This window comes from Jaculus jaculus, chromosome 12, assembly GCF_020740685.1.
Source record: "Jaculus jaculus isolate mJacJac1 chromosome 12, mJacJac1.mat.Y.cur, whole genome shotgun sequence".
In the NCBI taxonomy this organism is placed as follows: Eukaryota; Metazoa; Chordata; class Mammalia; order Rodentia; family Dipodidae; genus Jaculus; species Jaculus jaculus.
The window spans coordinates 41,048,669-41,337,026 of record NC_059113.1 but is presented as its reverse complement, the minus strand read 5'-3'; the positions used below and the strand labels follow the sequence as shown (position 1 = coordinate 41,337,026).

General features: G+C 42.1%; 3 protein-coding genes and 1 non-coding gene across 8 annotated transcripts; 1 reads left to right on the top strand and 3 right to left on the bottom strand.

Moving 5' to 3' along the window:
- Positions 1 to 17,472: 17,472 nt before the first annotated feature.
- Positions 17,473 to 35,534, bottom strand: LOC123453576 (S-phase kinase-associated protein 1-like). The gene is made up of 2 exons (XM_045130599.1): positions 35,426 to 35,534; positions 17,473 to 18,056 (listed from the first exon to the last, which is right to left on the bottom strand). Exons 1-2 carry the CDS (start codon positions 35,532 to 35,534, stop codon positions 17,473 to 17,475), a joined length of 693 nt encoding a protein of 230 aa, XP_044986534.1.
- On the bottom strand, positions 32,327 to 32,433 carry LOC123453833. Its single transcript, XR_006633011.1, has one exon. It is a non-coding gene; the product is annotated as a U6 spliceosomal RNA (small nuclear RNA).
- Positions 35,535 to 35,611: 77 nt separating the features above from the next.
- On the top strand, positions 35,612 to 85,341 carry Ndel1 (nudE neurodevelopment protein 1 like 1). 3 transcript variants are annotated; one of them, XM_004663150.2, is made up of 10 exons: positions 35,612 to 35,751; positions 47,926 to 48,023; positions 49,724 to 49,877; positions 53,211 to 53,359; positions 54,883 to 55,019; positions 58,448 to 58,621; positions 67,240 to 67,331; positions 73,906 to 74,057; positions 78,971 to 79,005; positions 84,130 to 85,341. In XM_004663150.2, the coding sequence occupies exons 2-10, from the start codon at positions 47,938 to 47,940 to the stop codon at positions 84,135 to 84,137; spliced, it is 987 nt and encodes a 328-aa protein (XP_004663207.1). In that variant the 5' UTR covers positions 35,612 to 35,751; positions 47,926 to 47,937; the 3' UTR covers positions 84,138 to 85,341. The 3 variants fall into 3 exon arrangements, with proteins under 3 accessions (XP_004663207.1, XP_004663206.1, XP_044987735.1); XM_045131800.1 differs by lacking the exon at positions 78,971 to 79,005 and adding an exon at positions 44,357 to 44,373 and having other exon boundaries at positions 35,625 to 35,751; XM_004663149.2 differs by lacking the exon at positions 78,971 to 79,005.
- Positions 85,342 to 87,983: 2,642 nt separating this feature from the next.
- On the bottom strand, positions 87,984 to 252,271 carry Myh10 (myosin heavy chain 10). 3 transcript variants are annotated; one of them, XM_045131555.1, is made up of 41 exons: positions 252,139 to 252,271; positions 244,591 to 244,966; positions 218,332 to 218,488; positions 204,430 to 204,457; positions 189,477 to 189,579; positions 183,929 to 184,021; positions 168,523 to 168,586; positions 166,038 to 166,136; positions 163,924 to 164,067; positions 163,334 to 163,429; positions 162,310 to 162,428; positions 160,470 to 160,622; positions 153,250 to 153,423; positions 150,729 to 150,902; positions 150,372 to 150,486; positions 133,000 to 133,193; positions 132,786 to 132,907; positions 130,928 to 130,997; positions 130,681 to 130,841; positions 129,930 to 130,038; positions 129,705 to 129,836; positions 128,861 to 129,067; positions 122,761 to 122,898; positions 122,147 to 122,270; positions 120,735 to 120,906; positions 119,227 to 119,439; positions 115,063 to 115,207; positions 113,438 to 113,644; positions 110,325 to 110,429; positions 107,596 to 107,748; positions 106,353 to 106,601; positions 104,839 to 105,051; positions 102,967 to 103,179; positions 100,612 to 100,773; positions 99,542 to 99,670; positions 96,388 to 96,476; positions 95,185 to 95,308; positions 94,901 to 95,109; positions 93,272 to 93,380; positions 90,810 to 90,982; positions 87,984 to 89,677 (listed from the first exon to the last, which is right to left on the bottom strand). In XM_045131555.1, exons 2-41 carry the CDS (start codon positions 244,933 to 244,935, stop codon positions 89,533 to 89,535), a joined length of 5,931 nt encoding a protein of 1,976 aa, XP_044987490.1. In that variant the 5' UTR covers positions 244,936 to 244,966; positions 252,139 to 252,271; the 3' UTR covers positions 87,984 to 89,532. The 3 variants fall into 3 exon arrangements, with proteins under 3 accessions (XP_044987490.1, XP_044987491.1, XP_044987489.1); XM_045131556.1 differs by having other exon boundaries at positions 252,130 to 252,246; XM_045131554.1 differs by lacking the exon at positions 252,139 to 252,271 and adding an exon at positions 250,931 to 251,040.
- Positions 252,272 to 288,358: the final 36,087 nt, after the last annotated feature.

Genomic DNA, 288,358 nt, shown 5'->3' with positions numbered 1-288,358 from the left:
CTTCACCCAGGGACACTCAGCTGGGTGGTGAGGAGCTGTCTCTCATGTTCTTTCCCCGAGAACCGCAGATAGTCCCAGATTTAGCAAATAAAAGTGCAATTTTGTGGGGAGTGGTGGCTGACACCTTTAATTTCAGCACTTGGGAGGCAGAGGTAGGAGGATGGCCTTGAGTTCAAGGCTACCCTGAGACTACATAGTGAATTTCAGGTAAGCCTGGGCTACAGTGAGACCCTACCTTGGGGGGAAAAAACTAATTGCTTTTTTTGGGGATCCAGTATATATATATATATGTGTGTGTGTGTGTGTGTGTGTGTGTGTGTGTGTGTGTGTGTGTGTGTGTTTGCCTATAATCCTAACACTCAGCAGTTGATACAGGTAGATCACCATGAATTCAAGGCCAGTCTGCTCTACACAGTAACTTCAGGACAGCCTGGGATACAACACTGTCTCAAAAAACCAAAACACAGCCAAATGTGGTGGCCCACACCTTTAATTCCAGCACTCGGGAGGCAGAGGTAGGAGGATTGCTGTGAGTTTGAGGCTACCCTGGGACTCCACAGTGAATTCCAGGTCAGCCTGGTCTATAGCAAGACCCTACCTCAAAAAGCCAAAAAGTAAGAAACAAATACACAAATTTTAAAAAAAAACACCAAAAAAACAAAAACACAAATTTGAACCATAAAAATGTAAAATGGTGTATGTGAAAAAAAAAAAAGGTAAAATGATGTGGTCTCTATAGAAAAACAATATGGTGGTTCCTCAGAAAATTAAAACATGGGGGGCTGGAAAGATGGCTTAGCAGTTAAGGCACTTGTCTGTGAAGCCTAAAGGACCCAGGCTTGATTCCCCAGGACCAATGCAAGTCAGATGCACAAGATGGCACATGTGTCTGGAGTTTGTTTGCAGTGGCTGGGGGCCCTGGTGCACCCATCCTCTATCTGCCTCTCTCTCTCAAAAAAATAAAAAAGGTGGGAACAACCTAAGTGTCAGTGGATGGATGAATCAATAAATAAAATGAGGCTTATCCATACAGTGGACCTTTGTACATACAGATAATATGTCATGATCATAATCCTCTCACACCATCCCCCCTCTTCCCCCTCCAGAAGACCCCATCCAGTGTATCCCTTCTTTCCAACTAGTCTGTCTTCTATTTTATTTTATTTATTTATTTGAGAGAGAGACAAAATGTGTACACCAGGGCCTCCAGCCATTGCAACTGACTTACATGGGTACTAGGGAGTTGAACCTGGGTCCTTAGTCTTCATAGGCAAAGGTCTTAACTGCCATCTCTCCAGCACTATTTTTTTTTTTTTTTTGAGGTAGGGTCTCACTGTAGTTCAGACTGACCTGGAATTCAATATGTAGTCTCAGGGTGGTCTCAAACTCATGGTGATCCTCCTACCTCTGCCTCCTGAGTGCTGGGATTAAAGGTATGCACCACCACGTCTCATATCTCATATACATATATATATATATATATATATATATATATATATATATATATATATATATATATACATATATTTTTTTTTTGAGGTATGGTCTTGCTCTAGTGCAAGCTGACCTGGAATTCACTATGTAGTCTCAGGGTGACCTCGAACTCATGGTGATCTGCCTCCCAAGTGCTGGGATTAAAGATGTGTGCCACTATGCCAGGCTCTTATATGTTTTTTAGGTAAGGTTTCCTTATAGCCCAGGCTGACCTGGAATTCACTATGTAGTCTCAGGGTGGCCTCAAATTCACAGCCACCCTCCTACCTCTGCCTTCTGAGTGCTGGAATTAAAGGCATGTGCCACCATGCCCAGCTATTCTTATCAATTTTATTTATTTATAAACAAAATTTTTAAATTTTATTTTAATTTATTTATTTGAGAGAGAAATAGAGAGATAGAAATAGGCAGGTGGAGAGAGAGAGGGAGAGAGAGAGAATGGGTGCGCCAGGGCTTCCAGCCACTGCAAACGAATTCCAGATGCGTGCATGCCCTTGTGCATCTGGCTTATGTGGGTCCTATGGAATCAAATCTGGGTCCTTTGGCTTTGCAGGCAAGTGACTTAACTGCTAAGTCATCTCTCCAGCCCTGATGCCATTATTATTATTATTATTATTATTATTATTATTATTATTTTGGCTGTTTCAGAGGAGGGTCTCCCTCTAGCTCAGGCTGACCTAAAACTCACTCTGAAATCCCAAACTGGCCTCGAACTCACAGTGATCTTCCGACTTCTGCCTCCCAAGTGCTGGGATTAAAGGCATGCACCACCATGCTGGGCTGTCATCATATTTTTCCTCCTGTTATTCAGATCTTGTGTAGGTAGTACCAGCCACTGTGAGGTCATGAGTGCCATGGCCGCTTTGTGTCTGGAAGACAGTATTGCAAAGCACTCTTCCCTTCCTTTGGCTCTTATATTGTTTCTACCATGTCTTCCACAATGGTTCCTATGCCTTGGAGGGTGTGATAGAGATGTCTCAGTGCTGAACACGACACTGCCACTTCTCAGCACTTAAATGAGTTTTGAGTCTCCCCAGAAGTCACCAACATTTGAAAAGAGAAGCTTCTCTAACCAGAAGTGATAGTAGCATCAATATAAGGACATAAATGCAAGTATTTAGAGGACAGTTTGGTGGATATTGTATATCCATTTAACTAGACAACAGTAGTAGCTTCCCCCTCTAAGGCTTATGACCTCCCCAGCCACAGGCTTTTGATTACGTTTATAGGAATTCCCTCTCCTGGAGCAGGCCTGAAGTCCAATCAAGGAGCAGTTGGTTGTCCCCATAACAAACATGTTACCATTGCCACCAATTGGCACATTTGGCCTGGCTAGTCAGCCTTAAACTTTCAGGCTCCACTGCTGGTTAAGAGTACTGATGATGTTTATCCCCAAGCTGGCTGCATAGCTCTTTCCAGCATCGTGACAGCAAGGAGGAGGTTTCCAGCTCAGTGGAGCCACATTTTAAACTTAAATACCTAGTCTAGCCTCATTGTAAACACTCCTACCTTCAAAATGTCCAGATTAAAATGGATGTAGTGGGTGTTTCCTGGAATTCCAGCACTTGAGAGGCTGAGGCAGGAGGATAGCTGCAAATTCAAGAAGCAGCATGGGCTACACAATTCCATTTTGGGGTATAGATGACGATTATCTCCAAAAAGTATATACTTTCAAAATAACTTTACATGCAAACATTCATGACTTATACATATCTTAAACAGCACGCCTTTAAGCCCAGTGCTGGGGAGGCAGGGGAGGATCACCATGAGTTCAAGGTTACCCTGAGTAGCGAGTTCCAGGTCAGCCTTGGCTAGAGTGAGACCCTACTTTGGAAAACAAACCAAAAACAAAAGACATTTCTTGGGCTTGAGGGATGGCTTAGTGGTAAAGGCGCTTGCCTGCAAAACCAAAGGACCCATGTTCGATTCCCTAGGACCCTCGTGAGCCAGATGCACAAGGTGGCTCATGCACAAGGTGCGCATGTGTCTGGAGTTTGTTTGTAGTGGCTGGAGGCCCTGGTGCACCCATTCTCTCTCTCTCTGTCTCTCAAATAGATAATGTAAAGAAAATAATTAAAAAAGAAATATTTTAAATATAAGGTCACTCTTTACAAATACAATTAGAACTCTAAACCTGGGACTTTAGGTTTTCAGTTCCAATTATGTAACACATACTCAAGTAAAAACAGAAATGCTTACCTACTACCTAAAGTACGTTGTGTCTGCAGAGTTAGGTCACACACTGATTTTGGCGCCTTAGGGAGATTAAGATACAACATCACAGCCAGGCATGCTGGCCCAAGTTTGTAATCCCAGCACATTTGGGAGGCCAGGACAGGAGGGCCCAGAGGTCAAGGCTAACCTGGCCTGCAGGGTAAACTCTGTCGCTAAAAATCGAAACAAACAAAAATTCAGGACTTGTGTCTCTCCATGACTGAGCCCAAGACCCGGTTTAAATGCTTGACCTGAGAGCCCTTGGGGTGAAAAGTCACAGATAAACAGCTTGGATTCACGGGCGAAACTGGCCATGAAGGTGCCAGGTGTCCTGGGGTGCAGACGCGGAGGAGCTGAGCCAGGGGTGGGGCACCGGAGGAGCCGCACAGGGCTGAGTAATGAGCCAAGCCCGTCTGGTCTGCGCGTGGGGCTGCGCTCTCGTCATCCACCTGCCCTGGGATTCCCTCCCGCTGCCGTCTAAGGCCTGCAAAATGACCAAGTCCAGGTGCAGAGACGCCCCCGGAGAGGTGGAGGAGGGACGCTCAGGAAGAAAGCGCCGCCAGGAGGTTTGCTCTTAGGAACTCTGGGGTGGTGGCTGCCCGGGGGAAACTGCAGTGTCAGGAGTGGAAAAGTTATATTTTCTTGATAATAAAAAATAATACCTCGACTGACCATTGGGATGACTTAAAGATGGCCAAAATGCTGAGAAATGAAGGTGGGGTTTTCAGACATCTCTATCACACGCTCTAAGGCTCAGGGTCCACTGCAGAAGAGGTTGCAGAAAGAATGTAAGAGCCCAAGGAAGGGAGGCAAGCTTACAATGCTGTCGTCCAGACACAAAGTGACATTGGTATTCATGACCTCACAGTGGCTGACAAGACCTGCATAATAGGAGGGGAAAAAATGATATCAAAATAGAAGACAGTCAGAAAGAAGAAGGGATTCAATGGAGGGGATTTGGGAGGGGGGAAAAACGGAGTATTAGGAGGGGATTGTGATCATGGTATATTGTCTCTATGGAAGTTGTCAGTTAAAAAATTAGAAAAAATAGTACCACTGGGCTATTGAGATGGCTCAGCAGTTAATAGCATTTGTTTGCAAAGCCTGCCAACCTGGGTTTGATTGCTCAGTATCCACATAAAGCTATGTGTCCAGAGTTCTTTTGCACTGGCTAGAATCCTTGGAGCACCCATACATTCTCTCTCTCTCTCTCTGCTTGCAAGTAAATAAATTATATATATATATTACTGGGTGTGGTGGCCCACGCCTTTAATCCCAGCACTTGGGAGTCAGAGGCAGGAGGGTAGTTATGAGTTCAAGGCTACCTTTGGATTACATAGTGAATTCCAAGTCAGCCTGGACTAGAGTGAGACTCTACCTAGAAAAAACAAAACAAACAAACAAAAAGTACCACCACTGGAAAATTCATAAAAAACACAATATCTATCTCACTTCTACAGATAACTACTGTTATTATTCTGGTTTTATTCTTCTAGGATATATAACAAAATATAAACATACGTAATATATAGTCATGCTAAAATAATTATATATTACACACACAGATAATATATAATTATCTTTAAGATAAGTAGGATCGCATTTCATAAATTCTTTTAGGACCTAATTTTTAAAAATTGTCATGTGATCCCAATAAACATTTCTTTACACCCTCATTTTAATTTTTATTGTTTATTGTTTTAGTTCTGGGATCAAACTAGGGGCTTTGTATATACTTAGCAAGTGCTCTTCCATTACATTAGTCCCAGATCTTATTCTAGCTTTCCTTAAAATTTTAAAAATATATTATTTATTTATTTGAGAGAGAAAGAGGTAGAGAGAGAGTGAAGGAGGGAGAGAATGGGCCCACCAGGACTTCCAGCCACTGCAAACGAACTCCAGGTGCAGGTGTCCCCTGTGCATCTGGCTTTCGAACCAGAATCCTTTGGCTTTGCAGGCAAAAGCCTTAATTGCTAAGCCATCTCTCCAGCCCCTCTTTTAATTTTTTTTTTTTGTTGTTGTTGTTTTTTGTTTTTTGAGGCTGATCTGGAATTCACTATGAAGTCTTAAGCTGACCTCAAACTCAACAGTGGTCCTCTTACCTCTGCCTCCTCAGTGCTGGGATTAAAGGCATATGCTACCACACCAGGCTTCCATATATATATATATATATATATATACATGATATGTATATGACAGAGGAAGAGGGAGGGGAAGAGAGAGAGAATGGGCACACCATGGCCTCCAGCCTCTGCAAATGAACTCCAGATGTGTGCACCCCTTTGTGCATCTGGCTAATGTGAGTCCTGAAGAATCGAACCTGGGTCCTTTGGCTTTGCAGGTAAATGCCTTAGCCGCTAAGCCATATCTCCAGCCCCTGCTTCTTCTTCTTTTTTTTTTTTTTTTAAGATAGAGCAAGAGAGAGAGAGAGAGAGAGAATTGGCATGCCAAGGTCTTTAGTCACTGCAATCAAACTCCAGATGCTTCTACCACCTAGTAGGCATGTACAACATTGCACTAGCCTCACCTTTGTGAGTCTGGTTAACATGGGATTGGCACAGGCAAGCATCTTAACTGCTAAGCCATCTCTCCAGCCCATCCACTGCTTTTTATCTCAGTGAATTTGCTGATTTGCTTGGGAGGCGTTGAGGGCTGGGGAGATGGCTTAGTTGATAAGGCTTTTGCCTGAGAAGCCTAAAGATCCAGGTTCAATTCCCCAGGACCCATGTAAGCCAGATGTGTAAGGTGGACCAGGTGTTTGGAGTTCATTTGCAGTGACTAGAAGCCCCAGCATGCAGTTCTCTCTTTCTCTATCTCTGTCTCTCCCTCTCTGCCCTTCTCTCTCTAAAATAAATAAATAAATAATTTTAAAAAGTTAGAGTCCAAAGCAAACAAAATTTAAGGAACCAAGATCCCGAGGAAAGGGGGACAAGAGAAGTGAACCCAGCATCCCAGGTAGGCTTTTTCCTTAGTGAGTTTGCTAAATCATATTCTGTGTGTGTGTGTCCACATGCACATGTTTATTGGGGATGCAGAAACAAAGCAGAAAACTACTGCTAAACAAAGCATAGCTTTGGCTTCTCAGAGAGTTGGGAGTACAAAAATTGAAATTCAGCATCTGATGAGGAAGAAAGACCTAATAGCTGGCATGGTGGCATGTAATACAAGCAGTCAAGGAGTAGAGACAGGAGGGTTGAGAGTTCAAGGCCAGCCTGAGATATATAGTAAGCTCTTATTTACTTATTTGAGACAGAGAGAAGGGTAGGAGGGAGAGGGGGCGGGGTAGAATGGGCACACCAGGACCATCAGCCACTACAAATGAACTCCAGATGCATGTGCCACCATGTGCATCTGGTGGCTTATGTGGGACCTGGAGAATCGAACCTGGATCCTTAGGCTTCACAGGCAAGTGCCTTAACCACTAAGCCATTTCTCCAGCCCAAGAATATATTTTAAAAAGACTTCTGAAAATATGTTTTTTTAAAATAACTATTAGCAGAGTACATCTAGACATTTCTATCCTTAGATGTAATCGGTTACATTTTGAGCATGGTAGATTATGTATTTTTATTTTCCAAGCAGATTTTATTGAAATCATCCCTTAGCTTCCATGTAGCAGACAGCTTCAGGTCACTGAGATAAAACTCCAGACCGGACACAGTTTATGGAAGGAAGAGGGGAATTATTTGAAGCTTACAGATCTAGGAGAAATTCCACAATGGCAGAAGAAGCTGGCCTGCTTTCACTGGCCTGAGCAGAGAAAAACCAACACCATCACCATCACCAGCAAGCACACTTCTGGAACCCCAGGCTGAGCTCAAGCACTCTGCACATCTTTAGACTTAGTGAGGTCTTATTTTAAAAAGGGTTTGGAGCAGATTCCAGGACCAATAGAGTATTATCATATCTATACTAATACATACAAGAAAGTAGATGGAGAAGTAGAAACTGTTTTTTAAACTTTTTATTGACAATTTTAATACATGTACATAATGTATTTTGATCATTATCTTCTCCCAATACTAGAAACTATTTTTTTCTCAATTTTTATGAACATTTTCCATGATTATAAAAAATATCCCATGGGAGCCGCAGGGGAGCTGCAGCTGCTCTTTGACTTCGGGAGCTACAGGTGGTCTTTAATCTCTTATCCTACAGCCTAGGTGAGAAGGCAGCCCAGGTGAAATAACACCAGGCATCATTTAACATGAGGCATAGGCACCTGATAGAGGGGCGTTACCACATGGCCCTGGGCACGAGGGCATTGTCTTCTGTATATAAGCCTGTGTCTGCCTGAATAAACCTGAGCCTTGATCAGAAAAAAAAAAAAAAAAAAATCCCATGGTAATACCCTACTCCCTCCCCCCACTTTCCCCTTTGAAATTCCACTCTCCATCATATCCCCTCCCCATCTCAATCAGTCTCTCTTTTATTTTGATGACATGGTTTTTAACTCCTTTTATGATGGTCTTGTGTAGGTAGTGTCAGGCACTATGAGGCCATGGATATCCAAACCATTTTATGTCTGGAGAGAGCACGTTGTAAGGAGTCCTACCATTTCTTAACTTTTTTTTTTTTTTTTTTTACATTTTATTTATTTAAGAGAGAGAGAGAATGGGTACACCAGGGCCTCTAGCAACTGCAAACGAACTACAGACACATGTACCACCTTGTGCATTAGGCTTTATGTGGGTACTGGGGAATCAAACCTGGGTCCTTTTGGCTTTGCAGGCAAGTGCTTTAACCACTAAGCCATCTCTCCAGCTAAAAAGTAATAATATATGAATAATTAATTAACACTAGTAGCTAAAAGGCAAGAAGGGAATATAAATGGTGCTAGATTGTAAGGCTTGTATTACCTGGGGAATGGTAAAAGCATTTAATTGTAGCAGACTAATAATTTAAGGATAAATGTAATTTCCAAGGCAACCATTAAGACCACAAGAATACCAGAAGGTGCAATGAAGATGCTAGCGAAGAAATGAAATACAGTTAAAAATATTATCAAAGAAAGTAAGACGTGCATAAGATACATAAATTGAAACACGAAGGAACCAAAGGATCCATTACAGAAGGTTCAGAGCAGAGCCACCTTTTGGGAAAGAACGCCTGTGCAGAAACCGTGATGCATAGCTAAGACCAGCAGGTGGCGCTTTAAATACGCTTCATTGCTGTCCAGATCCCACTGCCATCTAAGATCTTAGGCTGGAGCTCCCAGAAAGTGGAAGTTGAGCAAGTCACTAGGAGCTTCCAGGCCGTAACTTTTGGGCTTTGTCCTCCAGTGGTGCAATCGTCAAGATCAAGAGACCTGTGGGGTTTCTGGTTTTTGTTTTGCAATGCTTGCTTTGCTTGTTGAGGATGCTTGTCGAACACCACCATTCAATTCGTTTTCACAGGTGTGGCCCCGGACTTCCATAAGCATAACCATTACCTCTTCTGTGAAAGTGGAAATTCTGATTCTGTAAAGGCCTGGCAGAAGGCTGGAGATTCTCCTTTTCTAACAAACTCCATGGTGATGACTCATGCTCCTTCTAAGAGTCTCTGACTGTGCGAGCTCCAGCTCTGTGAGGTGGAGAGAGAAGCGAACCCAGGCTCTCCTCTCAAAGACTTTTTTTGTTTTTTGATTTTCAAGGTAGGATTTCACTGTATCCTGACCTGGAATTCACTCTGTAATCTCAGAGTGGTCTCGAACTCTTGGTGATTCTCCTATTTATGCCTCCCAAGTGCTGGGATTAAAGGGTGTGTCACCATGCTCAGCTCCTGTCAAAGATCTTACAGTTTCCTGAACTCAACAGGTGTGGATGGCTCTTTAGACCAAAGATATTTATCTGATAAAAGCTTAGGGAATGGGCCAAGTCTAGAAAGCCAGAAAAGGGACAGCTACTGACAGCGAGGGGCTCATTGGGTTTATATGGAGCCAATTGCACACATTACCCTGTTCAAGCCATACACGCCGGGGGTTAGTCCTGGTGTTATTAAATGGGAAAAGGAGACCTAGAGATCCAAGTTGAGGCTTCTTCTCTCTTCTTTCCCTTTGGAAAGTACCAGGGCTTCACATATGCTAGGCTAGTGCTCCACCAATAAGCCACACCCCCAACACTAGTTTGATCTCTCTCTCTTTTTGTTTTTTTGAGGTAGGATCTCGATCTAGTCCAGACTGACCTGGAATTCACTATGGAGTCTCAGGGTGGCCTTGAACTCATGGTAATCCTCCTACCTCTGCCTCCCAAGTGTTGGGATTAAAGGTGTGCACCACCATGCCAGACTCGTTTGATCTGTTATATACCATGTTATGTTCTGCGTCTGTTTCAGTGTTGGCCCCCTTAGAGATTAAAAGTATTGATGCCCTCTCATCTCCTCCACTAAATTAATTTCCCTTGATTTTATCCTCCCAGATACAGGCATGGAGGCAAGAAAGTGGGAGAGAGAGAGAGCAGGGCATGGTGGCACATGCCTTTAATCCCAGCACTTGGGAGGCAGAGGTAGGAGGATCTTCATGAGTTTGAAACCACCCTGAGACTCCATACTGAATTCCAGGTCAGCCTGGGCTAGAGTGAGATACTACCTTGAAAAGACAAAAAAAAAAAAAAAAAAAAAAAAAGTGGGAAATTGGATAGAACGTTTCCTTTACTGGACAACTATAGGCTCACATACATGCAGTGGAAGTGGGAGCTTTGATTTTTTTTTTTTTAACAGTTTTAGTTATTTATTTGAGATACAGAGAGAGAAAGAAGTGAGAGAGAATGGGCATGCAAGGGCCTCCAGCGACTGCAAACGAACTCCAGACACATGTACCACCTTGCGCATCTGGCTTACATGGGTACTGGAGAATTGCACTCAGGTCCTTAGGCTTCATGTGCAAGTGCCTTAACCGCTAAGCCATCTCTCCAGTCCATGAAGTGGGAGCTTTGCAGGGCTAGCTGAGGAGCTGTGGTTGCCACTTCTTCCTCCATGAGGTCTTGCTCAATCCCATCTGAACAATGAGGCTGGCAGGGTTGCCTCACTTCTAGATGATGGGCCCCAGCCTTCCTGACTCGAACCCACTTCCTGTCCTGTATCTCTTATGTCAGATGTGATTCTTACTCTTCCTGTTGACTTCTGCTCTGTTTCTGCTGGTTCAGTGTGAGCTCAGAGAAGCCACTGACCCAGGATCAGGTAAGGGCCCTGGGACTGTGGCGCGTCCTGGGGAGGGGAGGGTCTGACTGGAGGTCTGGGCCAGAGGGCAGTACTGGTGTCTGAGGATCCTCTCTGCCTATGAGGTGGTGGGATTGTCTAAATCTGAAGTCAGTTTGTGAAGGTCATTATGTCCTTGTGACAGGTGACACTAGGGGTTTGCTTTGGTGGCATTTTCTGACCTCACTTGGAGTCTGAACACCTTGATTTTGATTTTCTATTTCCTGGGCTATCCCAGTGGAATGTTCTGGAGGACAGAGGGAGCTTCTTGGGTTCAGACAGCTTTATCAGCAGCTGATGTCCTGCTGAGCAGGCCAAGTGAGGGGCTTCAGTTGAAGTCTTACCTCCTTGGCTACATTGCTTAATTTCTTATGGCTTCCCTCTGCTTATGTTTTTGTCTACACATGGCAAAACATTTCTGTTATATGTGAATTTTTTTGTTTTTTGTTTTTGTTTTTTTGAGGTAGGGACTCACTCTGGTCCAGGCTTTTCCACAGAAAGACTTTTTGCTTGCTTCTGTTTTGTTTGTTTTGACAAAATTGACATAGGGTTCATGTAGCCCAAGCTGGCTTCAAACTCACTAGGTAGCCAATGATGACCTTGAACTTCAGATCCTTCTATTTCCACTCCCGAGTGCTGGGGTTAGCGATATGTGCCCACCTCTGCTGACATGTAGACTTTTATTATTTATTTGTACTGTGTGTGTGCATGTGTGTGACAGCCACATGTTCTGCTCTGACTCCACACTGATGCTCCTTGAACTATGCAGATGATGATCAGGACGACAATGTTCCTTTCTTTTGTCTCTCTCTCTCTTTTTTTTTTTTTTTTTTTTTAGTTTATAGAGGTAGGGTCTCGCTCTAGCCCAGGCTGACCTGGAATTCACTATGTAGTCTCAGGGTGGCCTCTAACTCATGGCAATCCTCCTACCTCTGCCTCCCGAGTGCTGGGATTAAAGGCATGTGCCACCATGCCTGGCTCTTTTTTTTTGTTGTTGTTGTTGTTCATTTTTATTCATTTATTTGAGAGTGACAGAGAGAGAGAGAAAGAGAAAGAGAGAGAGAGAGAGAGAGAAGAGAGAGAGAGAGAATGTGTGTGCTAGGGCTTCCAGCCACTGTAAACAAGCTACAGACGCCCCCTTGTGCAACTGGCTAATGTGGGTCCTGGGGAATCGAGTGTTGAATTGGGGTCCTTAGGCTTCACAGGCAAGAGCTTAACAGCTAAGGCATCTCTCCAGCCCCAGTCTCTCTCTCTCTGTTTTTTCCCCCTGGAGTTGATGGTTGTAAGAGACTTGTGTGGCCCCAGCTGGCTTCCAACTCAATATATAGTTGAAGATGACCTTGAACTTCTAGTCCTCCTGCCTTCACCTCTTTTTTTTGGTTTTTCGAGGTAGGGTCTCAATCTAGCCCAGGCTGACTTGGAATTCACCCTGTATTTTCAGAGTGGTCTCAAACTTATTGCTCCCGAGTACTGGGATTAAAGGCGTGCGCCACCACATCCGGCTCTGCCTTCACCTCTTGAATGCTAGGATTATAGTCATGGGTCACAACTCCTGATTTATGCAGGGCTGGAGATTGACAGCAGGGCCTTGTGCATGCTAGACAAGGACATCACCAACTGAACTACATTCCCTGTGGGTGGGTTCCCCCCACCCCCAAGGTAGGGTCTCTCGCTAGCTCAGGCTGACCCGGAATTCACTATGTAGTCTCAGGGTGGCCTTGAACTCACTGCAATCCTCCTACCTCTGCCTTCCGAGTGCTGTGATTAAAGGCGTGCGCCACCATGCCCGGGTTCCTGTGGGTGTTTTTCATACATTTTACTACACACTCAGGATACTCTTAATATGAGTTCTCTTGGCATGAAATTTTGGGAAATATTATTATTTTATTATTTATTATTGTATTTATTATTATTTATTGTATTATTTGTTATACTATTATCCTTTTCATCTTTCTCTGTTATCTCTCTCTTTTTGAAGTGGGGTCTCATTCTAGGCAGGCTGACCTGGAATTCACTATGTAGTCTCAGGATGGCCTCAAACTCACATTAATCCTCCCACCTCTGCCTTCTGAGTGCTAAAGTTTTTTCACCCTATGACTTCTATTCCCCTTATGTCTCCCAGATTACTTCTGTGTTGTTTTGTCCTATCTTTCACACTGCTGCCTTCCTCAGAAGCTTGGTGATTCCTTGTTGAATGTTCATTTTTATTTATTTTTGAGATCTGGGAATTGAACCTTGGATATTGTGAATTCTATTCAAGAACTCCACCACTGAACTACATCCTCAGTTTGAATATTCATTTTTATGATCAAAGAACTGGAAGCTGGTTGGTCTCTCTCTCTCTCCTATTGCACCTCTGTGTGTGTGGGGTGATCAAGTTGAGAAGACCTGACTATGTGGCTGGAAGACCCATTGAAGAATTCTCTGGTCTCTTGCTGAAAAGGGTACAAGTGGGCCTGCAGCATTCTGAGAGATTGCCAGGGGAAGAGTTGGGACTTGTAGGCATCCTCTGTCCCCACACTCTGTCTTTTTGTACTGTAGAGAAATACTTCCATCCTCTGGTTCTCTTACCTTCTGCTGGGGTGGGAAAGAAGCATATGCCATGGTTTTTCTACTGCCTATACTATGAAGTTAGTTATATCTAAATACTCTGTCAGCACACCATACCTTCATCAAATCTATTTTTAGCCCAAATCCATCTGCTTTCTGAAGTAGTTAGAGCCTTCAGTTCCCTTGCCTTTCTGAAGTTCAGAGACTTGTTCTAGCTGGTATCTAACCTCGAGTTTTCTCTCACCCCTCATATCACCCACCACTCATTCATCTACATGCAGGCTTGTAAGATTATGTGGACATCTCTTGATCACTATTGTCTCCTTTGTAATATGTCCTTTGAACTTCTGGTTTGGTCAGGGGGAAGTAAATAAATGCCTTCAATCCATCATGGTAGCCAGTATGATAGCATATTTTTGTTACTATTACTATAGGAGGGAATCACTTTCTTACATTTTTATCGATAGTGGGCAATATTTGTTTCAAAATTTGTTAAGTTTGATAAGCAAAAAGTAACATAATTAGCATTTAAATTTCTATCTATCATCTATCTCTGTTTATTGGTGCTGGGTATGGAACCTAGAACCTTGCGCATGCTAGGCAAGCAGTCTAGTCTGCTACTGAGTTATGTCCCCAGTATTTATCTATCTATCTATCTATCTATCTATCTATCTATCTATCTATCTATCTATCATCTATATTTATTTTTATTTTATTGATATAAGGTAGCCAGGCTATCTTAGAACTCACTATGGAGTTCAGGGTAGGTAGCCTTGAACACACAGCAGTTCTCTTGCCTCAGCCTTCCAAGTGCTGGGCATAAGCCATTATACCTGGCACTATTTTGATGTTGAGGATTGAACCCAGGGCCGCATGCATGCATCCATTCCAGCACTATGCTACACTCCTGGACTCTGTTTACTTAGTTTTTGTAGTTTAAGCCATAGACATAATTATGTAAATATTAATCGTTCTTATTACCATATTTTAAGTTATTAGTGACATATTTGAGGACCTTGTTAGCTGTTTTTTGACTACTTGTATTTCTTCTGAGAACCACCTACTTGTTTATATCCCCTATTCATTTTTCTACTGAGTAGGGTAATGGTTGAATTACTAATGCATAATCAGCCAGTTCTGTAAAGAGCCTTATGGTTAGGGGGGTGTGGTGGCACATACCTTTAAAGTCAGCACTATGGGAGGCAGAAGTAGGAGGATCTCTGCGAGTTTGAAGCCAGCCTGGGACTATAGAGTGAGTGCCAGGTAAGCCTGGGCTAGAGTGAGATCTACTTTGAAAAAACAAAACAAAACATAACCAAAAAAAAAAAAAAAGGAAAGAAAAGAAAGAAAGAAAAATAAAAATAAAAGAAAGCTGGGCGCGGTGACACACGCCTTTAATCCCAGCACTCGGGAGGCAGAGGTAGGAGGATCGCTGAGAGTTTGAAGCCACCCTGAGACCACATAGTGAATTCCAGGTCAGCCTGGGCTAGAGTGAGACCCTACCTTGAAAAACTGGAAAAAAATAATAATAATGCAAGAAAAAGAAAAAAAAAGTCTTACGGTTAATCTAGTTTTGTCTTTTCTTTTTGTGGTTCTGGGGATCGCGCCTGGAGCTGGGCACATGCTAGACAAGCTCTCTGTCACCGAGCCGCATCCTCAACCCCCTGTCATTTCCTTTCTTTTTTTATTATTTACTTCTTTATTGTCAACTTCCAAAATTATAGGCAACACCCCATGGTAATTCCCTCCCTCCCCCCACTTTCCCCTTTGCAACTCCTCTCACTATCATGCTCCTTCTCCCTCTCAATCAATCTCTCTTTCATTTTGATGTCCTCATCTTTTCCTGCTATTATGGTGGTCTTGTGTAGGTGGTGTCAGACACCGTGAGGTCATGGATATCCAGGCCATTTTCTGTCTGGAGGACTGTGTTGTAAGGAGTCCTACCCACCTTTGGCTCTTACATTCTTTTTTTTTTTTTTTTTTTTTTTTTTTTGGTTTTTCGAGGTAGGGTCTCACTCTGGTCCAGGCTGACCTGGAATTAACTCTGTCATCTCAGGGTGGCCTTGAACTCATGGCGATCCTCCTACCTCTGCCTCCCGAGTGCTGGGATTAAAGGCGTGCGCCACCACGCCCGGCTTGGCTCTTACATTCTTTATGCCACCTCTTCCACAATGGACCCTGAGCCTTGGAAGGATTGATAGAGATATTTCAGTGCTGAGTACTCCTCTGTCAATTCTTCTTAGTACCATGATGCCTTTTGAGTCATCCCAAGGTCACTGCCATCTGAAAAGAGAACTTTCTCTAGCCAAAAGTGAGAGTATCATTAATACATGGGTATGAATATTATTTTTTATTTTTTACTTTTGGGTATGAATATTAAGAGAAGTGCATAGTGGACAATTTGGTGAGCATAGTATATACATTTAGCCAGACACTAGCAGACATTACACCCCTAGAACTCATGACCACCCAGTTATAGGTTTTCAGTATCAGGGATGTATTCCCTCCCATGGAGTAGGCCTCCAGTCCAATTAGAGAGAGAGAGAGAAAGTACTTGGTTTTCCCCAAGGCAAACATGCCACTATTGCACCCATTGGCTCATTTGGCCTGGCTGACCAAATTTAAGGCTTGCAGTGTCCACTGTTGAGTATCTCCACTGGTGATTTCTCTCTCTCTTATTGAACTGCATGCAGTGTAGCTTTTTCCAGCTTTCTGTCAGCTGGTCTACATGGAGGAGGTTTTCAGCTCAGCTCCAGCAGGATTTCTTGGTGACCTTGCACCCAAATACACGGAGTCTTCTGCCATAGGGTTTAACCATCTGTTCCTGGTGGAAACCAAGGGACTTGGCAATTGTCTATAATGTTTTGGGGGCATCAGGGACTTCCCTGGCTAACAACCCATGGAAGGTACCCACCCCTGGCACTGGAAACTTTCTAGTAACAATCTATGGCTTCTGTATGTTTCATTGTCCAGAAAAGTAGGTTTCCATATGACTTATTCATACCCTCTTAAGATTTTGATCATTTTCTTGTATGTTCATAAACAGTGCCCAGGCTTCAGAAAAGAAAATAGCAACTTTTTTTAAATTTTTTTTTTTTAATTGAAACCTAACAAATTGTCTAGTTACATTTCCCCACAAAACCACAGACTGGGTAATAACTAAGTCTCTAGGCAACATATTCAAAGCTGTGATTGAAAATTAAAAAATATTCACCCCCCAAAAAATAATAAGGAAAGAAAAACCAAACCCCAGTCCTTAGGTTCAATGAAGAGAACCCAGCTACACACGAGCTAATCAAGAGCAGTTCTGCTTGGCTCAGGAGGCTGGAGACATCCTAACAACTCCAGTCAGAGCATTAACTTCAAGTTGCCTGCTTCCAGTTTCCAACTCGAATAAAGATCCTAGTTTTTCTATTACAAAACCCCTCTCATAAGTTGTTTTATTTATAATGGCAACTCTGAAAAGTTCACTGAAGTTAGCTGGACAATAAACCAGGCAGAAATTGCTTTACAAAATACAGAAAAAGCCCAAGATGCCACTCTCTCCAGAGAACCCATAGCTCAGTTTTATTGAGAGTAAAGAAAGACAACTTTTGCTCACACTTGAAGGAACTCCGCCTTTAACTTGGAATCTGTACTCAGAGTACACATGCAAGGATGACACTGTTATGCTAATACAATTGATTTGCTGCTGCATTTCCCTACTGTGTGTCTAGTATTAACATTATAAACAGAGCAGTGCAGCTAGTATTTGGAACAATCCTTATAGTGTTACATGTCAGGCACAACCTTTTTTTAAAATTTAATTAATTATTTATTTATTTGAGAGCGACAGACACAGAGAGAAAGACAGATAGAGTGAGAGAGAGAGAATGGGCGCGCCAGGGCTTCCAGCCTCTGCAAACGAACTCCAGACGCATGCGTCCCCTTGTGCATCTGGCTAACGTGGGACCTGGGGAACCTAGCCTCGAACCGGGGTCCTTACGCTTCTCAGGCAAACGCTTAACCGCTAAGCCATCTCTCCAGCCCAGGCACAACCTTTTATTTCTCTTCACACCGCTGGTTCTCTTTGCTCACCTGGGCCTCTTCCTCTTCGGTAAAGTCATTTTTGATATTGAAGGTCTTGCGGATCTCCTCAGGTGTCTTCCCCTTAATCATATTGGCAACAGTCTTGCATGTAACGTCCAGCAAACCCTTGATGTCTAAGTAGTTTGCAGCCAGAATAAGTTCAAAAAGTGTTCCTTGGTCAACTTTCAGGAATTCTTGGTCCCACACAGGGATATCATCAGTCCGCTTCTCTTTGTTCTCATCATCCTCAGGAGGAGGAGGGTCGTCCTTATGGTGGGTGCACCATTGAATGACCTTTTTTAGTATTGCTGCATTAACATTTGGTAGGGGAACTGGGTCATCATCTCCTTCATCATCCATTCCCAAATCTTCCAACATGGTTTTGATGGTCACAGACTGCTTGGCAATTTCTACATCAGCTTCAAATATCTCTCCATCAGAACTTTGCAACTTAATTGAAGGTATGGTGTTGGGGTCAGCACCGTGGGCCGGTGGCCAACGGGAATGGCGAGGTGTCCGCACACGGGAAAAAAAGATGGGCGACAAGGCCACCGTAACTTTTTTTTTTAAGTAGCACTTTTTTGTTTGTTTGTTTGAGGCAGGGTCTCCCACTAGCCCAGGCTGACCTGGAATTCACTTTGTAGTCTCAGGCCGGTCTTGAATTCACATCGATTCTCCTCCCTCAGCCTCCCAAGTGCTGGGATTAACAGTGTACGCCATCTCACCTGGCAATAGCAACTTTTAATGATCGCACCTAAAGTGTTTGATGCTTTTTCATCCCTCAGATTATAAAGGTAACATGTACTCATTGTAGAAAATTAGGAAATTTCAGATAAATACAAACATGAGAGTATAAATCACCCAGAGAGCATCATCCTAGTCTTCCCCCGACCATTGGTATATATTTATGAAAATAAAAGTGGAACCATTCGCTTTCTAAATCACGATTTGTTCTTGTGTCATTATGCATGATTCTGAAGCATTGTTTTTGGTGACCGCACAGTATTCTGTTACATGAATATATATGATCATTAGTTTGGCTGATCCCCTTTTGATGCATACTTGGGTTCTTACTGGGCTAATATTTTCACTTACAAGTTCCTTAATATTTTTTATATTTTATTTATTTATTTGAGAGAGAGGAAGAGGCAGATAGAGAGTGGGCACTCCAGGGCCTCTAGCCACTGCAAATGAACTCCAGATGCATGAGCCCCCTTATGCATCTGGCTTACATGGATCCTGGGGAATTGAACCAGGGTCTTTAGGCTTTGCAGGCAAACGCCTTAACCGCTAAGCCATTTCCCCAGCCCTACAAGTTCTCTTGATCATCACCTTACCTAGTCTTATTTCCATGAAGCATTTGCTTACTAATCTGTTTTTCTGGAGGTAAACTTTAATCTTTTTTTTTAAACTTTAATCTTATTTTTGTTAAAGTATTACTAATTTCAAATTAATAGTGTAGACTCATGAGATTTTCTAGCATTTTTGTTCTTTCTTGTATCAGAAGGAGAGGTGCTGTATTAGTCAGGGTTCTCAGGAGGAACAGAACTGCTAGAATGATTTAAAAAGGGGATTTATTGGATAAGCTTACAGTAGACCAATAGCAGTTGCAGGCCCGAGAATCACCCAACCTGGTAGCTGCTCAGTCCTCGTGTCCAGAAGCCTCAGCAGTCCCGACCTGGCACCGCAGATAATGCGGGGAAGCCTGGCGGCTTCCTGAGGAGCCGTTGGGTTTCGATCCACGTGGGTCTTGGGCTGATGCTGGTCTTCAGTCCGCAGTGGCCTTCAATCCACACTGCAAGGTAGCGAGCAGCTCCGGCAGTCAAGTGGAAGGGAGGAAGGAAGGAAGGAAGGAACTTTTTTTACCCAGAGCTTCCTTATATCAAGTCCCCTTTTGAGCGGGGCGCCCACTCTGGGGGAAGGGCTCACCTGGGGGAAAGACTTCTTCCTTTAGTTGAGCCTTCCTAGAAGCAACCTGTGGAATATTAAACAGATCAAGTTGACAACACCTTAACTATCATAGGTGCCAAAGGGTCATTTTGGGATTCTGCCACCTCCACAGCTTTCCTTTAGCATGGAACTGGTAAGGGGCAAAAGCACCAAGAAAGGAGTGATGCATAGATGATGAGGTAAAAAAAAAAAAAAAAGGTCAATCAAGCAGGCATCTGAGGAAATCGTCTGAGAAATCATAGCTTCAAAGACAGAACAGCTGATGAAAGGGACCAGTCTGAGAGTTGATGATTTGAATTCTGTCTCTGAGTCTGCTAACTCTGTGTCCTTGGGCAGGTTGCTCAATGTCTCAGTGTTCTCATCTGCCAGATGATTTCCAACCCTCTTATATCTTTGAAGGTCTCTGCAAATCAATTTTTATCACAATAGCTGCATAATCCTAGACAAGTTGCTTTAACTTCTCTGAGGCTGGGCTTTCTCATCTGTGCAGTGGAAACACTAATAGCTACTTCATAGAGTTGGTGTGACTTGATGTTTGTAGAGCACTTATCACAGGGCCTGACCCATACTGAGTCTCCAATAAATGCTAGCTATTTTTATTGCATGCTGAGTGTTATGTAAGATGAGAATAATTATGTCATCCCACACTGTGTATAGAAAGAACTCTGTCTTCTCAAGTGGTTTCAAAGTTCAATCTTCAGCTGGGACAGCTGCCAAGGGGCATAGTACAAAGTCACCGCTGGCCACTGACCTCCCTTTTGAGTTTATTCTTCCCCAGGGCCTGGCTGCTGTCCCAATGTGGGTCAAGTAAACTGGCTACTGTGGAACGCAGATAAGACAGATGTAGGGATGTTGGTAGACAGAAGAAGCAATGGGAAACCTACTCTCCAAATAGAAAATGAAGCCCTGGGTACCTGGGAGTGGAAAAGAAAGGGAAGTAAACCTGAAATTGTATGAATCATCAGTGCCAGGGATGCTAGTGAGAAAAAAAGCTGACGTACTTTCAAGTTGTGATTAATTAGCACACAGACAGGAGGGAGAAATTGTGGGGGTGGCTGAAGTTTCACTGGTGTGAATTCTTGGCCATTCTGTAAAATCAGGAAGCTAGTTTCTATTTTTGTCCTCCAAAGGGACTGTGTCTGGTCATTATACTGCTGGTGGCATGCAAAGTGACTTAGATGCTAGACATACAAACATTTAAAACCTTTATTCTTTTCTGGAATTAGGGAGATATGATTAATAGTCAATTCCATGACTTCATAGACATAACAATTTGGGATAAATAAAAGTGAGTTCTTTTTTTGTTTGCTTTAGTTTTCCTCCTACCTCTGCCTCGCGAGTGCTGGGAGGGATTAAAGGCGTGCACCACCATGCCCGGCTTAAATTCACTTTTTTTTTGTTTTTTCGAGGTAGGGTCTCACTATGGTCCAGGTTGACCTGGAATTAACTCTGTAGTCTCAGGGTGGCCTTGAACTCATGGCGATCCTCCTACGTCTACCTCCCGAGTGCTGGGATTAAAGGCGTGCTCCACCACTCCCGGCTTTTAAATTAATTTTTACACACCTGAGTCAACTCAAAGATGATATGCAGAAATGGCAAATATTGTGCTGGGGGTAAAATTGTAACATCAGATACGGATGGTACAGTAATATGGAAGGTAGAATCCCTACAAGATGTCCATGTCCTAGGGACTCTGAAAATAGGACTGGGTTATTTTTTTTTTTTTTTAGGATAAGTGTTCTGAGATGGGGAGATGATTCTACATTAGATATGTGAGTTAAATGTGGTGGCTCATGCCTACAGTCCCAGCACTCAGGAGGTAGGAGGATCCACCATGAATTTGAGGCCAGAGTGAGTTTACAGGTCAGCCTGGGCTAGAGTGAGACCCTGTTTCAAAATCAATTAATCAATCAACAAATAAATAGGGAAAAAAGATGTGTGGGCCCAGAATGTCAAAAGATCATTACAAGAAGTAGGCAGGAGAGTTTAAGCTGGTGATGACAGAAGCAGAAGGTGGAGTGATGTGTATCCAAAAGAAGCCAGTGGCTTCTAGCAGCTGGGAGGGACAAGGAACCTATTTTCTCCCGGAAACTTCAAAGGAGTCAACACCTTGTATTAGCTTATGAGGCTCATTTTGTATTTCTTTTTATTTTCTTTCCCTTCTTCTTTCTCTCCCTCCTTCTTTTTCTTTTTTAAAAAATATTTTGTTCTATTTATTTATTTGAGAGAGGGGTGGAGGTGGTGCACCAGAGCCTCCAGCCATTGCAAATAAACTCCAGACACATGCACCCCCTGTGCATCTGGCTTATGTGGGTCCTGGAAAATCAAACCGGGATCCTTTGGCTTTGCAGGCAAATGCCTTAACTGCTAAGCTATCTCTCCAGCTCTTTTTTTTTTTTTTTTTGAGGTAGGGTTTCACTCTAGCTCAGGCTGATCTGGAATTCACTATGTAGTCTCAGGGTGACCTCAAACTCCTATCTCTGCCTCTTGAGTGCTGGGATTAAAAGTGTGCACCACCGTGCCCGGCTGAGACCCTACCTTTTAAGACCAAAAAAGAAAAAAAAAAGTATGTGTTGTTTGAGGCCACTCAATTTGTGGTCATTTGTTAGAACAGCCACAGGAAATGCGTACAAGTACACCAGCATTAGATGCCCTTGAAGTGGTACATTCTGCGAGTTCAACAACTCCCCACGGTGGAGAAAGGGACACTGGCTACTTAACCTCACCCACCTAGGAGGGAGCTGGCCCAGCCATCATGTTTGGCAGACTGGCCAAGGGCAGGAAGGGCTCTCCACCCCACCCGGAAGATTCTTGAATAAGTGATACAGTGGGTCCTGACTCATAGACCTTGTCAACAATTGTAATCTTGTTCAGCCTGCTCATTTTACAGATGGAGAAACTGAGGCTTTAGAGCTGGGAAGTAGCATGAGCAAAACCACCGGTAATGGGGCTGGTTTGGCCAAGATGACTAAACGGCTGAGTTCCCGAGGCAGGTTAGGGAGCAGCAAGCAGCACAGGCACGCGTGGGTCCCCACAGCAGGGTGGGGAGCCCTGAGGGGGGTGAGGCCTGCGCCTTCAGCTGGGTGTGAAACGTTCCCGTCCTCTGCGTGTCTGAGCCTATGGCTCTCACACTGCTTCCTCTCAGATCTTTTTTGTTTGTTTGTTTTTACTTATTTATTTGAGAGCAACAGACAGAGAGAGAAAGAGGCAGAGAGAGAGAGAGAAAGAGAGAGAGAGAGAGGAGAGGAGGTGCGCCAGGGCTTCTAGTCACTGCAAACGAACTCCAGACGCGTGCGCCCCCTTGTGCATCTGGCTAACGTGGGTCCTGGGGAATTGAGCCTTGAACCGGGGCCCTTGGACTTCACAGGCAAGCGCTTAGCCGCTAAGCCATCTCTCCAGTCCTCAGATCTTTTTAAATCAAGGTTTTAATAACCATCCTGTTAACACATGATCTTTTAGAAAAGTGTTGAAACAGCAATACCCTTGGTGAAAGTGCTCCTCTGTTCTGTTCTTTTCCTGAACCCAGCACTGGAATAAATGCTTTCTCCCTGTCTGGCCTGCTCCAGTAGAAGGGCACTTGTTTTCAAGGGCACGCATTTTCTTCTATAGAAGGGGCAGTCTTCTGTAAAAAGCATGAAATTTGGGATTTTTTTTTTTTTCCTGCAGCTCAGCATTGACGAATCAAAACTGGCTTTTGTGGTATGAACACTCCTGAATAAAGCTCCGCTTCCTCATTTTGAGCAGAGAATGGTCTTCATATAAAGGCCACAAATCCCTCATGTGATTTTCAATGGGGGCATTCAGACCCATGTTATATCACAGAAGAATGGACAAAATCAAGTGAGAAATTGTTTCTGAGATTCCATAAACTGTCATTTTACCTATTAAGTTGTGAGTATAAGTGGTTGGAGTATTACTCCCCTTTTATTTAGACAGTGGTCACTAACAAGTGGCCCTCAAAGTAGCAACCCTTACATTGCAGATAAGATAGATGTTCCAGGTCACGTCACCATTTAATGGCCCAAGAATCATTATGTTGTCAGCTAATAGGTATTTAGAAGTGGAGTCAAGTATGGTGGCACAGTCTTGCAATCTCAGCCCTCAGGAGATCCAGAAAGGAGGACCGTAAGTTCAAGGCCAAGCTGGGATATAACAAGACTTGTTTCAAAAAGAAAAAGAAAAAAAAAAAAAACATTTGAGATGAAATGATTGAAAAGTGAAACTTTTATGTCTGTACAATCAATCAATGTATATGATCACATACATGTAAAGAAAGGAGCTGCACACACTATCAGGCTGGGCTAAGTAGAGAGTCATTAGCAGAAGGAATGAATTCTAATTTAAGCAGCAGGACTGACAAACTTCACTGGCAAGAAGACTCAAGTCACCTTTTTTGGCTTAAATATATTTATTTATTTATTTATTTGAGAGAAAGAGACAGAGAGAGAGGGAGAGAATGGGTTTACCAGGGCCTCCAGCCACTGCAAATGAACTCCAGATGCATGTGCCCCTTTGTGCATCTGGCTTATGTGGGTCCTGGAGAATTGAACCTGGGATCCTTTGGCTTTGCAGGTAAATGCCTTAATCGTTAAGCCATCTCTCCAGCCCTCAGGTCACTTTTGTATCTACTGAAATCACTTGACTCAAAGGCTGGATTTTTTTTTTTTTTTTTTTATGAGGCAGGGGCTTGTCATGTAACCCAAGCTAGCCTTAAACTCATAATCTTCCTGCCTGAGCCTTCCGACTATTGGGATATAAAGTGTGTGCCTTGCTGGGTGTGGTGCTGCATGCCTTTAATCCCAGCACTCGGGAGGCAGAGGTAGGAGGATCGCTCTGTAGCTCACTTGGTAGCTCAGGCTGGCCTTGAACTCTTGGTAATCCTCCTACCTCAGCCTACCTAGTGTGGGGAGTAAAGGCATGTACCCCTATGCCTGGATATTAGTTTTATTATTATTTTTTTAAAATAATGCCTATGTTTACTTTTAACATTTTTATTTATTTGCACACATAGTGTGAGAGAGAGCATGCCAGTATCTCCTTCTGCAAATGAATCCCTGTCCAGCTTTACATGGATGGGAAATTGAACCTGAGATGACAGGTTTTGCAAGTACCTTTAGTGGCTGAGCCATCCCCCCCCATCAGATCCCTGGGTCACATTTTATTTATTTATTTTTGAATTTTTATTATTTATTATTTATTATTATTTTGCTTTGTTTTTTGAAGGTAGGGTCTCACTCTAGTCCAGGCTGACCTGGAATTCACTATGTAGTCTCAGGGTGGCCTTGAACTCATGGCAATCCTCCTACTTCTGCCTCCTGAGTGCTGGGATTAAAGGCGTGCACCACCACAACTGGCTATTTATTGATTTATTTTTATTTTTTAAAATATATTATTTATTTATTTATTTGAGAGAGACAGAGTAAAAGAGGTAGAGAGAAAGAGAGAAAGAATGGGCACTCCAGGGCCTCTAGCCACTGCAAACAAACTCCAGACACATGTGCCTCCTTGTGCATCTGACTTATGTGGGTGCTGGGGAATTGAACCGGGGTCCTTTGGCTTTGCAGGCCTTAACTGCTAAGCTATCTTCTCCAGCCCTATTTATTGACTTATTAATAAAAAGTTGTACTCTTAGACTCCCTTATCCCTTCCCCAATTCTCCCCCCCCCCTTTTTTTTGGTTTTTCAGTGTAGTGCTTTTGCTCTAGCCCAGGCTGACCTGGAATTCATTATGTAGTCTCAGCGTGGCCTTGAACTCATGGTGATCCTCCTATCTTGCCTGGGAATAAAGGCATGGGCCACTATGCCCAGCCCCAGCCCCAATTCTGCTAAGGGTCTTCTTAAGTGGGGTTATTAGTATTCATTGTGGGGACCAAGAGGCCTCAGTCACTCTCTGGGGAGGTTGGGAGAATACAGTGCCTCAGGCTATTTCTACCCACTCTCAGGCTTTAGCAATCTTTCTTCCCCCTCTTCCATAATGTTCAGAGCCTTGATGGACAAGACAAGGATCTGATTTAGTGTTGTCTTCTCTGTAGCCTCTGGATCTCTGTTTTGATGAAGTTTGAGTGACTATAGTGTCTACCATTATCTCCCTAGAACTAGTTTTTAGGCTAGCTATGAGAGCAGCATTCATGTCACCTTGTCCTCTGTAGTGACCTCTGGGCCCAGGGAAGATCAGGTGGTGGGGGAACCCATCTCATGGTAGGCTGTTGGCTTTCTATGCTTGATGTATCCTGGTTCTCCCCAATATTCTCCACCATCTGTAAGTTAGAACAGTTTCTCCATCAAAAGGTGCGAGTAGGGCTGGAGAGATGGCTTAGCAGTTAAGCACTTGCCTGTGAAGCCTAAAGACCCTGGTTCGAGGCTTGATTCCCCAGGACCCACGTTAGCCAGATGCACAAGGGGGAGCACGTGTCTGGAGTTCATTTGCAGTGGCTGGAGGCCCTGGCATGCCCATTCTCTCTCTCTCTCTCTCTCTCTCTCTCTCTCTCTATCTGCCTGTTTCTCTGTCTGTTGTTCTCAAATAAATAAATAAAAATAAAAGTCTTTTAAAAAAAAGGTGAGAGTACTTTGCATTAAAGGGGATAAGTTTAGTTATTAGAGAAACTTTTTGATGTGTCTGCTCACTCTTCTGAGTTAAAGAGCTGTGGAGGTTCTCTCTGGAGCCTATTAGTTTACTGTCCTAGGGAATCTGACTTGGTTCCCAGAACCAGATATAAGTCTCATACACTGAGCGGGTCTCATGCCCAATCCATGAGCACTTGGTTACCTACATCAGGTGTGTGTCATGATTGCACAGGTGTATACTTCTTTTTTAAAATATATTTTATTTTTATTTATTTATTAGAGACAGAGAGAGAAAGAGGCAGAGAGAGAGTGAGTGAATGGGCATGCCAGGGCCTCCAGCTGCTGCAAATGAACTCCAGACACATGTGCCACCTTGTGCCTCTAGCTTATGTGGGTCCTGGGGAATCCAACCTAGGTCTTTTGGCTTTGCAGGCAAATGCCTTAACCACTAAGCTATCTCTCCACCCCACAGGTGTATACTTCTTGCTCAGTTGGTTAATTTTATATCTGGCAGGATCTCTTGATAATTTAATTTGTTGGCAACTATTATTCTTCACATTTTATTTTATTGGTTTTTCGAAGGAGGGTCTTGCTGTCTAGCCTAGGCTGACTTGGAATTCAATATGTAGTCTCAGGGTGACTTCAAACTCACAGTGATCCATCTACCTCTGCCTCCTGAATGCTGGGATTAAAGGTGTGTGCTACCATGCCCAGCTAATTTTATTATTATTATTATTATTATTATTATTATTATTATTTGGTTTTTTGAGGTAGGGTTTAACTCTAGTCCAGGCTGATGTGGAATTCACTGTGTAATCTCAGAGTGGCCTCGAACTCACGACTATCCTCCTACTTCTGTCTCCTGAGTGCTGGGATTAAAGGTATATACCACCACACATGGCTTTTATTTTATTTTTTAAAAGTATTTTTATTTGGGGCTGGAGAGATGGTTTAGTGGTTAAGGCACATGCTCTTAGAGCCTAACAACCCAGGTTCATCTTCCCAGTACCCATGTAAAACCAGATGCACAAAGTGGCACATGCTTCTGGAGTTTATTTGCAATGGCTGGAAGCACTGAAGCATCCATACTCATACTCTCTCTCTCTCTCATTCTCTGCCTTTTTCTCTAGGCGTGTCTCTTTCAAATAAATAAATAAAAATATTATGAAATTTTTTATTTAGTTAGGTATAGTGGTGACTACCTTTAACCCTAGCACTTGAGAGGCAGAGATAGGAGGATTGCTGTGAGTTCAAGGCCAGCCTGGGACTACATAGTGAATTCCAGGTCAGCCTGGGCTAGAGTGAGACCCTACCTCAAAAAAAAAAGAAAAATTTATTTATTTACTTAAGGAAAGGAAGAAGAAGGACAAGGAGGAGGAGGAGAAGAAGAGAAAGAGAAAATGAGAATGAGACTATGGCATGTTAGGGTCTCTAGCCACTGCAGACAAACTCCAGATGCATGCACCACTTTGTGCATCTGGCTTTATGTGGATAGTGGGAAATTGAATCCACACTTTTAAATGCTGAGCCATCTCTCCAGTTCCTCCTTTTAAAAATATTTTATTATTTATTTGACAGAGAAAGAGAGAGAGAGAGAGAGAGAGAGAGAGAGAGAGAGAGAGAGAGAGAGAGAATGGGTACGCCAGAGCTCCAGCCCCTGCAAATGAACTCTAGACGTATGTGCCCCCTTGTGCATGTGGCTAACGTGGGTCCTGGGGAATCAAACCTGGGTCCTTTGGCTTTGCAGGCAAATGCCTTAACCGTTAAGCCAGCCCTCCAGCCCCCATTTTAAAGTATGCTTTGTTTGCATGTGTATTTAATGTGTGTGTGCATGCATATGGGTATTATATGTGTGTGGGTATGTGAGCATGTGGAGGTCAGCCTGGGATGTCATCCTCAGGTAAACTGTCCACCTCTTTTTTAAAAAAATAGTTTATTATATTAATTAATTAATTAATTAATTTGACAGCAAAAGAGAAAGACAGAAAATGGGCACATCAGGGCCTCCAGCCACTGCAAATGAACTCTAGATGCGTGTGCCCCCTTGTGCATCTGGCTAACATGGGCCCTGGGGAGTCAAACGGGGATCCTTTGGCTTTGCAGGCAAATGCCTTAACTGCTAAGCCATCTCTCCAGCCCCTTACCCCCCCCCCCGCAATCTTTTTGTTTATTTTTATTTATTTATTTGAGAGCAACAGACAAAGAAAGAAAGAGGCAAGAAAGAGAGAGAGAAAATGGGCATGTCATGTTCTCTAGCCACTGCAAACGAACTCCAGATGCATGTGCCACCATGTGCATCTGGCTTATGGGTCCTGGGGAATCGAGCCTGGAACCAGGGTCCTTAGGCTTCCCAGGCAAGTGCTTAGCTGCTAAGCCATCTCTCCAGCCCCTGTCCACCTCTTTTTAAAAATTTTTCTTTCTTTTTTTGTGTGTATATATATGTATGGGTATGCCAGGGTCACTTGTCATTGAAAATGAACTCCAGATGCATGTGCCACTTTGCATTTGGCTTTATGTGGGTGCTAGGATATTGAACATGGGCTTTGCAATCAAGTGCCTTTAACTACTGAGCCATTTGCCCAGTTCCTGTCCACCTCTTTTTGAGTCAGGAGCTCTCATTGGCTTGGAGCCGATTAGGCTAGACTGGTTGGACATTGAGCTCTGGGGAATCTGCTTGTCTCCACCTTCCCAGTGTTGAGATGACAGGTGTGTATCACCATGCCCGGCACTTACGTGGATGCCAGGGATTGAACCTAGTCCTCATGCGTCAGAGGCAAGCAGTTTATCAACTGAGTATTGAGTATCTTCCTAGTCTCAATTATAAAGTTGTTTTTTTTTTTCCCTCTTGAGGTAGGGTCTCACTCTAGCCCAGGCTGGTCTGGAATTCACTAAGTAGTCTCAAGGTGGCCACGAACACATGGTGACCCTTCTACCTCTGCCTCCTCAGTGCTAGGATCAAAGACCATGCCCGGCTTTAATTATAAAGGTTTTTTTTTTTTTTTAAATACACTTTATATGTTAGTATTCTGTTACTGTAACAAATACCTTAGATAATCAACTTACAAGGAGAAAAGTTTGATTTTGGCTTGCAGTTTTAGAAGTTTCAGTCCATAGTCAGGAAAAACCATTGCTTTTAGATGTTTTAGATGGTAGAAGCCTGTGGTGCAGCAAACTGTGCACTTCATGGTTGGGACACACAGACACACAGACACACACACACACACACACACACGAAGAGATTGTGTCCCACAATCCTCCTGAGGCCATGCTCCCATGACCTAATACCTACCAAAGCTTTTGCCACAGCCCAGTAGTGTCAGAGGCTAGGGAACAGGAAATTCACCCCAAGTGACCTCCTAGCACCCTGCACAAGGGGCTGGTTTCTCTGTGTCTTGTCTATGTTTCATATTTCAATCTGAAAATCTTCAGTTTTGTTGGATGAAATATGGAATCTTTTTGCTATTCTGTTTTGAATGTGTTTGAATAGAATTTCTTTTTTTTTTTGTCAATTGCTTCTTGTTGCTCAGTTTTTCTTTCTTTTTTTTTTTTTTTTTGGTGTTTTTCAGGTAGGGTCTCACTCTAGCTCAGGCTGACCTGGAATTCACTATGTAGTCTCATGGTGGCCTCGAACTCATGGCAATCCTCCTACCTCTGCCTCCCAAGAGCTGGGATTAAAGGCGTGAGCCACCACACCCGTTTTTTTTTAGAGCTCTGTGTTATGAAAGTGCTTAAGTGAAAGAAAGAAAGAGCAGGAAGGAGTACCAGAAGAGAGAGGTGAAAATAGTTTGGAATTTACAAACATTCACTGAAAAAGCCTTCTTATTCATTCAACAAATATTAAGTCCCTACTATTGAAACTAGAGGTAAAAGGCATGGCTGTTACCCTAAATGCCACCTTTATTAAATGTAAAATGTTGGGAAGTATTTCTCTTTAGTACTTATTACTGCTTGACATACTAATGTATCTTAGATGTTTTCTGTTTCCCTTCTAGTTCTTTTTGTTTTTTTTTTCCCTTTCATTGTTAGAAAATCTCCAGGAAGCTGGGCATGATGGCAACATACTCATAATCCCATCACTCAGGAAGCTGAGGCAAGAGGATTGAGAGTTCAAGGCTAGCCTAGGCTACACAGGGAGAGCTTATCTAACCCCCCCACCCCAAAAGGCCCTCTAGAAAGGAAGGGACTTTGGGAGGTTTAATTGTTCTTCCCTGGGGCAAGAACTGGTAGGCATTCAATAAGTACATATTGATGTTTTAATACACAATCTTTGGGTACTGCAACTAATTCATTGGCTTACTCAGAGTGGGAGTTAGGCTGAAATTGTGTAGTCCATTCAGCTCAGGCTGGTAAGAAATACTTCATTCCTTTGTAGTCCTACTGTTTAGGCAAAATAGCTGCTGCCTTATTTGTGTAAAGGTATGTGAGCAGACACTATTTTTCTCCAGGGACAGTCACACTGTTTATGTAGGTGTGATATCAACAGTGCTTAGGGTTGCCAGGTGTTACTCAAATCAGCAAATGAGTGTTGGCTATTCTTTCCTGGGGAAGCAGCTACCACGCTGGGTATGGGTTGGAGTGGCAGCCAGGCTGTGTGAAGACTGAAGCTTGGGAGACTGGAGGCTCTGCTGCCACACAGTTCCAGGTCCAGTGGAAGCCCAAGGTCAGGTAGGCTGCTGGGGAAGAAATCACAAACTCTCTCAAATAAGTCCATTCGTTTCCCAGTTCCTTCTTTCTGAATTTGCTCCAGTGCAAAGGCTATTTATCTGTGCTTCCCACCCCAAACTTCCCCCCACTTTAATATCTTCTTGTACCAGCCCAGCAGTCCATACATAGGACTATTTCTATTTCTGAAATACTATGGTGTACAGAGCATTCCCATTCAAAACTTACTGAGAGAGGGGGCTGGAGAGATGTCTTAGCAGTTAAGGCACTTGCCCACGAAGCCCAAGGACCCAGGTTCGATTTCCCAGTAACCACATAAAGCCAGATGCACAAGGTGGTGCATGCATCTGGAGTTTGTCTGTAGTGGCTAGAGGCCCTGGCCAGCCCATTCTTTCTCTCTCTCTCAAATAAATAAAAAAAAACAAAACAACAACAACAAAAAACTTGAGAGGGCTTGTAAAGGGAAAGTCACTGGGGGCTTGCTGACCCCTGAGTGAATTGCAAGGTGGGGATGGGTATCATTGAAGGAGAACTTGATGAGGGCTTTGTGCTCAGTGACTAGAATGATGGCCCCATTGGCAGAAAACACAAACATTGTTTCGTAAATATCAGTTGAAGCCAAAGGAGGATATGTTTGGGGTTTAGGCATGCCGGCTTCAAATGGACACATGCAGCAGACCATTAGCAACCAGCCAGCCATTGACTATTCCTAGGATGCTCCTAAGGATTAGAAAAACAATACTGCTCAAAGGAATATGTAGAGATCAGGCTGAGCCAAGCCTCAAACCCATGATTCTCCTGCTTTTGCCTCCCAAGCGCAGGAATAACAGGTTGTGCATAGCATATCTACTAATCCTTTGATTTTGCTCACCTGATTTATTGGAGAGTGAGCTATGGCCCATTTCCTTCGAATTTTCACAGCAGGCTTAGGTGCATTGTGTTCCTTTTGTGAGTGTGTGATGTGGTCAAAGTCTAAAGTCCAGTACATTCACTAACTAGAGTTTGGGCTTCAACTCAGGCCTCCCCTATAGGAACTACTTACTTTTCATCCCTTTCAGGGCTAGGAAGGTCTTAGTCTCTTTCCTGTATTTCAGAGTTTGTGGAAAGGAAGATCTTAGGGTAATCATGCATGTTCTCAGGGACTGTGACATTGAGCCCTTTGAATTAACCCAATGACTTTGAACTGAAACCTGTGCCTCAGCAAAGTGCTTCTGAATGCTTTATGGAGGTAGAAGGGTGACACAGTTTTCACCTTTTCTTTTGGCCAGAGGACAGCCTTGGATGACTTCCTCAGGTACCGGTCACCCTTTTTTTTTTTTTTTCTTTTCGAGGTAGTGTCTTCCTCTAGCCTAAGCTGGCCTATAATTCACTTTGTAGTTTCAGGCTGGCCTCCAACTCACAGCGATCCTCCTACCTTGGCCTCCAGAGTACAGAGATTAAAAGCATGTGCCACCACGCCCAGCACTGGTCATCTTATTTTAGACTTTTTTATATTTTAGAGGTAGGGTTTCACTCTAGCTCAGGCTGACCTGGAACTCACTATATAGTCTCAGGGTGTCCTCGAACTCATGGTGATCCTCTAACCTCTGCTTCTCATGTGCTGGTATTAAAGGCATGCATTATCATACCAGGAGGATTTTTTTTTTTCTTAAAAAGATATGGAACGCTTCACGAATTTGTGTGTTATCCTTGTGCAGGGGCCATGCTAATCTCCTTTGTATTATTCCAATTTTAGTATATGTGCTGCTGAAGCAAGCACTTTTTTGTTTTGTTTTGTTTTTTTGAGGTAGGCGTCTTACCACTCTAGCCCAGGCTGACCTGGAATTCACTCTGTAGTCTCAGGGTGGCCTTGAACCATGGTGTTCCTACCTCTGCCTCATGAGTGTTAGGATTAAAGGTGTGCACCACCACACCTGGCTTGGTTGTCTTTTTAAAAAAAATTATTTTGTACCTGTAAGAATGTCTCTGTCTCCCTTTATGTCAGCATGACGTGCACATGAACTCACCAAGGTCTCTTGCAACTGCAAAAATGCCTATCTATGTGGGTGGCTGTGGAATTCGATGCCAGGCTGGCAGGCTTTGCCAGAAAGTGCCTTTAAGTGCTGAGCCATCTCCCCAAGTTCCTGTGGCCACCTTTGTTGAATCATTGTCTTTCATTGGTTTGGAACTCACCTAATTAGGCTACAATGGTTGGCTAGTGAGCCCCAGGGATCTGCGTTTCTCTGTATTCCCAGCATTGATATTATAACTGATGGCCACCATGTCCAGTTTTTTAAAAAAAATATATGTGTGTATATGTATATGTAAAATTTAATTTTTATTGACAATTTCCATAATTGTAGACAATAACCTGTGGTAATTCCCTCCCTTCCCCCGCTTTCCCCTTTGAAACTCTACTCTCCATCATATCCCCTCCCCTCTCAATCAGTTTCTCTTTTATTTTTATGTCATAATCTTTTCCTCCTATTATGATGGTCTTGTGTAAGTAGTGTCAGGCACTGTGAGGTCATGGATATCTAGGCCATTTTGTGTCTGGAGGAGTAAAAAAATATTATTTTATTTGTGAACAGAGAGTATATGGGTGTGCCAGGACCTCTTGTCATTGCAAATGAACTCCAGATGCACACACCACTTTGTGCATCTGTCTTTACAAGGATGCTGGGGAATGGAACCTAGACAGGCTGACTTTGCAAGCAAGGCTCTAACTGCTGAGTCATCTCCCCAGCCATTCGTCCTTTTTTTTTTTTAATATCTTTTATTTATTTATTCATTTATTTGAGAGAGAAAGTGGTGGACAGAGAGAAAGTGAGAATGGGCGCGCCAGAGCCTCCAGCCACTGCAAACAAACTCCAGATGCATGTGCTCTCTTGTGCATCTGGCTTCAGTGGATCCTGGAGAATTGAACCAGGATCCTTTTTATTTTTATTATTTATGTTTCTCAATTTTTATTAACATCTTCCATGATTATAAAAAATATCCCACGATAATACCCTCCCTCCCCCCCACCAGGATCCTTTTGACTTGGCAGGCAAATAAATGCCTTAACCGCTAAGCCATCTCTCCAGCCCCAATTCCTCCTTTTTAATATGGGTTCTGGGTATTGAACTCAGGTGCTCATGTATCCATTGCACTATCTCCCAGCCCCACAAGGCTGATTTTGTAACTTATTCTTCCTTTAGAAACTGCCTTTCATCTTCCTTGGCACTTTATTTCCTCTGGATTTGGCATAATGGAAACAAGGGGTGGGGCAGTTTGCTGACTCTTATTTATTCTGTTCAGCCCCAAGGCCCATCTCTAGGGAGAACGCTGTCCCAACCAAGGAGGAAGGAGATCGGCATAGGGCCTTTGACATCTTTGAGGGCTCTGCCAAGCCAAGCTCATTCATTAAGATGTGGATAACACACCAGTGATGACAAACACCAGTTCTAGGTCCAGACTATATGGGAGGGGCAGTAGCCTGGGAGGTGACAACAACATTTTCTGAGGGGTTTGGCCTCCCATTAGATGACTCAGTGTGCTTCCCAGCACCTCAGGCAGGTGGCCAGGACTACAGCTGCTGCCTTTATCTTTTCCTCCTGGGGTGGAACTCTTCTGTCTTGGCACCAGGTCTACAGCCAGCCTGCATTAATCACCTCCCTGCCTGAGATCTCTTCAGCTGGCGCACAGCTGTCTCCAGCCAGGGAATCAGAGCTCCAGAGCCCGAGTTCTCAGGACATCGTAGGCCACTGGTCTTGGGGGTAAGAGCTGTTTGGGTTTCAGGTGATAGTCTGTAAAATGGAGGTAATGATTCCAGTCTCACAGGCTTGGTGTGATAATGGGTGAGCTAATAATATGTAAAGCACATAGAGCACTGCTTTAGCCCTATAAATGACTTTATTTATTTATATATGGTTTTTGGTTTTTCGAGGTAGGGTCTCCCTCTAGCCCAGGCTAACCTGGAATTCACTATGTAGTCTCAGGGTGGCCTTGAATTCATGGCGATCCTCCTACCTCTGCCTCCTGAGTGTTGTGATTAAGGACGTGTGCCACCATACCTGGCTAATACATGACTTTATTAATGTTCCCGTTCTTGTATCAGTTTAGCAGAGAATAATAGTATGGCTTTTGGAGTCAGACAACTTACTAAGTGTGGTTAGGTTTGAATCTTCTCTAGTTGAGTGACCTTGGGCAACATCTTATTTGCTAAACGGGAGTATTTATCTCTTGTGTCACTGTGATGAAATAATGCAGACAAATATTTGGTACAATTGCCAGGAGAAGTACACAAGTATGAATTTGCTAATCATGTTTTGGAGCCCTGTATCCTTCAGAGACTAGTTCAAGGTTCTTTCCTTCTCACAAACCCCACTAATCCTGAGCTTTACTGAGCGTTATAATCCTTATAATTCATCTTGCATCCTTTCTATTCCTATCCACCTTCCTCAAACGCGTAACTGGGCTTCCTCACCTTGCTGTCATCTAGAGGCGTGGCTTAGACTTGTTGAAACGTTCTCAATCTCCGCAGAACCAATCCCAAGAGCACTGAAATTCGAATCAACGCCGGGCATGATATGGCAAATTCCTAAAAGTATTCTAAAAGCAGCTTTGTTCCTTTAAGTTTCCACTCCCTGAAACAGCGGGCCTAATTTTTCCCTTGTCTCAGATTTAGTGCCCGCCCCCTCCAGCTACCTCGGGTAATTCTTCCCCCACGGTGCCACAGAGTTTCTGGAAACCCCAATTACAGGTTTAAAGCCCAACTCTCAGCGTCTGACGGCGCCTGCGCACAAGGTGGCCGCCGGTCTGACGCCAGCACGCTGGGCCCGGCGCCCCCTCCCCCGCGTGACGCCAGCCCCGCCCACTCGCCCGCCGGCTCCTACGCATGCTCCCCGCCCCGCCCCGCCCCCGTGCGTCACAGAATGGCCTCCGACACCCAGGCAGCCTTTGACGTGTCTGGGAGGAGCCGGGCGCCGAGGTGCGTGGAGTGGAGCTCGGGGCTGCGGAGGAGAGCGGAGCTGAGCGGCTGGGCGGGCCTGGCCAGGCCAGCGGAGCGGAGACGTCGGCCGAGCGGCGGCGAACATGCGCTTTTGACACATTGGAGGTGAGCCTGCCACGCGAGGCCGTCCCCGCTCCCCGGGAGGGAGGGCCGCAGCCGGGCCGGGCCGCGGACGAGCGTCGAGGCCTCCCCATCGGGGATCGGGTCGCGGACGGGGAACCGGCTGTGCCTGAGGCCCCGCGGTTGGTGGTGTGCGGCGGCCAGCTCGGGGCTGGGGGGCAACTGTCCCAACCGCTCTAACTGTCCCGTCCCTACCCAGATCCGAGATGTGGCCCGCTGAGGGACGCCTGCGAGTGAGCGAACCTGGTCAGGGCTTCCTGAGGTGGTACCCGGGGGCCTGGGGTGGGGACGGAGGCCGGGACGTGGCACCGTGGGCCGGAGCGCTGGTGGCGCAAGGTGCCCCGTTGGAAGTGGCAGCGGCGCGCCCAGCCCTCCCGCTCCACCCACCCCCAAATTCCCTGTAGTTGCAAAGGTTGTTTCGGGGCCAGGTTGGATGATCTCTCGGTGCCCTTTCCCGCGGGGGGGTCGGGGTGGGCGACCGCGGGAGCAGTCCTTGTTGAGCTGCGATTGACAGTCCCGTGACTCCCAGTCCGGGGAAAAATCACCTCCCCTTGGAGTTCAGGAAAGTGTCACCTATGGGTTCGGGTCGCTCTGAGTTTTTGCTGGCAAGCGAGGACGTAGCCCTTTTAAGTTTTGTCAGGGAGTGAGGGTTCTCTCATTAATGATTGTTATATTCCACTCCTGTAGCACCTTTGCACGTTTCAGAACATTTGCTATCTGCCGTGTTGACGGATCCTAGTGTCACTTTTTGCTGGTTGGGGAAATTTTGCCTTAGGTGTGGGGAGCAATTATGTGATTTGTGTTTGGGTTCATCCAGCTGGTAAGCTTAGCTTGGGTCAGAATTTATACCTTTCTAGGCTCAGAGTTGTGGTGTGTGTGTGTGTAAGATTTTTAAAAAATCTTTTAAAATAAAAAATCTTGGTAGAAAATTTGACTTGTCAGAAATATGCCAGAAGTGAGTAGATGACTTATTTAGTCATTTTCGAGCAAATTCACCTAAGAACCGTTTATCTTACGCTGAAGCTTCTTCATGGATGGTTGATTATTTAGTCTGATAAATTGTATTGCTTTTAGCCCGTTTAAGAGATGGGGTAAAGTCTGCCAAATCATGAACTTGATGGGGCAAAATTCAGCAGTGTACTTCAGTGGAGTGAAGAGAGGCTAAAGGACACTGAGTGAGGGATATCTCTTATGAATTACTATTAAATTTATTATTTAGAATTTTAATGCATAAGGAGCAAGGAACTTTTAACTAGCCCTAGATGGAGGTTGACTTGATCCAGTTAGAAATTGCTAAATCTTCTGAAATTGTAGCTGTTTTGATTCCCCCCCACTGGAGCCCAGGCCTCACTCTCGCCCAGGCGGATCCAGAACTCATTCTGTAGCTCAGGCTGACCTGAACTCTTGGTGATCTTCCTACTTCAAGTCTCTCTAGTGCTGGGATTAAAGGTGTGCACCACCACGCCCGGAAAATTGATTAAAAAACATATTTGTATATATTTTTTAATTTTAATTTAATTTTATTTTTAAATTTTTTATTAGCATTTTCCATGATTATAAAAAAATATCCCAAGGTAATTCCCTCCCCCCCACACTTTCCCCTTTGAAATTCCACTCTCCATCATATTACCTCCCGTATTTGTATTATTTTCAAGCAGAGATAGAGACAAAGACAGAGAATGGAGCGCCAGGGCCTCCAGCCACTGCACATGCATTCCAGATGCATGTGCCACTTTGTGCATATGGCTTTATGTGGGTGCTGGGAACTCCACTCCTGGTCGCATTAGGCTTTGCAAGCAAGCATCTTAACTATTGAGCCATCTCTTCGGCCCAAAACTTAGATTTTGAAAAATAAATTTTAAATTAAAAATATTTTACTTATTTACTTGAGAATCAGAGAGAGGAGAGGAGAGGGAGGGGGGAGACAATAGGTGTGCCAGGGCTTCTAGCCACTGCAAATGAATTCTAGTACTCGGGAGGCAGAGGTAGGTTGATCGCTGTGAGTTCAAGGCCACCCTGAAACTCCATAGTGAATTCCAGGTCATTCTGGGCCTGAAGTGAGACCCTACTTCAAAAAACCAAAAAAAAAAAAAAAAAAAAAAAAAAGTGGGTACTGGGAATCGAACTTGGGTACTTTGGCTTTGCAGGCAAGTGCTGTAACCACTAAACCATCTTTCCAGACCTAAAAAATATTTACTGGGCTGGAGAGATGGCTTAGTGGTTAAGCGCTTGCCTGTGAAGCCTAAGGACCCTGGTTCAAGGCTCGATTTACCAGTTCCCACATAAGCCAGATGCACAAGGCGCACATGCATCTGGAGTTCGTTTTCAGTGACTGGGGCTCCTGGCATGCCCATTCTCTTATCTTTCTGCCTCTTTCTCTGTCTGTCGCTCTCAAATAAGTAAATAAAAATAAACCAAAATTAAAAAAAATATTTATTTTTGAGTGAGAAAGAAAAAGTCAGGCAGAGACAGAATGGGTGTGTTAGGGCCTCTTGACACTGCAAAGGAGTTCCAGGCACATGTGCCACTTTGTGCAACTGGCTTTACATGTTATTGGAGAAACAAACCCAGACAGGCTTTGCAAGCAAACAAGTACTTTTAACCTCTGAGCCATCTTCCCAGCCCCAAATTTAGATCTCTTATGATACCTCAAAACCTTTTATATTTGTTCTAAACAATGCTAAGGTAAATTTGCTGACTAAAGATAAAATTACTTCTGATAGAAGTTTCTAAGCACTTCATAAAGTAGCAGTTTTTTAAAAAATATATATTTTTTAAATTATTTATTTATTTATTTATTTGAGAGCGACAGACACAGAGAGAAAGACAGATAGAGGGGGAGAGAGAGAATGGGCGCGCCAGGGCTTCCAGCCTCTGCAAACGAACTCCAGACGCGTGCGCCCCCTTGTGCATCTGGCTAACGTGGAGCCTGGGGAACCGAGCCTCGAACCGGGGTCCTTAGGCTTCACAGGCAAGCGCTTAACCGCTAAGCCATCTCTCCAGCCCTAAAAAATATTTTTTAAAAATTTATTTACTTAAGAGAAAGAAAGAAAGGAAGGTAGAGAGTGAGAGAGAATGTGTGTGTCTGGGCCTTGTGCTGATGCAGATGAACTCCAGAAGCATGTGCCACCTTGTACATCAGGCTTACGGGGGTCCTGGGGAATTGAACCTGGGTTCTTTGGCTTTGCAGGCAAGTGCCTTAACTGTGAAGCCATCTCTCTAGACCTATTTTTATTTATTTATTTTTAATTTAATTTATTTATTTGAGAGAGAGATATAGAAATAAGGTGGGAGGGAGAGAGAGAGGAAGAGAATGGGCATGCCAGGGCTTCCAGCCACTGCAAGTGAACTCCAGATGTGTGTGCCCCCTAGTGCAGATGGTATATGTGGGCCCTGGGGAATCGAACCTGGGTCCTTTGGCTTTGCAGGCAAGCACCTTTACCACTAAGCCATTACTCCAGCCCTCTAGCCCTATTTTTAATTTTTAGTTTAAATTTTTTTTCTAAGGTAGAAGAAATTTGATAGGGCCAAAAGAGGACTTTATTTATGATTGATTTTTGAAAAGTCAATTATGCAAATATAACTCTTGGGAGAAGTAGAAATATTTCAGTAAAAAGGCATTTATTACCTACAGGGAGTTACAAACAAACTAATTCTTGGAACAACCTGAATTTCATTACTTCTTTCTTGTGAATAAGAGGACATCCATGTAAAGTAGATTGTGTAAATGGATGTAAGTTACAGTTCTGCGGCTCATACTCCATATGAGACATGGTATTAAGTGAAGATTGAGAAGGACAAAGAATACTCGTCTACCCTCCTAGCTTCAGAAGATTGTAGGTGTACCACTTGAGCACTTTTTTTTTAGTAGTACACATTTTTTTGACATTGGCTAACTTTTATAGCCTTAATTTCTTTACTTAACATAGTTTCAGATGACAGAGTGAACATATCCTGTCAATGTAACTTGAGGCAAACTAAGCACACTGTCTTTGCTGCCCCTGAAAGACTGTTGTGCTTATCTGTAGGAGTACCACATTTTTGTTTTGTTGTGCAAAGATGATGATTTTTAAAATCTTTTAAAGAATTTATTTATTTTATTTATTTGAGAGAGAGAGAGAGAAAGAGAATGGGTGTGCCAGGGCCTTCAGCTGCTGCAAATGAACTCCAGATGAATGTACTACCTTATGCTCTGGCTTTACGTGGGTCCTGGGAAATGGGTCAGTCATTTTTGACAGTATCACTAGAATATGATTATATATAAAGTATATACATGTATATGTATATATATATTCATACACACACATATATAACTTATTTATTTGAGAGAGAAAGAGGCAATTGAGAAAAAATGAACCAATGCAAACGAACTGTAGCTGTGTATGCCACGTTATGCACCTATCTTACATGGGTAGTGAGGTATTGAACCTGGGTCCTTAGGCTTTTCAGGCAAGTCCTTTAACCACTAAGCTATTTCTCTATCCCTAATTAATTAATTAATATTATTATTATTCTTTTGTTATTTTGAGATAGGAGATGCTCTAGCCCAGGCTGACCTAGAATTCACATGTAGTCTCAGGGTGGCCTTAAACTTATGGTTATCCTCCTACCTCTGGTTAGGTGTTTTTATTTTTATTTATTTATTTGAGAGCTACAGACAAAGAGGCAGAGAGAGAGAGACAGAGAGAGAGAGAGAGAGAGAGAGAGAGAGAATGGGTGTGCCAGGGCCTCCTGCCACTGCAAATGAACTCCAGATGTGTGCACCCCCTTGTGCATCTGGCTTACATGGGTCCTGGGGAATGGAGCTTCGAACTGGAGTCCTTAGACTTCACAGGGAAGCACTTAACTGCTAAGCCATCTCTCTAACCCTCTGGTTAAGTGTTTTTAGTTGGTTTGATCTGATGTAGCCTTGGCTGTCCTAAAATTGGCTATGTAGATTAGACTGGCTTCAAACAGTCCTTCTGCCTCTGCCTCCCCAGTGCTGCTGAGAGTATAGGTGTATGCTACCATACCTGGCTCAAATGATGATTTTTTTTTTTTTTTTTTTTTTTAGGTAGGGTTCTCACTTGAGCCCAGGCTGACCTGGAATTCATCATGTAGTCTTAGGCTGGCCTTGAACGCAAAGCAGTTCTCCTACTTCTGCATCCCGAGTGCTGGGATTAAAGGGGTGTACACCATACCCAGTATGACGATGATTTTAATAAAAAACTTCTGGCATAGGTTATAATGCAGCTTTAAAAGGTTAAGAGGCAAGATGGGAGAGTAGCTTGTTGATTAGAAAAAAATTGTGAACATTCAGCTCATTCATTCATCAAGAAAATTAAATGTGTGAAGTAAACATTTCAAAAATAGTATTTCTAGAATTATGACAAAAAACAAACAAACAAAAGAGTCAAAACTAGAGTCTGAAGTAGTTGCATGTAAGAGGCTAGTTAAAACATGTGTCAGCCAGGTGTGGTGGCTTACGCCTATAATCCCAGCACTTGGAGAGGCCAAGGTAGGAGGAAGGTAGGAGGATTGCTTTGAGTTTAAGGCCAGTCTGGGATGCCGAGTGAGTTCCAGGTCACAGTGAGACATTACCTCAAAAACAAAATAAAACAAACAAACAAAAAAACCTGTGTCACCAAGAGACACTGATAAGAAAAGTTAGTAGTTGTATTAAGAATGTATCCCCTTAGATAATAATTGTGTATTATACATTTCAAAGAGCTAGATGGATTTTGGAAGTTTTTACCATAAAGAACTGATGAACATTTGAGCAGGTAAACATATTTAGTCTAATTTAAACATTACACTATGTATGCATATATCAAATACTACATGATACCCCACTAATATGTATAACTTTGGTTTCTTGTACTAGTTTAAAAAAAATAAACAGGAAAAGAATATGTCTCTAAGAGCCAGAGATACATGGGTACTTCATAACACACTCAGAGATGTAAACACTGCTATTCTTCAGGGATTACTAAGCTATGCACTCTTCAAAGCCACCAGTGAGTTCTCTTTGAAGGGCCAAACTAGAATGACACCATGACAGGCCTCACAATCTTAGTAGGCCTAAGTTTCTGTTTCCTAGTCAAGACATAAGAGTTACTGGTAAAACCACAAACTGCCCCATACCCCTAGTACGGGCCAATCGGAAAGGACCAAGTAGATGTTATACCTTCCTGTGGTCATAAGTAAGTTTGCTTAATGTTCCTCAGCTGTGGTGTAACCAATCAGTTTGTAACATGTATACTTTTGCTAAATGTCAACCAATCATGTAACTGCCAAGCTGGAAATTCCTTTTTTTCATTTTCCCCTGTTTGAATCCTGATAAAAGCCGAGTCTCCCAATCGCCATTCAGGGCTCTTGGACAGACCCACTGTGTTGGTAAATTCTGGAGCCCAAGCTTAAGCCTGAAATAAAGCTCTTTGCTGTCGCATACATGTCCGACTTTCTTGGTGCTACATGTCCGACTCTCTTGGTGGTCTTTGGGGACTCTGTGATCTGGGCATAACACTCTTGTGTTGTACAAATGAGTCCAAACAACAAAAAACCACCTTGACATAGAGTAGGCATGTGAATAATAGTTATAGATAAACAGTCTTGGCTCTATTTGTAAAAGAATTTCCTCCACATTCAAACAATGAAAATGGGGCTGGGGAGATAGCTCAGCAGTTAAAGGCACCTGCTCGCAAACCTGCCAGTCCAGGTTTGATTGCCTAGTACCCATGCACCAATACATCTGGAATTTGTTTGCAGTGGGAAGAGGCCCTGGCATGCCCATACTCTATCTCTGAAATAAATAACTATACTTACAAAACATAAAATAAAAAAAAAAAACCCAATGAAAATGGTAGATGCTCTGAAAAGTATTTAACATTCACTAGGAGCTTCCATGGGAACATGACCATGGATTGATCACCCAATCAGCAACATTATCAAATGCTGCATAATAACAAAAGGTTTAGAAAGCCCAAGAAAAAGGTACACTACTGGTTAGTAAAATGTCCAGTACCACAGTAGAACAAGTTCAGAGACTTGTAGTCTAAGGACAATTAAGGTGTGATGATAATATTTAGGGTTCTAAGATGACTGCCAAATAAGCTAAAAAGACAGGTATTCACACAGGGAAGAACAAGGCTGAGGTATTATCATCAGTGTCTGCAGAGATCCAACAATGCATCAAAGAAGACAAACTTGTTTACCAAGTTTTGGAACCTCAGTAGAGCAGCAGATAAAACTTTCAACAAATTTGAGGGTAAAAATAGAAAGTTTACTGATGGCTGTAGAGTTATTGAACTTACTGAATTGTTTAAAATAACATAAATCTAGGGCTGGAGGGATGACTTAAGGGTTTTGGCATTTGCCTGCAAAAGCCAAAGGACCCAGGTTCGGATTCCCAGGACCCATGTTAGCCAGATGCACAGGGGCCACATGTGTCTGGAGTTTGTTTGCAGTGGCTTGTGACCCGGTTGTGCCCATTCATTCTCCCTCCCCTCCATTCCCCTCTTTCTCTGTCAAATTAAAAAAAAAAAAAATCTAGCCCAGTGTGGTTGCTCACGCCTTTAATCCTAGCACTTGGGAGACAGAGATAGGAGGATCACTGTGAGTTGGAGGCCACCTTGAGACTACATAGTGAATTCCAGGTCAGCCTGAGCTATAGTGAGACCCTACCTTGAAAAAAATAAATAAAATAAAGTAATATAAGTCTGTCAAAAAATTGGATTTGAAATCATTAAAATTTTGTAAACTGCAGTACTCAGTGGTTAAATGCACTGGCTTGCAAAGGTCCAGGTTTGATTCCTCAGTATCCATGTAAAGCCCGATGCACAAAGTGGTGCATGTATCTGGAGTTCAGTTGCAGCAGCAGGAGGTCCTGGCACACTCATACTCACTCACTTTCCTTTTCTCTCTTTCTAAATAAACAGATAAATGAAAAATATTTATTTATTTGTTTGATAGAGAGAGAGAAAGAGGCAAATGAAGAAACAGAGAGAATGGGTGCACCAGGCCCTGTAGCCACTGCAATTGAACTTCAGATGTATGCACCACCTTGTGCATCTGGCTTTATGTGGGTACTGGGGAATCAAACCTAAGTCCTGAGGCTTACAGTCAAGCTCCTTAACTGCTGAACCATCTCTCCACCCCAGATAAATATTAAAAGACTTACACTGCTTTTCCCCAAGTGTGTGTGTGTGTGTATGTTTCTGAGGACTGAAGTCATGGTATTGTGCTACACCCCACTTCCATCCTTCCCAAGGCTTTCAGTTGCTTTTCTGCTAAGTGCCAGAAAACTAATGGCCTTGCATAAGATGAACTCACAGCTAAACAATCTCTCAGTCAACCTATTCTGTGTGATTTCTGATTTACCCCCTTTTCTTGTATCTATCTATCCCTGTGTCTGAGCTACTCAGTGGGTCTGATGGCCCACAGAATCCCTGTGTCCTGTATCCTATGCCTCCAGGTCATCATTTTCTCTCTTCTATTGTAACTGCCTCAGGAAATGTGTGGGGGATAGCCTTGCTGAGTTCTTGTAATAGTAATGATAATGCTTCTCCTCCTTTTCATCTTCTTTTTCTGTGCCATCTGGGATTGAACCTAGGACCTTACACATGCCAGGTAAGCACTCTGGCCACTGAGCTACATATCCAATCTTCCCTTTACTTTTTATTTTTTTTATTTTTATTTTTTATCATTATTTATTTATTTGAGAGCGACAGACACAGAGAGAAAGACAGATAGAGGGAGAGAGAGAGAATGGGCGCACCAGGGCTTCCAGCCTCTGCAAACGAACTCCAGACGCGTGCGCCCCCTTGTGCATCTGGCTAACGTGGGACCTGGGGAACCGAGCCTCGAACCGGGGTCCTTAGGCTTCACAGGCAAGCGCTTAACCACTAAGCCATCTTTCCAACCCTTTTTATTTTTAGACAGGGTTTCACTGGTTACCTAGGCTGCTCTTCAACTCACTCCAGCCATGGCAGGCCTTATATTTTCAATCTTTTTGCCTTAGTGTTCCAAGTAGCTGGGATTATAAGCCTGTGCCACCAGGTCTGACTAGTTTTACCTAAGACTTTCATATTCCTGCTACTGTGCTTCTGGCTGAAGGGCTGGATGATGCTTGAGGCCACCGATGTGTAGTGGCTTCTGTAAGGTTCTTCCTAGCAAGTCTCATTGGTTGATGTGTCTGTGACTGTAGCTTGGCATACATTAGCCTGATGATTTTATACAACTGGGAATGATGAATTTTATACACTTAACTCATTTTGAAGTAGAAATAAAGTGCCACACATCTTTTTCTTCCTTCATTCATGGAAGGAATTCAGATGTTAATAAAGGAAAGTGATATTTTGAAAGTAAAGAAGGAATAGTGAAGGAAAGATAATGAATAATGAGGGAAAATGAAGATTAATGAAGGAAAATCAATACAAATGGTAGTTATAACAAGATAGATTTAGATTTTGCCTTCAAGGCACTAAGAGAGCCTTAACCTTTTATTGCTCTTCATTTGTTTCTTATTGAGCAATGTCAGTAGCAGCAGAACTTTGTTCCTCATGTTGCCCCTGGTTTTTATAGCATGCTGGAAACCCTCATTTATTGGATAATATGTTTGCAGTTGAACATTTGAGCTGCACACTGATAAATATTTGTCAGTGTTCAAATGGTAGCATGTAACCAAATTTAGGAACTAATGACCATGAATGAGTTTATAATTAGTGTGTTTAGGGTTGGGCTTATAGATTTAAATGTTGTGATGATGCTTTGAGGGACACTTTGGAAAAACATTTTCAATAGAGCATTAAAGGACACATGAGGCAGGGGCGCTGGAGAGATGGTTCAGTGTTTAAAGGTACTTGCTTGCAAAGCTTGACGGCCCCAATTTGATCCCCCAGTACCCATGTAAAGCCAGACACACAAAGTGGTGCATGTTTCTGGTGTTCTATTGCAATGGCAGGAAGCCCTGGTATGCCTGTATCCATTCTCCCCCTTCTCTTTTTTTTTGTTTTTTCGAGGTAGTGTCTCACTGTGGTCCAGACTGACCTGGAATTAACTATGTAGTCTTCAGGGTGGCCTCAAACTCACGGTGATCCTCCTACCTCTGCCTCCCAAGTGCTGGGATTAAAGGCGTGCACCACCACACATGGCTTCTCGCTCTTTAAAAAGTGTGAATATTTTTTTAATTAAATATTTCATTTATTTATTTATTTGAGAGAAAGAGGGAGGGACAGGGGAGAGGGAAAGTCAGAGAGAGAGAATGGGCATGCCAGGGCCTAGAGCCACTGCAGACGAATTCCATATGCATGTACCACCTTGTGCATCTGGCTTATGTGGGTACTGGGGAATCGAACCTGGGTCCTTAGGCTTTGCAGGCAAGCACCTTAACTGTTAAGCCATCTCTCTTTTCTTTCTCTCTGCCTTTCCCTCTCAAATAAATGATGACACACACACACACACATTTTATTTTTATTTTTTTTTTTAAGGCAGAGTCTTGCTCAGGCTGACCTGGAATTCACTGTGTAGTCTCAGGGTGTCCGTGAACTCATGGCAGTCCTCCTGCCTCTGCATCCTGAGTGCTGGGACCAAAGGCTTGTGCCACCATGCCCAGCTTAGGTACTTTTTTTTTTTTTTGGTTTTTCAAGGTAGGGTCTCACTCTGGTCAAGGCTGACCTGGAATTAACTATGTCGTCTCAGGGTGGCCTCAAACTCATGGCGATCCTCCTACCTCTGCCTCCCGAGGGCTGGGATTGAAGGTGGGCACCACCATACCCAGCTAAATATAATTCTTTTTTTAAAAATTTTTATTTATTTATTTTTTATTAGCATTTTCCATGATTAAATATAATTCTTGAGTGGGCAAATGTTTTGGTATTTAATCTACCCTGATAACCAATTGATAGTTTCAGTTAGCCAGTCCAAATGGCAAGATCAAGTAATTGGATTCCAATCCCTCTGTGAATACCTTGAACCAAGATAAAGATACTGAAGTGTGGACCTAGTAATCTTGGAGTAAAGGATAGCTAAGAGAAGTTTTTGGAAATATTGAAGTAATAAATTATTGGGAATGTGGTACCTGATTTTTTGGTGATTTCACTTGGCATAAAGTGTCCCAAGTTGGGGAGTGTGTGTGTGTGTGTGTGTGTGTGTGTGTGTGTGTGTGTTCAATATTTTATTTATTTATTCATTTATTTGACAGAGAAAGAGGGTGAGAGAGAGAAAGAGAGAGAACGGATGCTCCAGGGCCTCCAGCCACCGCAAACAAACTCTAGATGTGTGCATCCTCCTGTGCATCTGGCCAATGTGGGTCCTGGGGACTAGAACCTAGGTCCTTTGGCTTTGCAGGCAAACATCTCAACCACCAAGCTATCCCTCCAGCCCTGTGTGTGTGTGTGTGTGTGTGTGTGTGTGTGTGTGTGTGTGTGTGTGTGTTTTAACAGTCTCATGTAGCCCAAGCTGGCTTTGAACTCTATATAGCTAAGATGACATTGAACTTCTGAGCCTTCTGCCTCCACCTCCTAGGGCTGGGACTATAGGTGTGTGCTATGACATCTATTAATTGCTGAGCATTGAATCCAGAGTTTTGTGAATGCTAGTCAAGACTAACTGAGCTACATTGCCAGGCCCCAAGTGGGTGTTTTTTTTTTTTTTTTTTTTCCTCAAGGTAGGGTCTTGCTCTAGTCTGGGCTGACCTGGAATTCACTATGTAGTCTCAGATTGGCCTCAAACTCATGGTGATCCTCCTACCTTTGCCTCCCAAGTGCTGGGATTAAAAGCATGTGACACCACACCTGGCTCAAGGTGTTTTGATGTAATTCTACAACAGGGAAGGGCATCTGGTAGCAACATCTCTGACATGTTTATTTCTGTCATTTGGTTCCTGAAAGACCAGTTGACCATATAAGCCTTTTGCTAGAACTCTATGTGTAGGGTGGTTCTGTGGGGTCAAGTCACTCAGAACCCAGGGCTGTTAGGGAAAGTGCCTTACCAAAGGACATGTTATTATCTTCTGTCATGACCTCATCCATAATGTTGGTTGACCCTGAGTGAGGTAGCAACATGATGTCGTGTCTGATTCTGTGCCAGTGCTAACCACTCATGTTTAACTCCTTCCAAAATGCGTCACTGCCATACTGATTCTTGTATTCTCTATTTATGTTTGTTTTTGATGTGGCACAGGCTTTCTTGATCATGGATGGTGAAGAGATACCAGATTTTTCAAGTCTAAAGGAAGAAACTGCTTATTGGAAGGAACTTTCCTTGAAGTATAAGCAAAGGTAGTGTTTAAAGGCATGCTGAAGTACATCATGTCTAGCTTTTTTTTTTTTTAATAATGCTAAATTTAGATGTTCAGATTTAGGATTGTGATTGTATAAAAAGTTAAAACATTACTTATATTTAAGAAGTATAAAATGCCAGAAATCTTTATTTTGTACAAATTGAGATAGCAGGAAATCCTAGTGCCTGTATGACTTCTGATAATTTGCCTCCTGTTAACTTATCACTAGACTGGGCTATCTTTAGCCTGCTGGGTGTGTACTGGTTCTACCTCATCATTTGCTCATTTGAAGATGCTTAAAATAGATTTTAGTTCTCTTCAGGCATTCATCATTAGTGTGTAGGGCCAGCCAAGCTTTAAGGGTATGGAACATTTGATAAAATTTGTATTTACTTAGTCTTCAATTCCTTTTATTAAATAGAATCTTCCTAAAATATTTATCTGTGTTCCTACTTTGGTTAACAGAGTTAACTAAGCCTTATCAAACCTCATTGCTCTTCCATTGTCAGCATAGCCAGTCACTCTCTCAGGCTGGTAGATAGAGATGCTGTGTATCTGGCAGGGTTCTTTATCTTGTTTTGTGTTACTAATGCTTTCACTGACTGGGGAAGTCTATGGAACCCTTTCAGAATGTTCTTTTTTTAAAAAGCTATTTTTTATTTTTATGACAGAGAGAGAGAAGAGGGGAAGAGGGAGAGAGGGAGGGGAAGAAGGAGGGGGGAGAGAATTGGTGTGCGAGGGCATCTAGCCACTGCAAATGAACTCCATATGCGTGTGCTGCTGTGTGCATTGTGGATACTGGGGCTTACGTGGGTACTGAGGAATCAAAAGTGGGTCTAGCCGGGCGTGGTGGTGCACATCTTTAATCCTAGCACTTGGGAGGCAGAGGTAAGAGGATTGTCATGAGTTCAAGGCCACCCTGAGACTGCATAGTGAATTCCAGGTCAGCCTGGGCTAGAGCGAGACCCTTCCTTGAAACCCCCCCCCCAAAAAAAAGTGGGTCCATAGGCTTTGCAGGCAATCGTCTTAACTGCTAAGCCATCTCTCCAGCCCCCAGAATGTTCTTAATTATCTAAAATTAAATAAAATGACAGAGGAAATCAATTATATTGGAAGTTATTTAAGTATTAAGTATTAAACGAGTTTGTGGCATTATTAAAACGTATTAGCGCACTAAGTGAAATAAGATGGGAGGAATGCAGTAACTATCTAATATTGAACTAGTGAGAATATGCTGACGTCTAATGTACAGAATTGATGGTAATTCCCATTTAAGTTACTTTTGTGACAATAAAGATACATCCCTCCCCTTATTAAGTTCTGTGAAGGAAGAAGCGAATGGTTTTGAACCTTTTATAAATAAAGTAATTTCTGATTTGTGAGTCTTTTATGGGATTATAAATCATTTTTATTGGATCCTGAAAAATACAAATACAGATATAAATCTGGTGCACACCTTTAACCCCAGCACTTGGGAGGCAGAGGTAGGAGGATTGCTGAGAGTTCGAGGCCACCCTGAGAATACAGGGTGAATTTCAGGTCAGCCTGAGCTAGATAGAGCAAGACCCTACCCCCCAAAACAGAAAACTTTTTATTAGGACATTAGTTTTCAGGCAAAATTTGTTGAACCAATAATACCTTGAGATGACCCTGTCCTTGCAAACTATTACTCAACTTTCCCAATTTGCTTCTGATTAGCTTCCAGGAAGCTCGGGATGAGCTAGTTGAATTCCAGGAAGGAAGCAGAGAATTAGAAGCAGAGTTGGAGGCACAATTAGTACAAGCTGAACAAAGAAACAGAGATCTGCAAGCTGATAACCAAAGACTGAAATATGAAGTGGAGACATTAAAGGTAATTTTGGCAGTAGAAGCTACTGTACTGGGTACAGTAGTGTGCTGAGATTCATTTAAAATATAAAAGAAAAAGGTGAGAAATGTAATATTTGAATAGTTTTAAAAGAATCAGAATATAGGGCTGGAGAGATGGCTTAGAGTTAAGGCACTTGCCTTCAAAGCCAAAGAACCCAGGTTTGATTCCCCAGGACCCACATAAGCCAGATGCACAAGGTGGTGCATGTGTCTGGAGTTCCTTTGCAGTGGCTAGAGGCCCTGGAACACCCATTCTCTTTCTCCCTGCCTTTCTCACTCTCTCTCAAATAAGTAAAAATAAAACATTAAAAAAATAATCAGAATATATATTGCTGGGTGTGGTGGTGCATGCCTTTAATCCCAGCACTCTGGAGGCAGAGGTAGGAGGATCATTATGTGTTCGAGGTCACCCTAAGACTACATAGTGAAATCCAGGTCAGCCTGAGCTAGAGTGAGACCTTAGCTTGAACAAACTAAAGAATCAGAATATATATATTGGTTTTATATGTATGTGTGTGTAAATATATTTATATAAATATATGTAATGTATATAAAATATATTTATATGCTAGAGTGAAACCCTACCTCAAAACAAAACAAAATGAACCTCCCTCCAAAACCCCCAAAACACTTGAATTTATTTTGTTACTGTAACCCTTTAACTTTTGAAATTTAATTTAGGTTAGAAATTTCCCTTCAAAAAGGAGTTTTCAGGAAGGAGCTAGCCTAACATGTGGTTTCTATCCCTAGTCCCCCTCCCCACCAAAAGAGGGGAAATTTTTGAAGTAAAAGGATTAATCCTTTCCTCCCCTGCTTATCATCTGCTTTATCTAAGTGCTTGGGAGTATCTCTGCTGGGAGCAGATGGGTTTTGGAAGGGTCGAAGAAGGCAGGTAAGGGGTAGGGGACTTGGCAATCTGCTTTTACTCATACCTTGGGCTGCACTCAGTTTGCAACCCAGAGGCTCCCCCATGAGGTTAAGGAAAGGTTTTACTATCTGACTTTTCAGAGACATTATTGTTAGTTTTCTGAGAGAATGGTTATTATCTACATTTTGTATGAGTAAAGGCACTTTAGAATGGATGTGTCTGTTTAGCTGTTTTTTTTTTTTTTTTTTTTTGAGGTAGGGTCTCACTCTAGTCCAGGCTGACCTGGAACTCACTATGTAGTCCAGGGTGTCCTGGAACTCACGGTGATCCACCTACCTCTGCCTCCCAAGTGTTGGGATTAAAGGCGTGTGCCACCACGCCCAGCTGTTTAGTTTTTATTTATTTATATTATTATTTTTATTAACATTTTCCATGATTATAAAAAATATCCCATGGTAATACCCCCCCCCCCCACTTTCCCCTTTGAAATTCCATTCTCCATCATATCCCCTCCCCATCTCATTCAGTCTCTCTTTTATTTTGATGTCATGATCTTTTCCTCCTCTTATGATGGTCTTGTGTAGGTAGTGTCAAGCACTATGAGGTCATGGATATCCAAGCCATTTTATATCTGGAGGGAGCACATTGTAAGGAGTCCTACCCTTCCTTTGGCTCTTACATTCTTTCCGCCACTTCTTCTGCATTAGACCCTGAGCCTTGGAAGGTGTGATCGAGATGTTACTCAGTACTCCAGTCACTTCTTTGCAGCACCATGATACCTTCTGAGTCATCCCAAGGTCACTGCCATCTGAAAAGAGAAGATTCTCTACCCAAAGTGAGAGTAGCATTAATATAAGGGTATAAATATTAAGAGAAGTGCTTACTGGGCAGTTTGATAAGTATAGAATATACATTTTTCCAGACATCAGCAGATGTTACACCCCTAGGGCTCATGACTACCCCTGTTTTAACTTTTCAGTATCAGGGATGTATTCCCTCCCATGGAGCGGGCCTCCAGTCCAGTTGGAGGGCAGTTGGTTTCTACCATGACAGAGGTGCCACTATTGTACCCATTGGCTCATTTGGCCTGGCTGGCCAATTATAAGGATTGCAGTGTCCACTGTTGAGTATCTTCACTGGTGATTTCTCTCTCTCCTATTAAACTGCATGTAGAATGGCTTCTTCCAGCTTTCTCTCAGTTGGTCTACATGGAGGAGGTTATCAGTAAAAAGTAGAGGGATATGATCAACTCAGATTATAGGCAACTTCCTACAATTTTATTTTCTTTTAACTTGGATTAAATTCTTTTTAAAAGTATTTATTATTATTATTTTTTTTTATTTTTGGTTTTTCGAGGTAGGGTTGCACTCTAGCCCAGGCTGACCTGGGATTCACTATGTAGTCTCAGGATGGCCTCCATCTCACAGTGATCTTCCTACCTCTGCCTCCCGAGTGCTGGAATTAAAGGTGTGCACCACCACACCTGGCAATAAGTATTTATTTGAAGGGGGGACACAGAGAGAGGTGGGCAGGGGGAAGAGTGTGGACATGCCAGGGCCTCCAGCCACTGCAAACAAACTTCAGACGCATGTACCACCTTGTGTATCTGGCTTATGTGGGTACTGGGGAATCAAACCTGGGTCCTTATGCTTTATAGGCAAGTGCCTTAACTGCTAAGTCATCTCTCCAGCTCCTGGGGTTAAATTTTTTTTTTTTTTCAAGGTAGGGTCTCACTCTAGCTCAGGATGACCTAGAACTCACTATGTAGTCTTAGGGTGGCCTGCAACTCAAGGCAACCCTTTTACCTCTGCCTCCCGAGTACTGGGATTAAAGGCGTGTGCCACCATGCCTGGCTAATTTGTTTTAATTTAATTTATTTATTTGCAATGAGAGAGAGAGAGATAATGGGCGTGCCCGGGCCTCAAGCCACTGCAGACGAACTCCAGATGCATGTGCCCCTTGTGTGTCTGTCTTACGTGGATCTTGGGCCTGGGTCCTTTGGCTTTGCAGGCAAATGCCTTAACCACTAAACCGTTTCTCCAGCCCCTTGGGTTAAATTCTTTATTAAAAAGATGACTAAAGCTGGGTGTGGTGGTGCAGGCCTTTAACCCTAGCACTTGGGAGGCAGAGGTAGGAGGATTGCTGTGAGTTTGAGGCCACCCTGAGACTCCATAGTGAATTCCAGGTCAGCCTGGGCTAGAGTAAGACCCTACCTTGAAAAACCAAAAGAAAAACAAAAAAGATGCCTAGCCAGGTGTGGTGGCACATGCCTTTAATCCCATCACTAGGGAGGCAGAGGTAGGAAGATCACTGTGAATTCAAGGCCTGCCTGGATCTAAAGAGTTCTAGGTCATCCTAGGCTATAGTGAGACCCTACCTTCAAAACAAAACAAAAAGATGACTGTATATTAACAACACATTCTTTCTTCTTTGTACCTATTCCTTTAGGAGAAACTAGAACATCAGTATGCACAGAGCTATAAGCAGGTCTCAGTTTTAGAAGATGATTTAAGTCAGACCCGGGCTATTAAGGAGCAGTTGCATAAGTATGTCAGAGAGTTGGAGCAGGCCAATGATGACCTGGAGAGAGCAAAAAGGTAAAGGATGGCTTGCATTTGTGAGTATAACCAGAGTTGACTGTCAGCAATTAAAATGTTCATTGTTAGGCTTCTGTACTTACCTGGATCTTAGTGACAGAACATTTTCCTGTGGCATTTCTTGTTTTCTATAGTTTGTTGAATGAAAAGGGCCCAACAAAGTCTTTATCTTCCCATGCCAACCTGGGCTACATAGTAAGTTCCAGATCAGCCTGGCTATAGAGTGAGACCTTGTCTTAAAAAACAAAATCCAAAACAGATGTGTCTCAACCCTTCATCTTCCCTGTGTATTCTCAGTACTACCACATATTCTGTAGGTTTCATCTTAAACCAGGATTCAGCACTTACCTTTTCATTTTTAGTCTTTTCAGTTTTGGTATTGACTGATTTATTCTCCTAAATCACTGCTTTCATTATAGTTTTCTAGAATATACTACAGTGGCTTGTGCCAGGTTTTCATGTCTCTTATTCGTTGTTTCTTAATCATTCCAAACTTAATTTCTTTTCCTTTATAATTATCACACAGTATATTTTTCTTTAATATGCACCAAGTGTCAAGATGCTGGGGTTGAAGATAAGAGCTAAGGTAGTCATTGTGCTTGGGGCTTATAGCTACCATTTACTATTGCAAGTGCTGTAGTAAAAAGAATTGTATAGGCTGCTCCAGGGCAAAGAGGTGGGAACAAACAGAGCACTTGTAAGAATTGGGGCAGATATTTGAGCTAAGTCTAAGTCTGCAAGGAGGAAGAGGTTTCTTTTTTTATTTGTTGGTTTTTCAAGGTAGTGTCACTCTAGCCCAGGTTGACCAGGAATTCATACAGTCTTGGGCTGGTGATCCTCCTACCTCTGCCTTTTGAGTGCTGGGAATAAAGGTGTCGCCACCACACCTGATGAGGATGAGAATTTAACCAAGTGAAGAGACAGGTGCAAAGGCAGAGAGGAAGGAGGATGGTTGAAGAATTACTAGGTCACTCTTAATCAACTGATCTAGAGACTGTGTGCCTGAATGAGATGAGAGACTGGATGGTGCTTGGACCAGGTTTTGAAGAACTCTGTGTATTATGTTTGAGTCTCTTTAAGATTTTTGTTTGTTTGTTTTGAATAAAGAGTATCAGATTGTGATTGAAGAAGACAATAATGAGAAATTGGAAGTAGAGAGATACAGGATTATTAAGGAGTAACTCAGATGACAGATAAAGAATTAAGATAGAAGAATGGGGGAAATAGGGGCTGAAGACTAAAGAAGAAAACTATTGGAGAGACATTTTGGAAGTTGACAGGAACTGATAAAATTGGAGTTAGCATTCAGAATTCTAACATAAGGTTAGAGAATTTTATTTCTATAATATATAGCTTAGCCTGACAGGGCCACAGAGTAGGTGCATGCAAATTTTGGTTGAATGGGATGAGATCATTCTGTGGGGTCAGGCTGGCTGGTCAGGAAAGGCAGAAGATTAACTATTTCCTTTTGTACTATCTGTTCATGTTATTTATTTAATTCATGGACTTTTTTTTTTTTAAAGGGCAACAATAGTTTCATTGGAAGACTTTGAACAAAGGCTAAATCAAGCCATTGAACGAAATGCATTTTTAGAAAGTGAACTTGATGAAAAGGAATCTTTGTTGGTCTCTGTACAGAGGTTAAAGGATGAAGCAAGAGGTAAGGTTTATAATTTAGAGAATATTTCTCCATTGATTTGTTATCAAAAACCAGAGTAAGGTCAAAGAGCAACCTTTTCGGTGGTGCTGGGGATCAAGTGCAGGGCAGGTAAGCTATTCTCTCAGATCTGTTTCTTTTCAGGTACTTTTTGCTTTTGATTTTCAAGGTAGGGTCTCACTGTAGCCTAGGCTGACCTAGAATTCACTATGTAGTTTCAGGGTGGCCTTAGACTCTGCCTGTTGAGTGATGGGTAAATTTATTTTTAATTTAATTTATTATTTGCAATTAGGAGAGATAGGTAGGTAGGGAGAGAGAGAATGAATGGATGCACCAGGGCCTCTAGCCACTGCAAATGAACTCTAGATGCATGTGCCTTAGATCTGGCTTTATGTGGGTACTGGGGATTCGAACTTGGGCCATCAGGCTTGCAAGCAAATGCCTTAACCACTAAGCCATCTCTCCAGCCCCAAGCTCTAGTTTTACTTAAAAAAAATTTTTTTTTGTTCATTTTTATTTGTTTATTTGAGAGCGACAGAGAGATTGAGAATGGGCGTGCTAGGGCCTACAGCCACTGCAAACAAAAAGCATGCACCCCCTTCTTCATCTGGCTAACGTGGGTCCTGGGGAATGGAGTCTCGAGCCAAGGTTTGATTCCCTAGCACCCACGTAAGCCAGCTGTACAAGGTGGCACATGCATGTGGAGTTGGCTTGAAGTGGCTGGAGGCTCTGGTGCGTGCATTTTCTCTCTCTTGCAAATAAAAATTTAAACGAACAAACAAACACCTCCAAACAACAACAAGAACCCAATTAAATTGGATGGGTAGATGGCTTAGTGGAAAAAATACTTTGCCATGTATATATTATTACCTGGGTTTGGACCCTTAGAACCTTGTAAATCTGGACAGTGCAGTGTAAGTACCTATGAATTCCACTTTGCATACCGCAAGGAGGGAGTGAGATAGAATCCCCCACAAATTCACAGGCTAGCTTGCTTGGTGAACACAGTGGTGAACAATGAGAGACTGTGCCCCAAATAATGTGGATGGCGAGGACTGAAGTGAAGTTGTCCTCTGACTTTTGCATGTGGGTCAAATCATATGGTCACCTACACTCTCACACACGAACATTCACGTACACACATATCCCCACCCACCCACCAAACACTTAGCGGGAAACTACAGTGCTCTCCCCTCAAACAAAATAAAACACCTAAAAAAAAAACCTAAACCTGAATAGATGTTCCATCAACATTTCCAGTTTCTTTATCTGTTCCTCCATGGGTGGGCATTTGGGTTGCTTGCATCTGTTGGGTCTTGGGAAAAAAGGCTGTTACAAATATCTCTTTCCCAGAAGTGAGATAATTTTGTATCAGTTTATAACATAAGAAAATAGTTTGTAAAATAGTTGAATAATTTTCTTTTTCTTTTTCTTTTTTTTTTTTTTTGGGGTTTTTTGAGGTAGGGTCTCACTCTAGCCCAGGCTGACCTGGAATTCACTATGTAGTCTCAGGGTGGCCTCGAACTCAAGTCAATCCTCCTACTTATGCCTCTCAAGTGCTGGGATTAAAGGCGTGCGCCACCACACCCGGCTTAGTTGCATAATTTTAAAAGCAAGCATTAATTAAAAAATCACTATTGGAAAAAAATTTTATAGTGGTAGTTAAAAAAATATCCACCTGGGCTGAAGAGATGGCTTAGCAGTTAAGGTGCTTGCCTGTGAAGCCTAAGGACCCAGGTTCGATTCTCTAGATCCCATGTAAGCCAGATGCACACTGTGGTACATGTATTTGGAATTGGTTTGCAGTGGCTAGAGGTCCTTTTTTTTTCTCTTTGTCTAATAAATAAATACATAAAAAGTTAAAAAAATTCACCCACTTTAAATTATAAAAATTGACTTCATTGATTTTACAATAACCTCTAAACTATATCCTTTCAAAATGGGAAAGCAAGAGCCACGCATGGTGGAGCACGCCTTTAATCCCAGCACTTGGGAGGCAGAGGTAGGAAGATTGCTGTGAGTTTGAGGCCAGCTTGAGAGTGCATAGTGAATTCCAGGTCAGTCTAGGCTAGAGCAAAACCCTGCCTCAAAAAAAAAACAAAACAAAAAACAAAAAAAAACAAGCTGGGTGTGGTGGCTCACGCCTTTAATCCTAGCACTCTGGAGGCAGGGATAGGAGGACCACTGTGAATTCAAGGCCACCCTGAGACTACAGAGTGAATTCTAGGTCAGCCTGGGCTAGAGTGAGACCTTACCCTGAAGAACAAAAAAAAAAAAAGGGAAAGCAAATGAATTGACAAAGAATATTTTGTGTCATTTAGGCACACTGTGAGTTCTATTCTGGAAACTTATTTTTGCATTTCGGCATGGTAACTGCTGTCTGAGGTTTTTAAAAATTTTAAATTCTGGGCTGGAGAGCTGGCTGATTGGTTAAGGTGCTTGCCTGCAATACCTAAGGATTGAAGTTCAGTTGCCCAGTACCCATGTAAAGCCAAAGGTACAAGGTGGTGCATGCATCTAGAGTTTGTGTGCAGTGGCTGGAGGCCCTGGTGTGTCCATTCTCTCTGTATCTACTTTTTTCTGTCTCTCAAATGAATAAATAAAATATTAAAAGAATAAAAATTAAGGTCTAAGAATTCATTTATACTGTATAGTTGTCATTTTTATTCTCTTACTTCTGTTTAATAATGGGAATTATTAAATAGGAAATATGTTTTGGAGAAATAGTACTTTAGGATGTTTTTGTTGTTGTTGTTGAGACAGGGGCTGAAGAGATGGCTTAGCAGTTAAGGCGCTTGCCTGCGAAGCCAAAAGACCATGGTTTGATTCCCCAGGACTCATGTAAGCCAGATGTTACAGTGTGTCACATGCATCTGGAGTTCATTTGCAGTGGCTGGAGGCCCTGGTGTACCCATTCTCTTTTTCTCTGCCTCTCTCTCAAGTAAATAAATAAAAATAAAATATAAAAAAAGGGCTGGAAAGATGTCTTAGTGGTTAAGCACTTGCCTGTGAAGTCTAAGGACCCCGGTACGAGGCTCAATTCCCCAGGACCCATGTTAGCCAGCTGCACAAGTGGCCACACACATCTGGAGTTTGTTTGCAGTGGTTGGAGGCCCTGGCGTGCCCATTCTCTCTCTTTCTCTCTCTCTCTCTTTCTGCCTGTTTCTCTGTCAGTCTCAAATAAATAAATAAAAATGAACAAAAAAATTAAAATATAAAAAAATAATTTAATTGAGACAGGGTTTCAGGTAGTCCAGGCCATCTTGAATTTACAGTGTAGCCAGGATGGCCTTGAACATCCTTGTGTTCCTTCACTTCCCAAGTGCATCACCATGCCTGGCTAGGAAGAACATCTTCATAACATTTCCAGGTGACTTTGTTTATTGTTCCTTCCATTCAGTATTGCTGCCTTTGTTTGCAATGTTTTACAGATTTAAGGCAAGAGCTAGCAGTTCGGGAACGACAACAGGAAGTGACCCGAAAGTCAGCTCCCAGTTCTCCAACTCTAGACTGTGAGAAGATGGATTCTGCTGTCCAAGCCTCCCTCTCCTTGCCAGCAACTCCTGTTGGCAAAGGAACAGAAAATAGTTTCCCTTCACCAAAAGGTTTGTTAGGTCTCTTTTCTTTGGGCCTATGTTAGGTTAGGGTTTGCTGATGTAGCAGGGGATGCTAAGGAATAAACCATAACTGCAGTTTCAGAGTTTGCCTTTAGTGCTGTGTGAAGCAAGGCAGGGGTTATTTTCATAGGTCATTCATATGTAGTGCCTGCATTTAGTCAAGAGCAATTTAAGATTTTAAAAAGTTGAGGGCTAAAAAGAAGACTTCTTAAACTGGGCGTGGTGGCCCACGCCTTTAATCCCAGCATTTGGGAGGCAGAGGTAGGCCACCCTGAGATTACATAGCGAATTCCAGGTTAGCCTGGGCTAGAGTGAGACCTTACCTCGGGGGGGGGGGGGGAAATTCCTTCTTTCTTTGAGTTTTTTAAATTAATTAAAAAATTCTTTATTAATACACAATAAAAGCTTTGGTTAAGACTCTCCCTCCTGTGTCTCATCTCCCTATCCCCTTCACCCTGCTTCTACCCTCCAGACTTCCCTCTCCCCATATTCCCCCTTTGACTTTCATATCACTTAAGATTTGCAGTCATTTTGGAGCCACTAGATAGAACTTGAGAGTATAATCCCAAAACTGTCAATTCCAATTTGTTTCAGCGGTTGGCAGACCATATTTCAGCTACCTCCATGCTCTCGCTTCTTCCATTTTAAGCCGAAGCTGTCCTCCTGCCCCTCTTAAAATATAGGCTTTCTTCTTGCAGTGTGATATGAGAAGACTTTTGGTCTGGGCAGTTAGGGCAGTGAGCTCTTCGTATATGTGCCACTAGCCACATGATACTATTTAAACTTATATTAATTTATTCTTCTTCTTCTTCTTCTTCTTCTTATTTTTTTGAGGTAGGGTCTCACTCTAGCTCAGGCTGTCCTGTAATTCACTATGTAGTCTCAGGGTGGCCTTGAACTCACCATGATCCTCCTACCTCTGCTTCCCAAGTACTGGGATTAAGGGTGTGCACCACCAGGCCTGGTTTATATTAATTTAAATAAAACCAAATGTAAAATTCAGTTTCTAACTTGCATTAGCCGTATTTCAAGTGAGCAACTTATTTTGGACTTACTGTGAGGTGAAATTTCATCGAGTGTGTGAAAATACCACATAGTTAGCCATAAGGTACTAACTGTTGAGTTACTGCTGTGGCCATAGAGCAGAAAATATGTAGATTATATCAGTCATATTTCCATATTATCCATGTAAAGCCAGATGTACTAAGAGGTGCATGTGTCTGGAGTTTGTTTGCAGTGGCAGGAAGCTCTGGCATGCCCATACTCACTGTCTGCTTCTTTCCTTTTTACACTCTCTCAAATAAATAAAAAAAATATTTCAAAGAAAAAAAAAAGAAACTTTTAGTTGGGCTTGGTGACACATACCTTAATCCAAGTGAATTCAAGGCCACCTTTAGACTACAGAGTAAATTCTAGGTCAGCCTGAGGTAGAACGAGACCTTACTTTGACAAATCACAAAAAGTAAACAAAACAAAACCAACCTTTCATTGTCAGTTTTTAGAGTAGTTAGTTGTATTTTTAAGCACTTTACAATTATTGGAATCACAGTGCTGATAGACTTTTGCTTTTTTTTTTTTTTGAGGTAGGGTCTTGCTGTAGCACAGGCTGACCTGGATTCGCTATGTAGTCTTAGGGAGGCCTTGAACTCATGGTGATCATCCTGCCTCTGCCTCCCAGGTACTGGGATTAAAGATGAGCGCCACCATGTCCAGAGACTTTTGCTTTTTTTATTTTTTATTTTTATTTTTTTTCTCTTGTACTACTGGGGATTGAGCCTAGGGCTTTTGCATGCTGGGCACATGCTCTACTACTAGATATAGTCCCAGGTGTAAAGTTTTGATTTTATACTATCAACTAGAATCATACAGGTAAGGTCTAAGAACCTTTATTTCACTAATAATAGCAATTAATAGGCTAATTGATTGCCACTTTAATGGAGAGTACATTCATTTTTAGCTCACTGGAGTTTTTATGTGGGGACTTGGGGAAGCAACAGGATGTATAGCCAGCCTGCTCTAGCACAGAATTAGATGTCAACCTCAGGCCATGATATTTATTTATGATAAAACTGGGGATGATATTTATCCAAAGTTTTAAACTAGAGCTTATTGTAGGAACATTGTTCAGCCAGAAAGCTTCCATGCCCTGGATCCCTGCAGTTTGATGACATGAAAACTAGCCCAAGAGTGATGAGAAGCACGAGGTTAGGGAAATCAGTGGCAAGGTTCAAAAGCTGATCTCTGTAAAGTAGACTTTCATTCCATCTCATGCTTATAATGTGTACTCTTGAAATATGTTTAAGGTAACTTTCCTTAAAAGCACAGATTTAAGCCAGGCGTGGTGGTACTTTTAATCCCAGCACTTGGGAGGCAGAGTTCAAGACCACCTTGAGACTACATAATGAATTCCAGGTAAGCCTGGGCTCAAGTGAGTCCCTACCTTGAAAAAACAAACAATCCCCCCCCAAAAAAAACAGCGACAGCAATAAAAAAAAAACAACAAACCCCCGCAGATTTAATATCTAAAACATAAAAATTGAGAATAGAGAAACATGAGACTTAAAATTCCATACTCAGAAAAATATAACCATTTGTTTATATCACATTGGCACCTTATTTTATTTTTATTTGAATCTCATGGTAAATAAGATTAGAAAAAGGAAAATAAACAATAATCCCTCTGTAAAATGCCTACCATATTTAATTTATTTAATAATTTATTTATTTGAGAGAGAGAGAGAGAGGAGAATATGGAGACACCAGGGCCTCTAGTTATTGCAAATGAACTCCAAATGCATGTGTCATTTTGTGCATCTGGCTTACGTGGATACTGGGGAATTGAACCCAGGTTGCTAGGCTTTGCAGGCAATTGGATTAAGTGCTGAGCCACTTCTCAAGGCCTTTCCCCCCTTTTAGCATTTTTTTGTTTTTGTTTTTCAGGTAGGGTCTCACTCCAGCTGAGGCTGACCTGGAATTCATTATGTAGTCTCAGGGTGGCCTTGAACTCAAGGTGATCCTCCTACCTGGGATTAAAGGCATGTGCCACCACTCCAATCCCTCCCTCCCTTTTTATTTTTTAATTTAATTAATTTATTTATTTTGTTTTTTTTTGAGGTAGGGTCTCACACTAGCTCAGGCTGACCTGGAATTCACTATGTCGGTCTCAGGGTGACCTTGAACTCATGGTGATCATCCTACCTCTGTCTTCCGAGTGCTAGAGTGCTAGGATTCAAGGTGTGTGCCACCATACTCAGCCCTCCGTCCCTTTTTAAATGAGGAATTTTCTAATAACCAAAGAGGGAAAGTGCATTCAGGCATGTTTTAAAAAGAAGTTAAACTTGCCACCGGGTGTGGTGGTGCACGCCTTTAATCCCAGTACTCGGGAGGCAGAGGTAGGAGGATCATGGTGAGTTAAAGGCCACCCTGAGACTATATAGTGAATTCCATGTCAGCCTGGGCTAGAATGAAATCCTACCTTGAAAAACCAAAAAAAAGAAAGAAATTAAACTTCTCTTATATCTCTAATGTCTTAGCTAGTGTAAAAAAAACTTTCGTTGAAGGAGTAGAAAATGTTAACATGATTGACCATGTTTGAGTTGATATTTCATTTGTCTACAAAAAGTTTGGCTTCAACTGGGAAGGAAGCATTAGTGAATTTTGTTGATGTAGTACAAATATAATTGACCTAATAGAAATCCAAAATTAGTTCTTTTTTTTAAAAAAAGTATTTATTTTATATGTATCAATATAATCTCCCTTTCTTGTGTGCTTATATGTGTGATATATATGCATGTTTGTATGTGTGTGGGCTGGGCGTGTGTGTGTGTGTGTGTGTGTGTGTGTGTGTGTGTGTGTGTAGGTCAGAATTCTATGTTGGATGTTTTCCTCACTCTTTTGACCTTATTTTGTGTGTGTGGAGTGTGTGGGGTGTGTGTGTGCCCTTGCAGTGCTCCATGAACTTGCCTGTGGCAGAGGGGAGGGGTCACTTGTCTGTGGTGGCTGGAATGTTAATAGTCTTATGCCCCAATTTTTTTTTTCCTTGAGGTAGGGTCTCACTCAGGCTGACCTGGAATGTACTCTGTAGTCCCAGGCTGGCCTTGAACTCAGGTTGATCCTCCTACCTCTGCCTCCTGAGTGCTATAGCTAAAGGCATGCTTTCTTCTTACCATTCTTATTTTGAGCCAGAGGCTCTTTACTGGTGTCAGAGCTTGCTGTTTTTGTGAGCCTGGGCGAGCCCATGGTCTCTGCTGTCACTTGAGGGACTGAGGTTACAGGGCTACATCCAGCTATTTATGTGGGTTCTGGAGATTTTTTTTAACCTCTGAGATGGGGTCTTGCTCTAGCTCAGGCTGACCTGGAATTCACTATGTAGTCTCAGGGTAGACTACACAGTGAATTCCAGGTCAGCCTTGGCCTAGAGTGAGGCCTACCTTGTAAAAACATAAAATTAGCACAAAATTAGAGTAGCATAAAATTAGAATAGACTAAAAGTTCATTGGAACTAAGATGTATTCATGTACAGTAAGTTATAGGTACAATAAATGATCCGTATTTTTTTTTTCCTTCCCAGTGTTGGCAATCAAATCTAGGGCTTCCTGGATGCTAGGCAAATGATTTAACATTGAGCCATCTCCCTAGCTCTTAAATGATGTAAATGTAAAATTAAAAAGTTCCTCATATATTCTTCTAGTGTCAATTTTACATGTATATCATTTAAGAGCTAGGACTGCTCTTTGACCTTGAGAACTACAGGTAGTCTCTACAGCCCAGAAACTTTAATTTTAGGAATTTCAGAAATATTTGTTTAGATGTCTTAAGTGTCTTTGTCCTTAATGCATTGTTTGTAATAATGAAAAATTAATGTAGTGCAAATTATGCATCATGTAGAATATTTAAGCTTGTTTACACTAACTCCATTCTATACTTTATCCATACTTTGAAATAGTGTTTTATTAAAAATAATATTTAAAAATTTTATTTATTTACAAGGGAAGAGAGAGAGATGGGGGGGGAGGGAGGGAGGGAGGAAAAGAGCAGAGAGGCAGACAGAGCGAGAATGGGCATGTTAGGGCCTCTAGCCACTGCAGACAGATTTCAGATGTATGTGCCACCATGTGCATCTGGCTGACATGGGTCCTGGAGAATTGAACCTGGGGGTCCTTTGGCTTCACATTCAAACAGCTTAACCGCTAAGCCATTTCTCTAGTCCTTTTTTTGTTTTTGTTTTTGGATTTTTTTTGTTTCTATTTCATTAATTTCTGCTCTAATCCTTATTATTTCTTCCCGTCCACTGATTTTTGTTTTGCCTTGTTGTTCTTTTTCCAAGGCTTTAAGGTGAAGCATTAGATCGTTTACTTGTGACCTTTCTAATTTCTTAATATAGGCACTTAAAGCTATAAATTTACCTCTTAGAACTGCCTTCATTGTGTCCCAGAGATTTTGGTATGTTGTATTTTCATTATCATTTGACTCTATGAATTTTTTGATTTCCTTCTTGATTTCTTCATTGACCCATTCAACATTTAGTAGTGTATTGTTTAGTTTCCATGGTTTTGTGTATGACCTATAGCTTTTCTTGCTATTGATTTGTAGTTTGATTCCACTGTGGTCAGATAGACTGCAAGCAATTATTTTAATTTTCCTGTATTTGTTAAGATTTGCTTATGTCCTAATATATGGTCTATTTTAGAGGATGTTTCATGTGCTGCTGAAAAGAATGTATATGCTGCAGCATTTGGATGAAATATCCTGTATATATCTGTTAGGTCCATTCCTTCTATGACCTCATTTAGTCCAGATGTCTCTCTGTTTATTTTTTCCTGGGATGACCTGTCAGTTGATGAGAGTGGGCTGTTGAAGTCCCCTACTACCACTGTTTGTTGTTATCTGTGACCTTAGTTCTAATAGTGTTTGTTTGATGAATTTGGGAGCCCCCATGTTAAGTGCATATATGTTTAGGATTGTAATGTCCTCCTGTTGGAGTGTCCCCTTAATCAATATAAAGTGACCTTCCTTATCTTTCTTGACTAATGTTGGACTGAAGTCTACCTTGTCAGATATTAGGGTAGCAACCCCTGCTTGTTTTCTAGGCCCATTTGCTTGAAACACCGTTTTCCAACCTTTCACCCTAAGATAATGTCTATCCTTTGTAGAAAGGTGTGTTTCTTGGAGGCAACAAATTGAAGGCTCCTGCTTTTTAACCCAGTCTGCAAACCTGTGTCTTTTGGTTGGGGCATTGAGGCTGTTGATATTAAGAGATATTATTGAAAGGTGTGTATTTATGTTTGCCTTTTTTTTTTTTCTTTGTAGTTCTAGTTCTACCTTTGCTCTTTTTTGTTAACTAGTATTTGAGTATTATTTGTTTTTTCCAGGTTCCTTGTATGTGTGCTTTTACTTCTCTTTGCCATGAAGGATTCTTTCAAGTATTTTCTGCAGAGCTGGTTTTGTCTTCAAATACTCCTTTGACCAGCTTTTGTTGTGGAATGCCCTTATTTCTCCATCTACTTGAATGGATAGCTTTGCAGGATAAAGTAACCATGGTTGACAGTGGCTATCTTTCAGAACTTGGAATACATCACTCCAAGCCCTTCTGGCTTTTAAAGTTTGTGTTGAGTAATCTGTTGTAATCTTGATGGGCTTGCCTTTGTAGGTAACTTGATTTTTCTCTTTAACTGCTTTCAGTATTTTTTCTTTGGTTTGTGTGTTTGGTAGTTTGATTATAATATGGCGAGAAGAGGTTCTTTCCAGGTTTCGTCTGGCTGGGGTTCTAAAGGCTTCCTTTATCTGCATTGGCACCTCTTTCCCAACTTGGGGGAAGTTTTCTTCTATGATTTTGTTGAAGACGCCTACTATGCCTTTGGAGTAAATTCTTCTCCTTCTACTATGCCCTGAATTCTTATGTGATCTTTTCATAGTGTCCCGAATATCTTGAAATTCTCATTCATACTTTTCTATTAGTTTGTCTTTTTTTTGTTGGACTGTATTAGATCTGCCACCTGGTCTTCTAGCTTAGATATTCTGTCCTCTCCTTCATCCATTCTACTGATGAGATTTTCTACAGAGTTTTTTTTATTTCATTAACTATGTCCTTCATTGCTAGTAATTCTGACTGGTTTTTCTTTATTATTTCTATTTCCTTATTTATGTCTTGTATTGCCTTCGTTATTTCATTAAATTGATGTCCTGTGTCTTTGATTCCTTTGGTTTTCTCTTTGATTCCTTTGATTTCTTTAAACATATTTACAATCATTCTTTTGAAATCTTAGGCATTTCCTCTAACTCGTTCTCACTGGAGGTCATTTCTGATGCATTAATTCTTTTTGGTGGATTTATATTGTCTTGCTTTTTAGTGTTTCTTGTGTTATAATGTATATATTTTTGCATCTTGGATTAAGTTAATGCTTGGATTTTCTAGTTAGCTGGGTATTCTTAGCTATATCAATTGATCTGATGTTATATATCTTCAGGGTAGGAGCTGAAGGTGTTAGGTGTGGCTCTCAAGACTCTCAGAGTATCTACAAAGGTGTTCCTAGGGTTTGGGTTTGCCTGCTATGGGAGTATTCAAGTAGGCTGAGTGGAACAAAATATATTCTAAAATTTAACTAAACAATGTACACATTCAGTGAAAAACAGCACCGAGTATTTATGCAAGAGTGGGTATTATAACAACCAGATCCTCTATCAACAAAGAGGTTAAGATTTCTGGCCTGTTGAGAGTTGCAAGTCAGCTTGTGACCAAGTGAGACCCTTCCCTGGTACAATCTCAGTTACCTTTTTGGATGATTTTGGTCTCAGTGATTGCGCACTCTGCTTGCGTCCCTCTTTGGTGTCCTGTGGGTTCAAGTAGGCTGGCTGGATCGCTGGACTGCTGTTCTGTTTTCTGGAGCTGGGCACTGGCTTTTCTTGTGGGGCAAGCCAAGCCTGGCAGCTGTGGTCCCACAGACCTGGCACCACCGCTGCCGCTGCTGGATCTGCCACTGCTGTAGCTGCCGCTTCTGGATCCGCTGCTTCCCGGGCTGCTGCTGCTGCTGTGGGAGCTGGTGCTGCCAATGCCGGAGCTGCCAATGCCGGAGCTGGCGCTGCAGCCGGAGTCACCGCTGCTGGAGCTGGAGTGGGAGCTGCTGCTGCCGGAGCTGCTTTGGCTTGCCTGTGTGGCCTGTGGATGCTCTGGATTTCTCCTACTTCTCTGCTGCTGCTTTAATTTCTTATGCACCTCACTTTTTTTTTTTTTTCACCTCACTTTTTAGTAAAAGGGTGTATTTTGCTGGGTATTCTTTGGCTTTTTCTCCTCTAGGCTGCTTTGGTGTGGTTCTTAAGCCGCCATCTTAACTGGAAGTCTCCTTTTTTTGTTTTTTTTTGAGGTAGGGCTTCACTCTAGTCCAGGCTGACCTGGAATTCACTATATAGTCTCAGGGTGGTCTTGAATATACAGCATTCCTTCTACCTCTGCCTCCAAGTGCTGGGATTTAAAGGCATGCACCACCACGCCCGGCTCTAGTGTGTTGATTTTGCCTTGCATGTATTGCTACTTGGTAGCATCAACAAAATTCATACTTAAAGGGAGCTGCTAATGTGTCACTCTTCTTTTCTTTTGTCTTTTCCTGTAGCTATACCAAATGGTTTTGGAACCAGCCCGTTAACTCCTTCTGCTAGGATATCAGCACTAAACATCGTGGGGGATCTCTTACGGAAAGTAGGGGTAAGCATTCAATTATTTATCATTAAGTGTTTCCATTGTAGAGAATTGTTTCTGTCCATTGTTAAGAACCACACTGAAGTGGAAAAGCACAAGCCCAGTGACAAGCTGACCCTACTCTAGACAACACCTCTAGTGCATGATGCCTATGGAAGGCTCTGAGGTTCCTGCTGACATTCTTCCTCTTCCCTATTGCCATCTACAGCATAACTCTTTTGTCCTTGCTTATAAAATGTTCTGTGTCTTTGAGCCCTCTCTAACCCTGTTCTTTGATACTGTCTTCCATCTTCTAGGCTATTCCCTCATCTTTTATTTTGTGGATGATACTATTTGACTCGTGTCATTTCTTACCTCTTTCTTGTTATCTGGTTTTGCTATTCTTGGGCCAATTCAACTTCAGCATTTCTTTCTTGGCTCCAACCTTGTATTTCTAAATAATTTGGCTTTTGAAATATGAAACTGGTTTTTCTGTGTATTCAGGTGTTTTTTTCTTGGGGGGGGGAGGGGTGGGTGGGCGGCATCTTGCTGGTCTAAAACTCATGGATTCAAGTGATCCTCCTTCTCAGCTTCCCAAGTAGCTAAAACAATAGGCGTTTGCCACTGTACCTTGCTTCTTGTTCAGATTTTCACTGTATTTAATACCTACTTCTTTGACTCTAGCCTGCCTATCAAGTAGTGCTCTTGTGTGTTGCCTATCAGTCATCACTTGCTTTTACTTCCTGCTTGCTGACAGAAATCATTTAGGTTGTCACTTTTTGTTTTTTTTCAGTTTTTTGAGGTAGGGTCTCATTTTAGCTCAGGCTGACCTGGAATTCACTATGTAGTTTCAGGGTGGCCTTGAACTCACAGTGATCCTCCTACCTCTGCTTCCTGAGTGCTGGGATTAAAGGCGTGCGCCACCACACATGACTCACTTCATAGTTTTGTTAGACCTGTGATCTGAAATAGGCAAACGGGGGATTACTTAAATAGCTATAGGACCTGTGGATTTGTGCCACTAGTATACAGTCAACCATTCTAGCAGTAGTCAGCTCCTGCTTACACTTCTCTTGGCAATTTATCCTTTCTGTCTCCATAATTAATCCTTGCAACTTTCTACCATCTGCTATCCCTCCACTTATTGTTGTATAATATACTTTCTGAAAAAAAGAAAATGGATTATACTTTAGAGAAGAAATAAGCTGGGTATAGTGTTATATACTTGTAATGCCAGCATTCCAGGAGCTAAGGCAGGAGGATTGTGAGTTTGAGGCCAACCTTGTCTACATAGCAAGACCTTATGGAGTGGGGGGAGGGATAGGAGTAAGAGAAGGAGCAGGTGGGGGAAGAAAGTCATAAGACATTAGGCCTTGCAGATAGATTGTTCTCTTTTTCTTCTATGTATTTATTTGAGAAAGAGAGAAAGAGGGATGGGGAGGGGAGGGAGAGAGAGAGAATATGGGTGTATCAGGGTCTCTTAATTTCCAGATGCATGTACCACTGTGTGCATCTGGCTTTACTTGGGTACTGGGGAATAAAACTTGGGTCCTTAGGCTTTGACAGAAAAGCACCTTAACTGCTGAGCCATCTCTTAAGCCCTTCTTTTTCTTCTAATACTTTATTTTTATTTATTTACTTAATTGAGAGAGAGATCAAGAGGCAGATAGAAAGAGAGACTGGGTGCACCAGAGCCTCTAGCCAGTGCATATGAACTGCAGGTGCATTTGCCACCTTGTGCATCTAGGGCTTATGTGGGCACTGGGGACTCAAACCTGGGTCCATAGGCTTCACAGGCAAGCACCTTAACCGCTAAGCCATAGCGGTTAAGGCTCTTCTTGCCTGTGAAGCCCCAAGGATCCATGTTTGACTCTCAAGATCCCATGTAAGCCAGATGTACAAGGGTGAGGCAAATGCAAGGTTGCACATCTCCACTAGGTGGCACAAGTGTATGAGTTCAATTGCAGTGGCTGAGGCCCTGTCGTGCTAATTCTCTCTGTCTTTCTCTCTCTTTAAAAAGAAAATAAAAGAAAAAGAAAAACAAAACCTTATTATTTGCATAGAGAGAGAGAATGGGTAAACAGGGCATCTTTCTGCAATAAATGTAACTGCAGATGCATGTGCCATTTTATGCATCTGGCTCTACATCCCCCACGATGTTTAGTGCTGATATCCTAGCAGAAGGAGTTAATGGGCTGGTTCCAAAACCATTTGGTATAGCTACAGGAAAAGACAAAAGAAAAGAAGAGTGACACATTAGCAGCTCCCTTTAAGTATGAATTTTGTTGATGATGCTACCAAGTAGCAATACATTCAAGGTACTGGGGAATTGAACCTGGGCTGGCATGGTTTGCAAACAAATGCCTTTAACTGCTGAGCCACTTCCCTAGCCCAATTATCATTGAAAGTTATTATAGGCTGGGTGTGGTGGCACACACCTTTAATCCCAGCACTCGGGAGGCAGAGGTAGGAGGATCTCTGAGAGTTCGAGGCTGCCCTGAGACTACATAGTGAATTTCAGGTCATCCTGAACTAGAATGAGACCCTACCTTAAAAAAACAAAACAAAAACAAAACAAACAAACAAAAAAATAAAGTTACTATAAACAATGTTCATGAATCATTCATCCAGTACATATAGTAGTCTTTCCTCACTACTGAGGTTGCCATGATGTTGTATTAGTTACTTTTCTTACTGATATGAACAAATACCTGAGAAGAATCAGTGGAAGGGAGGCTTATAGTTTAAGGGTAGGCAAAGCATGGTGGCTGGAGCATGAAGCAGCTGGTCACATCATATCCACAGTTAGGAAGCAGAAAGCAGTGAATGCTTGTGCTTTCTGAGCACCACTTTGTATTTCATTTTTAATATTTTATTTATTTATTTGTTTTATTTTGAGAGAGGGAGAGGGAGAGAGAGGGAAGGAGGGAGGGAGGGAGGGGGGAAGGAGGGAGGGAGGGAAAGAGAAAAAGGGTATACCAGGGCCTCTAGCCACTGTAAACAAATTCCAGATGTATATACCTCCTTGTACATCTGGCTTATGTGGGTCATGGGGAATCAAACTTGGGTCCCCAGTCTTTGCAGGCAAGTGTCCCAACCTTTAAGCCATCTCTTCAGCCCTCAGCACCACTTTTATCTGCCACTGTAAACTTCCTTATTTTCCTACCAAATGGAACATTTTTCATATCTTTTAAAAAATGAGTTATCCAGGCATAGTGGTGTACTCTTTTTATCTCAGCACTCAGGAGGCAGAGGTAGGAGGGTTGCTATGAGTTTGAGGCCACCCTGAGAGTACATGATAAATTCCAGGTCAGCCTTGGCTAGAGCAAGACCCTTTCTCAAAACAACAACAACAACAATGACAACAACAACAACAAAACCTCAAACCAAAAACTTACTTATAAATTCATATGTATATATAATGTATTTGATCATAATAAATTCCCATTACCTTCTCTTTTCCTCTTTTCCACTGAACTTCTTCCAGCACCTCTACTTTTGATGTCTTGTGTGTGTGAGACTGAGCTCAGTTAGGTTTCTTCCAGGAGCATGGGTGATTGTGGGTAGTTAGTATCTTTTTGCTCCACTTGTTACTTTTCAGTGTAGACCTTGATGAATGTGGTTAGCAGTAACCATGACACAGCCAGAATGCTATCATGTCCTGAATGCCCACTTCCCCAAATTAGTCTGTTAGTTTTGAATTTAGCTTCAATTAAGTTCTCCTGATTTGGGCAAACAGCTTTTTGCCAGAATAGAAGAACTTTAATGGCCTCTAGCCAGTTCCTGATAAAGCCTCATGAGTCAGACCTCCACTGTGCATTTATGGTATTCTGGTTTTCCAGACTCCTACCAGAATGGTCCAGTAAAAAAGTTCTAAACTCTTCACATTCCTCCTGCTAATCAGTTCCAAAGCTGTATGAACCACATAGATTTATCTTAGTCAGGATCTCATTTCTTGGTACCAAATTTCTTAATTTTCTTATTGCTGTGACTAAATACAGAGAGGAAATAACTTAAGGTAGGAAGGGTTTATTTCCTCTTACACTTCAAGGGGATGCTGTCCATTATGGTGGACAAGGCGTGCCACAAGAGCATGAAGCAGCTGAGCCTATTGTCGCAGTCAGGAAGCAGAGAGCAATGAATGCTTGTTTTCAGCTTGCTTTCTCCTTAAAAAAAATTTTTTTTTTATTCTGGGACCCTGGTTTATGTGATGGTACATCCAGTTAAGGTGGATTGTTCCATCCCAACTAATCTAATTTTGAAACTCCCTTACAGATATGCCAGAGATTTTTCTCCTGCATGATTCTAGATTCAATCAGTTTGTCAATTGAGATGAACCATTGTATATGCGCTTATTTTTAGCCTTTGTTTTAAGCAAAAAAAAAAAAAAAAAAGATTTAACCTAACTTCTCCCAGTCCAATTTTTACTTTATTTATTTACTCATTCATTTATTTGTATTGGGGGTGGAATGTAGGATTCAACACAGACTATATGAGACATTTCCCCAGTCCTAAATAATGTTCTTAAATTCTTATTTCTGATTTATTAGACTGTGTATCAACTCCTATTCTGTCCTTCCTCTTACCCCACTATTCCTTCTCTATGTTTTGTTTTGTTTTTCGAGGTAGGGTCTCACTGTAGCCCAGGCTGACCTGGAATTCACTATGTAGTCTCAGGGTGGCCTTGAACTCATGGTGATCCTCCTACCTCTGCCTCCCAAGTGCTGGGAGTAAAGGCGTGTGCCACCACATCTGGACTATTTCTTCTTTTCAAAAACTTTTTTTTATTTTTCTGGGGGTGGGGTTCCAGGTAGGGTCTCACTCTAGCCTAGGCTGATCTGGAACTCACTGTGTAGCCCTGGCTGGCCTTGAACTCAACAGTGATCCTTCTACCTCAGCCTCTCAAGTGCTGGGATTACATCACACTAGCTTTTTGAAAAATCGTTTATTGACAATATTCCCAATTGTATATGTTTTGATTATTCTCTCCCATTTCCTTCTTTTGTTACTTCCTCTTTCCACTGAACCCTTCTTCCCAACTAGTCTCTTTTCTATTTTTTTCTGCCTTCTATTTAAAAAAATTTTTTTTAATAATTTTATTTATTTATTTAGAGTGGCAGATAGAGAGAATGGGTGTGTTGGGGTCTCCAACAATTGTAAGAACACTCCAGATACATGTACCACATGTATCTTACGTGGGTACTGGAGAATTGAACCTGGGTCCTTAGGTTTCCCAGGCAAGTGCCTTAACCACTAAGCCATCTCTCCTAAGCCTCCTCTTCTATTTTGATATCTTCTTTTTCCTCTCCTCTATCATCTGTGGCATAATGCTGATGGGCTCAATATTTTGTAGGCTGTTTGCAAGTAATGGTGATAGCTGCTGTGAGGCCATGTCCAGAAGACAGCATGCCAAAGTATTCCTCTCATTCTCTGGCACTTACATTCCTTCCGCCCCCTCTTCTGCAATGTTCTCTGAGCCTTGGAGGGCATGGTAGAGATGTCTCATACAGCACTTAGCACTCCAGAGTCACCTTTTTTTCTGCATTTGGATGGGTTTTAAGTCTTCTCAGTATTCACTGCCATCTACAAAAAGAAGCTTCTCTGACCCAAGGAGAGAACAGCACTAATCTACAGGCATAAATTTAAATATTTAGTGGGCAATTTGATGGGCACAACATATTCATTTAAATAAGTAACAGGGGCTGGAGAGATGGCTTAGTGGTTAAGTGCTTGCCTATGAAGCCTAAGGACCCTGGTTCAAGGCTCGATTCCCCAGGACCCAAGTTATCCAGATGCTCAAGGGGGTGCATGCATCTGGAGTTCGTTTGCAGTTGCTGGAGGCCCTGGCGTGCCCATTCTCTCTCTATATCTGCCTCTCAAATAAATAAATAAAAATAAAAAAAATAAAAAAATAAATAAGTAACAGTAATAGCTTCCCTTGGAGCCTATGATCTTCCAAGCCATAAACATTTTTTTTTTTCTTCAAGGTAGGGTCTCACTCTAGCTCAGGCTGATCTGGAATTCACTATGTAGTCTCAGGGTGGCCTTGAACTCATGGTGATCTTCCTACCTCTGCTGACTAGGTTTTCAATACCAAGCATGAATTCTCTTCCATAGAGTAGGCCTCAAATCCAACCAGAAAGCAATTGATCACTCTCATAATAGCCATGCCACAATTGCACCACTGCATATCTTGCCTGTTTGAGGAAGATAACTGAAGAACCTGTGAAAGGAACTGACTACATTAGAAATATGCTCAAGTGATGTTTTGGGTTCTGTACAGTACTTGCTCTACATTTTCTCCAAATCTTAACAAGTAATGGATGGAGTTGCGACGTCTAAGGGTCTGTCTCTGTCTACTTGTGCCATGTTTTTCTTAGTTGCAAAGTGTGGGTCATGTCTGAGTCAGTGATACAGAGAGGAGTAAAATTTCTGAGATCATTAGAAAGGGGCCCTTCAAAAGGTGACTCATTATGGCTTAACTAACTGCTATTATCTTGGAGGGTAATGGTTAAAGCTTGAAACAGAAATGGTTTGAAATGCAGATTTTTCTGTACAGCTTCTATTTTAACAGCCAAGTTTTTTCTTCTTTCCTTTGTAGGCTTTAGAATCCAAATTAGCAGCTTGCAGGAATTTTGCAAAGGACCAAGCATCACGAAAATCCTATATTTCAGGGAATGTTAACTGCGGGGTGATGAATAGCAACGGCACAAAGTTCTCGCGGTCAGGGCACACGTCCTTCTTTGACAAAGGGTAAGTCTGGACTTTTTTTTTTTTTTTTTTGGTTTTCTGTGGTAGGGTCTTTCACTAGCTGACCAGAAATTCACTATGTAGTCTCAGAGTGGCCTCAAACTCTTCACGATCCTCCTACTTCTACCTCTACTTCCCGAGTGCTGACTTTTTAAAGTAATCAGTTCTGTAGCAGTAAGGTTCCATTATTATTAATTGAGTTTACTGAAGTCTTGAGAAGGCAAATTCAGTTTGATAAATGTACCTGAAGCCTGTTCTCATTTACCTCTTGGGGGACCTGAGATCTGTTGTTGACTTCTGGTCCCTGTGGAGTCTGTTGCCCTGGAACCTACAGCATTTGTCCTGGGAGCAAACTCTTGGAAGGCAGTGGTGCTGGGCTTGGGAGAGCCCACAAGGCTTATATGAGCTCTGTTCACCCTGCACTTGTAGCTTGGGACACTTGCAGAGCAACTCTATGACAAACTTTTCATTTGAAGATTTTTGAAAAATACAAAGCCCTAAAATCTTTAGACACCGCATCAGATACAGTTGAAATACTTCTGTAAGGAGTGGAGATTTTAAAGAATGATAAATAGTGCAGTAGTGCTGTATCCTTAGTGTAAAAATCTTCAGCCGGTGTAGATTTGTTTGAAGTAAAAAGTAACTTTTCTGTTACCACACTATTTTTTGCATTCCCTAGAGTTATTCTTAAGAATGTAAAATCGGCTGGAGAGATGGCTTAGCGGTTAAGCACTTGCCTGTGAAGCCTAAGGACCCTGGTTCAAGGCTCACTTCCCCAGGACCCACGTTAGTCAGATGCACAAGGGGGCGCACGCATCTGTGGTTTGTTTGCAGTGGTTGGAGGCCCTGGTGTGCCCATTCTGTCTCGCTCTATCTGCCTCTTTCTCTCTGTGTCACTCTCAACTAAATAAATAAAAATGAATACAAAAATTAAAAAAAAAATATTTAAAAAAAAAAAAAGAATGTAAAATCAGAGCTAGAGAAATGGCTCAGCAATTAAGGCACTTGCCTGCAAAGCCTAACCACCTGGGTTTGATTCCCCAGCACCCACATAAAGCCAGCTGCACAAAGTGGCATATGTGCATCTGGTGTATGTTTGCAGCAGCTATAGGTCTTGGCTGCTCATATTGATTGATTGATTCATCCTCTCCTTCCAAATAAATAAATAAATTTTTTCCCCAAATAAAATATTTTTAAAAAGAATGTAAAGTCAGATTTTTATGCATCTTCTGTACATTGTTTTGCAAAACACTATGAGATTATACTTTAAAACCCATCCAAGGGTGGTGAGATGGCTCATCAGTTAAGGCGTTTGCCTGCAAAGCCTAATAGCTTGGGTTCAACTCCCCAGTACCCATGCAAAGCCAGATGCACAAGGTACTGCATGCATTTGGAGTTCATTTACTGCTGCTAGAGGCTGTGGTGCACCCATTCCTTTTTCCTTCTGTCTCTTTGTCTGTCTCTGTTTGCAATTAATTAATTAGTTAAAAATGTTCAGAAATATGCTATATTGATTTATTTTTCCATATCAGTGCGTATTTGTTGTTTTCCCCATCCCTCCCTTTCTTTTTTCTAATGCAGTGTTATAGATATGGCTCATAGAGAACTAGTTAGGACCTATGGTCTGGTATGCTGACCATGTTACCTTAAGTAGTTATTACTGAAACAGTAATTGAGGCACCCCAAGTCCCTTGCTGTTGTCTTTTGTGATTTGTATGGGAATTTCTTCCTTGTTTTCTCTGAAAACAATACAGGGACAACCCTAAAAAATTTCTGCAGTGTCTTTAAAGTAGCTTGTAGTTCTTGCACCCTCAATTATGGCTAGTTTATGGAAGTCCTGCTTACATACACAGCCCACTCTTAAAAAGGGTCTTGTGGGGCTGGAGATATGTCTCAGTGGGTCACAGTGTTTTTGCTGCTTAAGCAGGACCTGAATTATGACCCCAGCACCCACATAAAAAGCTGGCCATGGCCATGCACTCTGGTAACTTCAGTGCTGAACAGGGCAGAAACAGGTGGTTCACTGGCACTTCCTGGTTAGCCAGTCTAACTGAAAGACAGCATGACTCCAGGTTAGTGAGAAACAACCCTGTCTCAAGGAAATAAGGCAGAAGAGTGGTGGAAGAGGATACCTGCAGTCCTTCATACATGTGTGCATGGGGCTGTGCATCTGTAGTACACACATAGCCAGCACGGGGGAGGGGCTGGAGAGATGGTTTAGCAGTTAAGACGCTTGCCTGCAAAGCCAAAGAACCCAAGTTCGATTTACCAGGACCCATGCACAAGATGGCACATGTGTCTGGAGTTCATTTGCAGCAGCTGGAGGCCCTGGCACACCCATTCTCTGTAACTCTCTTCTCTCAAATAAGTAAACAAATTAAAAAAATAAAAGCAACTTTTAATAAAGCACACTTTAAAATTTATCAGTATTTTGGGCTCAGTGGTTGAAGGTATTTGCCTGTAAAGACAGCTTGTATTACCCATTTAAAGCTCATGTACATGCACACATGCACAAATAGGTGAAATAAAAAATATTTATTTATTATTAATTTTATTTGGGGGGTAGGGGGAGAGAGAATGAATGGGAGTGCCAGGGCCTCTAGCCACTGCAAACGAACTACAGATGCATGCTCCACTTTGTGCATCTGGTTTACTTGGGACCTGGAGAATTGAACTTAGGTCCTTAGGCTTCTCAGGCAAGCACCTTAATCACTAAACCATCTCTCCAGCTTCCCTCCCAAGTCAATATTTAAATCAGAACTCTACTAACCCTTAAGGTTCCTTAGGTGGGGCAAAAATAATATTAAGTTTTCTCAGCTTTAGGAGTTTCAGGCAAACTTTGGGGAGTGACCCTATTTTGATCTCTGTGGCACAGGGGATGAATGGATAGTTCTGCATTAGAGTAGCCATTTCCCTTAAATGATATGGAGAAAGTGTAGAGATGTCTTCAGTAGTGTTGGAAATTTTTTTTTTTCCTGAATCTTATAATTTTCTCTAATAGAGTAGTTATTAGTCTTTCTCTGGAATCCTTTGTATTTTTGGTGGGCCACAGGCATATTTCATTGTGAGAACAGGCATGAAACAGAGATGGACTGGCTGGACAGGGGCCTTTGTGTAGGGAAGTACTTACTGTGGCCACAATGAAGGAGAAATAGCACTGTCATTCACGCTTACTCACCTTCTTGTCCCCGGTTTTCAGCAGGGGTTGCATAGAAGTGAACCTGCCCATGGAGAGATGAGAATTCAGTGTAGGTTGAAAGCAGGAGTGGTATTGGTTTCTCTGCCCGAGCTCCTGCTTCCAGGAGCAACCTAAATGCAACGTAGCCCATATTTCTTGAACTTAATGGGAAAAGTGCTTCCTAATAGAACCTGTTACAGTTGATACTTGATTTTGGTTTTAAATTATGCAAATGTTATGTTGTACTGTTTCAATTAAGAGTGAAATAGGGTCTGAGAGATGGCTCAGGGTTAAAGGCACTTGCTTGGAAGCCTGATGGCCCAGGTTCAGTTCCCTAGTACCCACGTAATGCCATATGTACTGGTGGTGCTTGTGTCTGGAATTCGTTTGTAGAGGTAGGAAGCCCTAGTGCATCCATTCTCTCTGTCTCTCTGTCTGCCTCTTTCTCTCTCTCAAATAATAATAATAATTATTTTTTTTAAAGATTGAAATAAGAACCAGACATGGTAGCACACACCTTTAATCCCAGCACTTGGGAGGCAGAGATAGGAAGATCACCATGAGCTTGAGGCCACCCTGAGACTATAGTGAGTTCCAGGTCAGCCTGGGCTCAAGTGAGACCCTACCTCGTATTAAAAAAAAAGAATGAAATAAGCTTTTGTGACTGACCTTTGGCCAAATGTTTTGACAAGTGGAAATACTAATCTGCTGCCACTTTTGGGATCTTGCTGTTGCCACGTTCAGGCTGATGGCACTTTTGAGGGTTGGCTGCATGTCTGATGCTTGTTCCTTGACTTTCATTCTGGCTTTCTTGTTTGGTCTGCATGGCTTTACTGTGGACTTTCTTCTTTTCACCTGTTGACTGTATAAAAACCAGCAGTAAAAGGAAGGAGACAACTCAGTTCCCAGATCCATTCCCAAATCTAGCAGTTGGAAGAAAAGCCAAATTTTTTTGTAGCAATATAAAGTGTGGCTTGTGATTTCAGCATGCAAAAAACCCTCCCATTATAAAGTCCTATGCTGTAGCACTTCCTTGCCTGTTTCTTGCTCCTGAGGAGTCTGCATTGCTGTAGCTTGTTAGTAGGATTGGAGACTAATGGAAGATTTTCTTGGGGGAGGGGTTCTTGAGGTTTGTGTGCAAGGTCACCATACCTTCTTATCTGGCAGCCTTTAAATGCCTCATAAAACTGGAGCTCAGCTGGGCACATTGCTTTATGAGATTCAGAAGTATTTCATAAACTTAGGTTATCTCAGGACTTCTTAGGTTATATAGGAGGATTTTGGCCAGACATGGTGGCTCAGCACTCAGGAGGCTGAGATAGGAGGATCACTGTGAATTCAGGGCCAGCCTGGGCTACAGAGTGAGTTCCAGGTCAGCCTGGACTAGTGTAAGACCCTGCCTCTAAACAAAACAAAACCCAAATCAAGATTTAGGTAGTCTGGGATCAGTCCTCCAGTCCTTCAAATGCAGGCTTCTGTGCCTGCTTTCCTTGATTCCTGCTACCATTGATATATCCCTTTATTTCCCAGTCAAAGGATGCAAAGCTTGGTGTGGGATAGTTATTCTCCTATGGGACAGTTCCTTCTATAACTTTAGTTTTCATATATGTATCACTTGCCCTATGTTTGTGAGCTAGTCTGAGTTCTCTGGGCTGTGTGTAGGTAGATGTGTATTAATTTTAGGGCATGATTTGAAAATATATGAAAATGTTTAATGTTTTTTTCCTTTTTTTATTAGGCAAGAAAAAGTCATATTTCCTACGTTGTTCATGGGTAACTGAATTTGTTTGCTGTGCCCTTTCTTTCTCTCTCTCTCTCTTTCATCTTGGTGTGTGGTGGGAGACACATTAACAAATGGGTGTAACTAACTGCATGGGGCTGATTCGGCTCTAACCAACTCATAGTCCGAGAGTTTTCAGGATCCCATTTCACTTGATTATCCATCACTGCTGTTAGCTTGGCTGTGCAGAACAATCACACATCAGTGGCCCTGGATGAGGTGCTTTCCTGCAGCTCTAGCTAGCTGGGAGGCTAATGCAGGAGGATTGTTTGAACCCAGGAGTTCAGGTCAGCTTGGGAAATGTAGCGAGACACTATCTCAGAGAAGCAAAACAAAACAGCACTCAGTGTTCCTGGATGGCTGTGAGAGCCTGCCTGGAGGCATCCCCCATACAGGTCAGGGTGATGTCTGAGTTGAGGGGTGGGAGTGATTGCCAGGCTCTAGGATCACATTTGACTATCTTCATGGGTATGAGAGTCCTCCTGTCCTGCACTTGCTTTGGTTTTCTGTGTCAGGATGGAGTCAGTTCCTCTGTGCTCATCTTACATTTCCAGATGAAACTGGGATAGAGGGTTGGGTGTAAAATCTCCCTTCCTTTTGAAAAGTACTTGTCAGTTGTCATAGCCTAGACTGAGGTTTCCAGCTCTTGGGAATCTGCTCAGCCACTTTTCTTTTTCTTGCTGTTGCCCTCTCTGGTATGCTGACCTTGCTTCTGATGGATTTAGAGGACTTCTGCCTTCTCTGTATTGTGTTATTTTCCTCCCTCTTGGCTTCTTAAAGGTGCATTAGCTCTTTTTATTTTTTTGCTGCTGCTATTGCCATTTTACAGCCAACTTTAGCACCTTTCTAGTATAAAATCATGACAGGTACAGCTCGGGAGCTTCCTTCTGCAGTTGTTGCCAGGGCTGTCTCTCTGGCGCTGCCAGTGCCTTCCACTCGGTCCTGTGCTTCTTTTCCTTTGGCTCTTTGGCTGCACCTGGTGCGTTTGGAGGCTGTTCTTCTCTTGTGGACCTTCCTCCACTGCACAAGTTTGAAGTTTCCTGAAGGGGCCTCACCAAACCAAAATCCTGCTTATAGGTCAGCTTTCTTCTTCTGTTTTTTTTTTTTTTTAATATTTTTTAGTCTATTTATTTATTTGAGAGTGACAGACAGAGAGAAAGAGGCAGATATAGAGAGAGAATGGGCACGCCAGGTCCTCCAGCCACTGCAGACAAACTCTAGATGTGTGTGGCCCCTTGTGCATCTGGTTAACGTGGGTCGTGGGGAATTGAGCCTCGAACTGGGGTCCTTAGGCTTTACAAGCAAGCACTTAACTGCTAAGTCATCTCTCCAACCCTCTTTTGGTTTTAACTTCTTCTTCTTCTTCTTTTTTTTTTTTAAAGGTGTATGCCTCCATGTGCAGTCCTTTTTTTCTTTCTTTCTTTCCTTCTTCTTCCTTTCTTTCTTTCTTTCTTTCTTTCTTTCTTTCTTTCTTTCTTTCTTTCTTTCTTTCTTTCTTTCTTTCTTTCTTTCTTTCTTCTTCTTCTTTTTTTTTTTTAAAGGTAGGGGCTCAGTCTAGTCCAGGCTGACCTGTAATTCACTATGGAGTCTCAGGGTGGCCTTGAACTCACAGCAATCCTACCTCTGACTCCCGGGTGCTGGGATTAAAGGCATGTGCCACCACGCCTGGCCCTTTTTCTTTTCTTTTCAACTTATTTTTATTCATTTATTAGAGACGGGGGGAGAGAGAGAGAGAGAGAGAGGGAGAGGGAGGGAGAGAGGGAGAGGGAGGGAGGGAGGGAGGGAGGGAGAGAGATAGAGATAGAGATAGATAGATAGATAGATTGGGTGTGCCAGGGCCTCTAGCCACTGCAAATGAATTGCAGATGCATGTACCACCACCATGTGCATCTGGCTTACATGGGACTGGGAGACTCAAACCTTGGTCCTTAGGCTTTGCAGGCAAGTGCCTTAACTGCTAAGCCATCTCTCCAGCCCTGGTTTTAACATCTTACTTCCTTTTAAACCTTTATTTTAATTTATTTATTTGAGAGAGAGAGAGGCAGAAAGAGGGAGAGAGAATGGGCATGCCAGGGCCTCCAGCCACTGCAAAAAACCCCCTCATGCATCTGGCTTATGTGGTTTCTGGGGAATGAAATGGAGATCCTTTGGCTTTGCAGGCAAAATGCCTTAACCACTAAGCCCTCTCTCCAGCCCCAACTTCTTGACCCAGACGAGAAATGTTAGGTTTTGGGTACTCTGGGACTCAGCCGACTTGACAGACAGGTGATCACCACACTGGCACATAGGCTGTGGCCCTGGTCCTCAGTGGAGGCACAACCATTTAGCTTTGGGACAATGGGGAAGGATGAGTTAAAGTTTTCAAATGTGATGAAGCTCAGAAATCAGTCATCCTGAGTCCAGAAAAGAATGGGGGGAAATGGAGGCTGTCTGTCACAGTAGAGCACAAGGCGGGAAGGAGTGAGTATCAGGGCTCTTCCTGCCACTCTTGGTCTCTGCATATGTGGCTTGATTGTAGGATTCAAATATGGACTGTATTGAGGGTTTTGAAACATGAACTATTTCTTCTTAGTCTTAGTTCTTTGTCCAGTCTCTTTGCATGCCTAGTTCTGTGAGATTGCAAGTCAGTATTTAGCATGCTGAGCCTGTGGTTTTTGCAGGGAATATGTGGCTCACATTGTATTAAAGAGAATCTCTCCATAAGCTGCTATTCAATTCCCTAAACTATTCTAGGAGCAGGTGGTTGACAGTGGTGGGCAGGTGTGGTACAGGGAAGCCTTTGCAGTTGGCAGCATCTGCCAAGTTGCTGTTTGGATAGATTGTCCTAGGAAGTTTCTCAGGATGGAAAGGCTGAAGCCCCCTGAGGAGGGGTTCCGCAGGCCCTTCCTTCTCCCATTCTTCCTGTTGCTGCTTGCACATGGGTGTGCCTGGAGGGCTTTCCACCTTGCTGAGTGTGCCTGGATGCTAGTACTTGTGTGGAGCTGGGCTATTATGTATAAGTTGTAAAAATGAGCTTTCCCTCTGGGCCTTGCTTACTAAAACTTAAAAATAATTAAGATATTTATGGTGGTGGTACACATCTTTAATCCCAGCACTTGGGAGGCAGAGGTAGGAGGATCACTGTGAGTTTGAGGCCATCCTGAGACTCGAAAAAAAAACAAACAACAACAACAAAAATATACATACACACACACACACATTGTAAGATTTGTAAAGTAATAAAGTAGTAAATAGTATTTACAACCCTGGGCTGGGGAGATGGCTCAGCGATAGGCACTTGCTTGCAAAGCCTGCCAGCCTGGGTTCAGTCCCGCAGTACACATGTAAGGCCAGGTGCACAAAGTAGCACTTGACCCTCCTGCCTCTGCCTCTTCAACAATTTCCTACCAGCATGTGCCACCACAACTGGCCCAAGTAGCACTTTTTTTGGAGTTTATTAGCAGGGACTGAAGGCCCTGGTATGCATATTCTCTCTCTCTCAAATACATATATGAAAATATTTTAAAAACTTGTAACCCAGACAGAAGATTATTAAATTTTTCTTCTATGATATATCACTATGATTTTGTCTTTTTTTTTTTTTTTTTTTGAGGTAGGGATTCACTCTAACCCAGGCTGACCTGGAATTCACTATGGACCCTCAGGGTGGCCTCGAACTCATGGTGATCCTCCTACCTCTTCCTCCCAAGTGCTGAGATTAAAGGCGTGTGCCACCATGCCCAGCTTTGATTTTGTCTTTTTATGTATGTGTGTGTAAATATATGTATATGTAATTCACACATTGCATATTTAAATTTGTGTGTATATGCTTGTGTATGTATATAAATTTATAACCAGGCATGTCCAATCATTAGACATTGTGATGTAGCATTGTCATCTACAAAGTTTGTGCATGACATCTGTGCAACTGAGTTACAAAAAACCCCAAATCACCCAAACTTTTAATGTTTTAAATAAGTTTATGATTCTGTGTTGAGCCACATCCCTAGTTAACCCATCCCATGGATTGGACATATCTGCAATAACGTCTCTGTTCAGAATCTGGGATGTACACCGTTTACTTGTCTTTATACTTCAAACATAGGAAGTTTGGTAGCCTGTTTCTTTTTCCTTGTAGCCTTAAATAAATTCTGAACATTTTCATGTGCTATTAAAAAAAACAAAACAAAAAACTTCAGCTGGGTGTGGTGGTGCATGCCTTTAATCCTAGCACTGGAGAGGCAGAGGTAGGAGGATCACTATGAGTTCAAGGCTACCCTGAGACTACATAGTGAATTTCAGGTCAGCCTGAGCTAAAGTGAGACCCTTGAAAAACAAAAACAAAAAACAAAACAAAAAAAAAACAACAACCAACCAACCAACAAAACTCTGTGAGAGTTGGAGGGATGACTTAGTGGTTAAGATACTTGCCTGCAAAGCCAAAGGACCAGGGTTCTATTCCCCAGGTCCTACATAAGCCAGATGCACAAGGTGGCACATGCATCTGGGGTTTGTTTGCAGGGCTGAAGCCCTGGTGTGCCCATTCTCTGTATCAGCCTCTTTCTCTCAAATAAAAAATAATAAAAAAGTAGAGATGTTTAAAAAAAGAACAACTGTGAAAGCCAGGCTTGGTGGCACATGCCTTTCTTTAATCCCAGCACTCAGGAGGCAGAGGTAGGAGGGTTTCAGAAGGTTATCGTGAGTTTAGGGCCACTCTGAGACTACACAGTGAATTCCAGGTCAGTCTGGACAAGAGCAAAAACCTACTTCGAAAATTTAAAAAAAATTTGTGAAATGTATTTTTAATGGTTTATCATTGTTTTGTTGCACAGTTCTTTAACTAGTTCTCTAGAGCAAGACATTTAGACCTAATCTGTGAGAGAGAGAAAAAAAAGAGTATATGGCTACAGTGGCCATCATTGAGACCAAGATGTTTGGAAAAGGTCATAGTCTTGGTATATTTTCAGTGCTGTGAATTCCCAGTTCTCTTGCACACAGTGCTTTCTAGGTAGCCCCTCATCTTTTGGGACATCAGAGAACCCTACTGTGGGCCGGGAGTAGGGCTAGTTCTAGAATGCATTGAATTTATGTATGGAGTGATTTTTAAATGACACTATCTTTTTCTTCCCTCTCTGCAGGGCAGTAAATGGCTTTGACCCAGCACCACCTCCACCTGGTTTGGGCTCTTCACGCCCATCGTCAGCACCGGGTATGCTGCCTCTCAGTGTGTGAGTGCCCGGCCTCCAGGTGGGGGTCCCTGCCCTCCTCCAGCAGCCCAGGACACCTGCGCCTTGCCCCTCGGTGCCTGGGGGTCCAGCCCTGTGCCCCTCTGTCTGCCTCCCCACCGCTGGCAGAGGGCAGGCTGCATGCAGTGGTGGCTGCTGGGCACTGCCCAGCCCCAGGACTCTGCGCGATATCAATACTGGCTATTTTCTCTTCCTGCCGTAGTGCCGTTGGTTTCACATGATTGCACTTTTGTGGGTCACAAGTGATACATACGTGTATTGCTCAATCACTGGATGTGGAAGTACCCATTCATCACACCTGCCTCATTGCCCCCACTTTGCTGTGCTGATAGGATTTAGTTGTGTTTAGAACATTCTAGAAGTTCTCCCTCAATCAGGTTGATGTGTGCCCTTCTAAGCTCCCACCCAAGCATCTTCATTACTTATAATCATGTGTCTCCCAACTTCATCCCTACAGTTCAGGTCTGTTTCTGGCCAAGTGTCAGGAAGGCCCCTGAATGAGGGACTTGCACCTTCTAACTTTGCATAAGCAGTTACCGTTCATTCCATAGACTTGTCTCCCAAAGCAATGAATGCCTGTCTGAGCCGCAGGTGGCAGGAGCCTCTGGGGCCTGGGCATTCAGGGCTGAGCCTCTGCTGCCCTTTCCTTCATGTGCCTCAGACTCAAGAGGCAGGTGGCAACCTTCTTGCCAGCTTTCTGGTCCCTCAGTTCAATGACATCTCAGAGCATTTTTGTTTTCTCTTTTGAAGGTCCGTCCAGTTGCATTGGGAAGGGTTGAGGGGCCTGATTCCAGGGCTGGCTGGCGCTGGCTCCTGGAGGCAGACTGGCCAGGGTTGTCCCTTGCATCCTTTAATTACTCTCATGCTGCACTTACTGTTTACATTTGTTTTATTGTACATAGGTTTGTAAACATTACTGCCTAAGATATTTGTATATAACTTGGGCTTTGTAGCTTTTATTTATTCAGACTCATATGGCATGTTAATGACTTATGATGGTGTCCTACTCTGGGCAGCTGTATAGGATCATCATGTGGTTAAAAGAATACTTTCCCTCCAAAAAAAATCTTTTAATGTGGAAACAATAAATTTCACAGAAAATAAGGATTGAGGTTGCTTTTTGTGGTTCTTGCCATCATATAAGAGCTGGAGCCTCCAAAGCTGGGTTCAGATGTCTCTTCGGCTTGACCTTGACATGGGTGTGTGAGGGATAGCAGTTGCAGAACAAGACACAGAAGACTGAGGAAGCCTCAGGAGAGGCCTTATCGTCTGCTGCTCTCCAGCCTCATACATTTCCAGGGGCAGCCCGAGAAGGCTGGGGTCCCACATGAAACTGCCAGGATGAGGACATTGGGGGAGGAACATGCCAGGGCCACAGGCTACCTGAATGGATCTTGGTGCTAGACTAGCTGTGTCACATACAGCCTTGTGCTAGGGTTAGAAAGGTCACGTGGGTGTGGGCTCCTCTCATATTTCTTGGGTTGATGTTAGCAAGAGAAAGAAGATATCAGGTGTTTGGTAGCAGGACAGCAGGTGACACATTGAGGAAAGTATGAAATGGAGCCTGTATTAATACATCATGTTCTAAACATTACCTGCTTATAGCAGCATAAACAAAATGGCATGCTTTAATAGTTTTAAAACTCCTAAGTGGGCCTGGGGAGATCTTTGAGGTTAAAAGTGCTTGCTTACAAAGTCTGCTGGTCTGGACTCAAGTCCCCAGTACCCATGATGCACAAAGTGGGTGCAAGCAACTGGAATTCATCTGCAGTGGCAAGAGGCCCTGGCACTATACCTATACTATATAATATATATATATATATGTACATATATACATACATACCCACATAAAAATACCTTTAAAAAAACATATGAAAATTAAGTGAGTCAAATTCCTAAGTAAGGCACATTAAGTAGGATGTACTTTAAATCTAATTTTACTTGTTAATAAGCAGGCAGGAATATGTGCTTAACATTTGTTGCTGGAGATGATGTCCTAAGCCAACTCACCGAGGCATTTGCAGCCAGACATGCTGTACCCAGCTGCACTGTTTGGAGGAAAAGCAGTCTTTATCAAGTCACGTGTAGCAGCTCCCAGCTTCTTGGCAAAGTGTCTTTGAAAGGATTGGATTAGATCAAATGTTTCAGCATGTAGTAGACCTCTTTCTGTAAGGAGGCACCCCAAATCTACAAGATAGCAAGAGCTCCTCTGGTGAAAGCTGGAGTGAAGCTAGGAGTACTGAGTCCTCAGTTCCTTGGGCTCATCTCATCCAGACTGTTCTGTCAGCTGCTCTTCAGCAAGTCAATGCCTGAGATTTGGACTGTGGCCACATGGGCCCTTGTTTCATTCATGGGATGCTACCACTGCTTTGGGTACAAGAGAGCACCAGCAGTGTTAAGACTTGTTTCCAGTTCCTTGGTGACAAGACACCTACTTAGTTGACAGCAGCCCTTTGCATATGACCTTGTGAGGACACTGGTTGACTCCACAGGGTCATCTTTAGCTTCCTGTGTGGATGATGCTCTGTACCTGTTTGCCTAGAGGACCCACTTGCTGTGCTGTCAGTCCCAGGAGTGAGCCTTCTCTGAGTTGGATCTGTGGTGATCTGGAAGCACCAGAGCAAAAGAACTCCAGACATGTGTGCTACTTTGTGCATGAATCTTTGCGTGGGTACTGAGGGATCAAACCTGGGTCCTTAGGCTTTGCAGGCAAGTGCCTTAACCACTAAGCCATCTCTCTAGCCCCTGCATTATCTCATTTCAACCTCATCCTGGGTCCCTGGTCTCAACAGAGCATACTTCACCTGGCCAGCTTCCTTGTCTGCGTGGCATACTTTAATCCTACCTGCTAAGTCTGCTTTGTGCTCTAAATGTTCAACAGTTTGGAGGTAAGAGTCTTTCTATATAGCCCAGAGTCACTTCAAACCCACAGTCCTCCTGCCATAGCCTCCTAAGTGCTGGGATTCTATATGTACAATACCACACCCAGTCCAACAGAGGCTTTATAAACTACTTTTGATTACATATTAATTTTTAGCATCTTTCTGGAGTCAGGAGCTGATATTGGTCCATGAGTCTAGGTCTCTCCTGGCTGAGTTGAGAAATTGACAATGGACACCGGCCAAGACAAATAGTCGGAAAGAATTTTTCTGGATACAACTAGGCCTCCTACCTATGAACTTAACTGATGACACCTAGTGCAGAGGTAAAAACATGGCTGAATACTGGAACTGCAACCTACCTTCTCCCACCATTAGGTTCAGGAGATTGGAGCACTTTTATGCATTTCTCATCCTTGCTGCTGCCAAGAAGCCCAAGTGCACCTCCTGCCAGGGGTCTGTCTAAGCTTATACCAAAGCCAGCATAAGAATACTGTGGAAGAAGTTAGCAGCCTCATCTCATGCTCCACTGGCATTTCTCTGCAACCCACATGACCCAACACCAGAGGGGTTGCTTGTGGGGAGCTCAAACATGCCACCTAAGCTTTCAGGGCCTCTCAAAATGCTCTCATCCAGTGCCAGCTTCATCGGCTGGTGACCAACCCCTCCTAAGCTGCCCTGTCATCAGGTGTCCTTTCCCAAACATCCACACAGAGACACTGGAAGAGAAGTAGACTTTAGTGCCAGGACTGCCCTGAAGCAGTTGGCCATTTGGCAGTGGGCCCGGCTCATGGTTCAAGTTGTGGAACACTCCTCCAGGTCACAGATAGGAAACTAAGAACAGAAGGTGAGAAAACAGATTCTGTGTTCACATGATTATTCTTGTTTATTGAGGTCTGTTTTATTTTCAACGGGTGCTTTTCCTCCAAGTAAATAGAGCAGGCGTAAATATCTATAATGAATAAATTTATTGTCTTACAAAAATCATTGTCTAGAAATATGGGAATACAAGAAAAGATATTTGCAGTCAGGTGTTTGGTGGTCAACAATTCATACAGGAGGAAATCAAAGATTCCAAACCCATGTGACAAATTCTTCCTAAAAGATGTTAAAGCTTTTAACCCAAAAGGTTTGTGTTTTCAAGCACATTGCAGAGGATCAGGATTTATCATTAACACTGATTTGTTGTCACTGAATGTTTATAACACTACTTTGACTAGAGAGGTACATGATATGAAGCACAGTCAAAATAATACATTAAGTTGTTATAGAGGCAAATAATATATTTAACATTGTCTTAGTACTGTAGTGTCTAAGGCACTTTCTGTAATGTCAGTTTGCTTAGCTATCAACCAAAAACAGAATGCTAAGTGTTCTCTGTAACACTGTCCAAAGAAAGGGAAAAGGAAAAAATGAGGATTCACACCGACTGGCATGTCAACATTCAGGCAGATGGCATCTGCTCTCGAGGTCCTCTAAATCTCATTGACAAACTTGGAACAAGCCTCCGACACAAAACCAATATTCCCATTTGGGCTCAAAGCAGTGGCTGAATTTGCAAGGTCAGCATGAGGGTTTGGCTGGCAGGGGAGGGGCTTCTGCTAAGCATCTGCGGGCCCATGCAGCTCACTTCTGGAGTGAGGAGGGCACTGGCAAGCCAGATACTACAGGAAACCATCCTGAAGCTGCTCTGATGGCTGCCATGTGGGGCCTCAGTTGCATCATGGCCGCTACCTTTTCTGTGCACAGACAGCACTGGCTAAGGACCATTCACATGAGATACAGGATGCCACCAACTGGAGGGGTAGGGTCACCCTTGGGAGATGGTTATGGTAACCTTAATGGATGCTACTTCCCCCAATCCAACCTACTAAGCCAAAGTCCCTTTCACAGTTTGCTCACTAAAATAGTGATCATTATTCAAAGGAAATGAGAGATACAAGTACAGGTTAGGTTTCACAATGTTCTAGAGACTGGATGTGGTTGAGGAGTCAGGGCCACATGAACACAGAACTAAGGTACCTGTCAATACGACAGAGCATGCAGAGCAACTGAGCAACAACCATGGGGCTGCCCCCATGGCCCAGTGACTGGCAACGAAGGGTCTGGAGTTTCTGTTTTAAAAGGGTTCTCTTCTTAACATGTTATAAAATGGTCTCTTGATGAATATATGGAAAATAGATGCAACGATGTTTAATACACGTTTCTTGTGCAGGTATATATGTAAAAAGGGGAGCAATTGTACCTAATCTGAAGCAGGATACAGTCTGCACAGGCTGCAAAGCCTTAAGACACAGTTGATTTTCCTGTAAGGAATCCTGTAGCTTGCGATTCCTGAATCTGCAGGAGGCCTCAGGCAGGCTGGCGCCGGGTGAGCTCTTGTGTGTCCCACTGTGTCACCTTGGACTTCCCATGACTATTCTGACTGCGGTGGCTGTGTCTCATTGACATCACTGGTCTTACTTTCTGTGTCATCGTCTGACAGCTCCAGGGAAGCTCCCTCAATGTGTAGCTGGCGCCGTCCAGACCGGCTTGAAGAAAAGCTGATTGGACCACCCCGCCTGAGGGGTGAGGGAGAAAAAGAGATTGGTTTATGTGGTGTATTGGTCTGAGAGAAACATGACTGTCAGGTCATTCAACTCTAAATGATGCCAAGTCTTCTTCCACCCGGGGCCTCAGGACATTCACCTTGGTAGGTAGGCACTTATGGGAAAGGCCTTATGCTTTTCTATCCCACTGCCTCTTCACCCAACACTGTACATATAGCAGAGTGATCAAAAGCCCTGTCTTCAGGTCTTTGACAGATGTAAGGAAAATGGTTCAAGACAAAGCTCTACCTCCTAACCAACCTTGCATACAAAAGGGCCAACTAGGGTCTCTCTTGCATTCCCCTCCTTTTTTTTTTTTTTTCCTTCAAAGTAAGGTCTCACTGTAGCCCAGGATGACCTCTAACTCACTATATAGTTTCAGAGTGGCCTTGAACTCACAGCAATCCTCCTACCTCTGCCTGAGTGCTGGGATTAAAGGTATGTGCCACTGCGTCCGGCACCTGCATCCTTTTTCTTTGAAAGAATTTTTATTTTACATCCCTTTAGACATATATAATGTTGGGGCTGGAAAAATGGCTTAGCAGTTAAGGTACTTGCCTGTGAAGCCTAAGGACTCAGGTTCAATTTCCCAGAACCCACGTAAGCTGGATGCACATAGTGGTGCATGCGCCCGAGTTTGTATGCATTGGCTAGAGGCCCTGGCAGGCGCCCCCCTCTCTAATAAATAAAATATTAAAAAAGAAATACAAAATGTCTTACTTTACTGGCAGTACAAAAACAAGGGCATGGATTGATTGCCTTTGGCTTGTGGCTGACATAGCTCATCATGGCTTTCGCTCATCCATGCTTTGTCCCCTCCCTGGCAAACAGGAGCATGGAGGAGGGCTGGTGTATCAGGTCCTATGGGGAGCTCTTGCCCTGCTTTTGAAAGACTGCAACATCCTTATCTGTGCACAGACAGCAGACCACTTAATGTAGTCAGCTCCACAGTGGGTCTGGCCTATTTTCTGCCCATCTAGTACTACAAAAGCCATAAATCTGATTGTGGTGACTCAAGAGAAAGGAATCTGCATGGCTTCCCCTCTAACCCCCGCTCCTACCAAGCTTCTGCATGCCAGCCTGCACCATCTTCGCCAAGGCTTACCTCAGCCGGTTTTTCAGAGTGCTGACCTCACGGCTCAGGCCCTCGTTGGCCTCAGTGGCATCATCTAGTTCCCGCTGGAGTTTCCGCCGAGATGCATTGGCCCGGGTAGCTTCCTCTTCAGCCTCCTCCAGCTGGCGCTTAAGCTGCTTCATCCTAGCATTGGCCTTCTCCATCTAGGAGGTACGCGAATCAGGACAAAACAAACACTGAATCAAAGGGCAGCCTCTTGGTACCCCAAGTTTGTCAGCATGGCTTTGCATGACATCCTCGTGAGCATACACGTGGCTCAGGGCCCCTCTAAGGCTTTTTAGCTTACCTGTCACTCAACAAAGCTAATACAAAGAGAGTAAGCTATGTCAACAGAATTTTTTTTTCAGAAATTGTTTTTACCCATGTGTTTTCTATAGGAAAAATGACCTATTTTTAATATTTTATATCTTCACACATGTGCCTATGGGATAAAAAATGACCTGGTCTGGGGCTGAGGAGATCAGAGTTCAGTTCCCCAGCACCCATTAAGGCCAGATGCAAAGTGGTGCATGCACCTGTGATCCCCACATGCCTACATCACTAGGAGGTGGGGCTGTGAGAATCGGAAGTTTGCAGGCCAGCTGGGCCACTAGTAAAATGTTCGTTTGCAGTCTGTCAGTTTGTAGAACCAGAGACTCTATATGCCTCCCCCATAAATAATTTTAAAAAGATGTAGTTTTATATTGTTACACAAGTGAACTATGGGGCTGTGAAAAGGAACTGCTATTCCTACGAGATGCAGAAGCACCAACAGTCTGGCCAGCTTCCCACGGCAAGAGATGGTACAGCGTGTTGCCACACCTCCTGTGAAGAATGGCTATTTCACACGTCCTACTTGGGTTCTCTCAGTACAGAGTCACTCTGGGAAGAACTGTCATAAACCTGACGCTTAGAAATTTACTATTCAATTTTGTTCCAGACTTTCAGGGACCAGCCGGTGCCCTGCATGTGCAACCTTAGCCTGCCTAGCATGGTGAGTAGGAAGTGGGGAGGGTCTGCACCCAAGGCAGACTGCTCACTGCAGCACAGGGGACGGCAGGAGGTCACGTGGTAGTGGGGGCAGGTACCACATGCAGTACATCTGTTTTCACTTTCTACTTTTTTTGTGATTAAAAAAATTTTTTTTTGTGGGTTTGTAAATTCTTTTTTTTTTTTTTTTTTGTTTTTTTTGTTTTTGTTTTTTTCGAGGTAGGGTCTCACTCTGGTCCAGGCTGACCTGGAATTAACTCTGTAATAGTCTCAGGGTGGCCTTGAACAAACGGGAATCCTCCTACCTCTGCCTCCCGAGTGCTGGGATTAAAGGCGTGCACCACCACGCCCGGCTGTAAATTCTTTTTTGAGGCAGGGTCTCAGGTAGCCCAAGCTAGCCCCAAAATCCTGATCATCTTGCCATTTCTTAAATGCTGAGATTATAGGTGTGTGCAATCAATCATGCCTGTCTAGCATTAATTTGTTTACTTTTTCTTTGTGGTACTAGGGATTGAATTTTGCATATCTAGGCAAGTGTTGTTGTTGTTGTTCTTCTTTTTTTTGGTTTTTTGAGGTAGAGTCTCACTCTGGTCCAGGCTGACCTGGAATTAACTCTGTAGTCTCAGGGTGGCCTTGAACTCACGGTGATCCTCCTACCTCTGCCTCCCAAGTGCTGGGATTAAAGGTGTGCACCACCACGCCCGGCTTTAGGCAAGTGTTCTTTATCCCCACCTGTTTTCCCTCCCTCTTTCTTCCCTTCCTTCTTCCCTCCCTCCCTTTGTTTCTGTTTTTCGAGGTAGGGTCTCACTATAGTGCAGGCTGACCTGAAATTCACTATGTAGTCTCAGGGAGGCCTTGAACTCATGGTGATCCTCCTACCTCTGCCTCCCAAGTGCTGAGATTACAGGCGTGTGCCATCACACCCGACTCTTTTTTTTTTCTCCTATTTATGAAGGAGTTTTTATTATTTATTTATTTGAGAGATACAGAAGAAATAGGCAGGTAGAGAGAAAATGGGTGCGCCACTGCAAACCAATTCCAGACATGTGTACCCCCTTGTGCATCTGGGTCCTAGGGAATTGAACTGAGGTCCTTTGGCTTTGCAGGCAAGCACCTTAACTACTAAGCCATCTCTCCAGCCTGTTTTCACTTTCTACTCATCATCTCTTGCAACCACTTCCATCCAAGGCAGAGAAGTGGGAGTGAATCTGTGAGAAAGTTCCATGCTATGAAGCAACTAGTGGGGGAAATAGACGGCTCTCACCTCAAAGCTCCTCCCCTCCCTCCCTGTGTTTCTTGTGCACTGTGAGCTCCCCACCTTTTATTCCTCATATAACAACACCCAGGAGTGCCTGGCTGGAGCATGGGCTAGAGAATCAGATTTCCAACAGCGTTTGTTAATGCTGCCTTAAGTTGTGCAGCCTTTGCAGGGAGGGCGTCTCCACCTTGCCCGTCCTCTGTACCTGCTCTTTGTACTGATCCGCGTGTCGCCGCTCATCTTCCACCTGCATGAAGATTTCTTTCAGCTTCTTCTCTGTGCGACGGACTAATTTGTTGGCAGCTGCTCGTTCCCTGTAAAAGTGATGAGAGTGGCTTTGAGAAAATATGTTTTGAATGAGGAGAATGGTTTTTAAAGTTCTTTTTTTGGGAAGATGACACATGTTGGAGTGACTTCTGACACTTCTCTCCCCAGACTAATATGGTTAATATGTCCTGAAACTTTGTCCTTTTGGTTAAAACAGGGATTGCCTTTAACATCTTCCTCCATGTGACAAAAGAGCACTTTATTCCTATATATACAGGTATTAACTGCTTATTCAGTCCTTGGGTAGCAAATGTCACATATAGCTGTAAGTTACACTGCCTTTTTGAAGACAAAAATCACCTAATCTTTTTTGCCTGGAAGAGAAAGTCCAAAAGCCCCAGTTTATTGATCATCTCAGTGTAGAAATTCCTAACTACTATGGCGCCAAGAGCAGTTACAGCCCATGAAACAAATGCCAAACTCCACCCACCCTCTGGTTGGTTAGAAGTCAAATAAACTGGGGCTGGAGACATGGCTTAGCAGTGAAGCGCTTGCCTGTGAAGCCAAAGGACCCAGGACCCATGTAAGCCAGATGCACAAGGTGGCACATGTGTCTGGAGATTGTTTGCAGCATCTGGAGATGCTGGTGCGGCCATTCTCTCTTTCAAATAAATAACTAAAAATAAAACATTTAAAAAAATCACCATGTTGCAACCTGGGACTATTGTCTCATATGAAGAAGAAATAACTTACTTGGAGGACTCTATGGAAGATAGAGAAGTTCTCTATCTTAGAGGCTTTGTAAAAATGGATTGCAGTGGGGTGAGATGAGAGGGCAAGCTATATTAATGACAGCTAAAAGCAACCATAATTGTGTGATCCACAGATAAATCTCACTGGTGACACCTCCCCAAACGCCCACCCAGTGGAGCGGGGAGGGAGTAGTGGGAAGGCAGCACCGTGACAGATTATGAGGATGCTAGACTCTCAGTCCAGGTCTTGCATTTCAGAAGGGCCCCAAGCTCCCCATCAAGATTAATTTGAAGCGGTAGTTCTGGAATCTATTACCCTAGTGGCTCTATCGATGCCTGCTTGATGCCGTACTGTGCAGTGTGCCCATACTTTTCACCTGCTTTAACAGAAACTGTTGGGCAGTCACTTCCTGTGGGGAAACAAAAGCTGTTGTGTCATGCTGCACTTCTTCTCTGCCAGAAAACTAGCATTTTCAGTGTCAAGAGAGAGTCCAGAAGGAGCTGATGGATACAGCCAAGCTTTTCCAGCTCATAGCATCTTCTATTTCCCATTCAGCTCACATTTCTGTGTCTTGTTCTGACTCATACTGGGCCTGGAACCGGGTCTGTGGCAGATATGCAGGCAGTTTCTAATGAGAGCTGCAAGAACCTCAGCTAGGCGTGGGGGCGCATGCCTTTAATCCCAGCACTCAGAAGGCAGAGGTATGAGGACCGCCATGAGTTCAAGGCCACCCTGAGCCTATATAGTGAATTCCAGGTCAGCCTGGGCTTCAATTGAAAAATTGGAAAAAACAAACAAACAAAGAACTTCTTACTTAGCTTCCTGTTCTAGCTGTTCCTCCAGCTGCCCAATCTTGGCTTCCAGGGCTGAGATGGTAGCCTTAAACTTGGACTTCACAGCACCCTCCAACTCCTGCAGCTTGGCCTTCAGTTCCTTGTTCTGTCGCTCTAGTTGCTGACGGGCATTGTCACTCTTCTGGGCAGCACTGCGCTCAGCTGCCAGCTCTGTGTTCAGTGTGTCCACCTGGAAGAGATGGGGTCAGGCACTCATGTAGAAGTAGCGCAGATGTTCCCAGGGGACAGGCTGCCACATGGTCACCTGCAGTGTGGTCTTGCGGAATCGGTCATTGAGAAGTTCCATGTTGCTCTGCTCCTCTTCCAGCTCCTCCTCCAACTGTGCGATCCGTGCCTCTAGGCGCCGCTTCTCATCCAACAGTGCAGACCTGGGGGTTGGGGGGAGGGTGCCGAGGAAGAGGAGTCAGCACAGCACAGGAAACTCGTGAGCGTGCACACATGTGTGTGTGTCTCTTCTCCACCATCCTGCTGTTGGCAACTTGAGTATCTCACTTCTTATAGCTCTTTTTCCTGCACCTGTCCTGAGACCCATAAACAAGGCCTAATGATCATGCTTCCAAACATCCACACCTCGTTCTCTCCCTCCACCACTGTGATGGACTTATGCCTCCGTAGAGTGCAGCCAGGGCCCACCTTCAGAATGCACGAGATGAACTCTCAATGTAGAATGAAATGAAAAAATCCTTAACAAAAGGGATGATTCCTACTAAAAAATGAGTTCAGAAGGCTGGAGAGATGGCTTAGCGGTTAAGCGCTTGCCTGTAAAGCCTAAGGACCCTGGTTTGAGGCTTGATTCCCCAGGACCCACATTAGCCAGATACACAAGGGGTCCACGCGTCTGGAGTTCATTTGCAGTGGCTGGAGGCCCTGGTGCGCCCATTCTCTCTCTGCCTGTCACTCTCAAATAAATAAATAAAACTAAACAAAAAAATTTAAAAAAGATGAGTTCAGAGGAAGGTCATGTCTATGGAAGCTGTTTGAAAAACTCAATAAATGTGAAAGTGAAGCCTTGCAGTGCTAGGTCTGTGCAGCCTGCTGTGTGTGAGGCCACTGGGACTAACCCAGGCGTCTGAGTGCGCTTTGGCCAGTGGCTGAGGCTGCCCAGACATAGCACTTCATGGTCATCCTTTCGGACCTGAGTGGGTGAGCAAGCCCACTACCAGAAGCATAGGTGTCAGGTGACCATACCAGCCTTTGCCAGCGCACATGCCCAAGAGCAGAGAACCACAACTGTGGAGAAGATGGGATGGGTACCACTGCCTTCATTTTTTTTTGAGGTAGGGTCTCACTTAAGCCCAGGCTGATCTGGAACTCACTCTGTAGTTCCAGGCTGCCCTTGAACTCACAGTGATCCTCCTACCTCCACCTCCTGAGTGCTGGATTAAAGGTGTGTACCACCACTGCTTTCTAGATACTCGCCCCTTTTACCTGCTGCCAGGAGACTCACTTGCCAGAAGCGCTGTTGGCGATCTCATCAGCCAGTTCATCTCGCTCTTGCTCGGCATGTCGGCGGGCACGCTCTGATGATGCCAGCTCCTAAGTGAGTTTGGGTGAGTTAAGCTTCAGCCATTATTGTTCCCTCATGTGTGAAATCCTGTAATGCCTTGCTCCAGTCACTTGTGTACCTCATACTGTGGTTTACAAAAAGTGAAGCTGGCAAAGTGCTAAAGAAAATTTCAAGGCCAGCAGATGAGGTGTGCCATGGCAATTTAACCCAAGCCCACAGAGGGAGTTTCTAGTCTACAGCTGCTTTGCTCTCACCTCCACAGTAAGGGGTGGCTACCTTCCAGTCACAGACCCAGCAAAGTGTGAGCGATATAACATAAGGTCACATATGTAGTACAGAGATCAAGAACATAAGATGGACCAGTGTCTGTTCAAGCAGGGGGCAGCAAGGATTCTAGCTCCCTTGGGTGGGTGGAATGTGGCAGCGTGCTTAGGGTTTGCAGCTGGGCCTCTATAGTGGGCATCCTTGCAAAGACAACTTGCCTCAAAAGGAGTTCCAGGTGCATTTCTCTCCCCCAGCTGGGTAAAGACCGAGATCCTAACTGTACCACCTACTTTATGGGTGAGGAAGCAAAGGGCCACAAAGATGAAGATACTGGCTCAAGGCCTAAGGTTGGTCAGCCGCAGAAAGTGTAGGTCTTAATTTCCTACACAGGGCTTTTCATGTGCTGCCCCTTCCAAAAGGGTCCACACTTGACAAGGGCCATCTTGACGAGGTCCAGGGGCAGGACAGCACAGGACTTCTCTGATATGAGCGCTTGCCTCTTCTGTTAAGCACATGAGGTAGGTCCTCTGAAAAGGTTAGACTCTAGGGCAGAATCTACCCATGGGAAAGAGGGAAATTAGCAGCTGTCTAGGATGGAATGGCAACTAGCAGCATGCTTTGGATTTGAACCATGGGTTGCAGATTACAGTTCTGCCATGTGATCTCTCAGGTTCAGTCCTCTTTGGTTAGAGGAACTCACTGAGGGCAGTATACTTTAGGCAGGTAAGGGTCCCATAGGAGACCAGAAAGGATTGTGAGGCCTAGAAACTACATGGCCAGAGGTATTTGCAGGAAGTGAAAGTATCAGATACAAAGAGGAAAGGCCAGGGCAGCTGCTCAGGCTTTCCTCTAATGCAGGGATCTCTACCTGAAGGTCTGAATCAACGCTGCTGGCTTTCAGAAACAATTGAGTGTGCTGGGCGCTGGCAGTGCCACCTAGTCCAAGTGGCTCCATGAGCCCCAGCACTGGTAGGGAAAGGAGGACCTAGGATGCCAGGAGTCAATTCTGGGAAGGGTACAGAGCCCAAACTTCTAGTTACTGAGAAGCACACATTCTTTTAAAGCACTCAGTAGTATCTAAAAACAGGCCATGTTCTAGGCCCTAGGCTAGTCAACATTCCTTGACCATAACATGCTAAAAGTAAAAACCAACTAAAAAGTCCAAAAAACAAAATGCCACACATTCGGAATTTAAAACCACATGTTTAAATTACTGTGGGTAAAGAAGTTCTAATAGAAATCAAATGTAGAATTATAAGACAGTGAAGGTACTCCATATCAAAACTCGTGTGATGAAGTGAAAATAGAACTTAAAAGGGAAATTTATAGTCTTTATGAACATATTGGCCAAGAATAAAACGTGAAAGTTGGAGTTAAGTGTTCAGCTCAAGAAGTCAGAAAAGGAAGGGCTAGGATGTAGCCCATTGTCAAGAGTTGTATACTTAGTAAGCTTGAAGACTTGGGTTCTGTCCTCAGCCTGTACACACATGTATGTACACACGCCCCCTTGTGGGGAGGGAGCCCAAAGGAACTAATTATGAGTAAAAAAAAAACAAAAAACAAAAAAACAAGACGAAGATCAAAATCGGCTCTCTGGGTAAACTCAGGGTCTGCTGGCTGGTTTTCAGTTCCCTTTACACGCTGACATCTAGGAGCTTTTTCTTTCTTGCCAGCTCAACCCTAACTGGTAGTATTTTCTTCAGTGTTTGTGCTAGTTTTTTTTTCCCCTTCATATTTATTGATACTAACATTTCAGGTTACCTCTGAGTTGGTTTTGATCATCTTTTATACAGAACTACAAACATTCAAGGTGCCTTACATAGATAGAATCTATGCTACACCAGTCCCTTCCCCATGAGAACTTATCAAGTGATTCACTCAGGAATTCAGTAAAAGAATGTCAGTGTTTCTGCTCTGAAACAACATGAGTAACCCTTCGGTATGTGTATGGCCAGGATGAACTATCTTCAAGCTTACTAATACTAAACAGACAAGTACCACTTCTTTTTTTCCTAGGGCACTAAGGCCTAGATGGCTGTTACTAGTTAGTTAGCTCTTTTGCCTGTACCTAGGCAGAGGAGCATACATGAGCAAGTGACAAAGTGACCACTTCCTGTTGAACTGTGGCAATGAGTGAGCTTTAAAAATAGGTACTGAGGAAGCTGGGCATTGTGACACACACATCCCAGCACTCAGGAGGCAGAGGTAGAAGGATCACTGTGAGTTCGAGGCCACTCTGAGACTATATAGTGAATTCCAGGTCAGCCTGGGCTAGAATGAGACCCTACTTCAAAAAACCAAAATAAATAAATAAATAAATAAATAAATAAAACAGAGGGCTGGAGAGATGGGTTAGCAGTTCGGTGCTTGCCTACAAAGCCAAAGGACCCAGGTTTGATTCTCTGGGACCCATGTAAGCCAGATGCACAAGGTGTTGGATGCATCTGGAGTTTGTTTGCAGTGGCTGAAGGCCCTAGTGTGCCCATTCTTTCACTATCTGCCTCTCTCTTTTAAATAAAAAGTTTTTTTTTTTTTTTTAAAAGAAAGGATACTGAAAGCTGGGTGTGGTGGTGCACACCTTTAATCCCAGCACTTAGGAAGCAGAGGTAGGAGGAGCGTCATGAGTTTGAAGCCATCCTGAGAATATACAGTGAATTCCAAGTCAGCCTGGGCTACAGTGAGACCCCACCTCAAAAAACCAAATAAACAAATAAAATAAAATAAAATAAAATGGATACAGAAATTATATGACACTCAAATATATCTCCTCTGAGAAATTTCAAGGACAAATATTTGCCAAACAAGTGGATGACAGAGTGAACAAACAAACCTCTTGCAATTGAAGGATTTCTGCTTCTAGGCTCTTCAATTTCTTTTCACTCTCTTTGGATTGAGCAAAAATTTCATCTCGGGATGCACGAGCTTCTTCTAATTCACGTTGGTAATCTTTCATCTGAGCCTAAGATTAAATAAAAAGGTAACTTTGAGGGATGGTTTTCTTAGGTTTTGTTTTTGTTTTGAGGCAGGATCTCACACTAGCCCAGGCTGACCTGGAACTCACTCTGTAGACCCAGGCTGTACTCATGGAGATCCTCCTACTTTTGCCTCCTGAGTGCTGGGATTAAAAGTGTGTGCCACCATGCCTGGCTCTTAATTTTAAAATATGTAGTATTTTTCAGATTATAACAGAAGTAATATCATAGGACTATCATAAGACTGTAGACTAAAAGGCTCATGGATGCAGATGTAGAATTCCAGACAGCAGTGGCAAGGCAAATCTGGCACCAGAAAAGAATGTGTACCATGCCAAGTAAGTTTCAGCTGAGAAATGAAGGCTAGTTTGACAAGCAAAAATGCACATACCATGACTACTTCAACAAGTGCAGGAGCAGTATCTGACAAATGAACACCTTTTCATTAGAAAATAGGAATCTCTGAAGAGAATGAATTTTTTTAACTTTAGTCTGAATGATTTTCCCATAAAAGATGAGAAACAGTACAGAGATGATGGTCAATTGTGCAATTTCTCTTTAACACCATAAAAGAGTTTCTAGCCAGGATTATTAGACAAGACAAAGAAAGAAGATTAGATGGGAAAGAAGTAAAACTAACGATTTGTAGATATGGTTGTGCATATGGCAAACCTTCAGAAATCCACTAAAAAGCCATCAGCACTAGCACATGAGTAGGAGCTCTTTATGCTCTCTCCTCTTTCCCGCTTCCTCTAAACTAAACTAAAAAAAAAAAAAAAAAAAAAAGAATAATTGAGGTCTTCATATTTGGCTCACTCTTAAATTCATTTCTTCACTGAAGGCATGAATCCATGTTTTGCTTGGGTGGGGAGGTCTCCAAAAGGGCAAAAGGGGAACAGTGGGAGGGATGAACTGGAGCTGTACAGACCTGAAGTTTGCGAAGCTGCTTTATCACTTCATCCCGGGCTTTGTTTGCAGCCTCAATTTGGGCTTCAAGGTCCTTCAAGTCTATCTCCATTTTCTTCTTTGAAGCCACAGCAAGTGCCCGCTGTTTCCGCTCGTCCTCTAGCTCCGCCTCCAGCTCCCGCACCTGCAGGGCAGCACTGGTTTAGAGCTGGTTAAAGCGAACAGCCTGTTCACACACTGGGCTACGGCTACTTGGGTGAGTGGGGCCTCCTGTTACTCTGTGGAGTTCTGTCATTAAGCATTCCTTATACCAACAGAAATTGTAGGAACTGAATTTAGTACAAAGGGTCTTAAAACACCATCACAGGCCTTTCCCACTGATGGCTAGTAAGGGACACAAGAAGGGAGACTAGGCTCAAAGTCTAGGTGACTCAGGCTTAGAAAGACAGATAATGACAAAGGTTGGGATGGACACACAGTGGGCACATGGCAGCTGGTAAGAGGCCAGAGGAACCAGCAGGCACAACTAGGTCCTGAAGCTGTGGGGATCTGGGCCTGCTCAGTGCCAAGTCATGTGTTCAGCAGAACTGGGAATCTGGGGTACAAAGGTGGGCTCCATCTGGCTATAGGGCTTCAGACCCACACAGAAATTCCATTTGGTACATCAAGAAAGAAAGAGGCAAGAAAAATGCCTAGTGCAGAAGTGACAAAATGGAAGGCCAACTTTTAGAGTAGACATATGGGGAAAGAGGATGAATAAATGAGACAAATGTGAGCAGACAACTCAGGACCCAGGAACACACTCTAGAACTTTCTTCTTTCTGCAGGCTTCTAGCTGCACATAGGATGGGGTAGAATGATACTAATTACTTGTGTTTTGATGCTAGGCTGAGAACAAGTTTTGTTTAAGCCAAATCCTAATGCCTAAATTAACAACAATGAAATGACAATGAACAAATGTGATGCTGTTGGTATCTGAGCTGTGTCGGCTTGTGAGTCCTGCTTCACCATTCGACTAGGAAGTACTGAGGAAGGCCGTGGAGTCTCATAGTGGGGGCTCTGAGCAGAGCCCTTGCCATGAACAGGAGGTGGCTGGCATGGAGCTGCAATGGAAGCAGCACTGATTTGGGGAGGATGGCTCTCTAGGTGATGTCAAGAACCCTAGGGTGAGGTGAGTCAATGGGTCTCCAAGGCGACAGCACAGCCTCTGTCGCTCCTGTTCCTGCTGGGGGATGAGGAGCAGGGTAGCCAGGCACCGCCATCTGTAGCTGTGTGCTGCACGCCTGTATCTACTTCCACCTTAGCACAAGCAACTGCCCTGATATTTCTCAGTGTGGGTCTAGATATGCTTACAAATTCTTTGACACTCATCCTTGAAGAGGTAGCGTTTAAAGGCTTCTTGCATATGAGCTGGACTTGGGGACTCATTTCTAAAGAACAGGATGAAAGGGACTAGGCTGTAAAGGCATGGGACTTCCTCTCTGCTCGCCCTCCTGGACCTCTCATACCTGGGAAGGTTCACTCAAGCAGTCTTCCCAGAGGCTGGCTGGTGAATAGTGAGGCTGGGAGCTGCTGCTCTTCTAGCAGATAAATTATCTGGGCCCAGCTCTAGACACACAGAAACTGGGAGACTAGAAGTGTGGCTTTAAGCTACCAAGCTGGGATAATTTATCACCCAGCAATAATTTTGTCAATGTTAGTGTAATGAAAGTAACAAAATAAAGCCAAATAAACATATTAAGACTTGTTACTATGAACTTCAACGGACACTCAAGATATCTACAATTAGTTGTTTTTTTTTTTTTCCCCCCCGAGGCAGGGTCTCACTGTAGCCCATGCTGACCTGGAATTCACTATGTAGTCTCAGGGTGGCCTAAACTCATGGTGATCCTCCTTCCTCTGCCTCCCAAGTGCTGGGATTAAAGGCGTGTGCCATCATGCTCAGCCCAAGAGCTTATAACTTTTTAAAATTAAAAAAGTAAATATCTGCCTTTTTCTTTTCCTCATAAAGAGTAACTTAAGGGCAGAGGATATAGATCAGTCAGTGGTTGAGTGTTTTCCTAGCATGCTGAAGGGCCTGGGTTTGTTCCCTAGCACTGGCCATGTGATGTGGACTATGGTCACCTGCAGTGTCCTCTTGTCCATTGGGCAGCACTTCCTCCCTGCACACAGGCTCTAAGCCAGAGAAGCAGAACCTAAGCACAGTACTCAGGTTCTGCTGAGGGCTTCCTGGCTGGCTGTATGCAGCAATGGCACCGTCAGTGAAACAAGAAACTTAACTAGTTACAGTCAAATCCCTAAATGGCCAGATTTATTTTTCTCCTAATATGTCCTATCGTGAATGGACAGGACAGAGCAGACACGCCCCTCAACTCACCTGCTTAATCAGTAGTCGCTTCTTTTCTTCATTCTGCTCGTCTCTGGTTTGCAAATCTCTCTCAAACTGGGCCTTCATGGCCTGCATGTTGACCTCCAGGCGGAGCTTGGCATCCTCTGTGGCCTGGAGCTCGTCCTCCAGCTCCTCCAGCTGGGTCCTCATCTCCTCCACCTGCTGCTCCAGACCCCGCTTAGACTTCTCCAGCTCATGAACCTGAAGCACGAGATGCGTCAGGGAGCAGTGGCCCTCAGCCAGCGTGAGCACATGCACTTGTACACACCCTTCTCATGCTTTCTGGGAGGGAGCTGCTGTTCCTCTTCAGATGCGGCTTTCAACCAAAGTTTCTACTTTTGTATTTACAGTGTTTTAATCACCCTTCTCTGGTGACCTCTGCTCTGAGACCTCTATGAAGCCAAGGAACAGGGAAAGCAGTCAGTCAGAGGGCCTGTGTACTCCAGCTTGCTGGGTGTAAGGTACAAGAACACACCTCTTGCCTTAGAGAAGACTTCTCCTAGTGCAAATGCCCAGCGGTGAAATTATGATGAGGTGGGTTAGTTTAAAAAGCAGGTTACAGCTACAATGGAGGCCTGATGTTTCTCTGGACAGTTTTCCCCACAAGCATTTACCTACTTCTCTGTGCCTGGCACTGTGTTGACTGCCGGCATAACTTTTTTTTTTTCTTTTTCGAGGTAGGGTCTCAGTGTAGCCCAGGCTGACCTGGAATGCACTATGGTGTCTCAGGGTGGCCTCGAACTCACAGCGATCCTCCTACCTCTGCCTCCCAAGTGCTGGGATTAAAGGTGTGCTCCACCACGCCCGGCACAGCATAACTTTTTGAAGTAGGCCTAGGTGTTGGGGAGTCAGCAAAAGGGGCAAGCAAAAGACGACTCAGGACAGGAGGGTATACTTTCTAATCAGTGTCTGGCAACTCAGAAGGCACAAAAAACACACTGTGGAATGAATGTGTTGATTAGTAAAGAGAAAACAAATATGGATCCAGCATGATGAGGAAAGTCTTCCATCACCTATAGTGTGGCCAGATGGCCCATACCCCATGAAAATGACAACTCTCTTTATAATGGGCTTCATGCTTTTCAAAGCAGATGAAACAGGGCAAGTCTACATTGTCCACTGGATGAGGACACTTCTTAGGCTTAGATAGCATGAGAAACTTCCATCTCCGGGGCAGAATGGAAGCTGGGAGAGAGCCAGGCTGGAACTTCACTTATTTTTTTAAAAAAATTTATTTATGACAAGGAGGGGGGAGGGCAGGGGAGGAAGAGAATGGGTGTGCCAGGGCCTCTAGGTGCTGCAAATGGACTCCAGATACATGTGCCATTCTGTGCATTTGGCTTTACATGGGTACTGGGGACTGGAGTCTGGGTCACTATGCTTTGTAAGCAAGTGCCTTAACTGCTGAGCCATTGCGCCAGCCTTGGAGCTTCATCTCTGAATGACAGGCCCAGGTTCACTCTGCTAGTTTCGGCATGTCATACTCAAAACCACAGAGCCTTGAATGCAAACACTGAGGCCTCACAGATCTCTCAGGGGACCTTGTGATAATTGGGTTTGATAACTACTGGTACTGCAAAAGAAATCTTATTGTTCAAAGGTGCCCATGCCAGGATGGAGTTGAGACAGGGATGGCCAGTGAAAGTAATTGATTAGCATATAAACATTCTGACCACCTGCCAGGGCTACTGCAAGAGTTCCATGTCTGGCTTGGCACAGATGATAGAGAATAGACTGGCCTCAGAGAAAAAAATGTCCTATCCACATACAGGCCAAGACTCTCCTACTAGGCTTTGCTATGGGGCCTGTGTCCTCAGGTCCTTTAGGCCCTCTGTCCCATGCAGCCTGCAGCCAACTTACATTCTTCCCCACGTCATCTTTGGAGCTCATCAGGTCTTCCATGTCTGCTCGGAGCTGCTTGTTCTGCCTTTCCAATTCCTCTTTGGCTTCGAGGGCTTCCTCGAGGGCCCGAGACAAGGACAGGGCTTTGGTCTCTTTCTCTCTGGCCTCTGCTTCAGCCCGGTCCCGCTCTTCTGCATAGCGAGCAGAGATGTTCTTCTCTTCTGCCAACAGCTACATGCAAGAGTGTGAGGAAACAGCAAACCAACACTCACGACAGGACTCACTCACTGCTCAGAATGCTAGCTCAGTTTGAGCTTCCCTAACAAGAACATCTAAAATGTTCTGAATATTGACATACTGCCACAAATGCTAAATTCCACATTGGCCCTCATGTAGTGGGGTCACAGTCAAAGCACAGATGTACTAAAAATATTGTGGAGGCCACAAGTATAATAAGGTGTATGTAAAACAGTGAGTTTCATAATTACAATTGGGTCATATCCATACTATAGAAGCACATATTCCCAAACCAGAAAAATTCCTAAACCTGAAACAGTTTTGGTCCAAAGTATTTTGGTATAAGGGATATTCAACTAGTGTTAAGATTATGAGTATTCTTGTATTTCCTTTCTTCCTTTTTATGCTTCTCTGTTTACCAGTGTGTGTGTGTGTGTGTGTGTGTGTGTGTGTGTGTGTGTGTGTGTGTATGCACGCATGTGTGTTCATATGTATGAGGTTGGAGCTATGTGTGGGTGCTCATGCAAATGGAGGGCAAAGGTAGATACCTAGTGTCTTCTTGATCATGCTCTACTTTTATTCCTTGAGGCAGGGTCTTTTGCTATATATAGAGCTCACTGATTGGGTTACACTCACTAGCCAGTGAACCCTACGGATTTGCTGTCTGTCTCTGTCTCTTCTCTCTCTCTCTCTCCTCAGCACTGGGATTATAATCAGCTGTGTGCCATGAATGCTGGGCATTTTATGTGAGTCCTGAGGATTTGAACTTAGGTCTTCATGCTTGTGTGGCAAACACTTTAACCACTGAGTCATGTCCCCAGCCTCTGTTTTCCATTTTTTATTTTTTTGTTTTTTTTTTTGAGTTAGGGTCTTGCTCTAGCCCAGTCTGACCTGAAATTCACTATGCAATCAGGGTGGCGTCCAACTCATGGTGACCTTCCTACCTCTGCCTCCTGAGTAATGGGATTAAAGGTGTGTGCCACCATGCCTGGCTCCAACTTTTTTTTTTTTTAAAGGTAGGGTCTCACTCTAGCTCAGGCTGACCTGGAATTCACTATGGAGTCTCAGGGTGGCCTCAAACTCATGGTGATCCTCCTACCTCTGCCTCCTGAGTGCTGGGATTAAAGGCATGCGCCACCACACCTGGCGTGGCTCCAACTTTTATATAAATAGATATTACTTCTAAATAAGAAAAGACTGTTTTAAGCCAAGATGATAAAAATTAGAGATTTACCATGAGGAAACATGTAGTGTGAGACTTTAAAGACTTGGGACATAGGATGAAGGTACCTTACCTGATCAAATTTCTTCTGCTTCTTCTCTAAGTTGGAGACAATCTGGCGCTGGTGGTCCAGGTCTACTGTCAGGTCATCGAGTTCCTGCTGCAGGCGGTTCTTGGTCTTCTCCAGCTTGTCATAAGCCAGTACCTTCTCCTCTAGGCGCTGGCTCAATGCCTCCACATCCTTAAGGAGCTTCTTTCTGGCTTCTTCCAGACTCTCAATTGTGCCCAAGTCGTCGTCTACTTTCTTTTTGGTATCAGCCAACTAGGTATGAGGTAAGAAAGAACAAAAAGGAACATACAAGAAACTCATTTGGTTTTTGCATTTGAAGAATAAAAAGACTTGTTTTCACTATTACATTATTTTTTAATAAAGCTTTTGGGTTTTATATAAATTTTACATAAAATTTATTTATTTATTTATTTGAAAGAGAGAGAGAGGGGCAGATAGAATGGGCATGCCAGGGCCTCCAGCCACTACAAGTGAACTCCAGATGCATGTACTATCTTGTACATCTGGTTTACATGGGTACTAGGGAACCCAACCTGGGTCCTTAGGCTTCGCAGGGAAGCGTCTTAACCCCTAAGCCATTTCTCCAGTCCCCTTTTTAAAATTTTTATAAAATTTTGTTTATTTGGGAGAGAGATTGTTGTTTTTCAAGGTCTCTCTCTAGCCTAGGATGACCTGGAACCTACTATGCAGCTCCAGGCTATCCTTGAATTGATAGGAATCCTCCTACTTTAGCCTCCCAAGTACTGAGATTAAAGGCACTTGTCTGGCTCATTTTCTTTTTTTTTTTTTTAATGTTATTAATTATGAACTTTACTCTGAACAAATAATGTGTTGGTCCCATTCTCCTTGTGTCATCCTCTTAGATCCCCTCTTTCCCACCCCCATTTCCCTGAGGGCTTTACCATGGGGTTATGAGTATAGCAGTCTGTCTTGTTTTCAATATTATAAATCAACACCTATGATTTTAAAACAATCTTAGACTGAGCTAATCTACACGATGGTGACTAAACTGAAACCTTACAAAGAAGCCATTGTCCTATGTCTTATTTTAAAGGTATTCAGCATGATAAAGAGGATATCAGTATTTGGCTAGGTAAGAACAAAAACAAAAACAAAAACATGTGGTGGGCTTAAGTTAGATCAACCTAATTAACTGTCTCAAAATGGAATCAAACAGTCCCATATGGCAGGGCAATCACTGCTCAGGCACACAACTAGGGTACCACCACTCTCTGAGGACACGTACCTGAGACTGTAGGGCTAACACCTGCTTTTCCAGGCTTTTTCTGGCCTCTTCCTCCTCCTCCTGCTGCTCTTGAAGACTGTTCTTCTCTTCTTCTAGCTGCCGGATCCGACTGCTCAAGTTCAGTTTTTGGCGTGTCTCCTCCTGAAGGAGCTCCTGTTTGTTTAAAAATTAAAAACTTCAATCTCTAAGTTATATTTATCACCAAAACTATCTTTATTAAAAATCATGTCTTGCTTGGTGTGGTGGTGCGCACTTTTAATCCTAGCACTCAGGAAGCAGAGGGAGGAAGATTGCCATGAGTTTGAGGCCACCCTGAGACTACATAGTGAATTTAGGTTGGCCTGAGCTAGAGTGAAACCCTACCTTGAAAAAAAAAAAACATGTCCCAATGGTTGAGAAATAACCAGTGACATTAATAAACTCAATGACTTATAAATACACAAAATGATTTTATAAAAGCTCAACTGGAATATTGCTCCCAGCTCATTTTGGAGGATGGCAGCACCATACATTCACGATCACAGGCCTTAGAGACTTTCTTTGCATCCCTACATGTCCTCCATCATAGTCTTCTAGAATATTCCTCTGCATCATTCCCCTGCTTGTGTCCAGGCACTAAGCATTTCTACTAGGGCACTCCTTTGATTGTTTATCCTTTATATTTTCTGTTAGATTATCTTTTGCACATGTCCTGTTACTTCTCCCCCACCCCCTCTAAGTTAGGGTCGTGTTCTAGCCTAGGCTGACCTGGCATTCACTATGTAGTCTTAGGGTGGCCTCGAACTCATGGCGATCCTCCTACCTTTGCTTCCCAAGCGCTGGGATTAAAGGTGTGAACTACTGCACCTGTCCTGTCCTGTTACTTTTTGTCCAAGGAATCTGAAGTCCTTATTTATGCCAGACAAGATGTACAGTGCATTGATTGTTTCCAAGTCTTTTTCTTTTTTTAATGTCAGAACTCTGAACTTACTCATAGAATGCCTGCATAGAAAGGTACTCTTTTCAGCTTGTGAAATGACAACAAAGCTTTTTATGCTTTCATTAATTATTTATAAATATGCAGGTTGCTGTCTTTTTTTGTTGTTCATTTTTATTTATTTACTTGAGAAAGAGAGAGAGAGAGAGAGAGAGAGAGAGAGAGAGAGAGAGAGGGAGAGAGAGAGAGGGAGAGAAAGACAGTAAGAGGCAGATATATATATATAGAGAGAGAAAGATTGGGTGCACCAGGGCTTCTAGCCACTGCAAACGAACTACAGATGTATGTGCCCCCTTGTGCATCTGGCTAAAGTGGGTCCTGGGGAATCAAACCTCCGGGGTCCTTAGGCTTCACAGGTAAGCGCTTAACCACTAAGCCATCTCTCCAGCCCATTTCTAAGCCTTTTTGCCTGTGCACTATCACTGGCCACATAGGAAGAATGGTGAGTGACACCCTTATTGTGGTTAGCAACCCAGATTTATTGATGTACTGTGACCAAGAGTTCTCAATTTTGAAATTCTGGGCTCAGTCACAAGTGCCAGTTCCTTGTGCTTTGAAGAGTAAGGAGATCTGCCAGTGGAACAACATGAAGTATAAATCAATACTTAAGAATCTGACCCTGCAAGCTCTGGTGGGGCTGACTATACATACCTCTTTAGTGTGGTCTGTGACTCTGCTCATTACCATCCTGTGAGCTACCCTGATCCTGTTAGCTGTTTTCAAATATGGCCATTTTTGTCTATAAGTTTTATACAGTTGTGTTTTCTACAAAGCTAATAAAGACCTATACGTTTGTGCCAAAAAAATTATTTACTTATTTGCAAGCACAGGGATATAGATGGGGGTGGGGGAGAGTGAAAGAGTGTATAGGTGCGCCAGGCCCTCTAACCACTTCCAAAAGCAGGTGTACTTTGTGTATCTGGCCTACTTGTGTACTGGTAAATCAAACTCAGGCTCTGGAGGCAAGCACCTTAACCACTGAGCCATCTCTTTAGCCCCTTGTCCTGTTACTTTTGACATGATCATTTTGAAAGCATTATAGAGCTTTTGGTGGTCTGGCTCTTGCCTTCTTCAATCTCACTGATCAGGCTGCACCTCGTCACAGCATACATGTGTGCCTGATGCTAAACATGTCCCCAGTGGTTTACTCCGTGGCTATTTGTCTGAGACTTTTACCCCTGTATCTCTAGCACCTAGCCCCAAACCTGGAAAATAAATGCTTCTAAATGCTTACAAATTTAATAAAAATACAATGTAAAACTCCAAGAAATAGTGCCACATTATTTTCAATAACTCTTTATCAAACTCAGAAATATCACTAGCAGAGAAAACTTAATATAGGTCTTATCAGTTGATTAGGAAGCATCAACTCACTCTTGCAAATAAATTGTTTTCTCTTAGGTGAGCATAATGGAACTTCAACTATAATAAAACCACTTTACTTAATATGCCAATGCCACAGTAGAACCACTCCTGGGGTAAATGATAGCCTGCTAGTACCCCAGAGTGTCTGCCAGTACCATTTCTAGGGCCACCCAAATGCCTGTGAGACACAGGAGCCTAGGGTTCTACAGCAAGATGTTGAGCCTTAGAGAAGATTTCCTGAAAAGCAAGGCTGATTTTAGTGCATCAAGTGTGAAATTTGTATGAGAAGACATTGTAGAAAGCACTTCTGAAACTGGTGTATTTCACCAGCTGATCTATCATAGAAATATTAGCCAATATTAAAAACCCCTTACTCCCTCTGGAATACCTGTGTGTCCTGTAGTTGAGACTCAAGACCAGCTGCATCCTTAGCAAATTTAATACCTTTCTTCTCTGCTTCTTCTAGAAGGGTTGAGACATTGTCCAACTCATTCTGCAAAGAGTCAAGGTAAAACTCAGTTCCACAGCATGAAAAGAATGTAGCTTCATACCTGAGAAACAAATGGAGCAGTGTTGGTGTGTGTGTGCGTGTGTATGAATTTTAACTGCCAAGCTCAATCAAGGAAGACTTACCACCAAGAGTCTGTGATCTCCCAACAGTGCTCAGATAAGTAGGTGCTAAAACCTACCTCCATAGATACCTCAATGCAGTCCCTTCCTGTTGCGAGGACAGAAAACAGTGCAATGCTCGCAGTTCCTCCTATCTGCGATGAACCACCAAGTTTCACTTTTATCATGAACAGACAAAAATGGCTTCAAGGCTGTTGGGAGTGGCTGCCATGCCACTGTGAAAGGCAGGTTTTAAATTTTGATCCTTTTCACATTAATATGGACGTAAGCATATCTTTTTTTTTTGGGGGGGGGGGAGGCTATGTATTTTTATAGAACCAAAAGCTTTACTGAAGAGATTCAAAAAAACTTATCCTAGCAATCAATCAAAAGTTCTTTCAGCCTTTAAAATCTGGTAGTACATATTCATCATGAATATTAAGCTGTTTCTTATAGTAAGATTTTAGAAATGAATGTAGCATTTTTAACCCCTCCTCAATGAAAGATAGCTCTAAAAATTTTTCCACTAAAAGAATCCTTAAAGGGACAGGTGTGATGATGTACACCTTTAATCTCAGCACCACGAGGCAGAGGAGGAAGGGTTTTCAAGAGTCCAAGGCCAGCCTGGCTACAGAGGAAGTTCTAGGTCATCCCGGCTAGAGTAAGACAGTGCTTCAACCCCCGCCCCACCAAATACTCATAGTTGTAAAATGTCTTGTAGTTTTTCTTTTTTTGGTGATAATCATGGTGTGGTGGTTTGAATGAAATTTTCCCCATAGGCTCATGTGTTTTATATACTTGGTCCCCAGTTGGTAGCAATTTGTCTTTGGGTGGTGGATGAGGTGTGTTACTGGGTTGGGCTTTGGGGCAATATAGCCCAGCTCTCAGCCCAGTACCTGAGACTATCAGACTCCCTGCTCAGGTCTGCCATGCTTTCTCTGACACGATGAAGCACCCCTGAGACTGTAAGCTGAAGTAAACCCTCTTCTTCCATAAGCTGCTCCTGTTAGGATGTTTTGTTCCAGCAATGAGAAGGTAGGTGCAACACATGGATACAGAAAGGAGGGATTTAGAAGGGACAGAAGAGTGTCCTTTGTTCTCTTTTATCCTCTGGTAGTATTATCAAAAAGGAAATGTACAGAGGATAAATCTGTACACCTAGCAAAAGTCAATCACGTTTCCATTTTTACTCCTTTTAGCAACATCCTTCACAGAGTTTACTCTTCACAATCTTTGGAACAGTGTGCTAAAGAAGGGCTCTGGAGTCATGAACCTCTTGCCTTTTACCTAAGCTCTGCAAATGTCCAGTAAGTCATGAGAGAGAGAGGCAGGTCCTTAGCTTATGTGAGCCTCAGCTTCTTTGCCTAGCACATGGGACTGACATGGGGATGAAATGGGGGAACCATATAGACAGAGGTCTCACAACCTGGTGCTCTGGGGCCCATCCACATCACTTACCTTGTCTCCACACTGTGCACAGATCTTACTTTTTAGAAATAACTCTAGATTTGGGTGAGCACATACATGCTCGTGCACACATTAACACAGCAGGCCCAACACTATGCTCTTTATAAAGGCCTGCATATCATGCCCCTGCCTAGTATTGTCTAAAACTCATATTTCATCTGGGCTCCCACCGTTCCCTAAATGGTTAAGTATGGTATGTTATACCTAAACTGTTTGTGCAAACAATATGGCTCGTGCTGCACAAATGCTGTCCTTTGAGAGTGTGCAATATGTGATGTTCCAGGTCATCTTTCATGACCATGCTCAGTAATAACGTGGGTGCTGAGTCTAATGAACTTTCTGAAAGATGACAGTTCACCTACTATGACCACTCACTTCTGGAGGAACTGAGTGCATGCTGTGGGACTGTGCTCAGGGCAGATCCCCGGATGTGCACACACCTAGCCACCTTCCAAGCCCCATGACCTGGGCTTCCTTCCTTCTTCAGGCCTTGTCCTGTATTCCCCCATGGAGTGAAGCATGACTGTGAGAAGGACCAGATGCTGCTGGGTCTTGAGAATCCTTCTAGCAAGTCAATAAATTGTTAGGCGGTCCTGAACCTCTGACACAACCAAGTTCTGTATGCCTTTTTTTTTTCCCCACCATGCACATCTCTTCTTACCAACACTCATCAACCAAGTTGTTTTTATGGGTTGCACTGAAATCCACTATCAGACATTAAAGCTATTTCTGATTACATGTTTTTACATATATTTCTATGAGCAGTCTTAAGGTTAAAGCTGTTTGTAGCTTAGTTCTCTAGGATAAATGAGAAGACATTGAGTTTTGGGGGACTGTAATATTCATAGGTTTAAAAAAATCATTTATTTATTTATTGAGAGAGCAAGACACAGAGAAAGTCAGAGAGAAAGGGTGCATTAACACTTGTCACTGTGAGCAAACTGCAAACTCATGTGGCACATTGTGTATTTGACTTTACATAGGTCTTGTGGAAATGAACCAAGGCTGGTAGGCTTTGCAAGCAAACACCTTTAACCTCTAAGCCATCTCCTCAGCCCATATTCACCAGTTTTAAGACTATCAAACTGTTCTCTAGGGAAAAAAAAAAACAACCCTGCACTAATTTATACTCATGATTACTAGCTATAATTACTTTTGCCTATTTTTCCTACTTTCTTGATTACTACACTACTGAGGAAGATGAAGTTCTGCTTAGCACCATCCAACTCCGGCCAATCGTAGTGGCACTCGTTTGGTCAAAAACTAAATCTCGTTGTCCTATTTTTAAAATAAGTATTATTGCTTTGACCAAGCATATTTACTTTTGACAGTTCTCTTTAGGTATGTCATGGCACATTAGGTATGGGTCTTTTAGAGGATACAGAGCTAACAAGGCTAACCTGTGGTCAGAATGTTCCAACTTACCTGTAGCTTATTTGCTTTCTCAGCCAGCTCCACCCTGAGCCTGTCACCTTCTGACACCTTGGCGTGGAGCTCCTGGACTTGTGCATCCAGCTTCTTCCTCTTGTGCTCTGACTCCGCCTTGACCTGCTGCAGCACCTTCACCTCACACGCCAGCTCCTTGTTGTCTGTCTCTAGGCCTTGCTTGTTCTTCTCCAGGTTTGCTTTGAACTAGGAAAGGGGAGGGAAGAATTCTTTACAGGCATTTTACAACATTGCACAACAAGCACTGCTTTTGTGCCTGCAAAATCACGCTGGGCCACCCTGTGCACAATGCTTGCAGTGGTTAACTATGGATGCTTAGGAACTTGCTGCACTTTGTAGGTCTTCTTGTTTGTAGAGGACATAGGAAAGTAATTACATGCATTCAGTAACAGTGCTATTCACCTTATTTTTAAAAGTATTTTTATGAGGGCGGAGGAAGGGGAGAGGGAGGGAGGAAGGGAAAGAGGGAGAATGGATAGCAGGGCCTCCTGTAGCTTCAAACAAACTCTAGACACATGTGCCACTTTGTGTATCTGGCTTTATGTGGGAACTAGGGAATTGAACCTGGGGCCATCAGGCTTTAACCACTGTACAATCTCTCCAGCCCTTAAAAAGTTTCTTTTCTTTTTTCTAAACTTGAGCTGGGCACAGTTACACATGCTTTTAATCCCAGCACATGGGAGACAGAAGTAAGAGGACTGTCATGAGTTTGAGGATACCCTGTGATTACATAATGAATTCCAGGTCAGCTCAAGCTAGAATGAGGCCATACCTCGAAATAAATAAAGTTTTTTAAACTTACTAACCTGAGTTAAGTTTGGATAGGGGTAGGTCTCTGAGGATGTCTGAAGAAGGGGAAGGGGCTACCTAAGGTGTTTGCCTTTCCACTTACTAGCTGGGTGATCCTAGCTTGTTCATCTTATGTTACTGGCCTCGGTGTCCTTACCCTTGGAAGACATATTAACCAAAACTAAGACATGTGGTACTTGCAGAGTACTTAGCACAGTAGCTGACCAACATTAATGTAAGTGTACAGCATACAGTGAAAGGTGGCATGTGGCTAGGCAGAGAACAGTAAGGAAGGGATACCAGACAGAAGACAGGCTGGGAGGCAAGGATGTTATGGGAAATATTGAGGAAGACAGCCTGTCTAGGAGGGTAATGAAATGAAGGAGGACAAATGAAGTCTTGGCAGAGAACATGACCGACCCTAAGATTAGGAGGGACAATGAAAGGAATGTGGGTAGGGCTAAGATGAGATCCCAGGCAGAAGGGGACTAGCAGAGAGGTGAAAAAAATATCAGTGGGACTGTGGCTTACTGGCTGGCATCAGCAAAGTGAGAGAAAGAATGACTGTGAAAACATTCAGTTTGTGAGTGCCGAGCCCTTGGGAAAGTGGCAGCAGTGTGGCTTTTCTCTCTAAATGCCCATTGCTCACTTAGAGCTACTACCTTATGGTTTATTCCAAGCTCCCCAACACCCCCCAGTGCCATACGAAGGCTGGAGGTTAACCAGTACACAACAGAACAGAGGAATAGCCAAGTGGGGTGGGGTGCATCTTACCGGATTTTCTCTGGGTTGTGGGCACATGACAAGGGACCTACCCTTTTAGCCTGTTCCAGTTGCTCAGAGAGCTCCTCCAGTGCGCTGGCATGCCTCTGTCTCATGTCCTGGATCTGAGCTTCGTGGTTCTTGGTCTCTTCCTCGAGAGCCTTCTTCAGCTCTGCTACTTCTTGCTCCCGTTTTGTGCTGGAGAAAAGTTTTTCAAGTATAAACATCAGAATTGGCCAGTGGATTATATTAAAACACATTTTATGTGCTGTTCTTACAGCAATTCCTTTCACAAATATTGCACTTGCTATTTTCTTTTTCTTTTTTTAAATTTTTAAATTTTTATTTATTTATTTGAGAGCGATAGACACAGAGAGAAAGACAGATAGAGGGAGAGAGAGAGAGAATGGGTGCACCAGGGCTTCCAGCCTCTGCAAACAAACTCCAGATGCGTGCGCCCCCTTGTGCATCTGGCTAACGTGGGACCTGGGGAACCGAGCCTCGAACCGGGGTCCTTAGGCTTCACAGGCAAGCGCTTAACTGCTAAGCCATCTCTCCAGCCCTGCACTTGCTATTTTCAAGTAATTCAACACATACATTATCGTGGTATCAGCAAACTTTAAGAAGCAGTGCAACTTCTCTATGTCCAAGACTTGCAATATCCCCAAGGACTGTCAAGTGCTTCTGGGTAGTCTGGCCTGACTATAGGTTAGGAACTGGTTAACAAGAGATGCTGAACTGCCTGCCCCAGCTGGGCAGACTTCCGGAAGTCAATCCCAAGAGGCTTGTAATAGTTAAGGATTATAAAGGCAAAGTCAATCAGGACCCTGTGCCATATTAAAAGAAAATCTCTCATTGTCCACGTGAAGCAGCTACAGTTAACTCATGTTTATTCCAAGCTCCATGAAGAAATAGCTTAAGACTGGAGAGGGAGAGGAAGACTGTACATTACTGACTGAGAAATGGTCTTTCATGTTTGACATGAGAATATAAGAGGTCAGAAGATCACAGGATTTGAATGCTCTACAGTAAGCCGAGAACCTAACAAACCTGCACTGAAGGTGTCAGCCTTCAACATCTCATGCATGGCTTTCTATTGTTTTCATTCTTTTCTATAACATACTGAGGGTACTAAGAATCGCCAAATTACTTCATTAACTAGAAGTGAATTCAGTCCTTTGCATCATATTTAAGCACATAGTATAAGGACTAGTCATGTGTGAGGCTCTGGGTTCTTTTCCCAATGACATACAATACACATGCATGCACACATATGCACACACACTGAGACCAGTGCAAAGACCTACATTAGCACAGTTTGACTACAGTCTCCTAAGTGAAGTCTATCACTGGCAGACTTGCTGTAAGCTTCCAAACATACAACCAGCTAGAATAGTATTCAACGCTAGTTCCTTGGTAGACACATTTCCCTTCCTCTTTCTTTACTAGTACAGCAGTGAGACTAGGGGCCTGAGATCAATGCTAAGAAAGGGATACAGCAGCTGTCAGCCCAGACTGAAGAATCGATGAAGACTTGGTCCAGCCCAAGTCAGTTCAACTCTTCACTGCCTTGGCTACATGCCACAGACACTTGCCTGTCCTCAGCCTGTGTTGTTCCATGAAGATTAATTCAGTGTACAGTTGTGACCAGGTAGGTCTTCTACTTATCAGACATGAACCAACCCCTCTATTGGATTATCAGTTTTTTGGGGGAAACAAACTGCTTCTGGTTCCTACTTGAATCCAAGAGTCAAAGGAATGCCTCATCTTCTAGCCCCCATATGCAACAACCCATTCTCTATAGACTTTTGTTATAATCCTAGGGGCCTTAAAATGTCAGTGAGTCCACAGAAGAGAACTTGATCTACCTAAGACTGTTATTTTTAAAGTAACCGTGGGACACACACTTCAGGGAAGAAAGAGTAGAAGGTAGAGGTGAGTGAATCCTCTCACAAGCCTTAGCACACACCCAAGTCAGGAGATCTAATGTGAGAAAACACCCAGTGAATGTGCCAGTTGAGCATATGCCTGATTTTGATAAATATGCACCTATCATTGGTAGACTTGTGATGTTCTGACACAGGGTCTCATTCTCTAGTCTAGGCTAGCCTCAAACTTGCGGCAATCCTTCTACTTCAGCTTCCCAGGAGCTGGGATTAAAGATGAGAGCTACCACACACAGTGTATTTCATTTTTGTACGAGCTGAATGGGAGAAATATCTGCAACCTTTTTTTCTGTTGAGGTCAAAGCCTATCTGAGAGTGGACACTTATGCACAATGATTTCTAGACTTGTAAAGACAACATCCTTTTGAGGAAAAGTCCAGGACTTTAAAAACACTAGTAATATCCATTGCCATAAATCCTAGACACATGGCACTGGGCTCATCTGACCTCTGTTTCTAAACCTGAGTGCTCCCTACTCCAGTCTGACCTTAGTCTTATAGCTCTACTCAGCAGGACGGCCCTGTAGACATTGTCATGCCATTCTCTACAGGTCCTAATTTCTGGCCACTAGGTGGACCCAGATATCATACTCTGTCCCTCTGGGGAATAACACTGGCTTTCAGCACAGTACTTTTCCCTCTTGTGTGCTCTGGGCCATTTTTATGCTTCCTAGACACTTGTATTCACAAGTGATTCCTGTCTCCCTTTATTCTAGGCTGTAGCCTCACCCTAGAACAATGGGTTACTCTTTCTTCACTCATATCATGGAGCTGCTGGCAGGTGTGTGTGTGCGTGTCTGTGTGCACAAGCTGAATCACCAAGTATAGGCAGTGTGGGGTTCTTCTTGGCTGGGATTTACAGAACAGATGGTCAGCAAAAGGCCAGGACAGCAAGGTAGACAACATCTCTCCACTGCTCCAATGAAAGACAGGATTTGCACCTGCATGCCAGTGCCCCTGCCTGGTCTGTACACAGTGATTTTCTGTGAGCTAACATTGGTTATGAGTAAATTTTCTCTGGCTGTGTTCACCTGTGCATGTCACTTTCTTCAGGCTGAACCTGGCTCTTGGCTCCTGTGATAATGCATTACTTTGCCTAGTGCATGTCTACGTTGAGGACCTGTGGTAGCTCTGCTTCCTGTTTTCTTTACGTTTTTATTTTATCTTATTTATTTACAAAGTAGGGTTTCACTCTAGTCCAGGTTGACCTGGAATTCACTATGTAGTCTCAGGTGGCCTCGAACTTATGGTGATTTTCCTTCCTCTGCCTCCTGAGTGCTGGGATTAAAGGCGTGTGCTACCATGCCTGGCATTTTTTTTTTTTTTTTAAAAACAAGGCAGGGTCTCACTGTAGCTCAGGCTGACCTGGAATTCAATGTGTATTCTCAAGATGGCCTCAAACTCATGGCGATCGTCTTACCTCTGCCTCCCAAGTGCTGGGAGTAAAGGCATGCACCACCATGACCCTCTTTCTTTTTTATTTTTAATATTTTAATTTATTTGTTAGAGGGAGGGAGGGAGGGAGAGACAGAGAGAGAGAGAGAGAAAGAGAATGGGCATGTTAGGGCCTCTAGCCATTGCAAACGAACTTCTATATACATATGCCACCTTGTGCATATGGCGTATGTGGGATATAGAGAATCGAACCTGGGTCCTTAGGCTCTGCAGACAAGCAGCATCTTAACTGCTAAGTCATCTCTCCAGCCCTCTGTTTCCTTTTTTACAGTGCTAGGAATAGAACCCAGAGCCTTTTTCATGCTAGGAAAGCACTCTCCTGAGTTACGGCATCAGCTCTCATCCTTCTTTTCATCTTTTTGTTTGTACACCTCCTCAGCTTCTTCCTTGACTACAATTGTACATGCCAACCGTATTGGAGGAAAGTGCCTGACCACTCCTCTATCTCTTCCTCTGGTCTTTCCTCTTGTCCTTTATAAATCTCTTTCTAACCTGCTCCTAGTGTAGCTCACCTCTGTCCTTCTCTACATGTTTCCTTTTGACCTCGGCTTCTGTCCACATCTCATTCTGTGCTTCTCAGTTTGCTGGGCTGGCTCACACCCCTGCATAGGTGTTTCTACCTACTAGTTGGTTTGGTACCAATCACAGCTATCTCGTCTGCATTCCGCCTAACATCCTTCACAAGGGAAAGGAAAGCTACTCAGAATGACATCTCCAAGGACACCCCACAATGCTGTAAAGGAGCCAGAACATACACATCTGTGATGCGAAGTGGAGCTGGTGTACCTAGCGAGGTGAGGAGGTGCCCACCACTCACCGGAGTTCTTGCTGCGCTGCTGTGGTGTCCAGAGTGTCTTCCAGTTCTGTTTTAAGAGCCTCCAGTTCTTCACTCAAGTCCCTTTTCTGCTTTTCTGCCTTGTTCCGTGATGCTTTTTCAGATTCAAAGTCTTCTTGGAGCTCAGCAATTTGGGCTTGCAGTTCCCGTACGACTTTTAGTGCGTTATTCTTGTGGAGTGTCTCATCATCACCTCTGTCAAAAGAGCCAGAGAAGGGCCTCAGTGGGGCATGGGCAGACTGCATCTCCTCCCCGATTGTGGAACTTCAGTTTCAATACCCCCCTTTCTGGGCCCTGCTGGGTGCAAGGTCCCCAGTAAATGACCTTGAAAGGCCCTCAACCTAGTAGAGGGAGCTAGAATGAGAGTTCAGTTCAGACCCCTTTTCTGGAAGGCTGTAATTCTCCTTTAAAATATTAGAATATTAAAAAATGTCCCCTGCAGTGCACTGTTACACTGAGAACACTGCTGGAGGGAGCTCCATGCTTATCAACCCACACATTCAGGATCTGCTACCTTCAGACTTTCCATTTTCCCCTTTTCCAGTGTGTCATTTTATTTACATGCCAAATGTCTTTTTCTGACAGGGAACAGGAGGGGTGTTTGAGCCCAGAGAGGGGAAAGCAATTAGATTTAATTGTAGTCATATAACTGAAAAAGCTTTTTTTGAGATTAAAAAAAATAGTTGATCTGGCTATACTACCTGTAATAAAAGCCAGGGGAAATTTTCTGTTATTTATTTACTTAAAAAAAAAAATTGAGATAGGATTTCATGTAGTTCAGGTGGGCCTTTAATTCCCTGTATGACTGAGGATAACCTTAAACTTCTGATCCTTTGCCTCTACTCCCCAGTGCTAGGATTATAGGCATGTACATCACACCAGGTTTTATGTGGTATTGGAGATCAAATCCAGGGCTTCATGCACACTATGCATGTTAAAGATGTTATCAATCACAACATAGGTTACACTTCAAGATCCATGACCACTTAGACAGCTACGCTTTACAAAGAAATTAGATATTAGAAATAAATACTATAAATTGTTTCAACATTCTAAATGGTTTTTACCTAAACATCAGATTGTGATATAAGCGAGGAAATATTTAAAAAATGTTATTTCCTCAATAGTCCCAAAACATACCGAAACTAATCTAATGAAATGGTAAACAGTTCTGATATGAATTCCTAGAATTTCTTGATGTGGCTAATCTTTTTTATTTTTATTTTTTGTTTTGAGGTAGGGTCTCACTCTAGCCCAAGCTGACCTGCAATTCACTATGTGAGTGCTGGGATTCAAGGCATGTACTACCATGCCTGGCTGCTTTTTAAGTATAAATATTGAGAATGGTTTATGAGATCACAAGCTATGTATTTCTGGATTTTTCAAGAACTTATAGTTAAAGCAAGAAAACCATATCTCGCATCCCTAGGGATGTCCTAAGTTTCCAGATGTGAGCCTGTTGCCTGCAAAGTAGCACTGGCGCCGCAGACCTGGCCAGCGCACCCTGCAGCTCCTCTTCCTTCTTGGTCAGCTGAATCTTGAGCTCATCAACCTGCGCCTGGAGCTCAGCAATCTGGTCCTGCAGGTCAGTTGTTTCACCATCCAGTTTCCGTTTGGCCTTTTCCAGTTCCTGTCGAGTTTTCTCTTCCTTTTTTAAGCGTTCTGTAAGATAAAACAGAGAGAGAAAAAAAAGCTCTTTAACATAATACACACTATATGGGTGAGATCTAAGTGATCAAAGGTGAGAATATGCCATTTGATCCTAAGGCAGGTCACTGCCTTGATCAAATGCTCAGTCACTTGAGACCCACCAAAATCAAGCAGAGGTTAGATGAGTGTGTGAGGGAGAATTTTCAAGGAGAAAACTGGGTAGAGTCTAAGGGCATCCCTTTTGGGGAAGTGAGCCCATATTCTAAGAGCCAAGATGATCTGGAATCTTCTCAAATCAAACCCACTGCTGTGCCTAGATCTAAAAGGGATTCAGCCTGGGCAGGGCAGCACTGAGCACTGCCTGCCCCCGCCCCCCCCCCCTTTTGCTTAAAATCCCTTGTTTGAACTGAGAAGAAATAAGAGCAGACAAAGAAACAGGCAGAGGCCCCCCATTTCCCCACCTCTTGCTATAGTTGTACAGTAGTTTCTTAACAATGGCTAGTGACCTGCTCACAAAGTATGCTCACCCTGGGAGGCTGAGGCAGATCAGATTAGGCAGATCAGATGGGTACATCTGTCCCTGCATACCTTTTTAGCAGAGGATCCACAGATTAGAAATGTTTATGAAAATAATTTCATAGTGATATTCCAAAGGCTGTTTATACTTAACAAAAATCCTCAGGCTCATTTTTTACCCACAGTGAAAGCATGCATTAAGAAAGTGAGTGGGTGTGACCCTGGAGAGACATGAGCAGACACCACTCCCTAGTTGCTAGAACAAGGAAAGGTTTATATTTGCTCTTTCTCACAGCACCCCTAGTTCCAACTTTACTTCTTCCATCAGAGTTACTGGCACTGTTACCCTCAGGTTTCTCCTCTGCCCTGCCAGTTTCTGCTACTGGCCAATCCCTTTGTGAGCTGTCAGCTAGGTACTTCCACACAGTGTTTGGATCAAACACCAGGAATGTCCAATGGTCTGCTGGATTTAAACTTAACTTTCAATCCTAACTAAGTCCAGCAAAGGAAAATGTCTGTTACCATAGTACCAAACTTAAAAAAGAAAAACTATTTTAATTCTATTCCATCAAAATATTAAGTGATTAGGGAAAGCAAAACAACCTGTTGAAGATCTACTTAATCAACCAACCTGAAGACCCTTATCAGCATCAGTCACCACTCTCTCTGTGCACTCTGGTTAATGTAAAACCTGAACACATGCCTTGCTTCAACTTCTTTCACCCCAGACACTCACCTTCTAAATCTGAGATCATCACCTCTTGCTTATTTCTGATTTTGGCCAAGTTTTTTGCCTTTTCTTCCTCTTCAGCCAACTGAGAGGAACACTCAGCAATACGATCTTCCATGAGTTTCTTTTCCTGAGTAGAAAAATTGACTGTTTTTAAAAAGCATGCAAAATAATAGCTTGCTTTGGAATTACTCAGAACAGTGAACTTTCCTTGATGTGCAAGAAAGTGGATAACCCTAGCTCTGTTCTGCAGTGGGCTGTTTCCTCCCAGGCCAGCCAGGGTTCCTCATCCACATGACTACGATGCCTGTCCTGGTGTTCAGAGCCCCACACTAGGGCTGGTGAACTAAAGCTGCATACATAGGAGCACAACTGAAGTCTAAAAGATTGTAAGGCTATCTGGAGGTTTAAAAACTCAACAGAAGCTATGTTTTCAGAACTCTAGACAGGTAAGCTTATATAAAAAAATCAAGTAAGTGAACCTAAAATATTCTTGAGAATTTTGTCTCTCTGTTTATACTTTTGCTTTGAGAATTCTCTGCTTGGGGTGATACTGACTGAGCTATGGACATAGATCTCTTTTGGATTATAACAGCAGTACCTTATGGAAATGGTCTTACTTTGATAAACTTGGAGTTTTGGTCCTCGAGGAGAAGAATCTCCTCTTCCATCTTCTTGATCTTAGCTTCTGCTGTCACCTTCTCGAGCTGCAGCTTCTGCCGAGCTCCTTCTTCCTCGTCCAGTTGCTCTTCCAGGTCCTGGCAAAGCAGAAACTAGTCAGCCTTTCCAGCTTCTCCACCAGATTCAACCACACAGTAGGAATACACGGGGAAAAATGACACACTCTGTCGGGCGTGATGGCGCACGCCTTTAATCTGAGCACTTGGGAGGCAGAGATAGGAGGATCACTGTGAGTCTGAGGCCACCCTGAGACTATAGGGTGAATTTCAGGTCAGCCTGGGCTAGAGTGAGACCCTACCTTGAAAAAAAAAACAAACAAAAAATTTTAAAAAAGAAACAAAATACCATTTGAAAATACAACACAAGTGTGTCATGCCTGGCTTCAAATGGCATTGAAAAATATGAGACCGATGTTTGTCCTATCTATAAGCCAAAATACAAACCGGGTCAAACCTCTGGAAGCCAACATGGTGAAGTCTTACAAGTATAATTTCAGAACAATGTTAGGGGTTACTTGTATAAACAGACATACAGAGTGCTGGATGTGGTGGTATACACTGTCATCCCAGCAGCCAAGGTAGGAGGATCTTCAGTTGTAGGTCAAGTTGGCTATATCACAATACCAAACAAAAAGAAAGATACTTCTCCCCAACCTAGTCAGGGGTAGGCCTTCTCGGAAGCCAGTAGCACCAGGGGATCAGAACACAGCCCCAGGGATGGCTAGACCATTGGGGAGCCAGGAGGCCCTGGCCCATGGGTGTATGTTATGGGAGCAGTCCTTGTCCCAGCCCATCATATCCTCCAGTGGAGTTGCTGTTGCTGCATTCTCAGCAAGAAAGAGATTATCTCCAGATGGGCAAACCCCAATGCAAAATAAGTAACACAGAAACTGAGACAAGATTTCCCCACCAAGTATGTCTAGTCCCTTAGTGGAAACCTCCAATGAGAACTACTTGGAGGAAACTCCAGACAAAGAATTCCAAAACATGGTCATGATAATTATATATAACAAACCTAAAGAGGAATCAATAAAAGAACTCAATAAATGAGCTCTTGTCATAGAGGACACGAATAAATGCCTGAAAGAATTCAAAAAAAATAAGAAAAATTGGAGAAATAGGGTTGGAGGGATTATATCTTAACATAATAAAAGTTATATAGGATAAATTGCAAAATTATATCATACTAAATGGGGAAAATCTTGACGCATTCCCACTAAGATCTGGAATTAGCCAGGGTTGCCTATGCTCTTTCCTCACTACTATTTTAACATAGTACTTAAGTCTTAGCTAGAGCAATCAGACAAGAGAAACAAAAGTGATAAAAATGGAAAGGAAGAAGTCAAACTAACCTTACTTGCAGATGACATTCATTTTGTACTTAAAAGACCCTAAAGATTTCACCAAAAAAACCCCTCCTAGATCTGATAGACTCATTCAGCAAAGAGGCAGGATATAAAATTAACACATAAAAAAATCAGTAGCCTTCTTATATGCCAATGACAAACATACTGAGAAAGAAATCAGGTAAACAGTCCCTTTTACAATACACACACACATCTTGTAATACCCTACCCAAGGAAGTGAAAAATCTATCTGTACAGTGAAAACATTAAAGAAAAAAAAAATACCAGAATATGGAAAGATCTCCCACACACTCATGGATTGTAAGAATTAATATTGAGAAAATGGCCATCCTACTTAAAGCAATATATAGATTCAATACAATTTCAATCACTATTCCAGCACTATTCTTCAGAGAGATAGAAAAATAATCTCAAAGCTCATATGGAAATAGAAAAAGCCTCAGTTAGCTAAGTCATCAGCAACAAGAATACTGCGGATGGTACCACCATACCTGACCTGTTCAGCAGATTTTTGCTTAATTTCAGAATGAATCCTTTGTAAGGTATAAAGATGAACTTTGTATTATAAAAACCTCCAAACATGTACTTAAGGATGCAGAGTAGGATAATAACCCCCACATAAAAGCATTATCCCAAGTGTAACAAGAGTCAACTTATGGTTAGACTATTTCACTGAGACTTCTACCATCTTCCTTCTTTTTCTGGCTTATTCTAAAGTGAATCTTAAGCAGTTTATTTCATCTGAGAAACCTTAAGGCTCTAAGGGAAAAAAGCCATTTAATTATTATTTTTTTCGAGGTAGGTTCTCACTCTAGCACAGGCTGACCTGGAATTCACTATATAGTCTCAGGGTGGCCTTGAACTCATGGCGATCCTCCTACCTCTGTCTCCTGAGTGCTGGGATTAAGGGTGAGTGCTGGGATTAAAGGAGTGTGCCACCACACCGGATAATAATTAAAAAAAAAAAAAAATCAGAATCCAAGTAAATCTCACAAACTGTGATTGGCTGACAGGTCTTATAAGACTCTTTCCATCTCTGGGTTATTTTATTTTTCTTTGTCTTTCATTCTCCATGCTATCTCTTAGTTTCTCACAGACTGTATTATGCTGCATTGCACACAGTATGTTTGATACAATTTCAATGAACAAATGAATCTGTGTACTGTTTTGAATAAAGCAAGAAATGGGGATGATGGGGGAAGAATCTCTAGAGTGTTTGTTTCTTTTTTTTCCTCTTTTTTCTTGATTTTTTCCACAACAATCATTTATTAATACTGAAATCAAAAACTTACTCTGTAAAACCAAACCAAATGATAGTTCTAGTAGTTCAGATTAAAAAGGGTACATATCAGAAATCTTCAAAAGTCTAATAATCAAGGGAAGAAAGGCAAGGGGTTACAACAATGGGGTGTTCACAGGGCCATGCAGTCACTATGAAATCTCTAACATTTCACAAAAGAAAAAAAACCCTCAATATTTAATAATTTCATAATGCTATAAATTTAAAAATTCATTTGAATGATTTTCAATTTGTCACAAAAGGAGATAATAAATCAATATAACAGTATAAAAATCTAGAAGCTTGAAATAATTTGTTAAGTCATAAAAAACAGGAAGTTAAATGTTTCTAAAAGAACATACTTGTATTTTAACTAACAAAATGTAAACATTTCATACAATGTTATTAAGAGTTGGAGTTATAAAAAATAGATTGGATATGAACTTAGGTTTCCTCCCTTAAACAAAGAGAGACGAAAAAGTAACAGCTTTTGTAATACTATACTATACTATCAAGAGTAACTCAAAAAGCAGGCGTGGTGACACACACCTTTAATCCCAGCATTGGGAGGCAGAGGTAGGAGGATTGCCTGAGTTCAAGGTTACCCTGACACTACATAGTGAATTCCAGGTCAGCCTGAGCTACTGTGAGACCCTACCTTAAAAAACCAAGAGAGTAACTCATTGTGGTTGGTATAGACTCATAGAACTTCCAGATATTTCCATATAAAATCATACATATAAATGTGTTAGCTATATGTAGGTTTAAAAAATTAATGAGCTAAAAAAGATGGATAAAGTGCATGCTATGCAAGCATAAGAGTTTGGATCCTCTGAACCCATATAAATATCTGGTTGCTGTAAAACCTGGGCATGATGGCACATGCCTTTAATCTCAGCACTTGGGAGGCAGAAGTAGGAGGATCACAGTGAGTTTGAGGCCACCCTGAGAGGCTAGAGTGAGAACCTACTTCGAAAAACCAAAAAAAAAAAAAAAAAAATCTGCATGGTGTAGTGTAAGCATCTATAATCCCAGCTATGGCAAACAGGGGGCAGAATCAGGAGACTTGCCTGGAAGCTTGCAGGCCAGCCTGCATGGAGAATGCACCAGTGAGCAATGACATGCTATATTAAACAAGGTGCAAGGTGAGACCCAATACTCCAAGTTGTCCTCTGACCGCCATGTGCACTATGGCACATATGTGCCTGAACTCATAAACACATGAACATACACCTTGTTGGTACATGTGTGGTAGTGGGTAGATGGCCTTCAATATATTCAGCATTTTATTAGTTTGTAGTTTGGATGTGCAGCCACCTGGCTGGAGGAGGTGTCACTGGGCAGATTTTAAGGTGTGGTGATGGGTTTGAAATTCCAATCTAAAGATAGGTAAAGTACCCGAGTTCCTCCTGGAGTTCCTGAAGTGTGCTCTATAGCTTTGGCTTGGGGCTCCTCTCTCTTTACTTGGACCTTTGAAAGCTTCTTCTGCCATTATGGAACTTCCCCTGGATCTGTAAGCTTCAATAAATCCCTTCTTCCGTAACTGTGCCTGGTCTGGAAGTTCATCTCAGTGAACCTGAAGCTGTCTTCTACAACATGTCTCATTTGTTTATTTTATTTTATTTTAAATTTTTATTTATTTATTTATTTGAGAGTGACAGACACAGAGAGAAAGACAGATAGAGGGAAAGAGAGAGAATGGGCACGCCAGGGCTTCCAGCCACTGCAAACGAACTCCAGACGCGTGCGCCCCCTTGTGCATCTGGCTAACGTGGGACCTGGGGAACCGAGCCTCGAACCAGGGTCCTTAGGCTTCACAGGCAAGCGCTTAACCGCTAAGCCATCTCTCCAGCCCTCATTTGTTTATTTTTTGAGACAAAACTTAACTTGAAGCTCACCGATTTAGCTGGACTAGGCAGGCAGGAAGCCCTGGAGATCCTCCTAGCTCTGCCTCACCAATGCTGGGATTAAAGGTATGTGTTACCCTACCCAGCTCCTTCCCTCCATCCCTGCCCTGGAGGAAGGGTCTCACTGTAGCCCACGATGACCTGGAATTCACTATGTAGTCTCAGAGTGGCCTCAAACTCACAGCGATTCTCCTACTTCTGCCTCCCGAGTGCTGGGATTGAAAGCATGTACCACCACGCCTGGCATGCCCAGCTTTTTACATGGCTTCTGGGGATCAGAACTAAGCCTTCATGCTTACATGGCAAGTACTTTGCCAACTAAGACATCTCCCCAGCTCCTTATATATAGTTTTGATTAGATCTGATTTTATATACTTTTTTTGCAACTATCTTTATTAAATACAAATTCCCATGGAAATCAACATCTTTTAATTCATAATTGAACAGTATTACTAAGGTCCAAGTGCTTATTGTTGAGTAACTTATTTTATGTTTTTTTTTTTCATGGTTTTTCGAGGTAGGGTCTCACTCTAGCCTAGGCTGACCTGGAATTCACTGTAGAGTCTCAGGGTGGCCTCGAACTCACGGCAATCCTCCTACCTCTGCCTCTTGAGTGCTGGGATTAAAGGCATGCGCCACTATGTCCGGCTTTATTTCAGTTTTATATAAAGTCCTAAATAAAAATCACTGGATTAAAGACTATGCATTTTGCATAGCTTTTATGATATTCTGCTAATGCATTAAGGAATATTCTAAAGTCATTTGTGTTGAAGAATGGAAGTATCTGGTTGATTTATTGCACGTGGTGTTTGCTAAGGAAATAATGGTGACTTTGACTATGTCTTAATCATCAATACTTTGTAAACTATGGGGTAAGAAAAGTATGAAGGGAGAAAAATTCCTGGAGGAAAGAATCTGGTATTGGACCATCAAGCACAGGTAGCAGATACTTACCTTTGACATTGAAGGGGACAGGGTTAGGTGGAAGGTGGAAGAAGAAAGAAGGAATGTGCTTCTTAGGATACTGACAGAATAGCCCAGAATTGTCCAAAGTGTATGTCTGGGTATTCAACTATGTATATATAATTGTGCTTCATGTAACTATAATATCAATTTTAAAAAGAAAATACTGGGCAAAATTAAATTGTTCTGTGCCAGTGCTGAGTGTTTCTTATGGCCATGCCAGTTAGTAGATGTCCATTTAGTGAATGGAGTGAGTGACAATTATTAATGACAACATGAGCAAGCTTGGTTCTCTACAGAATGCTACAGAGGTTTCTGGTTTTCAATCTCTGCATTCTGTAAAATGCCACATCAAAACATGAAATTATTCCTGTTCAAAATAATAAGCCCATGTTTATAAAAAATATCTGTTGTCACACATATGCTTTGCTTCTCAATCAACATAAGAAGCCACAGGAACAGTTTCTTACAGTCAACAGATCCACTTGCAAATCTAATACGTAATTCTAAACTATCACAGGTACCTGAATGTGTGCTTGCATTTTTTTCTTTTCATTTTGGAGAATCTGGTTTCTTTCTTCTTCTTCCTCTACTCTGGACTCCAAGTCATGGAGAATCTCCTCCAATTCCTGTTTTTTGGCAGCGAGTCTTGCTCTCATCTCTTCTGCTTCAGCAAAGAGCTCTGTCTCGGCCTGCAGTTGTTCTGCAAGGATATTCTTCTCTTCTAAAAGCTGCAAATACAACACAGGCTCCAGTAACACGACTTGCTCACAGTGCACATACCACAGAAATGGCAAGATAAAAATATGTTTTTGTTTAACATTTATTTGTTTGCAAGCGGAGAGAGAGAGAGAGAGAATGGGCACATCAGGGCCTATAGCCACCGTAAAACAAACTCTAGAAGCGTGTGTCACTTTGTGCTTTATGTGGGTACTAGAGAATTAAACCCAGGTCATTAGGTTTTTGAAGGCAAGTGCCTTCAAAGCCATCTCTGTAGCCCAAGGTGAAAATATGTTACATGATTCCCTGCAAGGTTCAGGGATCATTGTGGGAAAGGGGGCAAGAAGAATACAAGAGCCAGAGGATGGGGAGGAGTGTTGTGGAAAGCTGTCTTCCAGACATGACATGACTGCTACATTCAATATCTCATAGCAACTGTCATGACTTGCACAAAACCTGCACAATATTGTGCCCATCAGCTTTCAATCATGGATGATACAGGAGGGCATGAGGGCCCCATCTCTCCCTTAGGAGATAATAGCAGTTAATGGTTGCTAAGGGAGTGGGAACCATTTTCTGTAGTGATGTAGCCATGGATAAATGGTTCACTGTGAGCCAGGGAGTGCGGGTGGAAGTGGGCACACACACCTGCTGGTGCTTCCTCTCCATCTCCTCAAGCTCCCCTTCCACCTTCGTCTGCTTCTCTTTCACTTTCAACAGCTCCTCATCTTTGGCCTGGAGTTCTTCCTCTTGGCGAGTCACTTGTAAGAGAGGCTTCACCTGTAATCAAGTTAATCATGTTATCACTACAGCTCTCCTTAGGTTCTTACTGATCTAGCTCTGACACGCAAGAAGGGATTGAGAAAGCCTCACCTTTGTGAAGACCCGCCACCACTGCCAGTGCCGCAACTTCAGGTACGCGGCACAGTTCCGCTGCAAGACCTTTAAAGCACTTAGCTGCTGCTGCTTCTTGGCAAAGGCCCTGAAGAACAGTGAGAAAAAACACATTTTACTAGCTATTCACGAAAAGACTGTAAAGGAAAACATTCCAGTTTTGCTTACAGGGAATGAGTGGGCTCTCAATAAGTCTTCAGGTGAAATGCCCAAGTGAAACTTTCTATGCAAAGCAAATCCATCCAACTCACTGACCTACCTGGTCCAACTCAAGCATCTGTTGCCTACTGCTACACCCTTGTTCTGGGTGTTCTCTCCTATTGCCAGTCACCCACATACACATGGGAGTGCACACCCAGGTCTGAATGAGCTTCCTGTTTTCCTGAGTCAGTAGAGGGAAGGTCCTTCATCTTCCTTTTGCAGACACTTAGTCCTTGCCACCCTCCTCTGTTCACAGAGTCTGCCTCTCATTCTTGAGCTTTGGCTGCTTGTACAGCTTTTCCAGGCCTACAGCTTGGGCCCCTCTGTTTTACATGATGGCCTGTGTGCTATTTTGGTGCACTACCTAGCTATTTAATGTGCATTCATTTGTCTGGACGTCTCTCCATGAATGCAACTTCCACAAGGACAGGGCCTATGCAGCTCACACACTCTTGCCTCCTGGGCACAAAAACCATTTCCAACACAAGCATATGATTCAGAGGCATTGGATTCCTAATGTTCCACTTACTTTCTGGCTAGGTAGCCTCTGCAAACGGCTTGGAAGAAGATAATGATATCAGTGATTTTTAAATCTCTTTCTTCTTCTAAGTGTGCCAAAACTCCAGCTCGGAAAAATATCTTGCTCTGTCCAATTCTATACAGATTTGGGTCCAATTCTAAAGCTCGGATCTAAGAGAGAAAACATCTCCTTATTTTTTGCAGTAGGAAAGATTATATTGATAGCTGACAAACCACAAGCATGAAGAAAAGCTTACCATTCGTTCACAGGCCTGTTTGCCATCCATAAATCCCTTAGGAATAGCATTGGGTGTTAGGATCTCATATCTACAAGATTAAAAAATAAGTGTAGAACTCTGCACATATTTACTTACTAACTGTGAGCTTTACACTGACAGATAATACACCACCTAAAAGCAGGAGATAATCTAAGGCTTTTTGCAGATTTATTGCTACTTATAAGTAGAGTAAAAAGGAAGGTTATTTCTTCTAGGTCAAAGCATAGGCTTAGAAATTTTGGCAGAAAAGAATCAAAATTTGTATTTTTTTTTTTGTCTTTTCTTTTTGGTTTTTTGAGGTAGGGTCTCTGGCTGACCTGGAATTCACTATGTAGTCTCAGGGTGGCCTTGAACTCACGGCGATCTTCCTACCTCTGCCTCCCGAGTGCTGGGATTAAAGGCGTGCGCCACCACGCCCAGCAAAATTTATATTTTTAATAAGTTTTAAAAATATTTTATTTATTTATTTGAGAGACAGAATGAGCATGCCAGGGCCTCCAGCCACTGCAAACGAACTCTAGAGGCATGCGACCCCTTGTGCATCTGGCTTACATGGGCCTTGGAGAACTGAACCTGGGTCCTTAGGCTTCCAAGGCAAATGCCTTAACTGCTAAGCCATTTCCCCAACCCCAAAATCTGTATTTAAAAAACTTCATTTTTCTTCATTTCCTATACAATATTCACATTTAAGATGAGAGGAGCTGTCTCTTTAAGCTTTATGTCAGTTTGTAGGCATTTACAAGGTAAGAGGAACAACATCCCTGTGCTTTTATTTAGAACAACAGAAAATACCAGGGTGACAATCACTAGGGTACTGGTCAGGGAGTACTCAGGTCCACTGAATGTGCACCTGAAGTGCATGTACTTCACCCACCTACTTACACTTCAGTCAGAAAACTCTGTAGCATAAGAATGCTTTAAGGATGAATGCTGGCTATTAACTTGGCACCCCAAAATCCAACTATGCCTTCTTTTCCTATCAATAAAGAGTGACTGTATTCCAGAGTATTTATCAGACAATAGACTCCTAATAGTGGTTTTCCTATAAATACCTAGCCTAGCTTTGCAAGTTAATTCTGTTTGGAACAGTGGGGCAACAGCAAGGAGGACCTATCTTTGACCTGGAAGACCTTATGTATTTCATGGGCCAAAACATGGGCCATATTTTGAAATCTGATTTCCTGAAGAGAAAAGGGGAAAGGCAACTAAGTTAACTATGCTAGAGAATTATATAATTAAATCTAAAACTATTTCTCATCATGTATTTGTCTTAATTTCTAATACATGGTGATCAATCTCTTCCCTTTTGCTTTATTTCTTAATAATTTCCTTACCTGTTCCTTCTCTATTGTTAAGGAACTGTCATTGCATGTGTACATATACTTATAAAACAAAAATTTTATTCATACACAAATGCATATACGATATACTCATTGAAGGAAGATGAAACTATCTCAATATTTTTAGGAATCATTTCACTTGTATTTTTAAATTCTTTTAAATGAAGTATTTTAAATATTAAATATCTTAAAAATCTGTTTTAAAATGACTATATTCAAACTGTAAATGGAATTGTGTGACTGAACAAATGGCAGTTTCTAGCATTCTGTATTTATCTCACTGCTCTGAAGATGGAGTTTGTCCTTGCAGTACCCACAACTGTTCTTACAAACTGCTTTTCTAAATAGCAGGCTCTCAATTTTTCTGTCAATAATTAAGGCAGTCAGGATTGTCTCTGTGCAATAAAAGAAACTAAAAACTAACCAGGGAAAATGCTTCTTTATTACATCACCATTTTAATGCATATTAAGATAAGCAAAAAATGTAAAAGCAATACCTCTGTCTGAATTCCTGAAAAACTATCCGGTTGGGGAAGCCCTGACGACAGATCCTGATCCCTTCCAGGACACCATTACAGCGAAGCTGATCTAGCACTAGGTGCGGATCCAGTTTTCCAGCCTAATCAAGCAAACAACAGTTTTCTAGTTTAATTTCCATAGCTTGACCTTGATCAACTTTAAACACTAGCATATGCTCTGCCTCACACATACCCGCTTCTCATGATTCGGAATGATGCAGCGAACAAAGTTAGGATTGGTGTTTCGGAGAGTTGCCATCAGCTTGGTGAGAGACTCTTTGTAGAGTTGCCCAACGGTTCGAAACATGCCTTTCTTGGTTTTATATGCAGAGCCAAAAGCTGTCTCAGTCATACCAGTGACTTGATCCAGACCCACAATGCGGTCCACTGGGGAGAAGAGAAGAGACACGGGGTGTGATAAAAATTTGACTCTGTCAAGGGACAGAAAAGACACACCAATAGTGCAGCAGCACAAGCTTTGTGAACAAATGACAGGAGCCGCCATAGAGGTAAGGCAGTCAGCATATTAGACACCGCACAAGCCGTGGAACTAACAGCCACACACTTCTATGGCAGGATATTGCAAGTGCTTCAACATGTCCCAAGTAACATACCTGAACTTCCGGAGCTCACTGCCTGGGATAAGGTTCTACATGTTAGATCTGCCATTGTTTGGCTGTCATTACTGATACTGGGAAATTCTCACAAAGAGGAAATGGCCTCCGGTACACAAAGATATGTGACTGTATAATCTACTCAGTAAAGGACTCAAGGATTAAGGACCCTTACTTCTCAGTATAGAAAGTAATTTGAGTTTTAGGAACAAATGCAGGAAGATTACATCACTTCAAAATTGGAGCAATGGATAAATTAGAGTGTTTCCTCAAAATGTGAGTTAACACTTATTAAAGGGTAAAGCCACAAAATGGGAAGGACTTTTCTGGAAAGAACCACTGCCTAGCCTCCTGCATGGACTGCTCAGACATTTCCAGATCATGAAAGCAGCTGACATTTTTACATTATCTATCTAGAACTACTAGTTCTGATGTGATAAGATTGTAAGTAGAACACTGGCCACCAGCACATTTGGCACAATAGATGAATATGCTCTCATGAAAACAAACAAACAAAAAAACCTGTTAAATGAATGCAACACATTGCTGAATAGTTTAAAATAAATCAGAATATGAACTGGCCCTCCTCAAGGCTGCCAGCTCCTTTTTTATTTTTTAATGTAATTCTCATGAGAGAAGCACATGGGATCTATCCTTGGGTGAGGGGCTTTATGTGAAAATCTCAGCTGATTCTTGGCTCCCAGTGAGGTTTGTACAGAAGAGGAAGTTGTGGCCCAGGAGGAGGTAAAGTACTGCTCAGATGAAGCAGGCCTGGAATGGAAGCTGGAAAAGGATGGGGAAGAGCTGAAGTTCCCAGGCCCATGCAAGCAAGCTATGCTATGGCTGCTCCCTGGAAAGCCACTGACTCGAGTAGGTATCAAAGTGACTTCTTTGGCTTGTGCCTTAGTGTTCACCTATCATCTATCTACAGCTGAGGCTCTCACTTTTTTCTATGTTTTCAATCTCCCTTTTTTTAGTAACAGCAAAGAAAACAGCACCAACTCCTACCTTTAAGCATCCCATAAACAGTGAATTTCCAGTCACCCTCCAGGAGTCCACTTCTCTTTCTGTCTTGTAAGAGCCCAACTTCTTTCTGGAGTAGTTCATACACTTGCCATCTTCCCCCCACTTTCTTCTCAGTGTATGGCCAGCTGACTGGCAGCCCACCTCTCCCTCTTCAACCCATTTCTAGGTCAATGGATGCTGCCCACTGCCTGCTTTACTTGACCCCAGCATGTGTAGTGATGACCCCCACAGCAACCTCTCTGCTCCTGGCTTTTATTTTGATGACCCCCCGGCCCCAGCTCCTCTAGTCCTCTTTACCGCTAGCTCCTTCAATGGTGATTCATGGTGACTTCTCTCACATGTTTCCCATCCACCTTGGTACCCTGTAAGAATACAACTCAACTGGTAAAAGCCTTCTAGGGGAACTGGGTATAGTGGCATACACCTTTAATCCCAGAATTTGCAAGGCAGAGGTAGGAGGATCGCTATGAGTTCAAGGCCAGACTGAGACTACACAGTGAGTTCCAGGGCAGCCTGGGCTATAAGGAGACCCTACCTTAAAAAGCAAAGTAAAAAAATAAAGAAATAATTAAAAAAATTTCTAGAATGAGGCAAGATACAAGCACAAATGCTGGCCCTCTGCTTCTCTCAAGCTGTATTATCAGCCAAGTGATCTCATTTATGGCTCTACATATACCACACTACCTAGTACCAGTCACTATATATATGTATATATATGCCTTCTCTCCCATCTGCATGTCATAAAATGCTTCTGTCTTCTACAAATTATTGTGCACTTTCTATCATACCTGTTCTTACTCAACACTGTATTCTTTTTTTTTTAAATATTTTTTAAATTTTTATTTATTTATTTATTTGAGAGCGACAGACACAGAGAGAATGACAGATAGAGGGAGAGAGAGAGAATGGGCGCGCCAGGGCTTCCAGCCTCTGCAAACGAACTCCAGACGCGTGTGCCCCCTTGTGCATTTGGCTAACGTGGGACCTGGGGAACCAAGCCTCGAACCGGGGTTCTTAGGCTTCACAGGCAAGTGCTTAACCACTAAGCCATCTCTCCAGCCCTCAACACTGTATTCTTGTTTCCTACACGACATCTGGCACAAGCCTGATTGATTAATATGTTAGTAAATGAAGTCATATTAAATGTATTTATATTATAAACAGAAATCCAAGAGACCCAGGTTCAATTCTCCAGGACCCATGTAAGCCAGATGCATGTGTCTGCAGTTTGTTTGCAGTGGTTGGATGCCCTGCCGCACCCATTCTCTCTCTCTCCCCCCTCTTTCTTCCTCTCTCTCTCAAATATCTCTTCCGTAACTGCCACTTAACATGCAAAGACTAAGGACTTGTGCAAACAGCACAAGTAAAAGCGCAGAGTGAGAAGGGTGGCCAGTGTCAAGAGGGATCATGACAACTGGCTCAGGGAGGGAACTGGCCCAAGAGTGAAGGCGAGGAGACCAGGCTCTTGGGATGATGGCAGTCTGAATTAGTGAGATCACAGTGGAGATGGGTAGGGAAGAGTCATGGTTTTTTTATGGTGGTGGTTGGGGGGTTGTTGTTTTGTTTTTGTGGCAGGATCTACTTGCTTGTATGATTAGCTCAATATGGAAAGTAAGACACTCAGACAGTTCAAGAACAATTCTTAGAACTCTGGTTTAAGCAGCTGAGTGGCTGGTGGGTGAGATCATGGGTAAGATGGGGAAAATAGTGAGTTTGTGGCTAGGAAGACAAGACCTAAACTCTGCAAGTCTGAGATGTCAAGGGGACAAGTAGAATGCTATAGTCTGTTGCGAAGAAGAGAGATTGGAGCAAGCAAGGTAAATCTGGGGGTTGTCAACTTATTGATGGTTATTTCAAGACTGGTGAGCTACCTCAACAGAGTACAGAAAGACACGAGGGCTGGGAACCAAGTCCCAGGCTAGCCAAGGGAAGAGAGTGGCCAGAAGGAAGAAAAAAAGATAGGACCATTGTAAACCCAGTATCTACTCCCAGCGAGAAGTCAGCAATCACCCCGAGAAGTTTATCACACCCGGATGCTCATCCAAACTTGAAAAGTCAAGACTTCCAAATGTGTACACTCAGTCTGTCTGGCCACTACTCTTCCTTCTCACCTGTTTTGTGCAGCTCCCATATATGGCTCTTTCTTCTGACTTCCCTCCCCATTTTATCTTGTCCCTGGCTGCCACACCTTCTATTCACTCACATTTCTGTCCCAGTGTAAAAACTGGCAGCCATTTTCTCAGTATGTGTCAGCGTGGGTCACGGCCTGTGTGAGGTGGTCAGAGGACAACTATTAGGTTGGTCCTCATCTTTCTACCTCATGTTTGAGACAGGCTTTTTCTCCTTGGATAATCACTGATCTGTTGTTATTCTTTCCTGTGCTTGCCATGAGCTTTAGGAAAATCCTTCAGGCTCCACCTCTTATCTTACTGACAATGTGCTGGGATTATAGAAGCACACCATGGCTTCTATAACTCTTACCTGGAGTGGTTGAGTGCTTTATCCACTGAGCCATTAGCCATTCCCCAGCCCCAGCAGCCTATTTTCCCCCCACCCCCGAGGTAGGGTCTTGCTCTAGCCTAGGCTGACCTGGAATTCATTATGTAGTCTCAGGGTGGCCTTGAACTCATGGCGATCTTCCCACCTCTGCCTCCCAAGTGCTAGGATTAAAGGCAAGTGCTACCATGCCTGGCTCCCAGCAGCCATATTTTTAAAGAAAGTTAAGCATTAAATTCCTGGAATTTCTTTCACAGCCAATCAGATATGGTACAAATATCAGCCTAGTGATATGGCCCAGGGACAAATGGGAAGTAGTAAAAAATACGAGCCACAAGCTGGGGACATGGTTCAGCAGCTACTAAAGGTACTTGTTTGACAAAAAATGCTGGTCTGGGTGTGATTCTGCAGGACCCACACAGAGTTACATGCATAAAGTGGCACAAGTGTCAGGAGTTTATTTACAGCAGCAAGAGGCCCTGGCATGCCCATATACTTTCTCTCTCCTCCCCGCTCCCCACATTTTTTAATGCTACCTTCCTATGAGCTGTATGATTTGGGGCAGGCTTCCCAAGAAGCCTCAGTTTCCTCTTCTGTGAAGTATATTCTGCTTCTTGGCATATTGAGGTATCTGTATATCCAGTGTCTGCATTCTCTGGCCACTTTCTAAACACCCTTCCCATGAGACAGTTGTTGTGCCTTCAAAAGCACAGTGACTTTCTGACACCCCTCTATAGTCATGAGGAGCCAACTCTTAACACTCTATCCATTACCTAACTCCCTCAGGGAAGTCTCCTTAGGCTCTTGTCTCCACTTTGCACGCTTTCTCGGCCGACTTAGGTTCCTCAAGGGATATTTTCCCAGTATCCTACATACTCTGGTACCTGGGGCCTTTTCCCCATGGTCTCTCTGACCCTTGACCACCAGCCTAAATGACTGCTACTGCCTTTCCTGTCACTCAGTGCCAGCCAGAGCATGATGCAAGGTGTCCAGTGCTATTTAATAAATCGCTGCCAGAGGAGCATGAAGTTTACTAAAACAAATGACTACCACCCCTACAAACAAGGTGCCATGTCTACTTTGCAGTGATCCAATCATATTGGTTTTGCAATAGGTTAGCAGCAAGGACAGTTCCTGAAATTTATTATTATTTAAAAAAGTATTTCTAGGCCGAGCATGGTGGCACACGCCTTTAATTACAGCACTTGGGAGGCAGAGCTAGGAGGATCACTGTGAGTTCAAGGCCACCCTGAGACTACATAGTGAATTTCAGGTCAGCCTGGGTTACAGCAAGACCCTACCTTGGGGGTGGGGCGGGGCGGGGTGGGGGGCTGGGGAGAACATAAAACGAAACCCAAAACAAAAAAAAAAGTACCAGGTGTGGCTCTTATATTACTCCCAGAGTAACAGTGGAAGTGACCCTAGGTTGAGTTTGCCTGCTATGCAAGTATTTTAGTAGTCTGGGTATAGCACAATACAGGCAATCTCTAAAATTCATTTGAGCAATATACACATTCAATCAAAACCAGCACAGAGTATTTATGCAAGAGTGGGGATTAAAACAAACAGATAATCAAACAAAGCCACAGTCCTAAAGAGTGTGTCTTGATCCATATCCTTAATCCTTTCAACTGGAAGGCTGAGATTTATGGTCTATAATGGGTTCTAGGTCAGCCTGGGACCGAGGGAGACCCTGCTGCCAATAAGGACAGAAGCAGAAGGCACTAAAAATCAGCAAATATCCAAAGCCACATAAGTCAACCCCAATATTTCGCTTATTAAGAACAGTAAAACCTTTTTGGACAATGGAACATTCAGGAGCTATAGATTGTGACTAGAAAATTTTCAGTGCCAGGGATGGGACACCTTCCTGTGAGTTGTTGGCCAGGGAAGTCCCTGATGCCCCAAAACATTACAAGCCTTTGCCAAGACCCTTGGTTTCTCACCAGGAATAGATGATAAGACCCTACTCTGAAGACTCCACATACTTAAGCTGCAAGGTCACTGAGAGATCCTGCTGGAGCTGAGCTGAAAAACTCCTCCATGTAGACCAGCTGACAGAAAACTAGAAAAAGCCACGCTGCATGCAGTTCAATGGGACACAGAGAAATCACCAGCAGTGATACTCATCAGTGGACACTGCAAGCCTTATATTTGGCCATCCAATGCAAATGAGCCAACGGGTGTAATAGTGGCAAGTCTGTTATGGGGGAAACCAACTGCCCTCTAATTTGACTGGAGGCCTGCTTCATGGGAGGGAATATATCCCTGATACTGAAAACCTACAACAGGGGTAGTCATGAGCCCTAGGGGTGTAATGTCTGCTGGCGTCTGGCTAAATGTATGTACTGTGCTCACCAAACTGCCCAGTAAGAACTTCTCTTAATGTTCATGCCCATATATTAATGCTACTGTCACTTTTGGCTACAGAACCTTCCTTTTCAGATGACAGTGACTTTGGAATGACTCATAAGGCACCATGGTGCTGAGAAGTGACAGAGGAGTGCTCAGCACTGAAATATCTCCATTATATCTTCCAAGGCTCAGGGTCCATTGCAGAAGAGGTGGTGGAAAGAATATAAGAGTCAAAGGAAGGGTAGGACTCCTTACAACATTCTCCTCCAGACACAAAATGGCCTGGATATCCATGACCTCACAGTGTCTGACATATTTACACAAGACCATCATAATAGGAGGAAAAGACCATGGCATCAAAATAAGAGAGAATGATTGAGAGGGAGAAGGGATATGATGGAGAGTGGAGCTTCAAGGGGAAAGTGTGTGTGGGGATTATCATCATAGGTTATTGTCTACAATTGTGGAAGTTGTAAAAAAATCAATTAGAGTGCATGTGTGTTCACGCCAGAGTTTCTTGTCCCTGTAAACAAACTTGCAATGCATGTACCACTTTGTGTATCTGGCTTTACATTGGTACTAGGGTCTTGAACATAGGCCATAAGGCTTTGTAAGCAAGTACCTTTAATAGCTGAGCCATTTCTCCAGCCTCATCAGCAGCTTTTATAAGGGATAATATTGTCTAGTACTAATTTTTTTTTTCTGAGTGTATGTTTGTGTGGTGTGTGGGCACACATGTGTATGCATGTTGGAGGCCACAGGCTGACTTTGTGTGCCTTCCTCTTGACTGAGACAGAATTTATAGCTTGCTAATGAGGCTAGCCAGTTTGCTAGCAATTCTGTTTCTTCTGTTTGTATCCTAGGATTATAGGTGGCTACCACCCCACCCACATTTATGCATGCTATGGGATCTGAACTTTGGGACTCAGGCTTGCCTGGCAAGTACTTGACAGACTGACTGAGCTATCTCTTCAGCCCCTAAGTGCCAGGATTCTTAAATGGCTCTTCTTGTAAGGAACACAAGATTTTCTTTTTTCAATCTGGTGAAAATACTAGTGCTTACTAAACTCTCCCCGCCCCCAAGCAAGGTCTTGAACTCATGGTAATCCTGCTACCTCAGCTTTCTGAGTGCTGGGATCAAAGGAGTAGACTACCTAGCATAGCAAGTACTAAACTTTTTGAAATATTTTTTTTTCTTTTTCTAGGTGGGGTCTCACTCTAGCCCAGGCTGACCTGGAAATCACCCTGTAGTCTCAGGGTGGCCTTGAACTCATGGCAATCCTCCTACCTCTGCCTCCCAAGTGCTGGGATTAAAGGTGTGTGCCACCACGCCTGGCTTTTTTGAAATGTTTTAGATCACTGTAGTAATATAGTTACTAGTTAAAAAGAAACCTATTCTCTGTTCATTTTTTTTTGTTTTTATTTTAATAGCCAGTCAGTGATGATTAAAAACACATCACAGGCTCATGTAGGCCTTACATGAGGCAGGTAACAGGTTGTTGGTTCTTGTTGTCAAGTTAGGAACATTCTACTCTAATGGAGATGAGTCCACTAACAGTTAAGAACAGATTCAGAAATAAATATCTAAGTACCATAAGATCCCACAAACTATCTTAACATCAAGCAGTGTATCTTTAGATTATCTACATAGCAATTGCAAGTTTACGATCATTATATAACTGGTTGCTAGAACCAATCTGTTATAATAATTGTTTTAGTGTATTTGGAAAATTTTAGAAAACTTCCAGGAAGTTGAGAGTTGACAGAAACACGTAATTTCTTCTTTTTTTTAATTTTTTTTTGGTTCATTTTTTATTTATTTATTTGAGAGCGACAGACACAGACAGAAAGAAAGAGGGAGAGGGAGAGAATGGGCGCGCCAGGGCTTCCAGCCACTGCAAACGAACTCCAGACGCGTGTGCCCCCTTGTGCATCTGGCTAACGTGGGACCTGGGGAACCGAGCCTCGAACCAGGGTCCTTAGGCTTCACAGGCAAGTGCTTAACCGCTAAGCCATCTCTCCAGCCCAGAAACACATAATTTCTTACCCCAAACATCTGTGGTAAGTTCAACGTGCATGCTTCCCCCTTTCCTTCCCTTCTCTTCCCCTCCCCAACCCTTCTGAAGCCTAAGGGGTTTGGGCCAACAGGAAATTGCTCTTCCCCACAGGGATGCTCCTGCAGGGGGTACTGACTCTCCCCATCAGGTCTGTGTGCTGGAGTCACAATACTGGTGGCCCAGCATGACTGTTTAAAACTGGGCTTTGTTGACACTATGAGAAAATGTGGAATTTATTTTATAAAAGCCAAAGAAAATGACAGATAATTATTGCTTTTTATAATTTTAGTGGCTATAGCACCTGTAGCTGTAGTCACAGCAGCTGTGACCCCCAACATTAAATAGTGGGGGCACTCCCCATGTGCCAGGTGCAAACTCCTGATGATCCCTAGGGTTAAGTGTCCCTCTCTCCACTTGACCTCATCAAATACAGCTGCAGTACCCAAATGCTATTATTAGTTTTCAACAGTTAGTAAACTCAAGATAAAGAACATAAAGGAATATACTGCAACAACCAAAAACCTTCCACCTACCTGAAATGATAATCGTTTAACTCAGTATACAAACTTGTACCAGATCCTAAAATGATACTTAAAATAGATCTTATAGCCATGGATATAATCTGTAAAGGATGGATACAATTGGTAAAGGATTTAATTCAATGGTCATCACCATTTTATCAGTCATATTACTTCCTCTAATGTCTTTTTTTAAAAAGTATTTTCAGATAGGAACTTGCTATATAGCCCAGGCTGGCCCCATGAGCTTTCTGCCTAGGCCTTCTGAGTACTGGATTACAGGTGTGCACTGCTTTACTTGACTCTTCTTATGTCTTACTGGACAGAGGAAAAAAAAAAAAAAACTGGTCTAAATATTTGTATTCCGCCCCCCCCCCCCCCCCCCCCGGTCTCCATTTCCCCAGTGGCCTTCCTCAATAGGGTCCTTGGTATTCACTGTGGGGTAATTATGGCCTCTGTCAGTCTCAGAATATTTCTACAAATTTTGAAACTAGAATATTCACATTTATTTATTGGGGGGGGGGAAAGAGGCAGACAGAGAAAAACAGAAAGGGCACACCAGGGCATCCAGCCACTCCAAATGAACTCCAGATGCCTGTATCACCTTGTGCATCTAGCTTACATGGGTCCTGGTGAATCGAACCTGGGTCCTTAGTCTTTGCAGGCAAGCATCTTAACTGCTAAGTCATCTCTCCAGCCTAGAATATCCTCATTGTAAAAGAATGGCTAACATAAAAGCTTTTCTCTAGCCAGGCATGGTGGTGCACACCTTTAATCCCAACACTCAGGAGAGGCAGAGGTAGGAGGATTGCCATGAGTTTGAGGCCACCCTGAGACTACATAGTGAATTCCAGGTCAGCCTAAGCTAGAGTGAAATCCTACCTTGGAAAAAAAAAACACAAAACAAACAACAACAAAAAAAAAAAAAGAAAGAAAGAAAGAAAGAAAAAAGGCTTTTCCCTAAAGTAAGTAAAGAAGGGAGGTAAGAATCCAGAGATTATTATGAGATAAACCCAGAAAAGTGCTTTGACATTGTAAAACCTTCCTGTGATGGGAACAGCTCATGTTAATTTCTGCTCCTGTTGCAAGAGTGGCTTCTCACCAAGTCTGAAAAGAGGTGGGGGAGTCTCTGCTGACAATTAAAATTTGCTTCATGGCACTCCTCATACTTTGTGTCTTTTTCTTCTTCTTCTCCTGGTACCCTTCCAGATCTGTCAGCTACAATTTAGCACATGTGGCATTCAAAATGCCTAAATGGTACTATCTGTGACACAAACTACAGGGACAAACTAGTACCAGGGCAGATGGCACAGAACTGTTTCTCCAACTTGGTCTAGACCCACTCATCTCTCCCTCTGCATAGACCCTTTGGATCCAAAGCACTGACTAACTTTGAGGTGACAATCTTGTTGCGCAGTGTGCCTGTATGATTTATCTTGAGTCCATACTTTTCTCTTTTTTTTTTGTTATTTTTAAAAAATTTTTATTAGCATTTTCCATGATTATAAAAAAATATCCCATGGTAATTCCCTCCCTCCCCCACCCCCACTTTCCCCTTTGAAATTCCATTCTCCATCATATTACCTCCCAACCATACTTTTCTTCAGCTACAGAGAAACCAGTATGACATCTGTATTCTGCTGCTAGGAATCTTTCTCCCTGTTCCTTACTCTTACACATATGTTTTTTCATGCTTTTGGACATCTCTTTTCCCAGTCTCTCAATTTTATCCAAAGTCTGAAACCTCTGCATTTCCCCAACCTTGCAAGAATATCTAGAAGGGGCCCACATCATGACTGCTGGTAATCTATACAGGTCAGCATGTCACAGGCAATCAAAATTGGTCCTGAGAAGAGCTGGGGAGATGGAACAATGGTTAAAGACACTTGCTTGCAAAGCCTACCAACCTGGATTTAATTCTCCAGTCACCACATAAAGCTGGGTGAGATACTGGCACACACATGTATATGCATAGACATGTGCAGACAAATAAATAATTTTTAAAAATTGGTCCCTAGAAACTCCTTCCTCCACTGTCTTCTGAGAAAACAATAAAAATACAACATCCCAAATTTTCTTAAAATTTTTTTTTTCCCTTTGGCAGCTCTAAGACACATATTGAGGACAAAAGATTTTGCTACAAAGTTAGTATTTATAAATTCCAGGACCATATGTAGCTATGGTGGCTGGATGGACTCTGAGGGAAGTAGAGCTTAAACCTCTGGCAGGAACTCAACCAAAAGCCACTTCACAGAGACAGACAGAATCAGAAATATTTCTGGTGTCACAGGTACTTGCTTACTGGAATAAAGCCTTCTAAGAGTGGCTCTATATAGAATCTTGTCAGTACAAAAGAATGCCTGGTGTGTGTACCCTAAAAAGCAAGTCTCATGGGGCAGTATTACCCAAAGCTGGTTCATGTGGAATCTGGGTATAGGATCACAGTCCACCCATCTGCCTACTCAGCAACTTCCTCTCCCAGTGATCTACTCATGGTATGTTTCCCAATGCCAGGTGTTGTGGAAATGACAGGGTCCAATAATAGGCCCTCTCCTCTCATGGTCAGAATTCTCCTAAGATAGAAACCCAAAAGTAAGCCAGGCATGGTGGCGCATGCTTTTGATCCCAGCATTTAATCCCAGACAGAGGTAGAAGGATTGCTGTGAGTTCGAGGCCACCCTGAGCCTATATAGTGAATTCCAGGTTAGCCTGGGCTACAGTGAGACCCGACCTCAAAAGAAAAACAAACAAACAAATCTAAAAGTACAGCAGAGCATTAATCTCATGAGGGCACTTTGGGATAATGTCCAAAAGACCAACCTTAATTAATTAATTAAAAGTAAAAGATTACTCTATAGTCCAGGCTGGTATCAAACTCATGATCCTCCTGCCCCAGTCTCCTGAAAAGCACTGACCTTTGACAGAGCACAAGCCCTAACCGACCGTCAGCTGAGACTCTCCTTCACTTAGGTTCCTCTCAACCTTTCACTAGGGTCAAAGCTCCCCAAGGCCAAGACAACTGAGCTCAGAGAGTCTCTATGTGGAGTTTTCATTCCAGCCCTTGCTTTCTTTGGTATAATCTATTCTTTCCTCTTACTCCATGCTTGCAATTGGTTTCCTTCATAGTATGTGAACTGGAATTGTTGGCAGGAATTTTGAGTTGGATTAAAACAGACACAGTTCTTTACCATTTTTAAAAATAACTTTTGAGATGGATTTAGATTTCAGCATTACCATGTTCCAAAATTTATAAAGGAAATTTTATAAAATGAATTTGACTTTCTTTGAAATATTAGTACTTGCCAATTTCATTGAGCATTGGGACGCTGGATGATTTTCATCTTACACTGGGCTTTTGGGGGTTCTCTAGTCATGGTTAGCATATAGCATATATTTTTAAATGGAGCTAAGGATTCAGAGAGCAAAACCTAAATATTTAGAGTCAATTTCAAGGTAGAGCATAAGTTCTACTAACATCCCACTGTGTCTTAGTCTTGAGTTAAACACATCAAGCTATGTACACAGCTTCAGTGCCTCCAATTTAAAAGAAGAGACTAATAGAGAGCATTCCAAATCCAAACCAAAGGTACAATGATGAGAATAAGCCCAAGATAAATACAATTATGTTCACAAAGCATAGAGACTTAAAAAGAGGAAAAATCCGTGGGATTCTTTAACAGTTGAAAACTGAAAGGTGACTGAAGGACAGAGGTGTCATTTAGTAGATAAATTCTAACAATTCCCTTGGCGGACTATGTATCAAAATGGTACTATTGGAAAAAAGGTAGTGACATACCTTTTACTATGCAATACTACGAAAGTGCTATGCATAAAATAAGAAGCAATGTGTAGGCAGTAGCAATTGACTTGTTTATGCAATCAAACAGTTGCCTTGAAGTATAATAAAACTGAGCATGGAATGAGAGGTTCATGCAGGCCTATGAGCAAAACGAAACAGAAACCAACACCACCCCCAGGGTACCCTGCCCTCCCCAGCCACCCTGCCATCCCCCTCCCCAATTCTTCCTGTGGCCTTAAAACCCTTCTGTTTTGGAGGCCCTACAGGCTGTATACATTCACCTGGTGGCTCATGAAGACCAGAAACACTGTCATAGAAAGAAGCTCTCTGAATATTCTGAATCTCTAAAGCAGAGAAACAGTGAAAACAGGACAGAAGAGCAGATACACAAACACTTCATTAGTGTGAGACATTCAACATCACAAGTAAACTCTGAAATGGGGCTACCACAGTAGCCAGTTCAGGGCAGATCCTATGCAAACATTGTTTAGAGAATTTGCATATTTGGATATAGTTCTTTACCAAATGAATTTAAACTGAATAAAAGAGTATATTCCCAACTCCAGGTGCAAGGGTCATACCATATTGACAATAAATGATTACCTCAGATAAGTGCGAGATGATATTTAATAAGGTACTAATTGTCTTGCAATTATCAAATCAGGGCACGATTGCAGTTAAGTTAGAACACTGTGATAAGTACAAATATTAGTGGTTTTTACTGTCACAATTCAGCCTGCTGTAAATTTTACTTCAGTATAGATTTTAGAAACATAATTTACTTCAAACACAAATTACTAAAAGATTGGTATCTTCTGAAAAGAAAAATCTCAAATTCTTTTGTAGCAAAATGTTAAAATAATTTCAAATCCTAAGATACTGATTATACCATTTCTCACAATAATGCCCTAGAAGCCGTATTTATATAATGATGCAGTTTTCAGTTTTTTTTTTTAATATAAGGCATAAGAAGTGTCATAAAGACCAGTGCAGTTGGAAGAAAGGTATCAAAACAACACGTTTTCATAAAGGCAAGGCACTATGAATCTCTAGGGCAGGGCTGCCACCAATACATCTTGTTTCTTTTGGTCTGGCCTTGAGAAAACTCTGAAACTTTCATACTAATGGGGTGTCTTAGGTTCATCGAACTGTGCCTTCTCAGGCAAGCTTGATGCAAAAAAGCATCATGCATTTATCCATTTATGGCCAACTTATTTTCTGTTCTTCTATTTCAGTGGCCACGAAAAGAAAATAATCATGTCTTTTTTTCCAGGGCTATTTTCTCTTCCTAGAGAAAAAGCACCCCTTGGCTCAAGAGTTCTCTATATCCTGAGGAAGCAGTGATATGGTTTTCTACTTTGGATGCCTCATCTAACTTCTGAGTCTGCCCCGACCTTGTGTATGAAACACTTCCACTATGAAAAATGTGGTACTGCTTCTCTGGCCGCCCCTTACCCTAAAGAAAACACCTGAGATGGTATGTGGCTTCAGATCTGCTGTTACTCAGATGGAACTAGCTGTCTGGCTGACTGACAACAGTTTTAAGAAAGCAAATATAGAGGACTGTTCCAGAGAAGACATTAGCAGAACCAAATCAACCTCAGGCTCAATAAAGACTTCTTAGCCTCTTCTGGTAAGAGTAGCCACTAGATCCAAGCTGCTTATCTGCAGCAAGAACAGGGCTATAAACAAGGCTGTTCAAACAGTGTGCAGCCTGTGTGGTTAGAGCTGCAGACTATTAACAGATGATGGGGGTGAGAGGGCTCAGCAAGGCTGTGAGACTATCCTCCAAGTATTTCTATAACCAAATAAAGAACTCCTCTGTATCTTGTAAGTGGCAATCACAAAGTTGCAGGCAAGGATTCTCCACATATCTCACCTGAAAGACCCATTACCAGTGATCTGCCACTTGGACTCATCATTCTGTCCTCCACACCCACTCTTATCTTTGAATCTAAAACCCTGACCCACTGCTGTTAAAGCCTTATCCAGATTTGTAACTAAAGAATAGGAGGAGGTGGCCAAAGAAGCTGGGAGAAAAAGACAACCCAGTCCTAAACTGCATCTGCCTGCCTGGAGTCCTCATTGCTTGACAAGCTGCAGAAAGCAGGGAATGTGTCCTTCATTGCTTCTAGATGCATCTCACAGGTATTTTGGGTGGGAAGTGCCTCACTGGATATACATGAATGGGTTGAATGGTCAGCAGGGGTTTCTCATAACCCACAGTTTGGGTAAGGAACAGATATGGACTCCAAAGGGGATTTATACTGCCAGAACACTGTGTAAGCCCAGGACTTAATTTCCTTTATTAAACTGTTAGTGTTCCCGCTCCTCCTCCCATACCTGCTTCTTTTCATAAGAAAAAGAAAGTCAGTTTCTTTCTGAGGCTTTAGTAGGGACTCCCCTCCTCTCTGTTTTTTTTTTTCCCATTCACATTTCTTTCTGGCTCACTGCCACCTCTTTTGTATTCCTTACTTTCAGGGTCTTCTACTTCAATCTGTCCCGAAACCCACTCACTTATTCAAGGAGAGAGTGTGAACAAATTTACTGAGATGCATTTTACTCAATGAAGTATAAGTAAGTTCAACCCCCTGGGTTAGGCTATCAGGACTCTTACAGAGTTGAGCCTGCCCTCACCTGCCACTCCACCCTCATTTCCTGCTCATTTGTCCTTTCCAGCCCAGCCCTACTGTCCTGAGTGCTGGCTTCCCACTTCCACCCTGGTTCACCCTATATCCTTCCCTTTCCTCCCCTATGCCAATATACAAAAACCTAGCTGTGGATGACTCTGGCGAAGGTGTAACTAGGACATAAATGCTCATATATTAGTGGTGAAAATGTTGTGTGTAGCACTTAGTAAGTTAGATTGCACTGCTTAACTAATAAATCATTATTATCTTTCAAGGACCAATAAAATTGCATCATTCTTCATTACATTTTACTTTAGCACCCCAGGAAAAGGGTTCCACTATTGAATATCCCTCAAATCCCACTCTGTGCTATCCACATGGCACTGATCACAGATACCTGTAGCACTCAACAGTTTGTGTAAGTGCCTCTCTCCCTTGCCTGTATCTCTAAACTTGAAAGAGGGGAGGTGGTGCTGGGCGGCCCTGGTGTGTCACAAGTGAGTTGACCCCTAAGGGCAGATAAGAACTTATGACAGGCAGCATTACACTTGTCTCCTATGTGAGAAATTTCCTGTCTACAATGCCAATTCTCCAGTGTTGGTCTTTCTAGCCTCAGGACCCTGTGATGCCTAAGCTTGGGTCTTTTTTCCATTTTTTAATTTAGAGAGAGAGAGAGAATATGAGATAATTGGCACATCAGAGCCCCCAGCCACTGCAACTAAACTCCAGATACATGTGCCACTTTGTGCATCTGGCTTATGTGGGATCTGGGGAGTCAAATATGGGTCCTTAGGTTTCGCAGGCAAGCGCCTTAACCTTTAAGCCACCTCTCCAGTCCTGAGCTTGGTTCTTTATCCTACTCTAGGTCTAGTTTCTCAGATCCCATGGCCACAAGTCTCAGCAACATAGTCCAGAGCAGCCCCACTCTGAGGGCCCTGAAAACTGCACAAGACCCCACTCCTCTGCTCTGTCATCAGGCAAGACCCTGACTGACTAGATCACTACAAGGGACACCTATGTACTCAGTAGTCAGATGTAAGGATAAAAGAAGCTTTGTTTTACTTGTAGGAGAGCTAATCTTTCCCCCAAGGCCCTCTCCCAGTCTCTTCCTGGGGCATTTACATGCATGTGGGCAGACCCACCCCCCATAGGCTCACTCACACACTTTCCCTGCCCGATGGTCATGAACATTCTTGAGGAAACCATCCTTTACATGGTCACTGTTCCACTACTCATTCTCTCTGTCCATTCTTCTCTTTCTCTCTTTCCTTTGTCCCAACTACCCAAATGATCCTCTCCCCTTTTGCAACATTTTTTTCTCTCTCTGCCTTTGAGAAGACAGCTAGACTTGGTGTTGAGATGTTTGTGAGAAAACAGAAGTGAATGAGCCAGTTACTGAACAGGAGTTGGTGGCCTGAGGCCAGGCAAAGAGATAGGTCAGAAATCAGGATGAAGTGTAGCAAAGAAAGCTAAGCTCTTGGAGATGGGTTCCTACTTCGTATAAAGACACACAGACATTGTATCTATCTGTTACTAGTAGAGTCTGGCCTATGATAAATATCACCAGAAATCTTCACCCAAAGTCCATTTACACAAAAGAACTATGGGGATGAATGAAAATAGAAGCAATTGATCTCTGTGCAGACTACAGTTCACTACTCTCATTCACCACCCACTATGTGTCTGTCTGATAAAAGATGCAACTTATTTGGGCCTGTAACTAACAAAGACAAAAGGCTTCTTGGGCGTTGTGTCCCTGTGCCTTAGGTTAATATAACCTGAACTGTCACTGGGGACCATGAGGAATCCTGTAGCACTTTGTAGCTCTGAGCTCAGAATGTTTCCACACTCTTCACAACATCTGATCAACGAGTCAGATGTCTTGTTATTCATTTTTAATCCAAGTAGTCATAAAATGGGTAACTTCTGATATAACGGCAGCCCTGCTCTAGGGAAAGACTTTAAGGTATTAAGCATATATATGCATATAATATATGTAACAGAATCATCAATAAAGCTTAAACATGAGATTCCAGGCAAGCTTCAATACAAAGTTAATTTCAATCTCACCATCCTTCCAAAGCTCAGCAACAAATCTGTCTGATGACTGGTGCAAGAGGGTGGCCACATTGTCATTCAGAGGGTCCATGTTCTTCATCAGCCATTCATCTGCCTTATAGTCCACCTATCCCACAGAGGCCAAATGTAGTGAAACAGAGAACACAAAACCAAAACCAAACAAAACCTGAAGTCTTAATCAGAGACTTTCAATGATTCGACAAAAACTGGGTTGTCTCCAAGGCAAGGCATTTGGAATCTATATTATATGCAAGCATGCACACATGTTCACCAGTACCTTTGTTATATCATAAAATATGGCAAAATTCACAAAAACATTATTGATCTGTTCAATGTAAGCAATCTTACCTTCCCTGCATAATGTATAATGCAAAAGTCAGCTTTGTCTTTCAGTTGCCGGGGCTTCTGAAACTTTGAGTGGGAACCTTGCTCTTGAACCAATTTCTCAACAAAGGTCTTATCTGTGGCTTTAGGGAACCAGCACTCTTCATCCAGAAGGGCTAGCACACCGGGAGGATTAGCCTGACAATGAAAGGCAGTAAGAATTGACAAGTCATGTCACTAATACCACTGTGTTGAGAATTTACTTCCAAAATTATTCCTTTTATGAAGAATTGTGACAAACCTATCACTAGGATGGAAGTAATATTCAAACCATAACAAGCTTATAATTCATACACAGATCACAGACTGCTATGTTCTGGAAAGAAAACAGATGAGTAATTTATTGAGTAAGCTTTTAGGTATGTAGATTGTAAGTAAACTGATTTCAAGTAAATGATCCTCCAAAAGCAACAAATAAACCAGAAAGGAACTGGAGGAAAGGGTGGAGAGATGAAAGTGAAAATTTACATTCAGTGCCTGGCTGGATACATTACAATTAATTAATTTTATTAACACTAACTATAAATAATAATGTGTGTCATTATATTTTCACAAATGTATATAATGTGTTTTGATCATATTCACTTGCATTACCTGTTTGTGTTTCTGTTGCATTCCAGGTAATAATCCCCTTCTTTTATCTTTTTTTTTTTAAAAAAAATTTTATTTTACTTTACTTAAAAAATTATTATTAACAACATATTTTATATGGATATATCATGTGTTGGCACCCTCTTTTCCCTTGTCCCTGCCCCCATCCCGCTGGGGACTCTCCTCAGTGGGAATGCAGGTATTCCCCATAGGGTTGTGGGTTATGTGTAGTCCCTCTTTATTTTCATGGGCATTTATTTATTTATTTTTGGTCATCCAAGGAGTTTAATCAGGGTTGCTTACAGAAACATGAGTGAAGAATTATTTGCAGGACCATGGACAACTTACCGGTGATTACATTGGCTGTTTACTACAAAACTTCTAGCTGGTTACCTCAGATACTTTATGTACTAATTAGATAAAATATATCATTTCACCTTGGCAAAACATCTAAAACTATTATTAAATATACAGGAGGTAATGAACTAATTCACCAATCACTTAATCCATTCATCTTAACAACTATTTTAGAATTTATTCATGCCATTCAATTGTGAGTTCATTGACACTAAGGGCAGAGACAAAAAGGAGATCAGCAGTGACAGAGCACCTAGAACACGAGTAGCAACCTGAGACTATATAGCAAGAAAAAGAACTGCTTTATTGCCTTCTAAGGCTCCTGAAAGAAGCCTTTGAGCTGTTGGTTCAACACACGTATTTAGTGTTAGAATTTGTTAAGCAAGGATATCAATGCATGAGGTTCTAGGCTGGATCCTAAGTACCACAAACAGTATATAAACACAAAATGATGTCAATGCTTAACTGTGTTTTAGTTTTTCCTGTATTTTGTCAGATACTAAAATAAAAAAAAGCAAAGCTAATAACTTGATAAGCAAAAGCTAACTAATAAGAAGAGAGAGCTAATTCATTAATATGCATGGAGTAGGGCTTCAAAAGAGAATAGTTTCTTCTTCTTCTTTTTTTTTTTTTTGGTTTTTCAAAGTAGGGTCTCACTTTATCTCAGGCTGACCTGGAATTCACCATGTAGTCTCAGGGTGGCCTCGAACTCATGGCAATTCTACCTCTGCCTCCCAAGTGCTGGGATTAAAGGTGTGCGCCACCACACCTGGCTCTCTATGTTTTTACATACAGCAAATCAATAAGGAAATAATGTCTGATACTGTCTAAGACTCCCACTAAACATATTATCAACCTTTCATCTCCACAAAGAGATTTGAAATAAAAATGATCTGTTAAAATAAAACATCTCTGCTCTTAGAAAAGCAAACTTTAGTATTTCAAAAATGGGTTTATGTGATGTCTTGTTCTCAGCTAAATTAAGTGTCCCTGTATTACCTCAGAAGTGTGCCTGGTAGAACTCCACACCCTCTGACAGATGTACACCAATTCCACCACCAAAGTGGTCTTTGCAGTATGCGAGGACCAGAGCACAGTACTCGACACATACACAATGCAAGAACAGGATCAAATGTGCTAGAAAGGAGAGCTAAGACAGGCTTTGACTGTGATGCCAATTACTTTTAAGTAGAACATTTTAATACTTTTATTATTTATTTGAGAGAGAAAGAAGCAGAGAGGGAGGAAGGGAGGAAGAGACAGAATGAGAATGGGTTTGCCAGGTCCTCTGTCACTGCAAACAAACTCCAAGTGAATGTGCCACCATGTGCATCTGGCTTTATGTGAGTACTGGGGAATCAAACCTGGATTCTTAGGTTTTACAGGCAAGCTCCTTTAATTGCTGAGCCATCTCTCCAGCTCAATAAATAGGATGTTTTATCATTTTCCTTCTACACTGTCTCTGATAGTGACAGAAAGAAAACCTAAGGCTCTGTTTGAACAGGAATGGGAAACCAGATGGCAAGGCAGCACTCACAGGTCTTTCTATCAGGTCAATGCAGGGCTGCAGGTCGAGACCAAAGTCAATAAAGCTCCACTCGATGCCCTCGCGCTGGTACTCCTCCTGCTCCAGGACGAACATGGTGTGGTTGAACAGCTGCTGCAGCTTCTCGTTGGTGTAGTTGATACATAGTTGTTCAAAGGAGTTCAACTACAAATGTTGAAAGTCATTGGGAAAGAAGGAATAATTAGCCATCTAATTTTCTAGAAAGTTCATTAAGACACTAGCCATTTAGCTATGCAATAATCAACCTCCAATGAAACATCTGAAAATATAACCTTGCCTCCAGGCATGAGTGCTCAGTTAGCACAGCTGACAGCTCCTACTAGGGCATTTGAACTCAACAAGGATCAGAGGGTCAACTTTTTTTATTTTTATTTTTATTTATTTATTTGAGAGAGACAGACACAGAGAGAAAGACAGGTACAGGGAGAGAGAGAGAAAGGGCACGCCAGGGCCTCCAGCCCCTGCAAACGAACTCCAGACGCGTGCGCCCCCTTGTGCATCTGGCTAACGTGGGACCTGGGGAACCGAACCTCAAACCGGGGTCCTTAGGCTTCACAGGCAAGCGCTTAACCGCTAAGCCATCTCTCCAGCCCAGAGGGTCAATTTTTATGCAAATTATAAAATGCATTCTTCATCTTCCATGCTCATGCTACTATTTAAAAAGTGAGGCAGTCGGGTGTGGTGGTGCACGCCTTTAATCCCAGCACTCGGGGGGCAGAGGTAGGAGGACTGCCGTGAGTTCGAGGCCACCCTGAGACTCCATAGTGAATTTCAGGTCAGCCTGGGCTAGAGTGAGACTCTTCCTCGAAAAAAACCAAAAAATAAAAATAAAAAGTGAGGCATTCTGGGGCTGGAGGGATGGCTTAGCAGCTAAGGTGTTTGCCTGCAAAGTCAAAGGACCCAGGTTCGATTCTTCAGGACGCACGTTAGCCAGATGCACAAGGGGGCACACACATCTGGAGTTCGTTTGCAGTGGCTAGAGGCTCTGCATGCCCATTCTCTCTCTCAAACAAATAAAGGAATGAAAGAATGTACAGAATATTAAAAACAAAAAGTGAGGCATTCTGCAGTCTTTCTTCCTTACGTTGCAGTAATGCACTGTAAAGGGCATCCAAGAGGGCTAGATGAAACCTCAGAGTGGAACAGTCTGGCTGACCAGGCCACCAGACTACTGTTAATGAGTCTCCTTCCCTTAGAACTAATAGAAGAAACCCTAGTTTGGGAGGAACTATGTCCTCAATATTCCCAAGAGAAGAGAATGGGCCCTTTTGAGATATGCCTTACAACCCACAGAGTAGCTTCAAACAGAGAAAAGAAAGTTGTTCCTACCTGAGGCTAATTACTGGAAAATTCTCAAGACAGAGATAACAGACCCTGCTTTTAGATTTTTTATTAAAACACAAAAACATTTTCTGGGTGCTTATTACTTGAGCTATAAGTAAAACTATCAGGCACCTAGAGGGAGCATTCTGTCAGGTCATGAGACAACAGACTCCTCCTAGGCCAGAGTCACCACTCCAGACCCAGAGCTGAGAGGCAGGAGGAAGAAAAGGGCAATCTTCCCATGAGCCTCTTTCATCACTTTCTAGATAGGAACCACAGTCTCCAAGCAAGACTATGAACAACGGTCTCCAAAGCTGTTAATGTATTTTCTTTTTACCTGTACTTACAAATGTTTGGAACTTTTAAAACACACACACACACACACACACACACTCCATGCTACAAACCAACCTAAGTTAGATATTATACCACCCTTGAACTAGATCTAGTTTGCTAATGGCAAAAGATGATCAAATATGCTCTGTATCCATACTTTTCTCTAAGACTGGTATAACAGTTCTTCTGGGTGTTCAATAACCATATGTAAATGCTAAAGCCAATAAGGATACTGGGCCTGAAAGGGCAGCCAGTAGTTTGGCTCCTGCCCCCAGGTCAAGCAGGCCTCAGGAGATAACAGGATACATCTAGGATCCAACAGCTGTGGTAAGTCACCTATTCTCTTGATCAGAAAGGTCACTGAGACCCAGGGTTTGGATGGACTCTAAGCAATATAGTCTGTGAGAGGGAGGATCAAAACAGAGGAAAATTCTTCCATACTTCCAAATGAAGTCACAGGGTATCAAGAACCTGATCCATTCAAGCAGATGGTATAGATACTAAATGAGCCATGGAGCTCCTCTCAGCCCCCTAAAAGTCTCTACTAAAGAGCTAAAACTAACCTTAAAAATACATATAAACCCTTGGTTTCCCACCAGGAATCGATGGTAAGACCCTATTGCTGAAGACTCCACATACTTGGGCTGCAAAGACACTGAGAAATCCTGCTGGAAGAAGCCATTCTACATGCAGTTCAATAGGAGAAAGAAATACCACCAGTGAAGATACTCAACAGTGGACACTGCAAGCCCTATAATTGGCCAGCCAGGACAAATGAACCAACTGATGCAATGGTGGCATGTCTACCATGGTGGAAACCAACTGCCCTCCAATTGGACTGGAGGCCTGCTCCAAGGGAGGGAATACATCCCTGATACTGAAAACTTAAAACAGGGGTTGTCATGAGCCCTAGGGGTGTAACATCTGCTGATGTCTGGATAAGTGTATATACTATGCTTATCAAACTGCCCAGTAAGCACTTCTCTTAATATTCATACCCTTATGTTAATGCTACTCTCACTTTGGGTAGAGAATCTTCTCTTTCAGATGGCAATGACCTTGGGACGACTCAGAAGGTATCATGGTGCTGGAAAGAAGTGACTAGAGTACTGAGTATCTTGATCACACCTTCCAAGGCTCAGGGTCTAATGCGGAAGAGGTGGCGGAAAGAATGTAAGAGCCAAAGGAAGGGTAGGACTCCTTACAACGTGCTCCCCCCAGATACAAAATGGCCTGGATATCCATGACCTCATAGTGCCTGACACTACCTACACAAGACCATAGAGGAGGGAAAGATCACAACATCAAAATAAAAGATAGACTTATTGAGATGGGGAAGGGATATGATAGAGAATGGAATTTCAAAGTGGAAAAGGGGAGGAGGGAGGGTTACCAGGGGATATTTTTTATAATCATGGAAAATGAGTTGAAAAATTGAGAAAAAATAAAATAAGATTAAAAAATACATATAATGACGGGGGAAATGTATAGAGCAAGTACTCACAGTGGCTTAAAATAATGCTTGTGCCATTATCAAGGTTAAATGATGTCTTTATAGCCCTGATAATTCTGTTAATGTGTCATTTACTTTACAAGCTCTACAAGAACAGATGCCTGACACCACCACAGTATTTGGTGAACACCTCAAGAAATGGATTTCTAGATCTTCATAGTGAAAGTGAATTATAGTTATCATTTCTGGCAATAATAATTCTGTTAGTTTTTGTTTGCTTCTTTTGAGGTAGGGTCTCACTCTAGCTCAGGTTGACCTTGAACTCGCTCTGTAGTCCTTGGCTGGCTTCAAACTCACAGCAATCCTCTAACTTCTGCCTTCCAAGTGCTGGGATTAAAAGTATGTTAGTTTTTAGACATTGTGTACTCAGCAGATGTTTTAACTTTATCTCCTCTTGTTCATGGTCAACCCGCTTCATATAATCCTATGACCATCTAACTCCATCTACCTGGGTCCCTTCAATTGCTCTCCAAGACCTAAAAGTCTGTGAGAATTGGAATCCTAAAGACTCCTCTGAGACTCAATTTACTCTGTACCCACCTCCCTTTGATTTCTCTGGCTTTTATACTTCCTTCCCAATATCTTCATCCAGGACTTTCTCTCTGCCCTACACTAATGCACTTTCAGAATAGAGGGGTACCCTAACTTTCACACCCAACAATCCTACTCAGCTCAAAGAAGCCATATTGGCTGAAACTCCAACTCAGTAATGGCAGGTAGGGTTACCTCTCCAAAGGGGGGAAATAAGGCAATTTAAGGTAATCAGGGCCCTCTAAAAGTAAACTGAGCACAGTTAAAGACAAGAAATGACCATGAGCCTATAAGAGGGAATCTGGCTTTTTCTTATCTTTTTCCTTAAAGGAGTTAACTCCCTAGATCTCTTTTTCCTTAGACCTGAATACTTCCCCTTTATCTCTTCCTCCCTAAAGGAGTTCCTCTCCTAGAAAGGAAATGGATCAGAGTCATTGGGCCCACTCAGGACCTTACCCGTTTCACCACAGCTTTACCTCCTCCTCCCTGCTTCCCCACTTCCCTTCCTTCCTTCTCTTGAGCTCTATATTACATCTCTGCATTCTTTCTTTTTATTTTTTAAATTTTTTTTGGTTTTTCAAGGTAGGGTCTCACTCTGGTCCAGGCTGACCTGGAATTAACTCTGTAGTCTCAGGGTGGCCTTGAACTCATGGCGATCCTCCTACCTCTGCCTCCCAAGTGCTGGGATTAAAGGCATGCGCCACCATGCCTGGCTTCTTTCTTTTTATTAAGCTCTGTAATACTCTATAATAAAATACTTTTAAACTTTAAAAACTACTAGCCATTAGGTATGAACAACATTATTGAGTCCATCAAATACTATGAGGCCAAGGGAAAGGTTTTTCTCAATCTGTCTCATTCTCATTCACTCCATCCACACCCTCATAGCCTTTTGACAAAAATAAGAGAACAAATGGCTATATCATATTACTGAACCTTGAAAATGAGAAAATAACTCAGCATGCTAGTTGAATGATCTACAAATAAAACAACTCAGTCCTCATTAATGAGTAGGTACATGAGTCTAGAGTTCACTTGCAGTGGCTGAAGGCCCTAGAATCCCCAATCTCTCGCTCTTTGTATCTGCCTCTCTCTCTCAAGTAAATAAATAAATAAATAAGACTAGAAATAATGAAACAAATAGGATAGAAAATGAGAAAAGGTTAGGCATGGCGGCACTCGCCTTTAATTCCAGCACTTGGAAGGCCAAGGTAGGAAGATCGCCGTGAGCACAAGGTTACCCTGAAACTACAGGGTGAATTCCACATCAGCCTAGGCTAGAACAAGAATATACCTTGAAAAATCAAAAAAGGGGGGGGGGGGCAAGAGGGTGAGAGGCACAAGGTGGCAAGTGTAGTGGCAAGTGAGCATGTCTGTGAGATGAGAGGGAACTACAGAGTTCAGAGGCAGCAGAGTGAGGTAACATAAGATCAACCGAGAATGATCTTTACTCCACCCAGTTGCTTTCATAAAGTGACAAAAACATCTTTCATTCATCACAGCCATTTCCTTTTCTTTTTTAAATATTTTATTTATTTGCAAGCAGACACACACACACACAGAGTCAGAGAGAATGGGTGCACCAAGGCCTCTAGCCACTATGAACAAACTCCATAAGCATGTGACACTTTGTGGATCTGGCTTTACATGGGTATTGGGGAATTGAACTCAGGTTGTTCAGCTTTGCAGGCAAGTTCCTTAACCACTGAGCCACCTCTCCAGCTCCCATTACAGTCATTTCTGGTCCTTTTCTATGAACTCTTCCCCCTTTTCTATTCTATTGTGCTACTGAGTAGACAAATGGACCGATGGATGAATTAATGCATAAATTCTCTTAATTTGTTTATCTTATGTAAGTGCATAGGCCTTAAACATTTCCATAATATTCACATATACAGGATATTCCCATAAATAACTTCCTTCATTATAAAAAATGAGCTTCAACTAGAGAGGATTCAATCTCTAAGGAATAGATTCATGGCCTAGAAAAGCAACTCCAGCCTTCCACAGCACATGAAGCTATAATGCTCGTTGTTAGAATGAGGTCATTCTGAAGGGTACTGTTTACCTTGCTGTATTTCTACAAACTAGCACATAGGACAAGCCATATAAATATTTACAGACATTGCTCAGTTGTACTTATTTATGTTTGTATAAATGGATTTTGCTTAGCCTTAATATATGAATGTTCTTGTGCTGAACATGCAATAGATTTTTAAAATAATGAAGTTTTACCTCTCTTCCACATTTAAAACCCCACTCTATTTTAAAATGATTGTGTGCGTGTGTGTGTGTGTGTGTGTGTGTGGTACTGGGGCTTGAACCTAAAGCCTAATGCATGCTCTCTACTCAGCTCAAGCAAAACTGACTTTTAAATTAATAATGTATGACCTAAAATTTTACATGCACACAGTGTTGTACTGAGCTGTCAGTTATCATTTTAGTCCCCAACCAGTTCTCTCTACAGTCAATTAGAATCACACATTTCTTATTATCTTTCTAGAAACATTCTATGCATTTATATATATATATTTTTGAGGTAGGGTCTCATTTTAGCCCAGGCTGACGTGGAATTCATTATGTAGTCTCAGTATGACCTTGAACTCACAACAATCCTCGTACTTCTGACTCCTGAGTGTTGGGATAAAAAGCATGTGCCACCATGCCTGGCTTCTTATAACAATTTTTTGCTCTGGTCCAATACATTGGCCTCCTCAGTGTGACCCTACTTCTACTTTGGACCCATATTACACTCCATTTTTGGCCCCCTTCTCCTTTTTGTCAAGTACATCTATACATACTAACTTTCCACCAGCTCCTAACCTTTGATAAGTACTCTCCCCATATAGAACCACTGGACTGTGACTCCTGCTGGGAAGACTTTGTGAGACTATGTAACTGCAGAGCACTCACCTAGCAAGCAAAAGCCACAGAACTATAGTCTCAGCCCCCCTCCCCCACTTTCAAAGCATGTCTGTCACCACTCACACACTTTATCTGATAAGGTATTCTGAAGGGGTTCCTCAGCTCTTTGACAATACTCTCATTGCTATTCACCAATCTGTGAGTTGTGTGCTTATTTGCAATTTATTGTTTACCCCACTAGAATGACAAGGACTAAACCTGCTTATTTGTCACTATATTCCTCATGCCTGGTGCTATATCTCACACATACATGAACCCTTGCTAAAAGAGGAAAGAGGGCTGGAGAGATGGCTTAGCGGTTAAGCGCTTGCCTGTGAAGCCTAAGGACCCCGGTTCGAGGCTCGGTTCCCCAGGTCCCACGTTAGCCAGATGCACAAGGGGGCACACGCGTCTGGAGTTCGTTTGCAGAGGCTGGAGGCCCTGGCGCGCCCATTCTCTCTCTCTCCCTCTATCTGTCTTTCTCTCTGTGTCTGTCGCTCTCAAATAAATAAATAAATAAATAATTTAAAAGAGGAAAGAACAGAAGGAAAAAAAAGGGAAGAAGGGGTAGGAGAAGGAATACCTCAAAAATTTCAAAGCCGGCAATATCCAGGATTCCAATGAAAGATGCTCCCTGACGTTTGGTCCTATCCAGAGCTTTATTGATACGGTGAACAAGCCAGCGAAACAGCCGTTCATAGGTAGCTTTTGCCAGTGCTTCTACTGCAAAATCTGCCTGTAATTAGATAAAATCAACTTTTTATTCTGGAAACGATCTAACAAAGTATTAATAACTATAATATGCTGTGTAATGTTACACGGTACTCAACCTGAAATGACATTGACTGCTTAATCACATCTCAGTATTATACATCAATATAGAAATTATTAGTACAATTAAACGAAAACTGAGAATAATCACTTTAAGGAAGGAAAAATAAACCCCTCTCCTTTGTCCTGAGTCTCCAAGCAGCAACAGCAGCATATCAATGACCTGGTTATCTGGAATTTTGCCACAGAGAAATCATCTTCCAATCTTCTTAATTCATGCTATTAATGTTCTTCTTAAAGCTCCCACAACTAAGTGCTAACCATGATCCTCTCTTCCTGCTGCTGTGCACCCAGTGCGGGACAGTGTAGTGGTGGCCTTTGCACTGAAGTACACAGATTTGGTATTTGATTGTTTGCCCACCTGGGGATAACTGGAGATGACGTTTCAAATTTACTTTTAAAACTCAGTATAGTGGCTGGGGAGATGGCTCAGTGGTTAAAAGCACTAGCTTGCAAAGCCTGTTAGCCCATGTTCACCAGTACCCATACAAAGCCAGATACCCAAAATGGTGCATCTGGGGTGTATTTGCAATGATGCGCCCATTATCTTTTCCCTCCCCTCTCTCTCACTGCTTACAAATAAATAAAATTATACACACACACACACACACACACACACACACACACACACACACACACACATATATATATATATATATATATAATTTTGATTTTCAGAGGTAGGGTCTCACTCTAGCCCAGGCTGACCTGGAACTCACTATATAGTCTCAGGGTGGCCTCAAACTCATGGCAATCTTCCTACCTCTGCCTCTCAAGAGCTGGGATTAAAGGTGTGTGCCACTACACCCGGCATCACACACACACACTTTATTTATTTAAGAGAAAGAGAGAGGTGCAGATGGAGAAAGAGAAAATGGGCACACCAGGGCCTCTAGCCACTGAAAACAAATTCCAGATGCTGTGCCCCCTTGTGCATCTGGCTTATGTGGGTACTGTGGAATTGAACCTGGGTCCCTAAGTTTAGCAGACAAGCACCTTAAGCCATTTCTCCAGCCCTGTGGTGGTTTGATTCAGGTGTCCCCCATAAACTTAGATGTTCTGAATGTTAGGTTCCCAGCTGACAGAGATCTGGGAATTAACGCCTTCTGGAGGCAGTGAATTGTTGGGGGCGGGCATATGGGTGTTATAGCCAGTTTCCTCATGCCAGTGTTTGGCACACTCTCCTGTTCCTGCTGTCCACCTTATGTTGTCTACCTTATGTTGGCCAGGGGGTAATGTCCATCCTCTGCTCATGCTATCGTTTTCCCCTGCCATGGAGCTTCCCCTCAAGCCTGTAAGACAAAATAAGCTTCTTTTTCCCATAAGTTGCTCTTGGTTGTATGGTTTCTACCAGAAGTGTGAACTTGACTGCAACAAGCCCCAAGTATAAAATTTTTAAAATCACTTTAAAATTCTTTGACAAAGAAAATACAAATGTACTACAGGGGGGAAAAAACACTCTTTTAGTACAAAGGTAAACGCACACGTTAAGGATTTTTATTGATTTAGTTTGTTAGATGTCAGCTAGAAGGTAAAGTGATGGTAACTTACCATTTAAACAAATCTGTAACAAAAATTAATGCCGGACTTACTTGTTCCTTGGTCTGGGCTTTCTGTACATAGTCTCGGCCAACCTTTATCCGGGGGGTGAGGATAGCCCGAGTGAACTCCATCACATTCATCCCAAGTAGGTGGCAGAGTTTCTGTGCAACTGAAGTGTAACAGTTCCTTAAAATACCACATTTCTACTCATGATCTAATCACAGCATTCAACAAACACTGGGAAATTCTACAAACTAGTCTTGAATACTTTCAGTACTTCCAGATTAACAATACATACACTGTGAGGCAATAAGAAATTTTGTCAGCCTTTTGTCCTGCTGGCCTTCTAAAAGTGACCTCCTTGTCTACTTAGGGGTCATTTTAAGATTTTAAAGCCAAGCGATACTAATACATGCCATAGCCTAAATCTTCAATCACTCTACTATATTAAGTGTGACCATGTGAGAGTCACCTGGAGGATAGAGGCCCACATGCCAAGTCAGCTGCTATGCCTGAATGATACATACAAAGCCCTAGGATGATGTGCCTCCCCTGGGCCAGGAAACGATGACCATAACACAATAAGAGAGTTAGTCACTTAGATAGTCATAGAGAATTAAACATCAATGAGCCTCAAAGCAGTAAACAAAAAAGGGATTATTTCCAGGGCAGAAGATGTCACTATGTCAGCCTTCATTAGTCATGCGCACTGTAGATAACCCTGTGAGGTAAGATATATGTGTTCAGGTAACCAAGCCTTCTGGGTAATACAGAGATTCCTCATTTCCTTTTCTGTTTTCATGCCACAGAAGCAAGCTGGCACCTCCTAAGGCTTGCAAACACAATTTTTGAGGGGGGGGGTTTGCTAACTTTTATTCCATCCAGAACAGTGTAATTTAAATCCACCTATAACATAGATTTCTAATGAGTACAGTGGCCAATGGCCTGCAATCCCACCATCAAGAGGCAGGAATAGTTAAGAGTCCATGGCTAGCCTGAGGATACACAGCAAGATCATGTGAAGGTTTAACCCCACAAAAGAAACATAAATAAAATTAGTATCCATCAGTTTACCTGTATTTTCTGGCATGGAAGCTTGATCAGTATTTCTCTCCTTTTTGAAGGAAATATTTCCAAACTGCAGCACCGAAGATACTACTTTAAGCATTGCTTTGCATTGATAAGAAGAAAAAAATATTAATAAATATAGTCTATCAAATTGTAACAGAGACATATTCTAAGTTATTTCGTGGCAACACTTGGCCCCATATAACTTTTGGGAAAGCTGTGTCTTTAGGATTTTATAAAACTAAAGGTGGTTCTTATTTGCTTCCCAATTTTTTTATTTTTATTTTTAAATTTTTATTTATTTATTTGAGAGCGACAGACACAGAGAGAAAGACAGATAGAGGGAGAGAGAGAGAATGGGCACGCCAGGGCTTCCAGCCTCTGCAAACGAACTCCAGACGTGTGCACCCCCTTGTGCATCTGGCTAATGTGGGACCTGGGGAACCGAGCCTCGAACCGGGGTCCTTAGGCTTCACAGGCAAGCGCTTAACCGCTAAGCCATCTCTCCAGCCCCCAATTTTTTAATTCAGGTAATTGACACCAAATTTATAAGCATTATGACAGTGAGGATTAGGATTTAACGAAATCACACATACACAGAATCTCTTCATGAGAGAAGCCCATTATGTGCATTGCTTCCATAGTCTCCTGAAAATTATCCTTGTCTTGCTGTCCAGGAATAGGAATATAGCCATTGGAGAGAAATCTGTAGTTATTAAAACCTTCAAGGAGTAAATCAGCTAAAAGGAAATAAAATGAAATAAAGTTTAGTAAGTGTCACTAAGAGACCAAAGCATCCCTCCATACAGACTGCTGACAGCTCACAGGAGAGGAGAGGTCTGCCACCCATGCCACCACAAGCACACACTTTTTCCTTTTGTACATACATGTAATGCACATGCATGCACAAAACCCTCTGTGCCAGTGAAGGAAAGAGGTGATGATGCAAAACCTTGAATGGAGTTCTTAGGATGGTGATTTAAACAACTGTCTATTTGAAATTAGATAGCCAAGAAAAGAGTACATTTTCCAGATAACTTTAAGACTTAAATATTTTAGCTATCTTTCTCTCCTTTTCTTGCATGTGCATGTGTAGTTTGTGAGATGTGGTGTGTGCCTGCACGTTTGTGTGCAGCTGCATGCGCCCTGTGCATGTGCATGAAGGCCAGAGAAGCATGTTTGCCCTGTGCTAAACCACCTATTTCCTTGAGAAGGAGTCTCACTGTGAACCCAGAGCTGCTATATTTGTGAGCCCCCCAAATTCTCCAGTCTCCATTTCCAATAGGACTGGGGTTATATGCATGTATGGAAATACCCAGTTTTTTATGTGGGTGCTGGGGAATTGAGCTCAGGGCAAATCAGGCCTTTATGCTTGCATGGAAAGTACTCTTACCGATTGAAACATCTCCCTAGCCCCTTAATCACCTTTTTGAAGGAAAGTTTTAAAATTCATATTCTGTACTCTTATCAAGTGATTCACAGCAAACATTCTGGGGTCTATAGCAACATCACCATAAAACATCCAAGAAAGAGCTGATATAGGTTAGGACATAGACCAATCAAATCTGAACATTATATAAGCCCTGAAGTACTTTTTCCAGGCCAGTTTGTAATGCTGGGGATTGAACCGAACAGGGTCTCCTACATGCTATGGACATACTCTACTAGTGAGAGATAGTTCAGTCTTCCAAGCCATTCTTCTCAGTGATTTTTGTTTTGTCTCAGTGACTTTGTCCTATTCCTATGCCAGAAGGTTACAATGGATATTACCAATAGCTACTCATACCATAGGGCCATGAAATAAGGAAAACTTACCTTCGGCATGTATACTCAATGATACACAAGAATGTTTCTCAGAAGTGATCAAAATAGATATGACTATTTATCCCAATGACAGATGCACCAACATGCTCTTTGTTTTCTTTTTAACTGGCTTTTGCTCTCCTGCATGGATCACTCCTATCCCCCAAATATTTTCTGTTTTACACTGAATTTCTATCAGGAACTCTTTGCTTTCTTTCTTTACCTCCTTTCAACACTCATCTGATCACTTCTTTGATTCATTCCTACTGCAGAGTCACTGTTGGAAAGCCTGACCGCTTTACTTTCTTTTCATGAATAATCTTGAAATTTTGGCCCCTCCTTGGCGATTGCTCTATTTCTTGATCAGTTTTTTTCTCTTGTAGGGGTTTCTCTATTTTTGGGATTACTGCTTTTACAGATTGTCTGTGGTTAGCAAAGCCTCGAGTCCAGGTAAGGAAAGGATGACTGCATCACATTTAATAATATACAATAAATATAAAGGACACTGAAGATGGGACACAGGATGAATGAGAAAGGTGCATATCTTCCCTATCTGTAGTATTCAGCCAGATTCTCACCTCAGCTAGAATTCTAGTTTTTATCCTGCACCACCTTAAGCTTCCAGTCCTTGTGCTTAATAGCAGTAAGTAATAAATATCCATCCATCAACTGATTCCAGTACCAGTGTAAGTAAAATATACATTTACTTGTAAATCTAAACTCACATTTTCTATCCCTTAATGTACTTCCCCCACGGCATGAATGTTCAATTTCATTTTCATCCTTATGGCTGAATCAGCTAGGGTGTGCATACGTAAAACTACTGTCCTCTCTTTCAAAAAAAAATTAATATTAAAAAAGATCTCAACCAATTGTAGAAGAAAGAAGAAAAACCTTTGTTACTTACACTTTAGGTGTTCTCCTGCGCCAGATAGCAACTGGTAAAAGATATGAAAAGTACGCTCATCTTTTGCTTGACGAACAGCACGGGACTTTTCTAGAAGGTCTGAGTAGAGATGATTAAGGATTAAATTACTAAAAGGAGGTTCTTTTCTGGTGTCTACATATATTTAATGTGTAAAATTTACTTCCTGGGTATATGTCAACTATGCTATGGTGAATCATACTCAAGAGTTGTAGTTTGTATGTGAGAAAAAGAAAACATGTGAAATTTATGTTTCTTATTGGTCTTCTAGAATTACTTGGTGTGGTAGTTTGAATAAAGAGCCCCCAATATATTCAGTGGATTTTTTTTTTATTAGTTTGTAGTTTGGATCTGCAGCCACCTGGCTGGAGAAGGTGTCACTGGGCAGGTCTTAAAGTGTGGTGGTGCATTTGAAATTCCAATCTAAAGATATGCAAAGTGCCTGAGTTCCTCCAGTAGTTCCAGAAGTGTGCTGTGTGCCTTTTGGCTTGGGCTTCTCTCTCTGCTTGGGCCTTTAAGAGGGGACCAGCTTCTTCTGCCATTATGGAACTTCCCCTGGATCTGTAAGCTTCAATAAATACCCCTTCCTCTATAACTGTGCCTGGTTTGGAAGTTCATCTCAGCAGACCTAAAGTTCTCTGCAACCCTTGGCTAAGAGGGAGCTTGAAAGATTACAGGGTCCTTCTCTCAACCCCCTCTTCCACCCGTCATACTCTACTGTAGACTGTATTCAAAGAGCAAAGTGCTGACAAGGAACTGTAAGCAGCTACTAAAAATGAAGTACAGTTGTTTAACATGGGAGAAGCCCTATAGTACCAGACTATCACACTTTTATACATAAGGACCAAGACACTAAGAAATTAGTAAAAACAAAACAAACAAACAACACCACCAACAAAAACCCAGCTAATTAGCAGTAGAACTAGAAATAAAAAGCATGTGTGACCATTCTGCTCTATGACTAGGTGCTTGTTCTCCATCTATAGTGTTTCAGGTTCCTCTCCCAAGTGCTTTGAGATGCAGTTGTGACCAGACAATAGCTGCGACTACACTAATCATGGGCTTTCTGCTTTATGCAGAAGAACCTAGGGTCAGTGCCTAAAGTGTGTGGCTGCCTAACCACGTGATTGTCCTAAATCAGCATTTCCATGCTAGCAGCCTCTGCATTTCAGATGAGTGCACACCCACCTGTGTATTCAGAGTTCAGTCTGCTGGCTTGGGACCCTCTGTGCAGTGTCCAGATGCTGCTGCACTGTCTCCATGAGCCCACAGGCATGCTTGGAGCTCATGGGATCTGTTTCACTGCTTGGCAAGATGGATGCCTTTTGGGGGGGTGGACCTTCCCTGAGGCTACCAAATTAATTCTGTATATGCCAAATAACCTGAATTTAAGTCAAACTATCTCAATTCTCTACATTTGGTAATACATACATTTTAATGAATGATGCTGTAACAGAATAGTATAAATAAGGTTAAATGTTAAGTTCATTTCCTTGACATTTTTAACTGCTTATGTTGTCAATTTGCCACTCCTTGCCTTCCAATTCAGAGATATAAAAATCCAATGAATTTCTATAACTGAAGATTAATCTAACAAGTGGTATATAATTGTTACCTATCTTTCTTCACAATCAGAGTCCTGTCTATTTTTGATCACACTATTAAACTTTTGTTGTTGTTTGAGATGGTCTCCTGTAGTCCAGCTTAGCTTCAGACCAGCTCCAAACTCATCATGTAGTGAGGATGACCTTGAACTTCTGATCTTCCTGCCTTCACCCACTGAATGCTGGGATTAAGAAGTGTGTACCATGAGTACTAGGGATCAAACCCAGTCCTTTGGATGCTAGACAAGTACTCTATCTTCACTGAACTACATGCTCAGCCCCCTCAAATTTATTTTAAATATATTTCTTTTTTAAAATATATATGTATTTTTTATTGACAACTTCTATACTTACAGGCAACAAACTATGGTATTTCCCTCCCCTCCCCTGCTTTCTGTATTTATTTCTTCAGGCCATTCTATACATTTGATATTTCTTAGGAGTATCCTATGTAATTAACATTTTATTTCTTTTCTCTAGCTTTATTCTATTAACACAACTGAAATCATTTTAGCACCATGATTCCACAAGACTTTAGCACTGAGTACAGGTGCATCCTATGACAATCAAAAGTAAATGGTAAAGGTAGGCAAATACAAATACAACTGCCGAGAAGTTGCAGACAACATCCATCTAAATACTGTGTACCACTCTTCACACACCAGGCCCATAAGTTGTGGCCTGGTTTTAAAATCTCTACACTTTGTGGTTATATTCAATAGCTAAAGGTACCTGCACAGGTCACAATGTCTCTGGCCTAAATTTTACCACAGGATTAGGGGTGTGGTATCACAAATGGTTGCTGTGAGGCTGCAGGAAAATGGCGCCGTTATTTTGGATTGTGTAATTATGAAAAAGGATACATGTTTCAATGTTGGCCCCAACAATATAGCCAGTTACATCAAAGTTGATTCGAATAAACTTCCCCTGAAAACAAATTAAGGAGAGAAAAATGAAGATAAATAATGATGCAAAAGACCTGAGCACTACATTCAAATAGATAATGTGCCTGCCAATATCCACTGGCTATAGAAATGGACCTCATATATGAAGAAAGGCTTCATCAATATCAAAATGCAGCCATAGGGGAGACTACCTTCTTGGACACAATAAAGTTAGAAACTGTTAAGAAAAGGAGAGTAATGAACTTCAGCAATTTGAACTTAAAAGTTTTCTAAATAATCTGAGATAAGAGGTTTAATGGTCTTAAAGGAAGACTACTGCCTAAGAAGAACATGAAGAGATCATAATTGTTACAAGGAACAAAACAAAATTACTTCTTTCAAAATGCCAGGTTTTTTTTTTTTTTAAAGGTATGGTCTCACTCTATTCAGATTGGTTCTATGAAAGTTTTTCAAATTTCTAAGGAATATTTGACTTCTTCACTCTATATCATTGGGAAGAAAAGGCTGGGAATATAGCCCCATAGTAGAGCATGTGCCTGGCATGCACAAGACCCTGGGTTCGATCCCCAGCACTTGCCCCTCTTCCCTCATGCAAGCAAAGAGAAAAAGCAAAGAAAAAACAGTGATCACTTATTTCATTTTATAAAGTTATTACATTGATTAAGATAGCATTAAAAAAGCAAAATAAAAACAAATGTGGCTATAGCTTATCTATATTTATAAGATATAAAAGCCAAATCAAACATTTTACCAAACAGAAATATGAACAAAGATCAAGAGCTTATTCTAGAACTGCCGAGTACCAATATTAGCAAACATACTATTACTATTCATCTCATGTCTAATAAAGGTCTTAGAGGTCATCTCAGAAAATTAATTATAAATTTTTGGGGAAATGGAAAGGACTTTGACTAGTTGCAATTTTGGCAAAGGTGACAGAGCTAGAGAACTACTACTACTTGATTTTAAAAATCTATTTATCAGAACAGTATAGCATTACTTTAAGTAAAGAGATCTAGATCAGTGGAATAGAGGCAGCCCATACAGGTAATGTCAAATAAAGGCAGTAAGATTAAGAAAGAAAGGGTAGGCTTTTCAATAAATGGTGCTAGAAAACAATGCAACCTGAAACAAAACAAAAAGAAACTAGACTTCAATATATGCCACAAATTAACTTGGAATACACTATAGAACTCAATGGACTAAAAGTAGGTAGCATCTCAAACAAGAGTATGTGACTTTAAATCAGACAAGGATTTCTTAGAATGCAAAAAGTATAAACCTTAAAATTTTAAAAAACTGATTAGGTCGTATTTGTCAAAATATAAAACTTTTATTATTTTTCCTTCATTATTATTTACTTATTTGCAAGGGTTGAGTGAGTGAGTGAGAGAGAGAGAGAGAGAGAGAGAGAGATACACACCAGGGCCTCTTGCTGTTGCAAACAAACTCCAGATGCATGTGCTACTTTGTGAATCTGGCTTTATATGGGTGCTAGGGAACTGAACCCAGGCTGATAGGATTTGTAAGCAAGTGTTATTAACTGCTGAGCCATCTCTCTAGCCCAAGCCTTCTATTCTTAATCTAGGTGTGATGGTACATGCCTATATTCCCAGTTTTTGGGAGGTGAAGGCAGGAGTTCAAGAGTAGCCTCAGTTACACAGTGAGGTGGAGGCCAGCTTGAGCTATGTATAACAAACTAAAAATCTCAACACACAAACAGTCTATTCTTCAAAATGTAAAGTAAAGCCAGGCGTGGTGGCACATGCCATTAATCCCAGCACTCAGGAGGCAGAGGTAGGAGGATCACCATGAGTTCAAGGCCACCCTGAGACTACATAGTAAATTTTAGGTCAGCCTGAGCTAGAGTGAGACCCTATCTCAAAAAACCAACCAAACAAAACAAACAACAACAAAAAAAGTAAAGTAAATGAAGAGATGCTTCAGACTGGGAGAGAAAAATCTACAAAACACATGCAGTATGTATAAAAAATTCTCATAACTCAACCACCACCACCTGCAGTACCCTCTCCAATGAACCAAACTTACTAAGGTTAAGATTTACATTTCAATGGAGACTATGGTATAAATCAACTATTTCAAGGCTGTTCACTAGCACAGAACACTCAGCATTTTTCTTCCATAGAGAACTTGTGAATTAAGAGCCACATAACAAAGATGACAATGAACTTGTTTAGATAGTTTTATGGTGGAGGGTCAAAAGTTTTGTTTGAGTATTTTATAATGGGAGAAAAATGTTCGTTCTTTTAAGAAAGGCTCTTGTGGGCTGGAGAGATGGCTTAGCGGTTAAGTGCTTGCCTGTGAAGCCTAAGGACCCCAGTTCAAGGCTCGGTTCCCCAGGTCCCACGTTAGCCAGATGCACAAGGGGGCGCACGTGTCTGGAGTTCGTTTGCAGAGGCTGGAAGCCCTGGTGCGCCCATTCTCTCTCTCTATCCCTCTATCTGTCTTTCTCTCTATGTCTGTCACTCTCAAATAAATAAATAAATAAAAATTAAAAAAAAAAAAGAAAGGCTCTTGTAACATCATATAACTATTACTTTTAAACAAATAACTACAGCTGGGTGTGGTGGCTGGCACATCCCTTTAATCCCAGCACTTGGAAGGCAGAGGTAGGAGGATTGCCGTGAGTTCGAGGCCTCCCTGAGACTACATAGTGATTCCAGGCCAGCCTGAGCTACCGTGAGACCCTACCTCGAAAAACCAAACAAAACAAAACAAAAGTAAGGCTATGTCTTATTTATACTTAATTCCATTTGTTAACAAAACTACTCTAGAGTAATGGTCCTTAAAACACTGCAATTGACTTCAACTTCTAATTTCTTTCTTTCTCTCCCTCTCTCTCTTTCTTTCTTGGTTTTTCGAGGTAGGGTTTCACTCTTGTCCAGGCTGACCTGGAATTCACTATGTAGTCTCAGGGAGGCCTCGAACTCATGGCAATCCTCCTACCTCTGCCTTCCAAGTGCTGGGATTAAAGCCATCATGCCCGGCTTTTTGTTTTTGGTTTTTTTTTCCAACTTCTAATTTATAAAGAAATTTATATCTACTTTGTTCAAAAGACACAACATTCTGGACTAACAGCTATTCACAACAATGGTTTTAAGAACTGTTCTTAATTCTTTTACCAATAGGCCTTCACTTACAGCTGCCTGTGCTTTGTCAGAATGTAGTCCTGAATATTTCAAATTTCTAACAACTCCTAATTTTGTTGAAGGGAAAACAAAACTATAAACCATTTTCATTTCAGATTCATAAGCATCAATTAAAATGGTCAATCCAAAAAAATCTTTTCATTTATACATCTAGTTTCTTAAAAATTATATATATACATACCTTCAGCATCTGTTTACTTGTTCATCTTATCACACAGATCAGATACACAAAAAATACAAATCAAACTTATTTTTACCACTATGTTCATTGAAAGTTGGAAATAGGCTACAAAAGATAGTGTTCAGTCAGTCTTCTTTCACAACCTTTTTTTGGGGGGGGGGGGTTCTCAAGATAGGGTCTCAGTCTAGCTTGGGCTGACCTGGATCTCATTTGAACTCATAGCAATCCTCCTACCTCTGCCTCCAGTGTGCTGGGATTAAAGGCGTGCGCCACCATACCCAGCATTCACGAGAGAGAAAGAGGTAGGCAGATGGTGAGAGAATGGGCGCACCAGGGCATCTAGCTACTGCAAACGCATATGCCACCTTGTGCATCTTGCTTTAACATGGGTACTTGGACTCCAATCTGGGTCCTTTGGATTTGTAGGCAAGTGCCTTAACTGCTAAGCCATCTCTCCATCCCTTACAACTTTTTACATTATTTTGAGAAATATGATAGGCAAATAGAAGAATGACATGAAGTTAGTACAGTAATCTCCCTGGCAATCCTTGCCATTAAAAAAAAAATTATGGGGCTGGAGAGATGGCTTAGCGGTTAAGCGCTTGCCTGTGAAGCCTAAGGACCCCGGTTCGAGGCTCGGTTCCCCAGGTCCCACGTTAGCCAGATGCACAAGGGGGCGCACGCGTCTGGAGTTCGTTTGCAGAGGCTGGAAGCCCTGGCGCGCCCATTCTCTCTCTCTCCCTCTATCTGCCTCTTTCTCTTTCTGTCACTCTCAAGTAAATAAATAAAAATGAACAAAAAAAATTAAAAAAAATTATGTAGTTATTATTTGAGAGAGAGAAAGAGGAAGGGAGAGAGAGAGAGGGAGGGAGAGGGAAAGTAAGAGAAAGACCGGGAGTGCCAGGTCCTCTAGCCTCTGCAATCGAACTTCAGATACATGTGCCACCGTGTAATCTGACTTACCTAGGAACTGGGGAACTGAACCTGGATCCTTAGGCTTCACAGGCAAGTGCCTTAATTGCTAAGCCATCTCTACAGTCCAATCCTTTCCATTTTTTTTAAAATCGTTTTATTTATTTATGAGAGAGAAAGAAAAAATGGGCATGCAAGAGCTTCCAGCCACTGCAAACGAATTCCAGATGCATATGCCACCTTATGCATCTAGCTTATGTGGGTACTGGGGAATCAAACCTGGGTCCTTATGCTTCACAGGCAAACACTTTAACCACCAAGCTATCTCTCCAGCCCAATCCTCACCATTTCAATTTTCTTTTTCTGAACTGAGAATTTAACCCAGGGCCTCCTATATGCTAGTTATACACTCACCCAACTGAGCTATACATCAAGCTACTATTTTATTGTATGTATGTATGTATTTATTTATTTATTCTGGCTTTTCAAGGTAGAGTCTCACTCTAGCTCAGGCTGACCTGGAATTCACTATGTAGTCTCAAAGTGGCCTTGAAATCATGGCAATCCTCCTACCTCTGCTTCCCGAGTGCTGGGACTAAAGGGGTCCAGCACCATGCCTGACTATTTTATTTTTTTCAAAGCATAGTTGATAATAATTGATAAACAATGAACCAATTCCTTGGATGATGAAATAGCAAAATATTTTGATATAGGGAAAAAAATAAGATCACTAATACCCTTTATGCATCTTAGATATAGAAAATGGTCTAATGGGGTTGGAGGGATAGCTTAGCAGTTAAGGCGTTTGCCTGCAAAGCCAAAGTACCCAGGTTTGATTCCTCAGGACCCACATTAGATGCACAAGGGGGCACACGTCTGGAGTTTGTTATCAGTGGCTGGAGGCCCTGTTGCGTCCGTTCTCTCTCTCTCTCTTTCTCTGTCAAATAAATAAATAAATAAAAATAAGGAAAATTGTCCAATGGATTGAAGCTAATTATAAGACAATGCATTTATTCTGCTTTAAAGATAAGCTTTTTTTTTTGTTACTGAGAAGACTCATAAGAAGAAATAAAGTTAAACCATTAGTATATCTGAGCAGTTAGAATTGTTCAAATAATTCAAAAACTAAAACTGGCCAGGTGTGGTGGCACATGCCTTTAATCCCAGCACTTGGGAGGCAGAAGTAGGAGGAACGCCGTGAGTTCGAGGCCACCCGAGACTCCATAGTGAATTCCAAGTCAGCCTGGGCTAGAGTGAAACCCTACCTCGAAAAACCAAAAACAAAACCTAAAACTGGGTGCTCATGTTATAAATGAGGATTAAATTCTTCATAAATTTTAAACAGCTCTATCAATATATCTATCTATATATATATATCAATATATCTATATAATAGCTTACTGAGTTAACTATGAATTGCTATTTTAAGAGACAGTAGTCAAAAGACAATGTTATTATTCCAAAGCTACAGAAAATACATTGCTAAAAGAACAACCCAAACAAATACTTTCTCAAACTTCTCACTTCAACATGGGTGTGGAAAGGTTAATCAAAATCATCTGGGATCAACTATTCTTACTAACAAAAATATTTCACTTAAAAAATTAATTATATTCAGTATCACAACTTTCTAGCTTTTACCAACATATCTGGCTTTTGTAATGAGTGTATAACAAAGTACTGTTTAAGTAAAAATAGAACTACTCTAGGATACATTTACATCACACCTGGGTATATACCCAAAGAAAATGAAATTAGTATACAAGAGATACTTTTATTCCCATATTTAAAAAAAAAAAATACACATATGGGCTAGGGAGATGGATCCATGGTTAAAGCATTTGCTTGCAAAGCCTGCTGGCCTGGAACTCACAAGTGCAGGGACTAAAGGCGTGTGCTACATCAGCCACTCTCTCTCTCTCTCTCTATTTGCCTTTCTCCTCTCTCTCAAATAAATAAATAAAGCATATGTGCTGGGCATGATTGCACATACCTGTAATCCAGCACTTGGGAGACAAGGTAGGAGGAGCACTGTGACCAGCCTGGGACTATAGAGTGAATTCCAGGTCAGCCTGGGCTAGAGTGAGACCCTACCTCAAAAAAACAAAAACAAAAACAAAACAAAACAAAACAACAACAAAAACAACAACAACAAAAACCCCAAAACCACAAACAAACCATATGAAACATATAAAATGGAAGAAAACATGTCATTTTTAGAAAATGATGGATGGAACTGGAAGTTATAAGCAGGACGAGCCAGACAAAGGAAGACAAGTATGAAATGTTTTCTCTCAGATGTGGAAACAAAACAAACAAAAAAGATGTGAAAACAGGACAAAGTTTTATTTATTTTTGTATTTTTATTTATTTACTTAAGGGGGGGAGAAAAAGAGAGAGAGAGACAGAGAATGCTCTGAGTCAGCACCTCTAGCTGCTGCAAATGAACTCCAGATGCACGTGAAACTTTGTGTATATGGCTTTCATGGGTCCTGGGGAATTGAACCTGAGTCCTTTGCTTTGCAGGCAAGCACTTTAACCACTAAGCCTTCTCTCCAGCCCCCAGTGGACAAACTTTTAAGCAAGGAGAGAGGGGAAACAACTTGAGCAGAAAGGGCTGAAGGGAGGGTGGATATGCTCAAAGCAAAATATGTGCAAATATGGAGATAATTGGCACAATTATTACAACTAAATAATTATTAGAAGATTAAAAACATATGCTATTTTCTACTCCCTTTTTCACCACTTCAGATAGAATTTATAATTCATCAAACAGGGCTGGAGAGATAGCTTAGTGGTTAAGGCGCTTGCCTGCAAAGCCAAAGGACTCAGATTTGATTCCCCAGTACCCATATAAAGCCAGATGCACAGAGTGGCAAATGTGTCTGGAGTTTGTTTGCAGCAGTTAGAGACCCTGGAGTGCCCATCCTCTCTCAAACAAAAATAAATCATAAATAAAATATTTTTTAAAATTCACCAAATAATTCTTTTTTTTTTTTTTTTCTGGTGTTTTGACATAGGGTTTCACTGTGGCCCTGGCTAACCTGGAATTCACTATGTTGTTTCAGAGTGGCCTTGAACTTGTGGTGATCCTCTTCTACCTCCTGAATGCTGGGATTAAAGGCATGTGCCACCATGCCTGGTTAAAATTTTTATTTGAAAATTGATAGTTATTTACAGATAACTTTTAGGTCTAACAACTTAAATTTATTTTTCCCTATTTCATGGGAAATGATATTAGAGTCAAAGGAGAAAGGGAGGAAAATTAAGGCTTTGTCTTTCAGAATAACTAACCTATAGGAAATGTTTCAAAAGAATTCAGATTGCTCAGTGGTTAAGGTACTTGCTTGCAAAGCCTGATGACCTGGGTTCAGTTCCTCACTACCTGTGTAAAGCCAAACAATCCAATGGCACATGTGACTGAAGTTCGCTTGCAGCAGTAAATGGCCCTGGTGTGTCCATTCTATTTCTCTCGTCTCTCTCAAATAAACAAATATAATTTTTTTTTTTTAATGATCAACATTTCTGGAAGCTTTTCTGAAGTGGTTACAAAAGTCTCGGTAGTAAATAAACCTAGATTAATTGTTAGTTATTAACTTAATAGTGGGTAAATGCAAGTTTACTTCAAAATCTGAGATTATTTTTCCCTCTCCTAGATTGGTACATGAGCTGTATTTTACTTTAAAACACTTTAGGATAGACTAGGTGTGATGTGTGTTCAGTTTTAGGCTTCATTCTAGAGACAGACGCTTTCCCTAAACTAGGAAAGCCATTTTTTGAGTCACTAACTAGCTGTAATCCAAAGGCCAGATGGCTACCTTAAATATTTCCACTATCCTGCCTCCAGACCACTCTCAAAGCTTTGTTATTAGTAAAGTGAGTTTTCATGTGAATTAAGTGGCCTTGTTACTTAATATAATAGATGTCAGAAATTACAAGTATAACATGAGAGGCATCAAGACAGGATTGCCCAGAAATACAATGATTCTCCCCACCTGATGTGAACAGACTTCACACTCTAAGCAAACCAGGAAATCTAGCTGTTTAGAATACCACTGAAGCCTTGGCTCTACAATGGTGTGTGCAATCACTGATCTGTGGATACTGGTTAGCTGGTACAGACTGTACCCAATCTCTGATACTGTCACATGTACCTCTGTTGATCTTTCAGGGACAGTTCTGATCAGAGGACTTAGGTTTGTCATGCCTGCTTGCTAACAAGTACATGTGATGGTACAGAATTGTGACATGTTTTCATTGTAATCCAGAAGTCAAACTGAGAGAGGACACCTAAGCCTTTACCTTATTCTAACTACTGGAGGCAAATTATGCACCAAAAGGCCCAGAATGGTTGGGAATTTCAAATTGGCACAGATCAGCTTGGAAGCAGAAGAAAGAATCTATGCAGATACAAAAAGCTCTGAGAGATGCGTCTGCTGATTCAAACCACCATTTCGAAATTGAAGTCTGTTTGAAAAGTTTCATTATGGGAGACTCGTTTTACATAAATCCTTTCCATCTGGAATGCATTTTACTTCTCATAAACAGAGTACTGGACTAACTGTGCACGATTATTTTCATACGATTAATGCTCTCCTGAAGAGTCCCCATTTTAATACAAACCACATGCTAGCATCTTTGAAAGAAAAAAGACTTGTCAGGAAATTAGTCGGCTATATCAGACCAAAGAAATGGAACCAAATGGCTTCTAAAGCTTAGTTTATAATTTAAAATATTTTCACTGCAAGCATGTGGCTTGTAAATGATGACTGCATGAAATTTTACTATATACAACTCATTTTTCAACATCATATTACACATTCAGGATGACACCAAATCTAACTCACGACCCAGATTGTCGATATGACCTCACCCATGCTCCTAAAACAGGAACATGCACATTCTCACAGGATCTAAAACAGGGGGAGTTCAACTGTACCTCAATGGCATGTCACCATAAACATGGTACAGTTAAAACCAAAATGAAGGTGGCCTATGAGGCCAAAAAATTTAGTTTGCTCACAAATGTATTCCCCAGGTCTAGAATGAATGGCATTTAGTGGGCAACCCACATTTTGTCCAAAAGAACCCCCTCAAAACATCTATTACATATTTGCATGTGCAAGACACAGTGCTGGAGCTAAGTATGCAGAGAAAAACAGGGCAGACAAGGTTATGGCAGAGATTTCATATTCTCCCAGGAGGGATGACAGTCAAATTGGCTACTCACTGATAAACTACAAAGGAAATATATACACATCATTGTGATAAGGGAACTGATAACTGACCTCCTCAGGTATAGGTTTAGACAATTAGGAAGTTTGGAAAGGGAGAAATATGGACATATCTGAAACACATTCTGGGAGTTTAACCAACTGGACTCATTTTCAACCAGGACATAGGTCAAGAGAAAAAGGCCAAATTTCTAGGTATTTCATTTTCCCAGGTTTTTGTTGTTTTTATTTTGCTTCAAGCTTAAGCAACTGTTTGATTTATTGACATAAGACATAAAGGAACAGGGCTGGAGACACGGTTCAGCAGTTAAGGTGCTTGCCTGTAAAGCCCAAGGATCCCAGTTTGATTCCTCAGTACCCACCTAAACCAGATGCACAAGGTAGTGCATATATGTCTGGAGTTCACTCGTTGCAGTGGTTAGAAGCCCTCGTAAGCTCATTCTCTTGCTTTCTCTCTGACTGCCTTTTTTTTTTTTTTAAACTCTCTCTCTCAAGTAATTTTTAAAAGAAAGATATGCAGGAACAAATTTTGAAAGAAGAAAACTTTCCATTTAAAATATAGTAGATGTTAGCAATCTTACACACCCAACCCTATGAATAAATCAACTGAACAGCAGAATTGTCTGACAAAATAAAACAAAATAAAAGCTTAATGATTAACTGAACAACAACAAATCAACAATCAAAATTTAATTTAGAAATGAGTCACCACCAGTTACTTTTTTATTTACTTGAGAAAGAGAAGAGGGAGGGAGGGAGGGAGGAAGGGAGGGAGGGAGGGAGGGAGAGAAAGAGAGAGAGAATGAATATGGGCACACCTCCAGCTGCTACAAATGAACTTCAGATGCATGCACCACCTCGTACATGTGGCTTATGTGGAAACAGAACCTGGGTCCTTCGGCTTTGCAGGCAAATGCCTTAATTACTATGCCATTTTTCCAGCTCCACCACCCACCACTAGTTATTTTCAAACACCTTAAAAGCCAAAGTTTGGAAATACCCACAGAGAAATAATAAAGGGATATTTTAACTGTATTATTCAATCAGTGGAATTAATTAATCAAAAAGAATTAGCTAATTCCTTCCAGTAAAACTCCTAAAATAATTCTTGTTTCAGCAATATGTTGCTAACAGTTTATAATAGCAGAAAGCTCCCAAACTCGTTTGTTTCTGGGTGTGTGTGTGTGTAGGGCAGAGGACAACCAGGACAATTTGAGGTATCAGTCCTTGTCATCTACCGTGTTCGTGCAGCGTCTCTTGTTTGACACTGTGTTCACCATGCTAGCTGACCCATGACCTTACAGGCAATCCTCCTGTCTCTACCTCCCTTCTTGCCTTAGAAGCAATGGAACTATATACTAATTACAGCATCTAGCTTTATTTAATGGGGTCTGAGGATCTGAACTCAGGTATTCAACTGAATCATCTCTTCAGCCTTTAATAAAGTGTTTATTAAAAAAATTTAATACTATGTAGGGGATGGATCAATGGCTCAGCAATTATGTCACTTGCCTGTAAAGCCTAGTGACCTGGGTTCAAGTCTCCAGTACCCATATAAAGCCAGATGTGCAAAGTGACACATGCATCTGGAGTTTATTTGCAGTGGCTGGAAGCCCTGGAGCACCCATATTCTCTGTCTCTCTTCTATCCTCTCTGCTTGCAAATAAAAATACTTTAAAAAATATGTAAAGATGACTTTCTAGGAATTAAAAGACTCAAAGCCAACAATTTGAAGGTACTTTTGTTTCTTGGTTGAATAAAGAGCTATGCCTAAGAATATTGCTTTTATTTAGTCTTTTCTCTTTTAAAATAAAGATCAGTCTTTGATATAGTACATAAAATATTTTACATGGAAGGTAGTATCTCAGCTGAAATGGAGTTTGTTAAGAGTTTAGATAGCTGACTCCAGCTCAATTTCTATAAGCTCTTTCAGGATGGCTATCAAACAACCTAAGAATTCTTCACCACAGAACATGAAACAGGCACCTACCAGAACTATCTGTATCAATCTATTGCAGTAGAAAGCCCAAGAAGCAAACATGAAAAAAACCCATGTGCGACACTGCAAATAAACTGCAGAAAGTGTTGCCTGGTTTGGGTTGTAATTTTCAGAAACAATGTAGAGCAGGGTGTCACAACTTTAGCATAAATGACATTTGGAGCCAGGTTAATTCTGTTGTGGGAAGTATTCTGTGTATTACAGGATCTTTACAGCACTTCTGCTGGCTTCTACCCATCAGATGCCAGCAGCACACCACTATCCTTCCCACAACTGAACAAACAAAAGGTCTACAGATACTGCCAACTTCCTCTGGTAAGCTCCCAATTAAAAAACATCAAGAATGATGATGATCACAGACGAACCCCTCGTATGTTAGCAACAATGGAGATCCTTTAAGGATTTGGGGTAGCAAGCTTGCAATATAGCTTCAATGATCCCCATCTGTGGCACCCACTGTTTGCAATCCCAGTGTCAGAAGACTACAGGAGTGGCTGGTGACTTCTAAGGCAGGGTTGCCCTCATTCTTTCTCTCTCAGACCCCTCACTCTGAGGTGAAGAAGCAGCTATGTCATAAGGACACTCAAGCAGCCTAGAGGAGAGGCTTCCACTAACAGTTAAAAGGAAGTGGAACTTCCTACTAAAAGCTGCCAGCATAAGCCTACAGGAAGACCCTTCTCAATCAGGCCTTTTGTCATGTACATAACAACCTCAAGGGAGACTGAATCAGAAGTACCCAGCTAGGTCACGGTTGGATTTTGGTCACCCAGAAATGGTGAGAGAATAAATGTCTTAAGCCACTAGTTTCTAAGGTCATCTGCTACATACCAACAAATAATAAGTACAGAATTATGTATTTTCTAAACATAAAAATGATAAGTAGAAAGAAACATTCCCTGGTAAGTGAAGAAACCTTTACCATTTAGCAACAGCCAAGGGACATGAATATGACTTAGTAACAGTTTATTTTTTCCAGTCAAAAACAAGATAATGGAGCTGGAGATTAAAGGCACTTGCTTGCAAAGCCTGCTGGCCTAGGTTTGATTTCCCAGTGCCTGTGTACAGCCAGATGCACAAAAGTGCACATGCATCTGGAGTTCGTTTGCAATAGCAAGAGGCCTTTGTCATAAATAAATAAATAAATATCTTAAAAAATAGCAGCCTGATGTGGTCATGCACACCTTTAATCCTAGCACTCACAACCTTTAATTCCAATGCTCAGGAGGCAGAGGTGGGAGGATCACTGTAAATTGGAGGCTAGAGTGAGACCCTACATTAAAAAAAAAAAAAAAAGTTTCTCTGAATTTAGTGTGTGGTTTGGGGTGTTAAGATGAGAAGAGATGGGTTACTTGAGTAATATGGTAAAATAAAGGCTTTTCCATGAAGTAGTGCTTGGCAATCTTCATGAAGAACCACATACCAAAAGCAGGAAGCTCACTGCTTCTCTCAGCAACGACACAGCCACTAAACACAGAGCTCCTCAGCAGGAGAATGTAAGATTTAATTATGCCTCAGACTCCATAGGGGTGACCCAGGGGAAAGAGGAACTCTGGCTCAGCTTCTTGGACCCTCTATCAATCCTGGCATGAGCATGCTTCCTACTGACATAGGTATTCTTATCCTGTTTTGTACATGCAAGGATATAAAATAATTACTAGTGAATAGTGGCTTAAGTGAATCTTCAAATGTATATTAACAGAAGCAAACAAAATTCCAATAAGGCAGATCACTATTTCCTGTATAATTTGGAAAGCATTCAGCACTTTCACTATTGGATAGTATGACAGGCTAAACAGTGTCTCCTCAGTTCCACATGTAAAAGTCCTAGTACTAGGATTTAATACTTCAGGATGTGACTGTATTTGTAGACAGGGTCTTTTGAAAAACGTCACTTATCTGTGTATGTGTGTATGCTCATGTGCACATGCTCAGGTATACCATCCACCTCCCCCCCGCTCTTTGGAGAAGGGGTCTCATAGTGGCCTGGTAGGCTAGGCTGGCTGGCCAGCCAGTTCCAAGGATCTGCTTGTCTCCATCTTTCCAGTGCAGAAATGATAGACGTGTGTCACCATACCTGGCAATTTTATAGGGTTCTGGAGATCAAATTCAGATCCTCACACTTATGAGGCAAACAATTTACCAACAAGCTATCTCGTTAGCCCTTGAAAGAGCCTTTAATTTTTTTTATTTATTTATTTAAGAAAGAGAGAGAGGGAGAGGGAAAGAATAGGCATACCAGAGCCTCCAGCCACTGAAAAAGAACTCCAAATGCACGTGCCACCTTGTGCATCTGGCTTACATGGGGTCCTGGGGAATTGAACCTGAGTCTTTTGGCTTTGCAGGCAAGTACCTTAAGTGCTAAGCCATCTCTCCAGCCCGAGAAGTAATATATAAAGTCCTTAAAATGGGTCCAACAGATAGATGTCCTCATATAAAAAGAGACTGGAACATAGCCACATATAGAAGGGAGACTTAGTGAAAACACAGGGAGAAAGAAGATGGTCACTACAAGGACAGAAACCCATATGGACAACAAACTTACTGATGCCCTGATCGCAATCCAGCCTTCCGAACTATGGGGAATTTTTTTTTTTTCTTTTGGTTTTCAAAGTCAGGGTTTCACTCTAGTTCAGGCTGACCTGGAATTCACTATGTAGTCTCAGGGTGGCCTCAAATCTGTGGCGATCCTCCTACCTCTGCCTCCCAAGTGCTGGGATTAAAGGCGTGCGCCACCACGCCCGGCTGAAAAATTTTTCTGTTGTCTAACCTACTCAGTTGGAGGTTTTGTTACAGCACCCTTAGAAACTAATACTGATGACTTTTGGACTACCAGGCTTCTGAACAACTGCATTCTTTCCACTAGCCATGGAAACTATGCCACCAGAATATTTACATGTGGCCCATGATTATACATGCCTGGTTTAAAAAACAATGTCCTAATGATAATATGTTCTCAAAAAATTTCATCAGGGCTGGAGAGATGGCTTAGCAGTTAAGCGCTTGCCTGTGAAGCCTAAGGACCCCGGTTCGAGGCTCGGTTCCCCAGGTCCCACGTTAGCCAGATGCACAAGGGGGCGCACGCGTCTGGAGTTCGTTTGCAGAGGCTGGAAGCCCTGGCGCGCCCATTCTCTCTCTCTCCCCCATCTGACTTTCTCTCTGTGTCTGTCGCTCTCAAATAAATAAATAAATAAATTAAAAAAAAATTTCATCAAAGAATGGTTAGAATTGAAATCTCTTATCCTGACTTTTTAAACTTCCAATAATACTTCAAAGGAGGAAGAAAAAATGGTAAGTCACTTTAAACAACTTAAGCAGATATAACTGAATATTAAAGTCTCATGGATAATAGGATAACATCCTTAGCTAGCCAAACTAAGGGAGAGTTTTCAATAAATCAATGTAGTTTAATAGCTAAGAAAACAAACTTGAAACAAAAATAATATGAGTGAGAAGTTATTCTGAAGTTCATATTCTACAGACATAACAAGATATGAAAAGGACAGCTTAATGTATCAGATAATAGCTTCCATATTATGCCTCATTGATATGCTAGATACTCAACATGTATGCCACTTAATTTCCACACCAGTCCAATAGCAGGTATCATCACCAAAGATAAAGAACTAAGTTCAGAGAATTTATGTAATGATATCTCCATATAAATATACATAACTATATATAATAAATATAATTTTTTCACATCTTTTTCTTTTAGTTAATATATGGCTTCTAGGAAAAAATGTCACTAGAAAATTTTACTACTTCTACTAATTAGCTTTTTCTTAAAATCTAAGAAGAAAATCAACTTTGCTTAACCATTTAACTAGAAATTTGAAGCATTAAAAGTTTCTAGTGCTTTCAGACTTACAAAACGAGATGAGTTGTCATTTTTCACAGTCTTCGCATTTCCAAATGATTCCAGAATTGGATTTGCTTGCAAAAGCTGCCGTTCAAGTTCCCCCTAAAAGACAATAACACAAACACACATACACATACATACACACATATAAATAAAAACAGATGTTACTTTATGTCTTTGTTTTAGTCTTCATGGTGGAAAAAGCAACAAAAAACTGCCCCTCTTTCTGAGCGCTTTCATCCTGTCACCATCCAATGACCTCTGTTGGTTCCTTGTTCCTGGTTAGAATAATGATTCTGCTACAGAAAAACAAAATCAGATTCCAGAAAGGGATCACAGGAGAAGAAAATGTTACACTGAACAGAGATCTATTTAAACTAGCCAGAAAATTGTGAAATGAAACCTACCAATTAGTTTCCACAAAATAAAAGTTAGCATGACAGTTCAGTGCAGTATCATGCTAAGACCATATTAATAACACTTCTGTTAATTCTTACTATTTTACATGAAAGACTTCAGGTGGCTAATTTAATAACTCCCACTGAATTGGCATGCATTTCCATTTTTCCCAGGGCTTTCACATAGCATTGCAAAGGTGTACAAGCACAATATTCTCACCTCCACTTTCAAAGGACAGCAAAGATGGCAAGGTACTCACTTGCTCAGATTTAAAACATTAATTAAGTGTGGCACACTTGACATTATGCATGCTTTAGTTAATATTTATTATATACAAATTAGGCCATAACAGATTTTATAAGCAAGGGATATTTAACATAATAGAAAGTTGCATGGGAAAGCATTAAATTATTTCTAGCCAAGAAAAACATAACAAAATGATGTTGTATTTCTGGAATGTAATTTTGGAATTATTACTTCTGACCTCATAAAAGTTGGGAGTAGATGCAAATAAAGTCTCATGTCTCTAAACATGGATAATTTCTTTTCACTGGTTCTTTTTCCCATAGCTCAGTCAGTATCATGTCAAAATAATGCCATGGAAATGGCTAGGTGAATGTGTCATGAAGGATCCTTATAGGCACCACCATAGATTCTGGCACTCCTGGGTCCCTGCTGTTGGTTTTACTACACTGATCCTAAAACATTCCAGTACTGTTAAGAGAAGGAATGCTGGTGAGCCAAAGGCAGTCCTAAGACCCAAGTTGAAGGATCCTTATAGTCACCACCATACACGCTGGCACTCCTGGGTCCCTGCTGTTGGTTTTACTACACTGATGGCGTCATGATATTATTTCTGTCTTTTACTGGAGCTGTGAGTTTAAGTAAAAGTCTCAGAAACTCAGAATGAATCACACAGTTACTACAATAAAACCTACAATCCTGATCTTACAATTAAGGAAAGACCCTGAAATGATCACATTTCTGGGTGAACAGTATCATAGTTTTATAAATAGTACTCATATCTCTTTATTGCATTATGAAGGCATTTAAAAACCATCAGGAAGGTTGGGCATGGTGGCACATGCCTTTAGTCCCAGCACTTGGGGGACAGAGGTAGGAGGATCACTATGAGTTCAAAGGCAGCCTGAGACTACATAGTGAATTCCAGGTGAGCCTGGGCTAGGTACCACCTTGGACAACCCCCCAACCTCCCCAAAAATCCCATCAGGGAACAATGGACCATTTACATTCTTAGTAGAATTTGACAGGTAACTGATAAAACAAATTATCACCAGGCGTGGTGGCACATGCCTTTAATTCCAGCACTTGGGAGACAGAGACAGGAGGATCGCCATGAGTTTGAGGCCTCCCTGAGACTACATAGTGAATTACAGGTCAGCCTGTCCTAAGCAAGACCCTACCTCAAAACAAGAAAGGCTGTGAATGAGTGAAAACATAATTTAAATTGTTTATAATAATGACCAATGTATTCATGACTTCACAGTGGCTGTCATGATCTGCACAATATTGAACCCCAAAGCATGTCATTATGGATAGTAGAAGAGGGCAGAAATAAGCCATGGAAATGGAAGCAGAAAGAAGGGGTTCAGTGGAAAAGGAACTAAAAGAACATAATGGGAGGGGATTATGATCAAAATACATTATATTTATGTATGACAATTGTCAATAAAAGAATTATATGTAGGGGTTGGGGATATGGCTCAATGGTTAAAGGTGCCTGCTTACAAAGCCTGCTACCCTGGGGTACAATTCCCCAGTATCCACATAAAACCAGACACAAAAGTGGCACACGTGTCTGGAGTTGGTGTGCAATGATAAGAAACCCTAGTGTATCATCTTCCCCAACAACCTCTCCCAACATGTGCAAGTAATGTAATTAAAAAAACTTAGATTAAAAAATGTAAGTATTTAGAGTCACATAGTCCCTTAAAGGTCTACAAATCATGAAGAAAACTGTATTTCTGTGCTCATTATATGGTGTGTAACACACCTTTGCCACATGCTATTGGATGAGTTTGAAATAGTTAAGGAATTGTTTCCTCGAGCTGGATGTGTGGTGCACACCTTGAGACCCTGCACTTGGGAGACTGAGGAGGCAGAAGGATTGCTCTAAATCTGAGGCTTACAGAGTGAGTTCCAAGTCAGTCTGGGCTAGAGTGAGATCCTGCCTAGGAAACAGATAAGAAACAACTGAATTGCAATAACTCTGAATACACTTAAAACATTAAATTGAGTATTTAAAGTGGGTAGACTAAATAGTATGTGAATTCTTTTGCAATAAAGTTGTTTCTAAAAAGGATACCCCCCAAAATAAATAATATGAACAACAACAACAAAAAAAAAAAATCCTGACAAAACAGACCAGAAATGTCTTCCTTCTTGGAATCCAAACGATTGTCTAGTGATGTAATGCAATAAATGTAGCTCTGGGGAACCAGGTTAGGTTTGGCCTACAGAGATCAATGTAATTTCAAAAATAAGTATAATTTTAAAAAAGAAAAGAAAAAGTGCCCTTGCAAGTGAATCTGGGTTTTGCACCTGCAGGTTTGACCAAGAATAGTTCAAAAATATTCGAGGGGGCTGGAGATGGCTTACTGGTGGCATGTACCTGTGAAGCCTAAGGACTCATGTTTAATTCTCTCCAAGTCCCATGTAAGTCAGACCCATGCTGATGCAAGGGCACAAGGGTGCACATGCATACAAGGGGGTACAGAAGTCTGGTTTGATTGCAGTGGCTAGATGTTCTGGCACACTAATTCTCTCTTTGTCTCTGTCTCTCTCTTTCTCTGTTTCACATTAAAAAAAAAAGGCCAGTCTGTTGGGCTTGCATCAAATATATATACATGTTTGAGGGAAAAAAGTGTGTCTGTTCTGAACTCCTCCTCATTATTCCCTAAACAATACAGCACAATGATTTACACAACATTTATATTGTGTATTATAGGTAATATAAGCAATCTAGAGGAGATTTAAATTATACAAGATGATGTATATAGGTTATATGGAAATACTATGTCATTTTATATACAAGACCTGAGCATCTGAGGTACGAGTAAAGAGGGATCTCAAGCACCAAGGAACACCCATACAGATTTGCCACACTGTAAACTATTACTTTAAGGCAGTCGTTCTCTCAAGAGTGAGAGAGTCACAGACAGGGGCACCCAGCAGAGAAAACTAATGTCTGGTAGAATACTCTCCAGAGGTGACCATTCCCTGCTATGCTGGTGGTTATCATAGTCCTCAAGTGAATGAGAGAAGACCGAGAACCAGCTTTTAATATTTCTAAAAGAATCACTACAGCTACTATTTGACTGGACTTGTGTAAGTGTGGCAAAGGCAGCAGTGGGGGCTGTATGCATGGCTGACACATGCAGTAAGACATGCAACTCAGCAGGGACAGAGGAGCCACAGCATCCCTCTTTAGGAGAACTTGCTTCCCAGGGATGGACTAGATGCCAAGTGACAACTAAGGTGGCATGCTACTCACATATAACAGAGATGAAAACAAAATGCCAACGAAATGGTTCCTGTCCTTCATAGAGGACTAGGAAATCCTAAATCTGTATCTTCAGATTTGCACACTGGCCTTGGCTGCAGCTGACACTGCTTGAAAACAGCATGGGCTTTCACAGGGAAAGCACAGCTTCAGTGCTGGACAATTTCTCAACAACCTTAAGAAAGATATCTGAGAATCTCAACATCTACAGTTAGGTTATGTAGCTATATATGATCTTTTTTATATTACTAGGTCATTTATAAAACTTGATATTATTGTTTCTTGCCTTATATTAATATTATACCATTATGCTTGCAGATGACAGGCACAAACCAAAACAATTTGAATGCAAGGTCCAAGGCCATATGTACTCCTCTTAAAGGGCTCTTTCTGGCTCAGTTCTATCCTCCCAGGAAGCAGAAATAGAAATTTTGCTCTAAGTAATATTCAATGTTTGGTGTTCTATAACATCTGATAATTATGAAGAATAACGCTTCTCTACTACTCACCTGGCATAAAGAACATTCTAGTTCATTTTGCATGTTAAATACAATGAAGCCAGCCTTTGGGTTAAAACACATATAGACATAAACTATTCAATGTCATAAAACTTTTTAACAAATTAGAACTTTATTATTCTAAAGGGCACAATTTAAAAAATTGCACCCTTAAGTCAAAATTTAATTTATGGAATAAAAAAATCAAGGTCTTCACATGTTTTAGAAATATTAAGATAATCTAATCTAATAATAGTCATGGAATCATCCTAAGCTTAAGGTTTCATAAGCATGCATTTCAATGTCATCATGAGAGGGAAATATTCAAATTTATTGAGAAAACAAAAGGCATGCTGCTTATCAAGAAAGAAGGAAGCTTCTAAGCAACACATTCAACACTGAGCTGTTTTTAGAGTAGGTTCTGTTTAGAACTAAGGATGGTATTTGTTTCTAGGAGGAGGTCAGTTTAAAGACAGCGCAAGCACTCAAAACTAAGCAGCACAGAGAAAAGTACTTGCCTGGTGCTTCACTGGTTTAGGCGATTCCTGCTGCTCATTACAAACAGATAAGCAAATGTTAGCAACTTGGCCTCTCTCAGCACAGCCATAGCCAAAGCCAGCATGCAGCTCAGACTGGGGAAGCTGGCATTCTCTTAGGCCTATTAACTACCATTTCTGCATCTCTTAAAAATTAGGGATGACAACACTTGTATTCTACATTTTATCTTCTTCCCATGGATCTTCCCTCCCCTCAAGCTGTCACAGGCTATCTGCAAATTCAGAAAGAACTTCTAAAACTGCCTAAGGATACTTATCTGGTGGAAAAAAGAAATCTTGAAAAGCATAATAGGTCCTCAATTTTTAATCATTCTCACCAAATCTTCACAAGAAATTAGGCTTCAGATCACAACCAAAATTCCCATTTACCTTGTAAGAAAACCTTATTTAATCTTAATTTTTTATAACATGCTTAGCTCCTCAAGAATGAACAAAGTGGGGTTTGTGTGGGGGGGGGGATTCACAAAGGAGCTGTTCACTAGAGCTGTGTATGAAGTAGCTATAGTTTCTTGGTTTTTGTATCTGAAATTATAAAAGAATGAAACTAAGAATTAAAAAGCAACAATACAGCAAAAACTTACAGGAATGTTGTGGTCCTTTCTTCCTTTGTGTGAAGAAGCAACATGGGCAAGGTACTGAATGACTTTCTTCGTATTTTCTGTCTTCCCAGCACCTGATTCACCCCTGAAAGAAATACCATCAGCTACTTTAAAGAAAGCTGTATGCATTCCAGAATGGCAATTGATAAAATTAACTGAGTTCAGGCTGGAGAGATGGCTTAGCGATTAAGGCATTTGCCTGTGAAGCCTTAGGACCCAGGTTCCATTCTCCAGGCCCCAAGTTAGCCAGATGCACAAGCAGGCACACGCATCTGGAGTACATTTACAGTGGCTAGAGGCCCTGGTGTGCCCATTCTCTCTCCCTCCCTCTCTCTGTCCCTCTGTATCTAATAAATAAATAAATAAAATGATAAAAAAATTAACTGAATTCAAACCAAAATTAGGTAAGTAGAGGGGAAAACCCTACTGGCAATAGTTAGAAAAGAACTTATTACTTTTAAAAGGTATTAAAAATCAACCCAAATAAATACTCCTTGGTAAGTGCTAATAAGAAAACACAGCAATATGTCCAGAACACATTGTTGTTGTTTTTTTCCCCCTGTTCTTGGGAGTGAAAGCTTTCATCAGCAAAGTGAAATTTATTAGCACACTCATGGAAAACCTCTATACTAGAAACCTCCAGCCCTGCAACAGAAAAACCATGAAACAGTTACTTTACAGATCTGATCAGAAGGCGCTGGTAATGCCGGAGTGCTGCTAGCTACTGCTGTCCATTTTCAGAGCCTTCCCAAGTCTGCACCAATGCCAGCACCTGACACACACCTGGTGAGAGCCCTTCTGACTGACTGTGACCTCACACATAGGGCTCCCTGGTCCTATGGGCTTTGACCTCATGGGTTGGTTTGCATTTGTTCTTTTTGTTTGTTTGTTTTTTTGAGGTAGGGTTTCACTCTAGTCTAAGCTGGCCTGGAATTCACTCTGAATTCTCAGGGTGGCCTCAAACTCACAGCGATCCTCCTACCTCTGCCTCCCGAATGCTGGGGTTAAAGGCTTGCCACACCACGCCCAGCCACATGCACTTACTCTTTTTAAAACAGTAAAACCTCACACAATGCCAACGATTCAAAATCTGTTTTATATTTCTATTCTGGGCTGTTTGACATTCAGAAAAGCTGCCAGGTACTCAGTGATAGCTAAATTTTGGCCTCTCTTCTCAAAAAATTTCAGGTTCTCCCTGGACACAGGCAAAGTAAATCTGTTTTTATAATCATATATTAGATGTCTTATAATAGCTTACACACTCATAATTAGATTAGTTTTTCCTAAAAACCTCAAACTCAAAAACAATCAATCTGCTTTGCCAAGATCGCCACCTTCTATCTACCTTTTCTTTTCTCTCTTGGTTTTGGTGTATGCTCACCTGTGGTGGGATGTGCAAACCTGTGTGGCCTAAGGGGAATGTCAGGTGTTCCCCTCCATTGTTCTTTTGCCCATTGTTACTTGAGCCACTCTTTCTGATCCCAAATCTTGGTTTTACCCAAGCCCCAGCAATTACGTGGTTTCTGCTCCTCACACAACTGGGGTTACAGATATGCATGGCTATGCCCAACTGTGGGTACTGGGGACAGAACTTGAGTGGTCTCTTGGGCCTTAGGCCCACATACTTTTACTGGAGTACTCTTAATCAATGTGCCATCTCTCTAGCCCAAGACTGTCATCTTCTAAGTGCTTTACCTATAGCTAGAAAATCTAATTTTAAAAAAAATGTATTGTATTTGTTTATTTGAGAGAAAGAGGTAGAGAGATAGAGAGAGGAACAGGCAGAGAGAAAGAATGGGCACACCAGGGCCTTCAGCCACTGGAAACAAACTCCAGATACATGTGCCTCCTTGTTCATCTGGTTTACATGGGTCCTGGGAATTAAACCAGGGTCCTTTGGCTTTGCAGGCAAATACCTTAACTGCTAAGCAATCTTCTCCAGCCCCAAAATCTAGTTTTAAAAAAATAAATTCTAAAGCCGGGCATGGTGGCGCACACCTTTAATCCCAGCACTCGGGAGGCAGAGGTGGAAGGACTGCTGTGAGTTCAAGGCCACCCCGAGGCTACAGAGTGAATTCCAGGTCAGCCTGGAATACAGTGAGGCCCTACCTTGGAAAACCAAATAAATACACACACACACACACACACACACACACACACACACACACGTAATAAAAATAAATAAATTCTGACCTCTTTCCTTAGATTTGTACTTGGAACTGTATTACTGGAACTGCCCAGACCCTAGAGTTTACAGTAGCCTATTGATACATTATCTTCCTAACTCTGCAGTTGGTAACCTCTGCCTCAACTTACTGAGGGTTGGGCAAAGGATCCCACTGACCAGCTGCACATCATGAAGTAGGAAATGTTTATCTCTGGGCCTCATAGTATAGCCAGTGGATCTGATCCCTTCAAATTCCAAAATTTGATGATTTTAGGCATAACTCACATACTAATTTCTATTCATGCATTATACTTATTGACCACCTCTAGTATTACACTACAAATTGTCCCCTTTGCTTTTCTGCCCAAAAGCATCAGAATCTTAGGTACTCAAACCTACCAAAGTTTTAAATGTTGCTGCTCATGTTAAAAGACCTTAAGATAATATTCTTCTAGAGTCTTATCTTACATCATCTGTATTATCAAATCCATCTGTAGTTTCTTCTAGAGTCTTGTTAAGTTTCCTTTTTTTCTTTCTTTTTGCTCTTTTTGGTGTGAGCAAGCATGTGCATATGGTGTGATATGTGCAGATATGCATATGCATGTGCCCTGTGTGCACACATGTGAGGTCCAGAAGATGATGTTTGATATCTCTTCTCTTACTCCGCACAAAAGTCAACTCTAAATGGACTAAGGACCTCAATATAAGATCTGAAACTCTAAAACAAGAAAAAGAAAAAGTAGGGAGAACACTCAACAATATGGACATAGAGAAAGACTTCCTAAATAAGATCCCAGTAGCACAGGAAGATCAACAATCACTGGGACCTTGTGAAACTAAAAAGCTATTGTAGGGCTGGAGAGATGGCTTAGTGGTTAAGCGCTTGCCTGTGAAACCTAAGGACCCCAGTTCGAGGCTCGACTCCCCAGGACCCACGTTAGCCAGATGCACAAGGGGGCGCATGCGTCTAGAGTTCATTTGCAGTGGCTGGAGGCCCTGGCGCGCCCATTCTCTCTCTGTCTCTCTATCTGCCTCTCTCTCTCTCTCTCTCTGTCACTCTCAAATAAATAAATAAAAATGAACAAACAAAAAAAAGAAAACAAAAATAAAAAGCTATAAAAAAATAAAATAAAAAGCTACTGTATAGACAGACAAACCACCAACAAAGTCAACAGACATGGAAGAAAATCTCCACCAGCTATACCTCTGACAAAGGTCTAATATCTAGAATCTATAAAGAACTCAAAATATTAAACAATAAAAATCCAAACAACCCAATCAAAAAATGGGGTAGAGAACTGCACAGAGAATTCTGAATGGAAGAAATACAAATGGTTATTATACACTTACAGAGATGCTCACCATCTTTATAGTCATCAGAGAAATGCAAATTAAAATAACTGTAATTTCATTTCACTCCAGTTAGGATGGCCTTCATTAAAAAATTAAATAACAACAAATGATGGTGAGGTTGTAGAGGAAAGAGGAACCCTTACCCACTGCTGGTGGGAGTGCAAACTGGTACACCAGTATGAAAATCAGTATGGAAACTCTTGAAAAAGATGACAGTAGATCTACCACTTGAGACAGGTATACCATTCCTGGACATACACCTGAAAGACTCCACTCTTTCTACAGAGATACTTCCTTAACTATGTCTGCTGCTGCTCTGTTCACAATAGCTAGGACCTGGAAGCAGCCCAGATGCCCATCAACTGATGAATGGGTAACGAAGATGTGGTGCATAAACACAATGCAATTCTAATCAGTGGCTAGGAAAACTGAAATAATGAAATCTGCAGGAAAATGGATGGAATTGGAAAAAATCATTCTAAGTGAGGTCACACAGGCAGAGAAAGACAAACACCACTCGTACTCTCATCTGTGGTTCCCTACTGGCATCAACTGGAGATGAGAACAAATGGCGGTAAGCAACAGGAATATGGGCATAAAAGCAGAATGAGACCAGGAGAGAGAATAAATAAGGAGCAGAGGAAGAGTTACCAGACAGGTTAGGGGAGGAACAGAACATAGGAGGTTGGGGAGCTTAGAGGGGTAGTGAGGGTGAGGAAGGAATTACACAAAAGTTAAGACAGGGCTGGATGGTTCTCCCTGCACCAGCCTCACCCTCCTACCACAAAAAATAATAACTGGGGCTGGAGAGATGGCGTAGTGGTTAAGCGCTTGCCTGTGAAGCCTAAGGACCCCGGTTCGAGGCTCGGTTCCCCAGGTCCCACGTTAGCCAGATGCACAAGGGGGCGCATGCGTCTGGAGTTCGTTTGCAGAGGCTGGAAGCCCTGGCACGCCCATTCTCTCTCTCTCCCTCTACCTGTCTTTCTCTCTGTGTCTGTCGCTCTCAAATAAATAAATTAAAAAAATAATAACTGTTTATATTTTATTTGTATTTATTGGAGAGAAATGTAGAAAGAAAAAAATGGGTGTGCCAGGGCCTCCAGTGCAGCAAATAAACTCTAGATGCATGTGTCACCTTGTGCATCTGGCTTACGTGGGTTCTGGGAAATCCAGCCTGAGTCTTTTGGCTTTGCACGGAAGTACCTTAACTGCTAAGCCATCTCTCCAGCCCATAAATAAATAAATTTGAGTTTAACAGCACCAACATAACTCTTATTTGTATTTATTGGAGAGAAATGTAGAAAGAAAAAAATGGGTGTGCCAGGGCCTCCAGTGCAGCAAGTAAACTCTACATGCATGTGTCACCTTGTGCATCTGGCTTACGTGGGTTCTGGGAAATCCAGCCTGGGTCTTTTGGCTTTGCACGGAAGTACCTTAACTGCTAAGCCATCTCTCCAGCCCATAAATAAATAAATTTGAGTTTAACAGCACCAACATAACTCTACTTCGATGAAAAATAATGACCTCAACCATGTTTGTCACATAATTCTTCTTTCATTCAAAGTAGGCAAGGACCATGCTTACTTTGTCTTTGGTATCACAGTATCTAGCTTGGCAGGGGCTTTATGTACACCACTGAATAATTACTGAGTGTACACCCTATACATTTTTATTACTGTTATTGTCTTTTTTCTATTTTTGTTTCTGTCATAAATAACCTTTCACAATCATTATTTACTATATGGTTACCACTGGTTTGTAATAATTTTCACTCCTTCATTCAATAGCTCATTTGTTTAGTCAGTTAAATATTTATGGATCAACTTCTGTGTGCTAGGCATTCTTCACAATGCTAGAGATACAGTTGTGAATAAAGCATATGTCCCTGTGGAGCTCAAGTTTAGGGGATGGGACACAAAATAAACAAGAAAAACAAATGGCTACTGCACATGAAGGATTTTCAGAAAGAAACAAGACACTCTGAAATAAGACCAAGAAGCCTAAGTTTCTTCTAGATGCATGGTCAAGGAAACATGCCTTCTCAAGGACGAACAAGAGCTAGTAGGTAAAGAAGCTGGGGACATGATCAGGCAGATGGAAAGACAAATGCAAGACAAAGGTACCAAGCTGACAGCTTGATGTGTTCTGGGAAGTACTGGACAGCTGCTAGGATTTCCAATACGCGATGATGCAGGCAGGGAGTAGCAGCAGATGCTGATAAAGCAGAGAAGAGGGCAGACACTTCGGATACTGGAAGGTCATGGTAAAGGATTTGGATTTCACTCAAGAACAGGAGCTATGAAAGATTTTCTCTGTTCCACTGTTAACTCTGCTCAAAATACTTAGTGTTTTAATATTAATCATCATATTGTCTGTTAGTTTCAAACAGGTATTTTTTAAAAGTTTTTATTTAATTAATGAATTGTATTATTTGAGGAAATGGACATGCTAGGGTTTCCAGCTGCTGCAAACGTATTCTAGACTCATGTCTACCTTGTGCATCTGGCTTACTTGGGTTCTGGCAAGTTGAACCTTGGTCCTTTGGTTTTGCAGGCAAGTACCTTAACCACTAAGCCATCTCTCCAGCCCAGGTAATTTTTTTAAAATTTTACTATAAAGAAATGAGCCCCTCATTTACTCTGATGATGACTTGTCTTAAAAACAGTTATGATTGTTTCTGTTCAGTTAAGTCTGCCTTGGCAGTTTCTCAGGCCACACGGTTTGGTGTGTTCCCAGAGCATTTTATTTTATTTTTTTCTTCCAGTCACAATTACGTAGCTGTATTTCAACACTGGCTTATGAACTTGACTTCATTCATAATAGTTCATTCATTCATAATAGTTCACATTTTTCATGTCTAAGAGAATTCTGACATAAATGTACCCCAAAACCTTACTGCTGAACTCATAAGGGAAGATTAAGACTCAGGTTCTCCATCATAAAATGGGAATAGTTCCTAACACACACAGTTGTTGAAGAAAAAAAAAAAAAAAAAAAACAGTCTACTTAAAGCTTCTGTTCCAGACCTGCAGAAGATGCAGGATGGTCTCTAGTAAGTCTGCAGTTACCTTGCATTCCAGGAACATGTGCCTTGCAGACTTATCACTCATGATGAGATTACCCCCGAGCCAGAGCAATCATCTCAAAGGACCCAGAATGTTCCCATTAAACAATAAGGACTTCAAGCCACCTGGCAGAACCAGAACTGAGATGACGATCAATCAGTCTGCACTGACCAAGCCTGCTTCATTACCCTATCTATCTCTTGCCCCTGCTCTAATTCTTCCTCTAGTTAAAACCTAAAGCTTATGTTAGTACCATAAAGATGAACTTGGGGGGGGGGTCACTGGACCCTTTTAAGGGTTACTTTTCCTAATATGTCACACTGGTTAAATCTCCTCTTTCTGCTTTTCATTATTATTCTCTGACTAGCATATTGGATGGGTGACTGCCTTAGAACTCTAGTAACATTAGTTCCTTCTATCAAGTGTGTGCAATACACTAACACCAATAGATGATTTCTAGTTTCAAAAACATTACTAAGTAGACAACAAAACTTACTGAATATACAACATGTCAGTGACTTTTTTTTTCTTGTTTTGTTTTTCAAGGTAGGGTCCTGCTCTAGCTCAGGCTGACCTGGAATTCACTATGTAGTCTCTGGGTGGCCTCGAACTCACAGCAATCTTCCTACCTCTGCCTCCTGAGTGATGGGATTAAAGGCATGTGACACTATGCCCGGTGACATTTTTAAGTAGCATAAGGAAACAAGGCGTCTGGTACTTTCTAAACCCAAAGTACATTTTAGATTGCTAAATTTTCTCTTTTCTAGTTATACTATTTCTTTTTTAACAGATTTTATTTATTTATTTATTTGAGAGATATCAACTCAGATGCATGTGCCACGTTGTGCATCTGGCTTACGGGGGTCCTGTCAAATCGAATCTAGGTCCTTTGGCTTTGTAGGTAAGTGCCTTAACTGCTAAGCCATCCCTCCAGCCCTGTACTGTCTATTTCTATAAGCAAAGTTCTCCTTCTCCAGAATTTAAATAACTATTAAATTGATGCAGCTGATATTTTAGAGAAGCTTACAAAATTAGACATCTATGACAAAACTTTCAAAGACAGAGAAATCTTTAGAAAGCAGCCTGTTAATAAGTTAACACCGGCTCATTATCAGGTCTTAAAATGTTATGTAGTGGGGATAACAGTACAGATGTTAGTTCCCATTCATGGCATTTTTTTTGCTTAGAACTTTTTTTTTTTCCAAATTTTAACAAATACACAATTTTGTGTATGTTTCTTAAATTTCTATTTACCAACTTCTTTCTTTCTTTATTCTTTCTTTTTCTTTGTTTTTCAGGTCTCACTCTAGCCCAGGCCAACCTAGGATACACTATGAAGGCAAAGGCTGGCCTTGAACTCATAGTAATCCTACCACTGCCTCCCCAGTGCTGGGATTAAAGATGTGCACCACCATGCCTAGCAAATTTACATACTTCTTTATTTTCCTATAAAATAATTACCATAGAAAGTCACACACAGAACAATCTAATAATTTCCAAGTTTTATGGCTTGAGAACATCTAGCATAAAGAATCCTTACAAGCTAGGTATGGAGGCAGAAGTAGAAGGATCACCAGCCTGGAACTAGAGTGAGATCCAAGTCAGCCTGGGCTAAAGTGAGACTGTACCATGGGGGGGGGGGGCGTCCTTAGAAAAGAAAACTAAGAATTAGAGAGGTTATCTGACTGGAGTCATAAGGAGTGGACAAGATAGATCATCAGGTGTTTTTCTGACCACACAAAAGTTTTACAACATCATACTATACTGTTGTTAGCTGCTTAAATTTTCTTTTTTCTTTTCTTTTCTGTTTTTTTTTTTTTTTTTTTTTAAAGACAGGGTTTTATGTGTCCCAGGCTGGCCTTGAACTTGGCCTGTAGCCAAGAATGACCTTAAACTTCTGGGGGTTACCGGCTTGCACCATTATACCCAGTTTATGTGATACTAGGGATTGGACCCAGGGCTTGTTGCATGCTAGGGAAGTTCTATCTATTTGTTTATCTTTAAACTTTCAAGGTATGTTAATTTTAGCAGGATCAACTGTTAACAAAATAAAATTGTTAAGAACAAAAACAAAACCACCACTGTCACATCTTTACTAGCATGAAGTATCCATTGTTTTACAATTATTATACTAAAATATATCTAAAAGGTAAATAAAATTGTGTTTACTAGCTTGCCTAGAATCAGTCATAAAATATAAATGAAGCATCTCTCTGAAAAAGGGAGTGTAAGTCATCAAGGATGAGTTTCGTGAATTTTAATTCTAATGTGATGGAGAATCAACAGGAAATTACACTTTTAGGAGGATGTTCCTTCCAGTTCAAGGGGTAGAACATAGAGTATGAAGAGTAAGAAAGACTTGGCTCTCTCCCGATAAATGACGTCTCAAGTGTCCTAATATTAAACTAGCATGCGGGCACAACCCTGACCAAGCAGTGGGTCAGCAGCTGCAGGCAGGGGCGCACATGGCCAGGTCTGAGTCTGTGGTGGAAACTGGGTGTTCATTCTTTGAAGGAAAAGTAGCAGGGCGTGGTGGCGCACGCCCTTAATCTCAACACTTTGGAGGCAGAGGTAGGAGGATTACCGTGAGCCTGAGGCCACCCTGAGACTCCATAGTGAATTCCAGGTCAGCCTGGCCTAGAGTGAGACCCTACCTTGTAAAGCCAAAAAAAAAAAAAAAAAAAAAAAAAAAGTAATTAGAGACTAAATGACGAAGCAAAGCTTAAAGACAATTCATCAAACTATGTACATACTTATTTAAATAAAGAAAGGCTAGCTTGCTTTTAATTGTATTTTTTCTTTGTGATATTATGTAAGTAGGCACTTAACAAACTACTAAATACAAAATAACTATAAGGTTGAAGAAAACTTAACCAGCTATGCCATGGACAAAGTTTAAGAAGGCAGCATTTAAAACACTTTTAGAATGCTTTATTTGAAATTTCAAAAGCACTAAGCATATCATATTTGCTTAAACCTAGGATGCACTATTTCACATTTTCACATTTTTGGGGTCATAATGTTACTCCATAAAAGATATGAAATATAGTAATTATAATATTTAAAATTATAGTATTTAAAAATAATAATATGGCAAAGCTGGAGGCAGACATTTACTGGAATAGCAGAGGAACTTTCTGGGATGACAGAATCGTCTTCTGCATCTTGACAGGGGTTTAGGTTCTTGAGATGTGTGTATTGCATTATATGGATTTTGTTTCAAAAGAAAGTAGGACTGGGCATGGTGGCACATGCCTTTAATCCCAGCACTTAGGAGGCAGAGGTAGGAGGACTACCATGAATTCAAGGCCAGCCGGGGACTACATAGTGAATTCCAGATCAGCCTGGGCTAATGTGCAAGACCCTATTTCCAAAAGAAAGAAAGGAAGAGAGAGAAGAAGGGAGGGAGGGAGAGGGGCCGGGAGGGAGAGGGGGCGGGAGGGAGGGAAGAAGACAGACCTTAGTTAACACTATATAATGAGGTATTTGGAGGGGGAGTGTACTGATTCTAACAATTTAACTTGAAAATAATTAAGTGAAGGGATTAATGGCTAAGTAACATGGTATGAAAATCACCTTAAACTACATATGTAAACAATCAGTAAGCCACCAAAATAAACACTACCTAAACTTGGGCAAAACCCTTTCATACATACAGCTGTCCAGGAACCTCTTCCAGGAGTTTTCTGACTAGGAAAAGCATGACCCCTAGCATGTACAGGTGGGAAATGACCTGGCCATTAGGAGGGACAAGTTGCAAGAATTGAGGATTTCTCCCTTCACTTAAGGTTCAAGGCTTGCCTGGACTATAAATGAGTCCAAGCCTAGTCTGGGTAACTTAGGGAGCCTCTGTCACAAATTACAAGTAAAAAGGGGGCTAGGGCTATAGCTTGGTAGTAGTGTTATTTGCCTAGCACGCATGAGATCCCAGGTTCAATCCTTTGCACTGCAAATACTGCTAATAAAATTAAGTTAAGGGCTTGAGGAATGGCTTAGTGATTAAGGCATTTACTTGAAAAGCCAAAAGCCCAGGTTTGATTCCCCAGGGCTCATGTTAGCCAGATGCACAGGTGGCACATATGTCGAGTTTGTTTGCAGTGGCTGAAGGCCCCGATATGCCCATTCTCTCTTTCTCTCCCTCCATCTTTCTCTCTGTCAAATAAATAATTAAAAAATATATTTTAAAATTAAGGTAAGTTAAAAGGGTTTGGGGAGATGGCTCGGTAGGTACAGTGCTTGCTATGCAAGTGTGAGGACAGGTGATCCTATCCCCAGAACCCATGTGAATGCTGAGCAAGGGTGCTAGCCTGCCTGTCATCTCAGTACACAGGAGGCAGACGTTAGACAGAAGATGCTGGGGAAAGCTGGCTAGCTCGGCTAGCTGAATAGCTAGCCCTGGCTTCAAGTGAGAGACAACATTAAATAAGGTATAGAGCAATTTAGGAAGACATCCATTTCAGCCTCTGGCCTCAACACACACCAGCACACCTGTCCACACATGCAAAACACACGCAAGCACGCATGCACAAGCCAAATTCCAAACTACCTAATGTAAGAGGGTGCTGTCTGTGAACACTCACCTTTTCTTTTCTTTCTTTCATTTACTTACTTTTTTTTTTTAAATATTTTTTTTAATTTTATTTATTTATTTATTTGAGAGTGACAGACACAGAGAGAAAGACAGATAAGAGGGAAAGAGAGAATGGGCGCGCCAGGGCTTCCAGCCTCTGCAAACGAACTCCAGACGCGTGCGCCCCCTTGTGCATCTGGCTAACGTGGGACCTGGGGAACCGAGCCTTGAACCGGGGTCCTTAGGCTTCACAGGCAAGCGCTTAACCGCTAAGCCATCTCTCCAGCCCTCATTTACTTACTTTTTAAAAACTATTTGTGTGTGTGAAAGAGAGACAGAGAATGAATATGGGCCTCGTGCTGCTGCAAACAAACTCCAGACACATGTGCCACTTTGTGTACCTTTCTTTATGGGGGTAATGAGCAATCAATCTGGGTCTTCTGGCTTTGTAAGAAGGCATCTTTAACCACTGAGCCATCCCAGCCTGAGTTCATCACCTTTTATTGGGTTGGATCTGATTCCAGGCTGGCACCTCAGGTAGATGCACTACAGCAGTGGTTTCATGTTTCATGCCTCACATTTAGTATTTTCCACACAGACTCTGGTCTTGGGAAAGGGACAGTGGCAAATGGACACAGAAGAAAATTACACATACACATTGGAGTATGCCCTCTTGCTACTCTTGGAACATATCTACTCATTAAAAGCCAGGGTGAGAGAACACTTGGGAAAAAGACAAGGTCCCTGGCCAACAGTTGGCCACTGCTCACACTGCAGAGGCAAGAGTGAGCCTTGAGGGAAACTGCCAAGCCTGGCCTAAATACCAGAACCACTAGCAGGGCCCAGCATGATGCTGGGAAGCCTGTAGAGTCATGCCATTTTGAGCCACTCAGCCTCAGTAGGGAATTATTTTATGTAACTCCTTGAGCTTAAACAACGTTAGAAGAAAGTGCATATAGCAAAGCAGACCATCTTTCCTTTGCAAACTCCCCATGCTCCTAGCAAACTTTCTACCCCACAGAAAGGAGCCAGATTTGGTAAGATTTTGAATTCCCAGCTCTTCAACCTATTTCCCACAAAATAGGTCCTTGTGGCTGTGACATTGTAAAAGGGCTGTAGATCCTTCCCAACTCTGCTAATGCTGGGCTCTGCTCTAGTTTTCTCCTACCTCCAACTTGCCATTCCTAAAACAGTCTGCGTCTCAGCTGCACCAATGGGGGGTGGGGAGATGGCTCAGCTAGTAACTCTGTATCTTTTTTTTTTTTTTTAAGAGAGAGTGAGAGAAAGAGACATCGGAGAGATAGAGAATTGGTGCACCAGAGCCTCAGCAGTGCAATCAAACTCAAGGCACTTGCTCCACCTAGTGGGCATGTGCGACCTTGCACTTGCCTCACCTTTGTGCATCTGGCAAATGTGAGATGTGGAGAGTAGAACATGGGTCCTTAGACTTTTCAGGCAAGCGCCTTAACCACCAAGCCATCTCTCTGGCCCTCAGCTGGTAATTCTAACCCCCAGCAACCCAAGTAAAAGCTGAGTGTAGTAATGTGCCTGTAACCCAAATGCTGAGGAGGTAGAGACAGGAGAATCCCTGGGGCCTGCTGGCTAGCTAGTGCAGCTCATTTGGACAGCTTCAACTTCAGTGAGAAACCTTGCCTCAAAAAATAAAGTGGAGGAGGAATACCACTTCTGGGCATATACTCTAAAGGTTCTATATTTTATTAAAGAAATGACTGCTCAGCCATGTTCATTGCTGCTCTACTCACAGTATTTAGAAAATGAAATTAACCTAGTGCCTATCAACTGATAAATGGACAATGAAGATTTACACAATGGAGTTTCATTCAGCTGTAGAGGAAAATGAAATTATGAATTTCCAGGGAAATGGATAGATCTGGAAAGGATTATATTAAGTGAGGTACTCAGGCTCAGAAAATCAAATGCCACATGTTCTCTCTTATATGCAGAACCTAGCTTTGAATTTTTAGATTTGTAGTGCGTTGGACTAAGAGTCAATAATAGAGGCCAGGAAGCTAGAAAGGGGCCATGAGGAAGGGAGGGGAGGGAGGTAGTGAAAGGAAAGGATCTTAATGGGGGTGGAATACTCTAAGTGGGATCAGGGGAGAATAGAGGAGAGGAGCAGGTAGGAGGAGGTTATATCAAAACTGAAAATATGAATGAGCAATATGAAAGCAATTTGCTAACTTAGTTTAAAAATCTGTAATTTATCTGGGCATGGTGGTGCACGCCTTTAATCCCAGCACTTGGGAGGCAGAGGTAGGAGGATTGCTGTGAGTTGGAGGCTACCCTGAGAATACAAGTGAATTATAGGTCAGCCTGGGCTAGAGCAAGAGGCTACCTCGAAAAATGGGGAAAAAAAAAATCTGTAATTTAAAGAAAAAGACAGTTGTGGCAGAAGTACCCTGTAAGTGTGGATAATGCTGTGCCCAAAAGCCAAAGATGGTTCCAGAAAAATCATAGTGCCAGGGGTGGGCTACTTCCCAGTGAGTTCTTGGTCAGGGAGGCCCTGAGGCCACCAAAATGCAGCAGCCTATTACCAAGGCATTTGACTGCCACCAGAACTACAACTAGAACGCTATTGCTGAAGACACCACGGGCTTCGGTTGTAGAACACGTGACACAAGCTGGAACTGAGCTGAAAGCCTCCTTCCTCTTGATGAGTTTTCATAGTGCTGAAATTATAGTGGCTCTCTACTTGATTTTTTGGGCATTTTTATTTTTTAAACTTTTCACCTCCCCTCATTTCTTAACTCCAATCTGTCTTTTGTCTCCTCCCCAACCTGTCACTCAGTCCTCTCATATCCTCTATCTTCTATGGCACAGGCTTCTTTTCATCTCACTCAGCCTCAGGTGGGAGCTGATCTGCTGACCATTCCCCCTTCTTTCTGGAAAGGCCTCTCTCTGCTAGCTATGCTATCATTCCTCTGGCCTTCTCATGCCTCCATGTTGGGTCACTTTGACCTCCACAGTTCTTCGTTCTCTGGGCAGCCCTTGAGTGCTGATTTCCTCAGGATTCCACACACTAGCAATCACACGCACCATACTGGCTTCTATTACAATGTGTGCTATTGGTGCCTTAGTTCTACATGTCTCTCTCTTGAGCGTGAGAGCCACGAGCTGATGAACAGCTATACTCAGATGGATCACTGGCACCTCACTGGCAATGCGGCCCAAATAGCGCTTTATTATCTGCTACTCCAATCTGTCTCCTCCTGTGTTCCCATACCAGAAGACACTCTGATCCATCAATAGGCCTACCGTCTACTCCCTTTTCTTTGGTACATAAACCACCAAATCCTGGTAAGTCTATCTCCTGAACTGACCACCATGTAGCCAACTCTTTGCCTGCAGTCACCATAGTCTACTAAGTTATCTCCCTGTTTCAACCCTTCCCCTCCAGCCCACGTTCCACATTGCAGAGATCTTCCTAACATGTGTCGTGAAGCATGCCCTGTCATAAACTGATTTATTTAGCTACGAGTCTTAGTACCTAGCACACAGAACACAAGCCACCTAATGAAAAACTGTATATTGAATAAAAAGAACAAACAATGAAATGTACAGTAGCCTACACTTAGAAATATAAGTGTGAAAAGTTCGGTGTCATAACAGTAACACCAAATTTAAGTGACTTGTATAAACATAACTTAACTGCAATAGTCACATCCAACTCTTGCTCTATCCCACTCATTCCAAAGTATAAATTTCTACTTTCCACAAGAATAAAAAATAAAAAAGTCTAAAGATCCAACATTTACTTACGTGCAAAGAATTGACTGGTCCTCACGATCTATAAAATAGAACAAAACAAACAAAAAAGAATGACTATTTGCCTGGTTTTACATTTTTTGATATAATAAAGTTGAAGTCACAGCCTATAAAACATTAGTAACTTTCTTCTCAAGTCAAGATGAAATTGTCAAACTAATCACAGTCCTATATCTAACCAAGTTCACTCATTATCTCCTACAATTGTGCCAGACTCTCAAGGAGTTAATAAGGACCCACCCTCTACTCTTCACATTTTAGCCTAGATGACCTCGTATGCTCCATGAACCCTGACCCTCAATCACAGGTAGAAGTAAAATTCAACTGGAAAGTTTCATAAAAAATGTACTTTAGGGAAGAAAGGATTGAAAATCCTTCTTTAAATAAACTCTCAGGATTTGGAAACCATTGCTCTCAGAATGGTTTCAACGATACCCAAAGCCAGCAGAGATAAGCATCTTTGTTTTCCTACACATGTGGAGGAGTGTGTTCATATGTGTATGAGCACATGTGTGTGAGAGGACACATGTATGGAGAAGTCATCCTTAAGTAATATTCTTAGGGATGCCATCTATCTCCCATTTTTATGAGCAAGAGAAAGAGAATTGGTGTGCTAGGGCTCCCAGCCACTGCAACCGAACTCCAGACACGTGTGTCACCTTGTGCTCATGTGTGACCTTGCACTTGATTCACCTTGTGCATCTGGCTTACATGAGATCTGGGGAGTCACACATTGGTCCTTAGGCTTTGCAGGCAAATGCCTTAACTGCTAAGCCATCTCTCCAGTCCCCATCCATCTCTCTCTTTTAGAGGCAGGGTCTCTCATTGGACTAAAGCTTAATGATTAAGCTAGACTAGCTGGACAACATGCAGCAGGGCTTGTCTTGTCTTTGTCTCTTCAGACCTCAGATTACAGGTCTGCACCACTCTGCCCAACAAGGATGAACCCCTCCCCCCAGGTAGGGCCTCACTGCGGCCCAGGCTGACCTGGAATTCACTATGTAGTCTCAGGGTGGCCTAGAACTCATGGTGATCTGCCTACCTCTGCCTCCCAAGTTCTGGGATTAAAGTCATGTGTAATCACACCCACCTGACTAAAATGAACATTTTATATGATGCTTAACCACTGCCAAAATCTTATACCTGGGTTTTGTTTTTGTTTTGAGGTAGGGTCTCATGTAGCCCAACAAACTGTGGCCTAGATGATATTAAACCCCTGATCCTCCTGCTTCAACTTCCCAAGTTCTGGAATTACAGAATTGTGCCATCACACCCAGCAATAGCTATTATAACTTGAAATTGAGAAGGATTGTGTAGTGGGGCTTTGATTGCAAGCTTGATGGACTTTTGGGAAGTAACAGGATCTCAAGGATTATGACCTCATTAATAGATTGATCCCTTGATATAGCCAATAATATGATGGCATACCTGGGAGGTAGGATCTAGTTGGAGGGAAAAGGTCACAGGAAGTATGCCCTATAACGAAATACCTTGTCTTTGGCTCCTGCCTCTCTCTACCATGGCATGAGCTCCTAAGCTCTCCTCAGGCCCATACCAGTCATACAACTATGGCCTGAAAGTTCTGAAACTGAGCAAAATAAATCATTCCTTCTTTAAATTGTGTCTCTTGAGTATTTGTCACAATGACAAAAACCTAACAGAACGTACAATGATTATTTCTACCATGGTTTCATAATTGATATTTTTGAGACAAGCCCAACAGACTGTCTATTTTGTTTTTATGCCTGAGAGAGAATTGGTACACTAGGGCCTCCAGCCACTGCAATCAAACTCCAGATGTGTGTTCCCCCTTGTGCACAGGTGCAACCTTGTACTTGCATCACCTTATGCAACTGGCTTACATGGGACCTGAAGAATTGAACATGGGTCCTTAGGCTTCGTAGACAAGCGCCTTAACCACTAAGCCATCTCTCCAGCCCTATTCATTTTTTAAAATATTTATTTTCAAGGAGGAGAGGAGAGAAGAAACACACCAGGGCTTCTACCTACTGCAAATAAATTCCAATTGCATGTGCCACTTTTTGTATCTGGCTTTACTTGGGTACTGGAAAAATGCAGGCAAATACCTTAATTGTTGAGTCACCTATCCAGCCCTAATTAATTAATTAATTATTTTGGGGGGAGGTCAAGGTAGGGTCTCACTCTTGGTCAGGCTGACCTGGAATTCACTATGTAGTCTCTGGGAGACCTCAAACTCATTGTGATCCTCCTACCTATGCCTCCTGAGTGCTGGGATTAAAGGTGTTTGTCACCTTGCCTGGCTAATTATTTATTTTTAATAAAAGTGATTAATGATTTATTGTTTTCAAATTAAAAGAAAAGGTAAAATTTGAATCCACATCTGGCTTATTGACAAAGTTATTGGTGTAAGATGTAGGACTTTTAGTCACTTGCCAGTATTATTATCCCTATTGCACTGACAAGTTTAAGTAATCTCCCTAAGTAACACAGCTACTAAGGGCATGTAAGCTGTGATGAACACCTAGGCCTCCCTGCCTCCAGTGCCTGTGTTCTTAACAGTGTTCCCCCCTATCTGCTTGCTTGTCTGTGGTGGGGGCTACTGGGTACCCAATAAAGACCTCAAAGAAGTTCTGGCATAAATAACCTAAAAAGAGAGTAAGTCATCAAGGATGTGATACTCTTTTAATATACTACTACTAAAATAAACAAATATATTCACAAATCATATGTTTAAACTGAGTTGTACAAAGAACATATTATTGCCCTGCCTCTCAAGTTGCTTGGCAGTAAATGAGACATCTCTATCACACCTTCCACTTCTCAGGGAACATGAAGACTAGAGGGCAGAAAGAATGTAAGGGCCAGAGGATGGGAAGAATACTTTGAAACACTGTCTTCCACACATGAAGTGGCCATTGCATTCATAAGCTCACAGCAGTTATTACAAGATTAGGTCCATCAACATGGGTGATGAGGACTGACTAAAACCAAACGAAGGACATCAAAATAAAAGAAGGACTAGCCAAAAAGGAGTTCAGTGGAGGAAGAACAGGAATGGGAAGGGACAAAGAAATAGTAGTAGGAGGGTATTATGATCAAAATTCACCATGTACAAGTATGAAAATTGTCAATAAAGTTAAAAATATGTTTTTTAAGAAGACTGTGGTGGGGAAAGGGTATAAAGAAGGAGAGGGAGGGAGCAGGGGGAAAACAAAATTTGTTTGAAATACAACATAATGAAAGCTAATTCTTTTTTCTTCTTCTCTCTCCTTTTTTTTTTTTAAATGAGGCAAGCCCAACAGACTGGTCTTTTTTTTTATGCAAACGAGAGAGAGAGAGAGAGAGAGAGAGAGAGAGAAAGGATGGGGGAAGGGGGAGAAAACAGGCATGCTAGGGCCTCCAGCCACTACAATAGAACAGCAGACATGTGCACCACCTTGTGCACATGTATGACCTTGCACGTTTGCGTCACTTTGTGCATCTGGGAACTGTAGAGTCAAACACGGGTCCTTACGCTTCACAGGCAAGTGCCTTAGTTGCTAAGCTATCTCTCTACCCCAAAACTTAATTCTTTAATACTGAATAAATCATAAATAAATTTCAAAGAAGAATAAAAGACTGTACAAGAAACAATACAAGATAAATATAAATTTAGGATCTTTGCATACTCATTCTTTTTCATCAATATTTTATGTTTTTATGAGAGACAGAGAGAGAATTTTTCCTGGTATGCCAGGACCTCCAGCCACTACAATCGAACTCCAGATGTCTGTGCCACCTAGTGTTCATGTACAACCTTGTCTTCTTGCATCACCTGGCTTCAGGGGGACCTGGAGAATAGAACATAGGTACTCAGGCTATGCAGGCAAGTGCCTTAACCACTAAGCCATCTCTCCAGCCTGTGTATGCATTCTTAATATATGAACTTTCAGACCCTTAACTCTCTTGTTCTGAGCAATTTTTTTAACTTCTTAAATTATTTATTTATTTATTTGCCTGTGTGCGTGTGAGCATAACAGGGTCTTTTTTTGTCACTGCAAAGGAATGCCTGTCCAGATTTACATGGATGGCTAGAGAATTGAACTCAGGCTGGCAGGCTTTGCAAGCATGAGCCTTTAACCTTTGAACCAACTCCTCAGCTATCCCCCCCCAACCACCAGACTGAGCACTTTCTGTAGAACTCCATTATAGTATATTTTTGTTTTTTATTTTTAATGGCTGTTTTGAACTGGTTTCTAAATTAGACTCTCAGTTAATCTAGAACAGCTATCTTCTTGCATCTACACATGCTACAATCATTGTCTGAAATTGAAGAGCTACACAACAATTTATCTTCAGAGCTGGAGGCTTCCTTCCCTTACTCACCATTCATGCAGCAATCAACAACAAACTCTCTTCTAGCCAGACTCCTCCATTTACATGGCAATCTGACCTTAACTTTGGGCCTCAATTTCTCTATTAGTTAAATAAGAGGTATAGGCTTGACAACCTCCAGGATCCTCTCAACTCTGTTAATATTCTGCCCTTCCTCTTTGCTCAGTTTTGCAAAGTCCTTGAAGGACCAGGTGCAGCACTATGACAGTTCCTCGTGATCTTTAAACTCTGAAAACCCATCCAATGTAGCCAGACAAAACATTTAAATAGAAGAACAGAGAGCATGCAGCGGAAAACAGAAGAAAAGAAAAAGCAGAACTGGGTATGGTGGTGCACGCCTTTAATCTCAGCACTCCACTTGGTAGGCAGAGGTTGGAGGATCAACAGGAGTTAGAGGCCACCCTGAGAGTACATAGTGAATTCCAGGTCAGCCTGGGCTAGAGTGAAACCCTACCAAAACAAAAGCAAAATTCAATGAGCCTATGTGTTGAGAAGATTAATGGCACTGATAAACCTCTAGCCAAACTGACCAGGCAAAAGGAAAAAATGTCAGCAATTACTGATATTCTAATATTTGGAACAGAAATGTGAGTATCACTGTGTAATTTATAGATAAACTAAAAGAAAATTAAGAAAATGTCAGGATCCACTTCATACTAAAATATTTGACAACTCAGAAATAAGGGATCTTTTTTTTTTTAAGAGAGAGAAAATTGTCATGCCAGGACCTTAGCCACTGCAATCAAATGTCAGATGCCTGCGCCACCTAGTGGGCATGTGCAACCTTACACTTGTCTTACCTTTGTGCATCTGATATATGTGGGATCTGAAGAATAGAACATGGGTTCTTAGGCTTGTAGGCAAGTGCCTTAAACACTAAGCTATCTCTCCAGCCTGGGATCATTTCTTTATAAGAAACTCTCTTAAAGAAAAATAGTAACTGACTAGCTTATATCTACCAGAGGAATTGAATTTGTAATTAGAGTTCTTCCAATACAAAGCAGTGAAGTTTACAAACCCAGGAATAACATGAAGAAACAAATACCAATTTCCTCTTCAGGAAATTGAAGAGGAAGAACCATTTACTAACCTTTCCTAAGAGAATAGCCTTAGTTCAGTTTGATGCTAAAACTTTAAAAAAAAAAAAAAAGATACTGTAGTAGAACAAAACAATGTATAAAGATGGGCAAAAGCATAAAATTTCTTAACAACATGTTAATAAATAAAATCCAGCAATGTATAAAAAGTGAGACATATAATGAGGAACTGGTATTTGTCCTGGGCATATAAGGCTTCTTTAATACCCAAAAGGTAAGTAATTGAGTTCACTGTATCAACAGATCAAGAAAGAAAAGCCATGTGATCAGTGAATATAGACTCTGAAAACAAATCCAACATCCATTCATGACTTCAAAAAATAAAACCAGGGCTGGACAGATGGCCTAAGGACCCAGTCTCGATTCCCCAGTACCCATGTAAGCCAGATGCACAAGATGGCACACGTATCTAGAGTTTGTTTGCAGTGGCTGGGGGTCCTGGTGTGCCCATTCTCATTCTCTCTGTGTCTGCCTCTTTCTCCCTCCCTCTCTCTCAAATAAATAAATTAATTAAATTAAACTGAAATACTTAGTAAACTAGAATATAAAGCAACTTTTAACCTGACTAAGGTTACCTTCCCACAACAAAAAAACACCCTATAGCTAATATCATTTTTAATGATGAAAACCTGAAAATAATTTCTAATATCATGAAGAAGGTAAGAGTGTCTTTTCTCATCACTTCCACCGAACATCATAAATCAAGGGGTAGGGAAATGTTTTATCAGTTAATGGTGCTTACTTGCAAAGACTGTAGCCTGGGTTCAAATGCCCCAAACCTGCATAAAGCTAGGCACAAAAGTGGCACAAGCATCTGGCATTCCTTACGTCAAGCAACAAGAGACCCTGGCATACTCATACACACATGCAAATAAATATTTTTTAAAGCAAGAAGAAAAAATTAAAGGCATAGAAAATAACAGTTTCTATTTGAGAACTTACAAAAACAAAAGAAAACTTTTCCAGAGTAAGTTAGAGAAGGTCACAAGGTGAATACATACTTTTTAAAGTCCCATTTCTACATATTAATAGTGAACAAACAGAAACAGAAATTTCAAAAGTTAATTTAAAAATAAAAAACACAAGTTGGGCATGGTGGCGCATGCTTTTAATCCTAGCCCTTGGGTGGCAGAGGTAGGAGGATCGCTGTGAGTGTGAGACCACCCTGAGACTACATAATGAATTCCAGGTCAGCCTGGGCTAAAGAGAAACCCTACCTTGAAAAATCAAACAAACAAAGAATTAAAAATAAAAATGAAAAATGCATACAACATTTAGTTTTACTAAAGTATTTGTTATAATTAGGTATTAATCCAACAAAACATATACACAATCTGTATACTAAAAACAACTGAATACTTAAGAAAGATAGCAAAAAGAACATGTATACTAGACACACTATATAAACTATGTTCATGGAGTAGAGGACTCAATCTTATTAGTTCTATGAGCTATGACAATCTTAAAAGAACAGAAATAAAAGACAGTCACTATCTGATTTCAAGAGGTAAACTGCAGTTACTATAAGGAGATACTAATGAGGAACTAGACATTTAGATCAAGGGAGTCTTACACATGACCTCTGGTGATTTTCAACCAACATAGAAAGGCATATCACTGGAGACACAGTCTTCTTAATAGTGCTAAAATGACTCAGTAACTATATGAACCTCAATCCCTCAATCCACATCTTGTACCCTACATGCAAAATAACCTGAAATAGAGACTAGAAAGAAAGGAAAAAAAAAAAAAAACCTCTGCAAATAATTTCTCTAATATAGGACATGTACCTGCAAAGAACAGTTTCAACATTGTACAATAAGAAAACAAACTATCCACTTAAAAAGGATCAAAATATTTGTGTATCACCCAAGATGTATATGTCAAATAAGCATTAGGACGATGCCATTTAAAAGCACAATAAGCAGGGCATGGTGGCACATGCCTTTAATCCCAGCAATCTGGAGGCAGAGGTAGCAGAATGTGTGTTCAAGGCCAGTCTGGGACTACAGTGAGAACCCTACCTTGAAAAATAAAACATAACAAACAACAACAAAAGCCCAATGAGAAATGACAGGAAGCTGGGGCAAAGGATGTAGCTCAGTAATGATGTCTGTTGAGCCACAGTGAGGCTTAGGAACTACAAGCAAGGAAAGAAGTAAATGAACTGCTTGGGTGCTGGCAAAGGCAAAACCCAAGAGCAGTAAGCATAGTTTGGGGTGGGACACTCCAGAAAGGTGTCTAGTAGGTAAGGAACTGTAAGACTACCCCCTGCTCCCAAACTTGAAAACTTGTTAAACCCAGAGAAACAAATTACATAAAAAAGGAAATGTGACTTAAATAACTTCAATAAATGACTGAAGGAAAGATGCTAGTAGCTGAGCTTCTTCAGTAAAATTAGGGGAGTTCAGATGAGTTAAAAACTTCTGGGCTGGAGAGATGCCTTGGCGGTTAAGACATTTGCCTGCAAAGCCAAAGGACCCAGTTTGACTTCCCAATACCCATATAAGCCAGATGCACGTGTGGTACATGCATCTGGAGTTCATTTGCAGTGACTAGAGGCCCTGACACACACACCCATTCTCTCTCTGTCTCTAAATAAATAAATACTTCTAGAGCTGGAGAGATGGCTTAGCGGTTAAGCGCTTGCCTGTGAAGCCTAAGAACCCCGGTTCGAGGCTCGATTCTCCAGGACCCACGTTAGCCAGATGCACAAAAGGGGCACACACGTCTGGAGTTCGTTTGCAGTGGCCGGAAGCCCTCATGCGCCCATTCTCTCTCTCTTTCTTCCTCTCTCTGTTGCTGTCAAATAAATAAATAAAAATAAACAAAAAAAATTACAAAAATACTTCTAATTAAGAAAACCTCTAATACCAGAAGTAAAAGTGAGACAAAGAAAAATGACAGAAGCTTGCTCCTTATAAGTATGAAGAAGAAACAGACAATGTGATTTCCTGTAGAGAAAGGTCGGTGGTAGAACAGGCGTGTAACAAACCTTTACTGGGTATTTGTTGCTATTTCAAATCTCTTCGTTTAAGTTTAATAAAAATAATTGTTTCAAATTTCCTAGATAAATTAATTTTATTCACACATTTTTGACATTTTCATACGTGTATATAATGTTTTGATTTTATTCTCCCCAACTACTCTATCACCCTCTCTCTTTCCCATTAGCACTTTTGTTTTCCTCATTAATCCCCACCTTATTACCATTGGCTACACCACTGAAGAGCCTAATTCCACCTCTCCCAGAAACCATTAGCTGCCAGTAACTACCCTGGGAGGTACAGGGTCTCATATACCATTCCCTATTGATGGCAAAGTAGTGACAGGCTCAATCTTGTGCAGGAAAGACAGCTGCTGTGAATTCATGAATGTTAATGGAATAGTATCAGAAGACAGTGTTTCACAGTCCTCCTCCATGTTCTTGATCTTAACAATTTTTTTTTTATTTCCCTGATAAATTCTGATCTTGAAGCTCCATACATTATTTTGTATTGTTTAGTGGTCTACATCAAAATTTGTACCAAATTAGGACTGTGCTTTTGTTTGATAGGTAGTTGTCTTATATAAAAACTTTTGAATTTCAGCTTGCTAAAGTGTTAAATTACATCCTTCATATTCTTTGTATGTTTGTAGTGTGTATGTGAAGGCCAGAGATCAGTATCAGATGTCTTCCCCAAGTTCTCTCCATCTTCTTTTCATGAGTAGTCACTCACTGAACCTGGAGCTTACCAATTCATCTACATAAGGTAGCTAGGAAGCCCCAGGGATCCTCTTGCCTCTGCCTTCCCAGCACTGGGATTACAAGGCATAAGTTACAGGTTATTCTCAGCTTTTACATGGGTGCTAAGGAACAAACTCAGGTCCTCATGCCTATATGGCATGTGTACTTTACCCACTGAACCATCTCTCCAGTCTCCTTTATATTTTTATCCCCTACTTAACCTGTTACATTCTGAGAGAAGCATGTTCAGACTCCCTCTGTAATCTTAGTCCTCATTCTCTTCGTAAGTATTGGTTTAAAATATTTGATGTAATGACAATGGTGGATACAAAAGTATATTATAGGTTGCTATAGGAAAGTATCAGGGTTATCTCCTAGTAAGCTATTAGGGAGGCCTTAAGGTTCCCAAAACAATGCAGGCAATGCTCTTAGTTGTCTACCAGAACAAGATGGTAAGATTCTATAAGAAAAATAAGTAGATGGGTGTGGTGGTATATGCTTTCAATCTCAGCACATAGGAGGCAGAGGTAGAAGGATCACTGTGAGTTTGAAGCTAGCCAGGGGCTACAAAATGGGTTCCAGGTCAGCCTGGACTAGAGTGAAACCCTACAGTGAATCTCTCCTACCCAAAAAGTGAAACTAATGAAAAGAATTTAAAATGTCTTATCTGTTTCTTCTACAATTTCTATCTGCCATCTCCCTACTGCCATGTGTCTTAAGCTCCCCAAGAAAACAGCATTTCCAAGTTCCCACCCATTTTATCTACCTGCCTGCTGACAATATTTCAAAATCTGGCAATAAAAGAAGGGAAAAAAAAAAACTTTTTAAAAAACAGTAAAAGAAGGGGAAAAAAAAACTTTTTAAAAAACAGTAATGGGGCCGGGCATGGTGGCACACACCTTTAATCCCAGCACTTGGGAGGCAGAGGTAGGAGGATCGCTGAGAGTTCAAGGCTACCTTGAGACTACACAGTTAATTCCAGGTCAGCCTGGTCCAGAGTGAGACCCTACCTCGAAAAACCAAAAACAGTAATGGGAAAGACTGGCAAATATAATGCTCATGCTAGAAGTCTATAAAAAGTAAGGTAGGTGGGCTGGAGAGATGGCTTAGTGGTTAAGCGCTTGCCTGTGAAGCCTAAGGACCCTGGTTCGAGGCTCGGTTCCCCAGGTCCCACGTTAGCCAGATAGATGCACAAGGGGGCGCACGCGTCTGGAGTTTGTTTGCAGTGGCTGGAAGCCCTGGCGCGCCCATTCTCTCTCTCTCTCTCCATCTGTCTTTCTCTCTATGTCTGTCGCTCTCAAATAAATAAATAAAAAATGAACAAAAAAATTTAAAAAAAAAAAGTAAGGTAGGAGATACAGTTAATCTCAGAATAATCAACTCTGTGAGATTCCTAGAGGTGTGGTCAACCTCAGAGGTGAAGGAACAGGCAAGACCAGTCTTAGACAGCACTAGACACAAGAGGAGATAGTTTATTGATCTGTTTTGGAAAGCTGGGGCAGTTCTCTGAAATGAGAAGTCACCATCTAGGGAGTAGAGGAGCATACAAAGAGCCAGAGGTCCACCAGGTGTGATGGCGCACACCTTTAATCCCAGCACTCGGGAGGCAGAAGTAGGAGGATCACCATGAGTTCAAGGCCACCCTGAGATTACACAGTGAATTCAAGGTCAGCCTGGGCTAGAGTGAAACCCTACCTCCAAAAACCAAAAACCAAAAAAAAAAAAAAAAAGAGAGAGAGAGAGAAAGAGAGCGAGAGAGCGATTGAGCACAAGCCAGAGGTCCAAAGCACACACATGTCCAAAATATCGTTATGGAGAGGGGGGGTCAGTCATGACACAGACAGAATCAGATTCATGGTCATGAAATTATAGCTGGATCAATCTGCTCAGATGTGTGAGCGTAACTCCAGAAGTGTCAATAACCCAAATAAGGGTACCTAAAGAGACAAACAGCTCCATTCCCCTAGCATGGGAATTTTTCCAAAAAGTATCTTTAATAGAAGAGTTGGATAAATGGGCTACGGGAATACAGACAGAAGGCTACTGAAATGGAAGACCATAAACCTACCTATCTGAGGAAAAAAGAAAAGGGTGCATTGGCAATTACAGGGAGGACAGAACAAGAGGTCCTCCAGAGGGATATAACGGAGGCAAAGTGTGGCTCTGGGAGGACACTACAATAGAATTTCTGAGATATTATTTGAAAACCCAGACAATTCAACATGACAGCAAAGTCAACGTTACTATAGAGGTTAGTGGCACAGTGAGATAAAGGCACCGAATGATTCATGAAGAAATATGTATAATGGAACACGGGGTTACAGAAAGTCTTGAAGCACAGAAAACTGTGTTGGGGCACAGAGCCATCAAGCAACAAGAAAAGAAACTGAGAAGAAAGCTTTGGAAAGGAATGAAGAGAGGTGAAAGACACAGCTTTTCCAAGGGGTAAAGGAGAAAAGGCTTAGCAAATACATGGCAAGTAAAGACACAAACTTCATCTCCCAGGACACAGGGTTTGAATGATGAAACAATCTTCACTGAGTAGGCTCACACCCATGTTCAAGGGTGGAGGAAAAGCCTGGAGGAAATGAAAACACTGGATATCAGGGAAGAGAGCACATCAGAGAGCCAGTGCTATGTGAGACAAAAATAAAAAGGCAGAAAGCAGGGGGATCACAAGTTCAAGGTCATTCTTGGCTACATACTGAGTTTTAAGGTTAGTGTGGGCTACATTAAAACCTATCCCAGAAAGCCAAAACATAGAACAGGAGAAAGCAGAAGTGAAAAGGAAGAGAAGGGAAAAGAAGAGACAGGAGAGGAAGGGAGGGGAGTGATGCAGATGTAATATGATAGAACCAAACAGAACAAGACGTTTTGGGTTTCATTCTAAGACTAAAGGAAGATGGACTTAAAGATGGAGACTCAGGACTTAAATATACATGGCAGCCTAAAAAGATGGCCACTACAGTTACTGTTCTTCATAGCTAGATCAATAGAAGTTAGTAGCAATGCTGGTTACCTGCTACTGGCAGGAGGCCAGTTAGGCTAGATGGTATGAGCAGCAAAGGAAGAGGAGCTACATGGTGGTGAGCCTGGACTGTGGCAGGCTCTGGTGACCTCATATGATTATAGCGTGCAGCTCTCAATGTGGCTACATTTGATTTCTGAGGCTCAATACTATAGATGAGAAGTCCGTGATTTCTTTCCATGGGTGTCATCTGATTTTGAACTAACTGCCAAGTGATGTAAGATGCATCATCTTTCTGTATGCCTGCCTGGCAAGATTCTATCTGAGGACCTGGGAATTTCAGTAGCTCAGATGAGTTTTCCCACAAGTAGCACTTCTGGGGTGGAACCCAGAGTCTATATTGATTCTCCATGTTTCCTCCTCTCTCTCATAAGTTCTACACATAAGTTTTTGTTCTGTGTTCTAGTCTTCTAGTTTACTACTTTAGTTTCCAACTGGGTTAATACTGCTGTTCTAGGCTTTTACTGAACATGTGAATTTTGTGATCAAGTTTATGTCCAAGGAAATTCTGTTTACATCCATTCATTCAATAAAGACTGAGCTAGCAGGGCTGGAGAGATGGCTTAGCGGTTAAGCGCTTGTCTGTGAAGCCTAAGGACCCCGGTTCGAGGCTAGGTTCCCCAGGTCCCACGTTAGCCAGATGCACAAGGGGGCGCACGCGTCTGGAGTTCGTTTGCAGAGGCTGGAAGCCCTGGCGTGCCCATTCTCTCTCTCTCTCCTTCTATCTGTCTTTCTCTCTGTGTCTGTCACTCTCAAAAAAAAAAAAAAAAAAAAAAAAGACTGAGCTAGCAGTAGATGACAACTACTCTGCATTATATTGGTATAGTATCCCGGCAAGTCCAAGTGTAAGAAAAAATTAAGTTTTCTTAAAAACAAACCTTTCAACTTATCAACACATTTGAAAATGTAGAATGCATGCCCAAAAAATTATGCATGGCATGAAACTAGGATGATTGCTAATTAATGAAAAGACACCTGCTGCACCACCAGCTTCTTATGTTAACCTGGGAATCCACATTCAGGTTCTCATGCTTTCATAGTAAGCACTTTACTGACTAAGCCATCTGCCTAGCCCTAGATTTTTTTTTTCTAATACAAGCACACGTGTGGATGTGTGGTATGTGCACATGTATGCACCCTTGCAGAACTCCATATGCTCATTTGGGGTGAGGATTGCTTGCCTGTGGTGACCAGAGTGGAAGTCTCGATGCCCCACTCCATTGCACTTCCACCTGGTCTTGTTTAGAGCCAGTCTCTTTTTAATGTTTTTAGAGTTTGTGGGGCTCCAAAGAGTCTCAGGACTCTACTCCCCTGCAGCCACACCCGGCTGTTTATGTGGGATCTGAAGATTTGGATTATCAGGTCTGTTCAGCCCCTCATGCTTGCGCAGGAAGCACACTTAACAGCTAGGCCATCCCTCCAGCTCCCTAGATGCTTTTTAATAAATTTATCATGTTATTTAATAAATTTAAAATTTATATGAAGTCTTGTTATGAAGAAACAAACATTCTAGCTTCCTACAGAAAATGGTCACACTGTCTATTTTAATCTATAACTTTCCTATAGTAAACATTACTTTTTAATTTCTTTAAAAGGAAAATTAAAACCTTTGTCAAACATACTGAGAAACTAAAAGTCACTAAATTATATCTAAGAACTGAGTGTTTTCCATGGACACTCCCATTTACCTTGAAGCATGCATCTGTAAGCAGACTCAGATATGGCATAGATGTGTGGCGGCATTTCATGACGTTTCTTTCCTCTGTACATTTCAATAATATTCTCAGAGTAAATTGGTAAGTTCTTGTAAGGATTTATGACTACACAGAAGAGTCCAGAGTAAGTCTAGAATAAAAATAAATACAGGGGTTAAGAAACAAACAGGAAAAAAGAAAAGCAAAACAAAAATCTCACTTCATTTATCAGTCAGGGTCCAATCAGGAGACAGAAACATCAAGCCAAACAAGGGATCTATTTTTTTGTTTTGTTTTGTTTTTCAAGGTAGGGTCTCACTCTGGCCCAGGCTGACCTGGAATTCACTATGTAGACTCAGGGTGGTCTTGAACTCACGGTAATCCTCCTACCTCTGACTCCTGAGTGCTAGGATTAAAGGCGTGTACCACCATGTGCGGCTTAAACAAGAGCTCTTTATTCTTCAGATAATCTCTTCCTTAAATTATCACATAAGGCCAATTTTCTACTATTAATTCCAAGTTGTTTTCATAAGTAGAGTTTATTAAGTGACAGTGTCTTGAACTTGATTTCTTCTTTTTGTTTTCTTTTTTTTTTTTAGAGAGAGAGAAAATTGGTGCACCAGGGCCTCAGCCACTACAATCGAACTCCAGATGCTTGCACATGTGCGACTTTGTGCTTGTATCTGTGTGTCTGGCTTATGTGGGATCTGGAGAGACTGAACACGGGTCCTTAGGCTTCTCAAGCAAACGCCTTAACCACTAAGCCATCTCTCCAGCCCCTGGACTTCATTTCAGTAAAATACACCCATTGGCAAAATTTAAAAAATTGCATGTTTTATGACTTCAACAAGGTTGCCTTTTCACATTTATTCTCTCATTAGTAAATACATTATAAAAAGCCAATTAATGTAGTTTCAGTTCCCATATTGCAATAAATCTTAAAGAATATATCACATGTCAAGTTTGGGTTCAGTGCCAAAGAACAATGTTCACAATGATCAGAAAAAGTTACTAAAATACACCTATATACCTTTTTTTTTTTTTTCAAACATCTACATAAGGATTTTCTTCAAAGAACCTCAAAGCAACTTATTACAACAAACTGAATGCAGAAGCAGACAGGAGACTTCAACTGTCTTTTATGAAGATAAAGAGTTTTACCAAAAAAAAAAAAAAAAAAAGTTTTTACACTTCAGCTCTTGTTTTGATTTTTTTTTTCATAAAAAGAACATATTGGGCTGGAGAGATATGTGAGTAGCTAAAGGCACTTGCTTGCAAAGCCTCCTGTTACAGGATCGATTTTCTGGTGCCCATGTAATGCCAAACGCACAAAGTGGCACATACACCTGGGGTTCATGTACTGGCAAGAGACCATGGTACACCCATTTTCTCTCTGTGTGTTTCTCTTTCAATTAAATAAATGAAAATAGAAAACAAAATAACAATTTGCTATGAGTTTATTTTACTATAAAATGAGATAATAAACATGCTGTGACTTCTAACATGGTAAATATTGGCAAATAACCCAAAAGCTCCCCAATAACTCTTACAAGCTGCTGGTTTAAAAGATGCAAAGCATTCTGGCCAGCGCAGCAGTCGGTACTCAGAAGAGACACAATAGATGCTTATAGCTTTGGGTTTTGTTTGTTTGGTTTGCATGTAGTATGTGTGGTATGTGTGATGTAGTGAGTGTGTGCAGGCCAGAAAACATAGGATGTCCTCCTCTATTGCTCATCTGCATGTTTGCTTGACACAGACTATCCCCCTGATCCTGGAAACACTTTCTGTGAGCCGAAGTGGCTCTCTATTCTCAGATCTCTGATCCCCACAGGACTGGTGTTATAGGCATGTGTAATCACAGCTGTTTTACACAGGTGCTACAGAACTAACTTTTATGGTCTCAGTCCTTCGTGTCTGCGTGGCAAGCACTTTTAACCCATGGAGACATCTCTCCAGTCCTAAATTAGCTTTTTTATCTTTTCATGGACTGATTTCTGAGAATATTCTACAAGACACTCTGGGAAGTATACCAGGGCAGTTAAGCCTGCTGACAGATGTTCCAGCCCTCCCTCTACAAGACTGCAACATTTGGGAAGGACACTCAGCTGCAAAGAAACAAGCCTTTCACTGAAGGTGATTTGGTTAGGTCAAAATCTAACAGTGAGAGGACTCTACAAAAGGCTGGAAGACTGGGAGTGTTCGCTGAGACTGTGTGGCCAGCTTCCCCAGGGACAGCTAAGGGGACTCTAACAAACAGCTGTGTTCACCAGGGCTGAAACCTTTGGCAACTGCTACCAGAAAACCGTCTCGAGACCACTTTATTTTGAATCCTGCAGTTACTAGTGCTAAAACAAGAGGAAAGCTCGCCAAAATAATGCAAATGGCCAAAACTGGTTGCTCTTCTTGTCTCTTTCCTTCAGGGACCACTGCAGGTTCAGAGGTGCTCTGAATATATTCCCCTTTGGGGTTACAAAGGCTAAAAAGTGGGGGGTAAAAAGGCAGCGAGTACCTGTGTGGATGTCACTAATTTGGGCTGTTGGCTGCTGCCTTACATCTGAGCAGAAAGGTGGGAATCTGTCCCTTGCTTGCCAGAGGCTGGACTCACGGCTTGCCTCTCTATTGCTGACCATTGGGCCTTCCTATTTGTATGTGCACACCTCAAGCAACCTAGGCTTGCTGCAGGCCTTCTCACACCACTAACTTGCACTTTTCCCAATCAAGTCTCTTTCTCATCTAAGTAGTCACTGTAAACTGTACATCTCAAAAAGCTGAAATAATTTCAAATGATTTTGCTATAAAGTGATAAATATTTGAGATATATTTATTCTGAATACACAAAGTAAACATGCATTGAAACATCACACTGCAACCCAGCATTATGTAAAACATTTTGGGTTTTTAATGTATTAGGTAAAAAATAAACTTAGAGCTACAGAGATGGCTTAGTGGTTAAGGTGCTTGCTTGCAAAGCCAAAGGACCCAGGTTCAAGTCCCTAGGACCCACGTAAACCAAGTGCACAAGGTGGTGCATGCATCTAGAGTTTGTTTGCAGGAGCTGGGGATCCTGGTGCGCCCATTCCCTCTCTCTGTGTCTGTTTCTTTTTCCCTCTCTCTCAAATTAATTAATTAATTAATTAATATTTAAAAAAATAAATAAAGCAGGGCATGGTGGCACACACCTTTAATCCCAACATTCGGGAGGCAGAGGTAGGAGGATTGCTGTGAATTCAAGCCCACCCTGACACTACATAGTGAGTTCCAGGTCAGCCTGGGCTACAGCAAAACCCTACTTTGAAAAACCAAAATAAATAAATAAACAATATTAAATAAAAATATACTTAGGGGGCTGGAGAGATGGATCAGTGGTTAAAGAGCTTGCCTACAAACCTTAAGGACCTGGGTTCAGTTCCCCAGTACCCACATAAAACCAGATGCACAAGTTGGCACATGCGTCTGGAGTTCATTTGCAGTGGTTAGAGGCCCTGGCGTGCCCATTCTATCTGACCCTCCTCATAAAAATATAAATAAAATATTAAAAGTAACATTTAAAAAATAAACTTAGGGCTAGGTACATGGTTTAGCAGTTAAGGCGCTTTTCTGCAAAGGCTACACACCTGGGTTTGATTCCCCAATGCCCATGTAAGCCAAACACACAAAGTGTCATATGAATCTAGAGTTCGTTTGCAGTGGCTAGAGGTTCTGGTGTGTCTATTCTCTATCTGCTTGCCTGCCTCCTTGTTTCCTTCCTTCCTTCCTTCCTTCCTTCCTTCCTTTCTTCTCTCTCTCTCTCACACACACACAAATGAATGAATAAATAAGTATTTAAAAAAATAAATTAGGGCTGGAGGGATGGGCTCAGCAGTTAAAGGCGCTTGCTTGTACAACCTGACAGCTAGGGCTCAATTCCCCAGTAACCACATAAAGCCAGGTACACAAAGTGGTGCATGTACCTGGAGTTCATTTGCAGTGTTAAGAGGTCCTGGTATATCCATTCATTCTCTATCTCCCCCTCTATCTGCTAGCAAATAAATAAATAATAACTTTTTAAAAATATTTTTTACTTATTCAAGATAAAGAATCAGAGAGATGGGGGGAGTGAGGGAGAGGGGGGGGAGGGAGGGAGAAAAAGAGAGAATGGGCACGCCAGGGTCTCCAGCCACTGCAAATGAACTCCAGACGCATGCGCCCCCTTGTGCATCTGGCTAACGTGGGTCCTGGGGAATCGAGCCTTGAACCAGGGTCCTTAGGCTTCACAGACAAGTGCTTAACTGCTAAGCCATCTCTCCAGCCCCCCATAATTGCTTTTTACATGTTAAACCGGGCATTATAGCCAGGCCTGTTGTCCTAGGAAGCTGACATAGGCAAACTGCCATGAGTTCAAGGCCAGCCTGAGCTACACGGTGAGTTTTAAGCCACCCTACAGTGAAACAATGCAAAAAAAAAAAAAAAAAAAACTTGCAAAATAATAGTTTTGTGCTGAGCATGGTGGCACACACGCGAAAAACCCATCACTCAGGAAGCAGAAGCAAGAGGATCACTGTGAGTTCAAGGCCAGCCTAAGACTACAGAGTCAGCCTGGGCTAGAGTAAGACCCTACCTTAATTTTAAATATACTTAATATTAGGGGTGAGAAAAGCAAAGAAAGGTAATCTCAATTTTAATGGGCTTAACTTGTATATAGTAGCACAATTCAAAACCATATAAAATAATTTTCATACATACATTCTTGCTTTTTCATTCACAGTATTCACAAGTTAGATCATAGTCTATCATAATACTTCAAATTATGTATTTCTTTTTTTAACAGGTAATTACAAAAAGGCAAACAACAACAACAAAGCTTCCTAAAAAGTTAAGTCAAATTCTATTTGAATTCCCATAGCAAGGATGATCATGATAGTAACAGATTATAACAATGCCATGCTTAGTCAGAAACTATTTCAATGTCTTAAGGACAAGAATTATAAAGCTGAATAAGTCCCACAAACGTCAATTAAGTCATCAAAATGAAAAGGTTTAATAAACATCAGTATCCCAGGTTTGTCTAAGAAAAGCAGTAACAAACGCCTAAAGGGAAATTTTACAAAATACTAACTTCTAGTTACCTAAAGAGTTAGCTTAAATATGAATTCTTACATAAACTATCACTGAATTAATACTATATCCATTCTGTCTTCCCCAGATATGTATACACAAGTTCTTATGAAACTTCATTAGTTATTTGAATACATACACAAGATCCTAAGCATCTCTGAGAAACAAATCCCAGGCATGAAGAGCACAGGTCCACACTAAACAACCAGTCATAACTTAAGGCAGCAGGGAGACTAGTGGAAGCTCTGAGGCAGAACAAATGACACAGACAGGCACTGAAAATCATAATATCCTGCCCAAAACTATACAACAAGATACAGCACTCAGGCCCAGACAGTCTTTAATGTTTGTTGTTGCTTTGGTCTCAGAGATTATTAGGTCTAAAGGAGAAATAAGGATTCCTATAGAACAGGTGAAAAGCTGGAGATGCTTACAAGACAGCATAGATCTAAGGTAGAGCAAAAAGACCTGCACAGCTGAAAGCAGTCTGTCCCAAGGAATGTGAGAAAAGCCTAGAAAGTCACCCTGAACAATTCAGACTTTGTCTTCTACTGCTCATGAGGTATCAGAGGTTTAGCAGAATAGAGCAATGGGAGGAAAGAAGCACTTTCGACAAAGTGCATATCAGACATCCACCTGAAAAATCAACTGAAAGAGCAGGAGGTAAAATATCAGCAGACAGAGGAAAATACTCCACAGTCCTGGCACAACAGTACAGCCTTGAAGACAGAAAATGCAACACAGCCCAGAGATAGGGGAGTCATGGAGAACAGATGTAGGCTTCCCTGGACATATACAGAGAACAGCTATTACAAACCCAGGTTAAGGAAGACTGCAAAGTTTTTAAACGTGAGAGAGAGAGAGAGAGAAAGGGAGGGAGGGAGGGAGGGGTTATTCAGAGAGGAGAAAGATAATTTGTTTTGCAGGAAAAGATAATGCATTCCCTTTTAAAACCAGGGGATTGTGGGATTACAAGTGAGCCAAGGAGGGCGCCTAGAGAGCAGTTGGAAGTATGAGATTGCCAGAGCCACAGGAAAATCCTGAGGAGCCGCAAAAACCTTGTGGATCAGTCTGTATAATAACACTATTGCATACCTTACCTAAGAGAGCCATATAAAAATATCTGCATACATAAAAAAATGCAATTCTACAAACATGCTACTCTGCCTTTTATCATCAAGCTTCTGTCTCTGCTGATCACTCAGCATGGAATGCCATCTTCTGTCTGGTACTACTGGGAAATGGTGCTCATTCATTCTTTAAGTGTTCAGACCTCTAATGAACAAAGCAAAGATAGCCAGGTGTGGTGGTGGCACACCTTGAATCCCAGCACTTTGGTGGTTGAGTGAGGAGGATTACTGTGAGTTCATGGCCAGCCTGGGGCTATATAGTGAGGTCCAGGTCAACCTGGACTAGAGTGAGACCCTGTCTCAAAAAAAAATAGTAATATAAAGCTGGGGATAGTGGCACACACCTTTAATCCCAGCACTTGGGAGGCAGAGGAGGGTAAGTTTGAGGCCACCCACGGCTAGAATGAGACCCTACCTCAAAAAAATAAAAAATACATAAAACAATAATAAAATAAAAAGAAAGAAGTCAAAAGGCAGCATGTTCTCTTTCATGTGTGGATCCTAGCTTCAAATATTTAGATTTGTGTATGAGCGAGAGTAACAGTCAGTAGCAGAGGTCAGGAAGCTAGAAAGAGGCTATGAGGGAGTGAGAAGAGGAGATGGCTTAAGGAAAGGATATAGTAGATATTTAAGTAGAGGAAAGAATACTGGGGTGAAATGTTCTAAGTGGGCTCAGGGTAGGGGATGAGGAAGAGAAGGGGCAGGAGAAGGGTTAGTAAAAATTAAAGATGTTCTAGGAGCTGGAGAGATGGGTCAGTGGTTAAAGGTACTTGATCACAATGCCTGATCGCCTGGGCTCAATTCCCCAGTACCCATGTAAAGCCACATACACAAAATGGTGTATGTTTCTGGAGTTTGTCTACAGTGACAAGAGACCATAATGTAACCATTTCTTGTCTATCTCTCTGCTTCCAAATCAAGAACTATTTTTAAAATAAAATGTTATGAATAAGTCACATGGAAACCTACTTCTGTGCTAGTTAATAATATATATGTTTAAAAAAAGAGAGTTTGGGGCTGGGAGATGGCTTAGCAGTTAAGGTGCATACCTGTGTGAAGCATAAGGACCCAGGTTCGATTCACCAGGTCCCATGTAAGCCAGATGCACATGGTGGCACATGCATCTGGAGTTTGTTTGCAGTGGCTAGAGGCCCTGGAGTGCCCATTCTCTCTCTCTCTCTCTCTCTCTCTCTAACAAAGAGAGAGAGAGAGAGAGAGAGAAAGAGAGAGTGTTTGGATATAAATACCCTGTGAGGGCACATAATATTGTGCCCTGAAGCCATATGTTGTTAAGAAAATTTCAGTGCCAGGTGCAGGATATCTTCCAGAGAGCTGTTGGGCAGCGAGGATACTAATGCCCTAAAACATTATGGGCTTTTGCCAAGGCTCGTGGTTGTCCACCACAACTAGATGGTTAAGACCTTATTGGTGAAGCCTACACATACTTCAGCTGAACTGGAAACTAATTCCCTGTTGACATGCTGTCAGGATGCTGGAAAGAGCTATGCAGCCTGTTGGGGAGAAAGGTCATCAATGGTCTTAATCAGCAATGGACCCTGCAAGCTTTACAGTTAGCCAGCCAGGCCAAATATACCAACTGGTGCATATGGTGACATGTCTGTTATAGTAGAAACCAACTGCTCTGATTGAACTTGAAGCCCATGCCACATCATGCCTGATACTGAAAACCTGATCAAAAGCCTATGGCTGGGGGTCATAAGCCCTAGGAGGAAACTATTACTGTTGGCTGGCTAAGTGCATATATTATAACCACCAAACTGCCCTTTAAATACTAATGTTTATGCCCATCTATTAATGTTACTTGCATTTTTAATTAGAGAAGATTCTCTTTTCAGATGGTGGTAACCAATGGGGTGACTCAAAACTCACCCAATTGCCAGGCGTGGTGGCGCACACCTTTAATCCCAGCACTCGGGAGGCAGAGGTAGGAGGATCGCCGTGAGTTCAAGGCCACCCTGAGACTACAGAGTTAATTCCAGGTCAGCCTGGACCAGAGTGAGACCCTACCTCGAAAAACCAAAAAAAAAAAAAAAAAAAAAAAAAAACACCTCACCCAATTGCTGAGCTGAAGTGACAGTGGAATATTCAGAACTAAGTGAGACATCTCTATCACACACTCAAATGCTTAGGGATTATTGCAGAAAAGGTGGCAGAAAAGATATGAGAGCCAAAAAAGGTGGAGGAGTGCTTTGGAATACAGTCTTCCAGACACAAAGGGACCATGGTATTCAAGAACTCATAGTGGCTAATGCTACTTACAGAAGACCTGTGAAATAACAGGGGGAAAATTATAACATCAAAATAGAAGAGTCAAGTTGGGAAGAAGGGATTCAGTGGAAAGCAGATTCAAGAAGAGGAAAAGGGAGGACGGTGGGACAGAATTAGGCTACATTGTCTATATGTCTGAAAGTTGTCAAAAAATGTTTTAATAGGAGCTGGAGGGGGCTGGAGAGATGGCTTAGTAGTTAGGGTACTTGCCTATCTATGAAGCCTAAGGACCCATGTCTGATTCTCCAGATCCCACGGAAGCGAGATGCAGAAGGTGATGCAAGTGTGCAAGGTCACACATGGGCATAAGGTGACACACACGTGGAGTTCAGCTGCATTATCTGGAGGCCCTGGCATGCCAATTCTCTCTCTCTCCCCTCTCTCATTAAAAAAAAAAAAATTAAAGAGACCTGGAAAGATGGCTCAATGGCAAAAGGTGCTAGCATGTAAAGCCTAACAGATTGTGTTCAAAACCCCAGTACCCACATTAAGGCCAGATGCACAAAATGATGTATTTGTTTAGAGTTCATTAGCTATTCCAATAGACCCTGGCACACCCATTCTCCACCCCTCTTCTTGCAGATAAATAAATAAAATTTTAAAGTTAAAAAAGAGAAATAAGCTGAGTGTGGTGTCTCATGCCTTTAATCGTAGCACTTGGGAGGCAGAGGCAGGAGGATCGCTGTGAGTTCAAGGCCGCCCTGACCTACTTAGTGAATTCTAGGTCAGCTTGAGCTAAGAGCAAGACCCTACCTCAAAAAACCAAAGACAGAGAGATCAAAGATATACATACATATTGTTTCAGAGAATTAAAAGACAAGATTACCAGGAAATGGAAAACAGCTACAGAAGCTAAAGTTTTGAAAAACCAAAAGAGAGAGAGAGAAATTGCTGGGTGTGGCACATGCCTTTAATCCCAGCACTCAAGAAGCCAAGGTAGGAGGATCACCATGAGTTCAAGGCCAGCCTGAGACTGCATTATGAATTCCAGGTCAGCCTAGGCTAGAGTAAGACCCTACCTCAAAAAAACCAAAGAGAGAGAGAGATCAAAGATATACATATATATTGTTTCAGGGAATCAAAGGATGAGATAACCAGGAAATGGAAAACAACTGCATAGGACTGAATCAGAAATATAACAGTTTACCACTAGGAACACAAAATTGAGCTAGGTACATCTGAAAGTTACCCCAAGTGTACCTCTCAAAAAATATCAACCCAAAAGGAAAAGAAGGTGTAGATAATTTACTGTTGTAGTTACCTTCACATTTTTGGTTGGGTACAAAGCATGTACTCCATGGGGAAGCTCCATTATGGCAGAGGAAAGGATGGCATGAGCAGAGGCCGGACATCACCTTTGCACAGCAAGTGGAAAACAACAGCTAGAGAGTAAGCCAACCCAACCACAGTAAGCCGGGGGCTAGTAAACCTCAAGGTCCACCCCCAACACACCTCCTCCAACAAAGCTCCATCTCCCAAACTGCCACCAGATGGGAACCAGGCATTCAAAAACATAAGTTTAGCCAGGAGTGGTGATGCACGCCTTTAATCCCAGCACTTGGGAGGCAGACGTAGGAGGAACGCTGTGAGTTCAAGGCCACCCTGAGACTACATAGTTAATTCCAGGTCAGCCTGAGGCCACAGTGAGACCCTACCTGGGGGGGGGGGGACAACGTAAGTTTATGAGCTATCTAATCCAAACTACCACATTCACCTATACCATGTATGAACACTATCTAGATAACATTCACCAGTTATTAAAGCAAAAACAAACAGAACAGCCTACATAACAAGGAAAAGATGGCCAGAATATCCAGAGCAAGAAATTACATAAGGAAACTACCTATAAAATAAACTAACAGAAAATTTTAGGAAGTATATTTATATCTGCAACAGAATGTAGTATAATATGTAATCTCAATACTGATTCATAAATACAAAAGATAAAAACAGGATATTGGGCTGGAGAGATGGCTTAGCGGTTAAGTGCTTGCCTGTGAAACCTAAGGACCCCGGTTCGAGGCTCAGTTCCCCAGGTCCCACGTTAGCCAGATGCACAAGGGGGCGCACGCGTCTAGAGTTTGTTTGCAGAGGCTGGAAGCCCTGGCACGCCCATTCTCTCTCTCTCCCTCTATCTGTCTTTCTCTCTGTGTCTGTTGCTCTCAAATAAAAAACAAAACAAAACAGGATATTAAGGCAAGAAAAAAACTAAGAAATCATCTATAATACTATAATAAAAACCACACTGAGGGCTGGAGGGATGGCTTAGTGGTTAAGGCACTTGCCTGCAAAGCTTACATGCAGAACTCACGTAAGCCAAATGCACAAGATGGATGGTGCATGCATCTGGAGTTCGTTTGCAGCAGCTGGAGGCCCTGGCTTGCCCATTCTCTCTTGCTCTCTCAAATAAACAAATAAAATAACCGGGTATGGTGGTGCACACCTTTAATCCCAGCACTCGGGAGGCAGAAGTAGGAGGATCACAGAGAGTTTGAGGCCACTGAGACTACAGAGTGAATTCCAGGTCAGCCTGAGCTACAGTGAGACCCTACATTGAAAAACCAAAAATAAATAAATAAAAAATAAAAAAATTTTTAAAAAGAACTACATTGAAAGCTGGGTGTGGTGGCACACACCTTCAATCCCAGCACTTGGAAGGCAGAGGCCGGAGGATTGTCATGAGTTTGAGGCCACCCTGAGACTGCATAGTGAAATCTAGGTCAGCCTGAGCTAGAGCAAGACCCTATCTTGAAGGGAAAAAAAAAATTGATAAAAATCAAGAACAAATGGATAGCAGATGGTACACATCCCAGTACACAGGAGGCTGAGGCAAGGGACTGCTGTGAATTTGAGGCCAGGTTGGGCAACACAGTGAGTTCCAAACCAATCTGACCAACGTATGATATGAACCTTCCTTGTTATGCTTAGAATCATCTAGGAGACACATTTTTGATGTTACATAGTTTTGGCTTTTTGCATGAGCAAAAACTGACAAAAAAAAAAAAAAGAAAAAGAGAGAGATTCTCACAGTAACTGACAGAAAAGTAGATAAAAAGACATAAAACTACAAGGACATGCAAAACAACACTGCACACAGACAGTACTGGGCACAGTAACTGCGGAGGATACATGTGTATCAAGAGCATAATCACCTTCTTATACCCAAACTGGCCATGCGATGGACCATAAAGCAAGCCTAACAAACACTAGAGGTCTAAATCACCTAGAAAATGTTGTCTGATCAAATGTGAAAGCAGAAGAAATAACAAAATATGCCTGGAAAAATCTGTTTGGTAATTAAGCAATTCACTGCTAAATATTTCATGGAATCCAAAAAAAACCCCATCATCTTTAGCTGGATAACACAATAAAACTTACAGAATATTATAAAAGTAGTACTTAAAATGAAATTTATAGGTTTTTTTTCTTTTATTTACTTGCAAGCAGAGAAGGAAAAAGAGGGAAAGAGAGAGAGAGAGAGACAGAGAATGAACACAGGTGTGTCAGGTGCTCTAGTCACTGCAAACTAACTCCAGATGCTTGTGCCACTTTATGTATCTGGCTTTATATAGGTACTGGGAATCAAACTCGGGTTATGAGGCTTACAGGCAAGTGTCTTAACTGCTGAGCCATCTTTGCTGCCTGAATTTTAGAGCTTTTAAAGCATATATTCGAAAATGACTAGCTGGAGCAATGGCTCAGGTGCAAGCTCACAATGCCTGCTACCCCAGGGTTCAATTCCCTAGTGCCCATGTAAAAGCCAAACACCCGAAGTGGAACATGCATCCGAAGTTTGTTTGCAGAGACAAAGACCATAGTATAACCATATTCCTCTCCAGTTCTCTCTATCTCTCATCCAGGCTGACCTGGAACTTCACTCTGTAGCTACATGCGGGCCTCAGGCTCATGGCACTCCTCCTACCTCTACCTCCCAAGTGCTGGGATTAAAGGTGTGCCATCACACCTGGCTTAACAAATACACACACACACACACACACACACACACACACACACACACACACACACACATATATATTTTTTTAATAAAATGAGGGGGCTGGAGAGATGGCTTAGTGATTAAGGTGCCTGCCTGTGAAGCCTACGACTCATGTTCTACTCTCCAGGTCCCCATGCAAACCAGATAACACAGTGACACCAACATAAGGTTGCACATGCGCACAAGGAAGCACACGTCTGGAGTTTGATTGCAGTGGCTATAGGCCCTAATACGCCAATTCTCTCTCATACATAATTAAAAAAAAAAAAAGACCAGTCTGCTGGGCTTGCCGAAAGGAAGGAAGAAAGAAAGAAAGGAAGGGAGAAGAGGAGAGGAGAGGAGAGAATAAATGAAGATGGTAGAGATGGCTTAGTGGTTAAGGTGTTTGCCGATAAGGCCTAACAACCCAAATTTGATTCCCTAGTACCCATGTAAAGCCAGATGCACAAATGACTGGAGTTTGTTTGCAGCAGCTGCTAGAGGCCCTGGTGCGCCCATTCTCATTTTTATTTTCTCTCTGCCAGGCGGGGTGGCACATAGCTTTACTCCTAGTACTTGGGATGCAGAGGTAGGAGGGATTCCAATTCTGCCCCTTCTGAGCCAGCAGCTCTCCTTAGCAACTGTCCCACAGTCCTGACATTTCAACAAAATCCTAGGGTCTCCACTGCAACCCGTGGCTCATCCTCATGTCTCCCATCAGGACTCCCTGCTACACAAGCATTTTACCATTGAACTATGTTCCCAGTCTCAAATCAGCATAATCTAAATAGCACATATGACAAGGATATTTTTAAGTTATTTTCACTCATGAAGGCAAATATCCTAAATGTTAGCTATGAGAGGGAGAGAAAAAGAAGGGCAAATATGAGAATACTTGGTTCTTACCAGATTAGCTTAACATTCAAATATAAAACAAGTAACAATAAAATTAATACAACCATCTCATTATTAATGGAAAAGTATGTGATAACTTAAATCCCAATCTGGATTCTTTTTAATCATGCAGGACAGAAACTAGGAATAGATTTCTTTACTTGATAAAGAATATTTTTAAAGCATTTTAAATTATAGCAAATATCATTCTTAATTATGAGCTTCACCGGAGAGCAGAAATGATACAAGGGATGTCTCCCATTACTTTTACTCAAAAAACATACCAAAGGTCTTAGACAATACAATGAAACAACTAGAAGAAAGATATAAGAATTGGAAAGGAAAAAGCACTTATAATTGCAGGTAATGTGAGTGTGTTCGTAGAAAATCCACAAACTGCTTCTGCTGAATTATTAAACCAATGAGTTAAACTTAGTAAGGCATGAACAGAAAGTCAATATATAAAAATCAGCTGGATATGGTGCACATGCCTGCAATCCTAGAATTTGGCAGGTGGAGGGAAGAGATTGGGAAGTCAAGGTCATCCTCAGCTACTGAATTCAAGGTCAGCCTAGGCTATGAGAAACTGTCTCAAAAAAGGGAGAAAATTTAATCATAAATAATATTTCTACATAATAATAGATTTATGTCCATATTATAATATGTGTATAACATATATATCAAAAGGATAAAACTGGGCTGGAGAGATGGCTTAGTGGTTAAGCGCTTGCCTGTGAAGCCTAAGGACCCCGGTTTGAGGCTCGATTACCCAGGACCCACATTAGCCAGATGCATAAGGGGCGCATGTGTCTGGAGTTCATTTGCAGTGGCTAGAGGCCCTGGTGCGCCCATTCTCTCTCTCTTTCTGCCTGCCTCTTTCTCTTTCTGTCTCCCTCTCAAATGAATAAATAAAAATTGAATAAAAAGAGGATAAAATTGTAAATGCTATTTAAATAAGTTGAAACCAGAAAGAAATACATCAGCTGGGTGTGACTGCACACCCTGAGACTCCATAGTGAATTCCTGGGCTACAGTGAGACCCTACCTTGAAAAACAAACAAACAAAAAAAATGAGTGTATCTAAGAATTAAATTGTGTAAATATCTAATTTCTCCCCTAAATTGACCTATAGAATCAACAAAAGTCATGATCGAAATCCAAAAGGACTTTGTATACAGTTATTTGAAAAAAAAAAATGACATGTAGATACTAAAACTATATTGAAATACAAAGTTACAACAACCCTTATAAACAAAAGTAAGAGAACTTACAACCTTGCATAGGACAAATTCTAAAGCTGTACTAATTAAAACAATGTGATGTTAGCCCAAAATTAGTTATACAGATTCATTTAAAAAAAAAATAGGGGGTCAAGAACATTTAAGAATACCGCGCTTAGGACAATAGTGAAACTTCAGGGCAGTAAAGGAAAGAAAAACTATGCTTCAGTTTACCAGTACTAGATCAATTAATTGGATAGCAATTTGGGGGGAATAAAAAAAATACCTTGTCCCTCCCTCATACCATACAAAATTCATGTCCAGATGTAATTCAAGCTGAGCCTAAAAACACAAGTTATCAAGTTCCTGTCCTTCTGGTTTCAAACTGAATTTGGCCAACAACAGATATTGATATTACCAAGAGTATGAAAGTGGTAGAAGAAGGTCAGGTAATTTATTCCCCAGGCGGTTTCCATAAGCTGTCTATTGGGGCCACAGTTTCTGAAAGCTAACCCTTGTCATAAAGCTACCCTCTCTGAACTAGGGTAAGAACTACTCCTTATCTAAGTGCTTTTAAAGACCAACATTTATCAAGTGCTCTCAGCATCGCTGATACTTGCAGACCACACAACTACACCTCATTGCCTTTTTAAAGTTATGATTTTTAAATATTATTTATTTATTTGACAGGGAGAGAGAGAATGGGTGTGCCAGGGCCTCCAGCCACTGCAAACGAACTCCAGATGCATGCACCCCCTTGTGCATCTGGCTTCTGTGGGTCTTGGAGAGTCGAACCAGGATTCCTTGGCTTTTCAGGCAAACACCTTAACCGCTAAGCCATCTCTCCAGCCTTAAATTATGATTTTTGTGTGTGCATATGGTATGCACATGTATGAAGATGCACACCTCCATGTTCATACATGCAGAGGTCAGAGGAGAATATGAGCTGTCCTATCTCTCTCCTGGGGTATTTCCTTGGGAAGGTGTCAGTCACTGAACTTGAAACTGCTGTCTCTGACCACAGCAGTGGTGTTACAGGCTTTTTATGTAAGTGCAGAGAATCAAAGTCAAGTCCTTATTCTTGTGTAGCAGATGCTCTTACCCACTGAACCTTCTCTTCAGTTCCCTCATTTGCTTTTTAATCACTACTTAAATGTTTGCTAATTTTCCATTTATTAAACTGTCAAAATAACCTGAGAGCCTTCTGTTCCCTGCTGGAATGCTGACTAGACAGGGCATTATACCTAGAAAACCTGAAGAGATGAGTTAACAAACATGAGTATCCTACACTTGAATTCTCTGCTCCCAGTTATATGCCATACCTAGAAAGGATACTCATGTGTGTCAGGTCTACAAACAAGACCAATTACTGAAGCAATGTTCATTCTGGTACTGAACTGGAGAAAAACAAATGTGTAAAAACAGCTCAGTGGATAAATATGTCAAAAATCTTAAATAGACTAGGTCACACCGATGTAATCCCAGCTCTCTGGAAAGTGAGGCAGGAGGACTGCCACAAGTTCAAAGCCAGCCTGGGAGGCTGAAGAAATGGCTCAGCAGTTAAAGGCCCTTGCTTTCAAAGCCTGACAAATTAGGTTCAATTTTCCTGAACCTACAAAAAGCCAAGTGCACAAAGTGGTACAGGCATCTGGAATTCATTTGCAGTGGCAGGAGGCCCTGGAGTGCCTATACTTGCACGTGCGCATGCGCTCTCTCTCTCTCTCCTCTGTATGTTTGTGTGTGCATGTGTATCTCAAATAAACATTTAAAACACACACACACAACTATGCAACCTGAGCTACATAGTTCTAGGCCAACCTGGGCTGCAGATTGAGATTCGAGCTCAAAAACCAAAACAAGTTGCAGTGGAATACTACATTCCAACAACTGAATTAATTACTTCCTTTTCTTCTTCTTCTTCTTTTTTTTTTTTTTCCTGAGGTAGGGTTTCACTCTAGTTCAGGTTGACCTGGAATTCACTATGCAGTCTCAGGGTGGCCTCGAACTCACGGTGATCCTCCTACAACTGCCTCATGAGTGCTGGGATCCAGCTCTATTTCATCATTTTTATTTTAAAGCCTTTTTACACTCTTTTAAATTAAGACTCCAAAGACATGTTAACATAAATAATATTTCTTAAGAAACTAACTTTTTGCTTTCCAAAACAATAGTGAAAGGAATGATATTATTTTGGTTTTCTGAAAACTTTTTTCTGGGTTGATAAAACACAGTTCAATTTTCTTATTTGTTTCTGCATTTAATCTACTGTGATGTTATTTTACTTGATGAATATAAAGAGGAATTATACAGATATATGGTTGGAAAAGAAGGATTTAACAAACTTTAAAAATACCGTTAAATTTTTATTTATTCATTGGCAAAGAAATAAGAGAAGTGGTTGTGCACCAGGGATTCCTGCCATTGTAAACAAACTCTAGACATGTGCCACTTTGTGCAGCTGGCTTTATGTAGGTACTGGAGAACCAAACCTGGACAGTCAGGTTTTTCAAGCAAATGCCTTTAACCACTGGACCTCTCTCCAGCCCTTAAAATATTTTTATTTATTTATTTATAAGCAAAGAGAGAGAACAATAGAGAGAAAGATCATGGACACATAAGGGCTTCTTGCCACTTCAGACGAACTCCAGACATATGCATCACCTTGTGCATTTGGTTTTACATGGGTACCAGGGCACTGAACCCAGGACAGCAGGCTTCTGCAACCAAGTGCCTTTATCTGCTGAGTCAACTTCCCAGCCCCCAAACTTTTATTTGTTTTTCATTTTTAAATTTCTTCTGGTGAACCTAAGGCCTTATACTTGCTAGGCAAATATCTACCACTGAGCAAAATTCTCAACTTCAGCCAGGTATGGGCACACACCTTTAATCCCAGGACTTGGGAGATCTCCGTGAGAATGAGGCCACCCTGAGAATACATAGTGAATTCCTAGTCAGTCTGAGTTAGAGTGAGACCCTACCTGGAAAAGCAAACAAAACACCATAAAAAAAAACAAAAAAAAAAACCTTCAACTTTTTTAATCAGCCTTTTTAGTAATTGTATATATTTCTCTTTGAAGCTAGCTGGATAAGTGGCAAGTTCATAAAATTAAATGTAATATAGGGGCTGGAGAGATGGCTCAGTGGTTAAGTGCTTGCCTGTGAAGCCTAAGGACCTCGGTTTGAGGCTCAATTCCCCAGGACCCACGTTAGCCAGATGCACAAGGGAGCGCACAAGTCTGGAGTTCGTTTGCAGTGGCTGGAAGCCCTGGCGCGCCCATTCTCTCCCCCCCCCCACTTCTTTCTTTCTCTTTCTCTCTCTCTATTGCTCTCAAATAAATAAATAAATAAATAAAATGTAATATAGCACCAGTAAGCCCCTCCCCCCCACCTGCCCTTTAGTGAATTTATACTGTTACATCAAAATCCACTAGTTTATCTTGCAGGCCAATTAATCTTTTTTCTGTGCGTGACTCTAACATCATGTATACCTCATTTGGAAAACACTGATTTGCTAAATTATGCAGCTCTTCCACAGTGTTATATCACTATGTGAGAGTGAAAAGGCTGGGGGTGGGGTGGGGAAGAGCTCAGTGGCAGAGCACTTGTCTAACATATAGAAGACTCTGGGTTCAATCCTCAGCACTGCAAAAAGTGGAAAAACTACGTATTTGCCACTTTCATTATTATCACATCAGGATTAATTTTAAGTACTAACAAATTATTAAGTTCACAATGGTAGATATAGAATTTCCTCCAATCATAATGTTTATGTAAAACATCAAATTTTAACTACCAGGTGTGGTTGCACATGACTTTAATACCAACACTCAGAAGACAGAGTTAGGAGGATCATGAACCTAAGAGCAATCTGGGCTACATATCAGTTTCTATATTAAGTCTACTGCGATAAGTTGTATTGCTAGAAGCACATGAAGAAAATCAGGCTTGCACAGATATTTGGTTGGAAAAGAGGAATTTGTCTCAACAAAACAAAACAAATGAAAACAACAGTAAACCCCCAGGTTTTACCATTGACAACAAAAATGGTTGTTTTTCTTTGAAGTAACAGGCTCATTTTGTTTATTTTCAAGAAAATATCTGCCAAGTACCTCTGTGTAAATAACCCATCAATCCTTGTATCACATAAAAATGGGGTTCTACGAAAAAATTAACAAGTTTAGCTTGCAACTTACATACCTAGCTACACACAGGTTTTTCTTCAAGGCAGCTATGCCCATGCCTGTGCAGCGCACGTGTTGTGCATACTCCAACTTTATCATGTAGAACATTAACGATGCATTCTTAAGGGTTGAGATTGAACAAAATCAATCATTTTTCCTGTTTTATAAAGGACATTCTTAAGTAAAACTGTACTTTTAAAAGCTGCCAATAAAGGGCATTGAAGAATAAAATGATGAGTAACACAGCCTGGGGTCACTTGCCTTTATTCAAGAGGTGTAAAGGATTTTACTGATCATTGCTTTTGGACGAACATCAGTATAAATATCAATGGTGAAAGGGCAAACAGCATCATACATGAGTACAAAATAGTTTGGACCTGACTCCCCTGAAGGGAATTTTAAAAAACCCAAGGGGATCCACTGACCACACTTTGAAAACCTAAATTACACTGACACAAAACAATATGAGACCACCTTTAAAATGTGATGCTAAGCAAAACAAAACAAAAAACACACAGACAATAAGTACATACTATGAGATTCATTTATGTGGAAATACAAAAACAGGCAAAGCAGGCAAAAGTAAACTACATTGTTTATGGGTGCATTGTAAGTTAATAAAACATACTGGGAGATTTTAATACACTTCCCTCATTAATGACAAACAAGACAAAAAATTAGACTACAGAAGGTTTAAACATAATTAAAAAGCTTAATCTAGAGGCCATGTACGGAACTGTATGCCAAACTTAAACAGCATATACATTCTTTGTAAACACTCCTAAAAACTGATAGGACACTGATAGATAGAAAATAATCCTCAATAACGATAAACTGATATTATATGGACAGTATTTTTGTCCACACAATTACTTTTTTGTTTGTTTGTTTGTTTTGAGGTAGGGTCTCACTCTCGCCCAGGCTGACCTGGAATTCATTATGTAGTCTCAGAGTGGCCTCAAACTCACGGTGATCCTCCTACCTCTGCCTCCAGCGTGCCGGGATTAAAGGTGTGTGCCACCATGCCTGGTGATACAATTACTTTTAAAATCAACAGTAAAAAGATAACCTTAAGGACTAGAGAGATTGCTCGGTGGTTAAGTGTACTTCCTGCATAAGCATGAGACTGCTAGTTTGACTCTCCACAGCCCATGTTAAAAAGCTGAGTATGGCTACATACAACTGTAACTCTAGTCATGCAGGGAAGCAGAGATCCAGAAATCACAGGAGCTCATAAACCGCAAGCTCTGGGATCAGTTTAGACACTCTAGTCTCTGACTCAATTAAGAAAGGTTAGAAAGAGCAATGGAATGGGACACCCAACTTTTCAAGTCAGGTGCCACAGGCAAGTGCACCCCACTGCAGGCAAGCACACCACAATGCAGGAGAGTGCATAGGGTGCCACAAAGACACATCACATATGCATACAACTTACATATACATGCACACACACACCACCACCACCACCACCACTACCACCACCACCACCAGCCGCCGCCACCACCCAAGGGAAAAAAATAAATAACTCTAAAAACCAATGCTGGGATGGAGAGATGGCTTAGCAATTAAGGTGCTTGTCTGCAAAGACTAACAACCTGAGTTTGATTCCCAGTACCCATGTATAGCCAGATGCAAAGTGGAACATTCACCTGGAGTTCATTTGTAGCAGCTAAAGGCCCTGATGAGCCCATTCATTTTCTCTCCCCCCACCACCGCAAATAAAATAAATAAATAAAAAAAACCAAAATCCAAGAAACAATCAGGTTGGTATGGTGGTACATGGTTATAATCCTAACACTTGGGAGGTGGAGGCAAGAGGATCAGGGAACAAGGTTAGCTAGTGAGTTGGAAGGCAGCCTGGGCACAATGAATCCTGCCTCAAAAAAGCCCAAGACAGAGTGTCCATTCAAGCCTCAGATTATCATGATAGGTGTGCAGGTGGTGGGCAAAGTCTTTGCTTGAACCCTATGGCAGGAATTTGCAGCCAGCTGGGCAGCTGCTGAGGCTGGGGGTATGCTATCCTGAGCACCAGACTGCAGCTGTGTCCTCAGCCTCCAGGGAGGCCCAGAGGATTCTCAACATTTCCAACCTGAGTTCTGAGGAGACCCAGATCCATGTGTAGTTCCTCCTACCTAGAGGTGAAAGCTTGTTCACACAGGGGCATGCCTAGATGAGGAACTCAGAATATAAGCCCAGGACAGAGAAGGGGCAGATGTCCAAAACATGACTGCTTGCCTCTCCCTACCCCATGCTACCACCTTTACAGCTTGGTAATAAATGCCTTTTAAAAACTGAGGGCTGGGGGATATGATGGAGAGCAGAGCTATGAAGGAGAAAGTGGGGGAAGGGAGGAGAGAGGACGGGAGGGAAATACCATGGTTTGTTGTAAGTATAGAAGTTGTCAGTAAAAATATATATAATAAACAAACAAACAAAGAACTCTGAGCTACCAGAGCTCTTAATCAGGCTTTGGAAGTTATTGCCCTGAGTCCATCCATGTCAGCATAAATAAATTTTCTGATTCTCTTTAAAAAAAAAAAATGAGGGCTAGAGAGATAGCTTAGCAGTTAAAGGCACTTGCTTGCAAAGCCTGATGGCCCAGGCTCAATGCCCTAGTACCTACATGAGGCTAAATGCACAAAATAGTGCATGCATCTTGAATTCATTAGTAGTGGCAAGAAGCCCTGTTGAACCCTTCTCATTCTTTCTCTCTTGCTTTCCTTTCAAATAAATAAATAATTTAAAAAAAAATGGAGGCTGGACACTGAGAAATCCTGCCGGAACTGAACTGATAACCTCCTCCATGCAGACCAGCTGACAGAAAGCTGGAAGACGCCATTCTGCATGCAGCTCAATGGGAGAGAGTAAAATCACCAGTGAAGATACTCAACAGTGGACACTGCAAGCCTTATATTTGGCCAGCCAGACCAAATGAACCAATGGGTGCAATAGTGGCATGTCTGCCATGAGGAAAACCAACCACTCTCTAATTGGACTAGAGACCCACTCCATGAGAGGGAATACATCCCTGATATTGAAAACCTACAACAGGGGTAGTCATGAGCCCAAGGGGTGTAACATCTGCTGCTGTCTGGCTAAATGTATGTACTTATGCTTATCAAACTGCCCAGCAAGCACTTCTCTTAATGTTCATACCGTTATATTAATGCTACTCTCACTTTTGGTAGAGAACCTACTCTTTTCAGATGGCAGTGACCTTGGGATGACTCAGAAGGCATCATGGTGCTGGAAAGAAGTGCCTGGAGTGCTCAGTACTTGAATATCTCTATCACATCTTCTAAGGCTCAGGGTCTATTATGGAAGAGGTGGCGGAAAGAATTTAAGAGCCAAAGGAAGGGTAAGACTCCTTACAACGTGCTCCCCTAGACACAAAATGGCCTGGATATCCATGACCTCACAGTGCCTGACACTACCTACACAAGACCATCATAATAGGAGGAAAAGATCATGACATCGAAATAAAAGAGAGACTGATTGAGATGGGGAAGAATAGAGTTTCAAAGGGGAAAGTGGGGGGAGGGAGGGTATTACCATAGGATTTTTTTTTTATAATCACAGACGTTGTTGATAAAAAAAAAATTCTGGGGCTGGAGAGATGGCTTAGCGGTTAAGCGCTTGCCTGTGAAGCCTAAGGACCCCGGTTCGAGGCTCGGTTCCCCAGGTCCCACGTTAGCCAGATGCACAAGGGGGCGCACGCGTCTGGAGTTCGTTTGCAGAGGCTGGAAGCCCTGGCGCGCCCATTCTCTCTCTCTCCCTCTATCTGTCTTTCTCTCTGTGTCTGTCGCTCTCAAATAAATAAATAAAAATTTAAAAAAAAAATTCTGAAAAGAAAAAAAAATGGAGGCTGGAAAGATGGATCAGTGGATAAAGGCACTAGGCCTACAAGTCTGATGGCCTGGGTTCCATTCCTCAGTACTCCATAAGGCCAGATGCATTGAGTGGTGCATGAATCTAGAGTTTTTTTACATTGGCAGGAGGCTCTGGTGCATCCTCACTCTCTCTCTCTCTTAAATATTCACTCTCTGTTTCTCTTTCGGGTATTTTGTGTGTGTGTGTATACACACGCACACACACACATACACACACACACACATACATACACACACATATATATGTATGTATGTATGTATGTATTTATTTATTTAATGAATGAGAGAAAGCAAGAGAAAAGAACTGGCATGCCAGGGTCTCCAGCCACTACAATCAAAACTCCCAACACGAAGTTCAGATGCATGTGCCACTATATACATATGTGTGACCTTGTGTGCTTGTGTTACCTTGTGTGTCTGGCTTATGTGGGAACTGGAAAGTCAAACATGGGTCATTGGGCTTCATAGACAAGCACCTTAACCATTAAACCATCTCCTCAGCCCTCAAATAAGTTTTTTTTCAGGAAATCACAGGCCATTAATACAGGAGACAGAAACAGGAAGATTACTGCAAATTCTAGGCCAGCCTGATCTACATTGCAAATTACAGGCTAGCTAGGGCTACATAATGCAATCTTTATGCAAAATATTACAAAAACTCCAACTGGAAATGTTAACAGCACACTCTTAAATAGTTCAAAGGTTGAAGAAGTCACAAAAGTGAGAAAAAAAATTAGAAGCAAGAACAAAAACTGCATACCAATCCTTATGAGGCGAGCAGAAGCAGTATTAGAGGAGACATTTACAGTTCGAAGTGGTTTTTGTAGGAAAGATGGAAATTAATGATCTGAGATCTTGGCAGTCAGGCAGAATAGAAAAGCATAAGAAAAGAACATAATTAAGCCTATTAGTAGTCGAACTTGTTTGAGTGGAACTATATTACATCTCACCTATAAAAATGTTTGGTTAGGGCTGGAGAGATGGCCTAGCAGTTAAGGCATTTGCCTGTGAAGCCTAAGGACCAAGTTGGATTCCCCAGTACCCACATAAGCCAAATACACAAGGTGGAGCATGTGTCTGGAGTTCATTTGCAGTAGCTAGAGGCCCTGGAATGCCCATTCTCTCTCTTTCTCTCAAATAATTAAATAAATACAATATTAAAAAAATATATAACATGGCACATTAACTGATCAATTTCAACTGACCAGTTAATTGCAAAACCAATAAAAACTAAACCACAGTGTGGCTATGACAGCTCTGCCCTCCTCATTCCACAAACCTGGCCTTAGTTAAATGCTCCCAAGTAGAATCCTGCCTGATACAAAAATGATCCTCCCAAACCACAGCCTCTGCTAGGACCTTAATATTTTGAGAAAATGTGAATTTCTCCTGTACAGATCTAGAAGCCATGCTTTTAAAAAGAGCTCACAAAGGGGTAGAGAGATGGCTCAGTGGTTAAAGGTGCTTGCTTGCAAAGTCTGCCTAAGGGTTCAATTTCCTAGTGCTCACCCCACAAAGCCAGACACACAAAGTGGTGCAGTGGGAGGAGGCCCTGACGTATCCTTCCTCTCTTCCTTTTTTCTTTCCATCCTTCCACCTCCCCCTGCCCCCGCTCTCTCAAATAAATAAACAAAAATATTAGAAAAAAAAAAACCAAAGAAATTCACAAATGCACTCAGGTTGTCTCTGAGTTGTCAGAGAAAAAAAAATTAATAAAACAAGCTCAGTAATGGATAGGGGTAAAGTTTCTGAATTATCATGAGGAATGGTTACAAATAAAACACTTTCCTTTTATTCCTTCTCTTGGCCCTGAAATCTTCCCTTCCCATCTATCTCCTTTCTCTCTCCCTGAAGCTTCCTGGCGTCCAGTAGAAGTAAGATGAAATCCCTGGTAGAAACAGCCTACCCCCTTTCCACACTGCTATCACCTACTTCTTGGACTTCTTGGCTGAGCCATCCCCTTTCTGGCCAGCTTAAGTCACCAAAACTGATGTGCCCCTTATATCTCTGAGGTCAATACTACCACTTGGCTGAAACACCCTGTTTCCAGTTCTTACTCCCTCAATCCCATGAACTCTGTCCTTCAACAGCCTTAAAGCCTGCTGTCCAGTTTGCCCTGCCCACACAGCCAGACTTCAAAGAGAGTAATCAAGCCACCCTCTTTCTGTGCTAACAACTTGCCCCACAGGTCTAGGGCAAAATTACAGTCAGACAAAAACATGGTCTCCTGTCACAGTTACTCAGTCTCTGCTAGATTCTCACTGCTGCTCTCCAGCTGTTTTCTTATCCTTGGCTTCTCCTCTTTGCAAAGTGTCTACTCTCCCCAAACTGCTTTCCCAGTCCTGCTGGCTGCATCTTCCTCTGAATCCTAACTCTGACAAAAGCTATGAGCAAGCAACTCACTTCCCAGCCTTTTCCCTGATGACTTCCTCAATCAGCCAAACTACAGCCAGATGCTACCTTGTCAAAGACCCCTTCACTCTTCCTTCTGCAGCCCTGTTTCACCACTTTCTAAGACATCACAAATATAGGGACCTGGATCTTAGTTACCATCCTACTCCAGCACTCAGAAGACAGTACGTGCTCAGTAATATTCCTTAAGTGCATTGGTTCCTAGGGGAATACTAGTTTTGACTGAGTTTTGAATTACTTGTGTGCTTCAGTAGCATAAAATTGTGTGCTTCAGCTGTCTGAATAAATTCATCCACCCTTTTCCAATTTCAGATCATTATTCTTTCAGTTTTTCTCTCTTTCTAATCTATCTCAGTCTTATCCATGTCACTGTCTTCAATCATTGCCACCTGTCTGCCATCTCCTCAAACCTCCTTTGTTATTCTAGATTTGTTTGATTTTGTTTTTATGAGATAAGGTCTCACTTGATTAGCCCAGGTTAGCCTCAATTTGTAGCAATCCTCCTGCCTCATCCTCCCAAACTGCTGAAATCAGAGGCATGAGTCACCACACCCAGCTCATTCTAGATTCTTTTCAGTATCTGGCTTCATTTTTCCTCCATCATAACCCTTATTATTTATAATAACTTCTATGTGGTCAAGAACACGGTCAGTGACTACAACATACATGCCAACCACAGGACAACCACAGCCTCAATCTAACCCCCAACTGTTTCCTCTTAAGAAACCTCAGCATTCATTTTTCTTACTTCTCTGTATCCAAATGAAGCTGTTCATGCTCTTCACCAAAGCTTCTACACTGACAGACCCAGGATTTTCTGCCATCTTGTGGATCTTCTGCAAATGAACTCTTCATTACCTCAATGAGCTCCCTGGTCTTTCTGCCACATGCTCTCCCACACCTTTTGCTCCAGAGTACCACTTTAAAAGTCTTCATACACCATTTTATTATATCTAATTGCAGACTGGATTACTTAAACTTAGTGTGTTAAAATCTGAAGGAAAGTAAGTCTCGGTTAAGCAAGAGAGGACCTATCTTTAACAGGAACAGACATGCTAGAGACTGTGGGCATATCATACTCTGATGTGATCACAACAAAACGTGTCATGTCAATTCACAGCACTTCCCAGTTACACCTTCCCATGATTACTGAGAAGAAATACTTACGTAGATGAGTCCTGAATAGTAGCGGTCCTTCAGATTGTGTAAAACAGAAGCTTCATTCAAGCATGTCAACTCTGCCATATCCTCCACCTTGGAAAATTTTGGTGGGTTCATCTTCTGAATATCATCTTTGTTGACCATTGCTTTCTTTCCATTCTCTGCCAACTCCACCATAACTTCATCTCCCCGTTCTTCTTTGATACTAGCTGCCTCAAAACCATGGCGTTCTGATGGAATCCACACCAGCTTTTTAGCTGTCCAGTCAGCTTGAGTGGCAGGGTTGTAGATGACAGCCCTGTCCACAAAGAGATATCTCTCTGGATCTTCCAGTCCAGTTCTCTGAGCCATTGTAAACAGAAGGATCCAAGAGCAATTGCCTCTGAGAAAAGAGAAGGGCAAAGTTAGATGTTATAAAATGTAAAATAATTTACAAATTTTACTTTCTAAGAAACTTAAAACAAAACCCTCGGTAAACATAAAACATGCACTTTAAGTTAAAGAGCTGGAATATTCCTCTTCACAGCCATACTAACTGAGTTTCCAAGGTAAATTTCAGGGTGACCACTAATTATGACTCTGGTTGCCTGATGCCCTCAGTTACCAAAGGCTACAAAGCAGTCAGAAGCAAAAAGCAAAGTTTCAGGGTGACCTTTTTTTTTTTTTCTTTTTCACCCTCACCACAATTTAAATAGGGAGCTAAGAAGAGGAAAGAGAAAGAAGAAAAAGCAAACAAGGACAAATGATAAAAAGTCCATGGAATGCTACTGGAAGCAGTATGACCTCATGATAAAGCCACAAAATACACATAGTGATTGCCAGAGTAAAAAGTTGGGTCCACTGCTGGGCAAGTAGCTCAGAGGCACAGTGCTTGCCCTACACACACAGGCCCTGGTTCCATCCCCAGCACAAGAGAAAGAGAGAACTAGTTCTAAAGTATGCCTCCCAATCCATTTTCTAACAACAGACTCAAAGTCCTTCTTTATAATATTCCCAAGTCAGTCCCTCTTTTGCTTCTCTATGGTTCATGTGGCCTGAATATGATTGCGTGGGGTCAACCATGGAACCCAGCACAACATGGCTCCACATGCACCTTTGAGGTATGTTATGGGAACTATTCAGCTCTCTATTCACATTCCATAACAGCTGTTCTCACTCCTGTATCTCACATTAGAATTCCTTCATTCAGTATTATCCTTCCACTACCTCACCTCTTGCAGCTCCAGACACACTCCAGTGTCTTCCCTTTACAATATGTGGCCCCAGAGTAAACTGAATTGTCCAGAGGTGGTCTCACCAGCTCAGGAAAAGAGAATCACCAGTAACCACAGCCAACTTGAGGAAAGGACTAGTTCTGTGACTATTATAATAAATGGAGCTCAAGATACAGTTGGTTTATTTAGTGCTCACTGACTGTTGGTGCATAAGGAGCTATAAGCACAATCTCTATACATGTCACACTAAGCTCTATCTCCTCCTATATTTGTGCAATTAACCTTTTAGATCAAATGACATCATTCACCTTTCTGATATGACTCATCATTCCTCCCTGAGAGAATCCGTCTAGACTCTGATACCAAATCAAACAAGTTTTGCTATTATTCCAAAACCCAGGTTACTCCAAATTTTATAGCAAATTTTCCATGACTTCATCCAAATCAACATAAGAAACCAACTGAATACCTACTTTTACTCTATCGAATCCCTTCAGCTTCTCCTCCCACTGCTCCCCAGACATAATAGGGGTACTTTGTAGATGAGAGGATCAATACAAGGCATCCTTTGTAGGTTGCATGGGAAAATCTTAAAGTCATCCAAAGTTGTTAATAAGTTATTAACCTTGAGTCTATAAATAAAATTCAAGCTCCATGAAACCAGTGAAATGGTATAAACATATAGTACACTTAGTGTGTACATCTGTATATAATCTTTAGGAGAACACTCATAACTTTCTTCAGTCTCTCAAAAGCTTGTCTATGCTCTCCCTAAAAGATTAATCACTCACAGTGGGTACAGATGCTAGCCCTATAACTCCTAGTAAGAATTTCCTAGAATCAGGGCTAGAGAGATAGCTTAACAGCTAAGGTGCTTGCCTGTAAAGCTTAAGGACCCAGGTTCAACTCCCCAGGACCCACATAAACCAGATGCATAAGGTGGCACCTGCATGTGAAGTTCACTTACGGTGGCTGGAGGCCTTGGTGCTCTTGCATACACACATTCTCTCTCTCTCTCTCCTTTTCTCTCAATTAAATAAAAAGAATTCACTAGAATCAAATAGCTATGTTTCTTCAGAAAGTATCTGCACTACATGGTAAACTACCATGCTCTAGAATAGTGGCCTCAAAATGTAGCATGCATTAGCAGCCCCAGGAAGGCTTATTAGCATACAGACTACTAAAGCCCATATCCCACTTTCTCATTCAGTAAGGCTGGAGTAAAACTTGAGTCTGCATATCTAATAAGTTCTTAAATGATGTGTTGCTGCTTGTCCTTGGTCGTGTTTTTGTTTGTTTGCTTGCTTGCCTGTTTTTGATTTATTTGCTTATTTGCAAGCAGAGGTACTGGGGAATTGAACCTGATGTGTTAGGCTTTGCAGTCAAGCAAGTGCCTTATCCCGAGTCATCTCTCCAGCCCCTGAGCCACTTTTGACACAGTTACTAGCAGGTATACTGGGGTAGGGAAAAAAAAAACTGAAAAACAGTGTTCTACACTCACTCATAACAAGATTTAAAGAATGTGTTTATGCGCCAGGTGTGGTGGCACACACCTTTAATCCTAGCATTCAGGAGGCTGAGGTAGGATTATTGATGTGAGTTCCAGGCCAGCCTGACTATATAGTGACTTCCAGGTCAGTCAGTCTGGGCAACAGTGAGACCCTGAAACCATCCATCCATCCCCAACCCCCACCAAAAAGAGGACGTGTTTATGTTTTCAAGGATATAGACTTGGATAAAACAAAATTCACAGAACAAAATGAAGTCCTCCCTCCAAGAAAAAATTATAAAATTGGCCGGGCTTGGTGGTACATGCCTTTAATCCCAACACTCATGAAGGCAGAGGTAGGAGGATCACTGTGCATTCAAGGCCACCCTGAGACTACATAGTGAGAAAGTATTCCAAATCAGCCTAGGCTACAGGGGGACCTTACCCTGAAAAACCAAAAGAAATAAATAATGAAATATGTGACTCATGTTAAGATTTCTAAAAATAAAGTTGCTAACAAGTGTTATAACTAAATTTTCATCTGCTTCATAGACCCCCTCAAGGAAGAGGGATATAAGAAGTATTTGTTGGCACATGTACCCTGAGGAGTCTGGAGGGGGCTGGGTTTACAAGGTTAATAACAAGTCTTTCTAACTTAATTACATATTGATAAGAAGAGGTGGGAATCATATTTGGTGAATTTGAGGATAAATAGGACACACTCCACCTTCTAGAACTATAGAATCCATTAAAAGAAAAATGTATGCAGTGATGACAACACAGGATGCTCCTCTCATGATCTTATTTGGTATAAACTTCACATACAACATTTAGGAAACTATCCTGGTATTGACAAATATGCACATATTTCTTATTTACCTTGGTTATGGAAATCCATGTTTAAATTTAGTAGCTAGCTATAAATTATAATAACTTAACAGATCATTTCTAGAGCAGGTCTAGAAAAGGTAATATATTTTATAATTATTTTATCAAATCAGGATGTTTAAACTTTATTAGTGCTTAGCCAGGCACGGTGGTGCACATCTTTAGTCCCAGCACTTGGGAGGCTAAAGGAGGAGAATCCCAGTGAGTTCAAACCCAACATGGGTTATAGTGTGGCCCTGCCTTGAAATAAACAAATAATAAAAACCAAAAAGTTCATTAGTACTTTTTCTGGGTACAGAAATGTTGATAATTTAATACAAGAAAATTCCAGACAATTATGAAATCATAATCACAATATGCTCCCAGTTTTGTGAGAGAAAGCTAAAATATAACTTTTTATTTTTTTATTTTATTTTTTTTGGAGAGGGTCGCAAGTAACCCAGGCTGGCCTCAGACTCACTATGTAGGTAAGACTGGCCTTAACCTCCTGATCTTCCTTCTTCTACCTCTGAAATGCTGAGATTATAGGTTTGTGCCACCATGTCCAGCTTCATTTATTTTTTTTTAATGTAATAAATGTTTTTTTGGGTCTTTAGTGGATAGAGAGATTACAAATTATTATTCTTTACTCTTTCAGACTTTTCTACAATTAAACCTTTGCCAAGAGGATGGTAACCTGTTCCTTGTTGCAGTAAGTCTGGTATCTGGTCCATAAGGAGGGATCCAAATTTACTGACCAACATTAATGAATGGTCCCATCTTCATAGAACACTTCAACTTCCCACAAGCAAAAACCTACTACTCCTTCTACTCCTGACCCAAATGCCACCCTTTCACCATTCTTTTCAGGTCAATCAGGCAATTTAATCCCTCCTCCTAGCATTCTGTGCTGCTCTTCTGGCAGTCTCTCTCCTTGCCCTACCAGCACCGAGCCACGGGGCTTACTTACTTAGCAGGCAGAGGTGCTCATGTCATTATTTAATTGATAGAATTCATGAGGCCAGTGAAGACATTTTAGTCAACTGAATTCTTTACTTAGGCTTGCTAAGTATGTTGTAATTTTTTCCCTCCATTTGATATTAGATCTAGTTTAATATTGGTACCACTCCCAGATGTTTGTGGCTTGGTAAAAGTTAATGCCACAATTTCAAAATTAGTGAACACTCTTGTTATACATCTTTAGTCACATCCAGGCACTATTCTAAGTAGTTAATTCTCACAAGAGCAGCACAAGGTAGCTGCCATGAATTGCTCCATTTTACAGGTGAGGAATCTGAGGAATTCTGAGAAGGCAAATAATTGGCCAAAAGTCACACAGCTAACAAATCGCAGAGTTGGGATTAGTCCAAAGATCAGGCTACAATGATGCAAGTGGAGAGAGGAAATTTTAAAAGTATGCAAAGTATGCTTATTATAGTGTTGATTACAGTGTTGGCCAATGAGCGAGCACACTAGCACAATCTGGCAAAAGTTTTATATTTTAAAGAAAAGGCCAACATTAAAGGTAAGGAAAATAGATGTGTACATCTTGGTATCTTAGTATGATTGAAAGAGCTGCCTAATTATAATCAAATCACTTATCAGTACATGAATTTGATCAATATAAAGTCAAAGTTTCTATCCCCTCCAGTGGTTTTTGACACACATCCTCCCAGTTCATTTTTTAAATTTCCAATGAAATGACACCTAGAGCAAACTTCTCAACTACCTCCCAGTCCCAGATAGGTATGGACAGAGAAACAATACGATTTTATTAAGAGTTTGAACAGAGAAAAGCAAACAAAAATGATGGGTAAACTATTTGCAGTAGAACGTCTTTCTCAAACAGATGAATGAAAACAGAACTGGCCCAATTTGTGTAATGCACTGAGGTCACAGATATCACAGGGCTGTGCAAGTCTGTTAATTTATCAAAACTCTGCTTAACTGAACAATCACCAATACACAAGTCAAAACCAAAAGCTTGCTGTGGTTGTCCTGCATCATCTGGAAATTAATATACTTTTATAATGTGTTAAATTTCCAAAACCTAGATTTCAAACCATGAATTTTAATTCTGCATATGTGATAACAACGTACATAAAGCGCTGAATGTAGTCTTTCACCCTACAATGTGCCTTTCAAATTTTCCTCCATCTCACCTTCTATCCAGCCTCTTCATTGTACCGATTTCCCTAAGGAGCCCCAAAACACAGCCAAGCATTCACAGGTCATATCCCTTTGCTGCAAAAGCTTGTGCTCTGTCACACAATTACACCATATGCTTTCTCCAGATATGGACTCAGAAGAACTGAATTTAAGATGCAGAAGTGAGGAGATGCATAAAATGGCCACTTTTACAAAACCGGAGACAGACAGGGCATACTAAAACATCAAAAGCATGGGACGATAAGAATAATTAATAGAGACAGATTGATGAAGGAGATGAAACAATGAATAGATTATAAAGTTTTCCAGAGTGAGATACGATCAAGAATAATTAAATCTCACTCAAAGCATCCTCGGTTTCAATGTTAAAAAAAAAACACAAAATCTCGGCAAACTCAAAGTATTATATTTAGTATTATATTATTCAGCGAAAACAGCAGTCTTTGTTCCATCTGCAGTCTGGATATACCCCGCCTGCTTTTCCCCTACCCCACCCCTATCCACCCCACCCCCTTTCATCCACCGCAGTGATCTTGAAGAGAGCTGCAGAGGCCCCAAGAAACAGAGATAACGGTCGTAGGCAGAGGCCACGTTACTCAAACCTCACCATCACCGGTCAGACCCGCCGGACTCGCCACCTCCTCCTAAAGGCTCCAGGCTCCCAGGCAGGCCAGGCTGGGGGCCTCCGGGTCTCTGGGCCGCACCCGCCCACCAACAGGCCCACAAAGCCCAGCCAATGCCAGGACTCCACAGCTTCAACTTCCCTCCGACCCCAATTCCGGTCCGATTTTATGGGGTCAGGGTGTGAACCCCCCCCCCAACCAACTGCAGAAGGCAAAGGAGAACAGACTCTGCAGCTAGCCATTCCCAGATCACTTACACAATAAAAGGATCCCGAGGCGAGGGCTGACCCTTCCCCCTCCCCCGGCCTTTCTGCTATAGGGCGCCCCAGCCACATTTCCCGCCTCGTTCCCCCAAACGGCCCGGGCAGCGGCCCGGCGTCCAGCCCTGGCCCCTCCGCGGTCCACCGAGAGTGCGGCAAGCAGCCCCCCACCTCGCGCCCTCCTTCGCCAGTGTCCGCAGCGTGCGACCCTCCGGCGCCCCGCGCCAGCTCCGGATCCCCTCGCTCCCGCGCGCTCCCCCCCCCCCCGGCCACACACACAGAGCCTCGGCTCTGCGCTCCCCACACTGCACGGATCCGCCGCCGCCTTCGTAGACCACGACGAAGCCCCCCTCCATCGCGCCCGGGGAAGTCCCAGCTCGGCATAACCCACCCAGGGAATCTTCTTTCCAGCGACCCCCCTCCCGCCACCAGGCTCACATCCCAGGACCCAGTCCTCTCCTGGGAGGGAGGCACCCACGCGGGGTACCCGGGACTTCGCCCACGCTTCCAGGGACCCTATGCAACGAGGAACTGTTCCCTGTTTCCCCACCCTCACATGTTCATCCTCAGTCCCCACCCCAGGGGTCACCCCCACACACACACAACCCCACGCACACGCGGGCCCGGATCCCTGCAATGGGGGTCTCTCAAGGACCTCACTCCCCGCCCTTTCAGGGGGCTTCTCCACCTCCACCCACTTGGGGTTCCCCTTAGCTCTCCAACCCCCGCAGGACCCCGTTCGAACGTGCGCACGGAAGATCCTCACAGCCCAAAGCCTCCCGCCGACAGCCTGTCTGCAAAGTCTCCGTTCCCGGGCTCCAGAGCCGCCCGGTCGACCCCGACCCGGGATCCTTCTCGCCCTTACCGCCCCCAACCATCCCCGCGCCCGGAGCCGGCCGCGCTCGCACCCCGGGCAGCCGTACCTCTCTCACCTTCAGCCGAAGATGGTGGCGGCCCGGCGCCCGTCCCCCAAGCAGCGACCACACAGATCCGGCGTATCAGTCCCAAACCCACCGCTGCCTCCGCCGGGCTCCTTTAGCACTGCCGCTCGCGCCCGCCCCACCCACTCCCACCCTCATTGGGCAAGCTCCACGCCCATCACCGCCGCCCCCAGACCCACTGGTCGGTTTGCGCGCCCATCTCCAAGGGAAGACGTTAGCAACCCTGAACGAAGCTACCTTCCCCAGTCCCACTCCCTCCACCCACCTGGAATAATGCTCATTGGCTCCCGCTCCTGGGCCCCCCAAGGACTCCAAAGCCCCAATTTCATAGGCTGGCCATCACGTCTATCAGACAGTTCGGGAGGTGCGGCTGCGATAGCGGCAGGCGATTGGCCTACTCCGGGGTAGATGGACAGCTGAGGCTGAGACTGGGCGCCAAGTGCGGACCCTTTGCCGCCGGGGCGCTCGCGCGGCGCTCGCCCGGGGTAGGGCAGACTGTGGAGCAGGTGTGGCGCGGCGGAAGCCCCCCACTTCACCCACCGGCTCCCGCCGGTCACGCGACGCTGCAGCGTCGGGCAAGTCACTCCAGCGCCTGAGAATTCCGCCGCGGGACCGGCTTCCACTGAGGAGTCGCCGCGGCCCGCCCCCACCCCGCCTCGGCGCAGCCTGCAGGGGCGGGGCCGGAACGCGGTCCTGAGACCTGACGTCACCCTGGGGCTGAACGAGCGAGCGAGCGAGGGAGGGAGGGAGGGAGGGAGGGCGGGCGGGGGCCGCGGCTCACCTGCAGTGGGGGAGGGGTCGCTCCGCCCATGCGCCAGGGCCTCGCCTGACCTGGTTGCCCTAAGCTCGGTACACCGCCGCGACCTGGGGACTCCCCCCCCCTCCCCCACACACACCACGCTGATCCCGCCTGCGCTGCCCGAGCTCTGGACAGTGTCCTTCGCCGTCTGCCGCAGTTTGGTGTCCGGGAGGCGCCGGTCTCCCTGCCCAAGACTCTAGGCAGGGCCGAGATTCCAGAAAGATGAGAAGCAAAACGGGCCTTGCACGGGAGGCGTGATAGCGACTTCATTCATTTCGTTGGTTGGTTCATTCATTTATTCGGGTTTCCTAACTTAAGAACTGTGAAGGGTTTTTGCCTTGTTGTCATAGTCCCCCTCGGGCCAATGGACTGTTTCAAGGGCCTTAGAAAATGTCTAGGACCTGATGTTTGTTGGAGAGGTGGTGTTCCATAAAGCCTACATCACAGGAACAAAAGCAAAGATGTCAAAATCTTTTCAAAAGATTGTATTTATTTTGAATGGGATAGGTGGATGCATTTTAATACATACCTTATAAGTGTCTTGGAAACTTCTAGATTGATTTTTTTAAGCAAAAAAAAAAAAAAAATTAAGGCAGGAAGTGATAAGGAAGGGTTTGTGGAATTCCGAGAAAGTTCCAAGGCAGCTGAGTGCAGAGTCCTTCCTGGGGAAGTTGGAATCAGGCTCAGTATTGTCCTTTGTCCTAGTACATCTGGCCTCCCACCCCCACCTGCCTGTTGTGGTGCCTGCCCCTTGTCCAGATGTCTTGTGACTTGGCTCCATGAAAAGTTCTGTCCTTAGTGGTCCTGTACAGGGAATATAAGTTAGTTGTACAAAATAAACGAGTTTTAGTTCTGGATCTGTCACTAAGTCCTGGGTCTCATCTTTCTCACCCAGTGAAAACATTTCTAAAGGTGATATTTCATGCATAGAGCATACACACACATAGCCCTGGTAAGCCATCAGGTAGGTGTGTGTTCTTTTTTTATAAGTGTAAAACTCATAATTTTAGAACAAGCTCAATGGACCATGAGAAGAAGAGATCAAGAAGTTAGTTCACCAGAATTAAAACCCACCAAAACATTAGTATTACTGAGAACTCAAAGAAACTGTCCCCAAGTGTATCTCTAGCTCTGAGGTCTCTCTTATTTTCCATTCTGTCACATATCTTCCATCCAAAGACTAACCACTTAGCTTGGGCAATTAAGATCTGGCATATTCCGGGTGAGATTTCCAGACATATACCTGCTGTAGTGCATACAAGCATTCTGCCTGGATAGGAGGGAAACTACAGAAATAGAAATTCCCAGACCTATCTTCTTTCTATCCCCACTTCCATCCACCTTTCAAACTTTCTTCCCCAGTTCCCTTGATGTATTAATGAAACTATACTTGAAATCTCTTTGCTTCCTTCTTCCTTGCTTTCTACAGTTAGCTCCCACTAAGCTTCATCATCCATCCTAGCCAAGCTGCTCTGAAGTCAGCCTATCCAAAACCTTCACATTTGTTACAAAAAACACAGGATTTACAATTAGACCTGGCTTTGGATCCAACTCCACCACTTCCTTGGTGCTCAACCCTTGACAAACTACTTACCTTCACCTTTAGAAAGAAAATAAATACATGTCTTAAGGCTACATTCAACAAATATGTTGAATTGGTGGGTTACTAAATAAAAATAATGTGATATGAATAAGTAGATTGAAAATTGTCTTTTTTCTAGTGTTCCTCCTCTTTCCCAATAGCAATTTTTGCTGGTGACGTATGCTGCTTTTATTCCCTAAAGTAAAAGTTCACAGACTATTGTTTCACAGGGGCAAGGTCAGAAGTCCAAATTCATTCCCTGAGGGCAGTTCCAGCACATGAACTTGTTTTGTTGCATCTATACAGAACTGATATGCAGCATTTAAGAAAAAAATTGTTTGAGTGAATTCCAGCATTTAAAAATGAAGAGCTATCCCACATCATTAGCCATTAGGGAAATGTGAACTGAAGCCACAATGATTTTCTGCTTTTTACTGGTAAACATGACTGTAATCAAAGGAGGGCCAATAGCAGACATGGGTGAATAAGCAGAGAAATAGGAACTTTCAGTCACTACTGGCAGGAATGTAAAATAATACAACTTTTAAATAAGGCTAAACACATTGTGTGCTTTTGATCATAGTAAAAAAAGTTAACTATAAATTTATCATACAAGCCCACAATTCTACTCTTAGGTACCTCCAAGAAAAACCAATGTGAATACACACACACACACACACACACACACACACACACGCACACACGTACAGAAATGTTCATGCAGCATCTTTTACAATAGCCAGAAGATGGAAACAACTTAAATGTCCATCACCTGGAGAATGCATACAAGGAAGTGGTAGATCCATAGAATAGGGTACCATTCAGCAATAAAAAGGAATAAACAGTGGATATATGTAATATAGATGAACCTTAAAAACCTTCCACTTGCTTGAAAAAAGCCAGGCATAAGAGAGCACATACTGAATCATCCTATCTACATGAAATGCCCATAAAAGGCAATGCTACAGAGACAGTACAATGGTACTTGCCTGGGGTGATTGGGGTCTGGGAGAAGGGACAACACAGGAATCAACAGTAAATGTACTTGAGGGATCTAATTGGGATAATGAAAATGTTCTAAAACTGATTTATGGCAACGGTTGCACAACTTGATAAATGCACTAAAAAAATCATTAAACTGTACACTGAATTATATAAATATGTAAATATACCTCAATAAAGTTATTTTTAAAAATACAAAAAGAAGAGAGCATGTGAAAATCCAGATTTCCAGAATTCCTTAAAAAGTTGGAAGATTTGAAAATACAGCAATTCAGTAAATTTAGTTGGTGCCTTAGCCACAGCTCATTTTCAGACAAAGCATGTATTCCTCAGAATGCCTTGTCACCAGCACTTCCTGCTGTCTCTCAAGACTGACCCAATTTACTCTGCTGAAGTTATTTGCCCTGGTCTTTGGTGTCGTTTTTCTCTTTTCTGGTGCTTGAATCAAACCCCGAGCCTTGGGAATGCTAAGTAAGTGCTGTACCACTGAGTCACACCTCAGCCCACTGAGTTTTGAGGCCATGGACACTTGTTGCATGGGGCAGGGAGCTGATTTCAGATCATCCCAAAGAGAGGAGAAGGTGCTTTTGAGCTGAAGAATTGTTTGTGTGATGATAGGTGTTGCAGTCAGCTTCACATTGCTGGCAGAAAGCACTGGACAAAAGCAGTTTGAGGGTGGTTAAGCACTTGCCTGCGAAGCCTAAGGACCCCGGTTTGAAGTTGTATTCCCCAGGACCCATGTTAGCCAGATGCACAAGGAGGTTCGTTTGCAGCGGCTGGAGGCCCTGGTGTGCCCATTCTCTCTTTCTCTCTCTCTCTCTCCCTCTCTCTCTCTGCCTCTTTCTCTCTGTCTATCACTGTCAAATAAATACATAATTTTTTTTTAAAGCAGTTTGAAAGGAAAGGGGTTTATTTTGGCTTACAGACTTGAGGGGAAACTCCATGATGGCAGGAGAAAACATGGCATTAGTGGAGGCTGGACATCACCTCCTGACAAATATAGGGTGGACAACAACAATAGGAGACTATGCCAAACACTGGCAAGGGGAAGCTGGCTATAACACCCATAAGCACATCCCCAACGAAACACTGCCTCCAGATGTTCCCAATCCCCAAATTGCCACCAGCTGGGGACCTGGCATTCAGGACACATAAGTTTATGAGAGACACCTGAATCAAACCACCACATTCCACCCCTGGCCTCCATAAACTGATATCCATCTATGATGTAAATTGCAGTGCATTCAGTCAGACATTAAAAGTCCTCATAGTTTTTATCAATCCCAACTTTGTTCAAACATCCCTATAGTCCAAGATCTTTTAACTGAACCATAATAACAACAAAAACATAATGGTATAGAATAAACATTCACACTGCAAAAGGTGGTATTGAGCAGAGGAAGGAAAAATTTCACAATGCAAGATTTAGAACAAATAGGGCAAACATCAAATTCCGTAACACCAAGTCAACAACTCTAACCTGTGACAAGTCTCTGGAGTTCCAACTTTGCCCCTCCAACTAGGCTACTCACAATCCCAGAAAACTTATCTGGTGCTGGCAGCTCCTTTGGCAGCCATCCCATAATCCTAGCATCTCCATTGGGTCTTCACTGCAACCCACGGTTCATTCTAATGGCTCTACTGGGCCTCCATGCAGGTAATCCCAACAAGACTGATTTACATTGCCCATGGTCAATTCTAAAAACATAGCAACTGTGTTGCAAATTCCATGACCCTCTCTTTCCTGTATTTGTTATACTCCGTAGTACCAGGAGGACTACCAGCTTGTTAATCTGGGTGGGAGGGGGGTTGTCAGATAAAGCAGACTTTGAAGAACAGGACACTCCTTCACCACTCAGGCCCTTTATTTCAAAAGAGTGTTCATTCTGCCTGCTGTCCCAGTGCAGATCAGCTGGCCCATTCTCAATGGTTTGAATCTCTCAAACAATTGCAGCTGAGTGGGCAAGAGTTTCAGCCCAAAGATGTCATTTCTTTTTGTGCCATATCCTTCTGCACAATGCAACCCTGCACAAGTTCTCAGGACACAGGCATAACAGCAAGCTTCTCACACAAACTGCCTTTAGCCAAGTCCAGACAAAGCTCTCTCTTCTCTCATAACCCAAGTCTCACAGTCCACAGTTCCTATTGCATTTAGGCATTTCAACTATGACCAGAATCCATCAAGCTGTATTTACAGTACTGCAAGGCATCTCTGAGGCTGAGGTTTCAAATCCTTTCACATTCCTCCTGCAAATCAGTTCCAAAAGGCCAAAAGCCACAGAGTCAGGTTTCTAGAGGCAATAACCCCAGTCTTGGTACCAATTTTACTGTTGTAGTCACCTTTTTGTTTCTGGCAGAAAGCATCTGACTAAAAATAGTTTATGAGGGGAAAGGAACTTATTTTGGCTAACAGAGGGGAAGCTCCATCATGGCAGGGGAAAACAATGGCATGAGCAGAGGATGGACATCACTAACTGGTCAACATCAAGTGGACAACAGCAGCAGGACAGTGTGCCAAACACTGGTAAGAAGAAGCTGACTATAGCCCCCATAAGCCCACCCCCAACAATACACTGCCTCCAGGAGGCTCTAATTCCCAACTTGCCACCAGCTGGGGATCAAGTATTCAGAACGCATGAGTTTATGGAGGACACCTGAATCAAAACACTACAATAGGGAAGCAGTTGGAAGTTTGGGGATGGGGTTCTGTGAGAACTGTAGACAATTCCACCCTTGATCATGATTCATGGAAGTGGCGAGACCCTGAGGCACATGGGTTACTGTTCATTTCTCAGCACACTCAGACCAATAGTACTTGACCAATGTGAAAGATCAGTGCTCAAATGGGATTTTGAAACAGAAGTAATGGAAAAACAAAGAGATTCTAAATAGCTAATACAGAAGGAAAGATCCAGAATTGTCTTGGGCTCCTTAAGCTTTGGCGTTCTGGGAAAACTCATGAGAAGAGGTTATTTTTTTTTTCATTTACTTTTATTTATTTATTTGAGAGTGACAGACAGAGAGAGAAAGAGACAGATAGAGAGAGAGGGAGAATGGGCATGCCAGGATCTCCAGCCACTGCAAGTGAACTCCAGATGTGTGCACCCTCTTGTGCATCTGGCTAATGTGGGTCCTAGGGAATCAAGCCTTGAACTGGGGTCCTTAGGCTTCACAGGCAAGCGCTTAACTGCTAAGCCATCTCTCCAGTCCAGAGAAGAGGTTATTGAGAATTTTGAACCATATGAAATTTGGCTGTTATATTTAATTTGATTTAGAAAATTTGGAGCTGAGGATATAGTTCAGTGGTAGAGCATATTTTTAGCATGCATGAGGCCCTGAGTTCAATCCCCAGCACTCAAAAATATAAACAAGTAGATTAATTTTAAGAACCAAGACCTGGAGTTGGAGAGATGGCCTAGCAATTAAGGTGCTTGCCTGCAAAGCCTAAGGACCCAGGTTTGATTCCCCAGTGCCCACGTAAGCCAGATGTACAAGGTAGAGCATGCATCTGGAGTTCGTTTTCAGTGGCTGAAGGCCCTGGCATGTCTATTCTTTCTATCTGCCTCTTCCTCTCTTCCCCCCTGAAATAAATAAATAAATAAATAAATAAATAAATAAATAAATAAATAAATAAAATATTTAACAAAGCAAACCAACCAACCAAACAGACAAAAATGAACTGATAATCCTTGACTCCAGTGCTTAAAGCAAGCTATACCTGTAACAATTTTTTGTTTGTTTGTTTTTTTGAGATAGAGTCTCTTTCTAGTCAGGCTAACCTGGAATTCACTATGCCATGCCAGGGTGAACTCGAACTCACAGTGATCCTCCTACCTCTGCTGCTCTTAGCTGGGATTAAAGGTGTGTGCCACCTCACCCAGCCAAAAATATCTTTTGTGCTTAGTGCCTATACCAGGTGTTGTGGAGATGCCAGTAATAACACAGGTATGGTCCCTGAGTATGTTTGTAATATACTGGGAAATAGAAACAAATAGGCAAATAATTGCAATACAACATGGGTTCTTGATCTTGAGTACATGGAAACCCATAGAGTTTTAGAAATTTTGAACTCAGATGCAAAATTTATTATGTGCTATTTTTTTCCCTCTAGGGAGAAGACCTACAGCTTTTAGCAGGTTCCCACAGAGGTCACTGATCCAAAAAAATTGCAAGAATGTAATCTAGTATGTATATTAGTCAGACCTCTCTAGAGAAATAAAACCAACATAATTTTAAAGGGGATAATTTATTAAATTGGCTTATATAGTTGGTTAGTCCAACAATGGCTATTTGCATACTAGATACTCAGAAAAGCCAGTCAGTAACTGGTCAGTGCAAGAAACTGGAAGCTTTGGAGCAAGAGGGATCAATTATGCAGCCCTCATCTGAAGTTAGGGGCCTGAAACCACCCAGAGAGCCAGCTGCTGGTGTGAGTCAACAGTGAGAGCTGAAGAAGTCTGATGTCCACAGGTGATGACAGCAGCACTGCATACACTCACTCAAGAAAAGGACCTTGCAGAGGAAGGCTGGCCTCTTCCCTCTGTCTTTATTCCATTTGGACCACTAGCCTAATTGAACTATGTCCCCCATGTGCAGGGCAGCTATTTCCCAGTCAGTTGCACTCATATGCTACTTGTCTGTGGTAGTGCCCTCACAGACACTCCTAGAAGAGCATTTTACTAATCTAGGTGTCTGTCAATGCAATCAAATTGACCTTCAATATGAACTATCATAGGATGACAAGTGCTACATCATGAAAGCATATCAAGGTCTAAGGACACAGGCTGAGGACAGAGCTCAGTGGGAAAAGTACCTAGCGCACAGGCTTGAGGATCTGAGTTTAGAGCCTCATCACCCATGTAAACGCTGAGCATGGCAATGTATGTTTGTAATACCAGCCCTGGGTATGCAGATAGGCACACCTCTGGGGCTTGCAGGCTAGCTAATCTAGCTAAATCAATGAGCTCCAGATTCAGTGAGAGGACACTGTCCCTAGAAATAATGTGGGGCTGGGGAGTGACTTAGCTGTTAAGATGCCTGCCTGTGATGCCTAAGTTCCTGTTTGAATCTCCAGCTCCCACGTAAGACAGACACACAGTGATGTAAGCACTCAATGTCACACATGCGCACAAGGAGGTGCACACATCTGGAGTTCATTCGCAGTGGCTGAAGGCCCTGGCATGCCCATTCTCTCTCTCTCAAAATAAAAAGTAAAGGTGGAAAGCAATTGAGGAAGACACCTGATGTCAGCCTCTGGCCTCCGTCCATATGCATGCACGTACACATGTATCTGCAAACACACGTGCCCACACACATACACACACACCACTCACATACACAAGTAAACAAGGTCAAGACTAAGTAAGAAGGACAAAACCCAGGACAGGGAGGGAGTTCCAGGAAACTTCCTTAGCAAGGTAATTTTGAAAATAAAGGGCTGGAGGGATGGTTTAGCAGTTAAGGTGCTTGCTTGCAAAGTCAAAAGACCCAGGTTTGATTTCCTAGAACCCACGTAAACCAGATGCACAAGGTGGTGCATGTGTCTGGAGTTCATTTGCAGTGGCTGAAGGCCCTGGCACAACCATTCTCTCTCTCTCTCTCTCTCAATCTCTGTGTGTGTGTGTGTGTCTCTTTCTCTCCCTCCCTCCTTCCCTGTCTCTTTCTCTCTCAAATAAATAAAATCATTCACTTAAAAAAAAAAAAAAGAAAATACAAGCCAGGCATGGTGGCGCACACCTTTAATCCCAGCACTCGGGAGGCAGAGATAGGATGATTGCCAAGAGTTCAAGGCCACCCTGAGACTGCATAGTGAATTCCAGGTCAGCCTGAGCCAGCATGAGACCCTACCTCGAAAAACAAAAAACAAAAACAAAAAAGAAAAGAAAATACAATCTGGAGACTGGAGAGATGGTTCAGTGATTAAAAGTGTTTGCTTGCAAAGCCTGCCAGCCTGAGTTCAATTCCCCAGTACCCATATAAAGCCAAATGCACAAAGTGGCACATGTGGCTGGAGTTTGTTTACAGGGGCAGGAAACCCTGGTACACCCATGCTTTCCCCCCGCCCCCAGTGTGCCTCTTTCTCTCTGTCTCAAATAAATAAAGTATCTTTTAAAAGAAAATACAATCCAAAGAATAAGATGTTAATTAGACAAAAAGAGGAGGGAAGTTCTTTCAAAAAAGGTACAGATGTGATGACCTATGAAACAAATGTCTATGACAACATCCAATGTCATCTGATCTTGAAAGCAAAGCAGGGTCTAGTCTGGGTAATAGTTGGATTGGAGATACTAAAATAAGAAGGCAGTTAGGCAAGGAGCACATCATACCTGTGGAATATGGATGTTAGCCAAAGGACAATGAGAAATGGTGGGAGAATTGTTTTTTACTTTTTCTTTCTTTTCTTTTTGGTCTTTCAAGGTAGGGTCTCCCTCTAGCCCAGGCTAACCTGGAATTCACTATGTAGTCTCAGGGCGGCCTTGAACTCACAGTGATCCTCCTACCTCTGCCCCCTGAGTGCTGGGATTACATGCACACACCACCATGCCCTGCCCAAGAAAATTTTACTTTAGGAAGTAACATGATCATTTGGCCATCAGGTAGAGAGTAGTTTAGAGGGGGTGGGAAGAGACTTGTGAACAGGCTGCTACAGCAAACAGTGAGCCTGAGAGATCATAGATTTGGACTAGGGAAAGGCCAGCAGGCTGGAGAAACAAGGTCAGATTGAGGTGATTGCTATTACAAGGATTACATAAGATATTTAAAGTGCCAAGCCAATGTGTGAGGATATTAAAATGCTACCATAGCACCTGAAAGTATTTATAGTGGCCAGCCCAGTGCACGACACATTTTAAATTGTGTCTCTTCCTCCTTCCTCTCATGGCCCCATGAACTAAAACAGTGCTCCCCTCCTGTGTACACTTTGCATGTGAACACCCTTAGGAAAATCCCAATGCTTGATTCTTCTCCATCTCTGCATCCTCTTTCAAGACCAGCATTGTTCAGAAGAAATAGAATGCAAGCCACCAGTGCAAGCCACATAGGTAATTCAAAATCCTTAGCAGCAACAATTAAAAAGAAAATGCACATCATTTGTTTTACTTCTCACCATATTTAACTAAACATGTAAGGAATATAACATTTCAATGTACAGTCAATTAAGATCATCAGTAGGATGTTTCATACTCTATCATTCAAACCCCAATGTGTATATTAGATGTATAGCATATGCTAATTTAGACTAACCACATTTTAGGTGCTCAACAGGTGCATGTGGGTGGCAGCTACCAGACAGGACAGAGCAGTGCTGGACTGTCAACTCCTGTAAGCCAAGGCCTGTTTGTATCCCAAGGAATTAACTTAATACTTGACACGTAATACATGCCCAATAAAGATCAACTGGATAAAAAGATATCAAGATAAATAGTGAGATGGATGGATGGAAGATAGATGGCTGAGAAGATCTCTTCCATCCTTGAGGACAGATCCCGTCTTAGCCAAGCCTAAAAGGAGGGTAGGATGTCCATAGTTAAGGATGGAGTCTGCAACAGCAAGGATACAAGAAATTAAAGATAGGCAGAGGCAAGAAAAGGTGATAACACAAAATGGAGGTGTTAAAGGAAGGTCCAAAGATGGAATACATGCCACACAAAAAAAGGTGGGAAAGGGGGACTGGGGAGATGACTCAGCAGTTACAGGCACTTGTTTGTAAAGCCTGATGGCATGGTTTTAGTTCTCTATTACCCATGTAAAGTCAGATGCACAAAGTGAAACATGTATCTGAAGGGTTTTTTTTTTTTTTTTTTTTGCAGTGGCAGAGGGCCCTGGCATGCCCATACTCACCGCTCTTTTTTTCTCTCTCTCTCTCATAAATAAATTAAATATAAAATATTTTTTGAAGCTAGGAAATGATCCTAGAAGTTTCTATAGGCTTCCATCATCAAGGTCCTCGGTTCAACAGCCACACCAGAGAAAAAGAGTCAATTAATTTCAGTGTCTGAATCTTTTTGAGATCCCAATTCAAATAATCAAATTGTTCATGAAACAAATTAGAAACTTCAGGTGCATAATTAGAAAGTTGACTGCTGACTAGACATTGGAAATTACAGTGCTATTTTTTTTGCTTTTAAATGTGTGATGATGATATTGTACAAAAATAAGAAATGTGCACTGAATTATTTACAGATGAAAGACTATAATGAGGCTGGGTGTATTTCAGTGGTGGAACAATAGGTTGATACGTCAGAAGCCGTAGGTTCAATTCCCAGCACTGGGAGGAGGAAAAATATACTGGCTAGGATTTGCTTCAAGATAATATGGGAGATGGTGTGGCAAGAAGTTTGGTGGCGAACTACTGGGATTAGGTGATGTGAACACCCATCAACTTTTGCATATATTAGAGATCCCTTATCAGGAAAGCTTAAAATGAACTTTAATTGACACAGCTTCCACTGAGAAAGCTGGATTCAAAAGAAAATGAAAAGCCAGGTATAGTGGTGCATGTCTTTAATCCCAGCACTTGGGAGGCAGAGATAAGAGGATCGCAGTGAGTTTGAGGCCAGCCTGAGACTACAATGTGAGTTCCAGGTCAGTCGGGGCTAGAGAGAGACCCTACCTCAAAAAAAAAAAAAAAAAAAAAAAAAAAAAAAAAAGAAAAAGAAAAAGAGGAAATGAAAAATGAAATCCTTGAATAAATAAGAAATTCCTCAGGTTACATTTCACAGTACTCCATAATCTGAAGGATTCATGTCTCTTGTCAGGTTAAGTGTAGACAAGATGTTTTCTTCTAAAATATGAGCATCTTAAAGGAGAAATGTTGCATCCCCAGGGCACCTTACATGATGTTGGAGCCATCCTAGATTCTTGAAAAATATTTGTTGTACAAAGTCAGGTTTAACTGATTAGATTATTGCTATAGACGCATGCTTAGTGATCATGTATTTAATCGGCTACCTGTGTTCTAAAGTCTGTTCCTGGCTCATATTAGCTTTTCTGATTTGTCTCTCTTTGCTTATTTTCTACTAGAGAATAGAAAGCAGCTTTCAGATGTTTTCAGCTGCTGAAAATCTTATGGTATTTGTGAGACATCTGTGTCAGAGACCATGACACCTCCCTGGATTTCTTCTTTTTCTCCTCCTCCTTTTTCTTTTCAAGGCAGGGAGGGTCGGTCTCAGGCCAGGATGACCTGGAACTCACTCTGCAAGCCAGACTGGCCTTGAACTCACTGTGATCCTCTTGCCTCAGCCTCCCAAGTGCTCAGATTTCAGGCATGAGCCACCATGCCCAACTATTACTGGATATATATATATATATATATATATATATATATATATATATATATATATATATCTTTGCATGGAGAGAGAAAGAGAGAGAGGGAGGGAGGGAGGGAGGGAGGGAGAGAAAATGGGTATGCCAAGGCCTCTAGCCACTGCAAATGAACTCCAGATGCATATACCACTTTATGCATCTGGCTTGATGTGGGCACTGGGAAATCTAACTCAGGTCTTTAGGCTTTGCAAGCAAGTGTCTTAACCACTGAGCAATCTCCCCAGCTGTATTATTGGACTTTTTATTAGATTGGTTTAAGTATTTTATATCCTTCAACTCTCCCCCTCCAATTCTTGATCCAATAGTGCCTTAAATATTAGAATTGCCAGGAAAAATGACACTTTGTGGGCACTTTGAGATAACAACTGGGTTCTTGTGACAATATTCTGCATGAAGACTGATCTGGGGTCTTGGTGGAGCATGTGGCCCCTTCCATAAGCATTCTCTGGGGGCACTCCTAGTGATGATCAACTCAGAATCCCTATTCCCATGGAATTTCCAAAGTAATGCCCAATTATCTGCCCCAAACTTCTCACAAAACAAGTGACTCTTTAGCTTAGAACATAATGATGGAAGGTCACCACAAGATACATGTGCATGTCACCTGAGAATAAAAAGAATGAAAAGATCAGTCTCTTTGGATGATCTGTGTATGCAGCCTGAATATTATCAGGTTATCTCATTTTCTTCTTGAAATCTAAAGGCAGTTAGGCAGTTACCCCAAGGGACAATGGAGTACAGGGATCTGGTAAACCCCACTTTGCTTCTTGCCTCTTTGGAGCTCTTGGTATGAGGACCCTGAGAAGCACAAGCAAAGGTCCTCTCCCCAACTTTGAGTCACTAGCCTCAAAGTTTCCTGCGTAATCACAAGTACAATGTACATCAAAGAAGGAGACCAGAGAATCACTGTCAGAGGAAGGAAATGTGAGAGAGATTCAACAATCATTGTAGGCTTTGGAGATGGAGATGGAGGGAAGTTACAAGCCAGGAAAGTGGGAAGCTTCTCAAGAAAAGAGAAAATGCAAGGAAAGACTCTTCACTGGAGCTGCCCTGCTGGCACATTGACTTTAGCCCAGCGACACCCACTACAGACTTCTGACTTCCAGAACAGAAAGATAACTAATCTGTGTTCTTGAAAATTTTTTTCATAGCAGTGCAATGAAACAGTGGTTCTTTCTACTACTGTGGTTAGGCTAAATGGACAGCATTTCAAATTGCTTTCTTTTTCCTGTTTTTTTTTTTTTTTTTTTTTTTCAAGGTAGGGTCTTACTCTTGTTCAGGCTGACCTGGAATTCACTATGTAGTCTCAGGGTGGCCTCGAACTCACGGTGATCCTCCTATCTTTACCTCCCGAGTGCTGGAATTAAAGGCATGTGCCACCACGCCTGGCTATGCATTCTTTTCTTTAAAAATTATTTTATTTATTTTCAAACAGAGAGAGAGAGAGAGAGAGAGAGGAGAGAGAGAGAGAATAGGTGCTCCAGGGCCTCTAGCCACTGCAAACGAACTCCAGACACATGCACCCCCTTGTGCATCTGGTTTACGTGGGTATTGGGGAATCAAACCTAGGTCCTTTGGCTTCATAGGCAAACCTCTTAACAGCTAAGCCATCTCTCCAGCCTTCGAGCTGAATTCTTAATATCTATATTTGTTCCCATAGAATAGTACTACTTGAAGCTTCAATCACACAAGTTTCTTGCTACAATGGACAGTAGTTAATACAGAGAGGGAAAGCTGGCAAAATTGCCAAGAATTACTGTCTGCTCAGCCTCAAACAAGACATTTAAACCATCCCCTCCAAACCTCATGGAAGAGGGGCCAGTAAGAATGTAAGAGCAGGAGGGTGGGGAGGAGGGCTCTGAAACACTGTTTTCTAATAGGACACGACCATTATAGTCATGAGCTCACAGCAGCTGTGGTTTCCAGTGCAAGAATGAGCCTGTCAATACTTCGACATTGATTGGTAGAAGGATGTATGAGACCCTGGACCTCCTAGACTACCTAATAGCAGCTTGTGGTTGCTGAGAGAGTGGTAGTCAGGTTCACCAGTGATGTAGCCACTAGTAATTTGCCCATTCCATAGTGAATAATCTTCTACTCATGCAAGCAACTCTAACAAACAGAGATTTGATTTCCCAATGGAAATCAATGGCATGAAAAAAAAGGCATGAAGGCTGGAGAGATAGTTTAGTGGTTAAGGCACTTGCCTGAAAAGCCAAAGGACCCAAGTTTGATTTCTCAGGACCCACATAAGCCAGATACACAAGGTAGTACATGCATCTGGAATTCATTTGCAGTGACTAGAGGCCCTGGCATGCTCTCTCTCTCGCTCTCTCTCTGTCTCTTTATCTGCCTCTTTCTCTCTTAAATAAATTAAAATATAAAATTTTATTTATTTTTTTAAAGGCATGGGATGGGTGTGGTAGCACACACCTTTAATCCCAGCACACGGGAGGCAGAGGTAGGAAGTTCACTGTGAATTTGAGACCAACCTGAAACTACATAATAAATTCCAGGTCAGCCTGGGCTAGAGGGAGATCCTACCCAGCAACAACAACAACAATAAAAAATGAAAATAAGATGGAGAAGAAGGGTGTTAATGGGAGAGGAGGAGGATGACAGAGTAATTGAGGAGAATAAGCTCAAAATACATTATATACATGTATGAAAATGTCAAAATGCAAAATAAAAATTGAGAGAAAAGAAATAGTGGTTCTTTCTCTGCCCTTAAAAGCACTTATGAGCTCTGGTACATCCATTCTCTCTCTCTTTCTCTCTGCCTCTTTCCCTCTCTCTCTCTTAAATAAACAACAACAAAAAAAGGTACTTTTATGAAAGGTGATTTCCCAGTTTCCTTCTGTTGAAAATATTGATGGTTGGGAGCTCACTAATAATAAACACTTTATTTTTTATTTATTTTTATTTTTATTTATATTTATTTGAGTGTGACACAGAGAGAAAGAGACAGAGAGAGAGAATGGGCGCTCCAGAGCTTCCAGCCACTGCTAACGAACTCCAGACGCATGCGCCCCTTTGTGTATCTGGCTAAAGTGGATCCTGGGGAATCGAGCCTCAAACTGGGGTCCTTAGGCTTCACAGGCAAGCGCTTAACTGCTAAGCCATCTGTCCAGCCCAATAAACACTTTTTAATACCTGCCTTATGAAAGTTGACTGGAAGGCAGGAGACACAGGAGGCCTTGTCCATTAAAAAAAAAAAAAAATCTGACCTTCAGGTGGGCATGTGCAAGTTACAGAGTCCAGATCTCTTCCTATGGAGGAGGCCAGGGAAGCTTCCCAGTCTTATTTCACAAATGAAATATGGAGCTGGAGACTTGCCCATATCATAAACACATCAGGGCAGAGCCGGCCTCAGCTCACTGTCCATCCACAGATCTCTACCTGTTCTTCAGCTGCAGTAGTTTTATGGCGCACCTACTGTGTACAGAGTGCTGTGCTCCACACTGGAAAAACAGTACCAGGGGTTTCAATAAAAGGGCTACAATTCCAAAGATGACCTGTTTCAGTGGGTGGTAGAGGAACGATGGGAAAGAACTCAAGGACAAGGCTTGTTTCAAATACAGCCAGAGTGGACAGAACGTGTCACAATGATGAGAGCCAGATCTAGATGCCTGTGGGTGATTTAAATAGAGGACTGCCTACTCTTCCCCCAAAGTGACTATTTATAAACTGTAGAGCCTCCATCCAGTTCTCTTCTTTCCTGAAGCACCTGCCAGCCTATGAAAATGCCTAACACTTTTTCCAGGTCCCACCCAGATGCTCTTGGCTGATGTTATAAAGCAGGTATAAAGCCTCTAATACACTCATTAAACAAAGGTGCTTTGGACACAGGAGTTCATGTAACAGCTCATGGCCTCAAGCAAGTCTTAACTCCTCTAGGGTTCCATTTCTTTTTTTTAATTTAAAAATATTTTATTTATTTATTTGAGAGAAAGAAAGAGAATAGTCACACCAGGACCTTTAGCCATTGCAAATGAACTCCAGATGCTTATGCCACCTTGTGCATCTAGCTTTACACAAGTACTGGGTAGTTGAACCTGGTTCCTTTGGCTTTGCAGCAAGTGCCTTAACTACTAAGCTATCTCTCCAGCCCCCCACCCCTCCATTTTTGAGGTAGGCTCTTTCTCTAGGCCAGGTTGACCTGAAATTTACTATGTAGTCTTAGGCTGGCCTCAAATTCACAGTGATCCTCCTACCTCTGCCTCCTGAATTCTGGGATCAAAGGCTTGCATCACCATGTCCAACTTGAATTTTTTTTTAATTTATCTATTTGAAAGGAGAAAGAGGGAGAGGGAGATGGAGAGAGACAGAGAGAGGGAGAGAATGTGCACATCAAGGCCACTTACCACTGCAAATGAATTCTGGATGCATGTGCCACTTTGTGCATCTGGCTTTGCATGGGTACTGGGAAATCAAATCCAGGCCATCAGACTTTGCAAGCAAGCACCATTAACCACTGAGCTCTCTATCCAGCCCTGGGGCTTCCTTTTCTTTTTTTGTTGTTTTCATTTTTATTTATTTATTTGACAGCCACAAAGAGGCAGATAGAGAGAAATAGAGAGAATGGGCTCGCTAGGGCCTCCAGCCACTGCAAACGAACTCCAGACGTGTGCGCCTTGTCATGCATCTGGCTAACGTGGGTCCTGGGGAAACAAGCCTCGAACTGGGGTCCTTAGGCTTCACAGGCAAGTGCTTAACTGCTAAGCCATGTCTCCAGCCCTGGGGCTCCCTTTCCTATATGCCAAGGTTACAGTGTAGGTGAAGGAGCTCCCTTATTTATAGTGGTTAGGACAGCATTTGGCACACAAGTAACCTTCCAGTTATGACAGCCATTACTATTTCTGGTACTTTCCGGCTCTGTCTCCCTAGTCCTGGTTCTTGAATCAACAGGATGTTGCCTCAGAGACAGAGGAGCTCTCCCAGAACATACCTGCAATAAAGAAGTTTCTCAATCTCTTCAGTCACATCTTTCAATTTGGAGGAAAATTTGAAGGAGCTAAATTGGGAACGGAAAAGTTGCATCTGATGAAAGGTATGTGCAAACACATGTTTGCAAATGAGGTCAAGCTTTCAAAATACCCTAGCTCTGACAGATGAGGCAAGTCCCATGCAGTGGTCTTACTATTTACCACGTATGACAGCACTTTCTCTCAGCTACCCATGCCAGGAGTTATATTCGAGGGAGTTACTCAGTGGAAAATGTGGCTGCATTGCCCAGTCTGAGATCTGAACTTGGACTTCCAGGGATTTCACCCAAAATAAGCTCAATTCCTCAGTTATAACTGTCAAAGAAACATAGTCAAGACATCTATGTGCCAGACCAACACTGGCTCCTGCTCACTTAGGTGAGTGTGATGCGGGCTGGGGATATTCAGACCCTTAGCTGGAAAGCATGGGGTTGGGGCATGGGCTGCATCTGACTCTCACAGCATCTGTCATTACTAACAAGGTCTGTAGCCATTCAACCCACTATTCATCTTTGATTTAGTTGTTCCCCAATTCCCTCAGTAACTTTTTTTTTTTTTTTAAATCATAGACAGCCAATAGCTAACTTTCTTTTGAGGACTTTCCACATAGGCCAGACACTGTACTAAGCACCTTATATGCATTATTTTGTGTCATCCTTTTGCCTATGCTCTAAGATAAGTATGTGCCCAGCCTGCTGAATACCAGAGACTTGGTGTTTTCATCAATAGGTATTTGTTTCTGAAGACTTAAGTTCAAGATCAAGGTGAGAGCTTGGCCAGCTTCTGGTAAGGAGGGTCTTCAAACCATAGAGGGCCTAAATTTCTTTGTATCTTCCTATGACAGGAAGGCAGAGATTGCTTTCTGAGGTCTTCTTTATAAGGACTCTAGGGTTACCTCTGAGGGCCCTATCCTAATGAACAAATCACCTTTTACTGTTGCAGGGGATTAGGGCTTCAGCGTGTGAATTGGGGTGACACACACATTCTGACCACTGCAGTGCAGGCTAGGAAGCCCTTATCTGAAATTCTTGGAACTTCAAGTGATTTACATTTATTTTCACCTTATTTTCCTGAGGCAGTCTCTCTCACTTCACCTGGATTTCCCCATTTTTTCAAATAATCTGGCTGATCAGAGCACCTCAGCCATTGTCCTCTCTCCACCCCCTTAGCACTGGGGTTATAGTCATGTGTGGCCTTGACTGACTTTTGACGTGGGTGCTGGGGATTGAACTCAGTCCTCATGCTTGTGAAGCATGCACTCTTACCACTGAGCCATTTTTCCAGCCCCATATGCAATATTTTTCATATGCCCCCCCATTTTTATTGCAACCTGATGCATGAGATCATGTGTGGAATTTTCCATTTTTGGCATCATGTTGCTGCTCCAAAACTTTCAGATTTAAAAAAATTTTTTTAAATATTTATTTACTTACATATTTGTGGTAAAGACAGATAGAGACAGGCAGGCAGAGAAAGAGAGAATGGGCCCACTAGGGCTTCTAGCCACTGCAAAGAAACTCCAGACACATGAGCTCCCTTGTATACCTGGCTTATGTAGGTACTGGGGAATGGAACCAAGGTCCTTAAGCTTCACAGGCAAGAGCCTTAAATGCTAAGTCATCTCTCCAGCCCACTTTCAGATTTTTGAGCATTTAGAATTTCAGATTTTCAAAGAAGAGTTGCTCAATCTATATGATTATCCAGCAGGGTCAAAACTTTTAGCTACAACTACAACTGAGATGTGGAGAAATGTAAATATTTTATTTTGTTTTTACTCTAAACCATTTGGTTGTCCACCTCAGTCTCTCTACACCATTCACCTCACTTGGTGTTGTTTGGAAGGAGCTAAGTAGTTAATCCAGTGGAAATCTCAATGTGTGATCTGATCATCTCAACTTCCCTTTCAGCTAAAGCTTGTTCTCTCAGATTACCCCCTCTCCCTGGGATAGGGTTGGGATTTGTGTAGGGATTTTGTGAAGAAGGGATGTTTTGGAGTCATCGATATAATGTCCTGTGTTTTCTGGAACTATGCCTTTATTCTGTCACTTGCTATCTTAGCACATGTCATTCCCTCCTCCCATGGCCTACACAAGAAGGCCATATTCTTTTTATTTTTTCAATCTTTTTATTAACAACTTCCATAATTATAAACAACATCCCATGGTAATGCCCTCCCTCCCCCCACTTTCCCCTTTGAAACTCCATTCTGCATCATATCCCCTCCCCCTTTCAATCAGCCTTTTTTATTTTGATGTCATGATCTTTTCCTCCTCTTATGATGGTCGTGTGTAGGTAGTGTCAGGCACTGTGAGGTCATGGATATCCGGGCCATTTTGTGTCTGGGGAGGAGAAAGTTGTAAGGAGTCCTACCCTTCCTTTGGCTCTTACATTCTTTCTGCCACCTCTTCTGCAATGGACCCTGAGCTTTGGAAGATGTGATAGAGATATTGCAGTGCTCAGCACTCCTGTCACTTCTTTCCAGCACCATGGTGAAAAAGGCCATATTCTTGACCCTGCTGCTTTCAAAGATCTCTATCAGAAGTAGGAGTCCCACCTTATGTTTTTCTCTCCTCTTTTTTTTTTTTTGAGGTTGTATCTCACCCTAGTCCAGGCTGTCCTGGAATTCACTATGTAGTCTCAGGGTGGCCTTGAACCCATGGTGATCCACTCACCTCTTCCTCCCTAGTGCTGGGATTAAAGGCATAAACCACCATACCTAGCTTTTTTCCTCCTGTTTCATGTCTCTAGTTTGTTCCTCAAGATCTACTCTGGACACAACTCCACCTTCTTAAGACCTTCTGTATACCATAGCCTGCCCACTTCCATTTTATGAACTTCTGGAGGTGTATTATATCTGGCAATCCAGAGCTCTAGTAGTACAATGATTAATGTGTAGTACTTATATTTGGTAAATGATTCTGGAGTTCCTTCTTTTTTTAGTTTCATGAAATTACTTATATTTTTCTTAATTTTTTTTTTTTTTTATGAGAGAGAGAGACTGAATGAATTTGGCCATACCAGGACTTCTTGCCACTACAAACAAACTCCAGATGCATGTGCCACACTGTACATCTGGCTTTACATATGGATCCTAGGGAATTGAGCCTAGGCAGACAGGCTTTGCAAGTAAGTGCTTTTAAGTACTGACCTATCTCTCCAGCCCTACTGATACCTTTCATTATTTAGTGTTCAGAATCCTTTTGGGGACATGAATGATGCCTTCTATCTGGCTAAATTCTTCAAACATTCTAATTGAGTCAAGTATAGAAAAAGATCTGGGACCTCATAGACAAAAGGTTTATTTCCTTTAGAAGCATATGCAGAGCTTCTAAAAATAGATACCAGATGAATGGAAGGGATTCAGGGAAGGGGGACTTGGGAAGGAAAAAGGGAGGATGGTGGGAGGGGATTATGGTCATGGTATACTGTCTATATGTGCAGAGGTTGCCAATAAAAAATTTTAAAACTAAAAAAGGAAAAAACAGTCACATCACAGAAAAATGGACTAGATCTATGGTTAGATAATTTATATAGATACATATTCGTATTGATAATAGAAACTAAGTATGGTGTCTCACACCTGTAACCCACCATTCAGGAGGTTGAGGTAGAAGGATTGCGCTCAATTTGAGGCCAGCGGGAAAAATCCTGGACTACCTAGTGAGTTCCAGGTCAGTCCGAGCCTGAGTTACATTAAGAGATGAGAGAGAGGGCTGGAGAGCTGGCTTAGCGGTTAAGCGCTTGCCTGTGAAGTCTGAGGACCCCGGTTTAGGGCTCGATTCCCCAGGACCCACGTTAGCCATATGCACAAGGAGGTGCATGCATCTGGAGCTTGTTTGCAGTGGCTAGAAGCCCTGGCGCGACCACTCTCCTTATTCTCTCTCTCTCTCTGCCTCTTTCTCTCTCTGTCTGTCACTTTCAAATAAATAAATAAAAATAAAACAACAACAACAACAAAAAAAACATTTAAGAGATGAGAGAGAAAGAGAGAGAGAGGAATGATCTTAATCCTACTAAAAATGCTCAGTTTCGGGCTGGAGAGATGGCTTAGCGGTTAAGCGCTTGCCTGTGAAGCCTAAGGACCCCGGTTCGAGGCTCGGTTCCCCAGGTCCCACGTTAGCCAGATGCACAAGGGGCGCACGCGTCTGGAGTTCGTTTGCAGAGGCTGGAAGCCCTGGCGCGCCCATTCTCTCTCTCTCCCTCTATCTGTCTTTCTCTCTGTGTCTGTCGCTCTCAAGTAAATAAATAAATAAATAAATAAAATTTTAAAAAAATGCTCAGTTTCTTTCATCATAAGAATAAGAAAAGCAACAACTACACAGTTATTATTTCTACCCTATCAGATGGGCCAAACCCCAAAAGTTTTGCAACATACACTTAGCAAGGCAATAGGGAAACAAATACGCACTGCATTAACAGGAAATTAATTATGTTTTATTTTGTAAGAATCTATTGCGCTTGTGCCAGGAGGAAAGATTTTACAAGGTAGTTTACTTTGCTCTTACTTGACCACTTTCCTTGTTCAAATCTTCCCTGAACTTTACAGCCATGTCCATCACTGATGTTGGCAGCAGCACAACCCTTACACATGCATGAGGATGACAGAGCCTCCACTGTTTCCAGGCCTGAGGGCAGGAGATGAAGAGAAGTGAAACCTGGGGCCTGAACAGTGTTACTTAGGAGAGAGGATGCATCCCATTGTGATAGCGCTGAGTGCTATGTCTGAGGCAGCTTGCGGGGGGGAGGGGATTGTGTTGTGTGTATTGATAAGTGCAAGCCTCTAAAGCACAGGGTGTCAGGTAGGGACCCAGGATAAGAACCTCTTTTGGAAAATTTCAAAAGAATTTCTGTTTGGGGGTTAACTCCAACAAAAAGAACAAACTAGAGAAAAGTATGTATAGAATTTATGAAGTGTATGTGTGTTTGCAAATGGAAAGCTATAAATTCTTTATTTTAGATAAATTCTTTTATGAGAACATTATCTATAGGAAAAAAAAGTATCTAGGATAGAGATACAATAGAAACTGTACTTTCTGACTTATACCTTGCTTTGTAAATATGACTTTGGAACCAGGGAGTATTTTATATAACTATCAAGACTCAGTGTTTTTAAAATATTTTATTTGAGAGAGACAGAGAGAGAAAATGGGCCTGTCAGGACTTCTTGCCACTGCGAGTAAACTCCAGATGCATGTGCCACTTTGAGCATTTAGCTTTACATGGGCACTGGGGAATTGAACCTGGGCTGGCAGGCTTTGAAAGCAAGCACCTTTAACCAGTGAGCAATCTCTTCAGCCTCAAAACTCCATTAAAAAAAAATTGTTTATTTTTATTTACTTATTTGAGAGTGACAGACAGACAGAGAAAGAGGCAGATAGATGGAGAGAGAATGGGCACAGCAGGGCCTCTAGCCATTGCAAACGAATTCCAGATGCATGTGCCCCCTTGTGCATCTAGCTTACATGGGTCCTGGGAAATCAAGCCTCGAGCTGGGACCCTTAGGCTTCACAGGCAAGGACTTAACTGCTGAGCCATCTCTCCACCCCTCAAAACTCCAGTTTTTAAAAAAATAGTCATTCCTTTTGCAATTTTTTCCCCCCAGTGCTGGGGATTGAACCCAGGGCTTTATGAATGCTGGGTGAGTACTCTGCCACTGAACTATATCCTCAGCCCTAAAAGAGGTCATGTGGAATGAGGGGTCAACTTCAAGGTGTCTGTGCTCCACCTTCTTTGGAACAAGATCTATTGCCACTGCAAATGAACTGCCAGACTGAAAAGGAACATCATATTACATGGCTCTCCTGGCCCCACCTCCTGTTGTAGATGCATGCACCACTTTGCATCTTGCTTTATGTGGGTGATGGGGAACTGAGCCTAGGCTGACAGGCTTTGCAAATAAGTACTTTAACCATTGAGCATTCTCCCTAGCCCCATCTCCTCCTCCTCTTTTTTTTTTTTGTTTGTTTTTCGAGGCAGGGTCTCACTCTGGCTCAGGCTGTTCCTGGAATTCACTATGTAGTCTCAGGGTGGCCTCGAACTCACGGCGATCCTCCTACCTCTGCCTCCCGAGTGCTGGGATTAAAGGCGTGCGCCACCACGCCCGGCTTACCTCCTCCTCTTATAAAGCCACAGTCCTAAGTCTATATACACATGAGGATCATGAGTTCAAGGCCAGCCTGGGTGACATTGTGAAACTTTTTCTCAAACCCTCAATTTCAACATAAGTTTGTGTGGGAATAATCAAACAATAATAAGAAGGCAGAGAAACATGTAAACATCACCATAGGAAAGCAACCTGAAAATTTCAGTCAGTGAGCTAGGTGTGGTAATAGTGCTTGCCTATAATTTCAGTGCAGTGGAGGCTGAGGCAGGAGGATTGTTTTATGTAGGCCATCTTAGGCTGCACAGACCCTGCTTTTTATAGCACAAAAGACCATTTCTTCAATGCCAAATTGTAATGAAATTAAAGGAAGGGAGAAAGATAGACAAGAGACCTATAGATCAAGATCAGAACATAAACTTTTTTTTTTTTTTTTTTTTGGTTTTTCGAGGTAGGGTCTCACTGTGGCTCAGGCTGACCTGGAATTCAATATGTAGTCTCAGGGTGGCCTCGAACTCATGGTGATTTTCCTACCTCTGCCTCACTAGTGCTGGGGTTAAAGGCGTGCGTGCACCACCACACTCAGAAGAAGATAAAACATTTATTGCCAAACATAATGTATTGATCTTATTTGAATTTACTTTAAACAAATCATTGTAATATAGTGTGTATTTATAATTGTATGTATAATATATGTATAAAGATGATATATCCATATAGTGGTGTGTATATCATTGTGTGTACATATATATAACTGGAAAAATTTGGACACTGGACACATGTTATTGAAATGTTCTATTCTTTAGTAGTTATAATGATATTATGGATATTTTGTTAAGTTCCTATGTAAATATTCATATTAAAATATTTAAGAGAAACTAATATTATGTTTATGATTTATTCAAAATAATCTGAAGGAGTAGGTAGAATTATTGTTGAAGCAAGATTGTCCATGAATTTAAAATTGGAGAGGGAGCAGAAAGAAAGAGCTGAAGGAGGGGGAAGAGTGCTTTCGAATGCTGACTTCTCTTTTTACATTTTATTTTATTTTATTTATTTGAGAGAGAAAGAGAGAAAGAGGCAGATAGAAAGAGAACAGGTGTGCTAGAGCCTCCAGCCACTGCAAACAAACTCCAAATGCATGTGCCACCTTGTATATGTGGCTTTATGTTAGTACTGGGGAATCAAACCTGGGTCTTTTGGCTTTGCTGACAAGTGCAATAACAGCTAAGCCATTTCTCTAGTCCGAATGCTGACTTTTTTTGTTGTTGTTTTTTCAAGGTAGGGTCTTGCTCTACCTCAAGCTGACCTGGAATTCACTATACAGTCTCAGGGTGGCCTTGAACTCATGGCAACCCTCCTACCTCTGCCTCCCAAGTGCTGGGATTAAAGGAGTGCACCACCACGCCTGGCTTAATGCTGACTTCTTGATATGACATGGCCATTACATTGATGAACTCAGAGCATCTGTGTTTTTTTGCATCAGAGTGAGCCCATCAACATTTCGTCATGTATGGAGGAGGGACTCATAAGATCCCACCCCCCACCCCACCGAGAAATGATTGGCAGTTAATACTTGCTAGGGGAGAGGAAGTGATACTCTTCAGTGGTGTAGCCACTGGTAATTTGCCCATACTCCAGAAAATGGCTTCCTACTCATGCTTAACTCAGTAGGTCATACAAAGAAAAGGCATAAAAGTAGGAAAGCGATTAGTTGGGAAGAAGGAAAGTTTTATTGGGAGTGGGAAGGAGACAAGAGAGAATAATGGGGATGAGTGAGATCAAAACATATTAGGTACTATATGAAATTGTAAAAAAAAAATATAGGCTGGATAGATGGCTCAGTGGTTAAAGGCACTTATGTGCAAAACCTGCTAGCCCAGGTTTGATTGCCCAGTACCTACATAAAGCCAGATACACAAAGTAGCACATGCATCTGGAATTCATTTGCAGTGGCAAGTGCCTTGGTATGCCCATACTCTCTGCTCACAAATACACAAATAAAAAATATTTTCAGAAAAATGTTAAAAAGAAAATAGGACTTTAAAATCAATATTCCTTGCTTTTTTTTTTTTTTTTTTTTTTTTGGTTTTTTGAGGTAGGGTTTCACTGTAGTCCAGGCTTACCTGGAATTCACTATGTAGTCTCAGGGTGGCCTTGAACTCACGGCGATCCTCCTACCTCTGCCTCCCCTGTGCTGGGATTAAAGGCGTGCGCCACCACGCCCGGCTATTCCTTGCTTTTTAAGTGGTATTCAGGGCTTAGGAATATAGCTCAGTTGGTAGAGTGCTTACCTAGCATGCATTAGACCCTGGGTTCAATCCCTTACACCACACAAACCAGGTATAGGGGTACACTTCTGTAACCCCAACACTTGGGAGGTGAAGGCAGGAAAATCAGGAATTCATGGTCAGCTTGGATTACATATTGAATTCAAAAAAAAAAAAAGAGAGAGAGAGAGAGAGAAAGAAAGAGAAAAAAGGTACCTGGTGTGGTGGTACATGCTTTTAATTCCAGCACTTGAGAGACAGAGGTAGGAGGACACTGTGAATTCAAGGCCAGCCTGAGACGACACAGTGAATTCCAGGTTAGCCTGGGCTAGAGCAAGACCCTACCTCCAAACAATAACAACAACAAATAGAAAACTGAGCTGGATGTGGAGGATCACCAGCATTCTCAAGGCTGACATTGGAGAATCTCTGTGAGTTCAAGGACAGCCTGGGCTATATACAGAATTCCAGGTTAGCCTTGAGTAGAGTAAGACTTTGCCTCAAAAATAAAATAATCATAGGGCATGGTGGCCCAAGCCTTTAGGGAGGTGGAGGTAAGAGGATCGCTGTGAGTTCAAGGCTACCCTAAAGCTACATAGTGAATTCCAGGTCAGCCTGGACTAATGAGATCCTACCTCAACAAAACCCAAAAATAAATAAAAAAAACCCACAAACTATGTGCATTTAATTTTTTTAAATATATATGTGTTAACTTGGTATTTGATTTTTTAAGCTCATAATTTATTTGTATGTGTTTAAAATCTACCTTGAAATAAAACTAAGTTTGCAAGTCCCCCCAAACAGTTTTCTAAAGACAGAAACTTTCGTTTCTTTAGAATGGAGCATCAATGGAGATCATTATCAGATTATAAGGCATGGGTGAATGAAGTCACCTATAAATCTTTAACCATCCTTTCTTGTTACTGGAATGGTATTCACATGATTCCATATGTTTTTCCTGCCCTGAGAAAGGCAGGAAATCTTTGATGTTGTTAAAGTGCTTTTTTCTTTGCAATCTCAAAGGCCCTGCCTATGGTTGAAAGCAAAATTCCTGAATTTCCTCAACAGCTTGGAGTTGGAGGGCTGGTGCTGTAGTTATGTGGTCCAAGAGCCAGGAGAACTGAGAAAATAATTTCTTGGTTATACTATCAAACTTGAATTGATTGGCCTTTGGAGCATTCCATCCTGATGAAGTCACCACTGTATAACCAGGTACAGACAGTGAGACCTAGTGCACCTTTCACTCAGTTGCCTCAGAATGCTGTGGAGGGGAAGATTTTAATCAGTTTGGCTCATGGCTGTCCTCAATGTTTACAACATTGCCCAATATAGCAAATGCACAATGAATATTCCACAAATAAGTGACTCCACATGGTTGCCAGATTGTGTGACTTTTCCTGCTATAGTTCACTTCCTATTTGTTTGTTTGTTTTTCCAGGGTAGGGTCTCACTCTAGCCCAGGCTGACCTGGAAGGGTCAGGGTGGCCTTGAACTCACAGTGATCCTCCTACCTCTACCTCCCAAGTGCTGGGATTAAAGGCCTGCGCCACCACGCCCGGCTCTATAGTTCACTTTCTATCTGTAGTCTTCCGTCCATTTCCACTGAGATTATCCATGGTAGGTAAAAGATGAGTTCAAATTTTGACAATGCTCCCATACAAAAATAAGTATCCCATCCAGGCTTGGTGGCACATGCCTTTAATTCTAGCACTGGGGAGGCAGAGGTAGGAGGATCATAGTGAGTTTGAGGCCACCCTGAGACTACATAGTGAATTCCAGGTCATACTGGGCTACAGCAAGACCCCTCTGGAAAACAACAACAACAATAAGACCCAATCAAACAAAAGTAAGTATCCCAACTCTTGAATCTCAGTAGATTGTAACTATTTAACCAATAACTGTGGCAGAAGTGGGGCTATGCCAATCTATGGGCCCAGGACTTAAGAGATCAGCCATTTCCACTAGGCAATTTCTACTTTTTTCTCAGAACTCTCACTCTGGACAAGATATGAAACACATGGAGAGGGAGAAGGATTCAATTGAGCTCAGCCTTCCAGTCATTTCTTCCAAGATAGTCATGTGAGGAAAGCTCTTTTGGATCCTCCAGACCATCCCAGCCTACTGGCTATCTCAGTGACTCCAGGAAATGTTCTACAGAAGAGAAGAGTCTCCTAGCTCAGCTGTCCCCAAATTCCAAATTGGTACATTGTAAGTTAGAATAAAATTATTGCTATTTTGAGCCATTAAGTTTTTTGTTTGTTTTGTTTTTTTGAGGTAGGGTTTTGCTCTATCCCAGGCTGACCTGGAATTCACTATGTAATCTCAGGGTGGCCTTGAACTCAAAGCCCAGCTAAGATTTGGGGTTTTGATGTTGTTATTTTACTTCATTTACTTTTTTTTTTTTTAAAGGTAGGATCTCACTGTAGCCCAGGTTGATCTAGAACTCAATCTGTAGTCTCAGGCTGGCCTCAAACTCGTGGTAATCCTCTTACCTCAGCCACCCAAGCACTGGGTTAAAGATGTGGGACATCATGTCCAGCTTTTGCTGTTGTTAATTAATCTAACAGATATTTATTTTGTTGCTTGTCATATTCAAGGCTCTGTGGTTAATATAGCTTCTTACAACTTAAGAGACTTTTAGGTTTAAAAAGAATAAACACAGTAAGACAAAACTTGAAGCTTGATAATAAAACTATGTGCCAGTGCTGTAGATTACAAAGTATAATAGGAAAGATTATGTAGGAGAATCATAGCCGGGGGCCCTAGAATGAGGCCTTGAGATTGCTGCACATGTGCGACTGCTACTTCCCCTGTGAGCCAACCTAAACCCTGCCTAAACACCCAACACTGCTTATGCAGGAAACGAGCCAATGGAAAAGAGACAACACACTGCCAAACAACGAAAGGACCAATGGGAAGCAGGGAAGGGGTGTACGAAAGGACCAATGGGAAGTGGGGAAGGAGTATATAGGGATGTCCGCTTTCCTCAATAAAGGAGTCTGCTTTCAACTTCTGGCCTGAGTCCTACAGTCTGTGTCCTTTACACTGCGCCTTCTTACTCCCACCCGCAAGGGGTGTGTGTGTGTGGGGGGGGGGAATCTAGCAGCAAGATTATAGGATTCTATATACCCCAATAATATAGGGGTTTCTGGAGAATTCTCCAGCAAAGCATCTGTCATACTTATTGAAGTTCTTGATAAATGGAGAAAATTAATAACTTTGAGTCACTAAGTTTTGGGATAATTTGTCAATTCAGTGACAAATAACTTGAATATTATTCTACTCAGGACTTTGTGCTTGGAAAACTGATTTTTCAGTCTCCTACCTCTCCAACCACTTGTAAGACCCCCAAAATGAGGACCCCACGCTCTGCCCGGATCACGAGAAGCAGTCTTGATGCAAACTGCAAGAGGATTTTATTCCAAGCGCGCTGGGGCCCACAGTCATACAACGCACAGGGGTAGAGGACTGCAGAGCCCCCAATGCAGGAATGGGACAGTTTTTATAGGGATTCTAACAAAGCCTGTGCATTAGACCAATCAGTCTCCTATGACCTTGGTGGTCAGCATTTGCGCAGGTCCTTGGGTGGGAGTAGCAGAGTGTGGTATCAGTCTCCTATGACCTTGGAGGTCAGCATTTGTGCAGGTCCTTGGGTGGGGGTAGCAGAGTGTGGTATCAGTCTCCTATGACCTTGGTGGTCTGAGGCAGGCTGCTAGGGCTTATGGTGCGGGCTACTAAGGCTTACGGTGTGGGCTATTAAGGCTTATGGTGCAGGATATTTACAGAAACCAAATAAGTGGTTCACTTCATTATTTATTTCCCATCCTTGAGGGCTATCTCATGCCCGTTTTACCTAGTTTTATATTAGAAGTGGGCTCTGATATAATGAGAAGAGGGATTCTTTACTTGCTTTTAACAGAGAGTAAAGCCTGGAGTTTGAGGTGTGCAGGGGCCCACTTAAGCTCCCTTTGGAGCGTGATAGTATTTCTGGGCTTCTGAATTCTTGGGCCTTTCACACTTACTCTATACTCTGCTCAGGTTAGTTTTCATGATGGAATCACTTGGGGCTTCTATTTAAGAAAAACAAAACAAAACAAAACAAAACAAAAAAACATCAAGATACAGCCCAAGTTCTTAGCCTTCCTTTTTTGGCCTTCCAAGATCTTTCTCTGAACCCAGCTCTTCTGTCCTTCCCTTACCTGTCTTCTGACCTAGCCACCTTCAGCTTTTGGCTGACTGCCTTGTCCTTCCATGATTTTGGTTCTGTTTCATGCTTTCTCACCCTGCTACTGGAATGCCCTTCTTCTCACTCAGTGTGATGGCTTGAATCCTTCATAAACTCATGTGTTTTAAAATACTGGGTCCCCAGCTGATGGCAGTTTGGGAAATAGAGCTTGCTGGATGAGGTGTGTTGTCAAGGGTAGGCTTAGGTGTGTTATAGCCAGTGCCCCTTACTAGAACTTAACTAACTCTTCTGCTGCTGTTTTCTTCCTGCTGTGGCATGGAGGTGATGTCAAACCTCTGCTATTACCATGCTTTCCCCTATCATCATGAAGCTCTTCCTTTCCTCCTATCAGTGGCTTTTGGTCACATTCTTTATCCCAACAATGCAGAGGTAACTACAACAGAAAATTGGTACCAGAGGAATGGATCATTAGTGTTAGAAACTTGACTGTGTAGCTTTTGACCTTTGTAAGGAATGTGGAAGGATTTGAAATCTTGGCCTTAAGAGATGTCTTGCAATGCTATAAGCAGAATTTGATGGACCATTCTGGTCAGAGCTTGACAGACCTAAATGCAGGGGGAATTATGGACTGTGCAAGCTTGGCTAATGAGAAGAAAGAGCTTTATCTGGATTGGGCTAGAGGCAGTTGTATAAGAGGCAGGCTAGCTATGCTCTTCCTGTGTCATAAGAACTTGAGCAAGGTTGAATTTAGGAGAAATGGACCAGTGTGAGAAGAATGGCATGGCACAGACTGATATGAAAGTTTCAAGCTGAGACAGTACCCATTCAGTTGTAATTGTTTGAGATATTACCACCAATGAGACTGGGCCAGTTGTTCTGCATTGGGACAGGAGGAAGAATGCTGACTCAGTCCTGATTGCTAAAGAAGTACCCTGCTCTTCAAAGTTGGCTTTATTCCCCCTGGCTTAAAAATTTTTGGTAGCCCACTTGGTACTATTGGAGTATAACAAATATAGGGAAGAAAAGGTCATTGAATGCACAATGCATTTTTGTTAGAAATGGCCATGTAAGCAGGGTGGTTGAAGCCCCTGCATGGAGACCCAACAGAGCCATGAGGATGAACTGTGGGTTGTGTGGAGACCCCAGGATTTGAGATGCTATGACTGTGAGACAGCTGCCAAGGAGAGCTGCCTTCTCAGGATGGATTGCTCCCTTGGAATATAAGCAGGCCACCTGGAGGGATGGAATTAGAACCCCAGAAATTTCAACACTAGTTGCAGATGTTGGACTTCAAACTAAAGGATTTGATGCTTGCCCTGTTTGTTTAGATCTTGCATTGGTTCGATCTTTCCTTTCAATACCATATTTTGCAGTGTGAATGTTTATTCTGTGCCCTTATGTATCTTTGGCTCTAGGAAGTAAATACTTTCCTTCCACCAGCTGCTTTTGGTCAGTTTTTATCCCCCAGCAATGAGACGGTAACTACAACATACTACCTATTTGACTTTGGAAAATATCCATGAATATTCATCTTCCTAGTGAAAATAATCTCCCTCTCCTAAATTTCTACAGCATTTTATATGGGTCTCTCAAAAATTATCATTTCCTGTCTTTCTAACATCATAATTTAAAATATTTTTATATATTTATTTATTTGCAAGCAAAGATGAGAGGGTGTGGGCATATTAGGACCTTTTGCCACTGCAAACAAATTCCAGATGCATGAGCCACTTTGGGTATTGGGGAATTGAACCTGGGCTGTCAGACTTTGCAAGCAAATACCTTCAACTGTGGAGCCATCTCTCCAGCCCTCCCCAACATTTAATTTAGAAATAATATCTTTGACACACCATAGAACAGGGAATATTTGAAGGCAGGATTTGTGTCTTATTTACTAATATTTTTGGTATTTTTAAAAATTTAATTTATATTTTTATTGACAACTTTCATAATTGTAGAAAGTAACCTATGGTAATTCCCTCCCTCCCTCCACTTTCCCCTTTGAAACTCCACTCTCCATCATATCCCCTCCCATTCTCAATCAGTCTCTCTTTTATTTTGATGTTATGATCTTTTCTTCCTATTATAATGGTCTTGTGTAGGTAGTGTCAGGCACTGTGAGGTCATAGATATCCAGGCCATTTTGTGTCTGGAGGAGCACATTGGAAGGAGTCATACCCTTACTTTGGTTCTTACATTCTTTCCACCACCTCTTTCACAATGGAACCTGAGCCTTGGATGATGTGATAGAGATATTTCAGTGCCGAGCACTCCTCTGTCATTTCTTCTCAGCACTATGGTATCTTCTGAGTTATCCCAAGGTCACTGCCGTCTGAAAAGAGAATCTTTTCTAACCAAAAGTGAGGGTAGCATTAATATATGGGTATGAACATTAAGAAAAGTGCTTACTGCAGTTTGATGAGCATAGTATATACATTTAGCCAGAGAGCAGCAGATGTTATACCCCTAGGGCTCATGACTACACCTGTTGTAGGTTTTCAGTATCAAGGATATATTCCCTCCCATGTGGCAGGCCTCCAGTCCAGTTACAGAGTGGTTAGTTTCCCCCATAATAGAATTGTCCCTGTTGGCTCATTTGGCCTGGTTGGCCAATTTAAGGCTTTCAGTGCCCACTATTGAGTATCTTCACTGGTGATTATTTAATCATTTTAAACTCTGTATTTAAGTTAATAAAACAAAAAACAAAAAGATCCTTGTTTGTATGTTACAGATCCTTAATAAATATTTATGGTACAGATAGGTTGATACAGGGTGAAAGGGGCCAAGACTCACTTTGTGATGCTGACTTACCAGAAACACATTCCCAGTGTTAGTTACCTTTCTCCTTGTTCTGATGAAATACCTGACAAAAGTAACTTAAGGAAGAAGGGCATATTTCAGCTCACAGTTCAAGGTTACACTCCATTACGGCAAGGAAGACATGACAGCAACAGCATGAAGCAACTGATTACATTCAGTCCACAATCAGAGATCAGAGAGAGAGAAGAATGACAGTGCTCAGCCAGCAATCTCCCTTTCATCTAGTCCAGGACCCAAGCTCTTGGAATGGTACAGCCCACAGTAGTGGGTCTTCGCACCTTCAACTAACTTAATTAAGATAATTCCTAACAGACATGGCCAGAGGCTTGTTTCCTAGGTGATTCTAGGTCCTTTCAAGTTGACAATCAATATGACCCACCACAGTATCCTTCTAAACTACTAGTTTAGGTTCTTCATCTGTACACTGGGAAAAATAATAATAATTGTAGCATTAGCCTTGCTTCTCTTCCATGATGGCACAAAGATCAAATGAGGTATGAAGGTAAAAAGCATTTGATGCAAGGAACCTACATGAAATTAAGTAAAGCCTTTATCTAGCAAAAGTGGCTGATGACTATTAACCACAGCAGGCCACAAAATTTGAAGAAAGAGCTAGAGCGGTCCCCATTGCTAGCCACATCTTGAGTGGGGGAGATGTCAGGCATACTGAGAAAGACCATCGTAACTCAAACAACCAGCAGTCCAGTCTCTCCCTCCCTCCCTCCCTTCTTTCCTTCCTTCCTTTCCTTGTCTTCCTCTTTCTCCTTCCCTCCTTCTCTCTCTCTCTCTCTCAAGGTAGGGTCTTGCTCTAGCCCAGGCTGATCTGGAATTCACTATGTAGTCTCAGGGTGGCCTAGAAACCATAGAGATCCTACTACCTTTGCCTCCAAAGTGCTGAGATTGAAGATGTACATCATCACACCTGGCTCACTTTTCTTTTTAATAAGATGCTTAAAGGCAAGAGAAGAAATAGAATTGCATAGCCTTTCTACCTGAATCCCTTGGAAACTACCTGGAGTCCACTTCAACCAAAAGATAAGGTGTCTTTGAGCAGCAGCACTGTGGAATCTGGACTCCCACTGCAGATGAGCTGTAGGTGAGAGAAATCCTATCACATCAGCTGAATCAGAGAAAGGCATCCATAGACTTGTGGATTCTGGAACGTGCCCTGGAAGACATGCTAATTGGGCTGGGCCAGATCTACTTGCTCAAGCCATGTCCCAGTTCTCTTCTGCATATCTCAGTTCTGCTCTCTTCTATTTTCTTCAGCGGCAGGCTTTCTCATGTGGAGGCACAGATGGTCCCTAGCAATCTCACACTTACATCCTACAAGCTTAGCACCCTTCCCCCACAGTGGAAAAGAGCACTTCTCTTACCCAATAATTCCAGAAAAAGTACAAGGATTAAGCCTCACTAAACACACAGGAGGTCTTTCCCTGAACCAGTCCCTATGACCAAGGGGATGGGCTCATTGCTGGAACCTCTGAAGACCCTGGCAGGTGAAGGTGGGGGTGGTGGTGTTGGGGATTGTCTGACAGGTAAAGCATGACACTGTTGCCACTATCAGAAGAGGAGTGTGGGAAAGCATTTAGCTAGGAAGAACAATCGGTCCCACCCCACCAGTTATGGTCAAAGCTCAACATGAAAAGACTGCTTTTCTTCAAGGCTGGTGCTAGGTACCTGTTCTTTACTTGACCCTTTAAAAAGACCTATCCTAATGGGCTGGAGAGATGGCTTAGTGGTGAAGGCCCTTGCCTGTGAAGCCTAAGGACCCAGGTTAGATTTCCCAGTGCTCATGCAAGCCAAACACAAGGTGGCTGTGGTGGTTTGATTCAGGTGTCCCCCATAAACTTAGGTGTTTTGGTGTCTAGGTTCCCAGATGATAGAGATTTGGGAATTAACACCTCTTGGAGACAGTGTATTGTTTTGGGGGGGGGCTTATAGGTGTTATAGCCAGTTTTCCCTGGCCAGTGTTTGGCACACTCTCCTGTTGCTATTGTCCACCTTATGTTGACCAGGGGGTGATGTCCAACCTCTGCTCATTTGCCCTCATTTTTTCCCTGTCATCATGGAGCTTCCCCTCGAGTCTGTAAACCAAAATAAGACCCTTCTGTCCCCCCAAAGCTGCTCTTGGTCAGGTGATTTCTGTTAGCAATGTGAACCTGACTGCAACAGTGGTGCATGTGTCTAGAGTTCATTTGCAGTGACTGAGGCCCTGGTGCGCCTATTTTTTTCTTTCTCTGTCTGCCTCTTTATTTCTCAAATAAATAAATAAAATTATTTTTGTTTATTTTTATTTATTTATTTGAGAGCAACAGAGAGAAAGAGGCAGATATATATATATATATGGAGAGAGAGAGAGAGAGAGAGAATGGGCATGCTAGGGCCTCCAGCCACTGCAAACAAACTCCAGACATGTGTACCCTCTTGTACATCTGGCTAATGTGGATCTTGGGGAATCAAGCCTTGAACCAGGGTTCTTAGGCTTCACAGGCAAGCGCTTAACCACTAAGCCATCTCTCCAGCCCTTAAATTATTATTTTAGAGAGAGTGAGAGAGAGAAAGAAAGAGAGGAGAGATAGAGAATTGGTGTGGCAGGGCCTCAGCCACTGCAATCGAACTCCAGAGGCTTGTGCCACCTAGTGGGCATGTGCAACCTTGTGCTTGCCTCACCTTTTGTGAGTCTGGCTTATGTGGGATCTGGAGAGTGGAACATGGATCCTTAGGCTTCACAGGCAAAACACCTTGATTGCTAAGACATCTCTCCAGCCCTGAATGTGACTTCACTTGGTCTCAGATGCTTTGTAGACATAACCAAGTTAAGATGTGTTCATACTGGATTAGGATGGGTCCTAATCCAATGCAACAGTTGTCCTCATGAGAAAAGGAAAAGGGATATTGAAACTGGCACCTAAGAAGAATGTCATATGATGATGGAGGTGGAGATTGGAATGATGTGTTTGCAAGCCAAGGAATGTTCAGGATTGCAACACCCAAAGCTAAGAGAAAGACATGGGACAGACTCTCCCTGAGAGGATCCAGAAGAAACCAATTGGTGGATACCTTGATTTCAGTCTAGAACTGGGTGGGAATACATTTCTATTGTTCGAACCTTATAAGTTTGCAGTCATTTGTCATAC

Bases quoted from the DNA above. Each gene is read 5' to 3' on its own strand.
- LOC123453576 (XM_045130599.1), bottom strand. From the start codon at position 35,534: ATGCGTAGGAGCCGGCGGGCGAGTGGGCGGGGCTGGCGTCACGCGGGG. The intron at 18,057-35,425 runs GTCAGACGCTGA...TAAAAAAAAAAG, and splicing joins CCACCTTGTGCGCAGGCGCC to TTACGGTGGCCTTGTCGCCC.
- Ndel1 (XM_004663149.2), top strand. From the start codon at position 47,938: ATGGATGGTGAAGAGATACCAGATTTTTCAAGTCTAAAGGAAGAAACT. The intron at 53,360-54,882 runs GTAAAGGATGGC...TTTTTTTTAAAG, and splicing joins GACCTGGAGAGAGCAAAAAG to GGCAACAATAGTTTCATTGG. The intron at 58,622-67,239 runs GTTTGTTAGGTC...CTTTTCCTGTAG, and splicing joins TAGTTTCCCTTCACCAAAAG to CTATACCAAATGGTTTTGGA.
- Myh10 (XM_045131555.1), bottom strand. From the start codon at position 244,935: ATGGCTCAGAGAACTGGACTGGAAGATCCAGAGAGATATCTCTTTGTG. The intron at 122,899-128,860 runs GTACCTGTGATA...CTGCTTTGCCAG, and splicing joins AAATGCAAGCACACATTCAG to GACCTGGAAGAGCAACTGGA. The intron at 99,671-100,611 runs GTCTGTACAGCT...ATTTAATCTTAG, and splicing joins AGCAGCTTCGCAAACTTCAG to GCTCAGATGAAAGATTACCA.